Source organism: Homarus americanus, unplaced genomic scaffold (genome assembly GCF_018991925.1).
Source record: "Homarus americanus isolate GMGI-L3 unplaced genomic scaffold, GMGI_Hamer_2.0 scaffold45698, whole genome shotgun sequence".
NCBI classification, from domain to species: Eukaryota; Metazoa; Arthropoda; class Malacostraca; order Decapoda; family Nephropidae; genus Homarus; species Homarus americanus.
Genome location: NW_024735554.1, coordinates 9,737,337 through 10,025,694, shown reverse-complemented (window position 1 = coordinate 10,025,694; position 288,358 = coordinate 9,737,337). Strand labels below are relative to the sequence as shown.

The 288,358-nt window shown below is 40.5% G+C and overlaps 1 protein-coding gene and 1 long non-coding RNA gene across 8 annotated transcripts; both read right to left on the bottom strand.

Moving 5' to 3' along the window:
* Positions 1–20,369: 20,369 nt before the first annotated feature.
* Positions 20,370–92,553, bottom strand: LOC121871504. The gene is made up of 3 exons (XR_006089883.1): positions 92,217–92,553; positions 21,163–21,260; positions 20,370–20,425 (listed from the first exon to the last, which is right to left on the bottom strand). It is a non-coding gene; the product is annotated as an uncharacterized LOC121871504 (long non-coding RNA).
* Positions 92,554–120,154: 27,601 nt separating this feature from the next.
* On the bottom strand, positions 120,155–283,591 carry LOC121871502 (trithorax group protein osa-like). 7 transcript variants are annotated; one of them, XM_042373891.1, is made up of 18 exons: positions 282,808–283,591; positions 188,333–188,534; positions 184,565–184,738; positions 171,923–172,813; positions 171,004–171,227; positions 156,416–156,469; positions 154,141–154,329; positions 152,147–152,363; positions 151,412–151,594; positions 148,611–148,709; positions 146,707–146,936; positions 145,346–145,432; positions 137,334–137,463; positions 137,044–137,216; positions 130,628–130,729; positions 124,156–124,307; positions 123,270–123,489; positions 120,155–123,013 (listed from the first exon to the last, which is right to left on the bottom strand). In XM_042373891.1, exons 2-18 carry the CDS (start codon positions 188,415–188,417, stop codon positions 120,548–120,550), a joined length of 5,676 nt encoding a protein of 1,891 aa, XP_042229825.1. In that variant the 5' UTR covers positions 188,418–188,534; positions 282,808–283,591; the 3' UTR covers positions 120,155–120,547. The 7 variants fall into 7 exon arrangements, with proteins under 7 accessions (XP_042229825.1, XP_042229824.1, XP_042229827.1 ...); XM_042373890.1 differs by having other exon boundaries at positions 137,334–137,472; positions 282,808–283,590; XM_042373893.1 differs by lacking the exon at positions 145,346–145,432 and having other exon boundaries at positions 137,334–137,472; positions 282,808–283,590.
* Positions 283,592–288,358: the final 4,767 nt, after the last annotated feature.

Here is a 288,358-nt window from a genome sequence, read left to right as displayed (position 1 = left end):
GTACACTAACTACAATAACAGTCAGCCATGGAAGCGCACTAAATACACTGATCTCCGCAGGTTGTAAACACAGTCCGTGTAATCAACAACATTTGATTGTATATCACTGGTCAAAGTGAACCATGAACCACCTTGTTTACTACAGAGCTACAGTAAGATAACGAGGAACAGTGAGAGATGATAGAACCTGTGATATGACGACAACCTCACTAACGCAGCTTAGTGTAAACAGTAATGGTAATTTGTGTCCTCTGCCTTGTAATTAAATTTATCATTCATTTTCCATTTATCTGTCTATTTACACGTTATTTATCATTCAATTTATTTTCTAGTGTTTTTTTTGTCTCTCCGTGTTGTTTGTTATTATGTTGTGTGTTATTGACCTCCATCTCCTGTATTATCCACATCTTCATTGTCTAGTACAGTTTGGTCTGGTGGTCTGGTGGTCTGGTGGGCCGCTTCAGAGAGCAGCCCACCAGACCATCGCTCACAGACGAGAGAATCATACAAGAAGAGACGTTGATTTGACCTTTTATCGTATATCTGAGAATTATTGAGTATTCTTGTAATGTAGTGGAATTTCTCCTAACATACTTCTTAATAATATTTTGATAATTCATCGATAATTTTTATTAATTTAAGTTAATTCCTTAATATATTTAGATTCACACAAAGTAAGTCTATTTGTGTTTTAATAAGGCAACACTTCAGAGTCAACTCGGTGTTCTACTGTCAGTGGTTTTTACCTGTGATACATTGTAAGGCAATCGTTAATAGATACCGTACACCGCCCCACCTCCCCAGTTTCGTCCTCAGGTGTACTGTAGTGTAATGTGGGAGGCGGTAAACTAAACGTACTAATATTTGTTTATTTTGCTCTTATTACATGAAGATGACAACTCTATTAATATATAAACTGTTCTATAACTTAATATGAAGCATTCGGCCTGTGTTAAATGTGTTTATGGTTATTCGTGGGGTCATGGTTAGTGCACATGTGGCCCACTGACATGATGGAGGGCCACTCATGTGGCCCACTGAGATGATGGATGGCCACTCGTGAGGCCCACTGAGCTGTTTGTTATATATATATATATATATATATATATATATATATATATATATATATATATATATATATATATATATATATATATATATATATATATATATAACAGTTATGCATCATTATTGAAGTGTCCTACATCACTCTCACAATAATAGGTTCTCTTGAGTCAACATTACCTTGATAACAGCGTAAATGAACAGTAGTATAAGTAAATTAAACCTTACATATGAAATCCTTTGAGGGGAAATCAATTTTGAGATTAGTTCCTAAAAACTAAAGAAGAACAAATAAACAAATAAACCGAAAAGAAAAAAATAGTTTTAAGACTAGTTTATTCCAACATAACTTTCAGAAAGTCAAATTATTCAGAAAATAAATTAATAAAACCGAAACTAGTAAAATATAACTTTCTTCTCGGATAATAAAGACACAAGAGAGACCACCTGGGCATACTGTGGGATCCTCCAACCAATAGTTTCTTAAGATATATATTGTGCAATACTAATGATCTGTCTTCCAGGAAACAACAAATCTCGAGTAAAGTTGACCTAAGCCTCGGGATCCAGAAAGAGGAGGAGGAGGAGGAGGAAGAAGAGGTGGAGGTGGGGAGGAGGCGAAAGAGAAAGAGAAAAAGGACTAAGTTTTCGACAGCCATTTCTCCTACAAGTTCCAAGTATCGGTTCCTGACAGAGTATTTTCTGAACTCCCACAGAGGATTGATTCCAATTCCACTTCAGTTACCCCGAGGGATATTCCGGCTGCTAAAACCGCTTTCTTTTCTTGTCACTACAAAAGCAGTTTGGTTTTGACAACATCAGTTCGTTTATTCTTTGGTGGCGCTGGGTACAAGAATCGCACACTAACCCGACTCCCAGCAAAAGAGAAATTCGTATCAATTCTGAATTCTCGGCAACAACTGAATACCGCAGGGCTATTTCAAGGCAGTTCCCCCGAGTCACTTACAGGCTGTAGACCACCACTAGCTATTTCTCCTAAAGTTTCGGGGAAAACGAAACTCTCAACTGCATTCGAAATTCTCTTTCCGGCTCCCTAGTTTTGTCGGAGCGTCAGTTTCCTCTGCAATTGGGAAAATATATGAACTTATTCTTCCCACCAGTCACCGTATACCTCAACCCTCGCCTATGGTACAGTAGGAGGCCCCAGACAAGGTATCCATAATACCTTGATGTCATTAATAACATTAGGCACCGATTCTGATAGTGTCAATGCCTATCGTAACTACCATAACAAATGTGTTTTAGACATTATTATATACATTACGCAAAAAATAACAAATAATAACACTACATTAACTCTTGTTTACACCTGAAGGAAAACAGTACACAACGTAGAGTCATTATTTATTGCCTCATAAATCTTACATTAACCTTCACTGGACAACACAACATACTACTTACTCCTCTCGCTGGCCTAGATTCATGTGCCTTTAGTACCTACAACAGGAGAGCCATTAAACACAGGAGTGCACGTTCTTTGTTACTTACATCAGATAACATTTGAGTAAGTTTGGGCAGCACAAAGTCACGGAGCTCTTATCATTACTCTGTGTATGTGTGTTTCTGTGTGTGTGTGTGTGTGTGTGTGTGTGTGTGTGTGTGTGTGTGTGTGTGTGTGGACTCTCTGGTTATTGAAGACGAACATGGAGACAACAATATGAACAGCGACGTGTAATTTATAGGAGAACAAAGAGGAAAAGAAGGAGAAGAATAAGAAAATAAACAAGAATAAACAGAAGAACAAGTAAACAAGAATAAACAGAAAAACAACTAAGAGAATAAGAAAGTAAACAAATTTAAACAGAAAAAACTCCCAGAAAATAACAAAATAAACAAAGAGTAAAGAAAAAAAAACAAGCTGGAGAACGATCAGGACTGAAACAAGAACAAAAGAGGAATACAAACAAAAGAAAAAACAAACAAAAGATCAAAAACAAAAACAAACATAAAGACGAGAAAGAAACAAACAGGAATAATAAACAAGAAAACAAACTGAAGAACAAACAAACATACTGGAAAGCAACCCAGAAACAACAACAAAAAACAAAGAAACATGAATAAACCAAAACTCAAACTGAAGAACAAACAGGAGATCAAACAAACAGTCATTGATCAACACACTATAGACTAGACATTCCACTTTCATTATCCAAACACAATAATGACAAAGGGATCGAGAAAGAACCTCCACACACACACACACACACAGCCAAGTAGAGAGGGAGGGAAGGGCGAGAGAGATTGGTAAAGTTGGCTGGTCTCCAAGTAGTAGATTCTCTCATAGTGGACCAGTGTATCGTATAACATGAGAGAGAATTTCTTAAAACACGGGCAGTATATCATATATCACGGACAGTGCATCATATATCACGGACAGTGCATCATATATCACGGACAGTTTATCATATATCACGGATAGTGTATCATATATCACGGACAGTGCATCATATATCACGGACAGTGCATCATATATCACGGATAGTGCATCATATATCACGGACAGTGTATCATATATCACGGATAGTGTATCATATATCACGGACAGTGCATCATATATCACGGGCAGTGCATCATATATCACGGATAGTGCATCATATATCACGGACAGTGTATCATATATCACGGATAGTGTATCATATATCACGGACAGTGCATCATATATCACGGACAGTGCATCATATATCACGGATAGTGCATCATATATCACGGACAGTGTATCATATCACGGATAGTGTATCATATATCACGGACAGTGCATCATATATCACGGGCAGTATATCATGTATCACGGACAGTTTATCATATATCACGGATAGTGTATCATATATCACGGACAGTATATCATGTATCACGGACAGTTTATCATATATCAGTGAATATAGGAATTCTCGTCCTTCTGGATTGTGTTATACAGAAGAGGTTGGTAGCTGGCGTTAAATATATGGTATATCAGAATAAACTCTTGATATGTGTCCCTAGCTTATATACCTGTAATTAAAACACCTCCCTAGTTTGGATACCTGAAATTAAAACACCTCCTTAGCTTTCATACCTGTACTTTAAAACACATCCCTAGCTTTTATACCTGTACTTAAAACACCTCCCTAGCTTGTATACCTGTAATTAAAACCCCGCCCTAGCTTGTATACCTGTAATTAAAACACCTCCCTAGCTTGGATACCTGTAATTAAAACACCTCCCTAGCTTGTATACCTGTAATTAAAACACCTCCCTAGCTTGTATACCTGTAATTAAAACACCTCCCTAGCTTGGATACCTGTAATTAAAACACCTCCCTAGCTTGGATACCTGTAATTAAAATACCTCCCTAGCTTGTATACCTGTAATTAAAACACCTCCTTAGCTTGGATACCTGTAATTAAAATACCTCCCTAGTTTGGATACCTGTAATTAAAACCTGTAATTAAAACACCTCCCTAGCTTGGATACCTGTAATTAAAACACCTCCCTAGCTTGTATACCTGTAATTAAAACACCTCCCTAGCTTGTATACCTGTAATTAAAACACCTCCCTAGCTTGTATACCTGTAATTAAAACACCTCCCTAGTTTGGATACCTGTACTTAAAACACCTCCCTAGCTTGGATACCTGTAATTAAAACACCTCCCTAGCTTGTATACCTGTAATTAAAATACCTCCCTAGCTTGTATACCTGTAATTAAAACACCTCCCTAGCTTGGATACCTGTAATTAAAACACCTCTCTAGCTTGTATACCTGTAATTAAAACACCTCCCTAGCTTGTATACCTGTAATTAAAACACCTCCCAAGCTTGTATACCTGTAATTAAAACACCTCCCTAGCTTGGATACCTGTAATTAAAACGCCTCCCTAGCTTGTATACCTGTAATTAAAACACCTCCCTAGCTTGTATACCTGTACTTAAAACACCTCCCTAGCTTGTATACCTGTAATTAAAACACCTCCTTGGCTTGTACACCTGTAATTTACATAACTGCAATTATCACCTATTCCTCGCTGGCTCACCCATTGACCATCACCACAACACTGGATATCGGAACAATAGTTAGGTCGCGTCTCGCCTTCAAAGGGTGACACTGAACTCAATCATCACCTGTTGATTTTAACTAATTAACGAGTCCTCTGTTTCGTCAGGTGATAGATCTATCTTGTTTTCTGGGACTGGTTCACAGGTAGGTTTCTTTTACAGTTGCTGATTGGCTAATTGATAATTGTGCTGCTCCTGGTTTTGTTTTTGGGGGTAAGTGAACTTTATGCTCCGATTCTGATCGATTCATATAATGGGTCGTGCCTATTGCGCGTGGCTCAAAAATCTTTCTTTTAGCCTTTCTGATCAAATAAACACAAACTTCTTCTCCTGTCCAACTCATAAACTTACTGGCTTACGAGATTCCTTCCACCTGAGCAGTCTAACTCCCAAACTCCACATTGCTGTTCTCATTGACTTACGAAATCCTAAAAGATCGCCTGTCAGTCTTGATATCCTAAAGGAACAACAGTATCGAGAAAAATTATTAAAGGAACGACTCTCGACGTAAACAGGAAAGGTTGGCTTGAGCAGGGAATTTTTAAGTCACCCAGGATGAACACCGTCTTACCGTTGCATTTTGTTAATAATTAGGATAAAATGATCTTGCCATTAAAATTCGCGGGAGTCGGTAGCATACATATAAAGGAGAAACACTATTTTTTTCCCTAGTATGACCTAAGATTTCTCTCTCTCTCTCTCTCTCTCTCTCTCTCTCTCTCTATGATAACAAAATAAGTTAAACACCCACTATATTTTCACCCAATCAGAGTCAACACACACACACACACACACACACACACACGTTCCTCCACACGCACGCGCACACGCACACACGCTCCTCCACACGCACGCACACACACACGTTCCTCCACACGCACGCACACGCACACGTTCCTCCACACGCACATATTGTCGGGTCTATTTTTTCCACCTAATAATACCTTATCGATCTTCATCTGTCAGCCGTGCAAATTAAAGTTAATAAAATCATATATTTTTCTATACTAGTTCACTTTTATTCTGTTCGTGAAGCTGAATTTTTGTATGACTGTAAAGTGTGTTGCAGCAGTAAAGTGTGTGTGATAGAAAGTGTGTGGTAGTCGTAAAGTGTGTGGCAGTCGTAAAGTGTGTGGTAGTCGTAAAGTGTGTGGTAGTCGTAAAGTGTGTGGCAGTCGTAAAGTGTGTGGTAGTCGTAGAGTGTGTGTGAGTCGTAAAGTGTGTGGTAGTCGTAAAGTGTGTGGTAGTCGTAGAGTGTGTGAGAGTCGTAAAGTGTGTGTGGCAGCCGTAGAGTTTGTGACAGTCGCGGTAAAGTGTGTGATAGTTGTAAAGTGTGTGGCAGTCGTAGGGTGTGTGTGTGTGTGTGGTAGTTGTAAAGTGTGTGACAGCCGTAAAGTGTGTGACGGTTCTAGAATGCCTGGCAGTATTTGAGTGCCTGGCAGTAGTAGAGTGAATGACAGGACTAAGGTGCGTGATAGATAGCAATAGAGTGCGTGTATCCAGCTGAGTAAGTGACAGTAATAGTGACAATGAAAACACAGGATCAAACGACAAGAAAGTGCGTGATGTGACTGAGTGAGTGGCCAGTGCAGGGTACGAGCACTGTAGTTGTCGATCCCTGATTCTCACGCACTCTAGTACCCCCCACGCACTCTAGTACCCACTCTAGTAACGCACAGTAGTCCACGCACTCTAGTAAAGTCCCGACGCACTCTAGTACCCTCACTCTACAGTCTAGTCTAGTACCCCCACGCACTCTAATACCCTCACGCACTCACTACTTTCACTACCTACACTAATCTACTAACACACTCTTCACCCCATACACGCAACATTACACTCTACTGAAACACACCTTTAACGAGAAACATAATATGAAACAACACGCTAATTTTTTTTCCCTCCGCTAAAATCTATTGTCTTGTTGTCGACGCTAAAATTATCCTCGACCAAATATAATCATGACTTTGATATACAATGCGAGATTTTTTTAGGTCATTTTGTAGTTAATTCCGGGTCGTAACGAAGACCTTTGTATGACTGTATGAGTGTATGTATGACTGTGTGTGTATATGTATGTATGTGTATGTGTGTATGTATAAGTTAATGGAGTTAAAGCCATATTTGAGAGGCCTTTAACTTAGGATACAGGTGTCAATTATCTTTAATCTCCCTTAACTTTATATATCACCTTAATGTGCTTTTGTTCTCATGTTATAATATTCCTTTTATAGCTTTTATTGAGCTTTATTGTGTTTGCTGTTGTTGTTGTTTTTTATGCGGTGTTGTTGTGCTGTTGGTGGTGCTGTTGGTGGTGGTGGTGGTGGTGTTTGTGTGTTGGTGGTGTTGTTGTTGTTGTTGTTGTGGTGGTTGTTGTTGTGGTGGTGGTGGTGGTGTGCTAAAATTGCATTGCATTAGTATTCCATAGAATCATTAGATAAGTCATTGAATAAAACTGCTCTGGCTGAACGAACATTTCTGCTTATATTTTGGGAGAGTTAATTAATTTACTACATAAAATAATAGAAGGAAAAATGCATAATCCTTTTCACTGCACACGGCAATAACTGCAACACTGCAACATGTGGTTTACTGATAATACCAGTTACCTGTCATGACACATTTACCTGTACAGAGGCTGGGGGAGGGTGTGAGTGTTTACCTGTACAGAGGCCACAACATATGCACAACACAACCACAACAACAACGTCAACATACGCACCACAACACAACCACGTTACATGAAACACACACACGTCTGGTAATGTAGAAAACTCACTTAAATTACCACTGTAGACGGGTAATTTCGTGTTGTAATGGACCTAAGTGCTTCTCTCTCTCCCAGGTGCGTTATGTGGACAAAAAGAACTAAGCAGGGAGGGGGAGGGGGCGTGTAAGCTGCGTCTGCCTCATAAGTAAACTAAAAAAAAATTGTGGTGTAGAAAGCAAATCGCAGACTATTAAACACCAACTCTATATAACATTGCTAATTCTCTTCCTACCCCTTGCCTTCCCATACACAACCTCCCTTCCTCTCTCCCTGCCTCCTATTCTCCCTCTCTCCCTCCCTGCCTCCTATCCTCCCTCTCTCCCTCCCTGTACATACTGTTATTGTCTTCCAGTTTGTTTATGTTATGTGAAGTGACTTATTGATTGTTTAATCTATTTAATTACTTTGTGTCTAGTGTAACCTTGATGTAACATAGAGCCGCAGTTATCTTCGTCACTTGGGATTTAAACTCGTACGAATGATAAGTTATGTTTCAAGCTTCTATGTAACTGCGGGAGTAATTTTATACGTGACTGTCACTACATATAGCTCGATCAGTTACTGACGGAGAACTAGTTTCCCACTCACTATCTGGCAAAAATTAACTGTCACTCATTCATTAACTGATGGAGAAAAGCTGTCACTCATTTATTAACTGATGGAGAACAGCTGTCACTCATTCATTAACTGATGGAGAACAGCTGTCACTCATTCATTAACTGATGGAGAACAGCTGTCACTCATTCATTAACTGATGGAGAACAGCTGTCACTCATTTATTAACTGATGGAGAACAGCTGTCACTCATTTATTAACTGATGGAGAACAACTGTCACTCATTCATTAACTGATGGAGAACAGCTGTCACTCATTCATTAACTGATGGAGAACAGCTGTCACTCATTTATTAACTGATGGAGAACAGCTGTCACTCATTCATTATCTGATGGAGAACAGCTGTCACTCTCATTCTCATTAACTGATGGAGGCAGCTGTCACTCATTTCCATTAACTGATGAACAACTGTCACTCATTCATTAACTGATGAGAGAACAGCTGTCACTCGTCATTAACTGATGAAACAGCGCAAACCCATTAACTGATGAAACAGCTGTCATATTTATTTTAACTGATGGAGAACAGCTGTCACTCATTCATTAACTGATGGAGAACAGCTGTCACTCATTCATTAACTGATGGAGAACAGCTGTCACTCATTCATTAACTGATGGAGACGGCTGTCACTCATTTTATTAACTGATGAAACGCTGTACTCATTCATATGGAGAACAGCTGTCACTCATTTATTAACTGATGGAGAACAGCTGTCACTCATTCATTAACTGATGGAGAACAGCTGTCACTCATTCATTAACTGATGGAGAACAGCTGTCACTCATTCATTAACTGATGGAGAACAGCTGTCACTCATTCACTCACTGACTGACGAAGAACAACTATCACTCACTCACTCCTTCACTCACTGACTAAGAACAACTCACTCACTCACTCAGGAAAAAAAAGGATCTCTCAGTTACACCCAAACAAGTAACACTCGTAGACATGTTCACAAAGTTATCATATAAGAAGAGTGAACAAAACCAACTCTTTTTTTCTTCTCTTTAATAACTAGAAAGCTGCAAGTGCCAAGGGGTCAATAAGACTCACTAAACTTTAATAATGTAAATAATAAATCCTAGTTGGTCTTAATAGCAGACAATTTACTCGATTGCATGTGAATAAAGACATTGTTTCCGAGTAGTAATTCTGGTTTTATTATTACTAGAAGGAAATGTTAGAACTTATATTTGTTATTGTATATTGTGTAGTTAACGGGAAAGAAATTATAGGGTTACCAGAAATTAATTATAGGGTTATATATAACAGATTTTTAGATTATATATAAAACAAGAAAACTACCCTAATCTAACCTATTTTAAACTAACCTAATCTAGCATAACGTAACCTAACCTGACCTGACCTGACCTAACACAAGTGTCACCAATGTGTGTCACTCAATGCACTAGGACACCCTTGAAATGGAAAACGACATTAGTGACACTTGTGTTAGATCAGGTCAGGTAAGGTTACGTTACGTTACGCTAGATTAGGTTAGGTTAGTTTCAAATAGGTTAGATTAGGGTAGTTTTCTTGTTTTATATATAATCTAAAAAGGTCACAGAAAATGCGATTTTTTTTATTTTACCGTGTATGTGTGTTTATGTATGTATGTATGTGTGTGTGTGTGTGTGTGTGTGTGTGTGCGTGTGTGTGTGTGTGTATGTATGTATGTGTGTGTGTGTGTGTGTATATGTGACTGACTTTATGTGGCTTACATTTATATTTACCTAGTGTTTATATTTCTGTTTGTATATCTGAATGTATACATTGTGTGCGTATGTATCCTCTCCATGTGTGTAAAATCATGAGGAAACACACACACACACACACACACAAAGAAAAGAAATGGAAAATAGACAGGAAGGAAAGAAATAAGGAAGAGGGAAAGATAGAGAAAAAAAGTAGAATGAAGAGAGGAAGAGAGGAGAAGAGGTAACTAGGGAAAGAAGAAGGAACGGGAAACGAGAAGGAAGAAAAGAAGAGGTGGTATACGAAGGATGAGAGCGGGAGGAAAAACTAAAGGGGATAGAGAAGAAATGTTTATATATACACCATAATATGTTTATCGTCCATAATGTTTATACTGTACCTCCCATAATGTTTATACTGTACCTCCCATAATGTTTATACTGTACCTCCCATAATGTTTATACTGTACCTCCCATAATGTTTATACTGTACCTCCCATAATGTTTATACTGTACCTCCCATAATGTTTATACTGTACATCCCATAATGTTTATACTGTACCTCCCATAATGTTTATACTGTACCTCCCATAATGTTTATACTGTACCTCCCATAATGTTTAAGTGTCTTTAATCGATACTTAGGTACAGTGCTTTATACATTTCTTTGGGGATATTTTGCTTTGTTCATATAGGCTGGCAGAGAGTGAAACATAAGAACATTGGAAATCTAAGTGAATTAACGTAACCTAACCTAACCTAACCTAACACAACAGAGGAATATATTACAAAAACAATGAAAACAAACGTATTCTTTTTTCTATACTAACATAAGACACAGCGAGAGATCAAAAGAGAATTATTGTCAAATCTGTTCACTGAGGCGGCGTCTCCTTAACAAAGACTAGAATTTATATATTTAGGAAAAAATTTACGTCCTCTTAAAAGTTATATAACACCGGAGAAACAATATATGACAGGGAGTTCTATAGCGTTATAAGTTATAGATGAACTGTTGGAGGTTATTATAATTTATGAAGAAAAATAAACATCCTTTAATAGGGTGTAATAATGATGATTAAATATAAAATAAAGACAAAGTAGAAACAATAGTACAACGAAAAAGACAATATTCCCAAACGAATGATAAATAAAGAAAAGATTACAAGAATAATGCTAAAAAATCACTTTCATCCCGAGGAAATAAAAGCGAGCAATATCTTAGAGCAATATTGAAAAAGACCTTCCAGAGAAATTTAGGAGATAATATTCTTGGGTGATGTAGGAGTTTATTTAAGAGTGATAAAGAACGACGAAGGAAATGGTACCCGGAGCTAATAAAGAAAATGGTACCTGGAGCTAATAATTGATAATGGTATCCGGAGCTAAGAAAAATGGTACCCGGAGCTAATAAAGAAAATGGTACCTGGAGCTATAATTGATAATGGTACCCGGAGCTAAGAAAAATGGTACCCGGAGCTAATAAAGAAAATGGTACCTGGAGCTAATAATTGATAATGGTACCCGGAACTAATAAAGAAAATGGTACCTGGAGCTAATAATTGATAATGGTACCCGGAGCTAAGAAAAATGGTACCCGGAGCTAATAAAGAAAATGGTACCTGGAGCTAATAATTGATAATGGTACCCGGAGCTAAGAAAAATGGTACCCGGAGCTAATAAAGAAAATGGTACCTGGAGCTAATAATTGATAATGGTACCCGGAGCTAATAAAGAAAATGGTACCAGGAGCTAATAAAGAAAACGGTACCAGGAGCTAATAAAGAAAATGGTACCAGGAGCTAATAAAGAAAACGGTACCCGGAGCTAATAAAGCAAATGGTATGCGTAAGAAAAAAAAAGTAATTCCTAAGACCAAACGAGAATCTGACATTCTGCTTTTCATGACGTTGACTCAAAAAAGATGAAATACAATGAAAAAAGAATGAAGAAGAATGAAAGAGAATAAGAAAAAATGGAAGGGAATTAAAATGATTGGAAGAAAATAACGAAGAATATAGGAGAATGAAGGAATGTAAAAATTAAGAAAGATATTTGACTACTGTTAATAGCTCTTATGACTATTATTATTTTTTCTATTATGTTAAAAATCTTCCTCCAACTCCTCTTCAGTTCCTATTTATCTAATCTCCCTATTTATCACATTCTCCATTTTTTTTTTATAGCTTAATTTTCCTCGATTTTTTTTTCACATTTTTTATTCCATTTTCTGAACGTGTTTCCAATTTCTGTCTTTTCTTCTAATTCCTTCCTTCCTCCTTCCATTATCCTATTCCTTTTGGTTTTCTCCTCTCATTCCTTCCCCTCCCTATTCCATTTCCTAATCCTCTTTTCCCTTAATTGCATTCATCCATACATTGTTGACCTATTTACCATTTCGGTCTCGTATTTTTCCCTATTTTCATTATTCTCTATCTCTTTCCTTCCTCATTCCCTCTTTGTTTCTCTTCTTCCTGTTTCATTCCTTCTTATCTCTGTTCTTTATAATATCTTGATATGCAATCTCTCTCTCTCTCTCTCTCTCTCTCTCTTCATTCTGTCCCCTTTTGTCTCTCTCCTCCCTATCTCTCTCCTCCCTATCTCTCTCTCCTCCCTATCTTCCCTCCCTACCTCACTTCTCCCTATCTCCTTCCCCTCCTCCTCCCTATCTCCCCTCCCTTTTTCTTCTCCCTATCCCTCTCGTCTCCGTCTCTTGCCGCCCTATCTTCCTCCCTCTGGCCGTCCCCTTGTGACCTCTGCGCCTTAGTAATTATAATGTTGACCGCCCGGGGTGTTTTATCTTATCCTCAGGTCACGTAAATCCCTGGGAAATAATGGGTGAAAAATTGGATGAAAATAGGCGAAAAATTGGATGAAAATTGGCGAAAAATTGGATGAAAATTGGCGAAAAATCGGAAAATAAGGAGAGGAAAATTGGGAAAGAAGAGGATGTTAATGGGAAGAGTAATTGGATGGTTATGGGTGAAAGTGGATGTTAATGAGGGAAGATTTTAGTTGATAATTGGGTGGTGAAAAGTAAATGATAAATGGAGAAATATTTTTGAATGGTTAATCTACAGTCTGGTGATGGTGATTTATCGTCGCTTATATTTTTTTTACGATTTATTAAAACATAATTATCCTCCTTTTTTCTTTATCATTAACACGATTACTATGTTTAATTAATTGTTAAAGTTAATTTACATCTAATCTCACAACTGTCAGCTGGCTCCTGGGATTTTGGGAGTAATTTTGAGCGTCTGGTTCCCTTAACTATATTATCATCACCATTATCATTATAAAGGGCAGGACGCTCATCTTCATAACCCAGAGGGGGCAACAACCCTCACTGGCCTAGGTACCACGCCCTGGAAACACAACTCTAGTGTGACTCAACTTTCACAGGCAGGCAGGCAGATTTCCCGTCACCCCAAGGACGAGTGTAAATCAAGACATTAGCCAGACTGTAGAGTGTAGACCTTGATACTGGAGGCTGTCTTTCCAACCACTTTATGTGTGAGGAAGTTTAATGATCCCTGAGTGAAGTTACGTAAGCTTGGTATTATACAAGTGAAAGAAGTAGATTTATTTTTTTATGTTATCATTACTTTGCCTCTGTTATTCATTCATCTTTTATCTTATTTTTCTTTCGTGTATTCGTTTGATTATTTTATCATTTTATGAGATTGATAATAATGATGAACTAATACTATTACTAATATTAAAACTACTACTACTACTACTGTTAACATTAAAACTACTAATAATAATAATAAAATAATAACAATAATAACAGTTACATATAACCAATATAATCTATAATCCATATTTTCTCTCCAAGTCATCAAGTTAACTAAAATAAACAGAATTTCTATAAGTCTTAACATTGTGTATTGTATAAACCAAGACCTGGTGAAAGGCGCTTAATAACCCTGGTAATTAAGGACCCTAATTTAAAATCAACACCACAGCTTATTACCCCTAAAAATATAACTAATTATACTGATTATACCAGTTATACTACCCTCAAGGAACCATTAAATTAAACCATAGAAACTCCCAAAAATGCTTCAAATGCTTCAACTTTCATATGAAGTACTCGTAGATTCATCATTATAAATCCTGTTTGTTTTTTTATCAGCCGTTGATGGGGACAGCAGTAAAGGTAAGGAGAGTGGCTTCAGGGGAAAGACAATTACCTGAGCCACGTACGTTACCTGGGGCTATAACTCCTTCCTTATTTTTCTTTATCTCAAACTTTATGTAATCATTGAATTTATCTTTTTTTTATTTATTTTTTCAGATATTAAAGTTTTTATTCATATAAGGTTATATATTATAAACTCTTTACTTAGTGTATAGGAAGGAGGTATTTCCGATTATGATATACAGGTGGGTACAATATATATAGTTCCAGGTTATAATCTTCTCTGAGAGTGTATGTGAGATTCCTGTATCTAGATTATTCACAGTAGTTCTTATTTTATTATCTAAGTATACGAATGATGATGGTACTACTGGAGACTGACCTGACATTTTTTATTGCATACATTCTTGATATAAAACCTATATACTCAAGACGTAAACACAGGTCAAAACATAAACACAAGCTAAGACGTAAACACAAGCTAAGACGTAAACACAAGCTAAGACGTAAACACAAGCTAAGATCTAAACACAACTGAAATTTATAAATAAAACACAAATAATAATAGTAATATCCAGAGAGAGAGAAACTTGTCTCTTTACTATTTCATCTAAAAATAAAATATAAATAAAAAATACAAACATCAATACACTCCATTATAAGTGAGGTCTTACATTATATATCCGGTATAATGAGAGTTACGTCCAGGCTTAAATGAAAAAGTCTAATAGGCCCTTAAGATAAGTCTAAATATATATACTGGGTCCTTCTATACACTCAAAGGCAAGTCAAAACTTCCAACGTGATATTCTTTTTCATTTTATAGATTCGTTTCAAATGTTATCAAAAGTTAGGTCATATTGTACACAGTTAGTTTGTAATATTTCTTGCGCTGGAAATTAATTAAGAAAATTCATGCTCGTGTATACAGCGTTCATCCAGGAAGCTGTGAGCCAGTCCGGAAAGTTCATTCATAAATTCTTTCTATTCTCTGTGTACAATTCATTCATAACTCTGTTTACTCTCTCGAGAATTTCACTGAAATTACATTTTTCTTCAAACTACTCACTAGAGTAAACAAGACTGCCGGAGAATTGGCCATTCACCACATTAAGATACACTTGAATACTAAAAATCCCTCAATTGTGAATATCTTTATCAGTTAGGTGAGGCTCTGATTACATGGCTGTGAAAATATAACATGGCGTTAACTAACTCCCTCAGGTCACATAGTTCTCATCTTGGCTAGGTATATAGTGAAGGCAAATTAACTACTGTGAGAATAGAGGCGGCCTTTAACTAGTTATTGTCTTAATCTGCAGGTAAGAAAAACATCCCTCACGTAGGAAAAATAATAGCAGTTAGGTAAGGAAAAACAAACTTAAGGGTGACTAAACATTGAAGACTCTACCAGGACAGTAAACCCATTGACCACCTCTTAAAAATATCCAAATCCGTATCATTAAATCCACAGTCTGACACTAAAGGCATTTTGTATAGTATAAGTTCAAAAGTTCTCTCAGTTTCCACCATGATTTATTATGTAAGTTATATCATAAATAAGGCATAAGTTTATATCGAAATTTAAGCTGATAATGAGGTTTCGATTTTAATTTTATTGTTAATGATTAAAATATGGATCATGTATTAAATATTATGGATCATGTATCAAGTATTATTGAACATGTATCATGGATCATGTATCGGGCCAAACTAACTCATGGATAACATAAATGGGTCTGATTTTTTGTTCTAGATATTTTATGTTATGGTTAAGCTAAGTTAAATTGGGTTATTTAAGGAGTAGGTTAGGTTAGGTGACGTTTGGGTCAGGTCAGGTTAAGTAAAGTTAGGTTAAATTGCGTTAAGCCGCCAGGGTTAAGTTAGGTTGGTTACTTGAAGTTAGATTAATAAATGATAAATGAGGTTAAGTTGTGTTAGGGGGATAGTTAAGTATGGTTGGTTAGGTGAAGTTAGGTTAAAGTTAGTTATTTGAAGTTAGATTGGGTCTCAGGTCGTGGGCGGAAGGTTAATGAAACTATCGTGTGATGATCATTGAGGTCATCACAGTGGGAGAGTGTCACCACCCTCCTACACATCATCCAACTTCACCCATTTGGAGAGTTCGAATATTTTACCAATCCTCTAAAAGTGAGAAAATTTTACGTCTTGCACCACCCTCAATTATACCCAACTTCTGGATTCACGACGTCACACTTTTCACCAGATATCGTACATCTGGCGGGTGTTTCCGTTTATGGCCGCCAAGGGGTAGCTAAGGCGACGATTGGTTCCGTGATATAATCCTTGCCAAAGTGTCTTCAGGACGGAGCTAAGTGGATTAATCTTCAATAGAACTATCACATATTTGAGTTTTTTATTTTTTTATTTATGGGTTGGATATCGGTTATATACACCAGAGGGATGATCAATCCTGTGGTGTTATGTTATCGTGGACGTATCTACAGGACATATCTCAAGTAGTCTTCATCTTCGGTAAAACTCTCTCAAAATTCAGAGTCGTTTCTCCGTGGGGTGAATTTCCACTCACGGTCACCAGAAACGATTGAGTAAAGTTCTACAGCCTCATATTCCGCTGGCGAACGTCTCTTTAGGCTTATCTGAAGTGAGTTAACTTTCAGCGGGATATTCAGGTGGTTCAGGGTAGTGTAGGAGCCTCCATGAACCTTTGTGGACAATTCTACATGATGACAGGTGTTCGTTCAGGACAAAAATATCTTGACTGTCGCCTCATCATTGTCTGAGTGTTCGTCCCTAATTACTTTCTCTTGAGGTATCTAATGTCTATTTTCAGTGTAATTCTATAATCCTTATTTGACTGAACTTATACCTATAATTTCTACTTCCTATTAAATCTAAACTTCAGTCGGTCACAAGAGGAACCATTCCCACATTTTAGTGACAATTACAGAATAAAAATCTCACGTCAATCCAACAGTCACGGTACCTGAATCCTCCTCTCGGCCACTTTCTTCATGAGACACTCACTACCCACATACAATCACCGCCTTCCATAACAAAAACACCACAACGCATTTACCCACACCCTCACCCACACCTTCACCCACACCTACACCTTCACCTAGTTCTCATCACTCATACATCTTCATTCCAATATCCACAACCTGGCTCTTCCCTTCACTATCTCGGGTCTTCCCTTCACTATCTCGGCTCTTCCCTTCACTATCTCGGCTCTTCCCATCACTATCTCGGCTCTTCCCTTCACTATCTCGGCTCTTCGGCTCTTCCCATCACTATCTCGGCTCTTCCCTTCACTATCTCGGCTCTTCCCTTCACTATCTCGGCTCTTCCCTTCACTATCTCGGCTCTTCCTTCACTATCTCGGCTCTTCCCTTCACTATCTCGCTCTTCCCATCACTATCTCGGCTCTTCCCTTCACTATCTCGGCTCTTCCCTTCACTATCTCGGCTCTTCCCTTCACTATCTCGGCTCTTCCCTTCACTATCTCGGCTCTTCCCTTCACTATCTCCTCACCGCAAATAAACCTTCAATTCTTTCCTTCGTCACTAGGTCACTACTCCCTCGAATCTCTCCTTCATCCTCCTTCCCACTGCTCCTTTACCAATACATAAATCAGTCACCACGACCCTCCAGGACCACCATCGAGGGAGTAGCCAGCCATCCTGCCCCAGATCCTCCCTGTCAACATCCTGTAAATTGAAAATCGAACTTGATTTACTGCCTCAGTGAACAGGAAGCAGCGTCTTAGGCAAAGCTGTACCTACTTCAAGACACCTGCTATACTTCTTGTCCACACCTGCTGTTCCTTCTATAAAACACCTGCTATTTCCTGTCCATACCTGCTGTTCCTTCTATAAAACACCTGCTATTTCCTGTCCATACCTGCTGTTACTTCTACAAAACACCTGCTGTTACTTCGTTTCTTCAGGGTAAATATAAGTTTAAATTAGTGACTCGTTGTGAGGGAGCGAGACCTCTTCATCCTGGGACGGAGCAGATCATGACGATATCAAAATAGGTTAGGTTAGGTTAGGTTGGGTTAGGTTAGGTTAGGTTAGGTTAGAGAAGACAAAAAATAGGTCATTTCCCCAAGATGATCAACAACCCACTATAAGACTCAAACACCGTATATAATGCTCATTACTCTCTCTCTCTCTCTCTCTCCACACCTGGGCACACTCGTTCTCAAAGGTTACTACACTGAATACTCCCACTAGCGGCAGGTGTGAGGACGCACTAATTAATTGACTCGCTTAAGGTACGGCACGAAACTGGCGGCCAAACTATCGTCCAAATTATATATTGTGAAACCTCTATTTAACGGACTATATGGAGAGGAAAAGTCCGTTATAGAGAGGGTTCGTTAGATGTGAAACCTCTTTTTATCGGACTATATTAAGAAAAAAGTTCGTTATATGGATGTTTCACTGTATAAGAGACACGATCTAAATAAAAAATAAATAAAAAATAATAATCTTAAAATGTGAACAATCAAATGAGGTAATATTATCTCCCTTCAACAACCCGTTTATAAATACTCAATACTCGTTAATAAAAATACTGTTATATCTTGAGCGGTAAGTTCTTAGACAGACAGACAGAGACAAACAGAGACAGACAGACAGACAGACAGACAGACAGAGACAGACAGAACACGTTTTTTTTTTACCTCGACACAGTATGATGAAATAAACTCATGGGAATGAAAAATAAAACGAAATGAAATAAAATAAAAGAGAAAATGCAAAGGCAGATAGAACACATATTTGCTTTCACTGTGCATAGGATAATATTATTGTGTCTCATATCTTTCATTTTTTTCTCTTTTCTCCCTTCGTTTATCTTATTTTTTCTCTCCCCCTTCGTTTGTTATTCTCTCTCTCTCTCTCTCTCTCATTATTCCCCCTCTTCCTTTATCATAATCATCCTCATACATTTATCACATTCTTCCTCTTCCTCTAATTATTTTTTTTCTTCTTCCACTACGTCAATTTTATCCAGTAAGCGGGGTGACAATTTTTTTTCCTTCCCAGAATTTAAATTTTCAGTGATTTTTAAACGACTGATATAGAAAAAATAAATAAAAATCAACAATTGAAAGAAAAAAATAATGTTTTTTTTCTTTAGATTTTCAGCGTCAATGATGAATCAATCTCTTTACTTTTGTCATTTAATAATTACTTAACATGATACTTTTAAAACACTTTACTTAGAATTCTTACTAAAATGGTAATGTTAGAGGAGTGATAACTGTGTTACTCCATGTTAGTATAGTGGAGGGTGTGTATGGAGTAGGGGGAGAAGGGAGTGTATGGAGGAGGAGGAGGGAGAAGGAAGTGTATGGAGGAGGAGTGGGGGGGGGAAGAGGGTATCTGGGGTGTAAGGGGGGAGAAGTTTAACCCCTTATGTACGGGGGTGTCGATGCTGAACAAAATCGTCTGGTGTTACCCAAATAAAATTATAATAATTGGCCTCGCGCGCGCATGTGTGTATGTGTATGTGTGTGTGTGTGTGTGTGTGTGTGTGTGTGTTACTGTAGTTATCAATGGTATTATATTTCCCCCGCTGTGTATGGACATAGTTGATTGTTTTAATAGTCTGAATAAATAAAAATTACTGCACGTATTTCATGGCTTGGTTTTACAGTAGCTCTAACTGACTGTGTTGTCGATTGATATTTTGCCTATTGTGCTTAAATAATGGTTAATTGTTGTAGTGAAATTATTTGATATCAAAACACACACACACACACACGCTTGTTGTCTGTCTGTCTGTCTGTCTTTCTCTCTTTCTATTTACAAGTCTATTCATCTCTCTCTCTCTCTCTCTCTCTCTCTCTCTCTCTCTCTCTCTCTCTCTCTCTGTATCCATTTCTCATTCGTTTTCCTTCCCTCTCTTTATCTGTTTTTCTACTTATCCTTCCACAAATAGCTTACAAAGACAGGTGTTTCACGTTTCCAATTACTGTTTATATATTACCTGGGCAGCTAATTTGCATACATAAGATTGAAACACAGAGGCTGGTCCACTTACCTCCCCATAACTCTTTTCTATCGAGGATCTCTGTTTTGTGAAATTTCTGAAAAGGAAGAACGAGAAAAGGTTAACTCCAACATTACACAAGATTTTTTTTTATAATAAATATGAACAGTGCGTTGATTTTATATATACCGGTGTGTCTTATAAACAGGTGTGTTATATATACAGGTGTGTTATGTACAGGTGTGTTATGTACAGGTGTGTTAAATACAAGGTGATTCAGCAAAGAGTTCATTAAATTGGAGGGTGAAATTCTTGGATAATTCTCAACCATAATGTCTCTATGGTAAAATGTTAGCTTCTGCATAGTTTCCATGCTACAAAACATTTAAGATGTTGTATTAATAAGAGTGAATGTGATATGAAACTCCCGTAGGTTTTTTTGTAATCATTTATTCACAGATCTCTACAGTTATAGGAAATGTTCAAAGTTGCCCCCTTCTACCTTAATGCAGGCCTGTACACATCATACTATTGATTGTCTAACGCGTTCCAGAATGCCTGAGCTATGTTTAATTTGCCTGCACCTGTCACGAACAAGTGGGCATAATTCCTCTCGGACATTTTACCATAGACATTGTGGTTGAGAATTATCCAAGAATTTCATCCTCTAATTTAATGAACTCTTTGCTGAATCAGCTTATATATACAGGTGTGTTAGAAAAGTCTCTGTGCACCTGTGATAATTAGTAATATAGGCCTAGTTGTTCCTTGTTATACCTACAGTGTCATATACCTTGTGCTACTTACAGTAAATATTGGGTAGGTTTAACTTACCTTATATCCTCTAACAAGTCACACTCCTGTTGGTTCTTCGCCAGTAACTTGGAGATTTGCTCACTGTGTAGATTCTTACAAACTTTAAGGTAGTTGCCCTGGAAAGAAAAAAAAACGGGAATTAGAACACAAAGTTTAAGTAGTTTGCTCTTATAAGAAAACGAGAATGATAAAATTTATAAAATAATATCCCCATTTTAGCGGGAAAAGGAAGGTGGTGGCTTGTTTTATCCCATATTTTTCCTGACGAGTTTATCCTTCATGTTTCAATATTTTTACAGGAGGAAACTGGAGTACCCGGACAAAACCTGCCATGTTTGGTAAGGTCGTACTATATAACCTTCTCACATCTGACCCGGGACAGGAATCCAACCGAGGATATGGTGGCGAGTGATAAGATCGCTATCGCTTTACTGTCGTATGCTAAAAATTTCGAAAAAGAAAACGGAGATTTATGAAAAGCAAGGACACACATTTTTTTTAACCTTAAAGATGGTTAAGCCGAAAATTCGACGGAAAATGGAATTTAACATGAATAAAGGAATTTAAGGTTTTCAACAAGACCTAATGTGACACAACTGCTGAGACCAAGACAAATTGATGCTATTTTTTTTTAGAGTTTCAAAGGCAGTTGGTCTGAGCTGAAGAGACGGAGACAGGAGAGAGACAGACAAAAAGAAAGACAGAAACAGAGACAGAGAGAGACAGACACAGAGAGACAGACACACACACACACACACACACACACACACACAGACAGACCTTCACAAACTTCAACAGTTACCCTACACAAAGAAAAAACAGATTTCTAAACTTGCCAAACTGAATTGTATTTCTTATCGAGAGCCGCAGGTGTCTCCAGGGAGTTAGGAGCCGCTTCTCTCATTCCTCACCGCTTTAGGACACGTAGAGAAAATTCATATTCTTCTCTTTTCAGTTATTCCTCTCATTCCCCACTCGTTCATTATAAACTGTGGTGCTGTTCCCTCTCATTCCCCCACTCATTCATTATATACTATGGTACTGTTCCCTCTCCTCCCCTACGCTTATATTTAACATTGTGTAGTCTTCCCCACTCATTATACTCTGTGGTGCTGTTCCCTCTCATTCCCCTACTCTTATATTTAACATTGTGTAGTCTTCCCCACTCATTATAAACTGTGGTGCTGTTCCCTCTCATTCCCCTACTCTTATATTTAACATTGTGTAGTCTTCCCCACTCATTATACTCTGTGGTGCTGTTCCCTCTCATTCCCCTACTCTTATATTTAACATTGTGTAGTCTTCCCCACTCATTATAAACTGTGGTGCTGTTCCCTCTCATTCCCCTACTCTTATATTTAACATTGTGTAGTCTTCCCCACTCATTATAAACTGTGGTGCTGTTCCCTCTCGCCCCCCACTCATCTAACATTGTGTAGTCTTCCCCTCTCTTCCCCCACTCTGAAAGCACTGAATATATTTTGCTTCAACTTACGTTATACTCAGTACAAGACGCTATGAATCGCTATTATTAGTACATACATTAATTTTATAGTTACAGTACACGTTTGCCTTCCCAATGTAAACACGAGTTGCCATACTTGATTATAAACCTGTACAGAGTTGCCATACATGATTATAAACCTGTACAGAGTTGCCATACTTGATTATAAACCAGTACAGAGTTGCCATACTTGATTATAAACCTGTACAGAGTTGCCATACTTGATTATAAACCTGTACAGAGTTGCCATACTTGATTATAAACCTGTACAGAGTTGCCATACTTGATTATAAACCTGTACAGAGTTGCCATACTTGATTATAAACCAGTACAGAGTTGCCATACTTGATTATAAACCAGTACAGAGTTGCTAGAATTGAAGAGGAGTTGATGTCTACGTGGTTGAGAAAAAAAATATGGCTATACTGTATATACTGAAACAATAACCAAATTTACGTTGAAAATTTATTATATATAGAGAGAGAGAAGACGATATACTTCACTACACTAAACGCTGCTCAGAAAATGACCCTGTTTACCTAACGTTACTGAGAATACGTGTCTTATCGTGTCTCAAGAGGAAAGTGAGTGTGTGTGAGACCAACAGACCTCACAGACCCCTTCACACAACACACTCTTTGATATAATACAAGAAATATAACTTATATCTAATGAGAGTTTTTAATCTTCGTGTTTATGTTTCAGATTAGAGTAAGTTCTTTTTTTTTTCTGGGGATTAACTTCCTTCTAGACGCGGGTATACGAACGATGACCACCTAAAAGTATTATTGTAAGATCTCGGTGGACAATAATCACAGTTCATATCCACCAGTGTGTGAGACTGAGATTCATTGAGTATATTTGTAAGAGATGCATATTGACTTCTAAATCACCCTGTTTGTGAAGGTCGATCACGTGTTCCTTGGTAATACCTGTCTCTCTGTCTGTCTGTCTGTCTGTCTTTTATCATGACTATTGCTTCCATCTCTGTCTACCTATTTACACGAGATCCTTTTGTGTACAGTATTGACCTATCTAAACCATCTCTTCCCTCTCCTATATCCTTCCTTTCTTTCCTTCCCACCTTTCTTCTCCCTCTCTCTAATTCCTCCCTTCACTCTCACCTTTCTTCCGACCTCCCTCCTCCTTTCTCCCTCCTTCCCACCTTTCCTCCCTCCCTCCCTTCCTTCCTCCCTCCCTCTCTCACATTCCTTCCCACCTTTCTTCTCCCTCTCTCTAATTCCCTCCTTCACTCTCCTACCTTCCATTGTCGTTGATATTGAAACCACTGCATCATTTAGCTTTTAACACAAAAATATCCAATAATTGGTGAAAGTCAAGATAGAGAGTAAAGCCCCTCAGGAATTTAATACCTTTTAAATTTCCATATAAATTGGTGTCGCTTTTTTTTCTTTTTACTTCGTTTAATTACCCGAAAAAAACACCAACTTCCCTGATTTAACTGATGGATTTTTTTTCACCCGAGGGATATCGTTTTCAAGCAAGATTTAAAGTATTACGTGAATTTTTGTTTTTTCCACAATAATAAGGGAGAGAGAGAGAGAGAGAGAGAGAGAGAGAGAGAGAGAGAGAGAGAGATACGTGTGTGCATCTTTGAATTTTATATATGTGTCATGCGTCTTTTTTTGGGTCACTGGACGAGTGTAGTGACATTATAACAACAACGTCAACAACCTATGTATATTTATTTTTGTAGTTTAATATATTCAGTTGCTTCAATTACCAGGATCTTTAATCACTGGTCTCCAATGCCTTAGATTTTCCACTAAATAAGAACTTCAAACACTGGAGAGAAATAAAAGTTATATATGGATCTTTACTCTTATTAGTATTATATTTACGAAGTGCATATTAATCAGTTGCCAAATATCACAAGAAAACTTTATGCAGGTTGAGAGAAGAGACCGCAGTCCTTAAATCCCTTGCATTAGTATTTAACAGTGTTTCGTAATTTAGTGACGATCTCATTACTGATTTATAAAACACCATTTACTATTAATGTCTCTAAATCCATAATGAGTATAGCAAAGAAACTTCAATCCTATGGCGAGTCAATCTCTCTCATATTATAATCATCATACATCTGGCTTATCAACCAAAACATAAACAATGCGATTCGATTTCGTCACACAATATGCGAAATATCGTTTTGATGGATTTTTTGGGGCGCGATTGTTTTTACCAGAATATTGAATCGCGTCCTAAAGGCAGTGTTCCTCTGGTGACTGTCACTCAACCTGACAGGTATTGCAAGTTTTCTTTTTTATAATCAGTTCCAGGAGCTCTATTGTCACTAGAATTTCCTGGAAATGTATATTCAGAGGAGTTCAGAATGTCCATCCTTGAAAATCGATGAACTGATGTTGGTGGCGGAAGTTGCGGTTGAGGAACATTATTAGGAGCGGATATATTTCTTCCTGGCATGTGTGTGTGTGTGTGTGTGTGTGTGTGTGTGTGTGTGTGTGTGTGTGTGTGCGTCACCGTAAGAGTCCTGGTGCTATAATTTCTTAATGCAATGTACTTTTGATTTAAATTATTTCCAGTTACAGTCACCAGCACACACCTGCAGTATTACAGTCACCAACACACACCTGTTGTGTTAGTCAGCAGCATACATGAAGGTAAGGTTAGGTTATGAAAAGAACAAACTTAAGACAGACAATCTCTGGTAGCCAAGAGTAAGCAACTATTGGCAAGGAACTTGTGAGACAACGGAATCAATAACCGACCAACTGTGTGCAAATAAATGCAATAATGTTTAAGTTTAGTCCCGAGATGAAGTTTAGAGTAACTTATTTATCTAAGACACCTGGGTCAGGTTATTAATAGTTATAAACATCTGGGTCTTATTACGAAGGTGATTATAAACATATAGGCTATGTTTAGGGAATTGTTATATGTACATCTGGGCTGCCATTACAATAGTTCTAAACATCTATATTGGGTTAGGTTAGGTTAGAACATAAACAAAAGAAATTATAGATATTATATATATACATACAAGTTTGTCCTTTTAGAAAACTCGCACAAAAGAATTCTCAGGAAGATTTAGTATTTCCCAGATGAAGGTAAAACAAAGTGGGTTCCCTCCAGCCTGACACACAATAATACTTCCCTCTAGCCTCACGCCGGCACATGACTCACCTGATGAGGTAAACTTTGATGCATCTTTTGGTTTACTTAGTTTACTAAAGAACATTTATTACCTTTTCTGTTTGGATTTTGTTAACGGGAAAACGTGTGTGTGTGTGTGTCTGTGTGTGTGTGTGTGTGTGTGTGTGTGTGTGTGGGCAAATTCTGTTTATGTAGTTTTTATCAATAATATTAGGTCTGTTTTCTTATCTATTATACTCTATTACAATCTGTGAGTGTGGATTAGTTACTAGTATATATATATATATATATATATATAATAAACTCCTCTGTATAAATCTATCTTTATCTATCAATTCATCTAAATATCTACATTAACTATCTATCTTTTAATAATTCTATCATGGGATCTATTTCAAATATCTATCTCAGTATTACATCGTCTTTCCCCACACACACACACACACACACATAACAAAAGTTCATGGACACTTGGCAAAATCTGTTCAGTCACTCAAAAAAATATCTTTACAAAATTGCGTTGAGACAATATGACACAAAGAACGAAGAATTTTGACAACCCTACCGAGACAACATGAGTCACAGTGTTCATTCTGTAATTCATCGATCACCCCAAGTATAGATAGTTTTTTTGAGTGGCTTTATATGTAGTATCCAATAGGTGCATTGATTTATATTTGGGGAACTTGATGTTAGAATCCCAAACTCCCTTACCTAATCCCCCTCCCCCTCTACCTACACGACCCTCAAACAGATGTCAGATATTGCCAATAGTATCAAGGGAAATGTATCCATAACTGTAAACAAACAAGCCTTCTCTCCTGACTCTCCTTCACACCCGCAGGAGTTGACGGCACATCTTTGTCATCTTCGTCTTTTTCTTCTCCTTCCACTGGTTGGGGTTCAGGCACCTTCCCTCACACTCTTGGCGTCGTCTGTTATGGGTAGTCTATTTTAGATCTTCTGTCACGTCTCCGTAAAGGTGTTCTTCTTACTGATGTTTAAAACTCCTACTTTCACACGCTCTTCCGCTTTCAGGCAAGATTATTTTTTTTTTCAGGTTCTTCTTCCTAACGTGTAAACTTCCCCACTTCAAGCGCTCTTCCTCCTTTGGCCAGTCTTCTCTTTAATTAAGGCTCCTCCATTTTTTTTATCTTGGTGCTTAAAACTCCCTACTTCACACACTCTTCTTCCTCCAGGCAAAATAGTGTCTCTCTCTCTCTCTCTCTCTCTCTCTCTCTCTTGTCGTTCTTCAATCATTTCCTAGCTCTTTTTCCTACTTCCCAGCGCTCAAAACCCCTCTTTACTTCACTTGATCTTCCTCTTTCAGACTGTCTTTCCATCTTTACTACGTCTTTTGAAGGATATATTTTCCCTCTTCCGGGTCTTGAAACTCCAGCACCACCTACTTTCTTTCCCAGTTAAAGTCTGCCCTCTGGATTCACCTCCCACACTCCCGTCTCCCACCTACACTACGTCTCTTCACTACACGGTCCTGGAGAGTATCTGAGGACCACTCCTTTAAATGGCTCTCGTGTATACCTCAGTCCAGCCACTTATAGACTCCTCATTTGGGATTCCCTCACTGCTCTGGTCTCGGCTCCAATAAGCATAGCTGCCTCATTTATTCTCCCACAAACCTGGATTCGGGTTCTCAAAGGTTCGGAAGTTCAGTTTCCTTCTTGACTGGAGATGAAAGAACGCACCTGAATGGCTAACTAAAGCAAAATTGCGAAAATGATGTTCACACTTGTACTAATATTACAAGACGAGTGTACCTTAATTAAAAACGTTCTTTTAACATCACCTAGGGAACAAAATTTACTCAAAGAATCATTATAAATTCATTTGTTAGAATATTTTCAGGTTTAATGAGATTTTTTTTTATCGTGTCATGGTCCCACACTTTGCAATCTTCCAGACACTTTCCAATCTAGTTCTCCATCCTCTTGAATCCAACTTCCCCAAGTATTTGAATTCCTGCTTCTGCCTCGGGTCTTGTCTCTCTCTGTTGAAACACTAAACGGTGGGCCCTCCCGGCTTGTATTCTCTCATTATCGCCTGTTACCTCTCCCTAAGCTTCAGTTCATGTCAGTTAAGTAAGCTAACCCAGTCGTTTACTAACTGTTTGCAGCTCATCTTCACTCGTGCCTCTTGACTGTAACACCAGGAACAATGTTGGGAATCGAAACATAAACTGGAAAATTCTCAGTCTGAATTTTGAAAGGCTCGCGTGTGAAGTCTCAGTAAAATGTACACGAGATGCAGCAAGGAATTGTTTATATGTAGTTAAAAGAATAATGAAAATAAAAACAAGAATAAGCAAATATATAAATTAAGTATTGACGGGAATAATAAGTAATGGATTAAATTGAGAAGAAAATGAGGAAAAGAGAAAATTTCAACGAGATAAAGAAGAAAGAAAATATTTACGTCTTCGAGAGTTTCTTATTCTGACGTGTGCTAAAGACCTCTTAATTTACCCCTGACACGGAAGCGCTAAGAGGGAAAGCTCGATGTATTGTGACCGGGTGTGGTGTGCAGGGATTGTTCTGGGCATGCGCAGTTCGATCAAAAACTAACCTAACCTAACCCAACCCAACCCTAACCTTACCTAACTAAACCTAACCAAACCTAACCTAATCTTTTATTCCGAAGGGTAATCTCAGCAAGTCTCAAACCTTCAATGAAGTATTGATGAAACCGAGCACGTGTAGAACATTCTCAGCACGGTAACATCCCATCACGCTACACTCGGTTGACTGGTGACATGGATCCCAGTCCGAATAGGCCCCCAACGGATAACTGATATGGACCCTAGCCGTGGTAGGCCCCAAAGGGTGACTGGTCAAATGGGTCCTTGTCTTAATAGACCCCAACGGGTGACTGGTCAAATAGGTCCTAATTCTAATAGGCCCCAATGGATAAGTTGTCAAAGGGGTCCCAGTCCAAATAGGCCCCCAGCTTAAACTAACCGTTAGGATTACAGCCCATTGCAAATGAGCCCCAGTTTAAACGGACCTCAGTTCATAGGTAGTAGACAGCTACCAAACAGGGAGGTACTACCGCCTGGGAAGATATTGGAAGCATAATGTGTTGTCTAATGGTAGACTCTGCTGCCATATGGCATCACGAAAATTGTGACCAAGTCCCAGGTTGCTGATCTGACTTTCTGCCTCATTTACACACAATTGCAGGGTCTCAATTGTTTCTCTTACCATTGACAACACAACATACATATATTGTTTCTTACTTTTTATCTTTTTTTCTTCATTATTATTATTATTATTATTATTATTATTATTATTATTATTATTATTACATTTTTGCCCCCCAGGCCCCGATGTGGGTCAGTGATCTGTGCCCGGGTGGGCTAATCCCTGTAAAAAAAAAAAAAATCCAATGGTTAGGTTAGCCATAAGAACATGTTTCCGTAACAGGTATAGCACAAGAACCTGTCTAAAGTACATACCATAACGGGTTCCTCAACAAAAAATGGTTTATTGAACTACCTGTGATATAAAATGCACCGACAACACTCCTAGTTGAGCTATAGTTAATATTATCGGGTTTGTGAATAAGTAAAAGCGAGTGGGAGAATATCTGACCCAGTTCCTCAAGATACCGCCTTTGTCACGTCACATCAGGGGGATCCGAGCCTTCACCCCTCTTCTCTTTTGTTTATACACGTCTATACTGCTCTGAGAGTCTCTTTACACTTTTGTTTCAGTCCTGATCATCTCCCCATTGCCTTCCATCTATACGTTCACTACTATCTTTCCCTTTACGGTAGAAATCAATGTATTTTATTGTCCCTTAATCTATATAATTTTCTCTACAAACACAAGACATGTATCACCCTCCTGGTCATTCAATCTTAACTATAAAAACCTCCCTCAGTCTTCTACATGAATTTACATGACCAGTAGTGTCTGCAAACTGGATTCATATCAACCTTCCCTCCAACACGTAGCCTGATAGTCCTTGCCCATGGTCTCCCAGCTTTAAGTCAAAGTCATTCCTTCTCTTGTCTGGATGATCTTACCCTCTCTCACTTTCGCTTACCTCTCTCTCTCTCTCTCTCTCTGCTCCAGACCTTCCACACCCATAACTCCCCCACCAGAACACCCTACCATCAGCCACATAGCCCACACCACACTGGCAGCCATCCATATCAACATCAAAAAATAACCTTTCGGCTCCATTTAACCTCCAAATCTATACACAGACGACCCGATTCTCCTTTGATTCAGTGGCCAAGACTTGTATACTAATCTATAAAGAGCATCTAGCTGTGTGAGATGCGTAAGAGAACAAACTATATATCTTAAAGAATTCAACCCTAGAGTGTATAATGCTCTCTTATGTGTGGAAACCTATTGTAAGAGTTTCTAAGAGTTAAAGGTAGATTTTCATTATCAAGAGTCGAACTGATCATTGTCAGCATCGCCATTGGTTAATTCCCCCCTCTCTCTCTCTCTCTCTCTCTCTCTCTCTCTCTCTCTCTCTCTCTCTCTCTCTTGACGCCTTTTGTACTTTTCCTCCTCCTCCTCCTCCTTGCTTCCCCTTCTTCCTCCTCCTCCTTCCCCTCACTCTACAGCCAGGAGGGAAGGGTATATCAATGACCCTTTCTCAAGTTATTAGTTTTGTTTCCTCTTAATTCCCCTCCTTCCTAAATTTACTTGTTTCAATCCTCCTCCCCTTTTATTAATTACCCTCTTTTACCCCCCCCCCTCCCTTAGCTTCTCTTCAATCTACTCTCCATCTGATTCTCCTACCCTAATCCATACTCTTCACCTAATCCCACTCCCTCACCCCAATCCACACCCTCGTCCCTTCCTGCCCAACTCACACCCCCTCCCTCCTTCAACAACCACCACCACCAACGCCACCTGCCTCCCCCCTACCACACCAACCACCACCTGCCTCCCCTACCACCACCACCATCCCCCTACCACAGACCATCCACAAAACACCGCTGGCAGATTTTTTCTTCAGACACTGTGATCAATAGCGTTTGGCCCTCGTATCATATGTGTGTGTCTGCGTGCGTGTGTGTCTGCGTGCGTGTGCGTGTTTTCCCTATCCATGTTCCCAATCTTCTTGTGTGTATATATTATTTATTCCAATCTTCTCATTTTATTCAACTCGTCAAGAAACAAACCAGCAGACTCAATTTCTTCCCCTCCTGCGCAGTGCCTCAAGGAGAGTGCCACTGAGTCAACCTTCCCATTATGGCCCTCAGCCCTCAGTGCCAGGGTGAGGTAAGTATCATAAGGACCAATGGTAAGGGAAGGCTGATGGCAGTTTAGTTTAGATGTATTTTGGATTAGTGCCAGGATAGAATTAGTGCCAGGATAGAATTAGTACCAAGATAGGATTAGTACCAGGATAAGATAAGTACCAAGATAAAGTTGATGCCAAGATTGGATATAACAGTTTAGTTAATATTTCAGAAGAGGACCACCCTGTATGGCACCGTAACATCCACCCTGTATGGCACCGTAACACCCACCCTGTATGGCACCGTAACACCCACCCTGTATGGCACCGTAACACCGAGTACCTCAGCTGAATCAGGAGAATAAACGCCCAAATTTTCAAAGGTTGTTGGTGAAATTTTCTATCTAAATAAAGGTGTGAGAATGCAGGTAACTGATTAATGTAATGAAAATAAAAACAAGAATATCAAGGCTTTAACATTACATTGAGATTATTATTATCTGTACCTGACCTGAACTGACCTGACCTGACCTGACCTGACCTGACCTGACCTGACCTTTTTATCATATCTCACGCTAACAAGGGTATTACAGCTATCCTTCAACTAACACTCGGTATAATTTACACATCAAAAGGTGAAAGTTTCCCCGTTACTTACGTTCATTGGTATGATGGTGGAGGATGAGGTGTGAGGATGAGGTGTGAGGATGAGGTGTGAGGATGAGGTGTGAGGATGAGGTGTGAGAATGATGGTGTGAGGATGAGGTGTGAGGATGAGGTGTGAGGATGAGGTGTGAGGATAATAGTTGAGGATGAGGTGTGAGGATGAGGTGTGAGAATGATGGTGTGAGGATGATAGTTAAGGATGATGGTGGAGGATGAGGTGTGAGGATAATAGTTGAGGATGAGGTGCGAGGATGAGGTGTGAGGATGAGGTGTGAGGATGATAGTTAAGGATGATGGTGGAGGATGAGGTGTGAGGATGATGGTGGAGGCTGATGTGTGAGGACGATGGTGAAGGACGAGGTATGAGAATGATGGTGAAGGACGAGGTGTGAGGATGATGGTGGAGGCTGAGGTGTGAGGATGATGGTGAGGTGAGTATGAGGATGATGTGGTGAAGGACGAGGTGTGAGGATGAGGAGGTGTGAGGATGATGGTGGAGCTGAGGTGTAGGGACGATGGTGAAGGACGAGGTGTGGGGATGATGGTGAAGGACGAGGTGTGAGGATGAGGTGTGAGGATGATGGTGGAGGCTGATGTGTGAGGACGATGGTGAAGGACGAGGTATAGGGATGATGGTGAAGGACGAGGTGTGAGATGATGGGTGGAGACTGAGGTGTGAGGACGATGGTGAAGGGACGAGGTATGAGGATGATGGTGAAGGACGAGGTGTGAGGGATGAGGTGTGAGGATGATGGTAGAAGCCTTTGATGTGGGGACGATGGTGAAGGACGAGGTGTGAGGATGGTGGTGGAGGCTGAGGTGTGAGGATGGTGGTGAAGGACGAGGTGTGAGGATGATGGTGAAGGACGAGGTGTGAGGATGAGGTGTGAGAATGATGGTGGAAGCTGATGTGTGAGGACGATGGTGAAGGACGAGGTATGAGGATGATGGTGGAGGCTGAGGTGTGAGGATGATGGTGAAGGACGAGGTATGAGGATGATGAGGTGAGGACGAGGTGTGAGGATGATGGGTGGAGGCTGATGTGTGAGGATGATGGTGAGGACGAGGTGTGAGGATGATGGTGGAGGCTGAGGTGTGAGGATGATGGTGGAGGCTGAGGTGTGAGGATGATGGTGAAGGACAGGGTGTGAGGATGATGGTGGAGGCTGATGTGTGAGGATGATGTGGTGAAGGACAGGAGTGTGAGGATGATGGTGGAGGCTGAGGTGTGAGGATGATGAGTGAAGGACGAGGTATGAGGATGATGGTGGAGTCTGAGGTCGGGAGATAAGAAGATGGAGAATGAAATGGAATGTACTTCAGTGAATTAGTGAGAAGATAGGTCAGTTGTTAGAGGAAATGCAAGTGTCAAGAGAGTGTGTGTGTGTGTGTGTGTGTGTGTGTGTGTGTGTGTGTGTGTGTGTGTGTGTGTGTGTGTGTGTGTGTGTGTTTTGTCAACCATACAACTATGACACAAAAAATTAACTAACCTTGACAATTCACACAATATTCTCTCACAATCAATAATAAAACATAAGAAAACGAAAAAAAAATTAACCGATAAATTAAGATAAACAAAACCCTATCACTCCTATGAAGAATTATGCAGATATAAGCAAATTAGAATCCCTGTAGCTGACGTTTCATTAGGAGTTGAATAGATGTACTTAACAGGGGGGATCACTTTACCATTTCAGTTTTCAGGTACAGGAACACCGTACACCTGGTGGCACTGTCTGAAGGGTACAGTTACAGGTATGTGTCAAGTGTCTGTATTAATTAAGTACCTGTGTTGTTGTTAAGGTAATTTGTTTTTATCTTGTTACGTTTATTGTTCTTCATTTTTCTTCAAATTTTTCTTATTTTGTGCATCCTCTTTAATAATAATAATAATAATACTAATAATAATAATAATAATAATAATAATAGTAATAATAATAATAATAATAATAATAATAATAATAATAATAATAATACTGAAGACTTCATATTATTATTATTTATTATTATTATCATTATACTTACCAAAGTTATCAATGAGTAAGTTTCCCATATGTAGTTAGTTATCCACTATGATATGCAGTAGATAACACACCTCACTGCCCAGTCCTCACACACAACATACACACACCTCTCACGCCATATGCAAACGAGAGTAATAACCACCTTTAAACCTTTGATTACAGGTGCTCGTTTACAATGATAAGAATGTAATTACCTGTATTTTATTACCCAGGGATTTAAAGTATGCGTGTGTCTGATATCAACTGACTCGAGTGATACCAAGTGTTGCTAACGATTCATTTTTAAGTTGTGTATACTGATGACAGCGATTTACAGTAGGTGGGAGATGAGTGAGAAGGAGAACCACCACTTGGCATGTTTACTTACGGCTTCACTTTAACATAACTTCCACTGTTTTTAATCAGTGTGTGTGTGTGTGTGTGTGTGTGTGTGTCCCAAATAATCAACGTCAGGCAATCTTGAACCCCCGAGGGACCTTTAACCAGGCGACAGAGAGGGTGGTACTAATCAAGCTCACAGAGATTCGGCGTGGAGAGTTGAGGTGTCAATTAGCCTTCAGGGAGAGCGGAAGGCAGTGATTACCGTGCACTACTCCCTGAGGTGGGTGAAGGCGGCCCACTGGTTGTTAAGGTGGTATAAATGTTCCGTGATTGTAAACGCACCTTTACACCCGATTCTCTGTACTGATAAAGTCCCTTAATGCTTTGAGTTCTGGAGGGTTCAATTATCGTCCTCAAAACGTTAAAAGAGTGACCACGAATGGTTAAAACATCATCCTCAAAGGACTAATGCCTTGAATGCGATAACTTAACCGCTTGTATATTATAATTTAATCCTGTGAGTACGACAACTCCCTGAAGAAGATGAATCAACGCCTTGATTACTATATCTTAATCCTCAGAGTACGATGATAGTGTACTCAGGTGCAGATTAAGTCAACGTACTCAATGACTTAATTCACAAATCATTAATCACACGAGTTAGTACAAGCTTTCTTGCCACTGATAAGAATGGCTTCGTCTTTTTATCCATATACTTAACGTTATCGATTTACATGTAGCAGAGAGAGAGAGAGAGAGAGATTATTATTATTCTTCCTCTTACTCTCTTCCTCCCTCCATCTATATCTTGCGCTTGTGAGACCTCACTTAGATTATGCAGTTCAGTTTTGGTCATTGGACTACAGAATGGATATCGAATCCCTGGAAAGCATATACAGGAGGGAGACATGACTAATCCTGGGCATTAGGAACCTTGAATATAGGGACAGATTAAAGCATCTGAATCTGCAGTCCCTCGAGAGACGTAGAGTGAGGGGGTGATATGATCGAGGTGTATAATTGGAAGTCAGGGTTAAACAAAGGTGATATAACAAAGGTATTTAAATTATACAGTCAGGAACGAACTCGTAGCAAAGGTTTTAAATCAGATAAATTTAGATTTAGGCGCGAAATAGGTAAACATTGATTTGGAAATAGAGTAGTGGATGAATGGAAAAAGTAACCAAACATCATCATTAAATCGCTTACGCTGGGTAGTTTTAAACATAGGTTGGGCGGACATATGAGCGATAGGGGTTGGGTGTAAACAGGACTGCCTAGTTTGGGCCAATACTCGTGCTGTAGTTTCCTCCATTCTTACGTTCTTAAATTTGTATGTTCTTATATATCTCTGTCTGTCTGTCTCTCTTCATCTAGTTATCTATTTCTTTCTCTCTTTCCTACATCACTCACCATCACGAAGGCAAAAGACACCAAATTCATTTCCTTCCTTCCTTCTCTCCCTCCTTCCTTTCTTCTTTCCCTTCCTTCCTTCTCTCCCTCCTTCCTTCCTTATCTCCCTCCCTCCTTCCTTCCTTCTCTCCCTCCTTCCTTCCTTCCTTCTCTCCCTCCTTCCTTCCTTCCTTCTTTCCCTTCCTTCCTTCTTTCCCTTCCTTCCTTGTCTCCTTCCTTCTCTCCCTCCTTCCTTCCTTCTATCCCTCCCTTCCCCCGGGACGAAGAAGATGAAGCACCGTACCTCCCGGTTTATTGCCATCACGTCTTATGTATCTCAGAGGGTCTGTGTTGTGATGATCTGATCCAGGGAGAGGTGGATGGATGCCGCCTTGAATAAAAGGTCCCCCATCTCCTATAGCCAGCAAGCCGCCGCTCTCTCTCTCTCTCTCTCTCACACACACACACACACAATCCCCATCCCTCTACCTCCCTCCCACACAATCCCTTCCCTCTACCTCCCTCCCACACAATCCCTTCCCTCTAACTCCCTCCCACAATCCCTTCCCTCTTCCTCCCTCCCACACAAACCCCACATCCCTATTTCTCTTGCACGCAAAATTCCAATCGTCATTTCCTTTTGTGTGCTTTCATCTGTCACTTTTTTCTTTATTTTTCGTTTTCTCTCTCTCACATGAATCTCATTTCCGACCTTTCATTTCGTCTTTTTTTTTCGTCTCTCTGTACTCATCAAAACTCCCCACCGCCGCCCCCTCCCTGTCAGTCAGTTTCGACCTCTTCAATTCACCTTTTCTTTTCAGTTTGACCTTTTTCAGATTCCCCTTTACTCCGTCGTTTTTACTCCGCCCCCTTCCTCCGCCCGCCCTTTCCATACCACTCCCTTTCATTCCCCTTCCTCGCGCCCTTTCCATGCCACTCCTTTCATTCTACCTTCCTCCACCCCTTTTCTCCCCTTCACTCCACCCCCTTCCACCCCCTTCCCTCCACCCCTTCCTCCACCCCCTTCCCTCCACCCCCTTTGGTTCATATATTTATCAAGTCTTCGCCGTCATTCACAAATAAAGTCACAGTTCCCTTTTTTTCCCCCATTGGTTTCCTCTCCTCTTCAATTAGCGGCATTCACTCTATATGTTAATTCGGTAGAGAGAGAGGTGGGAGAGAGAGGGAGAGGGGAGAGAGAAGAGGGAGAGGGAGAGGGAGGAGGGTGTACACTGGCATGTGTATTTGTGTTTGTTTGTGACTGAATGGGACACACACACACACACACACACACACACGAAAGCAAGCACGCAATCTCACCGTCGATAACATCCACACGATACCAAGCATGCGTGCACATCATAACACGCAAGGATGCACGCAATGATGTTAGGGTTAACATTCGCACGATCTGATATACCACATTAGGCTTTGATTATACTGTAGTATATTCTATCATAATCAGGTTATATTTGCAGTATACTTTAAGTTATCTTTATAATAATATACTCGGGGTATGTTTATGACAAGTACCGAGTGTGAATACCGAGTGTGAGTACAAAGTGTCAGTACCAAGTGTGAGTACCAAGTCTGAGCACTAGGTGTGAGTACCAAGTCTAATTATCAAGTCTGAGTAGCAAATCTTAGTACCAAGTGAGTACCAAGTCTGAGTACCAAAACAGAATAAACAAATATGGGTCGAAACAATATGACACAATGGACGAAGGATTTTGACAACCCTACCGAGACAACAGGAGCCGCAGTGTTCATTCTGAAATTACAGTAACTCTTCCCTCAATTTCATACCAACTTTACATAAATTTTGCATCATGTTCCAATCAATTTTCCTTTAATGTTTTCTTCAATCTTGAGTCAAAGTCAAGTACAAGGTGGATCAATTTTTGCACAAATATTATTCGTCATTATTAATTACAACTTGCATCAGTCTTATATAAATCTTCCATTAAAACTCAATAAATCTTGCGTCACTATTAATTAAACTCTGCAGCGTTAGTCTTGCGTCAATCACAGCGTTAATCTTGCGTCAATCACACAGGTAGGGGAGGCTTATTGACCCACACGAGGGACATCACCTGGTGCAGGCTGAGAACCTCTGAGCTTGTGTGGGTTGTGACTTAGCGTATACAGTAAACCTCGACCCTCCTTGTGTCAATAGTGATATGTTTTGCGTCGTCGGTCATAATGCATCAGTCTTACGTCCATCTTGTGTCATTTATTGCGTCAATATTGCGCCAGTCTTGATTACGAACTAATGAAAATCTAAATCCTTCCATCGATACAGGTAATCCAGCCGTCCCCCCCCCCCAGCCAGCCCTATCCCCCAGCCATCCAGCCCTTAGTCATTCAACCCTCCAGCCCTCTCTTGTTCTGTCTATATCTGTTTAAACCTGTCTGTCTGTCTTCTTCCTCCTGAGTCTCTCTTTCGGTCTTTTTAATCTATCTGTCCGTTTTATAATGTGTTTTTTTCTGTCTATCTGTCTGTCTGTGTGTGTCTGTCTGTCTGTCTGTCTGTTTAATTTTGCTCTCTGTAGGACCTATTTTCTTCTCGTTTTTCACATCAAATATAAAAATGTCAATATAGATGACATTTTTCATTAATGATAATAATATTATTGTGTGTGCGTGTGTGTATGTGTGTGTGTGTGTGTGTTCTGTGTGGGGCCCCAGCTGGTGGTCACACTCTGTAAGTATTTACTAAAAGAATTGAATTTGTTATTAGTAGGCAAGTGAAAGTCCACCAGGCGTGTTATGTCAAGCAACCTCATGCTTTCCTCACCTCAAGACTTCCTCCACCTCCTCCTCTACACCTGTGGGAACTTCCTCACCTCCTCCACCTGTTAAGACTCCTCACCTCCCTCCCACCTGTCAAGACACCTCCACCTCCTCCTCTACACCTGTCAAAGGCTTACCTCACCTCCCTCCCACTTTACATTAAGACTTTCCTCACCTCCTCCACACCTGTTAAGACTTTCCTCACCTCCTCCACCTGTCAAGACTTCCTCCACCTCCTCCCCTCTACACCCTGTTAAGACTTTCCTCACCTCCTCCACACACCTGTCTCAAGGCTTTCCTAACCTCCCTCACACCTATCCAACACCCACCTCACCTCCCTCCACACCTGTCCAAAACTTACCTCACCTCCCTCCACACCTGTCAAAAACTTACCTCAACTCCCCTCCACACACCTGTCAAAACTTACCTCACCTCCCTCCCACACCTGTCGCTTACTTACCTCACCTTCCCTTCAGCCATAACACCCAGCACCCCCCCCCTCATGCTTCCCTACCTCTCTACTCTCACTTCCTCAATTTCCATTCAATCTCCACCATGTTCCCCGACCTTCATCCCCTCCCATCAACCCTCTCCTCCCTCACACTCCCCTTCTTCCTCATCCCCTCCTCCCTCCACACTCCCCTTTCCTCCTCATCCCCTCTCCTCCCTCCCTCCCCTACCTCCTCATCCCCTTGTCTCCCCTCCCTCCCTCTACCTCCTCATCCTCCCCTCCTCCCCTCCCCTCCCCCTTCTCCTCATCCCCTTCCTCCTCCACTCCTCCCTACCTCTCCATCCCCTCCTACTCCCCTCATGCCCCCTACCTCCTCATCCCCTCTCCTCCTCCCTCCCCTTCCTCCTCATCCCCTCTACTCCCCTCCACACTCCCCTACCTCCTCATCCCCCTTCCTCCCCTCCCCTCCCTCTCCTCCTCATCCCCTCTCCTCCCTCCCCACCTCCCCCTACCTCTCATCCCCTCTCCTCCCTCACCTCCCCTTCCTCCTCATCCCCTCTCCTCCCCTCCCACCTCCCCTTCCCTCCTCCCATCCCCTCTCTCCCTCCCCTCCCTCCCCTCCCCTCCCCATCCCTCTCCCCCACCCCTCCCCTACCTCCTCCTCCCCCTCTCCTCCCTCCCTCCCCCTTCCTCCTCATCCCCTCTCTCCCCTCCCCCTCCCCCCACCTCCTCATCCCCTTCTCCCTCACCTCCCCTCTACCTCCCTCATCCCTCTCCTCCCTCTGCTCCCCTTCCTCCTGTCCCCTCTCTCCCTCACACTCCCCCTACCCCTCCCTCATCCCTTTACTCCCCTCCCTCCCTCTACCTCCTCATCCCCTCTACTCTCCACTCCCCTTCCTCCTCATCCCCTTCTCCCTCACCTCCCTCTACCTCCTCATCCCCTCCTCTCCCTCCGCTCCCCTTCCTCCTCATCCCCTTCTCCCTCCTCCCCTCTGCTCCTCATCCCTTCTCCCTCACCTCCCTCTCCCCTCCTCATCCTCTACTCCCCTCCTCCCCTTCCTCCTCCCTCCCCTCCTGCTCCCCTCACACCTCCCCTTCCCTCCTCATCCCCTTTACTCCCTCCACCTCCCTCTACCTCCTCATCCCCTCTCCTCCCTCACCTCCCCTTCCTCCTCATCCCCTCTCTCCCCTCCACTCCCCCCTACCTCCTCATCCCCTCTCTCCCTCACCTCCCCTCACCTCCTCATCCCCTCCTACTCCCTCTGCTCCCCCCTTCCTCCTCATCCCCCCTGCTCCCACCTCTCTCTCCTCTACACTCCATGTCTGTCTCTTTCAGCTGATAATTTATCCTTTGATGTCAGAGACCTGACCCTCACCTGTCATGATAGAAAGAGTTGGGTGTGTATCGCCTCCCCCCTTCCCTCAATCTCCTCAATCCCTTCCCTTCCCTGCTCCTTCCCCTCCCTCAATCCTTCCCCTCCCTCAAATCCGCCCTCACTCCTTCCCCTCCCCTCCTCCTCCCCTCCCTCACTCCTCCCTCCTCCCTCCCCTCCCCTCCTCCCCTCCCCTCCCCTCAATCCCTTCCCGTACCCTCCTCCCTCACCCCTCCAATCCCTTCCCCCTCCCTCCTCTCTCCCTCCCCTCCTCCCCTCCCTCAATCCTCCCCTCCCCTCAATCCTTCCCCGTACCTCAATCTCTCCCCTCACCCCTCACTCTTCCCTCCCCTCACTCCCTCCCCCTCCCCTCAATCCCTTCCCCTCCCCTCACTCTCTTCCTCCCCTCCCTCCCTCCCCCTCCCTCCTCCCCTCAATCCCTTCCCGTACCCTCAATCTCTCCCCTCCCTCACTCTCTCCCCTCACCTCACTCCCCTCCTCACTCCCTCCCCCCCTCCCTCCTCCTCCCTCCCCTCAATCCTTCCCGTACCTCAATCTCTCCCTCACCTCCAGTCTCCCTAAACACACACATTCTTACACCCGCTAGTCACATAAACAATAACATGAGTAATTATGAATGAACACACACACACACACACACACACACACACACGCGCACACACACGCACACACACACACACACACACACGCCTAGTCACGCAAACATGCATGAGTAATTATGAATAGACACACACACACACACACAACACACACACACACACACACACACACACACACACACACACACACACACACACACACACACACACGAGAATCCAAGAAAAAGATGGAAGAAAAAAAAATAAAGGGAAAATAGTAATTTGGAATGAATAAATAAGAAGATAATAGAATCTCTTATTTTTGGGCGCTCGTCTGCTTGTTCCTCCTCGACAGACAGAGAGACAGACAGAGAGAGAGACAGACAGAGACAGACAGAGAGACAGAACTACCTGAATTTAATTCAGTTCTCTCCCTAAGAACACACACAAGAGAGAGAGAGAGAGAGTAAATTAATTCACTCATTTCTCAGGTAAAGGAAAAAAATCTAATTAATCCAGTTCTCTTTTCCATTAACTTCAAGAGATTACCGAGTTATTCTCCATTGTCTCTCTCTCTCTCTCTCAGATTAACCTAACCTAACCTAACCTATTCAACCTCTCATTCAAACTGATACAGAGAGAGATTAACGAGTCATCCAAGTCTCTCAGGTAAACACTGGGAGAGAGATAGCAAGCTCATTCATTATCTCTTGTCAGTTCATTTGAGATTATTAATTGCATTCGGGTCTCTCTCTCTCTCTCTTTCTCTCTCTCTCTCTCTCTGCCAGCGTAAATTTTCCTCCTTCGCTCATGTTACATATCACTTTCCTCCTCCCATGCCCTATTATACCCACACGCCTCACCTCATTATACCCACACGCCTCACCTCATTATACCCACACGCCTCACCTCATTATACCCACACGCCTCACCTCATTATACCCACACGCCTCACCTCATTATACCCACATACATCCCCCCTACTTAATTTCACCCATATAGGGGAAAAATAAATTTAAAACAATCAACAAAGAAAAAAACGGGCCATTTCTTTTGTTTTATCGATTATTTGTTTTTATTTTTTGTTTTACTTTTACATAATTTGTTTCTTGAATTTTTTTTTACACGTCGTTATCAGATGTTATTTTAGGTATTTTTTTTTTATTTGTTATATTTTGTTTTTTTTTTCTCATTCATTTTGTTTTATTATTTTTGGTATTGATGTCTGTCTCATTATACACACACACACACACACACACACACACACACACACATTTTTCCTCTCCTGTTAACAAAGTGACTGTCTGTTTTAGTGTCTGTTAGCAAGTGACTATCTGTTTGAATGTCTGTTACTTAAGTGACTGTCTGTTTGAGTGTCTGTTAACTTAAGTGACTGTCTGTTTGAGTGTCTGTTAACTTAAGTGACTGTCTGTTTGAGTGTCTGTTGCTTAAGTGACTGTCTGTTTGAGTGTCTGTTAACTTAAGTGACTGTCTGTTTGAGTGTCTGTTAACTTAAGTGACTGTCTGTTTGAGTGTCTGTTAACTTAAGTGACTGTCTGAGTCTGTTAACTTAAGTGACTGTTTGTGAGTGTCTGTTAACTTAAGTGACTGTCTGCCTGAGTATTTATATGAACGCCAGTAAAGAAACGTCTACAAGTTGTCAGATAAAGCACAGATTTCTTAGTCTATCCACTCTAATTACACTCTACCCGCTTCAATTGCACTATCCGCCTCAATTACAGTCTATCCGCCTCAATTACAGTCTATCCACCTTAATTACAGTCTGTCCGCCTCAATTACAGTCTATCCACCTTAATTACAGTATATCCACTTTAATTACAGTCTATCCACTTTAATTACAGTCTAGCCACTCCAATTACAGTCTATCCACCTTAATTACAGTATATCCACTTTAATTACAGTCTATCCACTTTAATTACAGTCTATCCACTTTAATTACAGTCTAGCCACTCCAATTACAGTCTATCCACCTTAATTACAGTCTATCCACTTTAATTACAGTCTATCCACTTTAATTACAGTCTAGCCACTCCAATTACAGTCTATCCACGTTTACTACAGTCTAGCCTCAATATGTTCCCAAAAGTTTATTAACGTCTCAAAAATTATACCCTGGTGAGGCAGCCATGAGAAATTATTGCTCAGTAACTCACTTTGACGACGTATTAAATAAATGTTAAGGAGCTAATTACTGAATGTTACGTGACCTAACCTAACCTGACCTGACCCAACTTAACCCAATCCAACCCAACAACCTAACCTAACCTGACCTAACCTAACCTAACGAAACCATTCTGACAAACACTTCACATTAAAAAAAAACGATACGAATTTACTGTAATTATCTACTGAAGAACCACACTACCTCACAAGGACCACACAACAACCACACTACCACAGACACTCATTCCAATAGTCAGTCGAGTGTTTGGTAAGACAATTCGTTCAGATGCAAATTAAGGCAACATTCCCACACGTAAGGCTGGTGGGTGTCCCGGAGGAGTATTGAGCGGAGGGAAGCTGCCTCAGACGGGATGAATAATTAGGGTGTGGGAGGCCAGGATTTAGGGAAGGTGTTGATGGGTGTTGCCCCCTGGGATATTTTGCTGGTGTGTTGGGCGTGTAAATGGTAATGTCACATCACGCGGCAGAGGAACACAGCGATAATCATGTTCTTTTTTTTTTAATATAACATCTTATTAACTCGCCCAGGATGTATCTAAGTCAAGACAAGACAGTGGAGACGATTTCACTTGAGTTGTAATGGTTGCCCCTATTATCGGGGATGGCCAGCTCTATAGGGTCACCTAGGCGTGAATTTTTTTTTAAGGTGTAGAAGCTGTCGCCAACAAAACAACTACACCCCGAGTTACCGAGCTTTGCGACCCTGTGTTAATGAATAGTCCGAGAAAACTGAACAATTCGCCAAGTGCACTGGCTAACCATTACCCAGGAGCACGAACCGCAGATCGATTACCATCCAGGTCCCCAATTACTTCTGGGTAGACAAGGGGAAATGTCAATGAAACTTGCCCATAGTTTCAGCCTGCCCGGGGAGCTGTCTACTCGCATGGGAGGCTGTTCATGACAAGACCCGCCTGGAGTTAGAGCATGAACTAAAAAAGAAAGATTGGTCCTGAAATCCTATAGTCCAGTGGAGCCTGTGGCGAAGGGGGGGCTATCTGTCCTTTCTCCTTCCAGAGTTTAGTCAACTGAAAGGGAATTGTGGGTGACGGATTGGTCCTGAATTCCAAAGACAGCGAGCGTAGTCGTGGCGCGGAGGGAACTGATTGGACAGGCTCGGCTATATGAGACCTACTGCCTCTAGAGGGCAGGAGGGCGTGAAGGGATGGGACAGGCTTCATTATATTCGAGATGAACCAATAGCTCGACCCCTGGCTGACACAATTGGAGAGGAGGGATAGTTGATGGTTAGTCTGAAGAGCAAAGTCACATATTATAAAGAAAATAGTTTTATGATTCTAAGAAATATATATTCAGAAATTAAGCAGAGAAAAGCAAATGTTTGAAAAATATTCCGACAAAAAAAAATACGTTTCGGATTATATTTTGGTGATGGACACTTACCAAACCTCCCGCAGAACGACTACTTTGGTGGCAGCGTCACTTGCTGGTACCACGAAAACTCGGGGACGAAAGTCAACAGGGTGGTGAGAACCAATGAGTAAACAGTAATATTTGTGGGAGGGCTTTATTTATTTGTTCGGCCGATAACAGAACAGGGACCAAACAAGCATGTAGTCACTCACAGAGGCAGACGTGGTCACCTTTTAGCCAGGTGTTAATAAGAATAAAATCAACATTGAGGGGACAAACATCACCTGTACGGCAGAGTAAAGTAACTTAACTTATCCCTAGTAGCAGAGTACGTCTACACACACACACACCTCTCATTTATCATTCTAAAATACCATGTAAGAAGACTCCCTTATCAGCCAACCTTAAAATTCTTTGATTGTTTTTATACAAGTTAGTTACCAGATAAGAAGTTTTCATTCACAGGTAATTTTTCACTCCCCGAATAATTTGTTTAGAGACAAAACTGTGAAAGCAAAGTTTATAAAATCTTAAAATTCATATGAGTAAGGAAATAAGCAGTGAAATAAGTAGACAAATGAACAAATAAACAGGAAAATACTTAAACAAATAATCAAACATGGAAATAAACAAACAAATTAAAAGATAAATAATTAAATATAACCCAAATTAAGTATAAGACTCAAGTACATCGAGTCCTGAAATAAAACTACTGTACACACCAACATCAGTATTATACTCTTACAAATAAACAAGTTATAATCTCTCTAATAAGACTCAAAAAGACTCTTCTAAGCCGAGAAAAAAAGACTGTCTTGTAACTTCCATTAAGCTAAATCACTTACCACTTAAGGCGAGTGACATTTCCGACGGGTGACTCGTTTAAACGGAGGTCATCAGACGTCAGTGGGTAGGCAGTCTTAATGGTACCCTAGGCTAATGGGCACTCTTAGGTGGTCTTAATGGTACCCTAGTCTAATGGGCACTCTTAGGTGGATTTAATGGTTAGGTTTAGAAAGTTTGGGACTAAGAGGACTGGGGCCTAGTAGGACTGGCTGCAATTAGGAATGGGGCCTAGTAGAAGTTGGGAACTAATTAGAACTGGAGCCTAGTAGGACTGGGGCTTAGTAGGACTGGGGACCTATTAGGATTGCGGGGGTTCTAAAAAATAGTCTATTAGAATGGAAACGTTTAAAATTAGATACTATTAGACCCGAAACTTTAAGAGAATGAGAAACCATTAGGACTGAGATTTAATAATTTTGAGATTCATCAGGACCAAAACCTATTACGAACAAAGCTTTTTAAAATCAGAAACTATTAAGACCGGACCTAGCTGAGGCTGAAGTGTTTTAGAAGAAACATATAAGGACTGGTCTGGAACCCAATTCACCTACAAACATTGGGTCACGGAACACCTACAAAGAATTCTCCCAAATTTACTCCAACTTTTTACTCGAGTGTTTGTTCCTAACTGGTGGCTCAGAGAATCTTTTGCTTGTTAAGTCTTTTTTGTTGTTGTGTGTGCGTGTGTTTATTTCTTTTGTGAGTTGCGGTCAGTACCAACAAGCTGCAGGCAACATAGAAGGTGTTCATTCACTTTACAACACAAGAGTTGTAATGGAGAGCTGGAAGCGTACTGTTTTGCAAAGGACTGTAGTGGCTTTTTTTTCCCCAAGAGTTGGAGGACGCTTGGGTGGTTACGACACTAAAATATTTATACTGGTAGAAGACCCAAACATACCTAAAACTTCTACTCATGTTGTTTGATCCTTTTTATGTGTTTCATTGGATAGAGTCTTAATTTTAGGGGTAAAGATGTGGTGAGTGTCTGTTCTTGAAATTGTGTTTTAAAGGAGAATTTATTACTGTGTTTATAGGTTGCCTGTTGTCTTCATGTACACTATTTAAGGATCTCAACAATTAAAAGCATTCACAAGTTTTATTTTCTACACTATAAAACAACCCCCCAAATTCATGAAAGATAATCTGCGAAGTTTTTATGTAAGTTAGGCTAGTTCGTGTCGTCTGCCGTCGTAAATATTTTAGGGTCGTAGCCTCCCTGGAGACTTCCGAGTGGAGGGAAAAATAATAGTAATGCGGACGCAACAAATCTCTGTAGAAATATACAGTATTTTTGCTTTTCAAGTTCTTAGAAAAAAAGTGAAAAATAAAGTGAAAATAAAAACATTATATAATAGATAAAATTCTGATACAAACATACTGTCTTCTGAAGGAAAATTACAATAAATATTTTCTTGACAATCATAAAATCTCCTAAATTTTACACTAATTTAATTTAAACAAACAAATGACGATATTTATCTTTCCTGACAGTTTTACTCTGTATTGGTGTATTTGTTAATTTGTTAATAATTAATTGATGAGTTGATATATTTTTTATCAATTGAAGGCCAGATACAGTCGATTACAATTACGATGTAGTTCTCAAAATTCAAATATTTCCCGTAACAACACACCAATATAATTAATTCAACAAATTATTTCCCACAAATGTTAAACTAAATACTACGATTAAACACTACATTCAGTATTAATCGGTATGAAGAGCATTACTTTAGTCTTTTCTCACTAAACATTCTAAACATTGTATCGAGTGTTGATATAAACAAGGATATAATGTAAACAAAACACTAAATGGAACACTTATACAAAAACTAACACTTACATGAACATTTAAACACTTATAAAAGCATTTACAACATTACATTATTTATACGAAGACTTAAACATATCAACATTTAAACATATCAACCAATACGCTCTCTCTCTCTCTCTCTCTCTCTCTCTCTCTCTCTCTCTCTCTCTCTCTCTCTCTCTCTCTCTCTCTCGTTTTTCCCAAACTATACGAGAAAAAAAAATCAGATTACGCAACATTTATTGATCTGGAAAATGGTGGAACGATTGAAACCTTGAATTAATTTGCGGTCGGTAGCAAACACCTTATTTTTCCGCGGGAGCATTTATCAATTTCTATATAAAACTGAAGGAGCATTGAATGTGAGTGTTTATGATATGGAATGCTAAATGATCCTATGTAGCTATTAGTCTGGTGATTAGTATGGTGGTTAGTTTGTGACAGTGTTTTTAGTAATTAGTTAGTGACAATTAATAAGTGTTATTGTGGCCTCAGGTAACGTAACCTCACCAGCAATAGCAGACACAGGTAACAGTCGGTAACGTCGAGTATTGTTCATTTGTCTAGCCATCATTAGTGCTGTCACCTGGGCTGTCCTGGGGTGATTACGGACGGCTTTAATTAACAATGAAGCTGTCAATTACCGTAGCTCCTGATAGACAAGTCACTTGAATCATTACTCCCATGACGGTAAAGGTGATTAATATTTACCACACATCCAGGTAAGCAAAACTACTATAAATGTCTATGGTATAAGATACATCAATAACAACAATGGTACTTGGGTTAATAGTGACAAAATGAGTAATTGGCCAGAGAGTGTAAGTGGGTTCATGACCAGTTAGGGGGTAGTGTGGATGGAGACTGCTGTAGGTGCCCAGTACAGAAGGGAGATAACAAGACCGGCACTGCACCATCACTTCTCACCCACAATGTTAGGTACTTTTAAGGTGCTGCGCCTTTATAAACACGTATAAATAACAACTCGCTTAAATATCGATATTAAAACAAATATATAAAAAAATAAATAAAAAATAAATTTAAATCATTACAAAATCTTATTAATTCCTGAATAAAATCCTGAGTATTTACAAAATGTGCTTTAGTAAACAAGCGCCTCAGTAGACAAACACCTCAGTAGACAAACACCTCAGTAAACAAACAGTAATTTGGTAGTAATTAATGAGACGTCAATTGTCGTTATATTTGTCTTTTTTTAACACATTCCTTTTTTGTCTCAATATTAAGTTATTTATGATCTCTCTACACTCGCCATTTGCAGTAATGTGTCCAATAAATTCTTGAATAACAAATCGTCAGGTAAATTTGCCAAGATATTGACTTTTAGTTCGCTATTCACTTACTACAATTGAATAATGAAAGTGTGATTGCAAGTGTGTGTGTGTGTGTGTGTCAAAACAGAGAGAATGAAGGAAGGTAAGCCACTTCGAGAGAGAGAGAGAGAGAGAGAGATGTGTAGTGAGAGAGAGTAGCATTGCCGAGTGTGGCCAGCAGGAGTATGCAGGCCGCCGGTCCTGTGGTAGCGCTGGTTCACCTTTAAACACGCTCGCTGCTCTAACACCCCACCAAATACACACTGTCAGCTTCTGTCTGCCTTCAGAAGGGACGCTAACTTTGTCTTCCTTACCCAAAGAATAAGTCCCAATTTCCTCTTGTTTGTGAAAAATAAAGGATCGTAGGTTTTTTTTTCCTGGTCTAATATTTGATTCCGAGTATTATTATTAATTTTCTTTTTTAATTATAAAACGTGTGTAAAATTTTGTCATCCAGGCCATAATTTTTTTTGTTATTCTTTAAGTAGAAAAAAAAATTACTATTATTACCCAAGAAAATATCATAATTTCTACTTCATTGTTAAGAAAGAGAAAACGCCTGCTGGTTTAGGAAGGAATTATTACACCTCAAGTCTTCTTTCTTACAAACATTGATCTTACTTGTTATTGTTGTTTAAAATAGTTGTATTAAGACTTCTCCCAAGGAAAGATACATTGTTTGTCTATGTTTGCAAGATACAAAAGACAGGAAATAAATCTCATTCTCTCTCTCTCTCTCTCTCTCTCTCTCTCTCTCTCTCTCTCTCTCTCTCTCTCTCTCTCTCTCTCTCTCTCTCTCTCTCTCTCTCTCTCTCTCTCTCTCTCTAGATATTTTTGTGGTATCAATAAAAAATTCTTGGTATTTGCTCGAGACACTGAACAAGGAAACCAAACCCCTGAGATCACACTTTTCATAAACTTGAACTGAAACCCAGTGTGTGTGTGTGTGTGTGTGTGTGTGTGTGTGTGTGTGTGTGCATTGTTTTGATCCCATACGAAAGGCCAGGAGACGCCTAAGTCAGTCCAAAGTGTAATGAATTTCCTTAAACGATACATTTTATATGTTTTCATTATCACAACAAAGACTAATAATAGTAATAGTAGTAGTAGTAGTAGTAGCAGTAGTGGTGGTAGCAGTGGTAGTGGTGATTTTGACTGCTAAGAGGGAAATATTAACGTTCGTATCTACAGAACATAATCGTATATTCGTATCGTAAACAACAGAGAGTGTGAGGGTGTAGCCCTGGCCGCCATGGTCCCGGGAGAACATTACTGTGGGTAGTGAGGCCGCTGGGTGCAACAGGCCGATAAGTCGTGAAGAAAAATGTGTGTATCTGGAAGGTGTCTGCCAGGTGGCTCGCTATTAGGGAGACGACGGTGTGAGGGCAGAGAAGGATAGCCGCAAGATGCTCCCAAGACGTGTGCCTCCATTTGTGAGTTATTAACCACAAGAGTAGATGTTAAAAATAGAATGTATTTTTGTTTCAATTAATGTTGCGAATTTGTCTTGATTGTTACACATAAGGAAGGCTTTCGGTCTATACTCGATATAACTAACATTTTTGTTCTTAATATTTGCGTTTGTTTACATTCTAGGTCAAGCTTATGTATATCATCAACCTTTTCTTTCTTCTGTGTCAACAAGAAGATGGTGAAGTATTACTGATTAAAATAAATAACATTGTCCTGACGCTGACTGTATACTATCGGAATTAACTGCAAATCGCCTGTACTCAGCTGGAACACAAGGACATCATATCTCTGCGTCAGGAGTTTGTCATTCGTCTTCGTTGTGTCGTGTATATGAAAGCCTAATCCTGACACCCAGTCCTAATGGTCCCAATTAAATCTAACCTAATTCTGGCATAAGACCTGGAGCCAAGTCCTAACAGAACCAAACTAACTTAACCATAAGGCTTGACGCGTAGTTTTAATAGACCTTAACTTAACTTTATATAACCTCAACATATACAATCGAGGTTTAGTCCCGTTAGGTAGGACAGATTCACTAGTCACCCTAACATCAGCTCAAAAAAGTCACTTGTTGGAGAGTGATATTTCTCCCATCTTCTGGTAAGGTTCACAGGTCACAACTAACATCTCCAAAAGCTATTCCTGTAGCTTCGTCTCAGGCAGCTGGGATAAGAGAAGGTCGCCGTCAAAAATAGGAGAAGCAGGAGGAGGAGGATGAAGTGTGTTTTAGTGTCCATACAATGTTTTATAATAGTTTACACACCTACTGACCGCACTGTTGCCAGATCTGTTTTACACCTCCTTGGTATTCTTAGGAACATTTTCTATTTATAAAAAATAAATAAAATAAAATGGCCACCTTTCTCAGAACAAAATAATAAGAAAACCACTTATTATAAAAACCAAACCACGAGATGTAACCGCTATGTTTTGATAAAAATACTTACTATACATATTAGCGGGGAGGTGTGGTGACCGTAACAGGTGTGGTCAGAGTAACAAAAAAGAACAAAGGAGTCAAAATAAACCTCATGGCTATTGAGACTCCACAACGCACTCTTACAGCATATGGTGACAGGTGACAGCATCTATATTCAAGACAAAGAAGTTCTGCAATACCAGCCGCCTCTGTTATGGTTAAGGAGTCTGGTGGTGTACGGTATTACTAACAGTGTCCGTCTTGAAACCAAAAGTACATGTTAAAAAGAGTCCAGCAGATTGGTTGACTGTAAGGTGACTCACTGGTTCATCGATGTACCAGTTCGAGATTTCGTTGTAGCGATGATGTTTACTTAGTTTACGACGCCGTCATCGTTCTTAAGACTTACTCTGGAGCCTAATATTAAGGTATTACCATCAGAGGTTAAGGCTTATTGATATCTGTGTAAGTCAGTTGTACTTAAAGGTTAATGGTAGCATACTCAAGGTCAAACTCTTTATAAAGAAGATCACCATCCTTAAATCAAAGCCATTGGGTTAAGTTAGCATACACAAAGGTAAGTTTAAGTGAAAAGTTAAGTTGGTCTCATAAGCCTAACGGCCCTTTAAAGACAATGTGGATACAGCACACTCAATACTCAACCTTTATACACAAGACAGCAGTGTGGCTGGCGCTGGCCCTTCACCTCCTTCACTTCTCTAACAAAAGCCAGGTACGTACGGAGTCAGAGCTGGGTCGATTTGTAGGTGCCCTGGGCGCGAACCAATGACCATAAGGACAGGAGAAGAGTGTTGTAACCATTCGACCACTGCACTAATAAAAGCTAGTTAATCAGACACAAAGGTTAGATCAGTGTCATTAATGGATTAAGTTATATGCAAAGATTAAACCCACTGCCGGTAATAGTTAACTCACCATCCATAAGGGCAAATTACGGCTCTTAAAGGTTAACTTATCATAGTTAACAGTCCCCCTTTACGAGGAGGTTAAGTCATTTCCTCCAGAAAAGAAACGAAAAGAAAAACAGTTAAGTTATAGCGTCTATCCTCCCAGGTCACACCAGCGGCCACTTCATAACACGTCTCGAACATGGTTATTAGGGCAACTTCAGTCCCCCTTAGGTCCTCCCAGCCCTCTCTCTCAGCCCCCAGCCCCCTCCCTCAGCTCCCAGTCCTCAGCCCCCGTCATGAACCACTCGGGAGTTAACGAGGGGCTCGACCAGGCACGGGGACAAAAGCCTGGTGGAAAATTGTAAAGCCACCACACGAGGAAGAGGACCCGGCCTTCTGCAGCAGCACCAGCAACAACAACGACCAGCATCCGCAACAGTGTGAGCAGTGACATACTTCACCTTCACACTTCTGCATACTACGTTCCCCTTACACATGTTACTGCATACTGATGTCCCTGTCACATATGACTGCATACTGATGTCCCCCTTACATATATGACTGCATACTAATGTCCCTCTTACATATACGACTGCATACTGATGTCTCTCTTACATATACGACTGTATACTGATGTCCCCCCTACATATATGACTGCATACTAATGTCCCCCTTACATATATGACTGCATACTGATGTCCCTCTTACATATACGACTGCATACTGATGTCCCTGTCACATATGACTGCATACTGATGTCCCCTTACATCTATGACTGCACACTGATGTCCCTGTCACATATGACTGCATGCTGATGTCCCCCTTACATATACGACTACATACTGATGTCCCTGTCACATATGACTGCATGCTGATGTCCCCTTACATATTATTCGACCGCATACTGATGTCCCTGTCACATATGACTGCATAGTGATGTCCCTCTTACATATATGACATACTGATGTCCCTCTTACATATATATGACTGCATAGTGATGTCCCTCTTACACATATGACTGCATAGTTATGTCCCATTCTCCCTCACACCCCCATAAATTATACGCTTGTCTGTCTCATTTATCTGCCTCCTCGATAACTCCTGACTTTATCATAGTACAGGAGGAGGAGCGGAAAAGAGAAAAGAAGTAAGAGTGGGAGGAGAAGGAGATGAAAGAGAGTGAGGAGGAGGATGATGATGAAAGGAAGAAAGGGGAGAGCAGAAGGAAGACGAGGAAAAGTATGAGAAAGATGAAAGGGAGAGGGATGGGGAAAATAAGGAACAGAAAATCGGAGAAAGAAAGGGAGGAGAGAACAGAAGGAAAACAAGTGAGGAGAAGGAGGCGATGGAAGAAAAGGAGAGGGAGGAGGAAGAGGCAGCAGAAAGAGAAGAACAGAAGAAGACGAGGAGAATGGGTAATGAAAAAGGAAGAGAAGGAGAACAAAGAGTAAAAAATGAGAGAGAGAGAGAGAGAGAGAGAGAGAGAGAGAGAGAGAGAGAGAGAGAGGGACAAGTTGAAAAATCAGGAGGAATAATATGTTGGAGACGCCAAAATAGTAAAGTGCTAAAGTCTCTCTTCCCGACTCCATGTTTAGTAGGGTTTTCGCTGACAAGAAATGGTAAACAAAAAAATATATATTGGTTTCGATGGTATAAAATTTATTATATATATATATGTAAAAAAAATTTAAATAACCGGTACAGGTATTATTACCACTATTAGTTATTATTATTTGGGGAGAAAGAAAGAAAGAAAGAAAGAAAGAAAGAAAGAAAGAAAAGAAAGAAAAGAAAGAAAGAACTACAACTATTCCATCAACAATTAAAATTTATAAACGATAGAACTCTCAGTGGCAAAATTACAAAGATTCACTATCACGGCTTGGGAAGGAATTACCCCAAGAGAATTATCGTTTCATTTCTCTCGAGTTTATTGTTTCATGAATCTCGAGGTGGTGGTGGTGGTTCACCGTTTCGAATCAGAGTTGAGGTGCAGCTGGCTAGGGATGTTTCGTTCTAATCTGTACGTTTTTGTGTTTTAGTTCATCAGAGGTTTTATTAAAGCCAGCCATCAAAGAAGTCATGAAGCCAGCCATTTAAATAGTCATGAAGCCAGCCATCTAAAAGTCATGAAGCCAGCCACCTAAAAAGTCATGAAGCCAGCCATCTAAAAAGTCATAAAGCCAGCCATCTAAAAAGTCATAAAGCCAGCCATCTAAAAAGTCATAAAGCCAGCCATCTAAAAAGTCATAAAGCCAGCCATCTAAAAAGTCATAAAGCCAGCCATCTAAGTGAACTTGTTTCTTTATTAAAGTGGAAGAATAAGTTATACAAGTTAATTTTGTCTCTACTGCTCTTTTTTACCTGGTGACCTGTGCGTGTTGTGGTGACCCTGTGCGTGTTGTGGTGACCCTGTGCGTGTTGTGGTGACCTTGTGCGTGTTGTAGTGACTTGTGGTGACCTTGTGTGTGTTGTGGTGACCTTGTGCGTGTTGTGGTGACCTTGTGCGTGTTGTGGTGAGCTTGTGCGTGTTGTGGTGAGCTTGGCGTGTTGTGGTGACCTTCCGCGTTGTGGTGACCTTGCGCGTGTTGTGGTGACCTTGTGCGCGTGTTATTGGTGACCCTGTGAGTGTTGTGGTGACCTTGTGCGTGTTGTGAAGTGACTTGTGGTGACCTTGTGTGTGTTGTGGTGACCTTGCTTGTGCGTGTTGTGAGGTGACCTTGTGCGTGTTGTGGTGGTGAGCTTGTGCGTGTTGTGGTGAGCTTGTGCGTGTTGTGGTGACCTTCCATTTGTGGTGACCTTGCGCGTGTTGTGGTGACCTTATTGCGTGTTGTGGTGACCCTGTGAGGTGTTGTGGTGACCTTCCGCGTGTTGTGGTGACCCTGTGTGTGTTGTGGTGACCCTGTGTGTGTTGTGGTGACCCGTGCGTAGGTGATTTGGGAAAAGGAAAACACAGAGGAACTACAAAATGTGATGAAAAAAATACATATAAAGGTGTGTGTGTGTGTGTGTGTGTGTGTGTGTGTTTGTGTGTGTGTGTGTGTGTGTGTGTGTGACTGAAAAAAAAAACATAAATCATTCAGAGATTCTTTAACCTTGTCTCTCTGTCTGTCTGTGTGTGTGTCTGTCTGTCTGTATGTCTGTCTGTCTAAAAAAATATGAAAACCCTTGTCAGCCATGCCAGTCAAACGTCTTTTTTAAACTTTTTTTGGGAGTAAAGGACAGACAGACAGACAGACAGACAGATCCTAGACCTAATGCGCCCTTTATCTTAATAGACCGATACTATATAATGGACCCGAAAACTAATGGGGAAATCCCGATTGGTTCGATCAGGGAGGAGGGAACATAAAGAGGGAGAGGGATGGAGAGAAATAAAGGGGATGGAAGAGAGGAAACGATAAAATAAGAGGGAGAAGGTGAGCAATGAGAGGGAATGGAGAGGGAGAGCAATGGGAGAGGAGGTAAAAGGGGTGGGTAATGAGAGGGAAAGAGTGGTGAGAGGGGAAGGGGAGTGGTGAGAGGGGAAGGGGAGTGGTGAGGAAGGGGAGTGGCTGGTGAGAGGAAGGCTAATGGGTGAGAGGGAGGAGAGTGGTGAGAGAGGCTAATGGTGAGGAGGGGAAGGGGTGGTGAGGAAGGGAAGGGGCGGTGAGAGGGAAGGATCACTCTAAATTACGGAAGAAGTCAACCATAAAGAAGAAACAAAGTGACAGTAACGGATTGGAGAGAGAGAGAGAGAGAGAGAGAGAGAGAGAGAGAGAGAGAGAAATACTGTACATCCAGACAAAAAAAATGAACAAAATTAAAAAAAAAAATTAAATAAAAATAAAATAAAAAAATAAAAACACTCCGAAGAAGAACGGAGCAGAAATTCACAAGAAACGAAGAAGAGAAAAAGAAGAAGCAACACAAAGAAAGTGAAAGACGTCAGGAGATAGAAAGCGACAAGGAAAGTATATGGAGGAGGCACAACAAAGGGAGAGTGAGAGATGAAAGGCACCGAGGAGACTGTTGGAGATCTTGGAGACTTGGAGAGAGAGAGAGAGAGAGAGATGGAAACAAAAAAATAGAAAAATATCAGATAAGCGAAAAGAAAGGGAAAGAAAATAGAAAACACAAATATATAAATAAATCCCCCACACACACATAGTAGCCTAGGTATAGAAAGGCGAAAAATAACACGAAAATGGATTCACAAAAGATTATACATTAAAATGTTTCACTCAACTGCTGGAGATGTGAGAACCAAGCTGACTCACTTTTATACAACACAAAGATAGATTCTCAAAGGTTCAGATGTCATTTTTTTTTCCTTAACTGGAGATGTAAGAAAGCAACTCCCTCACTCACTCCCTCACTCACTCACGATTTTCAACGATTCAGAAATTAATTTTTCCCCTATCTGAATATACGAGAACATAAAACATCTAACTTAAAATTATGGATCAAAGCAGCCAACAAAAAAATGTCATTCGAATTACTCCGAGACTTGACCATAATTCAGAGACACGCATTGTAAGAAACCTTTAAAAAATACCAGACCTAGAGTTTTTGAGTCACTTTTATATGACCTCACATCATTCTAGGCAACTGTTGTTCATCATTATGATCGAAATATAAAAATTAATCTACGTTTATATCTGTTTCCTCTATTATGCTCTAACATCTAATACAAGTCTTTTATGTTTGCTCCTTACTGGCATATAAACAGTTCAGTATACTTAGGCTCCCTTTAAGAACTAAATCCCATGTAATCTCATCATATCCTTTACAATGTTGTGTATGTCAAGACCGCATTTTGTTCTCTGAAGTGCATGTAAGGATTTCAGAAAACTTACCACTATTTAATAAAAGCATCTATATTCAAGACAGGATATGAACCACTATATTAACAAAAGCATCTATATTCAAGACAGGATATGAACCACTATATTAACAAAAGCATCTATATTCAAGACAGGATATGAACCACTATATTAACAAAAGCATCTATATTCAAGACAGAATATGAACCACTATATTAACAAAAGCATCTATATTCAAGACAGGATATGAACCACTATATTAACAAAAGCATCTATATTCAAGACAGGATATGAACCACTATATTAACAAAAGCATCTAGATTCAAGACAGAATATGAACCACTATATTAACAAAAGCATCTAGATTCAAGACAGGATATGAACCACTATATTAACAAAAGCATCAAGATTCAAGACAGGATATGAACCACTATATTAACAAAAGCATCAATATTCAAGACAGGATATGAACCACTATATTAATAAAGGCATCTATATTCAAGACAGAATATGAACCACTTTGACACATCATCTCACTAAAGCAGAAGTTTGCGTTTTAATGGACGGGACATCCTCGCCTCACACACACACACACACACACAAAATGTACCCGAAGTTTAGCCCAAAGAACCAAATTCCATAATGTTTTTTTTTTTCTCTATGATGCAAAAATGTATTAATGTATTGGAGTGAATGGAATTTCTCTTTGTGCTGGAAAACACACCCACATACCTGTTGCCCACACCTGTTATTCACACAGCTACACCCGTCACCCACGTATCTATATTGCCGAAACCTGATGCCCACATGCTATCGACCACACATGTAACCCACACCTGAACGTCCATACCACACATGCCTGCCCCTGCCCCACACCATTCACATTCATCCTCCCCAAACCAAGCAAATTAACCCACGCTGTTGACCTTGTTCATATCACCCACGCCTTGACACTCGCTGCCGACGCCCACGCCACTGGACAAGCCACTGGCCACGCCTCATACGTGGCTCCAGTTGGTCTGGCTGGCTGGCCGGGCCTCTCGCGTCTTCTCACAAAAGACGTGACCTCGAACCATGAAGTCAAACACCAAAATCGGCCTTTTCCATTTTTTTCTCCTAACTAACCTAGTCTATTTTAACCTAACCTATATTACCTAACCAAACCTATTTTAACCTGATTTAAGCTAATGTAACCTAACCTAACCTTTTTGATCCATAGTTTAATGGCCTAAAGGAGGGGGAGGTGGTGTAGAGTTGCCCACACTCCGCTATTTGAAGCTGTGATTAAGGTATTCTCCGGCCGCATGCGAGATAACGCTCCCACAACATATATAGAGCTCTCTCTCTCTCTCTCTCTCTCTCTCTCTCTCTCTCTCGAACAAATTTGAACTTCTATCGGATCGGTATTTTCCCGTTGTATGAAAGATGACTGTCCCAGAATATCTAAGTTTCTGTCTCTCTGCCTCTCTGTCTGTCTGTTTATTCATTCTCACACACACACACACACACACACACACACACACACACACACACACACACACACACCTCACACACCTCACACACACACACACACACACACACACCCCTCACACACACACAGACAGATAGACAGGTAGCTTCCATACCCCTGATTCTTGAGGCCCTGGACCAGCTAATGAGAGTTCCTTTGTCTGTCGAATTGATTTTAGAAGCCGACTTAAGGTTCTGCGTTCATCTTAGCTGCTGACGTCACCGGCTTTAACACGACTGAAGTTGTGGTTGGTGATAGTATGGGTTGTAGTAGTGATGGTAGTTGTGGTTGTGGTGGTAGTTGTGGTGAGAGTTGGGGTTGTGGTGAGATTTGGGGTTGTGGTGGTAGTTGTGGTTGCCATTGGTGGTTGTGGTAGTAGTTGTGGTGGTAGTTGTTGTGGTGGTTGCCATTGGTGGTTGTTGTGGTGGTAGTTGGTTGTGGTTGCCATTGGTGGTTGTGGGTAGTAGTTGTGGTGGGCAGTAGTTGTGGTGGTAGTTGTTGTGGTTGCCATTGCTGGTGGTTGTGGTGTAGTTGTGGTGGTAGCGTTGTGGTGGTAGTTGTTATGGTTGCTATTGGTGGTTGTGGTAGTAGTTGTGGTGGTAGTTGTTATGGTGGTAGTTGTTGTGGTGGTAGTTGTTGTGGTTGCCATTGGTGGTTGTGGGTAGTAGTTGTGGTGGTGGTAGTTGTGGTGGTAGTTGTTGTGGTTGCCATTGGTGGTTGGGGAGCAGCTTGTGGTGGTAGTTGCTTTGCTGCCATTGGTGGTTGTGGTAGTAGTTGTGGTGGTAGTTGTTGTGGTTGCCATTGGTGGTTGTGGTAGTAGTTGTGGTGGTAGTTGTTGTGGTTGCCATTGGTGGTTGTGGTAGTAGTTGTGGTGGTGGTAGTTGTTGTGGTTGCCATTGGTGGTTGTGCCTGTGGGGATGGTGTTGATTGTCATTGTGGTTATGGTAGTAGTTGTGGTTTGATGGTGGTGGTAGTGCTTGTGGTTGTGGTAGTCGTAGTTGTTGTGATTGCCCAGGTGGTTGTGCTTATCCCATCTCATCATTGTCTTTGTAGCTGTATAGAAGGAGGAAGAGGAAGAGGAGGAAGAGGAGGAGGAGGGAGGAAAAAGAAGGAGTTAAAGGAAGAAGTGCAGGAGGAAAAAGAAGAAGTGCAGGAGGAAAAAGAAGAAGTGGAGGAGGAAAAGAAGAAGTGGAGGAGGAAAAGAAGAAGTGGAGAAGGAAAAAGAGAAGTGGAGGAGGAAAAGAAGAAGTGGGGAGGAAAAGAAGTGGTGGAGGAGGAAAAACAAGAAGACGAGGAAGAAAGCGAACGAGAGAAAAAAGAAGCGGACGAGGAAAAGAAGAAGGGAGGAGGAAAATAAGAAGTGGAGGAAAAAGAAGAACGGAGGAGGAAAAAGAAGTGGAGGAGGAAAAAGAAGTGGAGGAGGAAAAAGAAGTGGAGGAGGAAAACGAGAAAGACGAAGAGAAGGGGAGGGGAGGAGGAAGAGGAAATACCAATGGAAACCGAGTGGATTAGAAGATTATGCGAGGTGGATTGCTGAATAAAACATGTTATGCACTGGTCGGCTGTGCCAGGCCAGACCCCAGTGGCACTTATTAACCCTGTCTCGGCACAGTAAGACCCAAAGACTCCCAGTGGCACCTTATTGACCCTGACCTAGGCACAGTTTAAGGCCAAAGACTCCCAGTGGCAACCTTATTGACCCTGTCTCGGCACAGTTGAAGGGCCAAAGACTCCAGTGGCACCTTATGACCCTGACCTAGGCACAGTTTAAGGGCCAAAGACCCCAGTGGAATTTATGACCCTGACTCAGGCACAGTTTAAGGGCCAAAGACCCCAGTGGCAACCTTATTGACCCTGACCTAGGCACAGTTTAAGGGCCAAAGACTCCCAGTGGCACCTTATTGACCCTGTCCTCGGCACAGTTGAAGGGCCAAAGACTCCCAGTGGCACCTTATTGACCCTGTCCTCGGCACAGTTTAGGGGCCATCCCAGTGGCACCTAATGACCCTGACCAGGCACAGTTTAAGGGCCAAAGACTCCCAGTGGCACCTTATTGACCCTGACCTAGGCACGCTTAAGGGCCAAGACTCCCAGTGGCACCTTTGTGACCCTGACCTAGCACATGTATAGGCCAAAGACTCCAGTGGCACCTTATTGACCCTGTCCTAGGCACAGTTTAAGGGCCAAAGATCCCAGTGGCACCTTATTGACCCTGACCAGCACAGTTTAAGGGCCAAAGACCCCAGTAGCACCTTATTGACCCTGTCCTCGGCACAGTTGAAGGGCCAAAGACTCCCAGTGGCACCTTATTGACCCTGACCTAGGCACAGTTTGGACAAAGACTCAGTAGCACCTTATTGACCCTGACCTAGGCATGTTTAAGGGCCAAAGACTCCCAGTGGCACCTTATTGACCCTGCCTCGGCACAGTTTAAGGGCCAAAGACTCCCAGTGGCACCTTATTGACCCTGTCTCGGCACAGTTGAAGGCCAAAGACTCCAGTGGCACCTTATTGACCCTGACCTAGGCACAGTTTAAGGCCAAAGACTCCCAGTGGCACCTATTGACCCTGTCCGCACAGTTGAAGGCCAAAGACTCCTAGTACCTTATGACCCTGACCTAGCACAGTTTAGGCCAAAGACCTTAGTAACCTTTATTGACCCTGACCTGAAAGGCACAGGCCATCTCCAGTAGCACCTTATTGACCCTGACCTAGCACAGTTTAAGGGCCAAAGACTCCAGTGGCACCTTATTGACCCTGACCTAGGCTAAGGAAGGCCAAAGACTCCCAGGCACTATTGACCGTCTCGGCACAGTTAAGGGCCAAAGACTCAGTAGCACCTTATTGACCCTGACCTAGGCACAGTTTAAGCAAGACCCCAGGCACTTATTGACCCTGTCCTCGGCACAGTTTAAACAAAGACCAGTAGCACTTAGACCCTGACCAGTAAAGAGGCCAAAGACTCCCAGTGGCACCTTATTGACCCTGTCTCGGCACAGTTAGACCCAAAGACTCACAGTAGCACCTTATTGACCCTGACCTGGGCAAGTTTAAGGCCAAAGACCCAGTGGCACCTTATTGACCCTGACCTAGGCACAGTTTAAGGGCCAAAGACTCCCAGTGGCACCTTATTGACCCTGACCTAGGCCTCAAAGTGGTACCGAGACTACCTTATAAAGCGGTACCGAGACTCTTTCCTTAACTACATATCTCTGTTAATAATAGGAGATGAATTAGATGTCGAGAAACTTTGTGAATGGATAGATGGATAGATGGATAGATAAATAGATAGATATAAATGAATTCCTTCCTCGATAGATAGGTAAATATATATATAGAGATAATATTATCAATTCCATAGAATCTTAGGATGAATCTCATAAGAATCCGTTTACGAGTCTTAGCCAGAATCCGGGTAGTACGAACCCTAGCAAGAATCCGGGTAGTACGAACCCTAGCAAGAATCTGGGTAGTGCGAACCCTAGCAAGAATCTGGGTAGTGCGAACCCTAGCAAGAATTAAGAATAACCCAGCAAGAACTAAGTAAAGAACTCTAGCAAGAATCCGGGTAGTGAACCTACAAGAATCTAGGAAGAACCCTAGCAAGAATCTGGGTAAACCGCAGAGAATCCGAGTAAGAACCTAAGAATCCGGGTAGTGCGAATCCTACAAGAACTGCAGGTACGAACCCAGCAAACCGGGTAGTACGAACCCTAGCAAGAATCCGGGGTAGTGAACCCCAGCAATCTGGGTAGTGCGGACCCGCAAGAATCTGGTTAGTACGAATCCTAGCAAGAATCGGGTAGTGCGAATCCCAGAATCCGTAGGGCTGACCCGAAAAGAATCCGGGTAGTAACGAATCCTAGCAAGAATCTGGTTAGTACAAATCAGCAAGAATCCGGGCAGTGGTGAATCCAGCAAGAATCAGTAAAGAACCTAGCAAGAATCAAGCAAACCCTAGCACAGAATCTGGTTATACGAATCCTAGCAAGAATCTGGTAAGAGAATCCTAGCAAGAATCTGCAGTGCGAATCCTAGCAAGAATCCGTAGGCCGAACCCTAGCAAGAATCTGTTAGCACGAATCCTAGCAAGAATCCGTAGTACAGGAACCCTAGCAAGAATCTGGTTAGTACAGATCCTAGCAAGAATCCGTACAACCCCAGCAAGAATCCGGGTAGTACGAATCAGCAAGAATCCGGGTAGTGAATCTAGCAAGAATCCGGGTAGTACGAACCCTAGCAAGAATCCGGGTAGTACGAATCCTAGCAAGAATCTGGTTAGTACGAATCCTAGCAAGAATCCGGGTAGTACGAACCCTAGCAAGAATCTGGTTAGTACGAATCCTAGCAAGAATCCGGGTAGTACGAACCCTAGCAAGAATCCCTTACACGGTCCAATCATAGAGATAATGAAGGGAAGATCCACGAGTGTCTCTCAGTAGGAGGGAGAAGAACGACACTGATCCTCCCTCCCTCCTCACTTGATCATGATGGAGGAGGAGGTGAGGAGGCACGTTAGGGAGGGAGGGAGGGACTGAGGAAGGGAGGGAATGATGACTGGTGTTCGAAAGATTGAATCTCGACTTTTCGGACACTGTAGATAACCTCGCACACACACACACACACACACACACACACACACACACACACACACACAGTGAATGAGTGTCTATGTACGCATATACTGTATACATTAAAACACGAAAATAAAATGCTAAAAAAAAAAAAAAAAAGGGATAATTAAAATTTAAAGATTATCTTTTTTTTCAGTTTACGTATGACAGAAGCGGCACTAAGCGAGGACACTGTTCCAATGGTAATTAATCTAGAGTGGTATTATGTATTGTGTAAAAATTTAATTATGTCCTGTAAGCTGACGGCGATTATCAATTCAAAGAGGATATCTCACAAGGGTCAATGTTGTTAAGGTGTGTTGCAGCCGAGTTAGCTATCGGTGTGTGTAACGGAGGCAAAGCGATACAGAGGATGAATTCTCAGGAGCGTCAGTGATCGTCTGTAAGCTGAGTGGGAGGGATGGGTGGGGGGGTCACATATGTACACTTCATATGATGCAACTTAAGAGTAACACAATTGGGTATCGAGTGTGTTTATGGCGCTAACCAGGAGAAGAATATATCAGTCAGTCCGTCAGTCAGTTAGTTAGTTAATCAGTGAACTTGTTAGGTAGACTCTTAATAGTGACTGGTGTAAACGAATGGCAACAAGTATGTGAGAAACGTTCAGGAGTATTGATTGACTGTGATGAACAGAGTGGTAATAAACTGGACTGGAGGGAGAGTAAAGTGATAATATGAGGGAGAGACGGAGGGAGAGTGACTGGTGGACGGTTACAGACGGAAATAACAAGTTTGAGGGACAGAAATTGCGTGTAACTAGATGAGTGGAGGAGAGGGGAGGTCGCTGGCAGTGAAGGATTGGGGAGATACCTGGCAGTGAAGGATTGGGGAGATACCTGGCAGTGAAGGATTGGGAGAGGGGAGATACCTGGCAGTGAAGGATTGGGAGAGGGGAGGTACCTGGCAGTGAAGGATTGGGGAGGTACCTGGCAGTGAAGGATTGGGGAGATACCTGGCAGTGAAGGATTGGGGAGGTACCTGGCAGTGAAGGATTGGGAGGTACCTGGCAGTGAAGGATTGGGAGAGGGGAAGTACCTGGGTGAGTCTATTAAATTTGGAGAAGTTCACCGACTAATAGATTGGGAAAATGAATTGGATTTAACAAAAGTCAGACTATGATGAAAACAGTATGATGATATTTTTCTACGTTTGTGAGAGTCGGGGAGGAACTCATCTTTAAGAGTCATAATAAATGTAAAATGAATCTATATTCTGCTAGAGCCACCATGCACAGACTCCTGCTGGATTACCAACAAGTTCATTCAAATATCCAGATATATAAGAGGTGCTACAGCTTCCTTATCTCACCTACTTAGCCGACAATGTGGGTTAATTTCAAGCCCATGCGTTTGTATTTTTTAATTAACAAAATAATGTTCTCTGTAAGGCTGGTACTCGACAACTCGCACTGGTCCACCACGATGTTTCATGTTTTAATAGAAGCGAGAATAAATGAAGTGTTATGAAAATACCGTATATATTACTTGATGATGTAGTCACTTGAGTCCCTACGAGATATTATTAATCTCATTGTGTTTCCCGGACTGACTAACAGAGGGCTGAGTAGGTCTCCCCGCTCTCTGGTGGTCCAGGTGTGAAAACCCTAAGTCCAGGAAACTGTCAAACTTTAAACTTTGGACGCTCTCTCTTAGTTATTTCTCAAATAACCTTCAAGTCCTTTGGCAAACTTCCCACACGGGGCGTGAGATATTGAGATTTTAAATCGAGAAGGAGAATGGACAGAGGTGTTACGTGCTGAGCGCAGCGGTAAGTATCCTAATTATAATTATTTTCCTTCGTGAAATGGTTATTGTAGTCAATAATTTCCCAAAGTAATTACGTAAGGTAATTATTATTAAGTATTCTCGTTTCTGACTAGTTCTTGCCACTTAATACACACATGAGGGGTAAGACTATTCATAAAAGTATTTGATGGGAGGCTTAAACCGCCGGTGATAAATAACAACTCTCTTTAATGCCTGATTTATGAACGACCTTCAAAACATGAACAAAATAACAGTGTATTAAGTGTCAATAAATGACTTTCATTTTGCCTATGGGAAACGTTTATGATGATAAGGGAACCCTTTACTCAGCTGATGGAGAAATATTTCCTATATTGAAGTCACGTCAAGAAGTATAGCTACTGACATGCTGAGAACCATTGGGTACCGAGTGAAACATTGTGAATCTTTAGTTTATTGGAACCCTTATGTGAATCTTTAGACATTGGAACCAGTATATGTATCATTAGGTATTGGAACCAGTATATGAATCATTCGGTATTAGAACCAAATAAAGCGTCTTCGGCTACTGGAACCGCAATCGGAACCTTCATTTCTTAGAACCACACAACAAAGTTTCATCCTCTAGAGCTACTGTGAAAAGCCAAAAAACTGGAACCTATAGAAAAGAATATTTTATCCGGGAGAATCATTACACAAAAAATAATTCTCTGAACCTTTCATAAAAATCACCATCTGGTAGAACTATTATAATCACCTCTGTTAACTGAAGCCATTAAAAAACTCACTCTTTTTGGACATTTTATGAGTCATTTAGCAATTGGAACCATTAGAATAACTCTCTATAGAACCGTTTAAAAAAAATTTCAACAGGTTCGTTATAAAAAATAAATAAAATACTGGAATTATTTTAAGTCTTCAGAAACTGGAATAAACAAAAAAAATTAACAAGTGGAATAATTCTTACAGTTCATTTTAACAACTGGAATCATTTTTACAGTTCATTTTAACAAGTGGAACCATTCTTACAATCTTTTCAACAACTGGAACGTCTAAGGACAAAACCTAAATTCCTGGAACATCTTTTACAATCTTTTTAGCCATTATTAAAAATGACATTCTCTGAAAAACCTTTTACATGAATCGTCCCTCAGTTGTTAAAGCCATTATGTAAATACAAGACCCCGAGAATAATAAAACGAATACATTAACCATTACTACACAGGAGCTTGAAGACATCGTGTATTACCTTCCTGAAGATGTTCCATAAGACTGCGAGGGATTTTTAACAACGTGAGGGAGAGAAAGAGACAGACGGAGAGAAAAAAAAGGGACATACAAACAGACAGAGAGAGAGAGGGACAACAGCAAAGATGAAAATATGATTGATGGAAATGCAGGAATAAGAAGGAGTTTTGGAATAGGAGAAAGAAAAAGGGATAAATTAAGTGAGGCACAAGTTTATAGAAGATAATGCAATAAATATAAAGAAGCGTCATAGTGAAAGCCTCTAATACGGTCCACCTGTATAGTGAGGTTCGACTCCAGAATCCTTAAGACATATGCTAACTTTACATCTATATCTGCATTGTAAATTTCCCAACTTTTTAGCTCAGTGTACGCAGAGCAAAATGTTCTTCAAACTTTCACAACTATATCCAATATTACCAAGCCCCGAGGAAAGATGATGAAAGTGATATTTCTTTAGAGATTATGAAGAATTATAACATTGGGATTCTACCATGTTGGAATTATTTAGTGTATGTTTCGCTATAAGTGTCAAGTGTGCTCGAATGGTCAACCTGTCTCGTTTTAAGTGTCTGTTGGTATGTACAGTATATGTCTGTTTGTAAATGCTTACTTGTTTGTGTATTTAGTATATTTTAGTGTGTTGAGTATCGTTCTGTGTACCCAAGGTCTTTCTGAGTACTCAATGAATGTCTGTGTATTCAGTGTCTGTCTCTGTACTCAACGGCTCTCAGTGTATATGTACTCTGTCTCTCTGTGTACGCAGTGTCTGTTTATATACAAATGTCTGTGTATTTGTGGCGGGGTAATCGTGGGGTTTGGTTCACCCACATGAGTGAGTTAAAGATGTTGACGCATTTATCACCCAGTTCCGGCTACCTCCAGAATAACCGCCGCGGGTTTCATTCTGGCCGCAGAGAGTGACAGAAGCACAGCCGCGGTACACACTACAGCCCTGCCCATATCAGGTCACAGGTTCAACATCTTCCCGCGAAACTTGCGCAGGACGACATATACTTTATACACTGGTCATATTTAAAGTAGTCGTGTTATTTTAAACACTATTATCTCAGGTAAATCTACTAATATGCTAAAAGAACGACACTACGGGACCACTCCATCATGAACAAACAAAACAGACCGATCGGGAGACGTAATGTATCATGTTTACCGAGAGGATTAGTAGTGTGTGTGTGTGTGTCTCTCTCTCTCTCTCTCTCTCTCTCTCTCTCTCTCTCTCTCTCTCTCTAAATATTGTTACCTACCAGAATAACTGCTCGCCTAACACACAACACACACACACATTCTCATACTTCACCAAACCCCCTCACGGATATACTTATTCTAGCTGATGAAAATTTCACAATCTAAACACCCCGAAATAAAAATTATAATTATAATAATAATAATCGAATTTTAGTTGATTACCGGCAAGAGAACGTTTACCTATAATTACCTACAGTTATTACTATGATGGTGATAGACGTACAAGATGGATTATCTTTCAACCCCAGTGAGCTCTGGTGATATTACCAGGGAATTAGTTAACAGTACGGGAATTATAATTCCCCTAAACTGTGAAATATTTATTTAACAGTTCAGGGAGATTGATTTAGCAGAAGGGAAATATCGTAAAAAATAACGAAATCTTAGGGGAAATACTTACGATAGCTTTCTCGTGCGTACTAGTGAAAGAACACCGCAGTAAACTATGGTACTAGTGAAAGAACACCACAGTAAACTATGGTACTAGTGGAGGAACACCACAGTAAGCTATGGTACTAGTGGAGAACACCACAGTAAACTATGGTACTAGTGGAGAACACCACAGTAAACTATGGTACTAGAAAAAGAACACCACAGTAAACTATGGTACTAGTGGAGAACACCACAGTAAACTATGGTACTAGAAAAAGAACACCACAGTAAACTATGGTACTAGTGGAGGAACACCACAGTAAACTATGGTACTAGAAAAAAGAACACCACATAACTATGGTACTGTGGAGAACACCACAGTAAACTATGGTACTAGAAAAAAAGAACAACAATGAAAGCTATGGTACTGAAAACTAAACTGGTACTAGTAAAGAACAACACAGTAAACTATGGTACTAGTGGAGGAACACACAGTAAACTATGTGGTACTAGTGGAGGAACACCACAGTAAACTATGGTACTAGTGGAGAGAACACCACAGTAAACTATGGTAAAAGAACACCACAACCAAACTATGGTACTAGTGGAGAGAACACCTGATAAACTATGGTACTAGTGAAAAGAACACCACAGTAAACTATGGTACTAGTGAAAGAACACCACAGTAAACTATGGTACTAGTGGAGGAACACCATAGTAAGCTATGGTACTAGTGGAGGAACACCGCAGTAAACTATGATACTAGTAAAAGAACACCACAGTAAACTATGGTACTAGTAAAAGAACACCACAGTAAACTATGGTACTAGTAAAAGAACACCACAGTAAACTATGGTACTAGTGAAAGAACACCACAGTAAACTATGGTACTAGAAAAAGAACACCACAGTAAACTATGGTACTAGTAAAAGAACACCACAGTAAACTATGGTACTAGTAAAAGAACACCACAGTAAACTATGGTACTAGTAAAAGAACACCACAGTAAACTATGGTACTAGTAAAAGAACACCAAAGTAAACTATGGTACTAGTAAAAGAACACCACAAGTAAACTATGGTACTAGTAAAAGAACACCAAAGTAAACTATGGTACTAGTAAAAGAACACCACAGTAAACTATGGTACTAGTAAAAGAACACCAAAGTAAACTATGGTACTAGTAAAAGAACACCACATTAAACTATGGTACTAGTAAAAGAACACCACAGTAAACTATGGTACTAGTAAAAGAACACCACAGTAAACTATGGTACTAGTAAAAGAACACCACATTAAACTATGGTACTAGTAAAAGAACACCAAAGTAAACTATGGTACTAGTAAAAGAACACCACATTAAACTATGGTACTAGTAAAAGAAACCATTGTACGTACAAATACAATGGTTACAGTACCATCCCTGTACTGTATATAAAACCATATACAGTATACATATACATTATCTTAATTAAATACAAATACTGTACTTCACTAATCATTTACAATACAATATTTCCCCTTTGTTTATTTCCATGTAAGTAACGATTTTTCAAGTATAAAACAAATATACAAAACATTTTATATAAACATTTTACATTCTAGACAACCTGGCAACCTTCCCCAGCTGTCCTTCCAGCTCTCTGCCACACCGTAGACCAGCGACCATAAACAAGATTCCTATTGACAACCTGTTATATCTTTTTCGCACCACCACGGAATACCCTTTATACGTAAAAATGTAACCGAATACATGCATTTTTTTCGACGTTTCGTGATATTCGTCTTCGTAGAGGACTTTTAGTACGTGAGGTAACGCCATAATGAGAGTAAACAAACATGGCGGGTAATCGAGGATCAACATTGACTTAACATAAACTAAGCGCTCATCCTCTCTCACGGTTCACCAAACACTCTTCGTCATCTCCTTCGTTTCTCTACTACTTTTTTCCTTCACATTCTCTCACTCTCTCGATCACTAGATACTTTTATAAGCATTAGCTTCAACACTTGACTGTACGCTGTTTCTTAAGGGATACTGGAAGGTGATTTAGAGTAAAGAAATGAGAAAGAAATTGACTGGAATGGGGAGGAAATGAATAAACTGTTGCCGAGACGGGAGGGAGGATAGGAAATTGAACTACGACGAGCAGGAAAAGATTGGTGGATGAACCAGCTGGGAGAAGAACCAGCTGGGAGAGTGAAACGGAGGTGGGAGAAGAACCAGCTGGGAGAAGAACCGGCTGGGAGAGTGAAACGGAGGAGGGAGAAGAACCAGCTGGGAGAGTGAAATAGTGGTGGGAGAAGAACCAGCTGGGAGAAGAACCGGCTGGGACAAAAACCAGCTGGGAGAGTGAAATAGTGGTGGGAAAAGAACCAGCTGGGAGAGTGAAATAGTGGTGGGAGAACCAGCTTCTTTGCGAGTAGGCGTGTGAGAGTAAGCTTCTGGAAGATAAAGCTGCTAGAAGAGGAGGATTCTGGAAGAGGAGGATTCTGGAAGAGGAAGATTGTGGAAGAGAAAATTCTTTAAGAGAAGGCTGCTGGGTGAGCAAGCTTGTGAAAGAGCAAGCCTTGAGGAAGAGTAAGATTGATGGAGTAAGTTTGATGAAGAGTAAGCCTGACGAAGAGTAAGCTTGATGAAGAGTAAGCCTGATGAAGAGTAAGCCTGAAGAAGAGTAAGCTTTAGAAAAATAAAGCTTAGTAAGCTTATGGAAGAGTAAGCTTGAGGAAAGGCAATACTGATTAAAAGCAAGCATGAGGAAAAGTAAGCTTGAGGAAAGGCAATACTGATTAAAAGCAAGCATGAGGAAAAGTAAGCTTAGGAATGAGTAAGCTTGTGGAGAAGTAAGCTTGAGAAAGTAAGCTGTTATAAGTAAGTATGAGTCCTACATTAAATGGTCAATATAAAAACTAATAAGAACGAACGAAATATTCTGAAATTAACGAAAACGAAAATTAAATAAATACCTGAAAATTTTACCTTCCTTCTTACCTGCATTAACCGACGAGTCACCTGTAATCAGTGGCTACAAGTCGCTCCGTACAGTTTTCACATTTTAAGTCAAGCATTATTTACTTTACCGTATCGTTTAAGTACTTCATCTTTCTAACACTTCTTTCTCTACTAGACTCCCAGCACTTGTTATTTATACGTGCCACTTATATACGGTATCCTGGAAAAGGTAAGTGAGCCTGTTATTGTAAGTGTCTTCACTCTAGTACCATCCACTTTTAAGAGCTTAAGTTCCTTTATGTCAAATGTAAATAAAGACAATTGGTCACATGACTGATGTTTATAGTATGGGAAGTGATTCGTATTGGTGTGTTGTTGCTTCAGTGTTTCGTGTTGGTATGTTGTGTTGTTGCTTTAGTGTTTCGTGTTGGTATGTTGTGTTGTTGCTTCAGTGTTTCGTGTTGGTATGTTGTGTTGTTGCTTCAGTGTTTCGTGTTGGTGTGTTGTGTTGTTGCTTCAGTGTTTCGTGTTGGTATGTTGTGTTGTTGCTTCAGTGTTTCGTGTTGGTATGTTGTGTTGTTGCTTTAGTGTTTCGTGTTGGTATGTTGTGTTGTTGCTTCAGTGTTTCGTGTTGGTATGTTGTGTTGTTGCTTCAGTGTTTCGTGTTGGTATGTTGTGTTGTTGCTTTAGTGTTTCGTGTTGGTGCGTTGTGTTATGTTGTGTTTGTTGTTTATGCAACTCATTTGTATTTCTGCCTCCTTAATGGCTAACGTTTTAATATCGCTTTCGTTATCACCGGAATCTATACTATATGTACTGTTAATACGAGTGTAGTACGGTGTTTACATTACGAACGTCTGCACAAAACAAAAACATTAGTTAATCTAAAAACATTCAAACGTTGCTATGTACAGATAATTTAAAAGAACGCAATATTACCTGAATAAAAGAAAGCCCAGGTAACACAGGTAAAATAACTTGAACTCGTGAACAGCTGAACACTGAAGAACATTACTAAAACAGCTCTGGAATATTCTTATCAAAATTGACTAAAAATTTCCTTCAAAAATATTAATTCCGTGCATACCTCGTGGTTGCTTACACTGGGAAAGCTCCTGTAGGATGGCCACTATTGTCACCGGTATGTTCCTGTAAGATGGCCACTATTATCACCGGTATGTTCCTGTAAGATGGCCACTATTATCACCGGTATGTTCCTGTAGGATGGCCACTATTATCACCGGTATGTTCCTGTAGGATGGCCACTATTAACACCAGTACACGACACTGTCTGAGGAGCTACTGACCAGCACACACACAACAACAAGCCGGCCACGTTGGGAGTGTTGAGACAGGCAGTTTAGCAATTACGTAAGTCGTTCGTGGTGATCTTTCTAAGTGTTCATGGATGCGTGTCCTGAGGTGACCCTTCATCTTGCCGGCAACTATACGTAACATTACAACCATTACACTTGAACTGGTCAACAAGAGATAGTTGTAACTCTTCAGAAATTACGCCATTTAACTTTAAAAAAAAAGTGAATATACAAATCATTTTCTTTGGGGTGGGGGGGGGGGGTAACTTCCTCACATAATTTACATAAAAAGACTTTCCCAACGAACAGATAGGAAAATTATTTACATCTCTAAACACTGAAGGGCATAATAATTTACTTAGTGTCTAATGATGATATAAGTGTTACCGAAACATGAGCCAATAAACATGTTACAGTGATTCTTTCCCAGATACAAATGAGTCTCCAAATCAGTATGTCTTATCCTGATTGTGTTATAAAACCATGACAGTAACCTTTGGAGAGAGAGAGAAACTTGAATTTGCTGTTGTGGAATTTAGAGCCATTTGAAATCACCGGTCATGTATATTGAGCATTAATTTTTATTCTCTTTTGCTTGTTATTCTTAGTACGTTCATATGCTAATCATCAGCTCAATCAACAACTAGAAGTAAGACAAAATATTCTCTCAGAACCTTCTCTCACTTCACACTGGGCGAATAAGCTCAATGAGACACAGGAACCCTAGCCCGTGTGTGTGTGTTTCATAGAGGAGTCCATTGATCGACACCAAACGCCTACACCTCAGTCACTGGGGCGTGGATACTAGGAGAGGCGTAGCGCGTTGCTATTTTAAAGGGAAATCTCTCTCTCTCTCTCTCTCTCTCTCTCTCTCTCTCTCTCTGTGCTGGATATTTTTCATTGTTATTTAAATGAACAGAGTTGGGCATTACAGTCAAAATCGATTTTACCATCACAGTCACACTCAGTACCACAACAAACTCAGCCAACACCGAAATAGTGTTTTATAGCAAATGGACCTTTCCCTCTCTATACTGTACTGTCTAACTCTGTGTGCAAGAAAGTTGTATCATCCACGTCCTGGGGTGAGTGCCCGTCCCTCACCTCACACAGGTAACAAGTCCCAGCCACGTAACTGACACTTATCATCCCTCGCTGTAACCAACGTTTAATAACACGCCTTAAGCAATTATTTCCAGCAAACACATACAGTACCTGATGTGCATGAAGTGTTTCCCTTACATTCCTCTTCGCCTTGTCAAGCTTTTCACGGTGGGTGGAGTAAACGTTCAGTACAATATACACACTGGCCTCCTCTGCCAGACGGGGATTTATCACTATAACCAGAAACCATTGCGTAACACATACACACAACCCACACACATAACTCACACACACACACACATAAACACACGATAAACACATACATACTACAAACACATACGACTCACGCACGACACATACACACACATACACACACGATTCACACACACACACACACATGTGAAGAGAGAGATGACAGACTTCATCAGGCCACAGCTGCCATCTTCAACCGGACTTCTGTGGCAACCCGGGCTGTCTACGTTCACCAGGTGCATGATGTATGACTATAAGGGAGGAAGGATGAGAAAGAAGAAATGAAATTGAGGAAAGTGAGGATAAAAGGATGGTCAAAATCGGGTATTAAAAGTCAAAATCGGTGCCTCATAAAATGTGTGGTTACAAGTAAGGTACAATATATAATATAAAATAAGCATGATAAATACACTAAATCTATCGTAATTCGCATATACAAGCATAATTCATAAATTCAAATATAAACAAATTACTAACTTTACATACCAACTTATGCACAGTACAGTCACGGACAAACGTTGGCAGACACCGACCTGGATTCAGATTCAGATTTGCCCCCGAGGGGGCTAGTTTATTGGGCACCCCCTTACATCCTGTGCAAGGTGAAGCGCAGAAGCGTTTACAGCGCCCAACAGGGAAGCATGAAAGGTTCATACTTGCCTTTATGACTCGTACATTAAGGGCGTAAAAGCCTGAAGGGTCATAGGTTTTGTCAAGTTACATAAAGTGAGAGAATGATGAGTGTGTGGGGGGAAAGTTCCCGGTACATTTTATCTATTTATGGCAAAGAGTGGCAGGTCCCTAATAATGTCAAATGCCAGGCCTGTGACTAGGAGGAGGGATACACCGACCTGGAGGTATACAGACATTGAATATTTGAAGTTTTGAGTCTGAATATGGCGCGCTTCTCTTAAGAGCAATAATCTACGGCGCCATCTATTGGTAAACAGAACAACTTGTTTATGAAGCTTTAATTTCAAAATTTCAAATATTCAATGTCTGTACACCTCCAGGTCGGTGTCTGCCAACGTCTGTCCGCGATTGTACAAGCGTGAACACTTTCTGATATTTAGCACCATCTTCCCTCGTTACCCAACTCCACATCCCTTCGTCCACTGCCTAACCCGGCACTTCGTTTACTCTAACATAGTGTTGCCTGTCACCCCGGGAAGTTATTTTTGTTCCTTTCGAATATATGTGTTGCTACGCCATCTTGAGTTTTATTATATATATACCCAAGTATAAGGTAGTTAATTCATACGTTTTTTTTTTCTTCTGAAGGTAGGCGTTGTATCCTTGTTTTAGTAATTTATCCACCAATAACTTGCACACAAATAAACAAACAAAACGAAAACACTGACTTTCTATCCTACTGAAGTAAACTAATACACTCTTATAAAATAGTCGTATTTTCTTTCAATGTTGTAGATATCGTAGGCGGGCAACGTGTGGGAGACCTTCAGAGGCAAGAACGAGTGTGTGTCAAGGTGGCAGATGTGTAAATTTCCTCCAGGTGTTTCAAAAGTTTAACCTTTGTTCCTTGGTGTAAACTTCCCTTCCTTCACCTTTTCTTCCTCCTCCAGACACGCGCCTGCTGGCTATGGTGGTGAGTGCTCCCGTTTAACATGTCTTTGATCTCTCTTCTCTTGTGTGCGAGGAAGGAGTGTTGTGGTGTTGTGAGGTGTGGGAGGTGTTAGGTGTGCAAGATAGATACTTAGTGGCATTATTTTCCTTATCAGGTAGCCAAAAAATACATGATGTTTTTGTTTTGATCTTTTGTGTGTGTGTGTGTGTGTGTGTGTTCAAATGAGTGTGGGGACTTGTGGTGTTATGGTCAGAATGCTCGCCTCACAAGCGAGTGATCCCTGTTTCGACTCATGGGCAGGTTGAAACTATAGGTAAGTTTATTTACGCTATTTGCCTCTGTCTACCCAGCAGTAACTGGGAACCTGGATGTTAATCGATTTGCAAATCGTGTTACGGGGTAATGGTTAGCCAGTGCTGTTGGCGAGTTGTCCGGTCTTCTCGGACTATTCATTGACACTGGGTCATGCAACTCGTTAACTTAGGGTGTGGTTGTTGTGTTGGCGACAGCTTTTACACCTTAAACAAATTTATGCCTATAGGTGGCCCTTGGGCCGGCCATCCCCGGACACGAGGATCAATTATTGCCGGAATTATTAATATGTGTGTGTGTAGAAAAGTCAGACACCCCTTTATACAAATGAGACACTCCTGCACGAGACGACACCTGGGCAGGAGAGTCACCACCTGGGCAGGAGAGAGAGACAATACCGCGAGATAGTACTGATCCAATTTGATACTACGAATCAGAAAGAGAGACATCCCTCACAATCGGGACCCCATTACCTACACGAGGAGACCGGGACAAAGGATCTTAGAACCGGCCTTCGTTGGGTCGTGAACAGCTGCCCCTGACACAGTACCTTGGTTGGCCCTTCCATCGATTTCCACTACCCTCAGCTGTGCCAGATCCCAACTCTGCTACCTGCTGACTAATTGCTGCATTTTCCTCCCCTTTTGTTGTTCTTATTTATTCGCGTCTTTCTTCTCTGTCTTTCTCAATGTGGCTGGTGACCATTCTCTATTCTGTCTGTTGGTAAAGCTATTATAATTATGTGATAGCAATCTGGAGTCAAGAGTTACTGTATATGGTATCGGAAAATATGGCACTGTATTAACTGAGGATCATCATCATCATCATCATCATTATTATCAAAGTAACAGACATACGTACGGACTTATAAACTTTCAATTTCCTTCACTTTTCACTACAAAGATAAACTTATATAGTTCAGGTAAATCGATTTGTCGTTTGTACTTATAAACGGCATTATGTATTGTATTGTATTTAATTATAATTGTACTGTAGCTTCAGGTTATGTACTTAGTTCTGTATTATGTAGTTATGAGGAAATTATAGTGTAAGAGCCTTTCATATTCTGAGGTCACAGTAACAGCAGGGAGTCTTATATCAGTGTCACGGTCACCGCACATCTCTTGCCAACATCCAGTGTGTGTGTGTGTGTGTGTGTGTGTGTGTGTGTGTGTGTGTGTGTGTGTGTGTAAATGTATGTGTGTGTCTCGTTTAGGTTTGTCATTTTGCCTCTTACTGTTACCACGAAAGTAATAGCATATAAAACTTCCCTTATTAATTCCTATATATAATCTTAGTATCCTAATTAATACACAACACATATTATATTCCTCTAGCTATTATACTTCCTCGTTGTGTACCAGGACTCAGCCAGCAGAAGTTACCTAATGATCAAAGGTGTATGATGAGGTTACGGTTAATTAGATTGACTTGACAACACAGCGGTTCAGGGTACGACTCATCGAGGTGGAAAATGTGGGACTGAATCACTCTTTTAAAATCGTAAATATCATATGGGATTGATTTACTGTGTGTTAAGACCCTAAAGTTTAGGACCTAAACACTGTGTGGGATTGATTTACTGTAGGTGTTAAGACCCTAAACACCGTGTGGGATTGATTCCCTATTTAACTTGCTTACCCAACCCAGCCTGCGTCAAGTAACAGTTGGTTGAAAAGTCATTATAGTACTCAAATATTCGGGCAAAACTAAATAAAGTATCCTGTCTGTGTTAAGTGACTCTATCTTGGTGGGTGAGAGGGACACTGGCTCACTAAGAAGCTCCAGGACTAGGTGGCAGGGGAACGCTGAGATTGTACATTCTATCCTTTAAATCTCAGCGTCACTCTTCTTTAAATCTCAGCGTCACTATCCTTTAAATCCCAACGTCACTCTATCCTTTAAATCCCAGCGTCACTATCCTTTAAATCCCAGCCTCACTACCTTTCATGCCTTTAGCAATACAGTATTTTATCTTCAATATTCAACCATCTCTCTACCCTCAGCACGAAGGACGCGTTGAATCCCATCACGTCATGCTCCACCAAACTCTTCCACCCACCTACCCTTTCCTATACTCAGAGCCTCCGAGCCTAAAGATTTTTCCTATAACATACCCTTTCCATTAAGCAAGATGTCAGTCGGGTCTTAAACTCTGTCTCGAAGGCGGAGCAAACATTCTCGAGAGCTGTTAATGCTGTAGAAATCCTCCCAGGACACAGTTGTAAATACCTGTTAACATTCACCTGGTAAATGGAAGTGTAAATCTGTGTGGATGCTATGATAGTAATTATACCTGTAAATGTTCATGAATTTCTTTCCAGCAGCTGAGTTTGTAAGCATCTCCAACATAGAATCTATTAAGATATCACATCATCTATCTCGTACAATTAAATGCAACCAACTCCCGCTCACAATGTCGCCAATATACACAACTCCCTCTCACAATGTCGCCAATATACACAACTTCTTCTCACAATGTCGTCAAAGTATACAACTCCCTCTCACAACGTCGCCAATATACACAACTCCCTCTCACAATGTCGCCAATATTCACAACTTCTTCTCACAATGTCGTCAAAGTATACAACTCCCTCTCACAATGTCGCCAATATACACAACTCCCTCTCACAATGTCGCCAATATACACAACTCACAAACTTCTTCTCACAATGTCGCCAATATACACAACTTCTTCTCACAATGTCGTCAAAGCGATTCAACTCCGTCTCACCAGAGCTTCAAGGTGTGTCTGTGTGTGTTCAGTATAGTCTACGTATCTCTCGGTATTAGTGCGCTTGAGAAGTCCTACCTCGGCAACGCTAAAAGGTACACATAACACGCATAACACCATCAACCATACGAGCGTGTAGTAATAGCTCATCCAGTGCTCTAAGGTCATCTAGAGTTTTCAGGTCATCCAGAGCTCTTAGGTCATCCAGCACTCTTGGCTCACCCGGGACTCTTAGGTCACCCAATGCTCTAACCTCACCCAGGATTCTAAGCTTACCCAGCACTCTAAGCTTACCTAGCACTCTAAGCTTACCCAGCACTCTAAGCTCATTCAGCGCTCTTGGCTCATAGTAAATAGCTTAATCTCGTTGGACCTTCTTGTCATGGGTGTGTATGTTAGTTTTAGAGTGTGTTTGTTAGTTTTAGAGTGTGTTTTTCAGTTTTAGAGTGTGTTTGTTAGTTTTAGAGTGCGTATGTTAACTTTAGAGTGCGTTTGTGAGTTTTAGAAGGTGTTTGTTAGTTTTAGAGTGTGTTTTGTCAGTTTTAGAGTGTGTTTGTTAGTTTTAGTGTGCGTATGTTAATTTTAGAGTGTGTTTGTTAGTTTTAGAGTGTGTTTGTTAGTTTTAGAAGGTGTTTGTTAGTTTTAGAGTGTGTTTTGTCAGTTTTAGTGTGTGTTTGCTAGTTTTAGAGTTCGTACGTTAATTTTAGAGTGCGTTTGTTAGTTTTAGTGTGTATGTTAGGTTTCAGAATGTGTAGGTTACTTTCTACTTTTAAGCATGTACCAGTTGCTTTTAAGAAGAAATTACCAAGTATGATTCGTGTTTTGGGTTTTTTTTTTCATATAATATCCAACAGGCTGACTGCAAGAATCGTCGGCAGCAGAACAATGTCAGGAATGCACGTATGAAACAGTTAAAATTTCGCAATGGTCAGAGCATCGGTGGGCAAGAATGCTGACCCCCAACTGACCAGCTCTTTTGGGCCCAATGTCTGGCTAAGGTAAAAAAAAATATGATATTTAGTGTTAAGATGGTTTGAATTGGGTGAAAACTGATGAGTCTAAACACTTTCTTTTTTTTTACCATACCAGAGTTGAAGACGGTTGGTGTTCTCCTGCGGCCATTCTTTAGCATCTCCTTCTTGACCACTTCACAGAATCCCCTTCCATCACCCCTCCCTCCCTCTACCACCAGGACCCTCCCAGCTGTAATAACCAATAGCAGGAGTCGAAATAAACAACTGAGTATCAACTTTACAAACTGAAATAACTATCATACTCACTGTCCTCAAACTTGAAAAAAAGAAAAAGAAAATTACTGCCTCTTCATCACTGACTTCCTGTTTTTATGATTGCTCCTCACACCCTCACCTCTCTGTCACACACTTATCGCTGAAGCCACACACAGGTAACTATGTTCGTCTGACTAATGAGGAGGTTATGGTCAATTTGTCGTGGATTCCTTCCCACACAAAACTCTGAAAACAGTAATTAGGAAAGGTTTAGACAATAAATTCGAAGCCAACAGATAATTAGAAGCGATCATCAGTCAATGTCTACCAGAATGAGATGTTTCAAGCCAAATACGTGTAAGGAAAAGAGTAACAGTATCAGTAGACTACAAGAGGCTGCCATTGCTACTCTAAGGCGAGTGTACGAGTATCTGTGCCAGTGTGCCCCTCATGCATACCTGGATAATACAAAATGCAAAGTGTGACGACAGAAATATAACAGCTTTTTAGGACACGATGTTTCAAATTGTGAGAAAATAGAACCTTTTAGAGACAGGTCCCAGCATAACATGTGTGCTATGGTGCAATACTGAGTTGTTGATGCGGAGAAAACGGATGCTATAGATTATATCCAGCAATAATATACGTGAGTTACTGTGAAGAGGTTTTGTCACACTCTATACTCTATACTCTATGCTCTGTAATCCTTTTTGCGCTACAGCTCACACAGCATGAGTGTGGGGTGTACGATAAACCAGCCAATTCTCGCTGCAGAATTAAAAAACTGTATATAAAATTCAATACAGCCAGTACCACCATCACCACCATCATCATCAAAGCCACAACTACAATTACCAGTACAACAACCACCTCTACAACCATAATCATTAACACTACCATTAAAAACCAACACTACCTGTATCACCACAACCACCTCCATCACCACCATCATTACTAGCACCATCACCACCAGCTCCATTACCACCATCATCACCATCATTACCAGCACCACCACTACAAGCAGCTCCACTACCACCATCACCACGATTAGCCACATTCTAACCTAGCCTCTCCTCAGCTGCCTCCCTCAGGTGCTCTTTGATCTACATCCGCCTCCCCCCATTCTTTGACCGACTGGCAAAGACACAATCACTCAGCGATACAGATCTCTCTCTCTCTCTCTCTCTCTCTCTCTCTCTCTCTCTCTCGTCCTCCCAAAGTCGAGATTTGGCCCTGTTTAGAGTGCCAAATAGGTATTGATTTTAGGTTGTGTCTGTACCACCAAGCACACGACACACAAAACCTGGATAGCTGCCAGACTGCTGCATGACGAAGAGGAACATTGACCTGAAAACATTGTAAAAGTTTAATTAATTTACAAACAAAAATAAAGTCTTTTAGTTGACGATTAAATTCCATTATATTTATATTCGTTGGTCCGTATTCGATATTATTTTCAACATGTACGATTTTTTATTTTAAAATTGCATCGTAAATTGAATGGGATGTGTTCGAGTCGTTTGTGTTGTTTGTGGGAATAAAAAAAATCGAGAGAGTGAATTACATAATACTGTTTCCAGTTGAGTTCGAGGGTCACTCCAAGCCTGAATGATGTATGACAGCTTGACAGAGGGACAGCATGACAGAATGACTTCATGACAGAATAACAGCATGACAGAATAACATCATGACAGAAGGACAGCATGACAGAATAACAGCATGACAGAATAACATCATGACAGAAGGATAGCACGACAGAATAACAGCCTGGCAGAACGACAGCATGACAGAATAACAGCATGGTAGAATAACAGCATGACAGAATAACAACATGACAGAATAACAGCATGATAGAATAACAGCATGGCAGAACGACAGCATGGCAGAATAACAGCATGACAGAATAACAATGACAGAAGGACAGCATGACAGAGGGACAGCATGACAAAATGACAGCATGACAGAATAACATCATGACAGAATAACAGCATGGCAGAACGACAGCATGACAGAAGGACAGCATGACAGAATAACAGCATGATAGAATAACAGCATGGCAAAACGACAGCATGGCAGAATAACAGCATGACAGAATAATATCATGACAGAAGGACAGCATGACAGAAGGACAGCATGACAGAATAACAGCATGACAGAATAATATCATGACAGAAGGACAGCATGACAGAAGGACAGCATGACAGAATAACAGCATGACAGAATAATATCATGACAGAAGGACAGCATGACAGAAGGACAGCATGACAGAATAGCAGCATGACAGAAAAACATCATGACAGGACAGCATGACAGAGGGACAGCATGACAGAATGACAGCATGACAGAATAACAGCATGACAGAATAACAGCATGATAGAATAACAGCATGACAGATGGACAGCATGACAGAGTAACAGCATGGCAGAACGACAGCATGGCAGAACGACAGCATGGCAGAATAACAGCATGACAGAATAACAGCATGATAGAACGACAGCATGACAGAATAACAGCATGACAGCATGATAGATTTCCCTTGGTGATTTAATGATATACAGGTACATAATCGGCTCCCACACCTGTGAAAGGTGTTTCTAATTAATCCCATATTTGCATTAATAATTTACATTCTCCTCTCCAAACCTGCAAACCAACACCTGCAATGACGTATATCTTACACCTGTAACAAGTATCTCCACACCTGTATCAAGTATCTCATACATGTAAAAATTATTTCCAAACATGTGGCAAACTTTACAGGTGTATCATAGCAATCTTTCACCTGTAAGAAATATTTCCACACCTATATCAATTATTTCCCAAACTATAACAAATATCCCCACACCTGCAACAAAATATCCCACACCTGTAATAACGTATTCCCACATCTGTAATTACATCAACTTCCACACCTGAAAATAGAACAATCCCACACCTGTAATAATAATCTCCACACCTACAGGTATAATAACGTTATCCAACATCTGTAATAATATCAACTTCCACACCTGAAAATAGAACATTCCCTCACCTGTAATAATAATCTCCACAGGTGTAACAGAGTATCGTCCCTCACACCTACACACAGACGGACTACGACAACCCCACACCATCTTAACTACAGGATTGGTTTGAGATCCTCGTGAGAGTTGCCAATTTTGAGGAGAATTAAATGTAATCACAGAGGGATCAAAAAGGTACACGTGTCTGATCCTGTAGGACCCTTGAAGGAGTCTCTGAGGAGGAGTGTGAGGATACGTAGGATAATAATAGGAACGAGATAATTTATGGGTTAGATTAGGTTGGGTTAGGTTAGGTTAGGTTAGTGTTGGAATTGATGATGATTGTGATGATTTAGATAATAGGTTTTATTATAATTTAAGAGGATTGTTGTGGTTCAAGAGGATTGTTGTAGTTCAAGAGGATTGTTGTGGTTCGAGAGGATTGTTGTTGTTCAAGAGGATTGTTGTTGTTCGAGAGAATTGTTGTGGTTCAAGAGGATTGTTGTGGTTCAAGAGGATTGTTGTTGTTCGAGAGAATTGTTGTGGTTCAAGAGGATTGTTGTGGTTCAAGAGGATTGTTGTGGTTCAAGAGGATTGTTGTTGTTCAAGAGGATTGTTGTTGTTCGAGAGAATTGTTGTGGTTCAAGAGGATTGTTGTGGTTCAAGAGGATTGTTGTTGTTCGAGAGAATTGTTGTGGTTCAAGAAGATTGTTGTGGTTCAAGAGGATTGTTGTTGTTCAAGGGGATTGTTGTTGTTCAAGAGGATTGTTGTTGTTCAAGAGGATTGTTGTGGTTCAAGAGGATTGTTGTGGTTCGAGAGAAATGTTGTCGTTCAAGAGGATTGTTGTTGTTCAAGAGGATTGTTGTTGTTCAAGAGGATTGTTGTTTCAAGAGGATTGTTGTGGTTCAAGAGGATTGTTGTTGTTCAAGAGGATTGTTGTGGTTCAAGAGGATTGTTGTTGTTCAAGAGGATTGTTGTTTCAAGAGGATTGTTGTGGTTCAAGAGTTATATTTTAATTCAAGAAGGACGTACAGGTATATAGTTTAAGGAGAAATTACAGAAAACTTTTGAAATCTACAGAGAATTCAGGAACTTACAGGATGGTTATGAAATTCGCAAAAAAAGCTCTTGGAAACTGCATGAAACTATTGAAAGATGTAAAGATGATAAAATTTGCAAAAAGAAAGATCATGGAATTTGCAATATGGTTTTAAAATATACATAAACCTCTTAAAATTTGCAAAAACTCTATAAAATTGCAAAAAGCAAAAAAAAAAATCTCGAAATTTACAGATAGCATATTGGAATTTACATAAAGGTCTTTGATATTCCAACAAGCTCTTAACACTGCCAGAGGTGAAAAAAAAATCACAATTAACCTACAGCCGCCAAAAGAACACGGTCACTTTTTCACCAACAATTCACACCAGGATCTTGGGTCAAAGGTCACGAAATCAACACGAAGGTCACTTGGCCTAAATGTCATAGAACGGAAGGATATTTCTGATTTTTGGTACGGAGGTCAAAGGTTACGACAGAGGTCACGTATTTAGCGCCACTTAGGTCACGGTGTACATGTGAGTGTGAGGGAATGACGGAATGAGAATAAGGGAAAGTGTTTTGGATGACAGGCGGTAATGAAGAGTAATCAGGGAGGCGAGGACGTGGCTCAGAGACCAGACAGACAGACGGACAGACAGACGGACACACACACACACACACACACACACACACACACACACACACACACACACAGCCGACTATATGTTAGGACTAAGTATTAAACGGGCTACAATCCTAATAGCTGCAATCCCACCCGAATCTAAACGTTAGAATTAAAGCTTATTAGGATCAGGGATTCATTAGGGTGTTGTTCCGTTGCACTGGTGCCAATTAGGACTGGGGGCTCATTAAGAGAATATATTATGTTTAGTGTAGGAGCGTATTGCATCATAGTGAATGTTAGCAAGAAAAAATGTAGATAATGAAGACGAAATGAGAGATAGGGGAAATAAGATAATTTGGAAATAAGTTGGTAATAAAATAAGGATATTTAAGTAAGTAAATAAATTAATGAGTATACAGTAAGTAAAAAAATATATAATTAAGAAAGTATCAGGATATATGTAAGAGGATATATAGCTAATTAAGTAAGTAACGGGATATAATATAACAGAGTAAACAAACTAGTCACTTGTTGATGTTCCCTGGTCGATCTTGTTGGAGGACGACCATGTTGGAGGACGACCATGATGGAGGACGACCATGATGGAGGACGACCATGTTGGAGGACGACCATGATGGAGGACGGACATATTGGAGGACGAACATATTGGAGGACGAACATATTGGAGGACGACTATGCTAGAGAACGACTATGCTGCAGGACGACCATGTTGGAGGACGAACATATTGGAGGACGACTATACTAAAGGACGACTATGCTGCAGGACGACCATGTTGGAGGACGAACATATTAGAGGACAACTATGCTGGTGAACACTCATGTCAAAGAACGATCATATTGAAGCACGACTATGCTGGAGGACAACTATACTGGAGGACAACTATGCTGGAGGACGACCATGTTGGAGGAAGACCATGGTCCTCCTCCTCCTCCTCCAAGGTTGTCCTGTGGCCAAAGAAGTACTCACATCCTCATTCTGGAATAAACAAACCACAACACACTCTTGGTGGAATGGTCGACGTTTATTTTGGTCGAGATGTTGGTAGTCATATCTTCCAACTATTACCGTCCAGGTGTACACGGAGTTCCACCTGTCCAATTAGTGGAATATTTATCATACAAATCTTCCAGAATCCGGTGCCCAATTTACACTACCGAGATTTAATTACGATAGATTGTAAACTTTCGTCGTAGAAAACGTTAAGGTTAAAGGCAATAGTAGGAACAACTCAAGAAGGGGACATAATAAAAACTATTTTCCTCTTCCCGCCACCACAATGTTGATCTGGATGACGCGGTAATAATATTTAAGACGAGTTTATTCTTCTTGTAGCTATCGTTAACAAGGCCTCTAATAAATTATCTCATTATCTACCAGCTAATTACCACCATCATCACTAATATTTTGAGTTCCAGGAAGGTGTGACAAACAAGCCAACTGGTGGAGGGCTGAGATCACTAACGAGGAGGATGATGGAGTGTCACCTCAGCCTCCGTCACCCCCCAATCTAGTGTGGGTTAGGACAGACGGTGGTGCTACTGAGAGACGATGGTGATATGACAAGTGTTTTAACTGATATCACATAAATACTCCAAATATTATAAGTATTCCTTGTACCCCGGGTTGGTGATGTAGTCGGGGTGGGACGCGCAACCACCTACTGTACACTACGTATGGAGGTGTAAAAGCGAACGGGACATGAAGAGTTATTCATTCTTCATAAATTCTATTCTTCCTATACTTATTCTCAATCTACTTTATCTTCCTTTGCTTGATGTTCTTGTTATTCTTCTTCTTTGTTTACTTGTTCTTCTTCATTTAATATTTCCTCTTTCGTTGTTGTTTAATCCAGCAATGATTGTATGTAAACACCATATATAATAAGAAATAGTTAAATAAAAACTCCATCACGCGGAAATAAACCAACCACGTCAAGTCAGTCACGAAATATATTAATCAGTCAGTCAGCCAATCAGTCAGTCAGTCGAAGAAGGTAAGAAATGAACTGACACCAAAGCAGCCTCTCTGACATTCGGCCTCAGCCACATCTTGTAAAAACTGGGAACCGCTTGGACAGTATTACCAGAGACCCAGGTGTGACCCAAGCAACACCAGAACCTCCGAGGGTAAATACTAAGTGTCAATAGGTAAACCAACCGCGGATCTGGTAACACTTTTCAGCCTCCTTCCAGAAAATCCTTGAAGGTAAAATCGAGGAGGTTTTTTTTTTTGTTAAGTGTGTCTTCCCTTGAGTGAGTGGGAAACGTGAAGTGAGAGTGATGAAGGAGAGTGGATAAGAGAGGGGAGAATGATGAGGCTTAGGGAAGGAGGGAAGGTGGGGGGAGGAAGGGAATTGAGGAGGAATCAGGTGAGGGAAGGTAGGAGGGAGGTTGAGGAGGAATCAGGTGAGGAATCAGGGTGATTAGACGAGTGTTTGATAAAGACTTGAAGCCTCATACTCTTACACTTTAAGCCTTTCTTCACTACACAATTTACAATGACTTAAAGTGGTTTGAGATTTTAGGTGGATAAGTGAACAAAGGAAGGAGAGAGAGAGAGAGAGAGAGAGAGAGAGAGAGAGTTCCTCCACACATAATACGTATCGCCCAGCCCACAGTCTTATTACATACCGGACCCTGCCAGCCCAAAGCCCGTTCACCTCCCCGCTACCCTTATATAATATTGCCTCCTATCTCACGGCTAACGCGCTGTAGTCTCTTTACTAACATAATACTTCTTCTTTTCAAACTCCTTAAGGGATCATCTTAGGGGTTTTAAGGCGGTAAGATTTTGTTTTTAGATCCCTATGTGTGTGTGTGTGTGTGTGTGTGTGTGTGTGAGCGAGACAAAACCATTATGTTATATTCATTCATCAACACAAGACAACTATATCGTATTATTTTGTACTGATATTAGCGGTCCAACACCCCGCCCCCATTCCTGATTGATGGATTCTTTACGCGGGTGAGAAACGTTTTTTTTTTTTCCAACTTGAGGCTTCGGCCATTGACAAGCTCTTACACACTCTTGTTTTTTTTGTGTGTGTTTAGGTAATCTAATGCCTGTCTTTCCTGTCCTTAGTGAGTGTTTTTTTTTCTTTTAATGCGAGTTTTTCTTGGTGTTTCTTTTTCAAGGCCGGATAATCAATGACCTGTGTTTCTTCCTGTTTTTGTGTTATTACGTATTGGTAAGAGTATTACTTAACAGATATTATGTTTGTTTTTTAATACATTATGTTGACGTTCCCTTCTCTGTTTTTATTTATTGGTAATTGCTTGTTTGTGCTTGTTTGACCTTACTGACACTCCACTCAATCATCATGGAAACTTATTTGTGTACGCGTTTTTGCATTGTGATTTTATCATTATTCTCTATACAATAAATTTCTATGTATTTATTGTCTGTCTGTCTGTCTGTCTTTATCTATCAGTCTATCTGCAAATCAGTCTAACGAAACACAAATGCTAACTAAGAATTCAAACCTTGGTCACACACACACACACACACACAGCACAACGCACAAGGCAACAAGAGTCACAGCAAGTCAGAAGGCAATATTGATTCCTGTTGTAACTTAAGAATCGACACCAGTGACTTGTAGGCGAAAGTGAGAAACCGGATGAGATTTGAGAATCCCAAAAGTGAAAGTGAACCTCGAGTGACCTTCAGGAGGGGTGGGGTGGGGGGTGGGGTGGGGGTGGGGTGGGTAGAGACGAGTAAGGAAAATGAGAGTTTCAGGAGATAAATGGATGACATACGTAAGGTGTATGGTTAAGACAGGGTGAGTAATGTAAGTGTGTGTTTAGGGTGACGTGTACACCACCACCTTGGAACAACATACAGACCATGGCCAACACAGGTCACTCACTGGCGGGAACAACAACAAGAACTACTGCTCTACACGTATTGACTGAGGGGCTGGCCAGCTGACCTCTCCCTCCACCCACACACTATTTCTTTTTACTTTAATCCCGTAAGATTTCGCGGTTTTTTTTTCTTTACCTTAAAAATTCAAAGAAATTTCAAGGCTTTAGTTAAATCTTCAAAAAACAAAATAAAAATCCCAAATATTCGCCTAGAAAATGAGTATTAATTTATTTTGTGTTGTGTAAAGTTTAAAGTTATTTGGGAATTATTGATCTACTGTAATGAAAAAAAAAAGTGACATTGGTGTGAGAAATAAACCTTCATTAGCGGACTATTTTCTGACAAATTTGTGAATGAAAAACCGATTTTTTTTTTATTGAGAGTTTGGTCTGAGTTGTAAAATGTTTTCTAAATAATTGTCATCGTCTAATTAACCCTTAATTATTATTTTAGGGTTTTTATTACTATAACTTATTGGAAATTTGTTCATGTGAGGAGAAATTTATTCTACATCACAAACACCACCAACCACAACACCAACCCACCACCCACACCGCTACACAACCCACACCACACACACACACACACACACACCACAACCCACACCACTACACCACCCACACCATAAACACACTTCTCACCACCCACACCGCTACACAACCCACACCACACACACACACACACACACACACACACCCACACACCACAACCCACACCACTACACCACCCACACCACACACTTCTCACACACACACACACCACAACCCACACCACTACACAACCCACACACACACACCACAACCCACACCACAACCCACACCACTACACCACCCACACCACACCATTTCTCTCCATATCAAGACGCCTCAGAATAACTCACTAAAGTGAACTTAACAATGAAAGTCACGTTAGGTTAAGTTAGGTTAGGTTAGGTTAGGTTAGGTTAGGTTAGGTTAGGTTAGGTACTGTATTTATTGTGGGTTAAAGCGATCACTGTGTTGCGAAGTCAGTTATGAAGAGAAACAGAAAAGGGAGAGAACGAAATAGAGAAAGAAAGATAGAGATAGAGAGATAGAAAGAGAATAAAAGAAAGATAGAAAGAACGAAAGAGAGAGAGAGAAAGCGAATGAGAACGTTATAGAGAAAATGGGATTGAGAAAGAAAGGGAGACAAACAGAAAGATAGAATGAGAGAGATAGAGATAGAGAGAGAAGAAGAATGAGTGATTGAAAGAGAGCGAGACAAGAAACAGACGTAAATAGAAAAAAAGAGAACACGAGAAATATATATACTGTATATATATATATATATATATATATACGAAAGATAAAAAAAGAAAAAAGAATTCGACCGAAAACATTAGCAAGAATCCTTAGCAAACTAAAGAATACAACTCCTTTAGGGTGTTTTAAGGACACAACAACCTCTAGTGTGTCCTAAACTGAAAACACAGGAATAAAGTTTGCTCTGTACGAATCGAAAAACATAATTATTACACTACTAACATTTTTATGTAAACTTTTGATAATCCATGGATTGTTTTTCTGTTTCGTAATTAGATAAACACGGACTGATATTTATAAATTTTAAGCTAAGGAGTCAGTGGCATATTGATGGCTTAAATAAGTATATGCTATGTTAATATATGTACCATGTCTGTGATTAAGTGTGTATAAAAATAATATATTGTTATTTCTCATCCAGAGACTGGGAAAAGTACCTGCCTGATACCATACACCAGTATTCACAACATACAACATTACCCATCACATATAACATACACAGCATACACCATACACACAGCATACACCATACACACAGCATACACCACAAACAAATTCACCATACACAACATACACCACACACAGCATGCAATATACACAATATATACCATATACAACGTGCATCATACACAACATACATAACACACACCATACACATTATACACCATTACTCACAATATGCATCATACACACCATACACCATTACTTACTTCATACACCATACATACCATACACATAATACACTATCATTCTGTCTCTCAGGTGATTGAGTGACATATTACGCATCCTTGAATAAATTAGCTTTAAATGCGTATATGACGTAATAAATCACGTATTCTAATGTGCCTCCGTGAATAACAGTCAGCGTGTGTATTAAAGAGTACCGTTCACACTGCTACAAGTACTAGTAGTATATAAGTGAACTTTTGTAAGTATTGTAAGTTGTTTTTTACTGTTACCAAAACAATAACAGGAAATAATTCTAAAGTGCCTAGGTAAAGTAGGTATTTAAGTACGTTTCTAAGTATAAGTCTCAGTTCGAATAAGGTCTGAATCATACCAGTAAGAAATTGTACGTATTAAAGTTACCTATGACGATTTCTAAGTATTTATGTTGACGTCAAAGGACTGTATCTATGAACGTTGTAAAGTAACTTAAGATGTCTCAATAGATACTCAAAGCAATAACAACAAACAAATCGAAGAGTGCTGTTTTGTGTGTGTGTGTGTGTGTGTGTGTAACATTTAGGAAGACTCGCTGCCTGTAGGGTCACTAGGTTTGGTATCTTGTAAATGTGTGGCAACTACATCATGATGTAGTTGTACTCGTATGGCCACTACAAGACTGGTGCAAAGGTTTCGTCAGTAGAGGATGTGCAGATAGATGTGACTACTACAGAAGAATATAGGAGGTGTGGGTCACAACAAGATGATGTAGAGATGTGGCCTCTGCAAGATTGGTATAGATGTATGTAGGCACTACATGTGGGTGTGGAGTATTGGCCACTATAAGTTGTCAAGGTGGCCATCACAATCAGATAATAAGGTTAGATCCCATTAATAAAATGTCGAGATGTGGCCACTATAACACTATAAGGCGTGTGGCCATCGCAAGAGGTTGTGGATATAGGACCATCAAAAGGGAATACAGAGGTGTGACCTCTACAACAGGGAGTAGATGTGTGGCCACTACATGAAGGGGTAGAGGTGTGGCCACTACAAGAGGGGGAAGATGTGTGGCCACTACAAGAAGGGGTAGAGGTGTGGCCACTACATGAAGGGGTAGAGGTGTGGCCACTACAAGAGGGGGAAGATGTGTGGCCACTACAAGAAGGGCAGATTACTCACAAGAGGGTAGATGTGGCCAATTAAGCATGAAGGGGCAGTGTGTACACTACAAGAGGGATGTGGCCACTACAATACGGGGTAGACAAAATACTACAAGAGGGGGGCAGATGCACACCACGAAGGCAGAGGTGCACACCACAAGATAGGTAGATGTGTACACTACAAGAAGGGGTAGAGGTGGGCCACTACAAGATGGGGTAGATGTGGCCACCTTCTCACAAGAAGGGGTAGAGTGTGTGGCCACTACAAGATAGGCAGGATGTGCGCCACTACAAGAAGGGGTAGATAAGGGCCACTACAAGATAGGTAGACGTGTGGCCACCATAAGAGGGGGTAGAGATGTGGCCACTACAAGAGCGGGGGTAGAGGGGTGTGGCCACCAAAAAGAGGGGGTAGATGTGTGGCCACCACAAGAGGGGGTAGAGTGTGTGGCCATCACAAGAGGGGGTAGAGTGTGTGTGGGCTACTACAAGAGGGGGTAGAGTGTGTGGCTACTACAAGAGGGGGAGGTGTGGCTAATTACAAGAGGGGGTAGAGGTGTGGCTACTCATGGGGGGTAGAGGTGGCCACTACAAGAGGGGGGTAGAGGTGTGGCCACTACAAGAGGGGGTAGCGTGTGGCCACTACAAGAGGTAGAGGTGGCCACTACAAGGGGGGGGTAGAGGTGGCTAATTACAAGGGGGGGTAGAGGTACACATAAAAACCTAAGTAGGGTTATTGATTATGTTGTAAGATGGATGAAATGGTGAGGCTTCACCCTCTCCCCTCTACTACTTCACCCTACTACTTCACCCTCTCACCCTACTGCTTCACCCTCTCCCCTACTACTTCACCCTCTCACCCTACTGCTTCACCCTCTCCCCTACTACTTCACCCTCTCCCCTCTACTACTTCACCCTACTACTTCACCCTCTCACCCTACTGCTTCACCCTCTCCCCTACTACTTCACCCTCTCCCCTCTACTACTTCACCCTACTAGTTCACCCTCTCACCCTACTACTTCACCCTCTCCCCTACTACTTCACCCTCTCCCCCTACTCCTTCACCCTCTTCTTCACCCACAAGTTTATTCAAGTGTTATTCCATTATCTTCCTCACCTCTTTTCATTTACCGCTGACGAAATGAAACGTTTATTAAACCGGATATGACGAGAGAGCAATCATAGTTTCACTCCTTTGTTTTCCTCGTATTTCCTATTCATTATCGTATTGTGTTTCCTCATATTTCGTCCGCAAGACATAAGAGATATTTACCACAAAAAAATCGCTTTCCAGAAACGCAATTACATCACTTGGTATAACCCGTGGCGGTGGATAATCGTCCATACTTCGTCTCACGTTTGGACACGAAGGGCTGAACTAAGAACGTTCATAGTGTGTTTAATTATATATATATGTATTTTATGAGGTTTTCACGTTATATGGGGTTAAGTAAAGCTATGATAATCGGTAATTTATAGGTAATATAGAGGAAAATAAGAGTAGGGTTCTCTGGGGTCAGTCGCCGTGGTCAGAGTCATTGGATGCGTTTCGTGAGCGGAGGGGAAACAAAGTTGAATTATTAAGTAGTGAGTGAAGATTCCCATGAATACCATGACCTGGTGAGTGAGTGTTGTATGCGGGCCTGCAGTCAGCCTACTTTATGACATCGTGGGTGCAGGTTCTCGAACCCTACACAGTGCATAATTGACGTAAACTTCTCACACGTCACAAGTCATCCCAACCTTTGGGCTCAGCTGATCGCCCAAAACAAATACCAGTGAACTTTATGACCAGATTCCATTGATCTATTGTCAATGCCAATAGGTATAATCACGCTCCATGTTGACTTAATCCTAACCACAGGGTCTCTTCCGAGCTCATTCACCTTCCACTTCCAAAAACAAGACATTTTTTAAGTCATAACCACTAGGAGAGGCACACAAGAGAGGGAGATAACCTGTCTTTAAATGGACTTACCTTTCTTGGAGGTGGCTGCATCCTGACATTAATCCTAACCTGAGTGTTTATGTTGTATTAAGAAGTTTAAGGTTGCACACGGTTCACCAGTGCTCCCCCACCTCCACACTGGCTACCATACTACTCCCTTCCCTGTGGCTCTTCCTTCCACGCCACGCCCTCCCCGCACATACTCATTCCAGCCGAGGTTGCTTATTTCTATGTACCGCCCACACCTCGTCCTGCCACCTCTTTCCCACGCTTTGCTATTTGTCCGTGAGGCAAAGGGGGGTCCTCCTGCATGATTTTAGAATGAATAAATCGCCTTTACTAATCAATAGCGGAATAGAAGGATGTCGATAAGAGAGTAACCGGTTCACAGGGGGTGGGGGCGGCGCGAGGAAGAGCCAGTAACGATCCAGTCGGTGGGGGAGTCGGACGGGATCAGTTGCCAGTCACGGCGAGGATATTCGTATTCATTTTACCGTAAATTACTCCACCATATCTTAAAGTCCGCTCGTGCCGTGTGTTTACAGGGAGTGGCTGAACGCCGTTTGTTCACTCTGTGGTATTCGGGCATCGATTTTATTGTTCGATTGTGAGGGAGGCTCAATCGAATCCCGTTAACTGCAGCCCGAAAGATTCCCCTCTCTCCCTCTCCCTCTCTCTCTCGCTGAGCTGTCGACCTCCCCTCCCGTGTTAAGAGTATACACCAGTATGACCTCTATGTCTTGGTACATTACTAACCAAGCAAAAATAATAATGGTATGGATAACGTTATATTGTACTGTTGCCATGATGGAAATAATATACCTAGACATATGTGTTGTTTTTGTCGGGGGTAGAGTCTTTCAATATCACTGCAAGGACCAATATATATTTTTTTTCTACATCTTTCATGAAGGTAAACACGGACGAGATCTGGGAGTAAAATTCCCTGTGCCGTCCATCACCATTTTTATTTATTTTTTGATTACGTTTAGTCGGCCCGCTGCCAGCCCGCTTGCTCTGACCTAACTGAAGATTTTTTTTTTTCGCGCGAGAGGGGATTTTTTTCATAAATATTTTTAATAAACGTTGCCGACCATCAGAAAGGAAAAATAATTTGGTTAGCCCAATGTTCGCCCGTTTTTCCTGACTTGACTGAACGATGTTTATAGTTCAAGATCGGAGGTTTCCCTTCAGATCCACCAATGTACAGTTCAAACGTATACGACAAACTCCACACGAACGCAGATGATAAAAGTTTTATAAATTTTACTTTCATCAGTTTTTCATTTCCTCTTTACAAATGAGAAAATATAATTATTGTTACCGAAGATAAAAAAATACTTAAATAAATAGTTTGTTCCCCTGCCATGTTTACAATTTCTTCTCGTTTTTGGCGGGAAAATTGAATTCTGAAAGCATGATGTAATATTTTATGGCGACCTTTATTTTCTAGTCTTTGGTGAGTCTTAGGAAACTTTGGTCGATTTTTTACGCCTTAAGAAATTTTGGTGGAAAATACTTGGAAGGATCTCTCTCTCTCTCTCTCTCTCTCTCTCTCTCTCTCTCTCTCTCTCTCTCTCTCTCTCTCTCTCTCTCTCTCTCTCTCCATACACCCCCCCCATGCACTCACTTTCCCACGCACACTCCTTTGCACTCTCTCAGAACACCCTCTCCCTCCCACACACTCTCTCCTTCTCTGCCTTCCTCCCACACACACTCTCCTACTGTCTCTCTTCCTCTCACTGTTTGCCACACACTCTTTTCCTCCCATTTATTTTCCTATGCACTCTCCCACTCACTCTCTTCAACGCACTGTCACACACTCTGACATGTAAATTATCAGTCTTCACGTTACAACTTTACCAGTCATAGTAAATGAATACTTGTGACCATGTCTACACCTTTTTTCACGCCTCATTGACTTTTTTTTTAATAAAAAAAGGCAAGTCGATGAATTACTCGAAATTTTTCATTTGATTTCAATATTTCTCGCGTTAAGGCCAAATTTTATGCCTAAAACGACTTATAATAGTTTTATTTAGACTTAAAGCAAACTTTCGACAAACAGTATTTGAATCGGCCGTTCGCATATTCAAGTGACAAATGACCAAACAAATTTGACATTTATGTCCATGAATACACACTTGCCATCCTGAGTGGACATTTCTCCATCTCAAACAACATTTGTCAACATTTGGCCTTAGGGAAGCATAAAGTAACTGGTGTGGTAGAATAGTTACCAATGATGTCATCTGTCTTAAAATATGTGGTGAATCTTAGTCAAGATATTTCTGTCAAAACCTTAAATGAGGGTTACGGTCCGTAGACAAAACCATTTTCTCTCTAAAATCTTAATGTCAATAATATTCCAGTAAACTGTATATTCTGTATCTGACATAACCAATAAATAAGAAGTTGCTAGGTAAGTAGATCAGATACATAGATAAATACAATAAATCTACAGATAGGTTAGGTTAGGTTAGGTTAGGCGGAAGTAAAAGAAAATGAACGAAAACTAGGAAACGTTAATATAATAGAAAGACAGGTAGACAGGTAGACAGAGAGAGAGAGATTACCTGTTTCGATGGTACTAGGGAAAGTTAGGTTGTTAGGCATCTTGGTAATAACCTTAATGATTACGTTGCCTCCACACATCCGTCACCCATCACCTGTCACCCTACACCCGTCATCTTACACCCATTACCCTGCGCTCGTCACCTGTCACCCTACACCCGTCATCTTACACCCATTACCTTACACCCATTACCCTACGCTCGTCACCTGTCACCCTACACCCGTCATCTTACACCCATTACCCTACGCTCGTCACTTGTCACCCTACACCCGTCGTCTAACAGCCGTCACCTTATACTTGTCACCTGTCACCCTACGCCCGTCATCTTACACCCATTACCTTACACCCATTAACTTACACCCATTACCCTACACCCATCACCCCACAACCATCACCCTCCACCCATCACCCTGCAACCATCACCCTACATCCATCACCCTACACCTAATACCCTGCACCCATCACCCTACAACCATCATCCTACAACCATCACCCTACAACCATTACCCTACAACCATCACCCTATAACCATCACCCTACAACCATCACCCTACAACCATTACCCTACAACCATCACCCTACAACCATCACCCTACAACCATCACCCTACAACCATCACCCTACACCCATCACCCTACAACCATTATATTATCCTAAAACCATCACCCTTCACCCATCACCCTACAACCATTACCCTAAAACCATCACCCTTCACCCATCACCCTACAACCATCACCCCATCGAATATCAAAACATTTATATTATTTCCCTCTACACAAGACACAGAGAAAGCCGAAGGTTGCTAACGACGGACTCCGGTCATTAGCTCTCGGTAATTTCCAATGGAGTCTTGGGTTAATGGAACATTATATTACATTAGGTGGGGATCATCGAGATACTCTGGGAGGTAAAGGGATAGGGAGGAGGTCAAAGGTCTATTGGTTCATAGATTGGACGCTTTTAGACACCTTCACTAATTCATAATACATTCTCTTTGTTTACCTTCTTGGTTCCCAGTACATGTGAGAGTTTCATTGTTTACAGTATTCATTCTGTTGAGACGATCACACTACTTCAGGAACATGTGTGGGCTGTTAAGTTTACCTGGTGTGTCTGTCATGTTTTTATCTGACAAGTGAGTGTATACTGTATGTCATGCACGGCTGTGAGAAGTATACCTATCGTGTGTGTCTTGTTATCTGTACTCTATGTGACTCTGTCATTTATGTCTAGCATATGTGGCTCTGTCATTTATACCAAACATATGTGACTGTCATTTACACCTAACATATGTGGCTCTGTCATTTACACCTAACATATGTGGCTCTGTCATTTACACCTAACATATGTGGCTCTGTCATTTACACCAAACATATGTGGCTCTGTCATTTACACCTAACATATGTGGCTCTGTCATTTACACCTAACATATGTGGCTCTGTCATTTACACCTAACATATGTGGCTCTGTCATTTACACCTAATATCTGCTGCTACCCTCCAACAACACACAGACACATCACTAGACTCCGGGAAGACGAGGGAGGAGAGTGGGCACGAACGAGGGTTGAGAGTGGCTCCTCGACTAAGCCAGACACAAGAGATAGCTTATAGGGATGAGCCAGGATGGGTTATGGGCAGCTGAGGTATTGATCATTGTCTATCTAGTGATGGACGGAGGCACTGACTGATCATCGCCTTGTCCTGATTGATGTCGGTCTGTGTGTCTGTGATGATGTAATTCCTCGTTGTCTATGCTTCTTTGTGGTGATATAATTCTTCTCCTAGATGTCTGTGACTGCAATCTATCTATTTTTATCTACATCTATCAATCTATCTATCTATCTAAACACACTTCAACAACACCATCATCAAATAATCATACTCATCACCCTAACATACATACTCTCCTTATACTCAAACGTTACTCTCGGGGTCATGGTACACGTACACACACACACACACACACACACACACACACACACACACACACACACACACACACGTATACGTACACCAGTGCCCCCGTCTGCCCTCGCGACACTCACCGTAATAGCCTCCACACCTGAACTCGAGGTAACAGGTATAAGGACACACTAATTGCTCCCTCCCTGGACTGTCAGAGAGGTGCAATTTCGGGCGAGTGTGTGTGTGGTGGGCCGACATTGTAATTACACCGAGCCATGCAGGGGCAACAATGTAAAGTATACCTGTGCAATGGGACCTCTCTGTAGCATTGTAACCGGGATATTATGGGATATAAGCACCTTGCAACTTCGACTTTTGGAATAATCTTCTTTGCAACATGAATATTTTGGGCTGATTTCCAACATGTAATCGGCAAATTTGTGATTACTTGTAATATATTATAACAGTTGGTATATTATTACTATTTCCCATATTGCAAGACCCACCATATTACAACAGAGGACATATTGCGGAATTTACAATATTGCATCACTCTCCACATCAAAATACATGACATATTGGGAAAGCCGACACTATTAAAACACTTACTATATTGTACGCCTATATATCACTATATTTTGCTCCAATATAACAGAACAGATAATTATATAACGCCTGCCCCACACACACACCTCCTCTCCTACATTATATAACTTGCTCTGTTATATCACCTGTTATGCTACAACATTTATATTATATCTATCTATCTATTTATCGATCTATCTATCTATCTATCTATCTATATATCTATCAGGTACCACCATATCTTACCTGAATAACCAGCATGAACTCTAAAGACACACTTTCTCCTCACAAGTAACCAAACCTAACTTAACCTATACAAGTACTATGGTTAATATCCTGTTGGTTGACTGACTCTCTCTCTCTCTCTCTCTCTCTCTCTCTCTCTCTCTCTCTCTCTAAAGGAACAGGATAAACCCGTCACACTTTAATCAACATCACATTTACCTCGTCTTTGTGTGGTAATGTAACCCCATATTGTCTGCTTTCTAGGGGAGAGGGACGTGTCAAGGATTAGTGTTTGTTTGTGTGTCGGGTGAAGTTCTTTCGGGTTTTTTTTACGGTTTGTGATTGTTATTTTTGTTTGTGTGTTAGTTTTATAGATAAAGTCTTCTCTTGTCGTTTGTATGTATGTATGTATGTATGTGTCAAATTTGTTTGTGTGTTTGTTTTATAGATAATGTCCTGTTTGTTGTTGTTGTTGTTGGTGGTGGTGGTGGTAATGTCAAGCGATGGCCATTGTTATTGTTTATACTCACGTGACCACACACCTGGGGGGGAGAATAACACCTGTCCTTCACTCACCTGTCTGTATTATAAAAGTCTCACATGTATTCACTAGTAAGTCCTGTACCATTCTCCTCTTGTATGTGACATTAATTCAGTAATAATAATAATAATAATAATAATAATAATAATAATAATAATAATAATAATAATAATAATAATAATAATAATAATAATAATAATAATAATAATAATAATAATAACGATACAAAGATTAATAACAATAATAAAACTAATGAGAACTATAATGCTGACACTAATATCAAAGGTATTGATAATTGTTTAATTCTCAGAGGTGGCAATACATAATATATACCACCAATTGTATTTCATATTACATTATAAAAATCACTTAATCACCTAAGCCCTTGTGACGCAGAACTCAAGCGACTCGTGTGACCTTTGAGATTTGCTGTTAATAATTGTAAATTGGTTTGTATGGACATCACAGTTACTTTCCTCAGGTAGGTCAGTGTTAATTGTCGCAGGTGAGTTAATTGTCTGGATGGTTCAGGTGTCAGGTGAGTTAAAGACCATTATCTTAGTAATTGTTTAACCCTTCCTCCTCGTCCTCTTCCCCCTTGTGTGTGTGTTTCGATTATATTTGACCGTAATGTTTGTGAAAGGGGAAACATTTTTTTTTATTTTCCTTTTCCAACATTTCATGGAGGTGTTCGTTATGATAAATGTAATTAAACACCTCCCCATCCCCCCACCCTACTCTCTCTCTCTCTCTCTCTCTTTGATTACTTGGTGTATCTATAAGACAAGTGTTGTGAATGAGACGGCATATAAACTGTCACAAGTAACTGTCATAAATGTCTGTCAAAAAACCTGCCATAGAAACTCCATAAATATCCTGTTACAAATTTCATATCACCTGAAATTTGGGCACCCGTTTTTTATCGTAATGATTAAACATTCTATGCTAACGGGAATCTAACCTAATCACACCTTACCCTACCTAACCCCTCTAGGCATCGTTTAGGTATTTAATCATCAGGTGAAATAAAGCTGAAGTATCTAATCTTCAAGTGTATTCATTCTTATTCTGATATATCGTATTGCTCCGAGAATCTTCAATAATCATCCAGACTTTCTATACAATGTCAACAAATGCAACAAGCTCTTCCTCCTCGACTATACCTTAGCTAAACATTTCTTAATCATAACTATCTAATACTCCCGTCGTGTGTTAAAATTCCTGCAATTTTTTATTATTGTTTATTTTCACAGTCTTCTTACATGCTTCTGCTCCCCACTAGAGATTTTCGCGGAAACTACAGTACAACCATTTACTGGGAACACCTGGTGCCGTAGACCACATGACCTAATTACTTATATCAGTTTTTAATAATTTGTTAAGTAATTGTGTAGTTTGTATTTAGGGAAGAACAAGAGGTATGGAGTTTTGTGTATTTATATGTGTTACTTAAGTACAACGGCTTGATGATGATGAAACAGTCCACTCCACAGAGAAAACGTGAGCTTAGGCGCCACGTGTTGGAAAGATAGGTTCTGGAGATTATTGTTTACATTTTGACGGTGAATAATTAGAGCAACGTCAACAAATACTGATGTGGAATATTGAAGTAATCATAATATATTTTCTTTTTTTTTTTCTTCCTCTTCAATTTTTCTTTCGTAATATCTTCTTTCTCTTCATCACCTGAATAATGTTTCCTGGTAAGGGAGAATATTTTATTAGGTACATTTACCGTGATTGATTCTGCACTTTTCTGTCCACTATTTTTCCTGGTTGTTCCTTCATCGTAAATGTTCAGAATGGAGGCAAATATCTTGCATCTTCTTCCCTTCTTCCTCATTTTCTTCTCGTCTTTCTCTCATCGCCGTTCTCTTGCCTCTCTTCGTCTCTTTTTCCCTCTTTGATATCCTCTTCTTCCCTTTCTTTAATCTTCCTCTTCAGCGTGAAAGCAAATACTGTATCTGTATTTAACCTCTCTCTCACTTTCTCCTATACTCTGTTTCTTTTCCTTTTCTCTCATTGCTTTCTCTCTGTCAACCTCTTCTATTCTCCTCCCATTCTATTTGTCTTCTCTTTCTTTAATATTTTTCTTTGTCTTGAAGTAAAGGTATATATCTTAAGTATTGATTTCACTTTCTGGAGTTAACATAAGGAAAGAAGAGGTGGAGGAGAGCAAGTCCCCACGGGTACTAACAGGTGAAGCATGAGCGTGGGACATGAACACTAACAGGTGAGTATGTAGGGTGAGGGTGGGTGTGTGTGCAGGAAGAGGGCGGGTGTATGTACAAGGTGAGGGTGGATCTATGTACAGGGTGAGGGCGGATGTATGTTCAAGGTTAGGGTGTGTGTATGCAGGGTGAGGCGTAACCACTGTACAAAATGCAATAAAAAATGCAATGTTTTATATCATGCTCATAATATCGAACATTTTCATATACACTCACAATTTCTACCTTACTCATACGCAACTTCTACACTCAGAAAATATTCCACACGCAGTCAATGGAATCGACTCTGTTTTATGGTATAGTAAACTAAATCAGGTAGCGGTGTTAAGTGGGCCATAACATGCGAGGCTGCCATTCTCACTCACACTATTCCTAGTCCTGTGAATACTCGAGCGATGTGTCACGGTTACTAGTATGAGAGGTGCTAAGAATGAGGATCCGGCAGTCGTTTTCTTCACCCCGTAGGATTTGCGTCATTGTCTTAGTTTGTGATTTCAGCTCGATTCTTTTCATTGCGTGTCCTGCAGGAGTTTGAGGATACGGTTAAGTTACTCGTTGTTGAATAAAAATGCATTAGATGCCTCGTGTTTCTCTGGACGTTCTTTTTCGTGCTGTAGTCTCAGTACTGTATTTCTTCTCTTGTGGTGAAATATTCTCTCTTTTTTAATTTTCAGAGGATAAACAAAGCCAAAATACGTCACTTAAAAAAACTTCAATAACTATATTTGTAATTATTTAGTTTTCGGTATCTCTGTATCAAAAGAGAATTCATATTTCTCTTGAAGCATAAGCAAGATTTATTACCACCAATCTTTCTGAATTAGGATAAAAGTCTCAACCCTATGGAGCAGCGTGATGCCTTGTGCACCGCGCGCCTGGCTGCCTCACCCAGCCACCCCTCACATTAATATCGATATTGGCGTTGTTTGTTTTTTATTAGGTGTTAACATAAGGTTCTTTTATTGCCAGAGTCATTAACTTTCGTTCAGTATGTCTTGGTTTTCAGCGTTTCTGTTGCCAGAATTATAAAGTATCTCTCACTGGGTCTTAGTTGTAGGTGTTTCTACTGCCAGGCTTATTAAACACCCTTCATCAAGTCTTAATTTCTTACAAAAACACACCTCGCAAACATTCAGAATCAGGTGAAATCCTTATTCGATATTAGGCACTTGTGATGGTGGTTGGGTGTGAAGGGATGAAAGATTGTTGCTACTCCAAGGATGATATACACGTTTTTATTAATTAATTCATTACCTGTTATCGTAAAACTCCTCAGTATTAATTTATATAACATGAATTAGATGTATGACTTTTCTTCCCTTCACCTTGACTCAGTCTTAACTTCTCAATCAATCAAAACAAACAAAGAGAAAACGAGAAACAACCCAACATCTTCCCCACTTTGTCCAACTTTTGTCGATTCTGGCGTGAACATCCATAGCTAACAGCACAAACCGCGACCAACCCAACATCTACCGGGGTGATTCAGCTCGCTTTCCTACATCCCAAACTATGACTAAACCGTAATAAAAATAATGAGAAAAACCGTGACAAAAACCATGATAAAACAAAACAAAACCATGACAAAAATCGCTATAGAACCATTACAAAAACCATGACAAGAACAAAATCCTGACAAAAACCCTGACCAAAACCATAACAAAAACCATGAACAAAACCACCGACAAAGCCAACAGATGCTCTTTCTCCCTCTCACCTACAGTATACTCTCCCTCACACCAATACTATACCCCCAGACTTTTTCTTTAACAGTCCGGTCCACTTTGATAAATTTTCAGGTTTGGTCAATACTCTGAATTTACTGTGAGATCTGGGAGAATTTTTGTGTCGGGGGGAAAGAGAGAGAGTGTGTGTGTGTGTGTGTGTGTGTGTGTGTGTGTGTGTGTGTGTGTGTGTGTCATCATTCAAGTTAACGTCTCAGTTACTCCATTAAAATCAGGAGTCGGGATCAGTCTTGTGGCTCGGTATAAATCACTTCTTAATAAATGCATTACTGACCTAGGAGATCACCCCGACGACACTTATCTAGACCTGAATTACACTTGCTAATGTTTACAGGTGACGATGAATAAGAACTTTAGGTTAGAACTCAGGTATAAAGTGTAGGCAATATCGTAACACTCTAGAATTATCATCAGTTGTTGGCAGGTGTGCAGTTTTTTTTTTTTTCGTACGTGTGGGGTGGAAGAGGTAGGTCGGAATGGCATTGTACGATACAACTGGATCTTAAGCTTCTCTTCCTCCAGCCAGTTTCTAAATCCTACATCTGCAGTATTTTCTCAACACACACACACACCTTTATCCCAACAAAGTAACCTGCCATAGGTCACGTTTTATCCACTAGTTTTGAAGGGGTTCATCTTAAAATTGCCTTAATCCTATATAGCCTTTCCTGGCTTTCACTCTCTTCCATAACTTTCTCCAATTCTTTGCTAATTGCTAAAATACAACCCACCATCGAAGAGGATAACTTTATTACACATATAAGTATAGATACCTCGCCCTTATACTTCAACTTATCTTAAAGGTTGTGGAATCTGTTATGGATGATCGAATTCGCCATTATATCATAAGAAAAATGTTTAATCTTTCTGTTCTATGTCCGTCATTTACTTGATTCCCTTCCTCTAACTACTGTCTTTTTTACTTCTGGAGACAAAAAAATCTATCATTTTTTACCCAGACTCTCTACTTCTGGTTATCCGTATACTGTATAAATACAACCTTACTAGAAACACCTATACCTCACTTCACGTCACCATAACCTTTCCTACCTCTTTCAGTTCTCATTTCTCTCACCTCACCTCACGCCACCAGTTGGTTGGGCAAACTCACTCACTGCCAATGATGTTAATGACTGAACATTACGCAAAAATGAATTTGTGTTATTATTTGGTATAACTTTCACTCATTCATTTGGTTTATTGAGCAAATTGTACAATAATGATAATGATAATGAATTATTTAATCATATGGATCACCTGAAACTTATTTCACCATAAGATTAAACACCCTGCTGACCGTGGATAGCAGAGGCCTACAGATAAACCGAGAGAGCTAGACGTAAACAGAGCGTCACTTCCGTATTAGGTCAGCTTTAACCACAGTAGCAAAGGCGGTCACTGGCAGGACTATACCAGCCAGTTGACCAACATATAGCTGGAGTCACTTGAACGCGTCAGATAACGGGCTTTATCTCCAATAGTGATTTATTCATTGTACGATAACATCTCCCCATTATAGTATTGAAGGTATGGACATAATGATGTGAAAAGTTCGATGAAGTAGTGATGAATATTTGCTATAGTTTCATCCATATCCATCGTTGAAAAAATCAATAATGGCCATTTTTTAATTTTGGTAATTTTATAGTCGGAGTCAGCAAGATTGTGATAAAAGTATTACCAGAGGAAGATAAAACGTAGTAAATAATATGTTAATAAATGAAGGTAGAATAAATAGAGGGCGTATAGGTGTTTGGTGGTGATGGTACAGTGATTGTGGCGATCGTCTGTTAGGAGAGAGTGTCGTTTCCTTGGTCTCTCTTGAGAAACTGTTGGGGCTTCCTACGATTTTTTTTTTTTAAGAACAGTAGACTTTTTTTTATAGGCATAAAATTGTAAAGTGTCTATTGATTGCTAATTATTATCGATATGCAACTCTTAAGAAATAAATATGACGCCACAAAAGCATTAATGACGTGTTGTGATAGCTGTCTATGTATTTTAGAAAGGGAAAGTTTATTCTCCGAAGATACGCACCTGTATTCCCCGTACCTGAGTCTCCTGAAGGCGATACACACTCAGATGATGAGAGTCGCGGCCAGCAGGATGTGTGGCTTAATGTGGCTTTAGACCATCACATGGCACCACTGACATGATCTTTGCTGTCCACCAGATACAGGAAAAGTTCAGAGAACACCATCATGACCTGCAAATGGCCTTCATCGACCTTACCAAGGCCTTCGATTTGGACAACGGGGAAGCCCTCTGGCGGATCCTCAGCCGTTTTGGCTGCCCACCATAAGTTCATCCCAATTGTGAGGCAACTCCACGATGGCATGAATGGCAGTGTCCTGTAAAATGACAGCCAGTCTGAGTTCTTCACCATCCAACGGGGGTAAAACAAGGATGCGTACTGGCACCAACTCTCTTTCTATTTTTTGTCTGACTTCCTTACTCGTGCCAGTGCCAATTTAGCCAGTGGGGCGGACATCCAATACCGGATGAAGGGACTTTTCAACATAAGATGACTCCGGGCTGGAACAAAGGTGTCGGCAGCTTCCATTACTGAACTTCAGTATGCAGACGACCTCACCCTCGTCGTTCACACTGAACGCGACCTACAGGAGATCCTGAACACATATGCAGATGTGTAGGCACACCTCAGCCTTAAGGTGACTTAACATAAGAATCATATTCTCTTTCAGCCTGCCCCTGGTTCAACCACACCTCCACCATCCATCCACCCACCTTAACGGTACTACCCTCTCTAATGTTACCCACTTTCAGTATCTCAGCTCCCACCTGTCTACCACCGCGGACATTGATGAAGAGATTCAACATCGGATCAGATGTACATCTGAAGCCTTTGGCAGACTCCCGACCCGTATCTTCAGCTGTAGGGAGCTGAAATTATCTACAAAGTTGCACGTATATCGAGCAGTGGTCCTTCCCACCCTGTTATATGGCAACGAGACATGGGTCACATACAGGAGGCACCTCAAGTCACTTGAAAACTTTCACCAACGTAGTATACGTTCCATCCCCCAAGTTCGATGGGAAGACAAGAGAACAAATGCCAGTATTCTCACTGACACCAAATGTAGGAGCATCGAGGCAACCATTATCCATGAACAACTAATTGGACTGGCCATGTTACCCACATGGACGACTGTAGGCTACCAAAGCAGCTACTTTACAGTCACCTAATTTTTATTTTATTTTTTTTACGGGGATTAACCCACCCGGGCACAGGTCACTGACCCACATCGGGGCCTGGGGGGCGAAAATGTATAATAATAATTCATAGTAAATAAATGTTATGATAAAAAGTAAAATAAAATAATGATGATAACAATAATAATAATATCAACACTGTAATAATAATGATAAAGAAATGCAAAAATGAAAAAAAAATCAATAGTGAGAAACGCTATACGTTGTGTTGTCAAGAGAAACAATGGAGACCCTGCAATTGTGTGTAAATGTGGCAGAAAGACAGATCAGCAATCTGGGACTTGGTCACAATATTTGTGATGCCATATAGCAGCAGGGTCTACCATTAGACAATATGAATTGGTAAACGTAATGCTGGCGGGCAATATAAAAGTTATAAGGATAGTCTTAAGACAAACCTGAAAAATCGCCAAATCGACCCCCTCACATGGGAGACGATCATTCCACACTGTAACGCTTGGAGAAGTACCACACGAGAAGGTGTCAATACTTTCGAATTAGCCCGACTGTATACCAAGGTAGACATGCGCCAACGCCGGAAAGACGCTGCCACCGCCCATCTCACACTAGATGTAGCCCTCCACATGTGCCACATCTGTGAACAACCCTGCCGGTCCCGTATCGACCTCTTTACTCACCTCAAAACTCACTAATGAAAGTGACATCCCTAATGACTCACATCATTGTATCGTAGTTGGATGATCGTCAAACTCGATTCCGAGTGGCAGCAAAGTAGTAGTAGTAGTAGTAGTAGTAGTGTGTGTGTGTGTGTGTCGTGAGTTAGCATATTTATATACACACTATAGCACAAACAAATAAAAGGTAACAAAATTGTGTTAAATGGTTGCAGTGAATACATTCAATGTCAAGTGTTAATGTGGAATGTACTCACGACTGCCGAGTGTGTTAGCGAGGAGGATGGGGCTGTGGGTGCTGGTGAGGTTGAGGTCGCGAGGGGCGCCACAGGGGAGCGAGTCTCGACCACGTGACACGCCAGGGTCTGAGTGTCTCCACCCACTCTCCATCTCGTTGTCGGTGATTGACTGTGTTGCCTGGTAACAAAGAAAATAACAATACACTGTTCATTACTACAATAGTTTACGTACAATATGACCTAACTTGACGGAAGCTCATCTAAATCAACCCAACCTAAACTACTCCAATCTAAGGTATTCCCGCCCACCATTGACTAAAGATGTAAAATGTTGGTACAGTCTCACCCAAAAGTTTGTTAACTCTCCCAGTCAGCTATTGCTGTGCCCGGGTATTTTTAATGACCCACATCAAGGCCTAGGGGGCGAAAATATAATAAAACAATAATAATAATGATAATAATAATACTGAAATAATAATAATAAAATTAATAAAAATAAATAATAATAATAATAATAATAATAAAAGAAAAATAATACTAACAAAAATTATAAATAATAATAATAATAATAATAATAATAATAATAATAATAATAATAATAATAATAATAATAATAATAATAAATAAATACAAAAAAATACCAGGAGTGAGAAATTGCATATGTATATTGTGTTGTCAAAATAAGAGAAACAATTGAGACCCTGCAATTGTGTGTAAATGAGGCAGAAAGTCAGATCAGCAACCTGGGACTTGGTCATAATTTTTGTGATGCCATATGGCAGCAGGGTCTACCATTAGACAACACATTATGCTTCCAATATCTTCCCAGGCGGTAGTACCTCCCTGTTTGATAGCTGCCAACTACCTACTACCTACTAAAGACACCTTGAATAAAGACAAAAGCTAAGGTGCTCCATTGTTTCCCTTTTCCTGTGATTTTATCCTGTCCACGTTTCCATTGTTCAATATATATATATATATATATATATATATATATATATATATATATATATATATATAGAGAGAGAGAGAGAGAGAGAGAGAGAGAGAGATATTTTATTTTTACGGGGATTAGCCCACCCGGGCACAGGTCACTGGCCAACATCATCAATATCAATAAGAAGAAGAAGAAGAAGAAGGTGGCTGCTGAGATTCAATGTCACGAAGTGTAAGAGGATGCACCTGGGGCGTACCAATGGTAAGAAGACGTATCATATGTCCCAACGGGGTGAAGAAACTGCACTATTTGAGACAATGTGAGAAGGACCTAGGTGTGAATGTTGACAATGAGCTGAAGTTTTTGGGTCATTGCGAGAAGAAGGTAAATCAGACAAATAAATTATTGGGTCTTACAAGAAGGTCGTTCAGATATCTAGATGGTCCGTCCCTCGTAACGATCTTCAAAGAGTGAAGTGCTTCCCCATCTGGAGTACTGTCACTCCGTCTGGTCCCCGAGATATGCTAGGGACTGTTAGTTGGTTGAAAATGTTCAAAGGAGGGCCACCAGACTGGTGCCTGCCCTTCGGCACCTCAACAGTTGAGGCTCAACTGCCCTCATTTTTGCATGTTATCCCTTTAATAATGAAATATTTTCGTTTTCTTTAATGTACAAAGGTGTTCGTTTTCTGTGACATTAACTCAAGATTTAGTGGATAATTTTACCAAATTGTCTAATATTGAAACTACATTGCGAGGGACAGGATGACTGATGGAGTTGGGGAGATAAGATAGCTGGGTGGGATTGGGAAGACATAATAACTGCACAGGGTTGGGGAACAGGATTGCTAGGTATGATTGGAAAGACAAAGAAGCTAAGCGGGGCAGATTCTTTCTTTCTTGTCACATTCTTTGTGGTATCGTGATATTATTTCACTCGTTGCCACTTAACAAATTACTGAGTTTATCATTGCAATCAGTAATTTTTATAATTCTAAGACACTTTTCTTCAATGGCATTTCTGGTGTAAATTACGTATAAGCGAGATATTTAACATTATATTATATACCTGTATGTTTATACATGACGGTACACACCCAAAACATTGAACGACTGTGGAGCCGCCGGTTAAGTTTGGGTTTTTGGTTATGGGGATTAGCTAAATCCTGCAAAATATTGCTGGCACACGAAGAAATGTTTTTGACCCAATATCTTTTTTCCACATTCTTTATGTAGGATTGTATGTGAATGTAACTCAATAAAAATAACATGAAGAACATTATGATTATCTACCTGAAATTATGGCTCTAATATTCTCGGCATTCTTCTTGACTGACTTGTTTCCTGAGAAACCACTCCGACATAGGTGGCAGACTGACCTCTATCTAGTTGTTGAAGAAATCTAACTTAATTTCCAGGCTAAACATAGTCCTATTCTTCATTGCTGGAGTATCTCTAGGCAGAGGGGCACTTAGAGAACATTTAGGTGAAGCCATGGTGATGAAAGAATGTGAAAAAACTGAAGTTACTCCATGTTTATGGTAATGGCTGGCAGTGGCGTAGCTAGTGTGTGCCGGCACCTCCCCCGTGCCCCCACAAAAAATACATATTGCACAGTGACTCACTCTTATATATATATATATATATATATATATATATATATATATATATATATATATATATATATATATATATATATATTAAATAGTTTGTGTACCATTATAATATTACTGTACTTTCACATACTCAAATATAGTATGCTTTAAATACACACCAAACATACAGACAAAAGCCACCCGATCAAAGTAGGGGGGCTTTTGTCTGGGTGGCTTTTGTCGGGGGGGGCTTTTGTCTGTACCCCAGTGAGGATAGTGTCTTAGTATAAAATCGCAATGCTGTGAAACAAAATCTTAATATTTAATCTCAGTACCGCAGCAAAAGTCACATCAATATTTTTTAACCAATACTTTAATATTTCTTACCTTATAGTATTATGTCTTCCAACGAAGTAAATAACTGGATCGAAAACACAAGAGAACTTAAAAGTCGTCTAGCCTCCCCTCGTCTTGTCACGATGGAGACTTGTGCAGAACTGAAGTGAATTGCTTGTAACTGGTGGATTGGTCGGCTGTACATGAACTGATATGACCCGAGACTGCATGGTTTTGCAGCTACTGGAGACGTAAATCCTTCCCTTTGTATCGGCGGCAAGTTAATCCTCGTCGTGTCTGACCTAACACCTGACCCACACCACATGAGCTCACTGGCGTACTTGTTTGAAGTTGTTTCCTTAATCCTCAACAGGTTACAGGTTGTGTGTGTGGCGGGGGGGGGGGCGCATAGCAAGGGTGTAGCTCATGACGTGGCCGTGATGATGTGGGTCAGGTGTTAGGTCAGACACGAGAAGGATTAACTTGCCGCCGATACAAAGGGATGAATTAACGTCTCCAGTAGCTGCAGATATGGGTGATGAGCAGACCCAAAAGTGCCGCCCGGGGCGGACCGCCCCTCCCCAGCTACGCTAGTGATGGCTGGACCAAACACTAGATAAACTATAGGTCCACGTGGTGCATACGGACGCTACTTTACAGTACTGTACTTATGGTATCTAAATAAATTGAAAATGTTTTCCAAGTTAAAACTGACTTTTTTCTTGTGACCTAGTTTCCATTCACTCAAAATCCAATACTCCACCCCCCCTTGTAAAATCCAGGTTCTGCCCGTCTCTCTGACTTTTTTTATCCTCTTCAACCAATACAATAATTCCATCATATGCAGGTGACCTTGCAATATCCTTTCAGCAAATTTGAATCCAACCCGTGTCAAATATAATCCAATAATAATAATGAGAAATAAACAATAGGTCACCCAAAACCATTAACAGCCTCCCCTTCAAGACTTCAACATACTACTTCATAAGAGATGCCTAAAGATTCTGGGTGGCATGATGGACTTGTACAACTTAACCCACCTCACAAACATCAACACACTCGAGCTCTAACAAACAACTTCTGGTCATCAAAAGGTACCACTCACTCCAATATATGAACAGTTTCTCTGGTGGTTCCAGCTGGAATCCAGATACAGGTATTGACCATTATATGATTAATTGATATAAGATCGATCAGTTTTATGATAAGAAATTAACACAAAATACCGTTTTATGCGATGGCTAAGATCAGGTTTACGATGGTCATTACCCAATGGCTACCTAAATGCCGGTGCATACCCAGTACTTGCCAACAGTGCGTAACAGAGACGTGACCAATCGCCCAAGCGGCTAACGAGCCGATCATTTGGTGAAGAGGATAAAAGAAAGAAATCACTGCCATGAAAAAGTGAGGTTCTGCCTGTTTCCAGTGGCTGCTAGGCTAAACAGTTGAACTGTCACTTCACTCAGAGGATGGTTTGTGTATGGAAGAAGCTATTCTGTTAATAAAATAATATATACTGTATAAGTACCAGTAAATGTGAGGATTAAATAAAATTAATAAATAACAGAAAAGAAAAATTACAGAAAGTGCATTGCCATTTGGCAATCATATCACTACACATAGGACAGAAGACTGAGAACAACTGAGAACCCCCACTCTGTGTGTTAACTTAGGCACACATAAGAAATGTTTATTCCCTTTATGCTTTGAAAAAAAAAATTGTTTGCACATTTGGTATGAAAGATTGCATGTGCACATAAAAAAAAATTTCGTACGTATACCTGAAATTAAGAGTTGAAAAATAACTGTCCGGCATTCTACCTCTGGCTCTTCAGGGTCTCAGGAACGGAACATATTTTTCCTCATACATTATTAATATTGACATACAAGCAAACACCTTATGATGGCTTTTCAAAGTCTCTAACCCCATCGTATAAAAGTCAACACCTGTAATCATGCTCAAATATACAGACACCACATAGTTAGCACAACACGTATACAGTTACACACAGGCCTTACATATTCTGAACAATCTGGACACCCACAAACATTGATAAGCAAATAATATCCTTATTACAAGTATCCCTTACTATACGAATGGGTTAGGTTCCTTGAAACCCATTTAAGTGAATATTCTTATAGCAAATGACATAATATATGAAAAAAAAATCATTTCACCTATGACAAGAAAATGCCAATACTGTATTATTATCACCATCATTTTACAGTCATTGCCATGCTTGCATGGATTAGCCGCAGTTACCTGATAGCAGCTCTCTATGCTACGCGGTCTCTTGCTGTTTCTCTTCATGTCATTTTTTACAACTTCTCCCCATGTCCTTCTTGGCATACCCCTAGCTGTCCTCCCCTCTACATTTAGGCTCGTGCACCTCTTGACCCAATTGGTCTCATCCATTCTCTCCACATGCACAAACCATCTCAACCTGTCTCTACACAGTACTTCGCCAATACTCTCAATGCCCAGTCGCCTTCTTAGCTCTGAATAGAGCCTCCTGTCTTTCAGTGTCACATTGCACATCCACCTCACCATTCTCATTTCAGGTTCCTCAAGTCTGCTTATGTCATCCTCTTTGACTGTCAATGTTTCATTGTCATACAACATCACACTTCTCACACCAGCTATATACAAGGCTCATTCAATAAGGAATGAGACAAGTACGTACAATAATGATTTATTATTAATGACCTTACCTATATTTCCACATAAACTCCCTCTACAGCTAGGCAATTGTCGGTTTTCCAAAATTTTCCGCTCGGTATTCAAGTGTAACGTGGGTGTTGAAACTTCAACAGGTCATCCGGCACTATCTTCATCCCAATGCTTGGTCGACCATTCTAGTATATGTTCGCTCTACTGATGCGATTGCTTCCGTATTGAAGTAACAATCTGCAATGACTTTCACTTGGTTTTATCCCTTCCGAATTTGAAAAACAGACCATTGTTCTTAAGTACAAAATTCAAGCAGGATGCTCATCATTAATGCAACACTTACTCAAGACTAATCGAATGAACTGACCAAATAAACAGATGAATATGTAGCTTATGCATGTCTAAACATCTAACATGATCGCTGTGCTTGCCCCTCCCCTTTGCCATCTACAACAAAAAGTCTCATTACTTATTGAATGACCCTCGTACATTCTTCCTTTCACTTGAAGTGAAGGCACTCTTGACATCAATAAAGGCAGCATCTCCCTAAACTTTCTCCAGCCATTTCCGACTCTTGCAACTGAAGCAAGCTTCAACACCCCCACTGGCACTAATCATGTCACCCAGGTAATAGAACTCATTGATGCAGTCCAGGGACATATCCTCAGTCTTCAGTTTCTCCAGCTCTGCTGTGGGCACATGATTACCTGCACATGCAGCAACATCCCGCAGTCTACCATCTACCCCACTGCACCTCGTATGTATCCACCTTCCACACTCATTGCACATTAATGAGTAGCTGCCAACACCTTTCTTGCAGACAGCTCATGAACATTTTCCACTTTCCACCACAAGTCCCTCACCCACACCAATATCAACACTTTTGTGTTTTGCCACATTCACTCTCAGGCTCTTTGCCTCAATTCCATTCTTCCATTACTTAAATTTCTCATCTGCCTCTTCAATACTATCAGATGTCAGCACTTAAGACATCCCCATACAACAACTCCCAGGGCAAACCAGTCCTAAAGTCCCGTGATGATGTCCTCAGCACCATGATAAATAGAAGGGGCCTCAAGACAGACCCCTGATGGACTTCTACTTATACTTTAAATTCTTCCCCATTTACTCTCATAAAGGTTTTGAGCACTCATATTATGCTATAACCACTGGAACAAGACGCTCCTCGACTTGACAACTTCACGTGGTACCCTGTCGAATGCCTTCTCTAAGTCTACAAATATGTAGTACAATTTTCTTTCTTTCCTTAGATATTATACTTAAATAAAATGAAATAGGTTCACAAACATAAATAAAAACTACCTAACTACTGTAAATTAGTACCTAACTACTTTAATTTAGTACTGTACCTAACTAGTTTAATTTAGTCCCAAACTAATTTAATTGAGTACCTAACATATTACTTAATTAATAAAATATAAATTTAGTACATTACTTCATGGGACCATCATTCATATAAGTTAGAATAGATTTTGTATAATAAGAAAGAAAGAGGTGTAAGAATAGAATATTCGTATAAGAAAACATGTAAAGGGCGAACGTTCATATAGCGAGGGATACCTGTAATCAACTCATTACACCAAAATTCCATTTAGAGACTCAAGCACCAATATCCATTCTCCAATGAGAAAATGAAAGTTCAGAAGTCAGTAAAGTGCTGTGCCCACCCCACCTCAACCACTGTAGACACAATCCAACTGGCCCAAAGTGCAAATCAGCCCACACACCACAAACCATCCATTACCTTCCTGTTCATCACGAACACAACAGTCAACTCTTCAACCAAACCTCATAGTTCTTTGTGGATGACTGATGGAAGTTGCTGATTTCCTGAAGGCCATTAGATTCACCAGAAATTTAGCTGAAGTAGTGCAACAACAACTGTACTCCACATCAATGACATACATACAGTACTCTCAATTCCTTCAGGTAATACTCACACCTTGGCCAATGATACTAACCTACATGAATGTTGATACCTATCACTCCTACCCATGCCCTGTACAGCCACTTTGTAGACTGGTTTAATACTACAACTACCTTGAGTCCAAAGCACAATGGAACACATGTAACTGGTTACAATAAAGGTCACTAAAATAAAAATTACCTACCATTTTTAGCAACCAAGATAATTTAAATTATAAGACACCCTTGGGTTTTATTTTAATTTGCAACATACGGCTAATGTTCAACATTAAAAAACTAGATTCCTCTGTAATTTGCCTCTCCAAAACATCATACCCTTTACAACAGCCATGTCTGCCCTCACATGTGGGGTGGTACACAAAGTACAGTACTACATAACAATCGCCTATTAACCCTTAAATGGCAGCCAACATCGATCGATGATGTTTGATGTAGGGATCATGTTTGCTTATACGAGGGGGGATTAGGAATTTCTTACCCGTCATTTTAGGGAATAAAGACATAAACCTCTGCCATTTTCAGCAGATCCATTATTTCCATTTTCTTTTTCTCTCACTATTTCCATGATCAGTGTTCAAATAAATGTCCAACCCATCATCCCTCTCCTTTACAACCTATTATTCCCTCTCATGATACCCTCATTCCTTTTATTGAACTTCATCATCATTATTTACCTCTTTGTCTATGTACTCTCCTTTCACATCTTTCTATATACAATACTTATAACCTACAACTCTTTAAATATAAGGCCTAACCCATATATTAAATGGCATTAAAATATATTTTCTTTTTCTTATCCATGGGGTGCTAAGTAAGCCTTGTCTAAATGTCATTTTGACCAAATCATTGCCCCTGAGGAACAATGCTACTGTTAATGTAGTCCCCCAGAAAAGTATTGTTAGCCACGGGGGTTGATGTGATTCGAGGCTTTCCGAGCAATGTTACTCGACCTGTTTCTGAACGGTTGCTAGTTCTTCATCCGCAACCTTTGAGCAAGAATGAATACTGTACACATTTTCTAACAATGTGAATCCTCCGAGGCTTCAGATCATGTTACTTGACTCGGATTGGATGTCATAAATGGATAGCAAATGCCATGCCAGTCATCAACAGGATCTTATATCGAATGGAGCGAGGAATTATCGGAAAATCATTGCCTATTGTGAGGTGCTATCAATGTCCTTCACACCGAGGGTATACGTAACACTGAGGTAGCACGGTGAAATGGGGTGAACGAGCCCACAGTATCACGATGGGTTAGGCGTCATGAAACAACATGTGCTATACTGAAACTTACAACCACAAATATCTTACTATAAGTAGACAAGGGGTTCTGTTGCCACCAAGTCCCTTGATTTGAAATCTTATTTCGGTATTAAACTAATGTAATTTACATATCAGTAACGTGGCAGATCCCACGTAGACCAATATATCAAGTACTAATATCAAGTACTATTTGCTTAGTTACACTTCACAAATCAAACATATCGTGAGCAACATGAGTTAGCATATTGTGAAACTCAGTATGAATGAGCTCTGTTAGTACAAAGACATAATGGTAAAATGTCCATTGTCAGTCTCAGTTATGATGTTCCAAAACACTTCCATTTAATGTATATTTCAGTGTTATTGTAATCATCATTCAGTGGCTTGTTTACATATGCCATACTTCTACCCATGATACTGTGCATACATTATTATAGCTTAACAGATTTCTTGTTATATTGAAGTACAATATCTAGTATGTCATACAAGGACGACTCCCTCCCCAAATCCTACCCGCATCTCTTGCTGTTGCAGATATGGTGACCAGACATACCAACTTATGAAGATATACCTACTGGGAATCACACCAAAGTATTTTGCCTAGCGTTTCAAAATGTAGCGACAGAAAATCTAACGATACTTTTGGGGGGAATTTACCTTCCGTAATCCATCAGAACGTTAGAAAAAAAATTTAACCAAGAATTTAGTTTTGTATACTGTACTTGAAAAAGTTCATGCCAAAACTCATTAGCCACCAGTGTCCCACCCCAAAAGTTGCACAAAGTGCTTGTTATGTGCCTAACAGTGAATGAGAGCAGGCCTATAGGCAATGATGCTAGAGTGCCAGGCCATTAGTCCAAGATAAGCATTCCTATGTTGACCTTACTTGTAAAACTTTTAACAAATTAGTCTTTTAAGTACATGTACTGGTAAGTACTGTACTGTACTGTACATACTGTATGTGTAAACATAAATGCACCTACACCCAGGCTATCATAACCTAAAATCTAAGATATGCATTTATGTTGGTTTTTATATTTGTGGTTTAAAAAAGTACTGTATGTAGTGAATTATCTTTACTCCTCTCCCATTTCTAAGCAAGGTAATTAAGGGGCATAACAACCTTAAAGATGAAGAAAAATAAGAGTGAGAAGATGCAAAGGACTGGAAAGGACTATACTATGATAACTAGAAGATCTACAGGGGGGTCCTTTCTATACGTTATACCAGTACACTGTACTGTATACATACTTTCACAAACTGTACATTGCTAACAAATATATGAAGAAATTTTCATTATAGTACATCAAATGTTTCACATATACGTTGTCTGCATTATCCATTGTCTTACACCAGGTCTGTGTGTACCCAAATATGACGTATAAATAGTGTTAAAAGAATCTAATATAATGGAAAAAAAATCGTAATAAAAGTGCCTTACAAGTGTTAAATTTCTATTACACAAGTCAAAATACATCAGTCACTTCTGACACGATTTGCGTGCTAATGCCATTGCTATGCAGTATGTAAGTAACCACAGAATTTGTGAAAGTCATTTCATAAGGCTGTGCACAAGCTATTATTACATAAGAAACCATGAAAGTTATGGGGAAATTATTTCAATGTTTTAATGTGGCTTAGAAATAAAGAAAATAAACTATAAAATAAAAAAAATGAAGAATGGGAAGTAAATTCTGTGTGGGAGAGTTTTTGACTGAGGGGACAACTCCCTCCCTCCGCTTGTCACCTGGCGACCCTATTAACACGAAAGTATGCAATTTCATTATAATTTCCATACTACAATATTTTTTTAGATTCATTTGGTGCCGTTAATAAACCATAATCATAAAATAATAAATTTTTCTGAAAAAACAAAATGCACTCAACCCCAGACATGTTATTGGATCGTATTAAATTTCTGGTCCTTGTTTACGAAACGCAAATGGCTCATCGTCCTAGCCCTCCCTCCCCATGTCAGCACTCTCCATCTCTCATGCTTACCACAACATCTATCTTCAGCATTTAATAAATAATATTGTAATGTATTATACCCTAGTTTATTCATTAATCAGTCGTCTAAGTGTACCAATAGCCAAATTGACCCATCTTATATCACTCAGGTAACAAATAACTTTGTTAGGAACGTGTCTCCATATCAAATAATATACAGTACTGTATGTTATAATGATCCCATTGTAAGCTGATTTGTTTAAAGCTCTCTCTCTAGGAATGCATCTTGAACTTTCAAGGGGTATTGCTGTACATGTTGGAATGCATATACTGTACCTGTACAGTACTGTACAGTACCCATAACATTAATTATGGGAAAAAATTTCTCATTATAAAACATTTTCTCTGGACCACATCTCTGACGAATAGTAAAGGCCCTTGTACAGATATTTGTTCATATCCTCAACTTGCCAAGATAAATTAACTTCCAAATGTACAACCTTAGGTTATATTCCTATATGAAACACAACAAATTTACATTGTATATTAATTCAAATACACAGCCTGAATAAAGTTATAGACTTGTCTATATATGCCATTATTCAACATTCACAATTTGACTTGCATCAAACTTTTTTTTTTTTTTATACAGCTAATGTAGCCCTTCTGTCCATTTATACTTCTGTTCGGCAGGGTCAAGTTGGCACAGATCAGTGGTTCTTAACCTGGAGACATTTCAATCTTTCAAGGGGGGTGGGGGAGGGTGGGGGGCACAAAGGATTGAACTTTTTTCTGACTCAGAATATATATTCCCACCAAAATAAATTAGAATTAAGAAATTGGTGCGGAAAACCTGCCGCTCATTAATCTCAAACTTAACTTCATGTAGAATTGAAAATTTTCAGACATAAAAAAGAAGCAATAGAAAGAAAAACAAAAAGGCAAATGAGATGCAAAAACACTGCTGGTGTTTAAACACATATGGCACTGCAGTTCTGCTTGACTGAGCTGGGACAGTGTTATCATAGAGTGGGGGTTCCCAATTTTTTTGAGCACTTCTGGAATAGATACATATGGAAACGGTGAAATTGGAACTCGAAAAAAAATTTGCTCTTAGGTACTTTGGGGATAAGGAGCACCCTGAATTCAAGGTTCATCATAGGGTGATGCAGCTCTAAAAAGGTTAAGAACCACTAGCATAGATCAATGACAGAACAGGAATGCAATTTCAAAATAAGATGATACAGCTGGCTAATCTAAGTTCTATTCATATAGCTGGCCTTCACAGCCACATGTGAGAACATTGGTGCAAGAGTAATTTTCAAACTATACTGTATTTGTTATAATCACCTACAGTGTTTAAAAGTAAACTCCATTTGACTTACATGATAACCAAACTTCTCTTTAATCTCCTCTGTATGTTGCTCTTCTGAGAGTTGCAGCAAGACAGAACAGGTAATGTTAACAGGTACCAGTATTTCAGTTATTGGTGACCTCCACAAGCATCCAACACCATTGTAAGAAAAAAATTAAGAAATTTAAGTTTAGTAATCTGGAGGTAAACCAAATACCAAAATTATATGTGTTTGTGCAGACTCAGGATTGCTTTAACCATTGTTAAATGAAAAAAAAAATATATATATATATAAATAAACATATAAATAAAAAAAATGCAGAAAATGAGAGATGGAGAAATAAGAGAAGACAAATATATAGTCCACTGTAACAATGTGTATATAATCATAGAGATACGAGACCAAGAAGTCTACTATCTAGCCAAATTAATTACATGTCTTGATAAAGCTGGATTAGTCTATATTAACCTATTTTTAATTATTAAAATTAAAACAAAATGCAAAAGGAAAGAGGATTCAGGGAACAGAAATTACATGCAAAGTGAAGGATGAATTGGATGGACAGTAGTGAATAAAAATTACAAAATGAGATGTGAATGTGTCAAGACAGATAGCATATCTGGGCTTACTCATTTGGTATAGACATAATGCAGGAATGGCAAGTGTGAGAATGGTAAAATGTGTATAATTCGGAGGTGGATGGGAGGAGAGATGACCGAGATGGAAAGGAGAGATGACCGAGATGGAAGAATGGGGTGAAGGACACACTGACAGTGAGACCGAAATCTTACAGGCAGCAATGTGTGTGAATCACCAGAGAACTATGTAGTGATTTTTTGGGATAAGCATGCTGTTGCTGGGTATACTAGGTTATGTGGAACAACATAGATATGAGTTGTACTGTTGTCGAAAGGGGGACATCAAGTAAATACATTTATTGCAGATTACAGTAGTAAGAATGAATGATCGATAGTGTATGAAGTAGTCTTTGTTCGTCCCAGCTCCAGTCAGCCTGCAGTATAGCAGAAGAGCTTGAAAACCTTATTGGATAGAGAAAATTAAAAAGATGATTATAACAACTTAAAGTTTTGTCTCAAGATGCCCCTTACCATAATGTATTCATTTTCTCCTTACAGAGAGGCATGGGCATTATCTGACCACCAAAGATAAGCCATACATAAGAAAACTATAAAAATAATTATCATAAACAGCTGCTAGCTGCTTATATTTTTCTTCAAGGCTGAGGACTGTACAACAAATAGTAAAGATGATTTACACCAAGAGAAATGGCATACATGAAACATCATTTGTAGGTATAGTATGCTGCACTTAAATTGTACACAAGGTATTTGTTCATGAAATAAAGTCCAGTTTATGTTTGTATCCCCACATTCTGATCTTTGTAAAAAAAAAAAAAAAAAATAGCAACATCTAACAAAAATGAAAATTCTGTATGTTAACCAGAGTTGCTAAATGAAAATACTGTACAAAAAAGTGTAAGATCCCAAACCTTTGAGTTACTAAAACAAAAGCATGGATGAATTCCCATGTGCTCAAGGTAGTTAACATTCCCCAGACACTAACAATTACAGATTACTGGAACTTATGTAACACACAGTACATCATGTGATACTGTACATCTATAAATGAAAATTGGGGTTGGGTGAAAGACTGCATATACACAAATTTAACATTATTTTCCAGATATGAACATTACAATGATGTTGAATTAATAATTTCAACCATTTCTTTTAAATGAAATGTCAATTTTTTTTAATATAAACTTGTTGCATGTCTTCCAGTGTATGATGGTAAACTATTTATGAAATTAATGGGAATAAGGCAATCACATTAAAAATTTAAAGATGAATAAATAAAAAGTATTAAGATGGGTCTCCACAAACAACAATCTTTTCACTTACTCACAATTAACATTAGTAATCCACATTCAAAGAAAAAACAAAACATTAGAAACAGGATAAGGAAAGACTGTTTCTCTGAATACTTTTCTTTCTACAACTTTCTTTAAATCCAAGAAATACAGCTGAGATGAGTACAGACTTCTGTACATTGAAAAGTACAAATACACAGACTTTCACAGACTTGTTTGCTGGCTACACTCGCACTTTAGAATAATTCACAGACACTGCTTACAGCAGGACACACATCATCTTACTTTAATTACTGTACACAACACTGAGAGTCCTAATGCCTGGTAGGACTCAATATCACTGAGGTGGTCCTTGCAAGGGCCCAGCTGAGACACTAGGGGGCCCTGGGACCGGGGGGGACCCTAGGGGGGGCATAGCGGCACCCCCACCACACAGTTTGTACCACACATGGCTGAGAGAGGCCTACACGCTCACTGGGTTTACCCGCCCGCTACTAAGACGAGGGATTTGCTGCTGGTGCTTCCATGGGGACTGGAGTAGTCGCAGCCAGGGACTCGCACTTTGAGGTTGACTCAGAGTTTGTGGTTTGGGTGGGGGCGATTGTAGGGGTATTTGTTGGCTTAACAGACAGGGTTAATTGTGGGGTAAATATATTTGCAGTGATTGGTGCAGGGGTTGTTAAATTAGGGGTGGGAATTTTACCTAGGCTTGGTGCTGCAGCAGGGACTGGGGAAGGGGTTACAGCAGTGGTTGTGGCGGGATGTGAGAATGGAGCTGAAGCGGGAGCTGGAGTGGTAGCCATGGCAGAAGCAGGATTGGGGGATGCATTAGGTTTGTCACACTCGCTGGATGTAGAGTCATGATTAACTGCCAAGCTTATGGCTGTAGCAACCGAGGCAGATTGACTGTTGGGTGTGTCTGACGGTGACTTCACATCCATGGGTGCATCTGGAGTTGTGGTTGACTCAGAGGCTTGTGCTGTAGTTGGTGGTGGTGAGGATGGTGGTGAAGGGGAAGGTGAATATTGGGGAAAGTCAGTTTGCACTTGGGCTACATTAAATAACACCTGTGACAACTGTGATGCAACATAAGTGTCCAATATCTGGCTCATGACCAATGTCAATAGTCTGTTCTCAGTTGAGGATAACACACGAGCATTGGCCGGTACTCGTGAGAGATGTACCAAAGTGTTGGCTGACCGTCGCACCATATCTAAACTTGTGCCCATCAATTCTGGGTTTTCTTTTAGAGCACTAACACCCTGAACATTTGCTACATTCATTGCTGCTGCCTCTGCTTCCTCGATGAAAGCAACAAGGAGAGAAACACATCCATTCTGCATGGCTATGACTCTGGCAACACCCGAGTCTGCTGCAGAGAAGTAATGCAGGAGGTTAATAGAGAACTCCCGCAACACCTGATCTTCACCACGACACATAAAGCGAGTTAGCTGGCCACATAGGTTATCCAAACGAGTGAATGGTGGTGTTGCCAAAACTAAGTCTGTATTCTGGTCAAGAACACAAAGCTTAACCAGGGCTTCCAAAGCTAGGCGTTGAGGTGATAACGCAGACTGTATGGAGCTTCCACCGCCTGGGAAAGGATCCTGCCCATATGACGCAGGACACGTTGCCCAATGCAGCAGACCATTCAAAAGGGGTCGTGAGATCTCTTCAGGGTATACAGACAAGTCCAGGTTGCCTGCCATATTTGCTAAAGTGACCAGTGTGTTCTCATGAACATGATGGAGGTATGGCCACCACCAATGTGTGTCAGGAGCAAGAGAGCTGCACCAATCACTTAAGTCTGCTTCCTCGTCACGATCATAATGTGCCGTGGAAGGAGTGCGCTGAGGATGTTCATGATGCAGCAAGATTGTCTTGCCCAGTAAGGCTAGCAGAGATGCAGATTTGCTCATGATGTCTTCATTTCCTGGAATGAAGGATAGGTTCCGGATCACTGTGCCAACACACATGACCCTACGAGCCAGCCAGTCCTGCCCCTCCGTTGTTGTGCTGAGTGATGCTTCATCTGGACTCCACGACTCTTCCTCTAGATCCTCATGCGGCCTCTTGAACCCTCCACTCTCCCTCCTAGAGCCACTGCTCTCTCGCCTTTCTAACTTTTCTTTAGTGTCCTGCTTATTCTGAGATATTTCCTCAATTTTTTTCTCTGGTAACTTATCACTATTTGGTTCCTGTTTTACCACCACACTAGAGTCTTGGTGCACTTCAGTGTCCTTTTTCAACACGCATATCTCCTTCACATTTTTCTTATTGTCACTACTATCTTCAATTGGTTCCTTCTTTAACTTCTTAAATATTTCATCTAGTTTGCTCTTCCTTGAATTATTCACTCTAATCACCCTTTGACTGAAAAGTTTGTCTGTTGACTCATTATCTTTGGAGTTGTCACACTTTTCCCTAGAAATAAGGTCCTCCATTTTTTCCACCTTCTTCTCCTGCATCTCAGCCAGTAAGTCAACTACTTTGTCCTTCTCAACTGGTTCCTCTTTTATTTGCACCACCTCCACCTTCTTTTCTTCCACTACTTCCTCTTTGATTTCCTTCACCTCTTCTACTTTAACCTCAGTAATTTTTCCGTCCTTTCCCGGTAGTAATCGTGTGAACAGCACAGGGGGAACTGAGCTCTGCATATTGCAGATTATGTGGGCTGTACACTCCCCGCCACCCACTGACCACGTATCCACTCCAGAACTGAATCCCTCCCATTTATCCCATTCCCGAATCCCCTCCCGCATGAAGAGTTCTCCATCTCGTTTAACAAATTTCACCGTTTTCCCAGTTTTAGTGATGAGGGTGAAATCTTCTGACCCTTTTAAAACTTCCTCTTTGTTAAAAGGATCGTCCTCTTCTAATTTCCCTAGGTCCAACTCGAGGGTGGGAGATGGTGGAGGCCGGAGATACCAAGGTCTATCTGTGTCATCGTGCTGCTCTGCCTGTAAACACAAAAAATAAAAGGCTTAAAGGTGTGAATCACTAACCTAAATGCATCTGAAATAAAAATATTGTTTCTTAGGTACAATAATTCTTTTATAATCTGTTTTTACATTTGCAATGAACAATTTCCATTTATTTTTACTAAATTTTATTTAAAAATTGACGACTTAACAATAACATAAATGACAGATTAAACAAGGCCAACAACAACACACATAAAATAACAAAAAATAGAAGTGCATAAACACCCCATACCTTGACCCTCTTGTTAGCTCCAGTAGCTTCATCGTCACGACCCAACTCTAGCTCTGAGCAGATATCAAACATATTGATGAGGCCACGTCTGAGATGTTCAATTAGTGCTTCAAGCAACCCTGGCATGTGATGCAGGCCAAAGTAAACAACTGTTTGATCATCGAAGAGCAGTATGTTTAACACATCTAGGGCCCACGTTACTTCGGCTGCTAACCCACACCTGCAAACAAAAATACATTGAGAATTATTTGTAACTCCAATTTACTTGCACACCAATGAAAGGGTCTGGAGGTTGAGTCTTAATAAATATATCATTCATAAACAATTTGCCAGAAAATATAAAAGCTTAGTCCACATAAAGTTAATGCTCATAGGAGTGGCACTGAACTCCCCCAGCTTAGCTTTATAGCTACCAGAAACAAATACTGCACCAAATGTACAAACTTCCATGCCCAAGGAATAATAATTTCCAAGGCTAAAAACTATGATTTTGGAAGTTCACGAATAAACACATCATTTGGGTATTAAAAAATAAATATAAGGGCTTAGCTCCTAGTAACCTCCCCCCACCCCCCCCCAAAAAAAAACATACTGTATACATTATGACATTAATGAAAAAAAATTAATATTCTGCAAAATATTTTGATTAAAGTAAAATAATGGCATTACAATTAATAAATTATCACTAACCACATTCAATGAAAACATATTAAGTCAATGATACATATACTGTGATAAACGATTACAGCAAACAATCTATGAAATAAACCGGTAGCAATCAAGGTTACAGCAAATCATAAATTAATGACAAAGAGTCACACACAAGATACTCATATATAAATATAGTTCAGGATGCACTTCAGTCTAGTGCTGAAAACAGCCTTACCTGAGAGACATTAGAAGCCTCCAGGGATCACAAGTCTGGAGGTCAGAGCGAGTCATCCGCTTCCTGCGCGCCAGCACCGGCAGCACCGCCTCTACACTGTCCAAGGGGAACTGGTGTTTCCCTGGATATGCACTGTACATGCCACTCCCACACTGTAAGACAAGAGGTCGATAAAGAAACACCCCAAATCTCTAAAATTACTGGTGGCAAAACAATTGGAGCAAGATTATAATTTAAGAAGAAAAGAGACATAAATTGCAAGCATCAAAATTGGGATAAAAGTTACCAGAAATATGAAGGATTGATCCTAAAATCCCATCTTCTAGCTAAACACAAACTGATGAACAGAAAATATTTCTAAATTTTTTGAGACACAACACTAGTCCTTCAAGGAAGTTGGGAAGGTTTGGTTACCTCTCAAGGCTGAGGGCTGAGAGCCTTCATTGATATACCTATACAGTACTAGTATAGAGAGCTCTACAACTGTTATGCACCATCTAGAACCCAGCAATCCACCTCAACTGAGCATCCCCAAGGAAGGAGGAAGGAATCTAAGTTGCCCAGTCTGTGTTCAGTTTTACAATGGGATCTCAGGACCAAGCTCTCATTCAGAGCCTTAACACATCTTTTACAACTTGTGTATCTACAACTAGCTAAAAAAAGGGAGGTAGGAAGCAAAAGAGATCTTCAAGTACTAGCACAGCATTGCACCATTCTAGGGAGTTATATTACCTAACCAATACACTGGAAAATACCTCATTATACCTAGTCCCTAGGGCTATGCAGTCCTGGTCATTAAGCTGTTAAATGAGGTACTGTACTTGGCAATGAAAGTTTCTGCATATGGTCATCTACCTTGACTGGACTGACAAACAGAACAAACCAAACAGGAAAGCCTAGGAGGATGCAATGCCCAACAGCTCATGGACTTGAACTCGACAGGTTGTATGAGCTTATTGCCTTAATTCTATTTGAAATTTAAACCCTTGAAGTCCCACTTATCTCTGATATACATACAGGTGTTGACAACTATAAGATGAGGTTAGGGATTTGAAAAGTCATCAAAAAGTGATCGATCAAATATCGATATAGGGGAAATATGGGTTCTGTTCCTGAGACCCTGAAGAGCCAGAGTTAGCTTGCCATAGTGGTTACTTTTCAACTCGTAATTTCCGGTTGTCATGTGTAATTTTGTTCATTTATTTTTTACTGTTACATGCACATACAATCTTTCATACAGACTGTGCAAACAAAATAAAAATAAAAGAAATAATTATCTTTACGTCAAAAACATAAAGGCAATACAAATTTCTTACATGTACGAGAGTTAACACAGAGTGGGGGAGCGACATGAGGAGTTTCGGCTTGCTTCTCATGCCCCTTGTGGAGTAGAACAATTGCCAAATGGCAACGCAGTATTTTTTCTTTTATTTTATTTTTTATTCCTCTCATTTTTATTTGTTCAGTATATATTGTATTATTTTATGTACAAAGAATAGCTTCTTCCACATGCAAACCATCCTCTGGGCAACAATGACAGTTCAAATGCTCGGCCTGTAGTCACCAGGGATGGGCAGTGCCTCCCATGCAGGTCACATGTGTTGCACCATTCCAAGATTGCATCATCATATCTTGGAGTATTGCAAGTTACAGCACATAACTTTTTCATACAAGTGACAAAGCAGGAAAAGCATTTGGGTAGCCATTGGGTAATGACCATAGTAAATCTTAGCGATCACATAGCGGTATATGGTGTTCATTTCTTTACATGTAAACCTGATTGATCGTATATCAATCAATCATATAACGGTCAACACCTGTACTGTATTCACACACAAACAAAGAGCAATCGCCTGTAAATAATCACAAACCTCCTTAACCAGACAGTCGTCTCCAAGCTCAAAATCAAATAAACTCAGGGCAAAAGTTGTGTATCTTTTTCTTTGGAACAAATATCAAACTTGACTCATTATTGGCACATGTACAAAAGGAAACAAAACCATCCACCATCCTCAGAGACTGAAGCTAAGAAGCCCACGTTCTAGCAGTATAATCCAGGAACAAGGTAGCCTTTGTAGTGGTAAAGACCAATTCCTCGAATGTAAAATTTCCTATCTAATTTAGGAAACAAATAGCAGGTTCCAGAAACCAAGACAACTCAATAGGTCACAGAAGAATGAAGGTTTTGTAATATTACTGAATATATTTTCAAAGAGAAACCAATTGTAAAGAGGCTCTCCAAAGGTTGAGCAAGTGGATATTTATACAGGTAAATTGCACTAGAATTAACACCCAAAATACAAACTAACATGCAAACACACATTTAAATTAAAATAATAATACCCTGTAATAACAATAACAGATAAATAAACCATGATTCCAAATTGACTCATATTTCTTGCTGGTGGATTCCCCTGGGGAACCGAAAAGGAAGCATATACTAGAGGCACCATTCTTCATTAGGAACAAGCACCTCAAATATAACAGCTTTGAGTTTTGTAGAAGCATGGTCAAAGCCTGGCCCTATACACCATCTTCTAACCCTGACATTGTTTTTTCATGGGAGATGTAGTGGGGCTACCTGGCCTACCATCTTTTCTACCTCCCTGAGAAGAATCTACATTAGACCATTTTCTCATCTCTTAGTTCCCACAAAAGAAATGAGGAAAAAATTGGAAAGAAGTCATCAGTTTTTACGAAGATCCATCATAAAACTATAGGTTTGGAGGCCTTTCCTATAATAAAGACCCAGGAAAAAAAAACACACACACACACACACACACGTACCTCACTCCATTACCACAAACCTCCTAGCTAAGCACAACTTTTTCATAAAACTGCCCCTGTCAGTCATAGAAAGTAGCATTTTATAAATTAGGAGGTTGGTTAAAAACCCGAGGAAAGTAAACTTGACAAGAACCTCCAGGTTACCTGTTACTATACCCTTTAAAAAAAATCATAACCAGTGCAGTAATATCCTCCTCTGACTAAATGTACAGGTTTTCTAAGGAAGTTTACATAAGGTCTATAAGGTCAGCCTTGGAAAAAGCCTTGTCACTAATATTAAAATAAAAGTCCAAAGCTGCCAAGAAAACAAATAAGGGATCACTGTAAGTAGATGCCCTCTAGTGGGAAACTTGAAGGCAGCTGTTGGATTGGAAATTGCACCTATGTTTAACCATGGAAAATCTTGACTCAAAAAGTCCTAACAATTCACCTCCTCTATGATACACCCAGTAAAGAGGGAACATCAATTTCAATCTTGTGGACTTAAAGCACTTGTTGTCTGTACAGTACAGTATTATGTTACCCAAGATGTACTCCAGCTATAAATTAATATTTTATGATGATGAAAAACTATATACTCTAACATGCATTAAACATTACTAAAATTGTACTCAGAATCCCTTGAGACAAGTTAACTTTAGCTAAAGTGTTTCAATTCTATACCTACCAGACTTCAATATACTTGAACATAAATTCTATATCACCTAAGGGTGGTAAAAGGAAGGATACCAGTTATTAAGACCTCATGGAAAATATATAAAAAAAAAATTTGTCAGCTGATAAATATTTAAATAACTAATATTAGTAACAGTTCACCATAAATGGATTGGAAGAAATGTGATATGGATATGAAACTGAGTGTATATTTAACAACTGCTTTTGGTCCAAGTACTGTAATGCCATTTATACCTCATGGTAACTATATACCGAGTACAGGATTACCCCAGCTATCACAATGGATGCATTCCTAAAAGTCATTGCAAATAACAAATTTGCAAATATCAAGGCAAATTTCCCCATGAGAATTAATGTAAATAGGAGGGGGGAGCGAGGGGACACATTTATAGCCGGCAACTTTTGACCACATATTTTTTTTATATATACTGTACTCCTTATTACCCGAGGCTATTAGGGAGCAGGGTTGCATGTGCTGTATACTGTAGTACAGTACCAGTAAATGTGAGGAATAAATACAAATTATACCAATAAAGAAAAGAAAAGAAAAAATACCGTATTGCCAGTTGGCAATAGTTGCACTACACGTGGGAGACCAGAGCAGTTGAGATCTCCAACTCCCTCGTTTCCTCCTTCCACAATCCATGGGCGAACAACAGCCCCCATAGTAAATGTTTATTTGATTTATGTTTTAACATTATGATATTTTTTTTTACACATTCTGAATGAACGACTGTGTATGAATGTAATAGTATAAAAAAAAATACATATATGTACTGTACTGTACTGTACTGTACCCAAAATTACAAGTTGTGGGAGGATGAGATCCCAGCCCCAACATCACCCTCACCACTCCCCTCTGCCTCTCCCATAATCTGCATACTTACTCCCACGGATGCAAGAATTTTTTATACTCTTTTATGTTTATGATTTTTTATTTTTTCCCCTGATGCTGTATAACCTTTTGTGTGTATGCATGAAAAACAGTATACAGTATATGGAAAAAGAATACTGAATAAAATTGCACATACTATCTACTCAAAAATATGAGTTAAAAAATAACAATTACAAAGCTTCACCTGCTAGGAGGAGAGGTGGGGGATACAGCTAAGGGGATAACTGACTTGATGACCTGTGAAGTCCACAAACACTCATATTCATTTCACACACACACACACACCTATGCTCTTCGGATTTCTTCTTTTATAGCAACATATTTGTTTATATACAGGTACACACCATATAGTTAGTGAGAGAGAGAGAGAGTGTGTGTGTGTGTGTGTGTGTGATAATATTGATGATAATAATAATAATAATAATAATAATAATAAACGGTTTATAAATAGAATTGCAGCTGGTGGCTGAAAATACAGTGATCCCTCGGTTAACGAGCGCCTCGGTAAACGAGATTTCGGTTAACGATTTACCTTCCATAAGATTCTTAACTTCGGTTAACGAGTAATCCCTCGATTAACAAGTTTCTTACGAGCGGACCTCAACATCTTTTTGCTTGCAGTTGGTGGTCCACCAGCTGTAGTATTAGTCCGCCAATACAGTTATCGGTTCTAGGGCTTAAATTCCTTATCCACTTTAGTAAATATCAAGAAGTTTATACTATTCAATAATTTTAAAAGTTTAAAATTAAATTTTTTTGTCATTTTAAAAATTATTGAACATAATTAAAGTGTAGGAAGCTAGTTTTTTGCGCGCCAAACAGCCTGTCAACACACCATACAGGCGTCAGTCTCTGTCTTTTCAGTGGAGGTAACATCTTGCTTCAGACTCTCAACATAAACGCTTTTTTTCTGTGTTTCCAAGCAAATTATTGGTCATTTTGAAATTTATTTTTCATATTGCCAATATATAATGCAGTGCAGTGTTGATTTAAAGAAAATAATCTTGAATTACACCAAGTGAAGTAAAATTTTATGGGTGAAATGGCACCATGGGGTGACTTCTCTTCCACCCCAATGCCTTCTCTTCTCCCTTCTCCTCCACCCCCATTCTAATTCCCACCACCACCATCATCATCATCATCATCATCATCCAGGAGCCTTCTACGTACACACCTCAAAGTAAGTGCGCTTTACTACCTTTTTTGTTGATTTTAGGCAATTTTCGGTGAGCTCGAACCAATTACCCAAAAACCCATTGAAACAATGGTTTCGGTTAACGAGTTTTTCGGTTAACGAGCAACCTTCTGGAACGAATTGTGCTCGTTAACCGAGGGACCACTGTATACAAACTTACATGTGATTTTCACATAATAATATACGTTCAATACATTTACAGGGCTGTACAGTACATAAATCAGGAGCTGTTTATTATTTTAACAATAGATGGGATGGTGCTATTCTTATATCTATCAGTGCGGGCTCTTATGGGCTGAATTTTGTTGTAGTGGCGGACTGCGCGAGGTGGGAGGGGGACTGCTGGTGGCAGGAAGTGACGATGACGAGGATGGTGCAGTAGTCCACTGCCAAACCCTGCTAGTGCATGGTGTTAGTGTAAACATTTAAACTAGCATATATCATTGCCGTGTGAAGAATTCTAGAACACTTTATGCATTGTTTTATGATGCGGTTTGGAATTACAGGTACAGGCGTGAGGTGAGCGTCTCCCGCGTGTAAATTTTCATGCTTGTGCTTTGTGTGAATAGTCCCACTGAACTTAATTTTTTCCTTAACCACGTGGGTCTGTACGCACATAAAAAACGCTCGTGTGAAGTAGGCCTTACGTCGGAATATAAGAGCTGTCCATTAAGATACTGTACTGTACTAACATTTCAGTGTCATAACATCCTGACTGCAAAGGTGATTCAGGCCATTTACAATGATGAAACTCGATCCCAATTCTATGAGTGTGTTCTAGTTTCCAAATCATTTACTCTATTTAGTCACAATCCATCTTGGGGTATTGGTAAATACTACTGGAAAAATATTTGTTCACGACTCATAATGTGTTATATACAAGGTACACCCGGGCACTAAAAATAATAAACTGTTCTTACCTTAAATGCAGACGGTGGAGGAACCAAATAGTTCTTGTTACTACCAGGCCCTTGCGGTCTGGGTCCAACCTGAGTAAAGCTGCCACCAGACCATCCTCGCCCCTGTTTTAAAAAGATCACTAGTAAATAAATCCTACACATAAATCAATAAAACAATAATAGATTTAATTCAGGAAGCAGTAATGCATAAAGAAATCCTATATGCCATGTGCAGTATATGCAACTATACAAAAATATCATGATACAGTTGCTGGCATAATTTTATCTTTGTCCAAGTACAGTACTATCATACACAACAATTCCCATTCAAATAAGGTTTCCCACTACATGAAGGAATTATACTGAACCTTCGACACCAATTTCCACGAACTCCAACAATAAAGTGCCTCTCTCTCTCTCACATAGACCCACCACTGTTCCCACCCAATATCTATACCACCACACTAATATATCTATGTCTTTTAGTTTATCAACATTCCCATCATAATTCGTTCTCCCTTCTAAATTCCTTACAATATACAGCATTATTCAATGATAATAAAAACTTAACTACACCTTTAACTAAATGTAAAAGAAAAGTTGCATCAAACCCAATAATGAAATAGACTAAATCCATTTTTCATCGGTTTTCAGCTAAATGAATTCATGGATCAAAACATCTCCCCTGCTTGAATGTTACACAACTACTGACTTTGGATCAATTAGAAACTTTGATCTCCATTTACTTGTTTATTTCCTTACGTAATTTATCTCTACTGTGTCCCTTTGTCAGGTTCATCATTCTTCAGGCCCAATTCAGTGTCACTCCACATCACACAACTATCCATCTATTTATCTATAACTTAATCTATGCCTAATTAAACTGGGTATAGCAAATACACCTGGCCTTATAAGGAAAATAGTGGCTGCAGTATCAGAAAAAGAAGATGGAAGGCAGTACATATTTTAATTATTTTCTCAACTCCACACCCACCTTCTTAGAAATTCATCAAATGCTCAATTCTCTGAAAAATCTCTATTTACATTCTAAAGTTAATTTTCATGTTCTCCAACACACCAATACAGTAGTATATTCATTATTCTCACTGCCTTAAATTTGTCTCTCTGCCAAGAAACCTTTTAACCTCTCATCACAAAATATCAAAATATAAATTCTCCAGTAGATACTTTATATATATATATATATATATATATATATATATATATATATATATATATATATATATATATATATATATATATATATATATACATACATACATATACATACATACATACATACATACATACATACATACATACATACATACATACATACATACATACATACATACATACATACATACATACATACATACATACATACATACATACATACATACATACATACATACATACATACATACATACATACATACATACATACATACATACATACATACACATACACATACATACATACATACATACATACATACATATATACATATATATATATATATATATATATATATATATATATATATATATATATATATATATATATATATATATATATATATATATATACACACATACATACTCGTGCATAGTTCGAGTTTTTAAGACCAAATTTTTAGGCAAAAAATTGGGGGTTGTCCTATACATGCGTAACAGTTTTGTTAGGTTGAACCCGTGCATGATGGGAAGGGCGAGGAGCAACTTTTAGCTTCAGACATGAAAAATATTTACCATTTACTGCCAGTAAACAATGGAAACGTAAAATATGTACCAATTAGTAATGAAAAGTTGTGCAGTTCCTTCAGTAAATGAAGCTCACCAACTTACAATAGGCTAAATTACCTTACAACGTGCTTTCAGTAGTCTATGTTGAAGTTCTTAGCACAGGCTAACTCATCATATCATATACGGTATCACAGTTCTCATTGATCTACAAAAAATACCGGTATTAAAAACCTTTTCGATATTTCACACTTAATATAATACCCGATAATCTACTTCAACCTCCTATTGTTTACAACGACGCATCACTCACCACCAGCTGTATCAGCTAGACGGTACTCGTGTTTTTCGAATCGTTTTCAGTTAATAAACTGTTACATCACCTGTATATTTTACCTTAACTGCGCCTGAATGAATATATTCTCGGAAATAAATAGTAGTTTTGCTGAAACGTGATGTATTTTAATGTAAAATAGGATAAAATACATGACGAAAACAAAAGATTTTACCTTACCTTCCGATGTTCAAGAGAAGTTACTAGTATTTTTAATAGTTTTTGGTTAAAATATTGTTATATTACAATGGTATTCTATTCATACTGTGCTTGATATAATGCATTCACGGAAATGTAATATTTTTGCAGAAATGACGTACGTATTACAGTGGAAAGTGGGATGAAATCGTGACGAAAACAATGACTTTCGCTTTCTTTCATTCAAAAGATGTTACCGTAATCGCTTTTCGAATGGTTTAGTTAAAAAACTGTTGTATTACAATAATATTCCCTCCTAATTGACTTGAATAAATACTTGAATGGAAATATACAATATTTTTGTTGAAACTACCCGCGTTTCAGTGTAAAGTGTCGTAATAATAAATGGTAAACAATTTGCCTTCGGCACTCGTGTTTCATGCACGGCGAGCCTCAGTTTATAGGACGTAGTGTGTTTTTAATGAAGGTTTTGTTGTTCCATTACCATAAAAAACGTGGGTCGAACTATAAACGAGGATTTATATCGGTCAATATATATATATATATATATATATATATATATATATATATATATATATATATATATATATATATATATATATATATATATATATATATATATATATATATATATATATATATATATATATATATATATATATATATATATATATATATATATATATATATATATATATATATATATATATATATATATATATATATATATATATATATATATATATATATATATATATATATAGTTTGATGCTGATGAAAATACACAAAGAATGTAAAAAGTACTGATCAACATAAAATAGAATTTGATTTTCCAAGAAAATAAATTTTTTGTTGAATAATTCTACAGGAATTTCAGCCCTTAACCCTTTGAGCACTTAACTCTACTAAGGTCGCATCTATAGGTTTTTGGTAGTGGGAGTTAAATCGACTTTTGTCCACACCCATAGAAAAAATTTTCGCTGTCAAGACTTAATTCATCTATCATCGAAGAGTTTTGAACTGCGCACTCAGCTTTGTGTGATTTACTGGTGGACGGTGGGAGCTCGGAGACCAAAACACACTCTGACGTCACTCTGCCTTGCATCAGCTGATTCACGCCGATGCTACCAGACCTCTCCTCAGTTTATATGCCATGACAACATTACAACTGAACCGTGAATAGATGGAGAATACAATGATAGATAATGAAATGAATTATTAAATTATAATGTAGGAGAAATGAGCGTGTGTTTATGCACTGCAGTATGTTGATGGCTGGATAGACAAGCTGATCACCACTACCGCACACATTTCAGCTAATCTGTGTACTGAAAATATGTCGAGATGATTCATGAGTGAATAATATATATATATATATATATATATATATATATATATATATATATATATATATATATATATATATATATATATATATATATATATATATATATATATATATATATATGTGTGTGTGTGTGTGTGTGTGTGTGTGTGTGTGTTATAACAAACAATAGGTTAATAGTGCATAAATATCAGCAGTGATAAGCAGCAACACGTTGTCATCTGCCAAGGCTCAGTAGACCTACTGTTACGATACACAGGTGCATCAGCGGTAAATGGTTGACAGCACAGTAATGTACAGTGCAGTTACTTGTGATGGAATCACATCGTTATTATTGTTTGAATTATTATTTTAGCATATTTCAGTCTGCCTGTTTATTTTTATTATGCTTTCCAGTTGTGGTGAAAGTGGTATACTGTACTGGTATAATATTTTGTGTTTATTTTTTAATAACTTAATTTGGCAAGCTTTTGGTATCATTTTGACCAGTTTTTCTTCAAAGAAAAAAATATTGAATTATCTTGGTAGAACTTATGCTTGGAATTTCTTCATAATTTTCAGGCAATTTCAATAGCATATATAAAACTTCATCATCATAACCATTTAGGAAACATAAAAATCATTGGCGGTGCTCAAAGGGTCAAGATGTGCCATTTATAATTCCGATTCATAAAATATATGCCTACAATCAAAAGAAGTTGCAATTTCAACAAAGCAAGATTAATGAAAGTGCATCACAATCTAGTTGACATCATCACCAATATTTTGCAGTTATTTTCCACACTTCCATAGGTTAGCCATGGTTATCTGATGGCAGCTGTTGGGAAGACCAGAATGGAATTTTCCCCCACTCCTCAACACCACAAACCTAGGGTGCATAGCCCCAAAAATTCAGCAGACCAGGCAAAGAGCACACAGCTTGGTGACCTGGTTGCCATCAGGCATGTTTAAGCAAAGTTTTACATTTGGATGCCTTTCCTAATGCCAACCCACAGGGTATAAACAGTTGGCAAGGCAGGGTCACAACTCCGTGAGGTAATCATTTAACCCAGAAATTCATTGATAAGCACTGTAAATCCAGTGAAGGGTTTGATTCCTGTACCAAATATTTTTTAACGCCACTCCCCTTGCACATGCCAGTAAATTCAAATACAGGTACTCCCCGACTTACGATGGGGTTAGGACCGACATCCAGGTCGTAAGTAGGAAATGCTTAAATAACACATAGAAAATAAAAAATTTGGGTCTCTTTTTCTTCTCAGCACCACAAAACACTCACTTTTAAGCTTGCCAGCCATTTTAAAGTGAATTACAGATGAAAATTTTGTCTGTGTACTGACTTTGGGACTCAAAAATACATAATTTGACCACATTTTGGTACGACTGAGGCGGTCGTAAGTGCGGGTGGAAGTAAGTCGAGTCGGTCGTAAGTCGGGGAGTACCTGTATATCAATGCATTACGACTGATAGTAGAAACAGAATGCTATATTTGTATACTGCCAAACTCAGGGCCATTACTACTGACTTCAAATGTAGTTCACAGATGTTTTATTTGTTGGAAGTGGCCTCCTTAGGTAGGTATGTTTAATTATGTTGTATACATGATCTCGCTGCTACAAAACTTTTTTTTTTTTACAATTTATTTTACCTGAGAACAGTTTCTCAAATGACAAGTAACATGTGTATCATTGGGGTGTACAGAAATGAACTCTTAAGAGTTTATATACTGTAGATTATGGTAGGAAGACCTTATATTTCAAGCTATAATAAGCACACATTCAATATATCTTTCACATACAGGTAATAGGATTAAGTTAACTTGTAATTTTCATATGAATACACGAGGATATACTTACTATCTTTCACACCCAGATACCTGAGTATGCTCCCTGTCACACAAAAATACCTGTGTTTACTCATTTTTTCACAAATACCAATATGTACTCACTCTTCTTCACACAAATACCTTGAAATATTCTCTCTCCCTCACACACAGATACCAGAATATAATCACTCCCTCACACACATACATCTAATAGGATGCAGTATAATCATTCTCCCTCACACATACACATAACAGGATATATTAACTTTCCCTCACACACATATACCAGGATATATTCCTTATCCTTCATACACAGATAGTGTACTGGGGTATATTCATTCTCCTTCAGATACTGTACTGGGATATATTCACTCTCCTTCAGACATTGTACTGGGATATATTCACTCTCCTTCAGATACTGTACTGGGATATATTCACTCTCCTTCAGACATTGTACTGGGATATATTCACTCTCCTTCAGACATTGTACTGGGATATAATCACTCTCCTTCAGATACTGTACTGGGATATATTCACTCTCCTTCAGATATTGTACTGGGATATATTCACTCTCCTTCAGACATTGTACTGGGATATATTCACTCTCCTTCAGATACTGTACTGGGATATATTCACTCTCCTTCAGATACTGTACTGGGATATATTCACTCTCCTTCAGATACTATACAGAGATATATTCACTCTCCTTCACACAGATACCAAGATATAGCAAATATCTTTTAAGTATAAATACTGTACATGGACATAACATAAGGACTCTCTCCTGCTACATTACTACAGTACCTAGAACATGGTTACTAACACGTAGTTGCATACCACTGCAAGAAGCTGTCAAGATGATGAGTGGAGTTAGTCTTAAAAGTCTTGTTTTACTGTTAAATTGAGATTTTAGATGTACAGTGGTGTACAAAGTTGCAGAAACACAGACGAGTTGCATATGAATCAAAAAATGTTGGAAACCAGTTTCAAATAAAACAGGACATGAGAAAACATGAAGGTACAGTACTTACCGCTCCTGGGTACTGAGGCTGTGAACCAGGAAACCGAGGTTGACTCCACTGTGAGGACGGGGCTCCAGGAGGTGCAGAGTCATTAGGTCGACTCCATGGCTGTTGAGGAGGTCCCGGCTGGCTCTGTCCAGTGTATCCACCATATTGGCTATTTGGACGCCATGGGGTTGTCCCTGTGATGAAAAAAAAAAATTTGGTTACCAGTCAAGTATAGTGGTGATTTTATTTTCAGAAAATGTAGGAAATATTATGCCTCAACAAAAGAGTCTTTCAAAACTAAAGTTTCTTACCTGGTGGTAGTGACTTTTCAAAATCTGGATGTCGTCGAGGACCTGTATAGCCTGCGGCAGCATTCGGGCCAGTGGGACCAGGACTTGGAGCTGATCCAGGCTTCTGTGTTGGTGGATACATATTCCCACCCTGGTAACCCTGTCAGGGGTGAAGTGGTTAAATTTTTTTTGTAAAAGTAATGTTTTAAATTCATGAGCTGATACAATGACCTACATAATAATAATAATAAAAATTTTAAAAACTAAGGAATGTGATCTAATTTAAAAAGCTGTATATTGTAAATTAACTAATACTTTAATGAAATAAAAGTGGCTTTCTAACACAACAGTAAAGTGTAAACACATACATTAAAAATGCAATGAAGCCTAAAATTCTTATGTCTCCCCTGAAGGAGCAAGACATTGTTTTCCCTGTGATCCTTCTTTTATTCTTCTTAACAATTACCCATCACTCCTTCACTTCTAGGCCAATTAATTTGAATAAAGTATACACATAGCCCTTTTCCTTTCTTCGTTACTTAAGGCCTTTTTAAGGATTTTATGGGTCCAAGTACACCTTGTTATGGGGTCACACAATGATACAGTGTACAGAGGTCAAAGGTCACCCAAAATATAATATTTTGGGTTTATGGCCCAATTTAGCCCCAATAGTCTTGAGACTGAATGGTGGAGAAATTTTGCTTTCCCTAGTAAATATTGGTCTCGAACTGGGACCTGCTACAGTACTGGCCAGAATCATGATCAGCACATATCTACTTATACTTTCCCTTTGTTCTCTAGGTCTGGTCAACACATATCTACCTATACTCTCCCTTTATTCTCTAGGTCAACACATACCTACCTATACTCTCCCTTTATTCTCTAGGTCAACACATACCTACCTATACTCTCCCTTTATTCTCTAGGTTAACACATATCTATCTATCTATCTATCTATACTCTCCCTTTATTCTCTAGGTCAACACATATCTATCTATACTCTCCCTTTATTCTCTAGGTCAACTGTTCTCTTCACTTCATAAGGCACTGCTGCCTCCAAAATGTTCATCCCTCTCCTTTGGTCTCCCTTTTGCCCTCCTACCATCCAACTGTGAATCATATGGTCTTCTGATAAAATGTTCACTTCCCATTCTAACAATAATGCTAACAATAAAAAATTCACACACACTGGTATGGAAGGAAACACAGTAGTTGTGAGGGGATGGAAAGTATCATTCAACGGTAGGTGTAAATGCCGTTAATTTATGCAAATCATTTTATTTTAGGAAATTCTAAAAAAATAAAGATGTTAATTATAAAACAATAATGCATCAACCAGCACTAACCCTTGCACTAAGTTCCTGTACAACTCATTTAGTGGTGTTATGACAGATACTGAACCAAGAAACAGAGCCTAAGAATACAGGTACCAAATTATTATTATTATTATTATTCAGGAAACTGCATGTGTTAAATTATCAAGCACTTAAAATAATAAATACCAAGAATATGATCACCAATGCTCATGGACTTTAATGTTCACTCCACACAAATCCCAGTTATGAAAGCACTTTCTATACTACCAAATTGCATAGCTTCTCATGAGCAGTCATTACAAGCATTAAACATGTGTTTAGTCAACAATGTGATCAATTCACCGAACTCCAGTTTCTTAGCAAACCAATCAAGTCATGAATTCATTTTTTAGACTCAAAGCATAGTCACATTTCATTTTGCCAACTCACCATACATTTAACACAAGATCACAAACTGTAATTCCCCAATATCACCTTATGAGTTTATTCTTGATATCCATATGTGTAATAAAAGGGAAACTTGGAGAACCAGTTAGGAGTTTAGAACCTGATCGAGTGAAATGTCAAAGATATGAAGAATGTTGCATATGAGAATAAAATTAAGAGTGGAGATGAAAGATGTGAAACATATCTACAAAATAAGATGGATGATGTAAACATGGGCTAGCTCAAGAATGTTGGGAATCAATCATACAAAATTTCAATCAGCAATGAATGGTATGAATATACAGTACAGTACTTTACAAATATATGTGGCATCTAGAATATTCAAAAGAAATACACAATAGTCTATGCAGAACTTCCTTGTACAGTTGCGGAAATGTGTTCCTACACTCCATGGTAACCCGTGTCTCCAAATGGCCAACCTATATGACCTATAGCAAACCTATCCACCGATCACATCCATCGTTACAAGACCAATTCCCATTCATTCGTAGTGATACTACGACTGCGACGGTGCCATTTAGAGACACGGGTTACCTTGTTAACTTAATAGATCTTCTTGAGACAAACTAATAGTTTATTCATAGTCTTTATTTTCTTGTGTGGAAACAATTTTAAGTCTGCCAATTCAAGATTCCTTTCAGATGACCTGGTTTCTTTAATTTTCTTTATTAACTTTCTCACTGGAAATTCTTTCACAATTCTTGCCTCAGTCCACCCTTTCTTTACAAAACATTCCCCAATTATTGCCTTGTCACTTTACTTTTGCTTAAAAATAATATAATTAGAGGAGTTGAAAAATATTCAAGCTTCACACTTTGCTGCATCTGTATCGTATACAATACAGATACAGTACATTTTTTCCGATCACTGTGGCTGTATCGTATACAATCATATGGTTTAAAATTGGAATGCGGGCCTGACGAGCAAAAATGCGCGTATTATACGTAAGTATTTTTCTACCAAGTTGAAATATGTATAGGTGGACTCAGCAAAAAAAAAATAATAATAATAATAATAATAATAATAATAAATAAATTTTCATTATATAGTACTTGTATAAAAAAAATAAAATTATCAATAATGTCCACACACAGGATATCCTGATTAATTAATGATGTCGCAGTGAAAGGGTCAACTGAAAATCAATCACACATTTTTGCAAATCAGTCGACTTCAATACAGAAAAGTTGCCAACTACTATGTAATTTTTTGGTTCATGTTACAAGTATTTGTTTAATCTGGTGCACTATATACTCTTTAATTTTAGACAAAAGTATTGCAAATATAATATGAAAATTTTTTGAAATTTTGTCAATAGACAGAAATTATATTAACATGAAATTTATAATTGTCAAGGTATTTATTTCTTGAATTATTACCCTCTAAATCAATATCTTGATGCATTTTTGGGGAGCCACCCGATATAACATTCAATATCACTACAGTATTTATATTTTATACAAGTACCTGTATTTTTGCATTTATTAGCGTATCTATATTTATTACTGTACTGTACTAATAAAAATTATTCTTGTCACTTAATGACTTATTTGCACTCATGACTATAAGAGGTGCCCTCGCAAAACATGAAAGAAGAGTAAAGTTTGGCGAGTCAATATGATATGCATGAGCTGTGTGGCGGTCATGGCATGACTGAAAACTGTAGTAAGGACACAAGGAAACTTTGTCCAGGAGACGTGTCCAATGATTGTTTTAAACAGGAAACAGATCATGTTTCGTGAAATTTTTCCTTAAGTGAATACTGTAATGTAAAAATAATATTGTGTTTGTAAAGTCATGTTACTCAAGGAATACCTGTATAGTCACCATTAATAATAACAACAAGGCTTCTGTTACTTTTCCAAGATGGAGTATCATTAAAGAAACAGTTCTGGGATAGGAGTATTCATAAAATACTCAAGACCAAGTTTAAGACACGTAATATTTAATTGAGGGGTAAATTGGTGACACTAGTTACAGCACATTCATTGCAAATTTGTAGAGTGAGTGAAGATATAAACTGGCAATGTAAAATAATTCTTTACCTTATCACAGGTTGTCAAAGTTGAAAATAACAATGAATTTTTAGTGGGGCTTAATTTACTTGATTCAACTTGAGTTTAAGTCAATGAAGTACTGTAATGGGTCAATTGGCAGAGAAACACCTTTTGGTTACTGCTATCTCTCCCTAATACCTGAGGTCAATAGACGGATTCATGACAATGGCAATGTATGTGAATGGTGACCTATATACGGTACACAGTATTACCCCGCTTTACACAGTTTCACTTTCCGCGATTTCTCATTTACTCATTTACGCGTACCTTGCCAGAACCAGACTTTCACTTTCCGCGGTACATCTACTCATATACGCGTGAAGTATAATTTTTTATTTTTTTTATTTAGCTCATAAAATTCATACAAATTACCCGGCCAGAATATAATTTACATTGCTGGAATTCTTACAATATGATGATCATTTTGAAGATAAACATCATGGATTTTGCATTAGACATACAAATTTTAGATCTAATGTAATAATTTGGTTTACACAAAGCAAGTATTTTATCTTTTGTGCAAAATATATGAAGTTTACATTCAAAATTTTCCCTGACCTGCAAGGAATCCAGAAATGTCAATTATATTATCCTAACTTTAGTCTGAGTTATTATTTATTACTAAAAATGTAAATTACTATTTTCTCCCAAAGCTTCTCTGGTAGGGAGGGAGGGAGGGACCGACCCAGCTAGGGCCGAGTATTTTGATTGACAGATAGTGTCCTTGAAGAATATTTCTTTGTTTATTTAATGAAGATATATGTTTTAGCTCATAAAATTCATACAAATTACTCGGCCAGAATATAATTTACATTGCTGGAATTCTTACACTATGATGATCATTTTGAATATAAACATCATGGATTTTGCATTAGACATACAAATTTTAGATCTAATGTAATAATTTGGTTTACACAAAGCAAGTATTTTATCTTTTGTGCAAAATATATGAAGTTTACATTCAAAATATTCCCTGACCTGCAAGGAATCCAGAAATGTCAATTATATTATCCTAACTTTAGTCTGAGGTATTATTTATCACTAAACGTTAAAATCTAGTGTTTCACCCAATCATTTCTCAGAGAGGTAGGGAGTGAGCTGGGGAGGGGGGATTTGAGTCCATTATTTGAACGGACATTAACCTGGCGACTGTATTTCTCTTAAATATTAATTGTGTGAGCATACCATCATAAAATTTAGATGTTATTTTTACTACAACATAGGTATTGTGTCGGAAAAAGTGGAGAAACAGTGGAGTTTGGGGGTCGGGCCAGTCTCTATTGGAATTAATCCCATATGTTCTGTTGTTCACTTTACGCGGTACCCTGTGGGTTCAACTGACCGCGTAAATCAGGGTACTACTGTATCATGATTTGTTGAATGTAATATTACGGTAGCTTTGTATTAAATGAATGTTAATTGCAAATGATCTACAGTACATACTGAAAACAGTCATTAATTTGATAACTAATATGGGAGAAAGATGTACTGGTACTCCTGTACTTTGTTGCTATGTTACCTTATTTGGAACAAATGGTGTGTTAGCCTAGATCATCCTTGATCTGTTACCAGAGATATTGTGCTAACTTTGGAAATACCAAAGTCAGCATTTTTATTCGTAATCAAATATCAGAACAAAGTAAATGACTTTGCAATTAAAGCACCACATACACACAAGTCATTCGCAACTGTCAAAAAACTAGAAACACGGGGAAAAATAAAGGAAATATCTACACGTTAACTTTGCTTGAAATAAGGAACTGGGAACACGAAATATAATTTAAAAAACACAAATTGGAGTTGGAGATCTGAATGGCAAATTACTACAAGTTTACAGAGAAATTATTTAAGAATAAGGTGTTCTATTGTGCTTCTCGACAAGAAATGGATAGAAGGATCAATAAAAAAAGTTGAAAACACCAATAAGCACCGGTGGTAATGCTTAGTGCCCATGGAAATCCTTCATACATTTTTCCTTTAAGTTTGAGGGCTAGAAAGATATATTCATGACTCGCATACTCAGGGGCTTATCAAGGGGGTCAGGAACTCTCCTCTTTTCATCAGAAAATTACAATACTTTTTCTTTAATATAGTATTGTACTCAGGTGTTTTTGTATAGTAAAAAGTAATTACTATTAACTTCAAATATCAAGTGCACATGGCTTCAAAAGACCAGCTGGGCGGGCTTGCTGTGCTCGTCAACCCCCCCCCCCAACTTCTTGGACCCCCATTTTTTTAATTCCTGGATCCCCCATACTACAGGAGTTAGGACTTCAAAGAAAATAACATTTACATGATAAACAATATATATATATATATATATATATATATATATATATATATATATATATATATATATATATATATATATATATATATATATATATATATATATATATATATATATATATATATATATATATATATATATATATATATATATATATATATATATATATATATATATATATATATATATATATATATATATATATATATATATATATATATATATATATATATATATATATATATATATATATATATATATATATATATACATATATATACATATACATACATATACATATATATATACAGTTGTACCCCACTTAACCCGGTCAATAGAACCCAGAGGGTCCCGTGTTAAGTGAAATCCGCGTTAAATGAACAACAGAACATATGGGATTAATTCCAATAGAAACCGGCCCGACCCCCAAACTCCACTTTTTGAAGACATAACTATGTTGTAGTAAAAATAACATCTTAATTTTATGATGGTACATGCACACAATTAATACTTAAGAGAAATAGAGAAATACAGTCGCCAAGTTAATGTCCATTCAAATAATGGACTCAACTCCCTCCCCCTCTCACACTACACTGCCGGCTCTTCCCTCTCTGAGAAATTTTAGGGGGAAAACCACTAAATTTTAATAAATATTACCTCAAACTAAAGTTAGGATAATACAATTGACATTGCTGGATTCCTTGTAAGACCAGGAATATTTTGAATATAAATGTCATATATTTTGCACAAAAGATAACATAGTTACTCAGAAAAATTTTTTATCTAAAATTTGTATGTCTAATGCAAAATATATGATGTTTATATTCAAAATGATCACCAAATTATAAGAATTCCAGCAATGTAAATTATATTCTGGCCGGGTAATTTGTATGAATTTTATGAGCTAAAACAGGCAGTCAGGCAGGGTGGAGGTGGGCAAATCTAAAAATAGCGTCTCGAGCGGACACTCACGGCGTATGATGAAAAAAATCCGTGTTAAGTGAAAGTTCAGCTCTGGCGAGGCACAGCGTATATGATAAAAGCGTTAAGTGAAACCGCGTTAGAAATTAAAAATATATATATATATATATATATATATATATATATATATATATATATATATATATATATATATATATATATATATATATATATATATATATATATATATATATATATATATATATATATATATATATATATATATATATATAATGTGGATATATTAGTGATTGGGAAATCTAAGTAATTTCTCTACATTAGTCAAAGAAATTGGAAGAGACTTCCACCTGGTATACTACAATACAGTACCTGTAACATGAACATACCAAGAGCAGTGTATTTAAAAATATACTTAAAGCAGGTGAGTGGGTCGTAATGAGGAAAAATTAAAATGAGATGACAGCGAGAGCCAAGGATGGTCTGACGTTGTGTTGATGTAGGAATGATTGGTGGAGGTGCAGTATAGCCCACCTTGTAACACAGCAGGAGAACATCTGAATGATGGTTACTGACTAAATGGTCCTCTTAAGACAACTTTCCAGTGGGTGATCACAATAGTGTTTAAAACTAAATAATTACCCTGTGTAAGTTATAAACACTACACTATCTTTTTTTTTTTGCTGTTAAAATATTTGAAAAAATGTCTAAAATAACATTTCTATGGCAATGATGCAAATAGACTCTTCAAAGTGGAAAACAAAACATTCGAAACACTGCTAAAGCTTCAATCTTTTAACCCATTCAACTATAGAATTTGGTAGTAGAGAGACTGTTTCAATCAAATATGATAACCTAATATACAATTATGGATTATAAACAAATAAATAAAAATAAAATAAATAAATATAAATAAATAAAATATATAAATAAATAAAAATAAAAAATAATACTGATTATGATGATGATAAAAAAAAAACGTACTTGAAACACGGGGGGCGTGCTGCGCGGAGGATTCAGCAGTTGTTTGGCCAATTGGGAGTTGCCGTAGTTGCTGCCGCTACTTCCCATCTACAATACATGGCATCCAACTCAGTCTACAAGCAAGGCTACGCTACCAAGTTGGGCTACACACATTCAGTAGTGGAGTTACATTCAACTTGAAAAATCTCACTAGTATATTTTTTGCTCATGACTTATATAATAAAATTAGGGTCACATCATGTCTGCAAATTTTGAACATCTCCTATCTCTCTCGCTAGATGAGCAAATTAAAATGTACCAGTAAGAGCAAAATCTGGACAATAGTCAGTTTATTTTTAGTCTCTTATACAAGATGCTATAGTTCTACACTATTAAAGCATTAGTGTATTTCACTTGAGTTGTATAGTTGTACCTGTACATTTTACTATCGTACTTCAATCTAGACTAAAATTAAAATAGAACAAGACCCAGCAATAGCTTTAACGACTTAACTTATAGAAACTTGTACTCCTTTTCTTTTAAAGGAAAACAGAATCCTGAGACATACAGTAATCACTCCACTACTGAAGTTGTCAAATGATAATAAAATGAAGAAGGTTTGGGGTTGGTTGGTTTTAATCACTGCATACAAGCTAATACTGGAAGCAAAACAAGATAGTAAAAAATAAAAATTAGGCCTACACAAGACTTAATCAAATAGAGGACAACTTGGAAATAAGTTAATAATGATTTAATAGCTGGGTATCAAGCAGGCAAGAGCTGTAATCACACACAATACAATCAGATCATAATAGCAATAAAAAAAAAATTATATATATATATATATATATATATATATATATATATATATATATATATATATATATATATATATATATATATATATATATATATATATATATATATATATATATATATATATATATATATATATATATATATATATATATATATATATATATATATATATATATATATATATATATATATATATATATATATATATATATATATATATATATATATATATAAGCACTGTATAATCAAACATTTCATCTTAATTGTACTTGGTGTGAGTACAGTTAATATTATTCAACAAAACTAAAAGTCTTGGGCCAACTGGTCAACAAGGATACCTATAAATAAATGCTGTTATTCATACATAAACGGGGGAGGGGAACAAGCTTATGAAAAGATAACTGAAGCAAGCATTGTACTGTAAAATATACACAACTCTTTAAATATAACAGAGCAACAATACTTTGTTAATATGGAACTTAAAAAGACACAGGGGAGAAAAACAGTACAGTCTCCAAGCTAGGGTTAGTGTGAGGTACACAATGGGTGCTCGTCAAACCTACCGGATACTGGTCTTGCTGATAGCCAGGCTGACCCGGGGTATAAGCCGGCCGCTGGTAGCTCCCAGGCTGTTGGTAGTTCCCCTGATAGTTGCCCTGGTGGTTTGGTGGTCCTGGAGGGGGGTAGACACGCCCATCGGGAGGGTAACCAGAGTTGGGGTAACCCCCCTGACCATAGCCACTCTGCATACCCTGGTAACCATGATATTGCCCCCCTTGGTATCCCTGATAGCCTGTAGGTAGACGACATGTGTTTACTGACAATAATTCATAGCCAATGGTTTTGTGGCTAAGGAAATTGCGGATTCTGTGTTTTCATATTGTGTGACATGAATATGGCAAGCAATAACTAAAAGAACTTAAATATTTCTGGTAACAATTAAATAATCTTTAAAAACTTGACATCTCGGATGTAAACCAAACTTGCTCCCATGAGCAGTGTACCAAACTTATGACAACACTAAAACATATGTGATGCAAACCAATGAATGGAAGAATGTAAAGAACACAACTAAGTACTGTATGGCTTTTATAAATCTCTATCATCAGTGCTTTTTTTTTTGCCTTTTTTTTTAATAAATGAAAATTAAAAGCTATAAAAATTTATGAAATTTACAATTTACTGATATTAGAAGAAATGTACATAAATACATAAACAACAGAATTTTGTTTACAAACAATGAACAATGCAAATCAGAAGATAACAAAAAAAAAAAGAAAAAAATGGTGAGAAAACATTCCAAGCATTCAAGTCAAATCATGAAAAGTTTGTCTGCAAAGACAACTGGGAAGTCTGCTTCACAAAAGAAAATTAAATTCATCCCATAATCATGTCCATCTGAGAATCATTTGGTGGATGATACCAATGGGATAAACTTCTTGAGGTTATAAGTGCAATAACTTTGGGAAATGCTGCGGTTAATTCATGGAACAGAAATCATAAGAGATTCTGATCTGGAACCTATATATAATAGCGGTGTTGTTTACCATAGTCTTGCCAGACAAGGATAACAGACAACCAAGTCTTGTCTTCATAAAATTCAGAGTAAAATAAAACTGTCATAATAGTAAAATAAAAGAGTGTAAAAATCTGCTGCCCTTGATAGGCCTTTATAGGATTCTGGTAAACTGTCTCCCAAGAGTCACACATAAATTTAACTGTAATCAGAGTGACCACAAAGTTCCCTTTTCCATTCAATAAATTTTACCATAACAGCATTTTCTGAGGAAATTGAAAACAAAAATTAAAATAAATAAATAAATAATAATAATAATAATCAGGGTTTCCTCAAGATATCACAGTGAAGTTTTTCCAATCTATAAGTTGAGATACCTACATGCAGTGTGAGTGCCCAAGTCGCTATGAGTACTGTACTCCTAACAGCAAACTCAGCACGATTTAAACTTCCTCCTATCCTGACTGGTATCAACAAGTACAGTACTTAAAAAATTGCCAAAAGACATGCAAAATAAAACAAGGAAAATTTTTATAAGATACATCTAAAACAACCTGGCAAAAACATAAATGAGATAAACAAAACCAATATTTTACATACAAAAGGGGGACATCTAATTGAAGACATGTTACAAAATGCATTCAACTATAATGAGAGCAATTAGATGCTTTTTAGACTAACTAGAGAGACTGTAAATGGCCTCTCATTTGTCAAAGTAGTGCCTATATTGTATTGAAAATATATTCTTATATTCTTATTAACTATTAAAGAATAAATTAACCATCAGCTGGCATTACTGAAACTTGTGCCGAATAATTTTGTGCATCATTACTAAATATCCAATCTCGTTAAAAACTAAGAAGCATCTATAAAGCCCTGCACATTTTGAACGCGCCAACCAATGCACAGAGGGTTGGGTAGAACGAGCACACCCGACACTACGGCCCTTACCCTGAGTACGAGAATACGAGTTATGGTAAGTTCGTGAGTACTGACACTGATCATCAAATGGGTTAGACACGTTCACGTTTTCCCCGTTGCCTACTGGACCTGCGAGGCACAAGGTGACTAACCATCAGTATCGGGCTTGCCAAGGAACTCTATGACGTACCCAGGTTGCATTGTCAACAATTTGGCTTTTTATTTACAGGGAATTCATTTAATTTTTTTTATTTTAGTTCTATTAAAGTAGTCTGTGCAACCGGAAAAATTACGTCTCATTAAAGTAAAATCAGTTTCATATAAAACTACACCAGGGTTTTATGAATAGAAAAGAACAGCAGCTATAAAATAATAATAAATAAAACAACACAGTTTCATGTTCACGCTGTCTTGGAAAGTGTGAACAGAACTAGTACCATTATCAATGATGCTCTTGCATGGACCTAGGGGCAAGGAAGGTACACACACTAAACAAAACCACTAACAGTATAAAGCAAGCCAATCACAAAGCAAAGCAAAATCTATTGCTATTGTTGGGTGTTTAGAAAATAAATTTTCAATCAGAATTAACTGGCATTTATTGTACTGTACATGATATATATATATATATATATATATATATATATATATATATATATATATATATATATATATATATATATATATATATATATATATATATATATATATATATATATATATATATATATATATATATATTTAACTTCATGTAGATCCACAATAAAACGTGGATAAGATAAATCTTGATAAAATCACAGGAAAAGGGAACAATGGTGCTCCATTGTTTCCTTTCCCTGTGTATTTATATATATATATATATATATATATATATATATATATATATATATATATATATATATATATATATATATATATATATATATATATATATATATATATATATATATATATATATATATATATATATATATATATATATATATATATATATATATATATATATATATATATATATATATATATATATATATACTGTATATATATATATATGTTAATATTTTCAAAAATTTATGTTCTATAACCTTGTGATGCAATCAGATAAACTGACTTTGATGGATGATAATTATTGACTTGTACATCTCGCTAATGCATATTAATATCATCTTCACGCCCATACATATATAGCTTTCATTATTCAATAGGCAATAATTCAAGACTTCTGATTGCATCACTAGTTTCCCCACAATGAACTGCTTAAAAATGGAGCAGCAACTTAATAACTAACAAAATATGGCATAAGAATTCCAGATATAGTTAAAATGTATCAACTTTTCTTAATTTACCCTGTCTAAATTTCTGCTATGTCAATTTATTTTTTCTTGAGGAGAAGATTTATTTTGCAGGTTAAGTCAATCGAGGGAATATATTCTACCTAACAGCAGGATACATAAAATTTTAAAGAAAACGTTTAAAACATTCGAGTTACATTCAAATGATAAAAGGTTTCAAGTCATTTGCAAGGGTAAATATGTACTTGGAGCTTCAGTACAGGAACATGAAAATTATCAAGTAAAAAAATTGAAGAAAATCTGTTAAAGGTAACATAAAATTCAATGGTCTCTGTGTAAGGTAATCAAAGACAATATCTCTTCCACTGTCCTACCCTGTAGCACACTAAAACTTTTAAGTTCCATAATATGTATCACAGACTTATGCTTTTAGCACAGTAGGTTTCCACAGTATGTTTAAGAGTTTTACTATTCTCTTATACTCATGAAGATTTAGGGATGATGGTTGGGATAATAAATAGTCTACATAACTCGAGATGATCATGATCATCTTCAGCAATTTATGGTCATTTTAACACTTGTGGGGGTTAGAAATTATCTGAAGAACTTTACTGGCACCTAACTAATAATTTATTTCCTTCATAATATATATACTATCTATAAATACAAATTATAAAAAAGAAAAGAACTAAAGCTACTCTTCTTAGGTTTTAGTCATTTCCTGTATTCCAAGTAACAATCTTTTCCACACATTTCTGTTATTGTCCATAAAAGATAAAAAAACAATACAGTAATTCAAACAGTTGCTGAATAATACTACATGCTGGTTAATTATAAAACTAGTAAAAGAGTTGCCAATTGCCAACACTATTAAAAGTAATTATCAATTAAATCGAAGACTGATGGAAAAGATGAATGACTGAAGTAGTGCATGATATTAAAAATGCCAATTTATGGTGTTCATTCTCTGAAGGATAATCAAGATTCTAATTAACTGTGGTAGACCCCCCAATACTGTACTGTATATGAATACTTTGTGAAGGAGACAACAAATATCAATTTGAAAATAAAGAGGAAATACCTAACATCTTCCAAGATCAAGCCTCTATGAGCTAAAGGGATCACCTTTTTTATACTGTACTACTAATACAGTATACAGTATACTGTATAAGTAGATATGACAAAATAAATCTGAGGTGTATGGCTATCCAAAGTGTGTGCTTTGTAAGATTTTAAATTTAAAGTAGCTGGGGTAAATAATTGTGGATCACTCCATCAAAATGTTCTCATACTAAAACAAACATTAATTCGCAATTCCCTCAACACAAATGGGTAATGTTCTTATGTTCAAATGAATAGCTTCAACCTACATACAGCATAAAGGAAGAAGGAATTTACCATTACTAAGAAACAAAAATATCTGACTGAATTCCCTTATTAAGCACTCATAACACATCAGGGAAAACACTGATTATATAAACCTATGGTTTCTCAACTGTTAGAAAAGATGAAAGAAAAACCCAACTACCCGGTACTTACCAGAAGTTGACTGTGAAGGTGGTCTCTGCGGCATGTGGCCACCATACTCTGAGGAGGGTGGGTACTGTGGGTATGGGCCAGGCACACCCGGACCCCCAGGTACATGAGGGCCATTGGAAAACCCATCCATGGAACTGCTGTTAGACCCAGCTGGTGGGAATGAATCTTGGGAGTTTGAAGACCCTGAGGGTGAAAAGGAATGTTAAATATTATTGTCTATAGTATATTGTTTTTCTTTAAAATATCATGTCCTTGATTACTACTGCCCTTTATAAAGCAAACAAATAACACTTAAGTTTTACCTAAAAACTTATCTTTTGCACTGGTGTCTGGGCAAAGTATACAAACTCTTTATCAAACCTTTCCAACAATAACCACCAGCATACATTCTAGTCTAAGACACCCACAGGTAAATATATTATTTGCTTAAGATTTCTCAATAAACTGGTTTAGGTGCCAACTTGCACAACAACAAACACTCTTTATATGCATAATGATAACTTTGACCAAAACTGGAAGGTGCTGAAGTAAAAAAAAACTAGACACTGCAAAGTTTACATATGACTTCAAGTATAAAAAAAGCATACAGTATATGCAATAATTTCATATTTCCTCCCATTCAAGTCATATTACACTGTTAAATGTTATTGTTGTCTATTTATTTATTTGCTTAATGTGGTTTCTGCATTAGATCAAGGTTGGTGGAAAATATGTGAGAAATTCGGTACTACTCACCAGGTGAGGGCACAGATATCGTCTTCGTTGTTTTCTTCTTCGCTGCTGCTTCTATCTGGTTGACTATTGGTTGAGGATCAATGCCTCCTCGGTCAAATTTACACTCATATGCTAAGACATGCTTCATGTAATGCCTGCGTAGGGTATAAGAACCACTTGATGATGCCCCAATGCCCATAACTGCTGCCACATCTTTCCACTGCTTATTCTTGGTTACCTAAAAAATTACACAAATACATTAATACTAATTAAGGGTTGACATTAAACTCTGGCAAAGTACATGTGGTTTCTAATCAATTATTCTATCTTATATGACCCTATTCTACACTTGTGTTAGGTAATTTACTCCCAAAATGCATCAGTATCCTATATATAACCCATGCAGGCAGAGAATTTCCTATTTTTTCAATTTACACTTTTATATAAAATCATCTATCTACTACGATGTACTGTAATAATACATGGATTATCAAACAAGAGAATGTTTATTTACTAACTACAACAATACACTGTTCTGTAATGTGGAAATGCCAAACTAAACATTCAGATTCGAACCACAAGGAAGTCTAAACAATGCCTGCTTGCAGTGCTTGAATGATGATAATGATGATGATGATGTGATGATGATGATGATGATCAGAGCATAAATAGTATAAACATAACTCTATTTTTATAATTAGAAAGTTTAAAATAAAACTTATCACTATAATTATAAATACTGTACAGTGCATGGAAAAATAATAAATATTGACTTCTTTTATTAACAGTCTAGTGTAGCATAAATAAAACAGTGTGGGAACTGGTATTAGCAAACAAATATTAACAATTCATAAAAATATTCCTTAATTACAAAAATGTCATATTCACTTGAATCACAACACTCCCAAATAAAATGTTTAATCTCCTACATTTTGCTATGATCCAGCATACACATACTGCTGAAAGGATACAAACCTTGATGAAGACAGATACTTACCAAGCCACATACCCTGTATTTGGTATTACCTGTACTTTCCCTTATACCTGTATCTACTCTTCCTCTTCATAAATACTTTACTTTCTTCATTAATAATAATATTTGCTCTTATATGATGGCCAAGTAACAAATTAACTTCTTCCAGGATATGTTTCAAACATGGCTAGTGAGTATTAATACCAAACAAGTACTGTACTGTATAATGCATAAGGCAAAACAACAACACAGGTTGGACCTCACTAATCCAGGAAGTTTGGGACCAAACTGGTTCCGGATTAGCGAAAATTCCGAACCACTTAAGACGAGGTTATAAAATGCAAAACAATGCATAAAATGTACTATTACTAGTACCAATACAACTTATATCAGCATAAATCTAGCCCAGGCTTACTGGACCTCTTTATGACAAAGTGTTTGCTGCTATGGCACACGTTTACTGTACACTGGACCCTCACTTTATGCCATTCACAATAGGGGAATTCACATACAGTGTATACAGTATACAGAACTAAACAATGAATATATTTTGAAATACTCTAATATTGCAATGGAATTCTTGCAAGATGACGATTAACTTAAGTACTATAAACATCACATAATTTGCACTAGACATTAATATTTTAGAAATTAACTTAGTACATTTAAGTACAGGTTGTGATAATTGTAATGATTTTTCCCACAACTTTTATAGCATTACTGTTGACTTTTAGTAGTAATGGAACACAACCTAAATTTCCATCGAAGCTGCCGGACTATCGGGTCCCAGATCAGCGGGGTCCAACCTGTAATAAAGAATGATACCTCACCCTCTCCTATCCCACTATTCCTAAACTATCTCACTTACCTCTCTTCCATCATTACGGCACTGTTCTACCCCTTTAGTGAGGAGACCAATTATCAGTCATTTTCCCTTTTGAGGTTATTGTTGTCTAACTATGATGATACTTCCCCTAATAGTGTTCAAAATTTAACTGGGAAAAAAATTTAAATTGAAAAAATAAATAAATAAATAACACACCTCCACAAAGCCTCCACGTTCCCGTACGTGGAGATAAAGAGCATAGAGATCAAGAGGATTCTTGCTGATTGTGGGACATGCAGTGATCGGGGTCTTGTTGTCATCCATAAAAGACAATAATTTGTCCAACCAGGCACGCCGTTCTGGAGAGTCCGACATCTCATAAAGCCGTGCAAGATTTTCTCCCGGCTGGAAAGGGAAGATTTAATAATTGCAATGAGATATACAAATTTAAAGCTCTTAATGGGGAGTTTCTGGCATGGTCTCCCTTGTTAGCAAATAAATGTAACAATAAGAGCAAAGCAGGTGAACCCAGTCTCTGACTATGAATTCCTTAATCAAATATGTTATTATATACTGCAAGTTTTCTAGGCTCATACCTGAACTTATGTAAAGATCAAGATGGATGAATGATGAATGTGTAATTATATAGTAAAGCAATCACAAGTACTGTATATATTTTGGTAATTATGATATAAAAGGATGAATGATAATTTTAAGACTATCAATCACAAGTTAATGTTCTGGGCTAACATACTGGAACTGTTTATATTATGTCATTAATTTCAAACTACAAACATGATATGAACTATGAGAAGAATACGTAGCAACCTCCAGAGGATAACATCCTCATATTAGAAGAGAGTACCGAGATTGTTCTACAAGACTAACTTGGTAACTAGGCTGAAAGGGAAGGCATTATGTGAGAGCATCACTACAACTGGTTAGCACATCTCAAAGCATTGGCAGAGAGGGTTTCTAAAATATAGACCAAAAAGCTAAATGTTATCCTCATACACTCATGTTTCCTAAAGGCTAATTTATATCCTGAGATAAAACCACCTTTAAGGAAACACTATGCAAGACTAACTAGCAAGTCTGGTCACATTTGGACTTCCATGGGATTCAATTTAGTAATAAAAAAGAACTAGTTCAAGATGTTTCAAGATTTGTTAAAATTAACTGCAAGACATTATTAGTGTTCACTTGGATGCTTGTAACAAGAAAAAATACTTATGCACTTTGAACCTTCACTTTTATTCTTATTATACATTACTCGGCATCAGGGGTTATATGGATGCAAGTTGTAAAATATCCAAACTTGAAGCATTAAAAGTGGGGCTTATGATTAGTTAATGAGAATAATGACCGTGTCAAACTCCATTCATAAACCATACAACAGAGAGGACTCACAGAGCCAAAATAAATTCATTCCCATAAGACTTAAATCATCGAAAGTTCTCTTTTGTAGCACCAAATATACACTGATCTTAAAGCTGCAATGAATCCAATATGATATTGATGAGCATTCAGGTTAAAATTGTGGTCTAGGCAAGACTGTTATACTAAGGAGCCTATGCATCACACTTAGGTATGAGCTACAACAAGCTAAGCATACATAAAGTCCTGGGCAAACAGAAGACAATTACCTCTCTGAGAATCACTGTATGTGTACAGCTTCCCAGATAAAGGTTTCTTTTAACGAGAATCAGAAGACTGACTTTGGCCTTCTAGCTTCTGTTGATCCAAGATATTAAGTATTATTTTTGTTGCTAAACCTTCCAATTTGTCTTAAAATAAAGCACTATGGTCAATGCCACATAACCACTATATGTGGAAAATCAAAATACAACCATAATGCTTTTTGTTAAGAAAACAGTTAAGTTTACCAGCAATATCACGGCTTCATCTACAAAGCTACCAGTGCCGTAAGATCTATCAGAACAGCCAGCACAGTTCTGGGATGTTCATAGCAACAAGCTAGCAGCAACTAGCTACTGCTGTGATGAGCTCTATACCAGCAAGACTACTGCTAGTGCCATGCTATCCATGCTTCCTACAAAGGGCAAGTTGTTAAGCTTAATCAAGCAAGTCATATACCAGGGAATCTTCTGGCTTTGCCTCTGCCCCCCACTAGTCTAGAAGATTTTTTTCAAGTTGCTAAAGAAGTTTCTCTAATCATATACTGTAGGCTTAATAATTTTAACAGCCTAAATCCTTTACAGTTTCACATATCAATTCAACTGTTAGCATAGGTAGGACAGCATCTTACCTCAATGGTATTAGAATATATTTGGAGAATCTACAAAAGCACAGGAAAAGATTTAGTAAGCAGGAGCACAGACTAGAGAGGGGCGGGATGGAAGCGTCAACCAAGAGGCTGGTCATGTGGAGTTAGGGGGAGGGGAGATCTGCTAGGGAGTGGGGGCAATCAGGCCTGCAACAGTTAGGTAGTAAATCCAAAAGTGGGCTGGGTGTAAACCTTGATATTAACCTTGGATGGTCTGTAGATGTCTGGGGGTGGGGGTGGTTGACTGTTAGCATACACCTGAAAAATGTCACGCAACGTTGAGATTTACCCTCGTTTCTGTCAACTTTGGTCCCTTTAGAAAAAAGTTACTGATAATGAGTCGGCCTTTACTCAGAAGCAGCAGCAGCACACCTTTCTGTGCCCCTTCCTTGTAAAGGTCAAGATTTCAGCAAATTACAACGAATAACCTTGAACAGCATTTCATTCAAGATCTTTCATCATATACGTGGCATGGGGGTCAGTGATCTTTTCACAATGCTATCTTCACTCATTACTACTCATTTACAAAACTATTCTCAGCACACTACTGATACTACCATGCCTGAAATTCCAAAAATATATAAATGAAAATAGCAATATATATATATATATATATATATATATATATATATATATATATATATATATATATATATATATATATATATATATATATATATATATATATATATATATATATATATATATATATATATATATATATACAATAAAATATACAATATAATATATATAATATAATATATATATATATATATATATATATATATATATATATATATATATATATATATATATATATATATATATATATATATATATATATATATATATATAATATATATATAATATATAATATAAATATAAATATATATAATATATATATATATATATATATATATATATATATATATATATATATATATATATATATATATATATATATATATATATATATATATATATATATATATATATATATATATATCATAGACATCTTCATTCAAGACATCTTCAGAGGCAACTGAAGATGTCTTGAATAAAGACGAAAGCTAAGGTGCTCCGTTATTTCCCTTTTCCCGTGTGATTTTATCAAGATTTATCTTATCCACGTTTTCATTGTGGATCTACATGAAATATATATATATATATATATTAATTATAAACAAACTAACATTCCCTCACATCCTTTTAACACAAGCATTCTGCATGGTGGTTTGCTTTGATTTTAACTGCCACTTTTTTATTCTTGACCTATAATACTCTGATCTATGACCCCTCTATCCTCTAAGGTGTCAGCAGATTCAAACTTAAGAAAAGATTCAAGAATACATTTTTTTTCTGACATCTAAGGGGTTACAGGGTGGGTGACTGTGCAAATTATGAGAACACCACTACTGTATACTGTGTGGGAGGATATGGCTGAAGAGGCTTAACATGATTTTGAGGTTTATAAAATGTTTATCCTTTGTACAAGAGAACTCACTCATTCATACCATATTGTAGGAGCACTGACAATAAGACACCAGTGCTGATTATTGTGATATGGTAATACAGTGGTATTTAGTAAGCAACCTTAATTCAAGAAGCATATGAAATACAGAATTTCAAGAATCAATCATAAACCACAGTAGCATTTAGTACAGTATTTTAAGTTTAAATGGCTCAGAACATGAAGACAGTATATCTATTTTATGGAAGTGAGTAAAACTGAGTGCACGAAGATTATATCTATTTTATGGAAGTGAGTAAAACTGAGTGCACGAAGATTATAAGTTATTTCCTTTGAGAGAATTATTTGACCTCTTCATCCACTTAACAACAAAGTACCACACACAAACACATCAAGAGTAAAAACTCAAACAATACTTGAACCATTCCTGGATACTTGATGTCGCACTTCAAATTAAGCTATGCTGGTGCAATGGCTTGTTCAGACAGCTAAAAATTAATTGTAGTGATTTGCGTGTGTTGAACATGCACATGACTTGTGAATTGTGAATGAGTGAATTCCTTATAAGATAAATATTTAACAAAAGAAACAATTTGTTTTCCTATTTTATATATAACATCATAATAAACTACTGTATACAGTATATATATATATATATATATATATATATATATATATATATATATATATATATATATATATATATATATATATATATATATATATATATATATATATATATATATATATATATACACACACACACACACACACACATAAAGGGAAACATAAATTACTGTATACATTTGTATAATGAAAAGTTAGTTATCACCTTTGAACAACTGTATCTCGCACATAAAATACTGTGCTATCATAAGTAGAATCAAAATCATATTAACAAGGTTTATGTCCATGTGCCAACAAGTAGTGCCAGATGTGAGACCCAGCCGGGGAAGGACACACTCCACAACACCAACATCAAACAACATCTTGACAACAAATACCAAACACAATGCACCCACAATGATAGGTAAAACAATACTTCAACTGCAATTCAGAAACTATTCAATAATCATAATGGTTAAAAGAAGTGGACAATATTTTATTCTAGTCTTTCAATAAAGATTTCTGGGTAAAAAAACAATTGAAGAATATCTTACCATAAGCCATTATCAAAGTTTGAAGTTTGCTCGTTTATCAATAAAATAGCATAATAATAGCCAAAGTGTCTTGTTATAGAGGCCTGAATCAGTAGTCTGTATATATATATATATATATATATATATATATATATATATATATATATATATATATATATATATATATATATATATATATATATATATATATATATATATATATATATATATATATATATATATATATACACTAAGCACAAGCACAGACCAGAGAAAAGCAAATTGTTGAAGAGCAAATTGGCATAACTTGAGCCAAAGTAAGGAGAGAAAGAACAAGCAAGTACCTATGGGCGGGTCACTCAACTCACTCCCACTTCTCAGGTTTGTAAAAAGAAGAAAAAAGTGGCTGTTATAGTTTACGGAGCCTTAGTTATTTTTCTTTCTGTTTATTAAGTTGTGGCTTTTAATCTTAATAAATAGCAGAAATATAATAGAATATGGCAGACTAGAACCACCATCCCCTTGCTGATTTTTTTTTTTTTAATAATTGCTTTCAGTAACGTATGCATGGTTAGTGGATGATCTTGACAGTTATTATTAAATAAATTTAATTTATTTTTGTGCTGTAAATAATTAATTTTTTTAACAAAATAAATCTTAAGGTCTTATTATATATACAGTGATCCCTTGACTAACGAAATTTCGGTTAACGAATTCCTTACAAATTTTTCCCACCATGTTTTCGCCTGCTCACCAGCTGTAGTATTAGTCCGCCAATACAGTAATCGGTTTTAGGGCTTAAATTCGTTACCATTTGAGTAAATATCAAGAAGGTTGTACTATTCAATAATTTTCCAAGTCTTATATTAAAGTGTTTAGTCATTTTAACAATTATTTAACATAATTGAAGTACAGGGAACTAGTTTTTAGCACGCCAAACAGCAACTCAACACACCCAAAATGGCGTCAGTGTGTGTCCCCGCTCAGTGGAGGAAGCTTCTTGCTTGAGACTCTCTTGAACATGAATTTTAACGTTTTTACAGTACAATTATTGGTCATTCTGAAGTTTATTTTACATATTGACAATATATAATGCAGTGCAGTGTTTATTTAAAGAAAATAATCTTGAATTACACCAAGTGAACTAAAATTTTATGGGTGAAATGGCGGCATGGGGTGACTTCTCTTCTCCCTTCTCCTCCACCCCCATTCTAATTCACATCATCATCAACCAGGAGCCTTCTACATGCACACTTCAAAGTAAGTGTACTTTACTGCATTTATTTTTAGTTTGCATGTAATTTTCGGTGAGCTGGAACCAATTACCCAAAATCCCATTGAAACAATGGTTTCGGTTAACGAAATTTTCGGTTAACGAATGACCTTCTGGAACGAATTGTGTTCGCTAAACGAGGGACCACTGTATACTGTAAACCTGTACTGTATATACAGAGATTATCAAAGTACAGTGCATAATAAACTTGGCTTCTGGCATTATAAATTGACACTTTAGAGTATACCTGTACTGTATATTTTGAAGTTTTTAAAAGGGAATAGTACTCCACCAAATGTATACATAATCCCCAAGGTCTCCCTTATTAAAGTAACAATATAGATGCAACGGAAAACACAAGCACAAAGATAGAAAAAAAGAGAAAGAATTAACAAGGGTTTACAAAGAGACAATTAATATTCCCTGTAGTGTGCAATGTTACATATTTTACATCCCAAACATAAAATGCATTGATTAAGTGGTAACCAAAATATGACTCACTAAAATCAAACAAAAAGATTAACATTTGTCAATATCAATGATGATGAAAACTCTCCTGCACTTTATGCAAGTGAACTAAAAAATTGGCACTCATTGAAAGAATAATGTTTAGTTCATGAAAGGGATCAGACAAAATGGAGGTGCAACTAATTAAGTATAGTATGCTAAACAATTTAATGGTGCTGAGTGACTGTGCAAGACAAAATATTAGTGCTGCCGGGTTAATGTGCCAAACAATAAAGAGGTGCTGGGGTGAATGTGCCAAACAATATAGATGTGCTGCTGGGTGGCTGTAGCAAATAAGATGGAGGGGCTACTGAGTGATGGTTGCAGACAATAAAGAAGTCTTGCTGAGAAAATGAAGCAGACAAGGAAAGAGGTGCTGCAGTTCAAATGTAATGAACAATACTGAGGTGCTGCAACCCAAATGTAATGAACAATACAGAAGTGCTGCAGCCCAAATGTGATGAACAGTACAGAGGTGCTGCAGCCCAAATGTGATGAACAGTATAGAGATGCTGCAGCCTCAATGTGATGAACAATACAGAGGTGCTGCAGCCTCAATGTGATGAACAATACAGAGGTGCTGCAGCAAAAAATTTACTATAAGAGGTACTGCATAAAATAATATCATTAGTTACAAAAGTGACACCTTTTTGATTATGCCAGAATACATATTTCCATGTGTACCTGAAACCCCCATCAATTTACTTTCTCATGACTCACATACTCTCATATCAACTGAAGTTTTGTTATATTTTCCATCAATTTTGATGAAGGTTTACTATTTAATAATTCTTTCCAGTCTTTTCCTGCTACAGTATATTGGAGGATGGCTAGAATCAAGGGCTTACACAAACTCTCCCTCCATTTTTTGTACTTCATTTGCACTGCCAAAATGGATGTGTTTTCCTAAGCAGCTAAGGTATTCTCTGTCACTACACAACCCATCAGGAACAAATCTTTTCCCCATAGCCACTCAATATCATACGCTACGATCATTCATACAAACTTCTGCTTTCTGGATGCTCTTTCTCATGTCTAGTGGGTTCTTCACCCTGTCCTACTATCTCCTCCTTCAACTTCCCATTTCTTGTACAAATAGAAAAATTACCCTGAACACTTTAAAAAAAATTTCCTTAATGGCAAATATTCACCAGGGTTCACAAACAGATGTAGGAATATCAGAAGACTCCCTCATACATATAGGAAAACCAAGTTAAGTAGCAGCACAACCCAAGAGTCAAAGATGGGAGGGGATTGGGTACTAGAGGAGGTTGAATCACCAAATCACCCAGCCTTATTGAAAATATAAAATGCTGCAAATGCAGTTTTAAAAATTTTGCAGGAGAATTTCCATTGAAAAGTCCCTGGATTTTTCATATCTTTATGTAAACAATAAACTGTTTCAAAGTTAGGATTCATGTACAGTAGATGAGAACATACATCACCAGTTACTGATACATTTGAGAATCCTAATTCAAGGAATAAATGGCATGATACAATGAAAAACTATCTAGGAGTTTGTTTCTGTAATTACAAAACTGCACTGCTATAAATACAGTATATTAAGTTAGGGAAAAGTAAGTTGTGGATGCAGGAACCACCGAGACCATCCATTCCTAAAATATTTACCACCTATACATGGGATTATAGCCCTTCTATAACATCAAATTCATATCAAGTGGAAAATTAAGCATAAAAACACTCTACTAGTCTACAAGGTATTTCTTAATGAAGTTTTATGACAAGGGCTGGTAAATGTATGGTGCCCCACAACCATCCACTTCCCACTGCTCACTCCTCATTTTCCCATTTCACTGTCTCTTCAATACAGTACAGTACAGTACTGTAATGCAGAAATGCATGACTTAAACACAACAAAAAAGTAAATATTAAGGGAGGTAAAAAGAAAGACCCAGTACAGTACAGAATAAGAAATAATGTTTTTCTGGTCAAGCATGTCATGAAGGACTGCTGGTAATTTACCTCATAATAAATGTTCTGCAGTATTATAAGAAATCAATGACAACTAATGCAGTAACAAGTGCAGTGTGTTGTACATAATTTAATTTTGATACAGTTGTAATTGATGATGGAAGATACTAGCAACCTTACTTATAGGGCAGCTACACAAATTTTTTGCGTGGAAAATGTGTTGATGTGGAGAGACTGGTGTAAAAGAGAAGAAAAATTCTTGTACTTGTTCAGTGCGCTGATGCATACCAAACTACAACAAGGGTTTATTTTAATCTATATATAGTAATTATATTTAGTAATGCCCAAAGCACACATATTTCACCATTCTTTTACTCCATTATACAGTCTATGTACAATTACTGTACTGTATATCCTCTTAAAACTAAATTAAGATTTTTCAGAGTTGATAACTGTTCTAGACATAATCATCCATTCCCAAAAATTTCATTTACAGTTGATAAAAAAAACTATACATAGGGGGGTCAATGAATTTCAGAATGAACATTGCGACTGCCAAAATACTTCGTCCACTGTGTCATATTGTCTTTCACAAGTTTTTAAGGATAGTTTTCAGATAGCTGTACACAAGATTTGATATACCTTTTGTATAACATCTTTTTAAAGTTTCACAGCATCAGCTGATTTTATTGAACCTCTTTTCCATTAATTTACAGTAAATCTACTTCCTCTCCCATGAAAGCCCAAACATCTTTGATCATCACATTTTTATCACCTATGACCCATTTTCTATCACTCATACTTCCTCTCTCTTGACAGAAGTAGTATACATACATAGCATCTATCCCATCTACTGGTAAATCACATGTTTCCAAGCCTTAATAGTTACGTGAAAATGGGTCCCATAACCATGACTGCCTATTAGGAAGTGTTGACACAACACATTGCATACTGCAAGGAGGCAGTAAGGCTGACACTGCACTTGACCATTTACACTTCCCCAACGGTAGTTCAGTATCCATTTACAGATGGGTTGATATTGAGTACCTGAGGAATGAATAAGTGACCTTTGGGATAGGAAGCAAACCCAGTATACACTGGCAGCTACACCCAAAGCACTAATAAGCTATATTAAAAACCTTGGGCAACACCTCATTCTACTCCTTCAGTATCTTCCACGTCTTCTGATTCCCTCTACAAGCCGTATAAATTGACTACATAATAAGCTGTTACGACTAAAAAGAATGGATATATAACGGTATAATTTACCACAATCTTGGAACTAACTCTCATACTGTATCTTCATTTTATGGCCATTTTCCACACCTGCATGGTTTAGCCACAGTTACCTGATAGCAGCTCTCTATGCTATGCGGTCTCTTGCTGTTTCTCTTTATGTCATTTTTTACAACTTCTCCCCATGTCCTTCTTGGCATACCCCTAGCTGTCCTCCCCTCTACATTTAGGCTCATGCACCTCTTGACCCAATTGGTCTCATCCATTCTCTCCACATGCACAAACCATCTCAACCTGTCTCTACACAGAACTTTGCCAATATTTTCAATACACACTTGCCTTCTTAGCTCTGAACAGAGCCTCTTGTCTTTGTGTGACATTACACACCCAACTCACCATTCTCATTTCAGCTAACTCAAGTCTACCTGTCATCCTCTTTAACTGCCCAAGTTTCAGTGCCATACAACATATCACTTCTCACACAAGCCACATACATCCATCCTTTCACTCACAGGGAATACACATCCCAGAGCCTATAATCCAGTCCTCATTTACTATCAGGAGATAACACAATCGATATACTGTATGAAGGAACATCAGACCTGCAAGGAAACTATAGTACACGTTTCCCTGCAGTAAAGATTCAACTCAAGAGGAGACCTCCATGAAACGAGTTTACGTTTTCATAAAACAATTCCATCAATGCCATCACATTTAGCTTGCATTGTTAACTATAATTTAAAAAAATAAATAATTATGATCGTTTTCTTAAAATGACTATTTCCTTTTAGGGTCAGCATGCAATGCTTACCAAGATCCAACTACATGAAAAACCCGTCCATAAATTTTGGAACGTGCAATTACAGTACGTTAAATGTAAATTTATGATCCACGCGTTATGATAATTGAAATGAGCCTTTCAACCAGTCACATATTGGACTTTTATCCCGTAAAACGGCCTGATTGATACAATATTTATATGTTAATGTCTTACCGATCCTCTACAAGAAGTTAACCATTAAATGTAGATTGAAAAAGGAGGACAATAATGAAAATTTCAAAGTCAATAAGCAATTATCATGGAAACGACTTAATATACTTAAAATTTCATAAAATGTTACAAAACTATTAATCAAGAAGAGTTTTTTATTTACATCGCTCCCAGCTAGTAAGGGCATCTTCTCAGGTGCATGGGAGTCATTTTTTCCAGTTTGTTTTGATGAATGACCAGATCTGCTTCCACCAAAGCTAAAAGAGACAGCCAAGACTAGAGACTCAAGGAATATTGAATACAAAGTGATATGATTATTTGTTCTTTTATGAAAAGAAGTAGAAAGGATCCCCAAGGCAAACCATCTCTCTTAAATTTTTCTAAGAGGTGCAAGAAAACTTTTAGCACAATCTTCCCCAGGATAAGTAGTTACAAAGAGCTACAATTAAAATATGTCATATATAAAACCTTTGCTTCCAAGCGCACTAGAGAACACTGTATGTTATTAAAGAGCGACACAAACTGCAACAAGAAGAATGACCCACTTCCACCAGAAGCACTTGTTATGATGTCCTGTATCCCATTTTGAAAACCTTGATATTTAAGACACTCCTAAAATATCAAAATTGAAGTGCTACATTAAAATTTAGAGCCAAATAATGCAAAAGTAAATTTCTTGCCTTTAAATTTGGCTCACAAGCAACTATATTTTTTTCAAAGATTAACTTTATCGTAAGTCAGCGTATTATTCACAAGAAATCTAAAATGATCATATGTGATAAATAAATGGGTAAACAACCAAATCAAGAAATCTAAAAGAAAAAGAATAGGATTTTTGTTGATAAAATATCAACTGGTTTGATAATCCTAATATTGATTAAAAACAAGACCAAACCTGAGGGACAAAAAACAGTAAAAAAAAGTAGGAAATCATCTGAAGAGAAAAAAATTCCTAAATATGGCAGATATTGCAGACAAGACAATCCCCAAGGCATTAACTACCAGTACAGTACAAAATCAAATCATAAGAGGAGGATCAAATATCAAACAAACGAAAATTACAACATCCTTAATTCTGGAAGAGGAGAACTCATCTGGACAAAATGAAATACTGTACATATTGAGCAACTTGAAAAAATCAGTTCAGGAGGTACACAAGATGATCATTAATAAAATAACTACATATGTATAACATAGTAATACTGTACATAGATAAAAAGGAAAAACTGGATTATCACACTTGTAAAAGAACATAATTAATGAACACCCCAAAAAGAATTACAGTATTAAAATTAATTAAAAATGACTAATCTCCTTGATGTAAGGGAAATTGATATCCATGGAGCAGTGGGGTGTGGGTGGGTGTGTGTGTGTGAAAGGCAGGTGACCATGAAGTTAGAGGTTTATGGGGATAAACAGGCTGCTGATAGACGATGACAGGTTGTGTGAAGTGGCATGAAAAACCAAGTAGATATCTTGAAACACTTTGCTAAGGGAATTCCATAGCCGAACATTCCTGTTACAGCAATAAGTTTGAACAAATGACAGCAAATGAAGAGAAAGCCTGTACAGTATTTGTTCTTGGCTCTGAACACCCCACAATATAGTGGGAGAGATTGAGGGAGTGATGAAGGAAATATAAATGTATTTTGGGTATATACAGTATATGGTAATTTTTTTTTTCAGCTGTCATTCAGCACAGCCCTGACAAAGTCTATGTACTGTATTACATACAGTATATGCATTTAAAAATATTACTGACATTTTTTTATTCTGTATATAAAAATATTCAACAGTAACTCTTTACACACCTTGTGATTAAAAAATAAATAAATATGGTTCTTAAAATACACATCTGAGAATGCAATTATGACACTATGAAAAATAGGGTTAATGACTTCCTTTCTGAATTTTTCGAAATTAACAATTTTGAAGAGCATTAAACAACTACCACCTGCAGCAGTTTGAGTGACTGGTGCAACATCAAGTTGGAGAAAGAGAACAATGTTTACTAACAATATGGTTTAACCCCTTTATTACCTCATCCCCCAACTGTAACTGTCTACTCTCATGACCTTTTCTCCCACACTACTGTACTATGTTGAACCTTCACACATGAATATCAAACCTTTTGCATTTATAAAGAGATTTGAAAATACATTTTGAAAATCCAATATCTCATGCAATGACATCATCCATGACATTACTGAATGGCACCATCATTCACCATACACCATCTAAGGGCAAACAATGACTCATTATTTCCTAAGGCAGCCTGAAGCCCACAATCATGTCTCTTGCATCAGTTCAACAAGCATCCTTCCTCATCCCCTCCCATTTCCTCTTCACGTGTCCGGTACATACAGCATGTTTCAGTTACCAAAAGTAAAGAAAAGTGGAGTGATACAGAATAGCTAAGCCCATTTCCGGTGAATGGCTGAAAGCTCACATGAATGGATGTTTGATTCATCAAGATATGTGAATATGGTGATCTACATACAGTAAAGTTAATAAAATTAAAAAGAGCCACTTATACTGTAAAAGAAATAGGGAAGATTGCATTTGCCGTATGGCTATTTAGGTAATTAAATATGTTAAGACAGCTCTTCTTTATACTGTACATGCTTAATAACGGAATCTGGACGATGGAAATTTTTATGTTAAAAATGAAAGATATATTATACATCTGTCACCAAGAATTCTAAAATATGACAAACATACTGAAAACACAGAACTTCTTAGATGTTACTTTATGTATTCACACACATGCATGCACGCACACACACACACACACACTAGAGACTATTGTAGCATAGTCATATGTGAAAAGTAGGTTGCAATGACCTTCTGACAAAGAACACCTTAACCTACATATGTTGTGACCAACTAATTTTGATGATTCTGCCTAAAACAGTGCAGAAAAAATGAGGCAGTTTAAGATTTTTTCACTGACAGTGGTCAAGAATTTAAAGTGGGTCACTGGTACCTCATTCTTTAATACAACAAATCTTGCAGCCCACCAAGTTTGGTGACCCACTATGAAACAATATGCACGTAATAGCCTAGACAAGCAAAGATTAGATTACAGATGGAAGGACAGTGCCATATCACCTTATGTCACGTTAAAGATGGTCATATAAAAATTAGGAGTTGATTTTGCTAAGTTGCCTGCAAGAGACAGTTTTGTGGTATGGATAGTTGGTTTAACTCATTAGTTTGGAGATATGGTAACTAAAAAGGTTAATACTGTCAGTGTGGTCAGTTTTGATTGCCAAAATAGACTCAACAATTTCTGGAAGGGTGCTTTTCAAGTAAACGATGTACAGGGTATTTGTATAAAGGAAAAAAGAAGCAGCAAGAGGAGGAGTTGGAGCATAGAATATGATTAAGTATGAAAATTAAAATGTTTGTACAGTTACAGTACTTGTGTACTATGTTCATTAAAGATATAATATATGAAAAGTAAGGCTCACTAGTTGTGAGATACAAGTAAATTGCCAGCAGCTTGAAGTGATAAAATGTCAAGAGTGGCAAGGTTTTACGCAGTGTTTGATGCAATCCAAATTACTGATGACTAATGAACTGTGAATGGAAGGAGAATATCTTGGAAAATGGAAATATACAAAGTAAGTTTTCAGAGAAATAAAGGGGAGGTGGAGAAAATATTTTAAGACTGCTTAATGCAACAGATGAGAGAGGTAGAATTATCCTAATTAGGATATATCGAATGAAATATTGTCAAAGTACAGGATGGAAAAGGTATTAAGGTGGTGAGACTTGTTGTAAGAAAGGAGTGGGTGGAACCACTGTTGAAGACGGGCAATAGGATGGTTGACAAGAGTGTACAGGCTATGCTTAACAGAAGAAAGAGAGAATAAAACCTACATCCAGGATATATAATGTTGTCATGGTTATTTAGATTATGGTAGTAAAGTGGTGAAACCTGAAGCAAAGAAGAGAGGTGCAAGTCTAATGTAAAATGATAAGGAATGTAAATGAGAGAAGAGTCAGCTGCTTATGTAGATAATGCTGTTTTAGTGAATTTAAAACTTACAAATAGTATGAGTAAAGAGGAATAAACAAAGAAAATTATACGGTTGAATGGAGATATAAAGGAGAAGGAAGAGATTAAAGGAGAAGGAAGAGATTTCCAAGATCTAAACGTGGATTTTTCAGCAAATGGAATGAAGTGATGAAGTGAATCACAGAGCAATGTATGGTAAAAAGAGAACTGTGCCAAAGGTGGAAAAAATGGGCATATTATGAGGCTTTGTTTAGCCAACATAATTGTATCAATGTTAAGCAATGAAACAGGATTGAAGAAGAGGAGCAAATTTGAAGGATTAAAAACTATATGTGGGTTAATAGAATGAAGAGTATAAGAAATACCAAAATATTGGCATACAGGGTAAACATGTACTCTCCAAGGGACATATCAAAGTGCTTACATGGTATGGATAGGCCAGATGTGGATGGTAGGAGGGAGCAGTGATGAGATGGAAGGATGGAACAATGAATGCATAAGAAATGAAGGAGATGGAAATCCAGGGAGCAGACGTGTTAATTGGACTCCTGCTCCAAGTACTGTATCCATATTCACCTTATTTTCTAAGGTTTGAATGCAGTCTATACTGTTCTGTTAAATTGATTTGTAATTTTTAAACAAAAACCAATACTGTGTGTGATGTTTGGAAGAAAATTCTGCTTAACAGCTGGACATCATTATACTGTACTGACATTTACAATTCCCAAAACAAGTAACACTTATGGGTTGATGCCCCACAAAGGGAGACTTTGCAGTGTACCTACATTAAAATTTATTTGAATTTACCTGTACTTGATCCCTTTATTTATGCATTTCAAAAACACTTAAAATTTATAGAATTTTCTTGTAATTTCATATCCTGCTCACAATTTCTAATAAGAAAAATACAGTAATTATAAAAAAGGTAACAAAAAACAAGGCCTATCCCAGGGAGGTTGGCACACACCAGTGTAGTGATAAACGGAAACATGATTTTGTAAATAAATTGGGAAAATTAGTCAATTAAATGTCGAGTATGTATTTCAAACATATCTTGAGTTATAAACATTGATCCTAAAAACTGGACCTGAATGCCACTCATGTTGACAAATGTTCATATCATGGATGCTGGCCATGGGATGTTCAAAATAGTGCAAAGTTTGCCATGAGTAGTGAATCAACCTATATTATCTTTTAATTTGTCAAAAGTGCAAGTTCTCTGAAACTCTGGGACAACTGATTTACAGATTTTCTTGAATCAACTGTGTATATAATATGTAAGGACAAGACATGTGAGTGAAGACTAGAGACTTGGTGGAAAGATATTCAGAGACAATGTGACGGGGATGTATCAATGAACTATAAAGGTGTTCTATGGCTAGAATTTCACATTATACCATAAAAGGTTCACTGATAATACCGGCTTAGAATACTCTACTTGACAGTGATTAAAGTATTGATTTTTTTACATTATTTAATTTTTGAGTTTTAACCTATGTACTGTACAATAACATATATTATATAAAAACTACTAGAAAGCCTTTATTATTCTGTATGTATAGAAGCTTTGGATACCACAATAATGCCTTGTACATCTTTAAAAAAAAATGAAAAAAAAAAAAAAAATCAGCATTATAAAAGCCATCGCACTTAAATCCATACCCATATCCAGTAACATTATTAACATGCATTATAATAAATTTCCTATATATATATTCCACCCTGTTACTGTACCATCTGTACCATTATTATTTTTTAAAGCAATATTACAATAATTATGCTGTTAAACTTTCTTAGAACTGAAAAAAATGTACTCTCTTAATTAGAATCTTGTCAAATACATTCTTAATTTATAATAATTGAAACAGAGAAGAAGATAATTTGATCTCACAACAGACATAGAAAAGTGAAATGCAATTTTGTAATGTATGCATGTACTGTACTGATATCAAGTGTTCACTGGGACTTTAAGTGAGAAGACACATTAACAATTATATTTATATAAAAAGAACATAAGACCAGTGTGTTCTAAAAGAATGGTAAACTAAATTTACCCTAGAAAACTTCTTCGTCCTGATTTCCATCTGAACATAGACACATGAGAATCCAATTTTCCCTCCATGTCTCGTTAAAATGAAGTACTGTACAGTACTGTATCCTAATAACAGCCTGATGGGCAAAAAAATATCCCCAAACTGAGACCAAAGGGCTCATCCTACCGTCTGTGTGCTGGGGCTTCTTGGCCAACCAGGAGAATTCACGGTCTCAAAATCGTCCTGTTGGGAGCTCAAGGAGACAGCACCAGGTGACGGGGCAGAGTTGATGGGTGTGGGAGGGTGGGAAGGTGGATGTTGTCCGCCTGGCATTCCACTTGTCATGCCTGCACCACCCATAGGGCCATCCTTGTGAGGCTTTGGAGTACCCGACCGATCATCCCCTGATGCTGTAAAGGTAATATTACATTAAATACAGAGCATAACATATTAATATAAGTGATTTCCCAATACTGTATACTATATATAAAAATATTTCCAATCAGACCACTTTTATGCCCCCCAAAAAGGGGCTATTAAGACATGAAAAATAAAATTATTGATCTATCAATCTCTATCTATCTACAAATATGCTGTATCACAGATTAAGTATCCTTTACCCAAAATGCTTGGGGCAGAAAGGGTCTCAAATTAGGAATATTTTCAGATTTTGGAATACCTAAATCCTGTATCTGTATAATGCAGCAGCCAACCCAGCTGGGACAAGGCTCAAGTTTATGCATGAAATTCATTTATATTTCATTGATAGCACATGGATGCATATAGCCTTCAGGTAGTTTTGTGTATAAAATACATGATAAGATGCACACTGATGAATCAGAAAGGTAAGCAATCACTACTGTCTGTTCAGCTTCGCCATGACGCCCGACTCGGGAGTGCTAAGCAGCCTGTATATTAACTTTATTCATTACACATACTGTACATACTTAACCTAGTAAAAATAATGATACCCTGTATATGCCATATTCAGCGTAATCTACCATAAATATAATGAAATAGTCTTTCGAATTTCAAGGCATTTCAGATTTGGGAATTTGAGATAAGGAATACTCAACCAGTATACAGTACTATATAATAAGCTTACCAGCAGAATTGTTGGAAACGGTAGACTGCTGTGATGCTTCATCCACAACAGGGTTACCATCAGGGCCTATAGAGGGTGGGTTGCTATTGTTGACAGTGGTATTGCTCCCAGAGTGATCTCCAGTATCCAATGGGGTACTAGATGGGGTTAATGGCTGTGGGGTGGATGTGGGTGGTGGCATGTTGTTCTGAGGACTCTCACGACTACTGTTAGGCATACCTGGCATCCCTGGCATACCAGGACCATTTGGGTACATCTGGGGTCCCATATATGCACCAATCTTTAGATTGTGCTGCTTTAGGTAGTGTGGGGGTGTGTGAGGCCGGGGACCACCCACACTACTGGCCCCTGGCTGACCAACCTGGCTAGGCATCTGGACAGGACCACCTTTCCCTGGCATACCAGGAGTCCCAGGCATCATAGAGCTAGGCATACTTGGTCCTGGAGGACCCTGATTTATGCCTTGTCCTCCCCAACCTTGTGTCCCAAATGGAGGATACCCGTATGGTTGGCTGGGGGGAACATGGTTGTTGTGCGGGGGCCGTGGAGGGTACTGGTGACCAGGCGGCATGGAGGAAGGAGGGCCCTGAGAACCTTGCGGAGCTCCCGGAGGAAAATTTTGTGGGTATGGTTGCATCATTGGGCCCTGTGGTCTGACTGGGGGATATTGATGCCCTGCCTGATACCCTGTCTGGCCATAGGAGGGCCCTGGAGGACCTCCAGGAGGCATGTGGCCCATCTTTGTTGAATAACCATGAGGACCTGGAGGGGGCCCTGATGACATATGTGGTGGAGCACCAGGGGGGTATCCAGGCGCATGCATATTGCTGCTGCGACTGTCACTCTGTCCACTGCCCGGATGGGGGGGCATCACAACGCTCCCCGGACCACCTGTAAATAGGAAATCTTTTTAAAAATACCCATACTGGAAAAAAACACTGGCAATTTAAAAGAAAGATTAACAATAACAATCACCTTAGACACAAAAAATGTGACAAAGCATGTTACAAAAATATTTTAGTGTTGTCTCAAGTTACATAAGCACCAATGTAAACAATGTGTTTTTGCTCGTAACAAGGCTAATAAAGTACTTGGATTCATAAAAAGCAGTGTTAGTTACAAGACTAGCGAGGTCATCTTAAGATTATATCTTGCGCTTATGAGACCTCACCTGGATTACGCAGTTCAGTTCTGGTCACCGTATTACAGAATGGATATAGAATCCTTGGAAAGAATCCAGAGGAGAATGACAAGACTAATCCAGGGTATTAGGAACCTTGAGTACAGAGACAGGTTAAAGCATCCTAATTTGCACTCCCTCGAGAGACGTAGAGTGAGGGGCGACATGATAGAGGTGTATAAATGGAAGTCAGGGCTAAACAAAGGGGACATTACAAAGGTACTCAAACTATCCAACCAGGAGCGAACTCGTATCAATGGTTTTAAATTAGACAAATTTAGATTTAGGCGCAAAATAGATAAACGCTGGTTTGGAAATAGAGTAGTGGATGAATGGAACAAGTAACCAAACATCATCATTAACTCGAATACGCTGGATAGCTTCAAACATAAGTCGGATGGATATATGAGCGATAGGGGTTGGGTGTAAATGGGACTGCCCAGTATGGACCAATAGGCCCGCTGCAGTTTCCTCCATTCTTATGTTCTTATGTACTGTACACTACACTTTCATAAAGGATTTTGCATTTAAATCCTATGCTTGCAAACTCTGTTCCTAATTCATATCAATTGTAAAGAAGTTAATGTAGATACTGTATATCCATACCCAGTTTGTCTCCATACATTAACTCAATTTCTAGAGTAGTTACCCATTAATGGTTGTCCCTCATGTAATGAGAATGGCCGGCCCAAGGGCCACCTGGGCGTGAATTAGTTAAAGGTGTAGAAGCTATAGCCAACACAACAACCACACCCTGAGTTTGCGAGTTGCATGACCCAGTGTCAAGGAATAGTCCAACAAGACCGGACAACTCACCAACAGCACCGGCTAACCAATTACCCCGGAACACGATCTGCAAATCGATTAACTTGCAGGTTCCCAATTACTGCTGGGTGGGTAGACAGAGGCAAATAGTGTAGAGAAATTTGCCTATGGTGTAGTAGTTTCACCCTGCCCGGGGATCGAACCTGGGTCCGCTCGCTTGCGAGGCGAGCATGATGACCATTACATCACAGGTCGCCATCTATTTTCTCTATAATACAGCACCAGTACGATCCAAGAACTAATATTATATAAAAAAAAGGCCTCAAGGTCACACCACATGGAGAAAGTAGGTAGCTGTGTGGCCATAAGTGTAATATTGTACAGTATTTTACAGTGAAAGATTTGTACTACTGCACTGTATACAGGGTTTAACTTCTGATTACTGTGATTAGTAAATTACAATGTACAGGTATCCCTTGCTATAGAAATGATTGCTAACCGAAAATTCGCTTATACGAAAATTATATTCTTACACCTCTTTTTTTGCTATCCAAAGGTGATATTTGTTGATCCACAAGTTGGTCTGATCAAAAATTTCAATTCCACGCCAGGCACGGACTGGGATCCAACTGGGGAGGCCATTTTGGCCCACCAGATGTGAATTGTTCGATGCAGATGAAGTGTTTTCTCTTTATCTGTCTGTAATAATGCCATCCTTTTGCGAATTTGTACACAATGGCATCCATGCATAGTGGTGCTTCCTCTGTTACCCCCACACCATCACCAAGAGACCCATAAATCTGTGATAATTGAAACCAAGCTTAAGATAATCACGCATCTGTACAGGGACAAAGCCCAACTTAAGGTAGTGTACTTAACACCCCCCCCCCCCAGCAAAAAAGATTCACAGCCCTTTTGAGACACAATCTCCCGTAAATTTTAAGGCCATGCTGTTCTGTACAGTAAAATATAAGTTTCACGCATCATTCCTGACCATCAAATTAAACTATCTTTTATGGTATACTTGAGTAACCTGTATCAGTAATCTGAAATGCTTAGTCATGGAGTTTCTATCAAGTTTTGCAGTACAGTACTGCACACAGTACCATCACTTGTGTGGTAGTAAAGGAAACACGACTAAGAGATGGAGCTTTATTCCTGACGTTTTGTCACAAAGACTTTTTCAAAGGAATGAAAACACAATATGGTTTTAGAGTTAAGCCCATCCAGGTCTAAATCAACTAACCCATATACAATACAGTACAGTATACACAAACAAAGTCTTAGAGCACTGACATACTGTGCTGTATTAGGCAAAAAAAGAGAGGAGCAAAAGTACTTCAAGTATCCCCAACACCAGAGTTTTTCATAAGCTGCTAAATATTTTCAGGTTAAGGCACAACTCATCAAATGATAAAGTAAAATACCTGACATGATCTAACATCTTGATGACAAAGAGTGATTTTACAGAAAGATATTAAGAGTGAGCCATGACATCTTGTATGAATCTGCTTAATACAGTATTCAATCTGACACAATTAGATACTTTTCTCATATATCTACAACATTGTACAGTATATCATGATACCTGTACAAAGAATGATGATTTTTTGATTGGTAACAAATATTAGATTCAAAATGCAAGTGGGGTTACTTGATGGTTAAAGTTCAAAATAAAAACCGATGTACAAGTACAGTAATTTTATCTTCATCAAAACACAACTTTAAGCCATTAAGCCTTTGTGCACTGAGGGATAAGAATACATTATGGCACCAGTTAATTTTTCAATGAAAGTCAATGATAATGCTACAAATTATATAAAAATGTAAGCACCACCATTTTATCAAAACTTAAAACTTTAAAGTAAATTTTCTCTACATTTCACAATACTGTATGGCAGAAAAAATACACTGGAGCTTCCAGTGTCCCAACTTCCCTGGAAAATTACTGTCAGGCTTTAAAACTTTTCATTGAGCACAAACTTTTTAGGGAGAATAAATGAACTGAGGGATAAAAATCAAACCAACGGCTCAACTTTTAGTGGTTTTAGCGGATACAACGCTTGCCTCCTGTTCCAGGGGTTGGTGGTTCGATTGCCGGGCTCTCCCAGTTCACCCGGCCATGCTGCCTCCTTGTGTACCGAAGGCTTAGTATACAGTGTGCTGTATCTACACTGTCCATAATGGGCAGTCATGCCTATGGGACCCACTTTCACTTTTTCACCAGGATGATGCAGCAGAGCAGTTTCAGCACTCACCTTCTGTTCTATGGGATGCAATCCCCATCTACCCAGCTGTGCCAAAGGGTTAGACTTCAGAGCACTTTATCTACTTTGCCTCTAACAGGACGTCAGAACTATACAACACGTTTTCCATACTTCTAACACTATACTTACAGGAAATATAGTGTACACCATTTTCACTAAAATCCAATTATATTCCACTTTAAACCAAACAGGTAAATCAACAAGCATGCTCAGTTATACAGCAATAGCATCATGGTTGGTAAATCAACACAAAGTCAGCATGACCAACACACAAAAACACAAAAAAGGAGGAAACTGCAGCGGGCCTACTGGCCCATACTGGGCAGTCCCATTTACACCCAACCCCTATCGCTCATATATCCATCCAACCTATGTTTGAAGCTATCCAGCGTATTCAAGTTAATGATGATGTTTGGTTACTTGATCCATTCATCCACTACTCTATTTCCAAACCAATGTTTACCTATCTCGCGCCTAAATCTAAATTTGTCTAATTTAAAACCATTGCTATGAGTTCGCTCCTGGTTGGATAGTTTGAGTACCTTTGTTTAGCCCTGACTTCGATTTATACACCTCATCATATTGCCCCTCACTCTACGTCTCTCGAGGGAGTGCAAATTAAGATGATTTAACCTGTCTCTGTACTTAAGGTTCCTAATGCCCGGGATTAGTCTTGCCATTCCTCTCTGAATTCTTTCTAGGAATTCTATATCCATTCTGTAGTACGGTGACCAGAACTGAACTGTGTAATCCAAGTGAGGTCTCACAAGTAAGATATAGTTTGAGGATGACCCCACTAATCTTGTAACTAACACTCCTTTGTATGAACCGCAGTACTTTGTTCACCTTGTTTCAAGCAAATACACATTGTTGACTTGGTTTAAGATTCTACTCATCATTACTCCTAAATCTTTCTCACAGCCGGATTTCTCTTTAACGGTGTTCATCTGATATCTGGTTTTTCTGTTAACATCTCCTAGCACTAATTTTTCCCCTTACTGGAAACTACATCTTTTTTATCAATCTTGAATGTAGTCTGAAAAATAATGTACTACTGTATACGTGAAATTCAAAGACAATAGTACAGTACTATGCTTTAGGTCTACATAGTAATACAGTACTGTATGTTAAAATGGGGAGTGATATAAGTTTCTATTATCTGGTTGTAGAAAACGGTAAAATGCTTCAGTGAAAAGTCATATGTACTGTATATAAATACGGGCAAACAGCAATTACTGTACCTGTACAGTACACTATTATGAAACACTGAAAAGTACCTTACATAATGCTCTTAATTAAAATTTTGATACACTGCACAGTAGAGAGCAAATTTGGCACCACAATGATGCAGAACATATTAAAACTATAATACAGTCTAATAGTGTTTCTGCATAGATGCAAACATCAATATTTCATAAGTTAATAAATAGTTTTAATAAAAAGGACTACAATACTGTACTAATTAACTACTAAATTATTCGGGTGTCACAAAAGTAGTCACACAAGATCACTATTGCGCATTGCAGTACTGTACAATAAAACACCTATTGGTTCTGTACTTAAAATAACTTAGAAAGATTAGGCATCTTCAACATATTCAAAACAGAGCATATGAAATGATGAGTAGCCTATAAACAAAGAGTACAGTACTGTACAGTATTGTACTAGGTCAAGCAAAACCAGTCTTTGTACATACAGTATACTGTACTGTACTGTACTGTACTGTACTGTACAGATATTAATGTCTTTTTTGCATTGACCAAGGGCTTAAGACAGTTCCACCAAACCCCAACTTGGTAAGAGTCACTGAATCTGATGAGTAGCCTATAAACAAAGAGTACAGTACTGTACAGTATTGTACTAGGTCAAGCAAAACCAGTCTTTGTACATACAGTATACTGTACTGTACTGTACTGTACTGTACAGATATTAATGTCTTTTTTGCATTGACCAAGGGCTTAAGACAGTTCCACCAAACCCCAACTTGGTAAGAGTCACTGAATCTTTTTCTTTGGAGCCTGTTTATGATCTCACTTGAAAAGATATGGTGGCCCCTTTGAAACTGATGGAGTAGATAATCTGACCTCCCACTAACTGTGTGTAACATGTGTAAAACCTTGTGGGTGCCGTGCTTCAAAAACAATTAATTCACTCTGTCCCCAAGTTAACATCCGGGATAGACAACAGCATCAGTGACTATAATATTTGATGTAAACCCACACGAAAATATTGTATCACAAAGTTTTGTAAAACAAGTAGCCCTCGATTAGATTCACAAATTAAATAATTTCAATTCCTACCACAGAAAAGTCTAAGATTGATAGTTTATACATATAAAACATTTCAACCAACGGTCACGTGAGAAAAGTTAGTTCAATAGTTCCAACTGGTTGCAATTTTGCTTTTTTTAGGGGGTTTAGCCCACCCGGGCACAGGTCACTGACCCACATCAGGGCCTGGGGGAGAAGGGGAATGTTATAATAATAATAATAATAATAATAATAATAATAATAATAATAATAATAATAAATAAAATAACAATACAGTAATACAATAATAATAGCCATAAATAAATAAATACAAAATGAAAAAATAGATCAATGAGAAACGATATACAGTACAGTACAGTACGTATGCTATGTTGTCATTAGTGAGAGAAACAATTGAGACCCGGCAATTGTGTGTGAATGAGACAGAAAGTTTGATCAGCAACCTGGGACTTGGTCAAAATTTGTGATGCCATTTGGCAGCAGGGTCTACCATTAGACAACAAATCATGTTTCCTATATCTTCCCAGGCGGTCATTCTTTCCCCCTGATATTATAGTGACCTTAAATTGTCTTGGAATATTGATCTGCTCTTATCTAATGCGAGTTAATTGCGTAGTTTTGTGTAGCCACCATTCCCTTGATATTGAAAGGACAAAAAATACTCAAGGCAGAAAATTAGTTCCTAAATGTCCCCCTGTAGATGGTTTAAGATGGTTTATGGTCTGAAGAATAAAATCAACATATACACATTTTACTCAAACAAGTATTATATAGAAATTCGATGATGAGGGGTCCTCACATACGCTCGTCTTAGACACGGTGTTCTTGAAACAATCTGGGATAATCAAACAACCTCAACAATAAGATGGAGACCTTGCATTAAATCTCTCAAACTACCAACACAGACACTAAAAACAAAACAAATTATACTTCTACAATCTTGCCTCCTACTGTTACTGTGCTGCTTTTACTATTACCAATACTACTGTTCCTCATTAACAATAAACTCTACTGTACTGTATATAACATTAACTCCTTATACCATTAATTACCAATACTACTGCTACAAAATGTCCTTCCCCCTGGAGTCACACGTGTGATGGTCACGTGACACCCCAGGGTTGCCAACTCGCTAGGCTGGTACCTAAAAGTAGCTAAATGTCGCTAAATCTTCCATGGAAAGTCGCTAGCTATTATTCCCCCCCTTCAGTAATTTGATGCAAATAATATTTTCATAATGCCGACTATAATGGACGGAGTATAAATAAAATGCATTATGTAAAAATAAAAATATTATTTTTTTTAAAGTTTAATGTGCACACTTACCTATTATTCAATAGTAATTGCATCCCAGTCCTCTTCGTAGTCGTCGGTAGTGTGAACAACTATAGAGCTGGAAGCATGTGAAGTGCTTGGTTCAGGTTCTCTTGTAACTGTATGCCTCCACAGTCCCTATCTTTCTTAAAATATCACTAGGAAGTTCATAACTTGCACAACAGGTGTTCTGTCTTTTTAACCCATACTTTATTGTAAGAATTGCCTTTAATGTCGATAGTTTCATTTTGTTGCGCAATTTTGATTTCACAAAGTTCATATTACTAAATGTGCGCTCTACATCTGCGTTTGAATGCGGAAGAGATAAGGCAGCGAGTGCAATTTCAGCCAGATCATGGTAAGGGTTTTCACCTGTCGCATCTCTGTAATTTGCCACTTCGGACCACAATTTTAGGGTGTTAGATGCATGGACGGGCTGACATCAAGTGATCAGGAAATAGACGTGTCCCTCCTTCTGTACCACGACCCGTTCAAATGTATTAAACTTTTCTTATTATTTATTGTCCCTGTAACCCCGTTGCTATATATTATGGCTCGAAATTAGGAAAACTGAGTTTTCGTGGAGTCCAAAAGTATCCAGAAAGTCGCTAGATTTCTGTGGATATCTCTAGATTTGCGACAAGTCGCAAATCGCTCTAAAATGTCGCTAGAAAAAAAACAAAAAGCTCTAGATCTAGCTACAAAGTCGTGAGGTTGGCAACTCTGCCCCCCCCCCTCCCATCCTGCCGTTGTACACAACCTTCTCACTTCAAAAATGCCCGCCAACTTGCACTTAACCAAATCGACTACTATTAAAATGATCTGCACGGTAAACTAACTCACTTGTCGCTAACCGTGAGTGACATGAGGATTAATTTTACTTAAGGTTTATCCCTTAAGTAAAAAAAAAAAGATAGTAAAGTCCACAATGGCGCGGTTGTAGATAAGTTCGCTCGCCACCAGTGCGGCGGCAACGGCAGCGGCGTCACTTTACAGGCCAAACTTCGGTGACGTAACAATCAACCTCACCCTTGTGACCATGCGCCAGCATGTGCTTCAAGATACTTATCACTTAAAAGGACTACGGAACATTTATTACATATTCCCCAAATTGACGAATGCAAGAAAGATACTTCAGGTAATAAGCTTGTGTCAGATTATGTCATGATAATGTGGGACCAAATGAGGGCGGGCCACTCAGCGAGCGTTCTTTGTGTCAGCTGGGAGACGGTGGTGGTGGGACTCGTCTGTGAGTGTTCTGCATAATGGCCGCAGTGGTCGGGTTCGGACACGAAGGCTTTATTGGTGCGAGGGCGGACAGCAGAGAATAAGGGCACAACCACTTTACAAAAAAAATCAGGATGTTACAACTCCACCAACGTTTTAGTAAAAGCAAACCTGAGCGATTAGAAATAAATGCACTCTTGGTCGGAAGACTGCCAGTGCATCAACAAGCATGAAAATAAGGGTAGTGTGGCTTTGTGTTGATCTGTGACTCAACACGAGACCACCTCAACAGTATTGTACAGTACCACATTCCTACTAATCGTTTCATTACTTCCTTCTTCTGGAAATTCAGACGAACAGTTTTTTCATTCTCCACGCTGTTACTGGTAATAATTTAACAAAGGGTCACAATAGAGGCCTACTGCAGTCGACGAGCGAGAATTATAGTACAAGACACAAATCGTACAACTGAATAACTGGATTAAACGCTTAAATCCGTACTAAAGGACGGCAATGCTGCTTCCTGTAGGCTGCTACACAGAAATGGTGGCCTAACCCGAACTAAAACTGTATTGAATACGGAAACTAAAATGCCATTTTTCAAACTTAAAATCACCTTATAAAAATAGAATTCAAGCCCAGGTTACTGAATAGCATACTCACAGCAGGTACTGGGTCTCAACAATGGTGAGGGCTGGGCTGGCTCCTAGTTCGCTCAGGTCAATTCAGACTTGATAACCCACAGCTCTGCCATCTCCACCCACTAAAAACGCCTGGTGTTGCCAAGTAACACTTTCCACCTCACCTAAGTACCAACAGCAGAATTGGAGTGTTTCAACGCCATTTAACACCGTTATCACTAACAATTAACAAATAAATAATTAGGAACGATAATGTTCTTGGCGACATTTGAACATTTTCTTCTCAGGTCACCTAACTCAAGAGTCAACCAACTGCAAATACTTCACTACTATTCGTGCCATCATCAGCCTTGGATGGTACTTTAACGCTATCACATTACTCCTGGTAGTTTACTCTTGGGGCTTTCTTATACAGCCATAGGCCTCACAGTACCTATGACACCACTAAAGGAGTTATCCTCGAGATAATATAACTCGTTATGTCAGTTAATAACTTACCGGTGTGTCACCCTTTCCCGGAGATTGTCGCACTTTGGAATTTTATTCTGGCTGCCGCCAGACGATTTTATTCTACTTAGAGAAATTTTCCAGACCAAAAGGGTTGAGCCCTAAATTACAATTAACGTTTTTACCAAAATAAGGATAATTATGTTATCTATTGCTAAACCTGATAAAATTAGTTAATTTAGTATTTTGTTTACTTTTATAACCAAAATATACCTAAAGTATGATTTATAGTCTGCATTTTGATTATTGACACCATCGTCCGTCTCTATGCACTGACTAATATGAATTTTAGGAAATTAAAATATAAAAAAATTGAAAATATCACTATTTCCAAATAACTATTTGAGAGCTCCCGGACACACAGACAAACACTTCACAAGTTTTCCATAAGATGACCCCGCTCATATACACACCAACACATTTTACAAGCACTACATGAAGGGAATAACGTGCTGTAACTCTCGAGCCTAATCAAACTGGACCAGTCAACCGCAGACTTAGATACTACACGCAGCGATGATATCTACAGTACTGTAACACTCACTGTAAAAGGCAACAGTACAACGTCACCGCCGATCAAGATTCAACCTCTGAGAAAACAAGTATCATACTGTACTCCTAATCAGTCTTTATTTTAAAGCGACATGACTGTTGTTGGAGAGAAAATATATAACAAGAGCCTTCAGTCAGGAAACACTGACGAGGTTTACAGGAAATCCAGGTGAAATCTGCAAGCTCCATCCGCTTAGAGCAACAAAGGCACAACTTATGTACTTATCTGTTACAGTGATTGCCGACGGCTATACTGTACACGTTACCTTTATTCCACAGTTGGCACAACTGTGGAATAAAGATGTATCTGTATGTATGTTTAATGAGCGTCCAGCCCTCCAAGTTTTAGTGTGAGACCATCACTTGGGTAACGTAACTAAGTATGTTCTACAGCTATGTATATAAGAAAGTATTTACTGTAGTATCATTATTCCGTAAAAAACGTAAATATACAATTACAATGCAATATCGTGTGACTCATATAGCAAAAAACACACAACTTATAAATGGTAGCCATTAGAAAAATCTCTGATGATTTACCTACTGCAACTTTAGTGCACTACAGGAAATGAAATTTCAACGATCATATCGTAAACCGCATAAAAAAACACCAGAATTTAAATAACAGTTACGATATAAAAACATGATACAACAGAACCAGATAGCCCCGTAAAATGGAAACACCGCCCAATCCTGTAAAATCCCAATGGAACACGAAGCTTGACAAATGTACTCGCCTTTCATAACAGCGACGAGCCGTGCACCCTACCAAAACGACACTGCTATGCCCCCCCACCTTCATAGGGTGGAGCTACTGGAAAGGGGAAGGCCACACGTAGAAAGAGTGTGAGTGAGTGAGTGAGTGAGTGGTGAGTGAGTGTGTGTGTGTGTGTGTGTGTGTGGTGGTGGTGAGTGTGTGTGTGTGTGTGTGTGTGTGTGTGTGTGTGTGTGTGTGTGTGTGTGTGTGTGTGTGTGTGTGTGTGTGTGTGTGTGTGTGAAATGTAGAGGATATAAAATCACCATATGATAAGAGTACATAGCATGTGTGGATGGTGACAGGAAGACGATAGGTTGGTGGTCCAGACCAGGAAGCTATGACACATACACCTAAACATTCAACACCAATGCGTTAACAACAATAAATAGGAATATAAAATCGGTCCCGACACGTTGATGGTCACTATTATTGCTCTAATCCAAAATATAAACATAATTCGAAAGATACACTGTCTCAATAGCAGGCGTGATCTGGTGATAGAGAGTAGTGAGCCCCTATGAACAGCAGAGGATTACAATGGAGCTTAAGACTTCTAACCCTCCGTCCTTCTTCCTTCTCAAACCCATCCCCATCCCTCCTTCCATACTTTTCCGGTATAACACACCCCATTTCTCCCTTACAACCCCACCGTGTCCCCTCCCCTTCCTGTCCCTCCACCCATAACTTCGTAATCTGTTACTCTGGCGTTTCGTGTCATTTCATTCTTGTTTTACTCTGACCCTCCCCGCTCACAAATTTGAATGGTTGCGCCCTGTCCCTTTATAGGATGTAAATAAAGCCCGGCCACGCGCTGTGAGGGGGAGCCTCTTCCTGGGTGAGCCGTGTTGCTAGAGATAAGCTGCGCCAGATGGGTTGTTGTGTGGTGCAGGCCGGCCACGGTGCACGCTGCCTTTCCTCAACCATACCTACCACCATAAATGGTCAACGTGACCGTGTTGGTGGTACCCGTTCGTAGCCTCACGTGTCTGGAGGATTATGTAGGGCTGTGTTACAGATATGGAAGCATTTCGCCAAAGCCACAACCTTGCACGAAGGCGTGGTGACGAGGCTGCATGTCACCCAAAACACGACATTGAGACGTGGGGTGATGGCGAGGAGTAATTTGAAAATTAAAAAAAAGGAGGAAAAAATTTTCAGAAACCTGCGGTGATCATGGAGGAGGTAGCAGAAACATCGGGTGGTGGTGTGGCAGACGACCCCCCCGGCCCCGGGGTGGTGGTGGAGGGGACGGTGGTGCTGGGGTGGTGGTGGCGGAGATTTTGGTGGTGGTGGAGAAAAGCGAGTTGCTGAGGATGGAGGAGACGACCCCGGATATCTGGTGACGAACAAGAACAGTTTACAATTCCACCCACGTATAGACCAACACATACACACACAAACACACGTCGTCAGCCACTTGTACAACAATATCCTCGCCATGGTTTCCACTGACAGCCTGGCAATGTGATCTAACGAAAATACAGGAATATGTTCATAAATACTCGAACACACACTAAAATGCTAGAATATATTTAGCTTATTTAAGTAACAAAAATCCAGTGAACAAGTGGACTGGAAATACAAAGTTTATTAAGAAGACGACTCCAAAAGGTGTTGGCAACAACAACAACAACAACACTGTTGATGCCAAACATCACATAAAATGGAAAAGGCGGTCATGAGGCATGCGATTAAACGCAAGAAATGGGTGGAAGGCTACAATCATCCGTACACTTAAATAAAAAGTCAGAAAATACAATTTGGGTTAGATATTTAACAAGACATTCCAATATGTTTCGGTATCAAAACTTGGCCAGCTCTGAACATCACTCTTCGCATGCAACAATATCCATCTGCTGCTCTCAGGGGTGACACCCGAAAGCCGAGCCAACAAATTTTAAACTTCAGATGAGACAACACCTTATTATTCAACACAAGAAAAACATCCAGAACCAACTGCCTCACAAGTTCCCGGAACACCTGAGTTCCGTTACTGTTACGTAGGACAAACTTCCCTCGCCCAGCTTAGACTTATAGTATGATACACTCAAGAGTCTGTACACGCCCAGTACCTACCAACAGTGTTCAACAACTCGACATGCTAACACGTGCAACACTGCTGCTAACAATATTCCACGAGTTCTTTTAATGAATTTGTAATTCAAATAACACGGCAATATATCATAACACTGCCTCAGTCTACGTCTGGCTATCTTGTTGCCTCCTTCCTATAACTTTCTCTGGTCTGTTGGTTTTTATTACCTGGGTAATATCAGTAACGTGGTCATGAGGTTGGAAATATTTTCTTTAATAAAAACCAACTTTACAGGTCTTACAAGTATGACCTGTGCTCGTTTGTGCTGGTGATATAATAGTGAAGAGTAAATTATTTCCCGAAAAAAATTTTTTGTAAGTCAGCAACAAGACATCCAACCTATCAATACAATCACACAAAACAAAAACGATCACAAACAACATATATGTCATAAAGCACTAACAAGGTGCAATAACGACAGCTGTCAAACACACAACCAACACCATACGTCTTACTCAGGTTACACTCAACAAACACCTAAATATTAACACAACCAATAACGCGCCTCCACACACAGTATTAGGAGGTACAGTAGTTAAAGGTAAGGATGAGCATGAGACGCTCACCTGTGTACTGTATCTATACCTGACGTAGGTACCTTGGGCGTGAACACACCCCAGACATGTGCCACTAACAAGTACCCAGGAAATGTGAACAAAGGTAAGTTTTTATTGTACGAATATATTACAAATACCCGATACATAATCCAACAAAAGTCACACACAAAAAACGCGACCAAAACAGCATCAGAAAAATCCTTATATATAAAAAATACCAAAAAACACGACGGTATACAACAAAACCGTATTCTCTACAACTAAATACGACACCATGACACAAAACCGCACACTCAAATGACAAAATAATGTAGATAGAAACCAAAAAAACTAATAAAAACCCGTAAATCCATAAAAACAAGATACAAAGTACGGATATATTCCCTTTAGGACAATACCAAGTTGTACCAGAAACAACACGTGAACTATAAACACAATAGGCACCACGGATAGATACCAAAACACATTACAGTATATACAAATAAAGTAATGGAACACAAGAACGACACAAAAGGCGACACACCATCAAAGCTACGCAATATACCCGGTACGCCTCAAACACACGACGCAGAATACTCACCTACTGACAGGGGAGCGGCAGGCAGGCGAGCAGACACACACACACACACACACACACACACACACACACACACACACACACACACACACACACACACACACACACCGCAAATTATCGGTATACAATGAACCATAAAAAACGAAATAAAAAAGTGTGGAAGGTAGTTTGAGTGTGAGTGTGTCGTGTTCCCCCCCTCAACATCCTGCACCTTGCTTGACTCATCATGTGTTGTGTGCATGTGTAGCCTCACGGGGGACAGCTCTAAGGACGTGTCCACTCACCCTCCTGCTGCGACGTCACAATATCCCGCTTAGATGTCATGACGTCATTACCTTCCACTTGCCCTGAAGTCATTAACTCCCACCTATCGTTACGTCATTAACTCCCACTTATCACGACGTCATTAACGCTCACTTGCCATGACGTCACTCCCTTTCGCTTATCTGTTATGACGTCACTGACCTTCCGTTCCAGGTGCCGTGAATTTACTCCTAAACCAATTTTGTTCCTTCCGTGTATAAGTTTACCACCACCCAATCAATAATGGCACCATGAACTGCTTCCTCCTCCTCCCACCACCCAATCAATAATGGCACCATGAACTGCTTCCTCCTCTTCCCACCACCCAGCAATAGCGCATAAGATTGTACTCTTCCTCCCACACCAGTAATATTGCTTTGAACTCCCCCTTCCTCCTCCCACACACCAATCAGCCAGCACCATGACACTTCCTCCTCTCCAAATCAGCCAGCCTTTCTGAACTGCTTCCTCCTCTTACCACCCATCCAATAATAGCACCCCAGACTACATATTTACTCCACCACCCCAATCAATAATATTTCCTAAACTCTTCTCTCTCCACCACTGACACATAATAGCTCCACATCTAATCTAAAACAAGTCCTGCTCAAACTTCGTTAAAAAGTATTCTAGATTTTATTCCCAGGCTTTTAAGACCACCTGGTGACACACACACACACCTACACACACACACACACACAGGTTGCATCCAGTCACAAGAGCCAGGGTTTGATTAGCTAATATTCCCAAGGATTCGTTATAGGATTGGTAGAGAAAAGCAGATTAACAGGCACGATTGTTTCTCCGGGGAGCTGATTTGATTATACTTCCAAGTCATCCGAGTTTTAAGCGTTTGATAAAAAAGTAAATGGACGATACATTGTAAATGTAGATGGCTAATACTTCGAGGTAATACTTATACAAATAACAATAACAATAATAATAATAATAATAATAATAATAATAATAATAATAAATATAATAATTACAAAAATAATATCTCCTGCCACCCACCCCCACGAGTGTATACCATCTGCTACGTTCTAATACTGGTACGCAAAATAAATGTTCAAACTTCAAGGACAATCAACATTCACGTACAGTGAACGTTCCTCCCCAAAGATATTTCACCAGTAACCAACATAAACAAACCATTAACGTTAACCAACAATTAACGTTCACGTCCAATCACGTGCACTAAATTCAGCGTTCAACCGAAATCAACACTCAGATCCAACGTTCAAGTACAATGAGACCACAGACCAGACTCCGCACCGCAAGCTACTCAGCCGCCTTAGTGTCAGCGTACAATTGAAATAATGCTGCCTTAATTTGTGAGGGAAGGAGCGAAAAGTTGTCTGACCTACAACTGGAGACATGTGTGGTGGCGGTACTAACCTACAGCGGGAGACATGTGCGGGGAGTGTGGAGGGTGTGGTGGGTTAGCGCCTGCAGTCAGCGGTGGTGCGGGCGACACCCTCATCCCCGCCAGCTGCAGCTGCTGCTGGTGTTGCTGCTGGTGCGGCGAGCGGGGCTGCTGCTGCTGCTGAGGAGGGGTTGGCAACCGTCCACTACCCTCATGGCCCGTCCCCACCGCCTCCTGCAAAGAACACATGTCAGTCAGTATTAGAAATTATTTTTCTAAGAATATCAATAAAAAGATTAATACCCATAAAAGGGTCATGTCTACAAAACAAAGACGTCACACAAACTGTGTTTAAAATGTTTACGGTATACAGAACTGTTCAACAGGCCAGTGCAGTTTAAGCATCATACGTCACAATCATACACCATACACTACTCAAACTATACCTAAGCATCATACATTACAACACATACCATTCTCACATTCCTCCAACTATACATCATACAACACTACTAACGTGTGTGTGTGTGTGTGTGTAATAATAATAATAATAATAATAAACAGTTTATTGAAACAGTTCTGCAGCCCAAAGGTTGAAAATACAGTATACATTAGACAAAAATGACTATTACATACAAAGACACGGGAAAGCAGGAGCAGCGCCTGATAGGTCTTGACCCTCCGGTGGTCAAGAGAGGCGGCGCAGCGTCAGAAATGCGTAACAATACTTAATAAATCCCCTGTGTGTTGACATAAGACTGACCTTCCACCTGTTGTCACTATGCCAGTCATGCTACTACCCAGCTTGTTTGTATAACTGGTTATTTAACTGACCGTGTTAAGAGATGTCCGGTCACTACGTGTCTCGGGTTATAACATTACTTTCCCGGTCCTTGTGGGAACTGACCACTTTAAGGGCTGTAAACATGGCAAAACGGGGGGGGAGGGAGGGGGTGCAGAATGTAAACAAATAAATAAAAACACGCACACGGGGGAAATAATGGCCGTATATAAAAAGACAAACCCCCTCTGCCCCCCCCCCCTCCCAAGCTTGTTCCCCTCACTACCTCATCGGACGCTCTGAGCACAAGCCACCATGGGCCAGGTTGAATGACACACACACATGACGCATCAGTCGTTCACCAGCTCACTCTTTAAACTAAAAACTGTCAACACACACACACACACACACACACACAGATCAGCGTGATCCGGTACGTGTGTGTAGGTGGGGAGGAGGGGAAACAATTAGAAGCGATAGTGTTATCAGACAGGCATACCAACAACAGTGATAACAGAAATAAACGGTGGGAGTGTATAATGCTCCACCAGTGTAAAGAGAGAGAGAGAGAGAGAGAGAGAGAGATTGATGGTCTCATCGTTCCAAGGTGGTGGTGGTGGATGCTGAATCAAGAAAGGACGCCAGACGGAAGAGCACACACATACACACACCCCACCCCCCTCTACCTTCCTCTCCCTTGTGCCCTTCTTTCCTGGCTCCTCCTCCTGTACCCGTCCCTAACAGAGCATGCCCCCCACCACTCACGTCACAGGAGTACATAATGACACACGAGTCATAAACATTCTTCCCGCCATACCCCCCCCCCACCACACACACACACACACACACTCACACTCAACACTGCCTGCGGTGGAAGCGTGCAGAGGGAGGGCAGGAAGGATGAGGTGAGAGAAAAAGCGAAGGAGGGGTGAAAGCATCCGAAGAAGAAGTAGTAGAAGACGAGGAGGAGGAAAAGAAGATTATGAGGAAGAAGTGGAGGAAGAAATTCGGACCGTTATCACACTCGCAAAAACTAACACCACAACAACAGTCAGACTAGTCACAATGCGTCCTTCACTTACCAATCGTTATTTTTTTTTAACACTCGTTAACACAAACATTCAGTCAGACAAGAGGTAAACGCAGTCTCGCTCTAACAAAACATCTCAAATCAAGAAAGGTAAAAAAATTCGACAGTAGCCCAGGAAGAAACTTGAAAGGATAAGATAACAAGTTGCGTAAGTCTTTCCCATACAAGATAACAAGTTGCGTAAGTCTTTCCCATACATAAACTTCCAAGAGGACCATTACCGAGCAAAAAATTCTATACATAACCTCAAAGACCAAAACAAGAGAACCATTAACACTAAAATAAGAGTTGTACTTCTCAATACAACTGGGAATCAATATTTATGAACTCGAAGTCTATACATAACCCTAAACCATAACAGAAAATAATCACTACTAAATAATATTTTACTCCCCTACAAAATAATATATAAATAAAACAAATCTTCCCCACCACACAACTCCGGGCAACTCGGTAAAATTATTGGCTAGTGTTGCCATCTCCGTTGGCCCCCGAGGCGTGGGCTGGCCCGTGCACCCACCATCCACCATAATAAATGCGACACTGCTCGACCCCTCGGCCACACAAAAAAGTGCAGGGCGGAAGGTACACCATTCCTGCCCAGGGCCGGGCCAGGCCAGTCTAGGGTACCGCTACCACGACCATCCTCACCACAACCACTACCTTACCACCACCACTCTTACCTCTCCACTATTTGTCTTCAACCAGCATTGTCTCTTCACCACGTCATTACCTCCCCCCCCCCCACACACACCCCTTGGATTTTCGAGGGTTCGGGCATTAAATCTCTCCCCCTTTCAAAATAACCAAGAAAGCCTCTTAACCGACTCACGGTACATGTACGACAGGCCACAACGTCGTCGAAATCGTCAGGGGGACAACCACAACAGGACGCGCTCTCGTGTTCCTAATTCCAAGGTCAAGACTTACTGGTTCCTCTGAGAATCCAAACCTGAGGAAGGGGCCGTTCCATTCCCCTTTCCCATCTTAGAGTTATTCCGTTACCCTTTCCCACATTAAGACCTATTCCATTAACCTTTCCCATCTTAAGAGCTACTAAATTATGATATTCCATGCTAGAGAGTTATTGAACATCCCTTTGATATTTTAAGAGCACCTTCCACAACATCACAGCTCTTTCATCTTGAAGCACACCTTTAAGCTTCCCCTCTTCCAGTCACTCCACAACCTTTCCATCTTCAACAGGCTTCCCTCTGTTCCCCCTTACCAGCCATCAGCACCCTCACACACCATCTACATGTATCCCTCTCCCCTTCCTCCTCCTCCTCCCCTGCTCTCCTACTTCCGTTATGCAAATGATACATACAAGCACGCACCTCACACGCACACACACAAACCCTTCTTCCCTCCGTCCTCCACTAACCCAATCTTCGTTCCTCTTCCATATATCTCCCTCTCGATCTCTCCCTCTCCCACCCTCTCCTATTCCTCAGCATTAACACACACAGCAATACCTCCCCTACCTAAGCTCCGATTCACTCAAACACTTTCACTCACTATCACAAACACAGACGATCTAATATCACGTTGCCGAACTGATCAGACAAGCTGGGGCAGGTAAGAGGCAGAAGAACAGGTAGGTAGGCAGGTATAAAGGCCAAGGGACCTGGTGGCAGATGGGCTGGCGGGAAGAGGGAAAAAACGGCAGACTCACAGGTAGGAAAGGACGAAGACAGGCAAGTAAAAAATGGGAGACAATCAGGTAAAAAGGGAGGCAGACAGGTAGAGAGAGGGAGGTAAGGAGAAAAGCTAGGATAAAGGTAAATAGGAGAGAGGAGGAATAATGACAGGGAGGTTGGAAGACACGAAAGAAGGTAAGAGTGCTAAGAGAGGCAGATTGGAGGGAAAGGAAAACGACCAGACTTACACAGTGACGGGAGGGGCTAATTACGACTGTGGCAAGATAAAGTAATTTTTTTGTTACATACAGGTGTGTGTGTGTGTGTGTGTGTGTGTGTGTGTGTGTGTGTGTGTGTGTGTGTGTGTGTGTGTGTGTGTGTGTGTGTGTGATAACAATAATAATAATAAACGGTTTATTGAAAAAGTTCTGCAGCCCGAAGGCTGTAAATATACATTGGACATAAATGACGTATTACATACATTGGTGGTTTAACAAAAGCCTTCACTAGAGAAAGGTAAAAGAACATACAGTGAACATACAGATTAATGTAGGTGTTGAACAGCAAACTCGTAGTGTAGTAACTCTCTCCCAGATAGTGTTAGGAGGGACCTCACGTGGTGTAGTAGTTCTCTCAGATGTATGTGTGTGTGTGTGTGTGTGTGTGTGTGTGTGTGTGTGTGTGTGTGGTTCTATAGTCGATTTGTATACGTGTGTCCGATAGTGTGGTTGTGTAGCTAGCAAAGGGGGGGGGGGAGTGAAGAACTGTTTGAACTGATTTAAATCGTGTCATAAAAATTATAATGAAATCACAAGTGCACAGAAATCAATCATATGTGAAAAGCCATAAAAATACCAATGAATAAAGCTGTGTTTCAGGTTAACGTCTTATGCAGTACTGTGTTAGGGTCAGATATGGAGAAATAAAACTACTGTAATTGAATTTGCTTTAATAAGACCAAAATGTACGTATTGTAAGGAATTCCTTAGGTAACTTTATAAAACTGGAAACAATAATATCACTTCACTGCCAAAATTCTCTCGATTGAAAATAATTGATTATTCACTTTTAAGTCACAGCTGCTATTTTTAGTCATTGATTAGTTAATGTGAAATTGAAAAGTAATTTAAAATGTATGTAATCTGAAAATATTCATTTATGACACTTTAACTTTTCAAAAAAAGCTTATTTCATTAACTGTTTTAAATCATTTTAAATAACTCGTGCATACCGTGATGGTGAGGGTGTGACGGGCCTTACCATATATAAACCACCTCACTGCAGAGGTGAGGAGGACGCGTTGTGATGGACCTTCAAATGTTTGTACATTAACTATGTCTTCTACCCGGAGATGTAACCCGATGTACTCGTATTGATGGTATAAAGTATTACTGTGCTTCAACAACTACCATTATCCATGAACAACTACGTTGGATTGGCCATGTTACCCGCATGGACGACAGTAGACAGCCAAAGTACTTTGCAGTAACCTAACGAATAGTAAACATAACGCCAGCGGGCAATTGAAAAGATATAAGGAAAGTCTTAAGACAAACCTGAAAAGGTGCCAAATCGACCCCGTCACCTGGGAGTCGATTACTCCACATCGTAACGCTTGGAGGAGCACCACACGAGAATGTGTCAATGCTTTCGAGTTAGCCCGACTGCAAACCGAGGCAGACAAGCGCCAACGTCGGAAAGACGCTGCCACTGTCCTTCCCACAGTAGATGGAGCCCTCCACATGTGCAACGAATGTGGACGACGCTGCGAATCCCATATCAGTCTCTTTAGTCACCTCAAAACTCACTAACCTAGGTGACATCCCTAATAACTCATATCATTGTATCATAGCTGGATGATCGTCATACTCGATTCCTAGTGACAGTAAAGTAGAGTGTGTGTGTAACCCAGGTCCCGCTAAGAACAGAAGTCTAGGGCCTCCATTCACTCCCGGGCATATGACCCATCGCGGCCTCTTAGCGGGGTAGCCACAAGCGCCGCCTTGGCTGACGGAGGCTCGTAACACACACTCAGAAAGAGTCATAACACCGTGACGTCACCGCCGTTTTACCCAGAGTTAAGAGGCCATTGGTCTCAAATGTTATGACGACACGAAGGCCATTCCCCTTGAAAACGCGTAATGCCACTGGTGGGTGGGAGTAGTGTGGGCCTGGTGACGTGACGTAAGATGATTGGCGAAGTCTTTCTAGTGACGTCATGTAATACGATCTGTGCTGGGGTGGGAACTGCAGTGACGCAATATGATTTAGTAGAGGTTTGGTTCAAGACACAACGTAATGACTGGTGGATTTGGCTTGTGACGTTATGTAACCTGATTGGTAGAGTTGTGAGGTAACGCAATATTACTGGAGGGTTTGGCTTGTAACGTAAACTAATATGATTGGCGGGAATTAGATTTGTGAGGGTGCGAAGTATGACGTGTGGTAGTGGGTGGAGTGTAGCGGGCGTGAACAAGTGGGTACGAAAAGCAAGTCCTGTACATGAGTGAGTGAGGGAGACACCACTGAGAGCTTGAGCACTCACTGCGGCGGTACCCGGACAACACCAGTTGGAACACCTTACGTTAATATGCGGTAAAGTGTGCTGCTAGTGGACGCCTCACTTTAACACACTATCTCCCCAGGTCTACACCCATCAATCATCATAAACAGCCTAACTTCTTTATCTCTGCATTATCTCCTTTTACCTAAGTCTTTCTTGTCATTTCTGCCAGTCTGTCCTGATGGTTTGTTATCGTTTTTATATGTCTATAACTGGACTTACATGTGCACTGTTGATGTACATTTACTGATATGTCAAATAAAAATTAGTTAATTACTGTCTAACTAAATTAGCCACAGCTTAAAAAATAGGCCCGCAGCCCGGTCTTTATAGTACCAGAAACGTGACCACTACAGGACGTGTGTCGGGTCACGTCAGCACCGCACCGCCTCTTCACAGTTTCTCTCAACTCGGGCCACGTCACCCACACGCGTCTGGCTGGCTCTGCCACACTCCAGGAAACCTTTCGCAAGAGCCTGACTGCGACACCAATAAACCTCCAGCCACCACCACGTACACCCACTGCACATCTCCCCCTCCACGTTCACCAAAACAAAAACAGTAAAAGCCACACGGGCCCTTGACCTGCTATCCCGGCTCTCCATCTCCCCTCCTCCTCTCCCCTCTTTGCCCTCCCTCACCGCTGCGGGGGCTTGGGAAAGGGAGGCAATCTTACTCCCCCCCCCTTGGCCTGACCTTACCGCCACGGGGACTTTCAAGAGAGGAAGGGGAGGGTGTTCTTGCCAGCCTCTCTGCCCCCAACCTTACCACCGCCAAGCCCTGGTAGAGGAAGAGAGGGGAGAAGGACGTTCTTGCCTTGCCAACGACGGGAGTTAAGAAGAGGAAGGGTGCTTGCCCTACCAGTTAGCTTGGTGTTCCATGGTCTGGACCCCACCACGGGGACCAACCACCAAATGGTCTATAATAAAACTCAAACTCTCATTAACGTTTTATAATAATGTCTTGTTGCTGTTCACATTGTTCACCCGTGTTGTACGGTACATCTCTAACAACTTAACTAGTGATTATCATTATTACTAGCCACACACACACACACACACACACACACACACACACACACACACACACACACACACACACACACACACACACACACACACACACACACACACACACACACACACACACACACACACACACACACACACACACACACACACACACACAGAGTTCTCATGGCCGTTCAGTTTAGGGGGAGGGAAGAGTGAATAATTTCCGGAGGCCTTAAAAAAGGGTGTGTTGCCCCCTGCAGACCTTACCCCTCCCAGGAGAAATTAGCCCGCTGGAGAAGTAATTACACGGGGGCGGCGCCGGGGAGGGAGCGGGGCCCACACACTGTCTCATTCTCTGGGTTTCCTTCCTCTCTTTCCCTCACCAGGCGGAGGGGGGGGCGGCGAAAGCAGGAAGACGGGCAAGCATACAGGCAACGTAGACCCGCAGGCAGCCAAGAGGTATGTAGGAAAAGTCAGGAACCAAGCAGGGAGGCATGCAGCAAAGAGATTGAAAGAAGGCACCCGGGAGCTAAGCAGACAGACAGCCAAGAGCCAAACATGGCAGGCAGGAGCAGGTAGAATGGCAGTCAAAAGCAGATACGCTGGCAGCCAAGAGCCAAGCAGGCAAGTATGCGCCAGGAGCCAAGCAGGCAAGTATGCGCCAGGAGCCAAGCAGGCAAGTATGCGCCAGGAGCCAAGCAGGCAAGTATGCGCCAGGAGCCAGCCAGGCAACTATGAGCCAGGAGCCAAACAGGCATCTATGAGCAAGGAGCCAAGCAGGTAACTATGAGCCAGGTACCAAGCAGGCAGCTATGAGCCAGGAGCCAAGGAGGCAGCTATGAGCCAGGAGCCAAGCAAGCAACTATGAGCCAGGCAGGCAGTAAGGTCCGGGGTATAAATCGGGGCGGGGTGGCTGGGTCCCCGGCGAGCGTCTACGACCCATTACCGCTACAACCACACCGCACCACATAAAAAATCAACGCATCTGGAGGCCATAAAAGAGTCGTGCACACAATTTACGGGCCACTCTAGACCCGCCACGCGCACCCCCCGCCACCGTGTAAACCTACAACACAGTCCCCGCGCTGGCTGCTGCTGCGGTGGTGGTGATGGTGTTGGTCCTAATGGGATGGTGCTGGTGATGTGGTGCTGTAGTGGTGGTGCTGTGGTAGTAGAAGTAGTGGTGATACTGTGGTACTAGTGCTGCTGTGACTGTGATGGTGTGGCTCGTGTGACTGTGGTGCTGGTATTGTGGTACTGTTACTGGCAGTGTAGGTATTATAATGGTGTTGGTAGTTGTGTTGGGGGTGGTGACGGTGGTGTTGGGGGGCTGGTGGTGTTGGGGGGCTGGTGGTGTTGGGGGGCTGGTGGTGTTGGGGGCTGGTGTTGGGGGGGCTGGTGGTGTTGGGGGCTGTGTGGTGTTGGGGGCTGGGTGGTGTTAGTGGTGGGGGGGGATGGTGGTGTTGGGGATGGTGGTGTTGGGGGCTGGTGGTGTTGGGGGCTGGTGGTGTTGGGGCTGGTGGTGTTGGGGGGCTGGTGGTGTTGGGGCAGGTGGTGTTGGGGGGATGGTGGTGTGTTGGGGATGGTGGTGTTGGGGGCTGGTGGTGTTGGGGGGCTGGTGGTGTTGGGGGCTGGCGGTGGGGGGCTGGTGGTGTTGGGGGCAGGTGGTGTTGGGGGATGGTGGTGTTGGGGGATGGTGGTGTTGGGGGCTGGTGGTGTTGGGGGCTGGTGGTGTTGGGGGGCTGGTGGTGTTGGGGGGGTGGGGCTGGTGGTGTTGGGGCTGGTAGTGGTGTTGGGGCTGGTAGTGGTGTTGGGGCTGGTAGTGGTGTTGGGGCTGGTAGTGGTGTTGGGGCTGGTAGTGGTGTTGGGGCTGGTAGTGGTGTTGGGGCTAGTAGTGGTGTTGGGGTTGGTAGTGGTGTTGGGGTTGGTAGTGGTGTTGGGGTTGGTAGTGGTGTTGGGGCTGGTGGTGGTGGCTGGTGGTGTTAGGGCTGGTAGTGGTGTTGGGGCTGAGTAGTGGTGTTGGGGCTGGTAGTGGTGTTGGGGTTGGTAGTGGTGTTGGGGCTGGTAGTGGTGTGGGGGCTGGTAGTGGTATTAGGGCTGGTAGTGGTGGCTGGTGGTGTTAGGGTTGGTAGTGGTGTTGGGGTTGGTAGTGGTGTTGGGTTGGTAGAGTGGTGTTGGGGCTGGTGGTGTTAGTGGTGTGGTGCTGGTAGTGGTGTTGGGGCTGGTAGTGGTGTTGGGGCTGGTAGTGGTGTTGGGGCTGGTAGTGGTGTTGGGGCTGGTAGTGGTGTTGGGGCTGGTGGTGGTGGCTGGTGATAGCGGTGGTAGTGCTAATGATATTGTCTACACAACACCGCCTCATCATCTTCCTGCAATGTCCATCAGAAAATTGGCAACCCGATCCCAGCCCAACACACCCCCACCTCCAGGAAGTCTATGTACTCACCCAAGACAGGCCAAACTCAACCCTAGTTCACACTCATTCCTACTCACCCTAGAGTGGACCTACACACCTTAAACCTCACCCTAAAGCCTTGATACACCAACTCCATCCCGACAGCCTAACCTCACCCCAAGACAACCCAACCTCACCTCACACAGCCCACCCCCAATCCAGACAACCCAAACCATCATCTCCTCCTCCACCATCTTCATCACCAGTTCACCTCCATGTACATTCCCTATCACTTTAAAATTCCCTACATCAATAATTCTCTCTCTCTCTCTCCTTGTAAACTCCACATCATTCTAGTTTTTTAATAAATGACTTTTTCCCAATTTTTCCCATTCTAATCTTATTACCTTCGTCATCATCCAATTTTCCTTTCTTTTAGCCTTAAACTTTATCCCATTTAGTCTTTACACCCTATCCTTCACTTCCACTTTTATCACCTTCTCCCTCTCTCTTGTTAACAACAAACTGGCTCTTGCTTTTTAAATTATCTACTTAATGTTTCCTCATTATACATATTTCTTTTCAGTCAAGCCATCATCGTCTTTTGTTATATAGTATATATATACTATATATGTATACGTATGTAGAAATTGGATCTATTACACTATGGTATGACGTTGAAGAGTGAGCCAGTGGGGAGGTGGGTGAGCCAGTGGGTGGGTGGGTGAGCCAGTGGGTGGGTGGGTGTCCGCGTCATATCTCCGGGACGAGAAACATTCAAATGAAACTTCACAACCTGTATCATCACTGGAGCACGAGATCAAATTCCAAGTTCCCGTGTCAAAGGTCAAGGTCATTTACGAAGGTCAAAGATCAAAACCTAAATAAAAACTCATTTGAAAAGGAAAAAAATAAAATAATAAAAGAGGAAGTAGAGGAAAAAAATACACAGCTGGTATCTCAGTGTCCGAGGTCAAGGTCACGGTTAAAGAGGTCATAGGTCAAGTATGACAACGGGAGTATGACGTAATGTAAAACGCTTTTATAAGTTGCTGTTCAACTTTTTTTCCTTCTTCCCTGTGAACTCTTTCCACCTCCTACCCCCCTCCCCCAGACTTGCTTGCCTCGTGGTGCCCCCCCCCCCTTTACTACCAGTCCCGCAGGATACAGTTTTAACGAGCAGTCATTGCGGGCAGCAGTAAACATGTCAAGAACGCGGTCCAGCAGCGGCAGGTGCAGCTGTGGTCATGGCTTGCTTGCTTGCTTGCGTGTGTGTGTGTGTGTGTGTGTGTGTGTGTGTGTGTGTGTGTGTTGAGTAGGTGTGGAATATTGTAAATAAATGAGTTGGGCGGATGAGTGTAAGCGAGTATCGGAGTAATTGCGTACCAACAGTATGTGACTGTGCTTGAGTGAGTTACCATGCCAGCTTGCTTATGGGAGTAGGCTGCGTAGGACGATATCCTACAACAACCTGAGCGGCCATGCACTCTATTACACACGCTAACCACACACAACACACCATACTACACCACACAATTATATACTACACCCCACCACATCAAACTGCACCACACCATAATGCACAAAATCAACCTTGTATCAAAGAGCACCTCACTCACCCAAACCACTACCACCACACAGCAACAAACTAATTATACTACACCACACCAAAATGAACCGCAGCACAGTTCATCATACCTCACACACAGAGCACCCCACACCACACCACACCACACCAAAATGAACCGCAGCACAGTTCATCATACCTCACACACAGAGCACCCCACACCACACCACACCACACCACCCCCTTCGCCGCACCACACCAGCTAGGTTACGGCAGGACGGTGGTCTGCCGCACACACATACAACATTAACATCTCCGGTAACCTACAACTTTAACACTCACATCTACATATTCTATTCTGTCCTTTAAAATGCAAAACAGGGAAAAAAGACAAAGGTTTCTTTTGTTATACTTAAAAAAAATCTTAATTCCTTGGTATAGATAACTCCTTTTATGATACCTTAAATGAGAAAACTATATTCCCATGCACACACAGCTCCTTATATCTCTTTAATAATGTATTTTATGATACAAATGTATTCCCAGATGTACAGTAGTGTATATCCAAAGCTCCTTTTATAATGGACATGAAAAAAGCTACATTCCTAGGTACAGTAACACAAAGTACTGTGCCTTATTTAATTATTTTACATGAAAAAGTCATACCCCCGCACACACAATGTAGCTCTACAGTAAATTAAACAGCCAACAAAAAAATTATTCCCAAGCACATAAGGGTTCTTTTATAATGCAGAAAATGAAGAATTATAATGTTCCTAGTGACACAAAGGTCCTTTATGACACCGGTAACGCACACGAGGGAAAGCTTTGCTTTTACTTTTGATAAGCACCTTTTAAATAGACTTTATGTACAGTATATATTAAATCATTAACACATGAAATATACACACGCACAGTATTTCTAATTATGAAATTAACTTAATAATACACAAAACATACTACATCGTTCTATGAATTTTATGTTAAAAGTACAAGAGATCGAACAGAATTCAGAAACGGAATTATCGTATGGAACGGGGAAGGAAATAAACAAACGAAGAACTGTCTTCAGGGACAAAAATTCTAGCAATATCTACATACTGTGCAGAAAAACTAGTGCATTGCAGTAATAATATCTAGTATCAAAATCTACCAAGAACAGTATTTAGTAACACAAAGTCAGCAAGTGAAGCACCTAACTTAACTGGAGGTAAATAATCCCAACAAAACATCAACAAACTAAACCAGATCAAACAAAACTAACCTTACCTGCTCCCACCTGTCTTAACTTACCCTGCCTGACCTGCCTCTTGATAGACTAACCTCACCTGTCCTAACTTAACCTGATCTCACCTCACCATACCATACTGAACCGCTACATATGTCTTGTATCTAGTTCACCGTGGCACCGCTGCTTGGCACCATTACCCACGGCACCACTTGGCACTACAGCATCATTCATGCTTGGGTAAAGTTTCCATGGGTCGTTGAGACATACAGAAGGAAGACGACTCTCCCCTTCCTCTCACAAACAACCTCCGATTTATCAACACACACATCCCACATACCTGACTAATGCACTAATTTATGCCCTATTCACAAACAAGTAATATAATCAATAACACAAACATCCCACACACAGGGTCAATACAGTACAGGTAGGTATGTTAATTAAATCACCATTCACAAATAATGAATAATGACAAAACACACACACACACACACACACACACACACACACACACACACTCGTGAACACTCGGGAACTAAAGGTTTGTTTTTGGACAGAAGTCTAATATTGTCTTTAATTGGATCAAGTGAAGATTAGACACTCCAGTTTATTTCACCTGATAATTAACCACCCTAACACCCTCCCCCCCGTATAGGTTTAAGGTGTTGAATCCTCCGATGAATTAAACTGGTGTACCTAACCTTCACGTGATTCTTTAATAATTTATATAAAAAGTTTAAAATGAGTTACTGTCACAAGGCATCTTTACTGGTATTAACTTCTGCCCCAACTCTACCAAAATAACGACATCATAATAAGGGAACAGAACAAGACCATCTTCCAGTGACGACTATTATCTATCATCAATTCAAAATCAAATTCATAATGACCAAAACAAATCAAATCATATACAGTATTACATTGATTAATAGTTAATAATGAATCAAAAACAACAAGCCATTTACAGTACCAGCAGCATTCATATGTAATGAGGAACCACCTAACACAAACAACTCATTTATTCTCACCTGTAAACTGTACATGACTAAAACAACACATCATTCACTCTCAGTCAGTATGTTAATAAACCCCGGTTCATTAAACAAACAATAATAATAAATAATACCCATTCAACACACTGGCTCCTTCACCTTCTGTTATGCCAACAAAATCAATAAAGTTCAATCTCTCACAGTAGTTGTAATGAAACACTTAATAAAATATTATCAGCCGCACTACCTGTAAATACACAATACAGTATCAATAAAGTTTCATCACTCACACAGCCTGTAATTACTGTATTTAAACTCAATAAAATTCCACCACTCACATTGAGGCTATAATTAAAATGACTGAAGTTACACCAACCACACTGCACTACTGTATCTGTAGTTAAAGTGCATCAACAGTTCCATCCGTAGTTAAAGCAAAGCAATAACATTTCATTAATGAAAGTGGTGTCTGTAATTAAACTAAACTACTATAAGTTCCATCACAATCACTACCAAACTAAATCAACAAAGTTCTATCAGAACATCAAGTCCACACTGTACACCTCTACCTACCAGACTCAATAAATTGCCAATAGTGTATGATAGAGGGAAAAAAACTTCTACTAACCCCAACCTGTTAGTAAACTAATTATGGTACTGTGCACATTTGTCCATACCTGTCGCAAAACAACACCCACCAATCACTAGCCACATGTCACCCCACTCCTCCAATAAACTATCAACACTCCTTTACACAGTCCACCACTCCATCACCTGTGCTATAGACCTGATGACACCTGGTAAACACCATCAACAAAACTGTAATGTAACACTTTATCCCCTTCCTGGAAGTCAATAAAAATTGTTGCACGCACACACGCACACGCACACGCACACACACACACACACACACACACACACACACACGATTAGGATTACGTTGTGGATAGGGGAAGGGGGATAAAACATATTTTTATACTTTATAACACATGCCATTCTAATAATAAATAAAAGCAAGTCTTTATAATAAACAATATCACTCCTTTATAACAGAAAATAAAATATACCTTTATAACACGCAAACGGGTAAAATATATATCAATATATTATACAATATCTTTACTAATGTATAAATAAGACTTTTGAGTTAGGCTTAATGATATGTAATTAAGGCTATAAGTTAAGCTGCATTTTGTGTGAGTTTCAGATCAATGAACAGGTGGTTAAGGCGACGTAACCAACTACAGTACGGATTTATCCGGAGCAGCGCAAACATCAAATGAATGGGTTATGACCTTGAAGGTCACATGTCATGAATTTTACATGCAACACATCCTTAGGTGATGTATAAATGAATATCAAGTTTCAATGCGATATCTTAACCGGTTGGGGAATACTACGGACATGATAGTGTTGATGAGACAGACACAGAAAGACAGGGAAATAATAATATTGTACTAATTATCATAATACCGTATTGTAATATGTTGCAATTCTCTCACAAACAATATACTGTAGCTATGTACCTTAGCAATATCCTATCATCTCATTTTCCCTATAAACCCGTTTTACTTCATAGCCCACCCCTGGTTGGGTTCTGGGCTACTGCAGGTAACTCCTGGGTTGGTGGCTCCTAGGTGGGGCTAGATAGCCCCTGGGTGGGTTGTACCAAGACCACCACCATCGACATCCTGCCACCCACGTCAACAAGGAGGTTCTCATACAAGCTTACCTGTGGGGCAAAAGAAATAAAAGATTAGTACAGTGCTACATTACATCCACTGCATCAAGTTTGGTTTTGTTTTTAATTACTTAAACAATATGTATTATAGTTATTTATGTGGTAAATGGGTAGTATAAAATTTTATGCAGATACTTAAATAATAAGCGAATATAAGTTTCATATTATTACTAATAAAACAAGTATATACAGCAAGTGAATACCATAAACAGCACCAGTCTTAACCAGCTAATTACACAACGGAATAAGAGAAACTTTTTTTTGCTGTTGCTTGAGCAATACAAATTTATGTATATTTTTACGGTTAACTCTGCAGTGGAATAATCTAATACAGGTTGTTTTCAGTTACTAATGCAATAATATGAAAAAATATTTTCCCGTACAGTAGCCTGGTTACTTTTGCAGTTGAGACTAATTTTTCTTATCAAAAATATTAAATTCTTTGGCGTTATTTACTGCCATTAAACAGAATACAGTGGCAGTCATTGTTGTAACCTCATTTTCTAATGTCCATAATAATCCATTCTGAGGATCAAATGTGGGATTCCGGTTTTATTAACAAGTAACTGAGGTGATGAATTTTAAAGAAATTATCAGAAACATCTTGACAACATAAGCGGCCAGAAAAAACCAGTTAGTCATCTTTCTATGACCACATGTTAATCAGTTTTTAGGACTTGCAAAATTAAAAAGTCCCGGTTTTAATTTCTAATGAATGAGGCAATTGGTAGCAAATAATCTGCTTGGTAATATAGTGTGACAAATAAACATAGGGATGACGTGTATGGCTCTCCCACCAAAGGTGCTTAAACAACAAATATAAATAATATAATAGTAATAGCAATCATAACAAAAATAACAACAATGAAATACCTGTTGTCAAATTGGAAAACAACCGCTTCAAAAAGCTGTGCCACAACAGTACAGCACAGCCATAGCTCTAACTTTAAATACCTTTGCTTGTAATGTACTAATTCTGGTATACTGTACTGTAACTAAAAATATCTTTCCTTCAATAGCGTAGAATAAAATTAAAATGGTAGCTCTCTTTATGTCGTGTTAATGTCTCAAAATATCCTCTTTTACCTTGAATCATTTTTTAAAACTTTCGATAAAACTTAATTTGCTTTAGTCTATAAATACTGTACTGCATAATGCAAAGTGAAAATCGACACAAACTTACAAACCAATGTAGGTCATTTGGTAAAGCCAAACATGAACCACAAATAGAAATGTCCTTATTCAGCTTTACATGTTTTACTTGATACACCTCGTCATTGTCCAAGTGAATGGGGAAAACAATAAACTAAAAATATAGCAAGGAAAATAAAGGACCAAATCAATTTTATGTATAAATGAATTAGACTACAGTATTGTATATAAAATAGAACATTAATTTATACAAAATATAAGTTATAATTAAAAGAATAATATCTGACTTAGCAGAACACATTCACACACACGAGCAAAAAGATTAAACGTAAAATGTAAAATTATTAGCGAAAAAATACAGGATTCACAAAATGCATATAAAAAAATTCAATGATTACGACGAACCACAAAAAAAATACTCAGGCACAAAAAATGAGTCATCTCTTTCAAAGTGTTTTTTTAATGCCGTTTCAACACACACCATGAAAAATAACTACTTAAATATTGGAGTTAGTGCTGCAGGTACCCAAGCTTAGGAGTGAGCTGTTAACATAACTGTGTCAACAAGTGGGGGCTATATACTCGAGACCTCCACCTTGTTGACGCACAGACCCGTTGTAGGAGCAGTAAAGACGGAGACCAACTGTAAATACAACACTTAATCCAGCGTTTCAAGTGCCCCCCCCCCAAGTTAAATAAAACACGATAAAGTACAATAAACGAATACAAAACAACTGTAAATTTTAAAACAAATAGAATACAGCACACAAAAGAAATTAGAAGTGCAGCGAAATAAAATAGTGTTATTCACAAAAAAAGTTCCAGTAATTATAAAATAAGAGCAATAAAGACGAGAGTTTTTTTAAATAAATACAGTACAATAGTGCAAGTTTGATTAAAGTAGAAGCAGTACTCTACAGCGATTGTACAGTACAACCACAAGGAAAGATACAGCACTGAAGAACAGCCAATAAAACCCCCATATACGAGAAAAATAAATAAATAAATAAATAAATAAATAAAAATCTCTACAGTAAAGCGGGGCAAAAAGAAAACGGTATCTATTTTTCCCAAGAGAAAATCAAACCACAGGGGAAATACCCAATAAAAAAAAATATTTTCCACAAGAGAGAAAACAGGTAAATTCTTAAGGTACACTAAGAGACGAATAAACTTATGATATTTTCCCGAGGTCAAAAAACCAAAACAAGGAAATACATTAACTCATTAAAAAATATCCAAGTAATACATGAATTACCTACATAAATTAACAAAATGTGAGAGGACGTCCCCACTCTCTAAGTCTGTAAAAAGTGAACGAAATATCTAAGGATGGATAAATAACAGCGGAATGTAAGATAAAAAAATAGGAAAGCAAAAATCTCAAAAGCCGGGTGGACAACCTTTGACTGTGACCTTGACCTCTCGACCATAAACAAGGTGCTGCCAAGAATAAACCTCAATAATCTCAACTCCAAACCTCACAAACAGCGTCACTGAGTTCACGGGAGGTAGTGAGGAGCTATCTCTCTATTCACACGCCCTTGAGCTAAGGTGAAAAAAAGGTCTTCCATATTACACACAATTTTGAGCCTGATCGTCCACCAACATCGACCAAAAATCTACCCTGATTATTTAAGACAATCGGCCAAAAAAATTACCAATTAAGGATTAGATATAGAGAAATATACAAACAAGTAAACGGCATGCAAACAGAGCCAAATTATCATAACTGGAGACTTTTCACCACACAAAAACTGATGTATAATTTTCAAGGTTCACACCACCCACTAGAGATTATACTAACACCTAGATTTACAACTGACAGCCGTCGCTCATGTATGTAATCACCTGTAATTTTCGATTTCCCAAGAAATATACCCGACGGTTTTCTGCAATCAAACAAAAAGTTGAAGTTACGGACAACGCCTGTACTGTATTAATGAGGCGATAAGGCCAAAGCATGGGGTCATTTCAAGGTTTCAAAGTTAGCATGTGTGTGTGTGTGAAGAGGACGTTTACAGTGCATCTATGTCATGGCAACACTGAACCCTGAACTGATTCCTTAATGACACCTCGCGGAACCTGCCTCTCTGACTGTGGGGCAATAATTTCCCGAGGCTAAACATAACGTAGCACAGTGCTGGTATTACTGTGCTTGCGGGCAACAAGTGGCAATACCAACGGCACCAGCCAAAAAAATATATTTCCCTAAAAGGTAACAAGGAAAAGTGTGGCAAGCAACGCCACCAATCAACAAATGTGACGCCCTGGGCTAAAATAACAGGCCGGGTACATTTTACACTACAGCCCCACACCACTGTTAAATAAAATAATGTACTATACACGGTGTTTATAAAATCCTCGTATAACTTGAATCTTTAATAACTCTGAACGTTCACTTGATAAAAACAAAACTGTAACGATATATAAAAGCATAAACTGGGATTTTTTAAATGTTAAAACTCTGTGCCATAAAACACTGAATATAAACAGTTCTTAATAACGTTATCCGAGACAAGTCGACTGGTAGACGTGGACTAAGTGCTTGGCCACCTCGTTCCCTTGGACTACACCTGGTAATTTTCACGAGTCACTTCAAAGCTCTCGTCTTGGATGAACTCAGGACCAGGATTACAAAAATAATACATTAAATCACTCAACATGGAAATTGTTTTGAAAGACTTGGAAAAATGGAGTTGAACCATGATATTTAAACCGTGTATTTAAACCGTCTTTTGCTTTCGTATGCCACCTACAGTTTACTTCTAACAAGTGTATAGTTATTAATTTAAAATTACCGTGTAAACAAAATAAAAAATCATTAAAATAAAAAAATACAAGAAAAACAAGTTAAAAAATAATACACCAATTCACAAATAAACATCAACAAAATATACAAATACACACAACTAAATCATGGTTCTCTTAAATCGTTCTCGGCAGAGCCTCCTCGTCCGAGATGTCAACATAAAAAGTCTAAATCGACAACAGTTAGTCAGGAGAATTACCGGGATTATTCACCAGTAAAGTTTACACACACGATTAAGTTTGATATCTGGGACTGACAGGTCTTGCCGACAGGACGGAAATAGTACGTCTACCCTCCACTACTCTCAGCGGGGGTCTACCGGCCAACATACAGTTTATATACAACTAAACACATCTTTTATTTACATTATTCAGCTTAAAAACGCTCATGTGATTTTAATATACTTATGCCAAATATAGAAAGTTGTCTTATATAGAGAAAAAATGAAAGCACGTGATTGACCAAGAAATATATACAGGAATATAAAATGATAGCACGTGATTGGCCAAGAAAGGTATACAGATATAGTCACTACCCACTCATCAACAAGGGAAAAAAAGGAAGCCTTTGTTTACAAGCTGCCACGGAACATTGTTGACACTCTACCCACAGCTGTCCACTACCACGTGATGATGTTTACATACACTGGGCCACACTCCCAAGGACAAGGCCATGTTTCACTAGTTCACACGTGACAAGGATAAACACGACCGGCGGGAGTTAAGTATATATATAAAAAATGTTGGCAAGCCATCTTACAAATATAATCAATTTTCAGTTAATTTCTTGTTTAATGGTTTTAATGTAACTTTCTGATAACCATTACATTACTATAACATTCATACATTTGATATGATTCGACTGTAACATTCTGGCAATCTACTCACATTCTTACTTTACATTTGCCAAGTTAAAATTTTCATTTACTGTATAATTAAACCGAAAATAAACAAATGCATTACAAACACAAAAGGCCAACCCACACAAGTCAAACAACAAAGAACAAAACACACAAACTACAAACAAAAGTAAAACGAAACAAACAATACTATATAAAAACATCCTTCATAAACAAATTACAAAAATACATAAACAACAAAAATAATCGAACAGCAAAAAATACACCAAGCCAAAGAAATACAAACGAAAAACAACGTTACAAAAGTTCATCACAAACACCAAATTACACAAACAAAAGCCAGCACATGACAAACATCAAACACAAACAAATACAAGCCAAACAAAAACACAGACATAAAACATACAGACGTACAAGCAAAATACCAGTCACAGAATACCCGGAAATTTCAATGTAACTTGAACTAACGTGTTCAGGCCGCAACCCGCAGGAATTCGGTATCGAGTCAGGAATGAAGCCCGTCACGCCAGGGTCTAACACACACACACATACGAGAAGATTCCAGATAAAGTCTAAGCTAATGCAAGCGCCAAAGGTACGACCACCGGTCATGTTGCTCCACACTGCTTTGTTAGGTATACCACCACGACCCTCGCACACACCATTGAAAACCGGTTCGTGGTAGTCATCAAGAATTGTGGTTGTTGTTGTTGTCGTCAAAAGAAGTAGATCCGCCAGTGAAGGAAAGAAATACCCCCCCCCCCCCCCTCAACACCACTGGCCAGGCCCTCCTACACGCCACCGGAACAAGTACATAGCGAGACGAGTTTTTTTTTCGTCTATTCTGCCGGCGACTGATTTACGGTTTGTTTAGCCGTGATTTACGGTTGGGTTCACCCAGGGGTCCGGTGTCGGGGGGTCGCCGGTGAAACAGAAATATGAGGAGCCACAATAAACCGCACGTGTGTTCCTATCAGGTTCAGTGGGTTGTGTCGTCTTGGACGGCACTCCGGAGTTTTAATGCTGCAAGTGAACCTTACAGCACCCACACACCGGGTCTTGAGATTTGTTTATTCTTAAGAGAATGTACAATATACTCATAATAGACACCGAATATTGAATCTCAAGCAGTAGGCAAGATTTCTCCTTCACAATATAAATATCCATTCACAGTTTGGTGAGTGGAGCGTCCCCAATCTCCAATATTCAGCTGCACGCCGTAAATAGTGTTGAAATGACCAAACACAACAACAGACGAGCTGTAGTATAATTTGAGGACACTTGACACTTATTACAATTATATCTAGCAAAGAAACACTCATCGAGATTATTGTGCCGTTATTCTTTTATCTTAACGACTTGGTTTACCTACTGTAAGTGCGGTAAGTAACAATCATCAGCAATCAATGTTGCCAACACTACAGTACAACCACCACCAGAGAGGAACACGCCCACCAACACAACACGTAACCTCTTCCCCCACCACATAAAAACTCATCCCATTTTTAAGGTGAGGACCACAATAGTTCACCCGAGATGAATGGCTGGGCCTCTGTCTTGTGCCCCCCCACACACACGGTCCCGTCTTTCTGTCTCATAAACAAACAGCCCCATCATTCTCTTCCCCGTCCCCACGTGTACTTCCGATTTTTCAGCCACCTCTGTGAACTGTAGCTACCTGCTGCATCATTAATCACCTGTGTTTACCTTTCTGAGGGGGAGTTACAAACCACGAGAAGCATCTATCTTACTGACACTGATTACTGTGTTTAAAATCATATCTTCTTCTCGAGCTGCAGTTAGCAAAAATAATATTTAACCCCCCTTCACCACCACACACACGTGTCGCATGCACATACTATGTCAACATCATAGTACCTAGCAAACCTCTTGTTTACACTCACTTACATAAATGATAATTCCATCAACGTAAGACTATAAATGGAATATCCACGTTACTTGTATCTAACCGAGAACGTCGTGCAGGTCTCGGTACTTTCAGAGCGCTCAACCACAACAACTTACCTGGTGTGATAACGGTAAGCCAGCAATAGCTAAACACTTAAGTTATCAATGGTATTAACGTAAGATCCCTACAAAGTCGACCGAGTTTAGGTAACAAGGTGAGGTGAGTGTACAGGTGGCTCTGGTGCAGGATATCGCTCGCTTGGGTAACACTGCTCCCGACACAATAAAAACAACTAGACATTTGACTCCAGGTAGTGACCCATGCAAATTGAGTCACTGTATCACCTTGCATATGATTTTTTAATGTTTAGAATTACTTCTTGAGCGAATACGCGCGCGCACACGCAAACAAACAACCACACGCACACATATTACCAAACATCTTAGACTTTGCCTATGACTTTAAAACTCACTCATGACCTTTCAAACATGAAGCATAAACTTTGAGTTTGTACCTGAATACTAAACAGGTCATCGTACCTTTATATGTCAAGCAGCCAGTCGGACCTAAACGAAAGACCATCAAAGCGACAGAATAGTCTCCACCTCTTGAATACCAGTTAATAGTACTTCTAACTGGTTAATAAATGGCCACAGGCAGTACCCCCAAAACACTGGATACGTTTACTGCCAAAGTTACACCAAGACAAACCTTCATCCATCCACTGTCTGAGCCTTACACGATATGTAGGTCAGACAACGTTACGACCATGTCACCGTTGTTTGGTAGGGGGGGGGGGGACTAAGGAGAATTTTTCATATCTAAACAACATACTGTACTAACAATATACTACGGTAATGGAACTCTCTCTCTCTCTTACATTTAGGACAGACAACGTTACGACCACAGGAGCTAATACAGCAAGTCAACTCTATAATATTAACAGTAGAAGAAGTCCCCCATGTCTATATACAGCACACACTACAAGTGCCACAACGTTGAAGGGGAGAGAGGGAGAGGTACACATCCAGTAGGTATTTCAATTATCAATAAACAAGAATATATAAATTTTAAACTAAAAATTTAAGACTCAAATAGACATTGATATAAATTCTAAATAAACATTGAATTAAATTGCCAATAAATATTATATATAAATTCTCAATACCATGTATATAATAAATATGATCTCTCAATTGGCACTAAATATTAATTGTCAATAAATAATAAATAAACTAAAATATTAATTCTCAATAAATCATAAATATAAATTATAAAAACACTATATACTAATTATCAATATATACAGGTGTACATTAAATATAAGCCCCAATAAACACTACACTACAATATATATTCTCTCTTTTAAATGATAAATATTTTCAATAAACATCATAACGAAGACTATAATAATACGCACATGTTCACACGCGTCGTAATCAACTACAAACTCGCACAAATAACTTATTCTAATAGTAAATAACACCATTTCTCACTACACCGTTACCAGTGTGAGCGTCAGCAGGATATACGTGCGTGTGTGTGTGATCAACTAGCAGCTTTCTTTGGTGTGAAAATGTTAGCAGCAATTCACCTTGTTTCTGGCAGGTACATTATACTGTACACCTTGCTAGAGTTAAAAGCATCATACTAACCCAGCCTTACTACTCATAACTCTCTATCAAGTCTTAAGTATTACACCTACTACAATCATTAACCTAACCCAACCTAACTACACTAAACAGTCGCAATTGTTAATGTACCAACATACTGCAACCCTCATTTAACGCACCATCATTTCCGCTTTACAGTATTAATTAGTTCAACCCACACAGCCGTCACTATCACTTGTGCTTTCTTCACTACTTCAGCCCAATCTACTACAGGAAGTACCATACGAGGTTTATTCATTAGTCTGCCCTCAATCCTACCGCACTCTCCCTTAAATAACACTAAGGATCACGTGTTTTATTCAAGCAGCAGCATTTTGAGGACGTGGTTCGACTCACTATATTTTTGGGCGTAAGCAGCAAATGGCCCCGAGCACAGGGTTACACACACACACACACACACACACACACACACACAAGGATGTCACAAGTCACGCTATAATTTATAACTTCACGGTAACTGACTGTATTCAGAAGGCTTATGCCAAACATGTGTCCGGCGTGTTTATTTACCACCTTACTGGTAATACCGTGACACAGATACACAGATAGCCTCCACCAGCAACTTCTCTCGACTTTTCACCGCCCATACAGGCTCTCGAACCAAGAGTACCAGTCCCGTGTCTTTGTGTAAAAACAGATTACACAACCAAAACAAATCAATGCATATATTTTTCAGCCTTTAGTCAGTCCAACGTGCACCAATCCTTACACGACTGAGAGAAGTTTCCGAGCAAGAGGAATTGGTTATTATTCTTCCAGTACAGTTTAACTCAGCAAATGATCCAGGGAAACATCATCGTCACAGGTCACGTTACTGGTGGTATGCTGACAAGTTTAACCCCATTTTATTGCATTTAACCCCCCCCCCCTCACAGATGAGTGAGTGTTACGTTGGTGACTAAGTTTTTGACCACCACCACCACACGTTCCAGCATACCACATAAGTCATCCCAACACTTCAGTAGTTCTCTATATTCGTTATCTCAAAGTTCACCCCGTCTTCCTGTCGGTCATTCTAACAAGTCATAACGTCATCACAACAAACTCAGCTCATAAACTATAATAAAACTAGCAGTGTTATAAACAAAACTTGGGGATGATATAACAGCCGAGGTATGCAGAAACCTTAATTCATTGTATCATCTTTTATGTCTCCATTAGTACCATATGCCTGTCATTGTCTCATTTGTATAGTAACTCATTATGTCTGATGGTAATAAGTAAAATATTTCAGTCTTAAACAGGTATGGTAATTAGTATATCAGTACTGCATATCATTCAAGTCAAAAATTCACTAGTACTCCTGGCTACCCTACATAAACTATCATTCCGCGTCATGTCAAGTACTGTTGAACACGGGTGTCAAGTAGTAGTCACTGGTTGTGTTAAGTTGCACTTGGAGAAAAAAAACTCCCTCTAATAGGGAAAAAACCTCAAGGCAAGTCAGGAAAGGCTGGTATTGGACTAACATATCCAAGGAATCATAAATTGTAATAGAACAAAGTTACAGTTGCTTACACACACACACACTCTTACAGTCAACCACAAGTTACAAAACACGAGTCATTATAGTATTATTTTGCATTGTGTCCGGTAGGTAGGATGCCACAACGCAACACATTTATTACAGCTTTAAGATTGAATGGAGAGGAAGGAAGCTGTGTGCGTGACTACTCTCGATTCCAGACAAACTGGTGGAAAAAAAACGCATGTTTAAGGATGTATGTGCGGTGAGTCATGATGGGTGAGGTGACACGAGCACCAGCAGCAGCAGCAGCCTGGACCCTGGCAGTGCTTGCAAGGTTCAGTAACGCCAGTGTGGTCTCACCCACCGGTTTGTTTGGGTCACCTCCTCGACCTGTGGCCACCTGCTGGTGTTTATGGTGAGTGATGGTGAAAGTGATGGGAATGGTGGTTCATGGTGGTGAAAGAGACGAGAGTGGCGTCTGACACGACCACACAATAGATGATGGTGAGTTGTGGTGAGGATGTGAAGTGATGTGTCGGGAGGGGAGGTCACGATGGGGAGGTGTAGTCAGTGGTGGTTGTTTGCGGCAGCTGGTAGGCGAGTTTTCCTGGTGACTGGTGTGGCTGGTTGGTTGTGGACACTAGTGGTGATGCCAAGTGAGCTGAGTGGAGTGGGGTGGGGGATAGAAGCAGCGTCCTCAGAGCCAGGAATAGAGCGGGATGGTGGGGTCATGACCTTAATGTGCGGCTCACATCATGTACGCCCGCACGCACGCTTACCCCGTCCACCCACAAACATCCACCCACACCCACACCATCATGAAGGGATGCGGTAATACTATAAAAACTAATAATAATAATAATACCTAGCACATAACTACCACTCAGACTCATTAAACGACACCTACGACTTACACTTCACTGTACAGGACCCAGATACTCCAGCGGTCCACAGTATAAGGGAGCTCCACTAGTTATGGTGGGCTTCGGGGTAATTTAAACGCCATTTTAACCCGACAGCTGTGTGTCATAACTTAAGCGAGTCAATTACATGGGTTCTCATATCTACAGTAAGGAAGAAAAACAAATTAAGTGTAGGAACCTCAGAAAATCCGGGTTACAAATATTATATTACCGAAGAACAAGGAAGTTATAAACCTTCTCAGATAACAAAAGTGATGTTATATTTTGTGTATTATGTAACATAGGAAACATTAACATTCCGATGACAAAGCACTGACCAAACTACAACCATCTGATAACTCATTTCAATCAAATAGACCAATATCATTATTTTCATAGTAAAATCAAACGTACGAACTTTAGAAATCAAATTCACATCAAACTGTTGAGGAAACTTCCATTAAAACAATACAGTTTGGACAGCCAGTGAAGCCCCCATGTTGTGAGTACCAGAGTGTAAGAGGATGTTAGTGGTCCGAGAAACTATTATTTAGGTATAACTTCCTGTCTTTTAATGTGAGTAATCTAAAGTTGACATTCACGTTACTGTCAATTTCTCCAAGTGTAAATTATGAGCTCTTCAATATCCTTACATTGTATTTACTTTTTAAATAACCTGAATCAACTGCATATATACATAATCTACATCAAACACACAGGTCAATAAACACAAATACGTCGACAATATTCAAGGGAAATTTAAAGCGCTGATAATCCATCCCATTTATTCAAGATACCATTTCAAGACACTTTGCACTGAGTCAGCACCTCCATGTATCAAGTGACCTTCCAACAGCAGTAGCAATATCATTCTGCAACATCATCACCACCAGCTGCAACATCCACAGCAACAGGAGTAACAATATAATTTTGCAACATCACCACTATCACCTCCTCCTCCAACATTCACAATACTGCAACATCCAGAGCCGCAAGAGTAACAATAACCACCACTTTGCAACATCACCAGCAACATCCACAAGAGTAACGGTATCACTTTGCAACATCAGCACAGCAACAGTACCAACAGGGTCTAGTAAGCTGTGTGGTCAACCCAGAGACATGCTAGAGCTTTCAAGTGGTACAGTATCCTACCCTCTACACTTACTCACCTCCAACCTTTATCCCCTCTATCCCACTCCAACCTTCCTCTCCCCTTTTCCCCCCTCTCCCATCACCCCCCCCCCTTTTAATAGCTCTATTTCTTCTTCTTTACTACCACTATTATCCTTTATCCATTGCTTGTGCCATCCATTCCTTTCTCACCTTTTTCCTCCTCCTCCTCTACACTTATTTCTGGTTTTAAAGTGTTCATATCCATCTTCTCTCTCACTCGTTCTTCTCCCCTCCATCTGTCATTTCTTATCCTTGCCCTCAATCCCAGTATAGTGGTGGGGGGATGCGGAAGAGATGGGGAGGAGGAGGAGGGGGGAGAGCCATGAATGGGTTCAGAGGAGGAGGGGGTGGTGGTGGTGGTGGAGAAGAGGTGGAGGTCGAGTGGTGGTGGTGGTGGAGGCTGGAGGTGACCGCGCCACCAGACACTGACTAATCATCTCAACCGGGAGGGAGGCAAAGACCAGCCAGCCAACCAATAATTCAAGGTCAAGGTCACACTATACATACACACACACACACATACATACACACACACACATACACAATGAACTTGGTGACTCTACATTCCGAGAGAGAGAGAGAGAGAGAGAGAGAGAGAGAGAGAGAGAGAGAGAGAGAGAGAGAGAGAGAGAGAGAGAGAGACACAGAGAGAGAGAGAGAGACACAGAGAGAGAGAGAGACACAGAGAGAGAGAGAGAGACACAGAGAGAGAGAGAGAGAGAGAGAGAGAGAGAGAGAGAGAGAGAGAGAGAGAGAGAGATTCTTGGCGAGTTTACCCCCAACATCGTGAAGACATCAACCTCGCTGCCCAGGACACAATCGACGACCCTCCCTTCCAACAAGTAAACAATCACTTCACAGACGACAAAAAATAAACAAATGAATAATAATCAAATAACAAATAAAAACCAGACAAGACAATAACTACATAAACTAAGTTAATGAATGAAAAAAAAAAGATTAAAAATATGGTAAAGTTTGAAAACAATGAATAAATACATAATAATGAAAATGAATAATCAAACCAGATGAAAACTTAATAGGGAGAAAAATAAAAGAGGTTCAACACTAAGATAAAAACATACAAACAGTAAATAATTAAACAAGCAAAAAAAAAACTGCAAAAAATATATAATTACAAACATCACAATAAACCACTTAAATACACATAATAAAAGACAATGAATAAAGAATAAAACAATAAATAATAAAAGATCCAATGAATATATAATAAAATGCACCATGAATAAATAAGGAATAAATATAAACTGATAACGTTGAGGGGCAGGGAGGGGCATGGGGAGGGGGGGGGACTGGGACACAATGTATTCGCCAAGGGGGGGTAGGGAAGGAGGGGTGGATAGGTAGGTGGGTAGATGGGTGGGCGAGATGAGAGCTCTTACTGATGCATACAGCTCAGTGGTGTGCAAATATTGACCCAGACGGCCTCCCCGACGCTCTCTGACGTCACCAGGTTAGTTACACCGTGAGAAAAACATACGACCCACCTGTGTGACCACCACCTTCCTTCCTACCTACCTGATGGATGACTCTCTCTCTCTCTCTCTCTCTCTCTCTCTCTCTCTCTCTCGTGTTTAGGACTTTTTTTTTCTAACTGAAGAAGAAATGCAGAATGGAGAACTGTGGGGAAGATTAAGGATTAGAGAGGGGTAGAGAGGAAGGAATGCACTAATATTTGGAGAGAAGCTAGAGAAGATAAATACGAAAATAGAGTATAGAGGAATAAACGTGAAGAAGAGTAAGAGGACAGGAGAGGACTACGGAGTGTGTGGGAAGGGTCAAGCTACCCCTCCCCCTCACACACACACACACACACACACACACACACACACGTGGGAGGCCGCACCTCTTACTGTAAACCAAAACAAACACTCCACCAAAGCTGTCATCACCCTTCCTCCCACCCACATAAATTCTCTCTCTTCACACACACACACACACACACACACTTACTTCCGCCAAATATTCAAAACAAACAGAGCATCAACCACGATACCCTGCCCTGCATCCACCCATCCACGACTATATCTTTCTACTGGTAAGTACACAAGTGTTACTATTTACGGCCAGCGCCCTTACCTACACAGCAACTGCTTAAATTATATCTCTTCCTCTACCTCGCCTCACTCCTAACATCAACACCACTAAAAACAATATATTTTCCGAAGCAAAGACTCGTCTCGGGTGAGCATTTTGTTCAACAGCGTATTATGACTACCTTGTTATATAGTGAATTGTGGTACAACTATAACAGCCCAATCAGTGACGGACTTCTCCACTAGCCAAACTGTGAGGCGACGTTTGGGTAAATTGCAGCCGATTTAGCGAAATCTACTACACAACATCAAGTAATGGCGGGTCTGTGTACCTCCATCATCATGTCCATTACAGAAGTTCTCGATGGCTATTGGAGCAGCAGCATGAACACGTCCACTGCACGAGACCCGTTTACAACAACCGCAGTTACTCTTGTCAGTTGTTTACCACCGTTGACAACAACCGCAGTTACTCTAGTCAGTTGTTTACCACCGTTGACAACAACCGCAGTTACTCTAGTCAGTTGTTTACCACCGTTGACAACAACCGCAGTTACTCTAGTCAGTTGTTTACCACCGTTGACAACAACCGCAGTTACTCTAGTCAGTTGTTTACCACCGTTGACAACAACCGCAGTTACTCTAGTCAGTTGTTTACCACCGTTGACAACAACCGCAACTCTAGTCAGTTGTTTACCACCGTTGACAACAACCGCAGTTACTCTAGTCGTTGTTTACCACCGTTGACAACAACCGCAGTTACCAGTCAGTTGTTTACCACCGTTGACAACAACCGCAGTTACTCTAGTCAGTTGTTTACCACCGTTGACAACAACCGCAGTTACTCTAGTCAGTTGTTTACCACCGTTGACAACAACCGCAGTTACTCTAGTCAGTTGTTTACCACCGTTGACAACAACCGCAGTTACTCTAGTCAGTTGTTTACCACCGTTGACAACAACCGCAGTTACTCTAGTCAGTTGTTTACCACCGTTGACAACAACCGCAGTTACTCTAGTCAGTTGTTTACCACCGTTGACAACAACCGCAGTTACTCTAGTCAGTTGTTTACCACCGTTGACAACAACCGCTAGTTTGTTTACCACCGTTGACAACAACCGCAGTTACTCTAGTCAGTTGTTTACCACCGTTGACAACAACCGCAGTTACTCTAGTCAGTTGTTTACCACCGTTGACAACAACCGCAGTTACTCTAGTCAGTTGTTTACCACCGTTGACAACAACCGCAGTTACTTATGTCATCGGCTCACCCATCGGTTACAAAGGAGTGTAAAAAAAAAACTTATAGTCCAAAAAACGCCAAAATACTTAACGTAAAACACCAGGCGAGAACTCACTATTTCAGGGATCAACAAACCCATTCAAGATAACGGAGCCTCGTCCTCCTCTCATTAAACACTCGTAATTCACACACTACTCAAGTCAACCAACCGTAGGAGGGATACACTTAAAACGCGTCTGACAAGTTAACAGTTTGATGCACCGACACGCCCACAAATCCCCTCACACTCCCAGGATCTGGTCGCGGGGGGCAGGGGGGGGGGTGTCTCATTGTAATTCTGAAGGCATGTTGGTGAGTACACATCTCGTCATGGGAGAGTCTCAATACAATGTTAACACCATTTTTGTTGGAATATGTGCTGCAGCTTTAATAGTCGATCAGATACAGTTTTTACATCCACAGTCAGGAATAAAAAAGAAATAAAATTAACCCTTTGATGTGTGGCGGTCACTCACTCACTTTACCTAACTCTACACCAAAGACAAAGTGAAGAAATTCCACTGGGCGCAGAATACAAGGTGAAGGAGGAATCTCGCTTTTTGGGGGGCGTGTGTGTGAGGTAGAGCGGCGGCTGAGGAGGGTTCACCCGTCAAACTGGCATGATAATACAGCAGTAATTATCACGACCAGGGTCAAAGGTCAAGGCCAAGGACTGTGTGGACTCTGCCACCATGTGCTATTGTTACGTCAAACTTTTTTTTTATCAGTGCGGAAGTGAGTGTGGTGTGTTATTGTTCTCGTAGCTGTGGGGACTACTGTTGCGTGTACAGTACAGTATTTCACGTCATAGAGCAGATATATATACTCAACCCTGCCATCTTTACCTCTCCTATCTCGGCTATTAAATGCTTATTCCGAGGGACACGGATGTGGTCTCATTCAAAAGCAAATAAAATGTTCCCAATTCATGCGAATTACTGAATGCCTCCGATTCCAAGCCAAATATTGAAGGCTGTCCATTCCAAGCGAATTATTGGCTCCTTTACATTCCGGATGCGTTATCGACTTATTTCCCATTCTAACTGTTTGCTACCCTCGCTGACTTATGGCTGCTAACAAAGAGTAAAACTGGGGCCAAGTGTCGAAAACTGACTACAGTCCACGTGTTGTAGGACCTGGCCAAGGAGGACACGACGAGCCCCTCTGAGACAAAATTAGGTATTTTTTCTGGGTAGACTATCGGCCCAAGGCACAACAGTATACACCATCTGGTAATTAAACTAACAACTCTTACACTCTATTACTTTATATTTCGTTACCTACTTTGGACTGACTACCTTCAACCATCGACTACATGGTTTAAATGATTACCGGTACGTTAAATTAGCTTTTAAACACATTTGTATTCATAGCCACGATACAGCTCCACGTGGGAATTACAGTGCCTGTAATGTATACCAAACTATGTATTTACATTTCCGAATAAACTTCCTTTTTCTGTAAATATGATAGCTTAATAGATGTGATTTTTGGGGGCTTAGCCAAATAGATGCCTAATAGGAGACATTCACCTAAGTAAGGTCAAAGTAGGAGAGCAGGTGCACAAATAAGGGAGGAGGGAAATAACGCGACAGCCACCCTTAACAGTGAGATATAATATCGGGTCAACGCCCCATCAGGAGGACATGTCTCTCACGTGGCCCCTGGCGCGCGTGGGGGCCGCTCAACGCCGCCGACAACTCCACCCACGACACGGTATACATCAGCACTAAACCACCGTAACAAACACTACTACGCAATGCACATACCTGGCAACACATGTGCATTGTTATGAAGGGGAAGGAATGGTCAGTAACAGCGGGAGACATTGTGCAGCAGTCACGCGCCGCTGAGACGAGGTGCAGCTGCTACAGGGGGGAGGTCATTGTGTTGCTATTGTCACACTATCACACATGCACGACACTCTCCCCAGGGACAACAATAAGACCAGCTGGGTTCCCGGACCCTGGACTGAAGGGGAGTGGCAGGGGACAGAGTGGGTGGGGAGAAGCCGGTGTTACTAAGTATGGATTGACAGGGATAATATGAAACCATAATGGGTGTAAAAAAGCAGCGTGAAATACAAGCCAGTGGCCGTCATATTAGTACACAAATACCACCACCACAACAGCTGTATGAGAAACGGCGTACCATCATCCACACATACACTAGAACTATAATTTACAGTTATAAATTGCCAAGGGTAAGAGCAAATCATTGTGGATACCTACGAGTGCATATCAGGTTTACTACATTCATATGTGTGTGTGTGTGTGTGTGTAACCCGGCACTGACTCCACCCCCCCAGTTAGTGACACCTCCACCCCGTCTCTCCACAAGCCTGTCACCGGCCATGGTGGTGTCAGCCTAGTTAAAGCCGTCACGTCCAGGCTGGTGATGAGTGAGCCATCCCACTCCCAGATGGGTTCAGCCCAATCACCTTATATGACATTCAACTTGACGGCTCTTAAGTGACCAAAATGAGGTAGTGAGGGTCCAACTGCACTCTCTCATGCACTGGCTTGACACCGCTCTAGTTGGTGACTACCTGCTTAACGTACAACCATCTGTGTGGGTGATGAATGGTGAGACAACCCACTCACCTCACATGACCCTCTACCTGATGCCTCTCAGTTCACTAACTTCCATGACTGTGACAGTTGATACATTGACAGCAAAACGCATCGCTGCTGCTTAGTCAACTAAGTACCAAACCGTAACCAGTATACAATGCCCTCTCCTACCATCCAGCACCCACCACCCTACACACAGACACTTAACGAGACCCTGTACAGAAGCACTGCCCTTCCTACACCTTCCATCCCTCCCACAACTCCCATGAGTGCCTCGCCAAATTCCTCCTCTCCACTTCTCACCCCCGCCCACATCATCAGCGGCTGGCACTCAGTCATTTAGGAATGACTGGCCATCCATCGCCAGGCGTTCACACCTCCTGACATCTCTCGTATCTACTTCCCGAGATTGTGCCACATACTTGCCATTCATCCTGGAACTGTGGCCGTTCACGGCAGTATAAGGATCGTTCACAGCAGTACAAGGATCGTCCACAGCAGTATAAGGATCGTTCACAGCAGTGTAAGGATTGTTCACTGTAAAACTAGGTGTATTACTCTGCAATATGTCGTTCACTACAACATAAGGGTTCTTCACTGCTAACATTGACTCTTCACTGAAATATTCACAACCAAACTGACAATTTTTATTGTACAATCTGACCTGAAAACCTGCAACAAAACATTATATTTCAGCATCAGAAGCGAGGTGACTCCCTCATCTTCCCCCACCACCTCTAAAATTAAAATTACTACCAAAACCCTTCTTCCCCAAACACGACCAGCACAACAACTACTACTACCACCACCACCACCACCACCACCACCACCACCATAACCATCCTTTCCAACCACAACTGCTGTAAATGTAATCCTCCTTCCCCTCTCACAACCACCGCCACCTCTCTGTTTACAATTACTGCCGCGTGTTAATAAAAACAAGCAGGATACACGCGCCACTGCCCTGCCTCTGTACACTGTATGTGCATTTATTGTACTTCTGTACTGTAACTGTACAACTGTACTGGGGTTGTACAGCTCAGAAGGCAACACTGTTTATCCTAGGACAAACTAGAACATTTACCACAACTCTACTATTTTCGTCGCTGTACACTGTGAGCCTGACAATCTTCCCACACCTTAATTTTACCACTTGTAAAATTCCTATCACCATTAATATTTAATTTACAGATAACCAATCTGGTAACATTCTTACAGCAATTCTCAACTGACGTCTAGGAAAAGGAATGTATTACAGTATTATTATTATTATTATTACTATCACCAATATGCGCACACACGCAAAACAATTTTAATGTAATTTAACAAACTAAAATGATCATCATAACTACTACTATAATCACTTGTTACTACACGAGACTGATGGTGCAGGTGATGGGCAGGGTAGCCATGGCCCGCGGGCGGCTGACACAGTTCCTGTCACCATCAAGGTGGATCACCACCAATTTATAACAATTTCAGTCCAGCTGTACAGTCGTCAAGGCTTCACACAATTTCTTAGGTATAAATTCAATCTTTTTGAAATCTAAAACTGTCAAAGTTTAATGCGTGGTATTTATTTTTAATTTTAAAGGGCGCGCTTTTAGTTGAGAGTAACACTGCTGGTAGGTTGGTAATATGGTAACGTTACCTGAACTTTACCTTGAGTTTGGCTCCAGGAACATCGACTTCCAACCAACGATGATTTGGTAAAAAACTGGCTTTGTGGATATTATACTAGATACAGCGGCGAACCGGTACATACTGCTTCTGTCTGCTAGAGGAGGCGATGAGGTGTGCCGAGTACTAACACTCCACACAGCCTTCACCACAAACGAGATGACAGTGTATCCAACGCGGAACTAGTCAATATAAACATTAACGTGGACGACGAATTCCACTTGTACTGAACCATTACTTTACGTGGTCGTGCGAAAACAAGGAAATAAGACTAAAAACTGCGACAAAATTGACACACGTACGGGGTGCGGTCAGCGAACCCCGAGAGACCAGCTATTTTTTTTTTTCAAGACAACAAGTGTGAGGAACTACACGTAGACGTCTCCACCACGTAGTATAGTCTACTAAAGATGACCATCGTAGAAATGGGTAATGGGGCCATAAACATGTGCTGGGTTCAGGAGACGTGGGAGGGAGGGAGGAAGGAAGGAAGAGTTCATGTTTCATCGATACAGGTTGTGTTGCGGACTCGCTTCGTAAAAAAAAAAAAAACGTCGTGCACACTTAACGATAAATTCAGTGCCAACAAACTCATTCATACAAACTCCCATGTTAAACAAAAACAAATAAATACTGTCACATAGATGTATACAAGACACGATCATTGACTCACACGCCCGCCCCTTGGATCTCTAAGGTGGGTTTTGTGTAAGTGGTACGCATTATGTGATGGAGAAAATTAATAATTTACAGCATACCAAATATAATAAGCCATAGCCATGTTTCTTAAAGAGTAAGAGAGAGCAATTAACGTCGTCACCTCCCCGTGTGACCTGCCAAGCTTCACATTCTGGTCGTGCTCACCTGCTGATGATGACGCAGGCTGCCAACGTTACACACCTGTTGTCAACGCTGTCGCCAGAACGACTCTCATACATACAGTAGGTTTATCGTCGCTAACACACATCTCTGTGACTGGAGTGATTCCTACACTTGCGTCATCGTCGTCAAACGTTATCGCTGTGACTGGGTGCGTCCTTCAGCGTGTGTGGTCTTATCGAGTGCATTTGAGAGGTCGTGGATGAACCTTTATTGGTATACGTGTGCTTAATGCAGCAGAATGATGCAACGGCGCACTTGCATAGCGGGATCCACAGCACAAGTGTTTACATTCAACTCTGCAAAACAGAGAGAGAGAGAGAGAGAGAGAGAGAGAGAGAGAGAGAGAGAGAGAGAGAGAGAGAGAGAGTGTGTGTGTGTGTGTGTGTGTGTGTGTGTGTGTGTGTAGCCCCAAGAGAGGCACCATACACACTCAGCACCAGGGACCGGGGCGGCACTGGAGCACGGCCATTAAATTCACCAGACTGCTCCAAATTGCACGCTGGGGCAGTTTTAGGTTAAAAATATGCTGCCACGCCCCTGCCTGCCGCAACCACTCTTTATTGTCTTCCTGGAAGTTCACTCCCCTGCGGCCCTGCCTCGTGGTACCTTACAGTGGCTTTTGTAACAGGAGTTTACCACCTTGAGTGTCATTCCAGTCCTTTAACCCACAACAGTCATTCCCCGTTGCCGGGTTCATTCCGCCCTTACTATGGCTCATTGGCACCTACTACAACTCATTCTACCCATTGTCATCTAGCGTGCCAGGGAAGCCTCTCCAACGAAAATCTTGGGAGCATTTCAAGTAGAGGAAATGCCCTTGTGCCTGGAATGCAGCTGACTTGTGCTTCACGTTTTTTTCAGAGAGAGAGAGAGAGAGAGAGAGAGAGAGAGAGAGAGAGAGAGAGATACTCATTGAGAACTCCGGACACTGAACTCTCAACCCGTTGATACAAATTAGTGCATCGTGTCAGCTGTTGACTTACTAGGAACCACGCTGACCGCCGGTGCCTGCCTGGTGGTGGGCGTCACAGGCACCGAGTTACGACTAAAATTAAGTAAAAACTACTGTTGTTGTTGTTGCCTTGCCCAGGTAAAAGACATGTCTCAGGACACTGCTCTGGGCTGTCCACTAAATCCGGATTTATACACACGTGAAATAAAATAGAACTATCCAACAGATCAACTCTTGAGCTTCAACATCCAGCAATGTATGAGCAACACATTACTGACAACACCTGATTAGGTTAATAAAGGATCAATACGGAAAACATTTGAACTACACCTCTTGGTTAGGTTAAGTAAAGGGAGGTCATTTATATTCACAGTTTAACTCAGGTAACACCAGTACAGGTCGTTATGTTGCCTCCTGCCATGTTGGGCCAATCCTGTCCTACTACGTCAGTGGCCTCTAACACACCCACCCTACCTCTCCCCCAGCCACACTACCCCTCCCCCCAAACTGCTTTTATCAAACGAGCGCCGCGCTGCTGTTATCACCATCTAAGGAGTAATATTACCTTACCTCCCTCCACCCCCTCCCCTACCCAGCCCCAGGTGTTGACGAACCCGAGATGAGCACCACTACCAGCCACCACCATACCACGTGGCTTTTGTTTACCTCTTCGGTCACGTGACCTGGTAGTGCGACCTGTTGCCACTTGCCATTTTAATGACTATTTTTTCTGACATTTCTTGCTGCATTCCTTTGGGTAAGAGACTTTGCTTATTTCTCCGTTAACACGGCGGGAAGACCCTCAGTGGGAGGTGTGTTCGTGACGCTGAATTACTAAGAGTTAGTGAGTGGTGCAGGTGCCGCTAGAGTTAATAAATAGGTCGAGGATCATCAATAAGTAGCGTGTGTGTGTCCCTCTTGCCCGCACACCACCATCCGGTTACGTTCTGCTTCACACGCTTTCGCTCACCTGCCTCACTCACATCTATCTTACCTTTCTCACTAACTTACTTACTCTCTTGACTCTTTTACTCATTTTTTTCTGTTACCCATTAGTTCTCTCACTCTCGACTCTTCCTCTCTCTCTATCTCCCCTTACATCATACATGACCCCTTATTTCACTTATGCCATTATCATACCGGTAGTTATTCATAAATTCCCATCTCACTGAAATAATAATAGAAATACAAATGAAAAACTACGACTGCTCTTACTATCAATAAGTTTCAAGGTCTTCAACTGTTGACAGTACAAGGTGAGGGTTGATGGTTGGTTGGCAGGAGTTCAAGGCAGCTCCTCCGTCAGTATGAAAAGTGTCACACCTGTAACGGAAACACTGAGACAGGTGGACTGACACACCCTCCCTCCTCAGAATTTATACGTCCCTGCCAAAGACAACAGCAGTGCCGCCACACACACACCAACCGTCAAAAATCCTCATCTTGACAAAGAGACGGCCGTCAGCATTAACAAAGACTCATACCTGCACCAAACGCTAAAGCAAATATACTGCATTGGAAACGTCAAAAGCATGTATAGGGTGAGCAACATCAGGGGGAGGTGTGACTCAACCGTGAATGGAAAATAAAAGAGGTAAGAATGTCTGGTACTTGTTGGGGGAGGGAGGGAGGGCGGGAAAGGGGCAGGGGGGTAGGAGAAGTGGTTGGAGGAAGGGGGGATGAGGGGAGGAGGAAGGCAGCCGCTTGGCACGTTATAACGCGGAGGTAGTGCAGCAATGAGCCCCCACGGGGGAATCCCCGAGTGGACAACGATGCGCGTAGCCAAGGTTTGTTTACATTCCTGGCGAGATACACGTGTGGGACCACCTTTAAGCTGGGGACCAGCAGGGGGGGAGGGGAGATTGGGGGGTGAGAGGGTAATCAGCTGATTCAGGTGCACGGGATAAGAGGTGAGGCACATCTCCAAAACACGGGCCCACCCACAAGGGTTGCTCTACAGTTGACCAGGGGCCTAGCTCACTTACACACTCCATCACACAGGGTCACCCTGTGAGTTCAGACCTTCTACATTGTTTGAAGTACGATATAAATTTCCATAAACACAATAAACTAATTTCAACGGCTGTAGATCCACGCGGTCACACCGTTTGGTTACTACTATTTTGTAAGTTGACACAAGGTTGTTGCGTGCATATCAAGAGTCGAGGTTAAAGCAGAGTTGCAGTTGTAGCTAAAGTTGAGGTGGGGATCTCTCAAGTCACAGCCCAGCTGGAGCAAACTTAGCGGCAGGTCATGACCGTAATGCCCACACTTGCACAAGTTCCCACCAAGTTCGAGCCACGAGGCCAAAAGTCGGGGTAAAGGCACACGATGAGGAAAGTATCAACACTAACGGTGTTGGATTTCCCAACTTGTTGCCACCACAGTACAAGATTGTAAACCCGAGAATATATTCAGGGTGGCGCATCACGACATCCTGGGGAGTGTAGCCGATGAGTGCCGCTCGGGAGATACAGAACAGGTTTACCTCCCGGGAATATCAACACCTTATAATGCCACAGGTCACGCCCATACGGCTGCTGCTACCACGACACCCTCTAACACACACCCTTATCTTCACTCTCATCTGGCATTCACCTTCTGTCAATCAGCCAAAAACACACCCACGGCCTTTTACGGACAGCGATAAGAACGAGTTGTAGCGGTTACTGTCTTCCCGACAACAATAAGAACATGTGAGGTGCACACAGAAGAACCAATCCACATGTGACCACGAGTGAAGTAGAGAGAGTGACCAGCTGCTTCTATGTCACTCTTGCTCTACAACACTGAGACTGGCATTTCCGCCCCCAAGTTAACAGTTTTGTTTTGTACCGCCAAACTGTCATTATTTTCTCTCTAGTCTCTACCATTTACCTTACCTTTTAAGACATTTCATTTTCTACCACTAAACACTATTTTAATAATCTCTCCATTTCGTCTCAAGTTCATAATGACCCCAAACCTTATTTCCTTAAGCTCACGCAGAGAAAAATTTATTAACCTACATCCACCGCCACACACTATTTTTGCTCACAAATTACAAAGTATTTCATAAGACCAAGTTACACCAGTGTACTGTTCCCTTCATAGTTCACAATTAACAAAACTTTATAATCACCAACCTTCTCTCACTACGCTTCTACACCGTTTACTCTATAAAGTTCTCTTGTATAAACCTAATATCGTAGATGAAGTTAAGTAATTCCTAGGAACTGGAACGTCATCACAACAGGAAAACAAAAAGATCTCGGGAAATACTGTATATCGTCTACTTGGTCAGCTACTACTATATTGAACTTAATGAAGAAAAGTCTTGAATGTTTTATTTCGTTACGGTGGCTGACTGGCAACACACACACACACACACACACACACACGACAAAAATTAAATCCTCGGGGTAAACTGACATCCCGAACGTCACTGAAAATTAAGTCCTTGAAGGAAACTGCCACATGAAGAACCAAGAATGGCGGCCGTCTCTACCGCCAACCTCACTACTGATCTTACTGATATTTTTTTTTCGTGCGAGGGGTATTTTATTTTCAAACATGGCTTAAATCTTGGTTATCCTTGTCTAACTCATCAAGGTATGGTAGTCTCGGTTCAATTCCTACGCCATCTTTGTGTCGTATCCTTCAGGAGCAAGTCTGTTTATAAGAATATTTAACGTACGAATATTTCAGATCTGTGACTGGCATTATTTTTATAGCATAAATATAAAGCTCTAACATGCCACAGTTAAAAGACCAGTTCTGAAGTTCATGACCTTTTTAGGAGTTTGTGTATTTGTAAGTTTGTAATATATCGACTGACTTAAAATTCTGTCATACCCACATGGAATTGCTTAGATGCCATATAGTGTTATAAGTAGGAATGATATACACCATAGAGACATGCCATAAATGTTTACTTTACAAACCATAGAGACATGCCATAAATGTTTACTTTACACACACAGGTTCATGCTAACTGGGAATCCCTGAACTGGCCACTTAAAAGATCCTCAAGCCCTAACAAAATCGATTTCCTTTCTACCTAAACCACAATAAGTAACTCCAATAATTCCAGTTAACAAAGACAATCTGAAATATTTCTTGTAAGATATGAATGTGGTATCAAGAGATTGGACAGTGTGACAAGGCAGTTTCATAACGAGGTATTACATCACGGGTGAGGTGGGTGATAGAGCCAAGTGTGTTGTTCTAAACGCCTGACTTAACGTAAACTATGAGGAGTTCAGTTTCACGCGGAAGGTAGTATATAAATAGCCTAAGAGTGGAAATCATACAACATGAGGCTCACATTACAAAATAAAGAACGAGTTTCAAATTAAAGAAGAAAAGTGAAGAAAAGTATCGAAAAATCACTTGAGAACAGACAGGCGACAAACACTTCCAGGAAGGCGAGGGAGCGTAAAAAAAAATATTCGTCCAATTGACTGTCAAATACGAAGGTCAGACTGAGAACAATTAAATTAACTCGAGTCCGACGACCTTCATTCAACTCGACCCATAAATATGCCACTACTGTATTTATAACAAACTACTACTTAAAATCTGTTATTTACCAAGAATAACTGTAGTTGGTGGAAATGACAAAAAAATAATAATGTTTGTCGGAACACCATAAACAACTAATTTATCTGCTTGGCCTTACTTACCGAAGCTAACCACAACAAAGCAAAAACACAGTGCAAAAGTAATAACAAAACTGTCGCTTGCCAACCCAAAGACCGAGTGTGGTGGGTTTGGAACGAGAGCAAGATTTAAGAGGTGGAGCCAGAGCCGGAGGGGGTTCAAAGGTGGCACGATCCTGTTTTGGGCGACTCTGTGTGTGTGTGTGTGTGTGTGTGTGTGGGGAAAGAAGACGTTTATACTGTACCTATGTGCCCCCAAAATTAAGTGTCATGACATCTTTGAACCCTGTGACATCAACCCCCACAAGAGGGTTCACCACCACCACGCCAACCATCATCCACTTCACACGCCCTGTTTACTGCCACTACTACGACAACAACATCATCAAAGTTTTTGTCACCAAACTCACGACTGCTACGTCATCAATGCTCCTACTCACCCTGTTCTTATTATCTGTCATCCAGGGTGTTGGGGGGCGCGGGTCACTGTTATGGTTACACCTTTAAATACTTGTATGTCATTAAACACTCGAGGGTCTCATTCATATCATATCGTATCAGTAATTGCATTTTGAGGTAAAAGTTGACAACCACATCTGATCCGAGCAGTAGCATATGCCAAGAGCTTATAAGTGGAAATAATAACCACTCGCTCACCAACCAACCTCAATCACCCACCCATCAACTCGCTCAACAATCCACTCACTTGGTACTATAATATAAAAACTTAGATTACTACCGGGTGGAGCATCCTCCATGTGCTGGCGTAAACCCACACAAGGACAATACATTCAGCACAATTTAATTTAGTGAGGAAGCTTGGCTAATAATAATCCAGGTGAGTGTGAATCAACAGCAGAGGACGGCCTCACCACCACAGGTATGTGAGCCGTGTTGACATCTCACAAACAAAGCAAGTTTAAAGCCAATCTCATGGATGACTGATTTTTCATTTGAACGCTAATCAAAGTGTTGCCAAACAAGGGTTGCACATCACAGTCAGTTGGCTGTGAGCACGAATTTTCATCACAATAAGTATCCCTTCACTTGTGGGAGGATATTCAATTCATTTTCGCATTAAGTGGGGTCACGTAACAGCCCATCTGATATCTTGAGGAGGAAAATCACCGGAGAGTCAACAGATGTGACGCTTCTTTTTTTACGCGATGGTTGTTGTGGCAGCGTGTGGCATCCTCCTCCACTGATCCCTCGCATCTGTTCTGAATCTAACGACTGCATCAGATCAACTCCCTCGCTGTATCTCCTCTATACAACAGTCACCCTACACACCAGTTCGATCGCTCACCACACAACGTAAAGGCTGGAGTGAACGTGGCAACATTCTGACACAAAAACACACACGACCAGTAAATACATTTCCCACTCGCTCAGCTGGGGCAGCATACATGATCACTTCCATAATGGTAAAAGTAATGAGTTCATATTTGGCTGGTACATGATACTCAACTGTCCTGCTAGTTTCCTTTACAACAAGCAGTCCATTATGAGAGAGATACATGAGTAAGAGACAGAAGAGAGGATAGAGAGAGACGAAAGTGTGCGTGTGTGTTTTGACCAGGAGCGATGCATCTAGAAAGGTATAGCGTAAAGCTGTTGTAGGTCTGCGTCCATGACCCCACTCCCTCACAGGTCACTTAAGATGACCCTCTCACTATCTACTCTGAACACAGTCTCCCAAGGGGGGACCGGTGGTAGAAGCGGTACCGTTCTTGCCTCACAAGCGTAATGTCACGGGTTCGATTCCCGGGCCGGTGGAAGTTTTTTGGACTTACTTCATAGCCCCCATTAGTCCCTGTTCACCTAGCAGTAAAGTAGGTACCTGTTGTAAGACGAAAGTTGCGAATTCGTATTCAGGGACAAGTTGTTGGAGCTTCCAATAACTGACATAAACCACTGACTCTTCAGGCTTCTACGCCCTTGACTCTTCAGGCTTCTACGCCCTCGACTCTTCAGGCTTCTACGCCCTTAACTCATGAGACATAAAGGCAAGCATGAACTTAGCATGCTTCCCTGTTGGGCGCTGTAAACGCTTCTGCGCTTCACCTTACACAAGGATGTAGGGGAGTGCCCAATAATAATAAAAAAGTCTCCCAATCTCTTCTTCACCTGTTTCCCAATCTCAACTCCACCTATCTCACAATCTCTTCTACACCTGTCTCAATCCATATTCTACTCCCTCGTGTCTCAATCAATTTTCTGTTCTCGTATGTTTTACAATCAACTGTCTACCCCCCCCCCTGATAATCCACGATAGGATGTTCCACAACAGAGTGTGTGGGTGGGAGGAGGAACAACAACCAACCAACGCCCGCGGGTCTTCACATATCCTGCCGCGTGTTTACCTTACCTTCACGCTTGGTCTCGCAACCCATTATGTCTGGGGCATCTCCCAAACAAACGTTTAAACTGGTGCGCAAATTATAAACAGTCTGCAGCAACAAGAGGCAAGCCGAAAAAAAAACTATTAATTTATTTCGAAAAGTTACTACTACTACCCCATTCTAAAGATTTTAACCACAGTAACCTAGCATCTTCAATAGGCCTATACATTTTACAGTAATTCATATCGTTTGATTTGTTTTCACCGTAATTCCCAATATATAATTATATACGAATTAACATTGTATTCATAAAATAGAAGCAGTTGATATATATTATACATACTGTATAAACCAATGTCCTCAGGTTATGAACAGTTGGAATATATACTTATGGTAAGAAAACAATGTTTACGTAAATATCCTTCACTTAAATATCCTCAACAACAAACACCAAGATAACCTGTATTACTGTGAGTAAAACATGGGAGAACCTCAGGCGAGCCCTTTCCTTCTCCAAACTTTAATAAAATAAGCACAACACCTTTGAACTCTCCAGTGAACATCAATGTACACAAACCTGGCAAATCCTGGGTGAACGGGCTGTGTGCCAGGGGTAGTGTAGTGAGTCACTCTACCGTAGTGGCTCCATCCTCCCCCCTCGCTGCAATATTACGCTCCCACACGCTAATATACACAAACACTCCAATTTTCACGTACAACTGTATAAAATGTGTCAATGACGATGAAACATTACAGTTTGTTATTCACCCCTCCCACTCTCCCACTGCCTGAATTTGCGTTGCATTATGACGAATCAACAACCAAATTTAACATTCAAATTTCTATGGTCAGCTGTAAACTTGTCAATGGAGGGGAATTATTAAAGCGGCCTCCCCACTCTCACTGTCACAACGTGTGTTCTCTTGTTGCCAATCAATATGCAAACCCAACACCCAGATCTCTCCCTCAACAAAGCGAGAGATACAATTCAAGAAGTAAACTCAACGCGGCAGAGAGGAAATGCCATTACGGACGGATCTTTAGAGGTAGCTGTGTGTCTGTCTGTAGCACCATCCAAAACATTGTGGCTAACTTAAAATTGGCAACAATATGTCATTCTTATCTGGACGCGAGGTTGTGTGTATGTCAACAAGAGGAGCTCGGTAAGTCTTGGGAGCATCATAGTGTGGTGTTAAGTCACCATAATGAATTATGGTTGAAGTGTTTGATGGGCAGCGGGTACAGGTACTTGTGAGTGTGATGGTGGACCCTGGTTGAGGTGGTCTCTGGGCTCGTCGTATGGTCCACACCCTCTGAATATTCAACGACTTGGGCGAGAGTCGGAGGCCTCCATTAAACAGTCATCACCTGCAGAGTCCACCACAAACTGGCCTTAAAGCAGACGCTCCACACTCCCCACTCACTTTATGCAACTTTAAAGCCTAGAGTTACCACCTGAGTAGGACACGCGCTACTTCCCCATATGGGACTAGAGGCTGCCTGGCCGTATGGGACAAGCACGGGCTCTGGTTAAGTCGGACACGTGGCACTTCGGTTATATTTACCATCTGAAGGTCACATGAAGTTGCATGACTGTTCCACGTGCACAACATTATGGGTAACAAAGTGGGAGGTTGACGAGAACATCAGGCGGGCTTCTCGCCGCCTTTTATGAGGGACGACACCTTCAAGGCGAGGTTACACCACAAGGCTGTACTGAGGGAGTTCCTCTGCATCACTGCCAAAATCCAACTACATGAGTTAATAGAAGCTGACGTACGTGGTAGTGAATTTGCTGCCGTGTGTATATTATGTATATCTTATACCATGTTTTGTTTGCCTTTGTTTATTTTTAGATATAAAAACGACAGACCTTTACAGATCAAGACAGAATATAACGGTGAAATCCATATTGCTGTTGCGTATAAAAATGCCCAACCTTTTTAGAAATATGTATCTTTGAATCATGTTCTTTAATGCACAGTATCAAGATACACACACACACACACCAATCCTTTTATGCGTAAACTAGTAAGAGAATGAACGCGAAAGTTGGAGGTTGAAATGCAGATCGCATACATCCCTAAACGAATAATTTGCATGTCCCCATAAGGTAATGGATAACATGCCAGTACGGTACCTAGGACGATGTACTGTATAGCTCAGGAATTAAAGATTAATTCAGAGAGCAACCGCCAAGGAAAAGATAGCTAACTTGAAGGGCTTTAAAGCTGTGGGGCGGATGGAACACAGACCGAGGAGAAAGAAGGGGTAGTGAATGAACCATGCCTGCCACCGAGACCACTGTACAGATAATCCCTTGCTCACACAAGTGTCTAGATTGAGAGTCTGTCAGCGTCACCTTGATCTTCAAAAAGGTAAAGAAGTGCAGCAGAAACTATAGGTTAAGCTGCCTCGTCTCAAACATCTCCAAACTACCCCTGAGTTAATTCTGAAGGTCACTACAATATCATCACAACAGCCCAGCACAGTAACAGACTACACAAGCCAAAGTTTACCAATGAATTGTTGCACAGGGATTCCTCTAAGACTTTACACGACAAGGTCCGCATGTAAGGTAGACGCGGTACACACACACAGAGGAAGACGCTAGTTTAACCAGATTAAAGTAAACATTCAGTGTCAAGAGATATTGTAACCTGACACACTGCATTTTTTTATCAATCTAGCAGTGTCTCCCCTTGACTGGCAGATTCTCAAGAACAAACAACAACAATTCACAGTAACCCCAACAGTGCCTCGAGTCGGCTTTACACTCCACTCTCTCCTCTCGGCTGATTTACTGTCCTTGCCACCACTTATTGTGCCCCAGCAATCCCACGTTTGTTATACTGTCAATAGCTCGGGTCACCCTCCCCCAAAATTCACTCTTCTATGCTTCCTCTAATTACTGTACATTCATTTTTCATACTCCTTGTCCTTGTTACTCTGCCTCGTCCTCTGCCCTTTCTTAATCCCGAGTTTAGTGTGAGGTCAGCAGCTCGAGGTCACCCTTCTCCACAATTGCCAGTCCTTTGCCTGCTATCTCTTCGTCACCACTTCCATTTAATCGAAGATAAAAGCAACAGCAATTCAAGGAAGCCCCACGTTGCCTCAAGCCTTCCCCTCTCCACCATTTTTTTTTTACTCTGCCCTCCTCTGACGTACTCCCCTGTCCCCTCCTCCTCCAGCCATGAGCGCTATCAAATTACTTCTCTTCCTCTCCACTGACCTCCCCTACCTTAATGCCCCCCTTTACACGACTACTGCTATTTCGAGCACCCCCCCCCTCCCCCTGCCTTTTCTATTCCCTCCTTTAATACTCTTTCTCTCACTCACTATATTCTGAACTTTGTACTCTCATTCGGTAACTAAAGTCTCTTCTTCTATTTATTTTTTAACCTTTGTATTGGCCATGTCTTATCTGTCACTCTCCCTTTTACCCTATTTTATTTTTTTTCCTTGCATCTCTTCCTCTTTCCTCCAGTCGCCTCTATCTCTCTTCCCCTTTACTCTGCCACTCATCTTCCACATTTTTCTCTTTTCATTCACGCCTCTCTCTCTCTCTCTCTCTCTCTCTCTCTCTCAGCCCCTCCTGCCACCACGACACACCACAGTCAGTGTTACAGGGAGCGACACTGCACCAATATCTCGACGACTCACCCTCCACCTTCCCCTAAACAGTGATTCAAGTTAGCCTAAAGTTGGCGGCGGAGCGTCCTAGACCCCAAGTTGAGCCAAACTCCTGCGGCTGTCAACAATATCGGGGCCAACACCGGTGTACCACACAAAACCCTACTTTACCCTTCACTCTCCTAACCTAATGTGAAGTAACCTGACATTCCTACTTATTTAATCTGACCTGACCTAATGTGAAGGGACCTGACCTAACGTGAATTTTTACTTGCCTTAATAATTGCCTTTTGCATGTACCCTAATGTTAATAATAATATAATTGGCTTCTGGGATGCACTACTACTACAGAACCACTGGTGTTACGATGTTGGTAATTACAACACAGAATCACGTGACTGGACCAAACAATTGATAAGGATGGATACCTCGTACACGTCAATAAATTAATACTGAAACCTTGATCCTTTGCTACGAGGCCCAGGGTTGTGTGGCGGGGTCAGCTCGTCCACACACGTCTCAGTCCACAGCTTCACAAATTAACTTGTTTGTTTTACTCGCCACCGCTCTCTTCCCCCACTCTCCTCTAGAACGTCTGTGAATCATCGTTCAATGTTATGCAACGTTGAAAATTCCTTCACAAGCAAACAGTAATTTAATTAATATTCTTAAACGAGTTCTCTTTCTCGCATGATAATGATAACTAAAAAACACGCGACTAAATAAGTAATAACAATAAAATTACACAATGATATCCGTTTTTTGTCCAAACTCGACTTATAAAAAACTCAACGTTCAGTTACGTATACTAAAATAGCACGTGCATCAGTGAGTAAACACACACGCTCACAAATATTAACACAAGCAAACACAGAGACCCACACTCTCTCTCAGGAGGTGAATGTGTCTGCTAGTCGGTCAAACGAAGAGCTTGCTAATAACCACTTACTCACCTCCAGTCTTCGTCACAGCTGTAAACACATTGTGCTCGCCTCTGTGATGTCACTGGTGTGCGTCATAATCTCCAGATCAAAACATACTCCGCCTTTCTCACAGTACATCCACATTAGTCCCGGTCAAATTATGATACATAAATTAAATTATAACGCATAAATACTCTCTTGAAGTTCCTATTTATTCTCGCCAATGCAGTTCAAGTCTAGTTGTTGTAACCAAAACACAATGCGATTCTCTCAATCCCACCATGTAAGTGCCAGTTTAAGCACTTGTATAGAAGACACACTTGATGTCTCTCGCTGTACAGTAAGTGGTGGTAAAGTACATGATCGTTTTCGAGACCCACTTTGGATTTCTCTCAGACGGGTCACAAGGAGTAAGGCAGACAAAAAGCACACTCCACGTCCCCCTGATTGTAGTTACGCTGGTGTAAGGTCATACACTCGTACTCAAAACACACTGTGCTTCTCTCTGTCAAGTCACCAAGTCAAGCACTCGTACCTGAAACACACTTGTCGTCTGTTAGCGCCCAGTCACTTCAAAATGAGGCAAGTACTCAAAGACACACTCCTGAGTTTCTCTTACAAGAGTCACTCAGTGTGTGTGAGTCGTACCCAGCAAAAGCGACTTGATCCTCGCGGCCACGCTGGGGTACGTGAGCAATTTGGGGTACACATGAGGAAACCGGTCAGTCACTATACGATACGCCAGACCACAAAACAAGAACTGGTCACTGGCTGAGGTACACTTCTAAAAAACCCAATCATATACGAATGAAATAAAGCGGGCACTGGGCTGATTATGGCGGTCACAAACACTAGTACAAAATAAAAGGTTTTATACAGGTACTCCTGAGGGGAAGAAAAATTTCAGGATATCATACGTGCGGCGGCATGCCGAGAAATTGAACCACCGGGAATGTACAATAGATAATCACTAAGCATCACTGTTCACTACACCACGCACGGAAAATAATTAATTTCAAAACGTACTCAGGAGAGAAAGTAGCAGTGGTGGAGGGCCGGAGGGCAGCGGCGGCAGCAAGGGGGTGACTTAGCCTCACTCACACATCCACCAACGCTGGAGGGACGTGTGCTGTATAACAATCAACACCACCTCCGCTGCCACTGAACGGCGCCCCCTCCCTCTTCATCCTGTTTTCTTCCTCATATTCCACTATCCTCCTCCCCCTTTTCTTCCTTCCATTCCACTATCCTCCTCCCCCTATTCTTCCTTGTATTCCACTACCCTCATCCCACATCATCTTCCTTCCATTCCATTATCCTCCTCCCCCTCTTCCTTTCATTCTACGAACCTCTCTTTTCATCGCATAACCCTCTTCCCCTCTTCTTTTCTCTCCCGTTCCTTCCAATTCCCATCTTCCTCTCCTCTTCTACCACCTCACCCTTTCACGTGCTGCAACACAAGACAGTTTCACTCGCCCTCGACCTTTCCACAATGTTTCGGGTTTCAGCTTGAATGATCGCTTTTGATGTGAGGGGAGGGTGAGGGGAGGGAAGGCTTTCGTGTGAGGGGATTCACAGACTAGACCAAACCCAAGTTCATTACGTTTACGCTCAAGGGGAGAGTGAGTGAGGGTTGGCGTAGAGAGAAAGAGAGGGTGAGAGAGAGGGAAGTTGAGGGGAGAGCAGAACGGCACAGCGAGGGGTTTGTCAAGAGAGGGGAAAGGCAAATGGCGGGCGCCTCAGTAGAGCAGGAAGAAGAGGAGAGTAGGGAAGGAAGTAAATATAATGAGAGAGGGGAGACAAGAAAAGGGGGAAGAGGGGTTATGAAAGGGGGGAGAAAGGAAGAAAAACAGACAGTATTAAAGGGGGAAATGGGAGAGAGGTCGTGAAACAGAGGAACGATAGTCGTAAAGGACAGGAGAAGGGAGGAGAGGAAGGAAAGCAAAAGAAAAATAAGAATAATGCAAATAAAGCGTGACGCAGTGAGAAAAAAGGAAAGACAATGTGAAATAAAGCTCGAGAGAGAGAAAAAGAGAGAAAGAGAGATGGGAGGGTGTGTGAACTGGTGAGGGAATAAGGCAATGGGCGGTGAGAGGGGGAGGGGGAGGAATGATGAGGGAGACAAGAGGGAAGGGTGTGGAGTGATGGAGGAGACAGAGATGGGTGGTGAGGAAGACGAAGGAGTGGGCAGTGAGATAGAATGGAAGGGTGAGGTTGGTGAGACGGTGGTGAGTGGGAAGGGGAGGGAGGGAGGGAAAAGTTGTAGAAGCAACATAACACAGAAGTGGGGATGACTGGAAGGTGGTGGGGGGCTGATTCAACATCCCTTCCACTACTTCGAGGACACACACACACACACACACACACACACACACACACACACACACACACACCTCGGCGGTCCTGTGTGTTTTGTAGGTGTGGAGGAGGCTTACTGACTGCTTGTGGGAAGTGTAACTGGTTGGTGTGACTCTGAAGTGCGGTTAAGTGGGAATTACTGGAAGTTGAAGGGTGTGGTCTGGAAAGGTGGTTGGTGTGGCTATTAATTAAGGGTGTGGTCTGGAAGTGTGGTTGGTGTGGTTTTGGCCGTGTTGTTAGGTGTGACTCACTATGGCTCTCAAGGGTGTAAGGGAGGATTGCGTCGCATCTGGTCGTGGATGAGATGGCGTTCTCATGTATGTACTTAAAAAGACCCTTTACACACACACACACGTACGTTGCTGTCGCGTGAACCAGACATGTCCCAGAGTTCATATGGGGGCGGCGGCAAGTGACTGACTCACTGAGCCACCCTGGTAGTGAGTGACCTCCGCCGGCCGGGGTTTCTGCACCATGTCCTGTTGGTCCTTATAAACGTTTATTACACGGCCAATGGAACCTGTTACCGTTAACTCCATCACCCGTTAGTAATTTACATCACAATCTTTTACCGTTATTAGTATCAATCATTACCACCACAACCTTTACAACTACCGCCATCACAAGCATCACTAAGACTAAGACCACCACCACCATTGCCTCACACAGTGTAAGAAAAAGTTCCATTCATGGGAGTCAAGACACCGGGAAACTAAACAAGTGTGGCGTGTCTTCCCTGTCCTCAACACACACCTTACCTCAAGCACACACATATACGCCCTTTGCTCCTCGCCACCACCACCATACCAACTCCCCCTCCCCTCCCCTACCCCACCCCCTGCTCCCCTGGTTTCATTGAGCGTGTGTACCTGGCAACTCTCTAATACTACTACACAACGTATTGACTGCAACAAAGGCGGAAGACACGGCATTCACCATCGCCAGCCCGCCAAGACAACACCACGCCACCACCTACTGTGAGGAGAGGAGAGGGGGTCTCTCTCTCTCTCTCTCTCACATCCTCTCATCGCCATCTCAACAAAGGAGTGAGGGAGGTGGGGAGGAGGATGATGATGATGCAGGGTAAGGTGAGGAGGAGTTGGTGTCAAAGAACAACTAATTATTATTATTATTATTATTATTATTATTATTATTATTATTATTATTATTATTGTTATTATTATTATTATTATTATTATTATTAGTAATAGTAGTTGTAGTACTTTTTTACGCTCATTCTTTGTGATATATCAAGTGGGTGTAGTCAAAGTCAGAACACACGCACACACTCATTACGGTCACGTCATGCTAGTGCTTGTCGGCTGCCTATGATGTGTGCGAGAGTGAGAGAGGATGAGAAACACACGGGACCATTAACACCGCAAAGACTACGTGACGGGCACCACCACCACCAGAATACAGAGAGTCCTTGCTGAAAATCACATGCTGGAAGACATCTAGTTGTTAGTGAGGTGATAGTGAGGCAGGTAGGTCCTAAGACGGCGGCAGAGGGAGGGATGAAGAGAGACATAGGTAGGAAATAGGGTACAAAGAGACAGACAGGTAGGTAGACATGCAAGCGAAGTAGGTTGGGAGGTAGACAGGTGAGTAATTAGGTTGATAGGCAGACACTCCAGACAGGTGTGTAATTAGGTTGATAGGCAGACACTCCAGGCAGGTGTGTAATTAGGTACGAAAAGATAGGTTATGTATGTAGGCAAGAGAAAGGTAGACAGATAACTGGGTAGGTAAAAATAGGTTATGTAAGTAGGTATGTAGAGATAGGCAACTGGGGGAGGTAATAAAGAGGGGAGAGGAGGGGGGAAAGAGGGGAGAGGAGGGGGGAAAGAGGGGAGAGGAGGGGGGGAGAGGAGGGAGGGGGAGAGGGGAGAGGAGGGGGGGAGAGGGGAGGAGGGGGAAAGAGGGGAGAGGAGGGGGGGAAAGAGGGGGAGAGGAGGGGAAAGAGGGGAGAGGAGGGGGGAAAGAGGGGAGAGGAGGGGGGGAAAGGAGAGGGAGAGGGGAGGGGGGAAAGAGGGGAGGGGGGAATCGCAGGCTACCCCCAGGTGTAGAGTAGGTCCCCACACACTCATACATTAACGGCATCAGACACAATACTCTAGCCGCCAGCAACCTAACACCTGAGTCTCACCCACTCACCACTCTCACTACCACCATCACCCACTGTGCCATCATCGCTCCCACAATCTCCACTAACACCACTACTGTACTGCTTCCACCGTACAGTTGAGAAAACAATCTCCTTTGTCACACTTACCGTAAGCATCAGCTAATTTTAACACAGGTGAGCCTAAAAAATATATATAATTGGAATAACAGGTCATTATATCACACACACACACACACATATATATATATTTACTTTACCATTAAAGTCTTGGAGTCCTTGACTTTAAGCCTGGAGTGGACACAGTTTAGGGTTCCTGGTCCACCTAACTGCTCAACAATACTCCTCGCCTTAAGCATACAATGTAGCTACTCTGGTCCCCGATAAGGCATATATTCGACACTAAATATATTTTCTTTTAATCATACGTCCACTGCGGATTAAACCGTGAAAACAAAGGGTCAACACAATATATAAACACAGCCTACGGATACAGAACATAAATACATTGTGTATTCAAGGCAATCTGGCTCCAGCAAAGGCATACACTCGACGCTGAATATATTTTCTTTTAATCACACGTCCACTGTCAATTAAACCGTGAAAATAGAAATAAAACAGTGGTTTTGAATACATTGTGTATTCAAGACTATGCATTATATATTCAAGGTATTCTGGTTCCTCCCAAAGAAATAACATAATGAAAATGTGTTCTTTTAATCACGCCACCGCTGTCAATTATACCTTCAAAATATTAGTAAACTAACATCCACATAAAATTTGCAGCAAATAATCTTTACACAAACGCAGTAGCATATCAGGATATTGGTTACCAGATCGAACACTGAAACTACAAAATGCTGTGCTGGAACGAGTCTCCGATCTGCGTCTCTACCCTCAGGTGGCGGCGTATTAACTCATTTAGGTTTGTTAATTTTCGTAGAGGAGTGTAACTGGGGTATTGTTTTAGCTGTACCTGGTGTTGAGTGTCAGTGGGTAACACCTTGACTATGTCTCCGCCGACGGAGACCAATATCCAGTGAAGTGACGCCTTTAAGACAGACTGCGGGAGGGGAAGGAAGAGGAGCGGGAGAAGGGGGGGAAGAGACTGCGGGAGGAGGGGAGGCGCATGGGGGTGGGGGGGGGGTGTTAGGTTTGGCAGCCAGAAATATTATACGAGAGGTGTAGATAACGTCCCGGGCGGCTGTGTACACCTTGTCTGATACACTTCTCGCCAAGGTACGGAAAACTGACAAAAGGGAAACACAAGAAACTGGCGATAAAAAAATTACAAAAAAGCAAAATGAACGCGGGTATACTGTACAGCACACAATCTCCTGCAAAGAGAATAAGAAGAAAATAAAATGAACAGGAAAACATTAATACTATGAAAAGACGGAGCAACCAAGAAAAAAAAGGGACCCTATCTATTAATTATTGTCTTCGTAAGTCGACCCACACAAGGCAGGCCAACCACCATGAGTGTTATCAGCTGGTTACCTCACCCTCTCCTTATCGTGTAGGGTGCAGAGCCTGCCTGAGCTGTGTTGGCCTTCCTGTTTATCTTATCACCACTGCGTCCTATATTCACACAGTACCACGTGCACCCCACCTCTCTCTCCTATATATTTGACGATGAATGTTCACGTATCTTAACGCTGCCGGACTTAACTGTCACTCTCGCCCTACATACATTACGAGGAACTACTGCAACTATGAACCCATTGAAACGCTCGAGCAATACACAGAAAGACAGACTCGGAGAAAAGAAAGGGTGATATATGAAGCAGTAAAACCAAAATAAAAGGTTGAAAGGAAAATAAACAAACAAAACCTCGGCCTACCCCATTTCGCGTAGGCCCATGTCTAAGAGTACACCAATCGGAACTTACACCAAACTACACAAACCCACAAACGTGAGAAAATTATTAATGGTATATAAAATGTTTCAGTGTTTGGATTCTGGCACAAGATATTACAGTAATTACATAACAAAAATATCTAACGCTGTACTATAATTGTACTTAAAATGCAAACAAAATAAAAAAGTATCGTAACTTATTTTGAAATGCAATTATATAAAAGTTAACAATAACAAAGAGAAATAATAAAATAAAATTTAGTTGATATCGTCTCTCCATTCTCTCATAAACAAACAGGTAATTCACGTAAACAACAGGTAGTGCACAAAAAATACAAAGTAAATATTACAATAATTAGAAAAATAAATAAGTTAAATAAGCTCTTCATTTGACCCACAGAAAAAAAACCTCATTAATCTTTAAGTGACTAAATTGCCAATGAACTCGAAGCCACAACAATACGCTATAATTAGCAGAGGAAAATGCCAATCTACTTGTATAAACGTGTTCTTCACTTCATCATTCATTTAATTAACTACCACCTGCGGGTAATTAACTACAGTACATCTCTCAGTCATTCATGTTTTTTCAGCGTTTTCGTTCCTAAAGCAATAAAAAAAAGTGAAATTTAAATCAAGCGTACTTTTTTTTCTTATATTTTGGTTATATTTACTTAACTAATTCTTAGTTTGATCACACAAATGTGACTTTGAGAATAAACGTAGAGACGGCTGGCTTTCTATTTTAATTTGGCTTCATTTATGACCAGTAGGTTACTTCAGACAAGTTATCATAAATGTTGTCTGTTCTAGAAACTAACACTTCATAACCTTGACAGTTGAAACAATTAAATCTAAAACAATAGCAAAAACTAGTATGCGAACTTTTCCCCAACAATCATCTATCTCAAAATTAAATCTCGTACCAAAAATAAACACATGATTCTTATCTTTAAAATAACGTTACACACAGCTTATCCTCCTTATCTATGAGATAAGAGTCAACTATTACTATATAGTACAATGGTCTAAGATTTTTACTGACATGATGACTTGTGTCACCTGTGAGTACCTTTTTATACTGCCACAATGAATGAGTCATTCAACAACACTAAGATAAAGACACTCGTCTCTCTTGTTTGGCCACTCAACCATTACGTCATCACCATCTCCTCACATACTTCACACTTAATATTAATGTAAATAATGCGGGAAATTTTCTTTCAGTTTGTTGTTCCAGTGAAATAAAAAAAATGTGCAGCAGTTTCTGACTGGTTAACGTCAAGGCAGACTTGAGCTTCCTCTAGTATTGTATAATCTGCTTAGTCTTTTATATACGACACAATAAACAAACATCAGCACATCGTTCACCGAACTCCAGGTGTAGCTCCACCATCAAGCTCAACGGTCACGTCCGCAGGTCTGCAGACTGTCCACCTCAGTGTCCCTGGGCGTCGCCCTGTGTGGGATCACGCTGCGGCGACTCCAGCAGCAGCAGGCTCAGTTATTCTCCAATACGGACTTCCACCACTGTTAAGTAAGCATGCCCTGAGGTATACTAGTGGAACTACTGGGGCCTGAGTTACGGTACCCTACTTGTGTCCCTGCTGGTACACCTCACCTCACCCACACACGGTCTTCATAATGTTCAAATTGAGACAAGACAATCCCTACGACAATGTATCGTTAGTGAACTTACAACACTGTAGGCAGATTGTATTCTAAGGCTCTCGCACAACAACCATTACCGTTATGAAGGACAGCCGTATGCCACTAAAGAACAAATACGAAGTCCAAACTAACCCAAACCTTTCAATAAAACCTGCCCCTCCCCTCTGTCTTCACACCGGGCCCTGGCTCCCTCACCTCCACTCCCAACTTTCTTCTACCACGGCTGAATTTTTCATCCCGGTTTCACCAACAAATTTACGTAATTTCGGGTTCCCGGGAAAGGGGTAATTAGTTATTCTAGCCAAACACGTGGGAGAGGAGGGGGGAGGGGGGTGGAGGTCAGGGGAGGGGAAATTAAGATTATGGCAGGAGAAGTAATTAAGGTGCAATTAGGAAGAAAAGAATATCCAGTGGCGGTCATCTCATCAAAGCAATAATTACCGTAATAGATGGGACAGACTTTAGTGCAAGTTTTCTCAAAGCAAACCTTACACAAGGTCTGGGAGGGATGGTGATGTGGATGGATGAGGGAACGTGAGAAGACTTCAAGAGAGGGAGGAGCTGACATTCATATGCAATTTGAAATAAATCTTAGGGATTCGTCTCCCCGTCCTCGGGTTGCCTTCGAGTTTAGTAGAAAAATTTATAAATCTGAAAATGAAATATCCACCGGTTGCGGCTATTGGACAAAGGGGTCAAAACTCTGCCATACTGTATAACGATTATAATTCCTCACACCAAGCTTCGTGAAATTCCGTTGATGATTACTGAATGAAGTACTTTACAAACCTTTGGTTACAAACTAATTACCATATCCCGTTGCCCGGGACGTAGAGAACAATAATTATTGTGTAACCTACCATGGGTCCTGGTCATCCAAAGTGTCCCTGAAGTACAGTGCGTAGACGTCAGTGGGGGAAAAAGTGTTTCTTTCCTCTCGATAAGGACACATTTTGCTACGGTGTACAATGTACAGGCTGTTCCATATTACTCCACAAGGGAGTGAGTGAATCTCACGACCGAGATAAACACATGCCACACAACACAGAAGTATGTAGCATGCAATCCACATGACAATCAGACGTGCAGTCGGTGTGTAGCCGACACTATGTCAATGTACACTGTATAATTGATACCTTAATTTACATAAATTATGTCCAGTCAATAAAAATATAAACAACGCGTTGTGTTACCACCAACACAATAAGCTAGAGAGAGACAAGCAGCACGAGGTAGAGAATACACACGGTACCTTGATAAACAATACCAGGACACGTAACACAAAGTGTGGCTACATAATTGATAAATAAGTACAAGACGAGCGAGCACACCTCCAGCCCTCCTTCACTTTACGAGGACTGAGTAGCGGTGAGGACCATGTGTTGCCGGGGCTGCGTTACTGCACTGCGACACCCACACACTCGAGGTTTGCCAGTCTACACTTTTATATCTACCTGCAATAATGACTGACTGGCCTTATAGATTCATGGGTATATAATATGGGATAGATTATGATAAAGGACAGTATATATATATATATATATATATATATATATATATATATATATATATATATATATATATATATATATATATATATATATATATATATATATAATAAACTTGAAACTAGTCCTCGCGGGATACTACAGTACACGCTAATACACCTCACTATGGTTTACGATGAAGGCTTATGTGCAAATCTGTGGGGTGGACATGAGGGTGACGAGGAGCGTCTACACCATACTCTACCGTAGTGGCGGTAAAATGACGCCCACGTATCTCACTCACTTCCCCGCCGCCCCCTCCACCGTCATCAAATCATCAAGACTCAACAACCACCGTGGTGGGAGAGTGGGCAGCTGGGGGAAGGGGGGAGACCTAGGGAACGGGGAGGGTCGTAACACTCTAGAATAAAATAGAATTGAGGAAGAGGGTGGAGGACGAGGAGGGAATGGTTGCGTTAGCGTGAGGAGGGAGGGAAGAAGGGTTAGTAGGTCGCCATGGAGAGTGGTGAGGGAGGCTGGGGTGTGAGGTTACAGAGATGCTGATCCGATGGACTCCAGACCTAACAGTCCCCAACTTAAAGAAATAACCCAGCGGCCCAACAACACAGGAAGCCTCATTGGAATTGGAAAAGCACCCTATGGTTAAGTTAAGGTGGAGGGGGGTGGAGGGGGGGGAGAGGGGGAGGGGGACTATCTGGACTGGGACCCACCTGACCAGTCATCGATAAAAGGAACCTCCAGATACAGACTGAATATTAAAACCAAGAAATACATTGGACAGGTGAGACCAATATCCAACACAAATATGACAAGGAAAAAATATGGAACACAATACAATAAACAACCAAACAGCTGCACACGGGATAAAAAAAAGACAAATAATTAACAATAAAAATAAGTGATAAAGAACTGAACACCGACAGAGTAAACTAAGAAATATCTTGAGCGATAAACATTCACCAGTGAAGTCAGGTGAAGGGGGGGAACTCACCCAAATTAAATAATAAACACAGCAAGAAGTCCACCCTCATGTAAAGTTAAGCTCAGGGCACGAGCAGTGGCACGTTCACACACTGAAATAATAAAATGAGGAAAAGGTCAGGAATTCTTCACCTACAACTTAGCTATATTTACAAACTTTAAAAAAAATCCCTTTACAAATCACAAGTAAACAACAAATCACAAGTAAACAAACACGAGTATCTTAAAATCTTCGACATCCTTTACATTACACAAACAGAAGCAAGTTACACCACATGGAAAATAGCGTAATTTACATTATGCGTAAACGTCATCTATTAGTACACATTTGCGCAGCACTAATAGGTAATTTATATCAATTAAAACAAGTAATTTATACCAAACAAGATGAAGTTATTTACACCACCAGTCAGTCACTTGGTAAACAAACTACGTCACCAAACCAGAATGTGGCGGATGCAGCTCGAGACATTAAGAGCTCTAGTAAGGGCTACTTAGGGTAGTGAGTGAGGGAAGGGAGGAAGAAGGGAGGGAGGGTAGGGGAGAGAGAGAGAGACAGGCGTGTACACATGTCGGTGGCCGCAGCGAGACTAATGGCGTTCGTGTGTGCATGTCATGTGGCAGCCCCAACCGTCCCCGCCCCCCAGGCAGTGTACACATGTCGGTGGCCGCAGCGAGACTTTATGGCACACGTCCGCCGACATATGTCATGTGGCAGCCCCAACCGTCCCCGCCCCCCAATCAGCTGATCACTGGAGACGGCAACGTTTTATTACACACTTCCGCCGACATACACATCAACGTTTCTCCTGTTCCCACCCAGACCACCACCACCCCTCCCTCCCTCCCTCCCTCCCTCCCCTGCCTGCTTGCTTGCTTGCTTGCCCTTGCTCCTTCCTCCTCCCACACCCATCGTTTCGTGTCTTCCCTTTTTCCAATGATCATCTTTCCTTCACTGCTCGCCCTTCCCCTTGCCCCACCTCTCATCCCTATCCTTCCCACCCATCTTTGGTCATTACCTTCCTTCCACTGCCCTTCCATCCACCTCTCCTTTCCCTATCTTCCACTCCTGCTCCATCCGTTCTTTACATTCAACGCACCTGGTAACTACTGTTCCTTTCAGTGATTGGTGCAGCAGAAAATGAGGGTGACAACAGTGATGGGTGATGGTGATTACGTGAGGGGCCGGTGGGGGGGGGGGGGGGGGCGCATGAGGGTGATAACACGTGACTGTAGGAAGGTTGCTACGATAACAGTGACTGGAGGGTTACAGTGTGAAAGGGTGACTGTAGAGGGATGACTGAAAGGTGACTGAAAGGGTGACTGTGCTAGTGCTACTAACATACTACACGCTATGCTCTGAAATACAGCCGGCAGTGATAGTATCAGGCAATATCAACTGGCAGTACAACTGACATCCACACAGCCTCTGACACGCCTCCACCACCATCTCACACCTTCACACAAACACGGTGCCACACATATAATGCTGCCTCGTATATCAGTGCCAAGGGGGGCCAACATGCAGTTCCAAACACATCACTCTGCAGCCATGTACAGCACGGACAGTGCCACATACCACACACATATCCACGGACAACAAATGCACAACACTGCCACGGACAAAAGGTCACACCCACACAGCCATGACGAGATGGAGGGAGGTGAAAGTGAGAAACAAGAGAGTAAAGTTAAAAGCGGGTGAGGACTAGAGAATGATGAGGGCCACGAGAGAGAGAGAGAGAGAGAGAGAGATCCAGGAAGTCTGAGAGGCTGCTGGCGGGGGAGGGGACGCACCTGCACCACCATCAACTTTTACCACAACCAACACAAACCTCTACCGCCATCAATTACCACAACCACCACAAGCTACCAACTACAACACCCACCAACCTCTACCACACTCCCCACCACCCTCTAACACAACCATTAACAACAATACCAACCATACCACCAACCTCACGACCACCACCAAATTTAGAAGCTTGTCGACATGGTGGGAGAAACCAAGGAAAGAACATCAGCAAGCGCAAAACGCGAGGATATACACACACACACACACACACACACACACACGTTACAGGAACAAGGGATACATAAAAAATAATAACTGCAGGAGTAACAACAGCTGCAGCAAAAACAGCAGACTGGCGTTGCAGCTGAGGTAAACAAAGGATGAGGCCAGGTAACAGAAGCAACAAAACCATGAATAAAAATAACAGCAACAGCAGCAGCAATAACAGCATAAAGAAATAACAGCACCATGATGAAGCAACAGCATAAGGAAATTTGCAGCAACATGAGGAAACAGCAGCAACAGCATGAGGAAAAAACAACAACATAAGGAAACAACAGCAGCTAGAGGAAACAGCATAAACAACAGCAACAGCAAAGTTAAAGACGAGGCATCGCAGCAGGAGGAGGAGGAGAGGGAGGGGAGAGCTGGGAAGAGTAATAACCAGAAACTTCACAAGCTGCGGCGGCGGACTGGGGCTGCCACCAGCTGAGTGATGAGGGACGTGTGGCCCCACTGCCAAGGCTGGGAAGGGGGGGGTGGGGGAGATGGCAGTGAGGAATGGGGGGGGCAGGAAGGCAATGAGAAGGAGAGGAAGAAACGAGAAGAAAAGAGGACAGAGACATGTGGGAAGGGAAAAGAAGAGGGAAGGAGAAGTACCCCCCCCCACCCCCAGGACCAACCACGTCGGGGCCCAGTAAACTCCAAGACTCAGGCAAGAATAATGATAAGGGACACACACGTCTTGAGCTCCCTGATAAGTGAACCCGGGGACTACAACATGCAAATTGTGACCCAACGCACGAGAGAGAGAGAGAGAGAGAGAGAGAGAGAGAGAGAGAGAGAGTCTTTACTTTCCTAGTGTACAAGTTGATGCCACATTACGACCAAGATACTCAACCTGATTTCCTCTCGCCCATCGCCTTCACCCCGATTGTATATACCGAGGTGTTTGTGCTGTAAACATTCGACTCATTTGTTTGTATTATAGTTTAGTGTTTATTTGTACTGTAAAATCCTATGTGATTTTACAAGCTATATTTAACTTATAAACACCGTGAAGAATTAACAGAAATAGTCTTCAATTCTTCTTTTTTTTATTATTATTATTATTATTATTATTATTATTATTATTATTATTATTATTATTATCGTAAAGGTAAAGTGGTACTAAACAGCATTTTATTCATTATATCAAATTATGTATAACCTTACGAGCAATAATCGCTTCTGAATTAAACAAAGGAGAAGAAAATATCACCCTGAAAACATTTATAGAGAAGAAAAATATAAGAATTTACTGCACATGAAAGAGACGGAGGAAACAAAAATATGAAACCAGTGAGACTCCGGAGGAACACCAGGGAGCCTTACTGCACACACACAAGACAGGAGGGGGGAGGGGGCAGCGGCAGATAACTGTGGGAGATAGTGCCAGGTGATAAAGGTGGAGGCAGCAGTAAAGAGGAGAGATATGGACTAAGTGGCGGTGAGTGATGCGGGCAGTGAGCCAGGTGCCTTACAGCTAGCTACTGCCCTGGACCCCCCCACACCATCACCACTTCTTCCCCCAACACTACACTCACCACCTCCTCCTCCTCCTACTACTACTACTACTACTACCAATGTTTTACTCCACAACCCGTCGTTCACACACACACACACACACACATTTATATTCAAAGAGAGTGAATTACTCATGCCCAACATCTGGTCCTGCTGAATTAACCAACCACGCACAAACACAATCTGCTGTATAAATATATGACCGACCTCGCCAATAGCCGGTGGACACGTATCCTTGCCATTCATCACGCGCCTCTATCACTCAACACTCTCTTGATTCACGATGCAAAAGTAAAGGTGAAGGAGCGGATTCAAGGACAGCACAGGTAAATATGCGGGTACAAATAAAAGTAAAGATAACGTACAAGTAAAGGTGTAAATACAAGTACAGGTACGGGTAAAGGTGTAAAATCAAGTACAGGTAAATATCCACGTACAGGTAAAAAAAATACATTTACAAGTATAGGTGCAAGTCTTATGTATCGTAAAGTGACATCAACACGTATAGATCAGTGCCATACACACCACAACAATACAGGCAAGTTATACACATTTCAAAATTCTACTAATACAGGAATACAAGAGTCAAGTGCACATTATAACTGTACCTGGTGTTTCATTATGTATGTTTTTAAAGGTCACGGGAGATTGTTATTACCGAGCTGCGTTATTATTATTATTATTTGACATTTTTTACGTCCTATTTCTATTATTATTTTCATATTATTAGTTTTATTAGCATGCCTTTCTTGATACCTGCTGCCCATTGAGTGTTAACACGTGACACTTATACGACCCTGAAGAATGTTTTGAGAGAGAGAGAGAGAGAGAGAGAGAGAGAGAAAAAACAGATTAATTAGAGAGGTCAGACGCATATACAGTAAGTACAGTATTATATATGAAAGAGATAGAGAGAATGAAAGAACGAGAGGTAGCACATAAACACAGAGAGAGAGGGAGGGAGGGAGGGGCGGGATGAGGAAGTGTCCGTCAGAGGTGGTGGTGGTGCTGCTGCTGGCGGGTCAGGTGGTCACTCAGTCAGCTGGGACACACACACACACACACACACACACACACACACACACACACACACACACACACACACACACACATTCAGGGTAAGAAGGGCACGGGCACCACCCTCAACCCCCCCTCCACCCACCTACCTACCTCTTTCCCCTCAGGCCACCCACCACTAATAACGACCTGGACGTCTCCATTACCCCTCCCACCTACCTAACAATCAGCCACACACGCTAACTCACAGCATCCAGAGCTTCCATGTAATCACTCACACACACACACACACACACACACACACACACACACACACACACACACACACACACACACACACACACACAGTATAATCTTACCCAAACATGCACTAACATACAGAATTCATGTTCTAACGAGCTGACCCACTTATGTACACAAAGAACAACACCATTCCAAATATGTTCTTGCCAACACACACAAACAAGCACTACCTTATAGCCTTGTTCCCAGGATGAAAACTAAGATGCATGACTCACACCCCTGTCACCGTGGAGTGTAAGTTTACTGTATGCATTAATATTACAGTGCTTACCTGGGTCATACAGCCTACCTGGACTCGAGGTTATCAACATGCAAGGTGAGTAAGTGAAGGTAGAACCAACATGTACATTAAGTAGCTAGGTGGTGGTGTTGGCCCTAACTACTACTACTACTACTACTATTGGGTCCTGTGGTGGTCAGTAGCCCGCATCCTCAACAAACAAACAGACATACCTTCAACTACTACCCACTCACCCGTTAGCTAAAACCCAAACTAAACGACTCATCCACACACTAAACTACCATCCACCACGTATTCATCAAACCAAACCCTGACTCATCGCCCCCCCTTACTCAACCACCAGCCAGCCACTCGTCAACATACTATTCAACCAAGGTACAAACCACCACCTTCACCTATACCTGCAACTCATCAAGTGCTACGTCACCTCACACTCACAAGACAAATTCCCTCAAATATCGCACTTCATGACAACAGAAGGATCAGTAAATGCCTAATTAAATATTTTAGATATAATGACTAACGTGAATAAAATAACATTAAAAACTAATTTATATTCAACTTACTCGAGCCTAGTTTAATGTAGTCCACTCTAACATTAATAACAGGCGACAATTTCCCATGACTAATTTCTTGAAGGACGTCAGAAGGATAAAAAAAAAACACGCTAAGGACTGGGATTAACAGAGCCATTCAACTGGTAACATCATCGCCATAAAAGACACTGTCAGAATTAACCCACGGACCAGCACAAAGCCCTACGACATTATTTTCAAATCCCTGCTGTGTTATCTGCAGTCCACGCAACTGAGTCATCACAGATTATGAGAACATTGGCTCCAAACTTAAAACAATCCCTACCCAACCACCACCTAGTCAACACACCCACACCATCTTGATTAGTTTCCACCCATAAAAATGTCTCTCTCTCTCTCTCTCTCTCTCTCTCTCTCGAGGGTTTCCACACGAAACACTACAACATAAAAACAAAGCCCCAAAGCATTTACTACCAGACGATCTTACGACCTCGTCTGTCCTCTCCTCCTTACCCCAGAAGCCATCCCCTTTCTTAACACCCTCCCTCCACCCACCCACCCCCCTTCTCCCCCTAATATCCCCTTCAAGATGCATCTAGGACACTCAAAGTCAGGGTACATGTGTCGCCACCACGCCACATCAACACCACCGACGTCCTCCTCAACACACTGGAGGAGGAGGGGGGGAAGTGGGGGGTGAGCAGGGAGCGAGGTAGGAGATGGAGGAGATGGAGAGGGGGGTACACAGTGATGACGTCATACGGGTTGGCCAATGCCGCCGCCACTCAACCAACAGGGAGGTCAATCTTCTGACAAGTGACGGACTTAGAGTGTGTGTGTGTGTGTGTGTGTGTGTGTGTGTGTGTGTGTGTGTGTGTGTGTGTGTGTGTGTGGGTGTGTGTGTGTGGATTGAAGTGGAGTGTGTAGTGTAGAATGATGTTGAGTAGAGTGTGTGGTGTAGAATGATGTTGAGTGGAGAGTTTTGAGCGCGCGAGCCTGGCAGCCATCTTGCCTGCTACCCTGCTTGGTGGCCTGCTTGGTGGCCTGCCTGCCAGCCTGCGTGCGAGAGCGAGAGAGCGAGCGGGGTGGAGTGAGAGTTTGTGGGGTGTGTCGCAACACACACCAGCCCTGCCGGCCGACCAGCCAAAGAGGGAGAGAGGGAGGGAGGACGAGCGACCACAGCGTTGGCCCCTCCACCCTCCTACCACAATCTCGCATCCCTCCACCCTCCCAACACCAACGTGCACCCCTCCCACCACCCTTCTACACACTGATGCAGGTCCTGGTACTCTCCGACACACACAGTATGTCCGTACGATCTACACAATACAAAACTGTCGCCTTTATTCATTTTTGTGTGTGTGTGTGTGTGTGTGTGTGTGTGTGTGTGTGTTTACCTGGAATTGAATTATATAACAGTTCGTGTGGATAATTTAAGAGGGATCGGTTTAAAACACGGTAGACATCACCAACACCATTCACCATTTTGGGTGGATGAGGGGTGAGTGTGTGCCTTACCCCCTGACACTTATTAATGATGCTCGTCCTACAGTGTTGGAGGGACCAATATAACAACTAGCCATGGCATCATCACTACCAGACACGTGCGTCAGTAAGGGTCATGGATAAAAGTCATTAATAAACTGGACGATAGATTTAGGCAGCTATTTTCTTATTTTTAATCTACTTGGGTTACCTTTACAATAAACCTGTAATATATCACGCGACACGGGGAGTCTTGTACCGTTTATCTCAGTGACAAGACACCTGTGTTTGTTACTGGGTAGTGTGAGAAAGAACACTGTCAACGAGGTGCATTTTCCCAAGATCTAAACTGCTTAAGAAAAAAAAAACTCATTTATGCATCAGTAAACACACACACACACACACAAGCATCTTGTTTACCCAGGTCGGGTGGGGGTTATTTTCCTGCAGCTCCATCAACTTGGCGTTTGCAGATATTTCTACCAACTTTGCTAGCCGGGGCGTGGAGCTGCTGGAGTTGCCGCCCGCTCCTCCTCTCTTAACCTCTGTCGTGTTATTTTGGGCCCACAAGTTCCTGTGTTGAGGCACGCTTGCCACTGCGCCTGTGCCCATGGACAAAACCAACCACACACACACACACACACACACACACACACACGTATCTAACACAAACGAACGCCGCGACCTGTCACACCGGCAGGCAAGAAGAACAAGAACTCCTTACACGCGTGCCGACATGCAGGCAAACATCCAAAACATATACAAGCGTGCTGTAAGGTGCTGCCAAAAGGCGTATATGCTTTTAGTACTCATAAAAGTAAAAAAAATCGATGTAGTGATATCATTCGCTCGAGTTTACGGTGTGCGTTAAATGTAGCTGTACAATGAATGAATAAATCAGTACATACTATCAACACTACCAAGCTCAACACGCTACCAGGAACTTCTGACTTTAGCCAAACACTCCAAAAATGACATAGCAAAGACTGGTGAATAGCTGCCCAACCATCCCATAAAACGACACACACAATAAAAACCAAGCTTCACGTACTGGCCTTCTCCCCGTCAATAGCGCCCCCAATACCTGGGCTGTCACTTGAGGTCACAAATGTGTAGTGAGGAAAGTTACACTAGACAGAAACGACCCCGTCTAGGACTACGCGGCTGCACTATCACCACTAATGGTCGTCTAATGACACTCTATTGCACCAAAATTGGCCCAGGACCCCGCCGAGCCGGCTCAAGTAGCCAATCCACCACGAGTCCACGTTTGACGAGATTAAAACGTCTCCCGCCCTGCACTCGACTAAACCGAGGAAAGTTAAACTAAAACAAATCAAGCTTCGATAAACTAAGCCAGGCTCGGCCTCACCAACCACTAGACAGCGGAAAAAGCACCTGGACTCATTCTTGCACGGCCACAAAAAGTCCAATTTGGGCCAGATCAAACGTCTCCTGCCGTTATGTAAACCAACTTACCCCAAGCCAATCTAAGGCACATTAAGTCACCAGCACGAGGAACTGTGATTACTAAGCTGGCTGACAACATCATTAAGATAAGTAGGGTTATCGATACATATTCATTACTATCTAGGTTAAAGCCACCACCACCATCTTTATGCTGTCATCATCTGGGAATCGGTGCAACTTTCTACCTAAACTTGTCCTTGTACTAATATATCTGTATAAGCTTTCTGTTTGGGCACCAGCATTTCGTTACTGTCACAGGAGAATAACTAGCAATTTGTTCTTATATTTCTAGTTACACTTTTTGATACTGTCATCACACGGGGATAATTTTACCTGTACTTGATGGGCTGCGGTCTAATATTTGCACTAGTACAAAGTTGTTGATATTTGTGAATGAACTTTGTGATTGCATGAGTTCACTCTTAGCCGGTATACAACACTCCTCCACCACACCAACAGCCCTCCACCACACCAACAGCCCCCTCCTCCACCACCACACCAACAGCCCCCTCCTCCACCACCACATCAACAGCCCCCTCCTCCACCACCCCACCACACCAACATCCCTCCACCACGTCAACAGCCCCCACCACCACACCAGCATCCTTCCACCACACCGACATCCCTCCACAACCACCGCAATTCACCACAAGACGAACAAGACCTCGCCGGATACGCCCAACAACTGCACCATTCAGGAGAAAATCAAGACGGACGGGGCGCTGAGTGAACGTTATCCAGTGCCGGTGTGGTGTGTAGGGAGGGAGGGCGAGGCTAGACCAACTTAACTTTACATCTCTAGCTACTTCTTCTAACACCAACAGTAACAACAACAACACTTGAATTCCTATTAATATTTACAAATGCTCAAAATCATGATCCAAACTTTATTTATCTATTTAGTAATAAAAATATCACAGCTACAACATCAATAATATTGTTGTATAGTATAATAACTTGTTTATAAAAGTGTATATACTAACTATGACAAAACTATAAGGATTAAACACGCTTAATCTCTGATAAGACGCCGTACAATTAATCATTATAATTCAACAAAGGTATCTGTAGCATAGAGGCAGGAGAGTGATGGATTATTACAGGGGGAGATTAGTAGGTTGTGGTGCTGGCGAAACACACACACACACACACACACACACACACACACACACACACACACACACACACCGACGATAATAAAGAACGAGAAAAAACAGATAAACTCGAGTGAAAAACAAACCACTGTGGATGTAGGAATTTAAACGACTAATAACACACACACACACACCAACGATAGCAAACTAGAAGGAAAAATCCCCGATATATTGGAGCAAAATAAACCAAAAAAAAAATTGGAGGAGTTTAAGCGATTAAATAAAGACAGCGATGAAGTTAGGAGAGGGGGAAAGAGAAGTGACGTGGAAAGAGTTATAACTTTACTGACAGACAGACAGACAGACACACACATACGGTCCTGGTTCTGTGCAACTTTCCCCTCCTCCCTCTGGCTCACCTGTGCTTACCTACCCAAGCCATTTGACAGCTATTACCTACGAGAGAAAGGCAAAACCTGGAGCGAACCAAAAAGTGCCGAGTAAACAAACCTACACAGGATAAGTTAGGTTAGGTTACAGCAGTTAGGCTATAGTCAGGGGTGAGTTAGGTTAGAGTAGGTTAAAATTAGGTGAGATGAATTTAGCCTATGATAGGTTAGGTGAAATTAGGTTAAGTTAGGTGGTTGTAGGTTAACTATAAGACCGTACTCATCAAAACCAGGGACCCTTCTGGACTGGGCCCCATTCACAATAATTACTTAAAGACAAGGAGCCACATTTACACCCCATCACCACACCAGGCAGGTTAGGTCAACACCACCAGCTGTTCCCCACACGCGAGAGGGGAAACACCCGTAACTGTAGTAAACAAAGTTACATGTTTTTATGTGGCCTTTAATGACGAATTTTGACGGTGTTTACATGACAAGTGGGGAGGGTGATGAGGGTTCCCACGTGGTGCTGCTGCTGGTGGTTGATGAATAGTGTTGGGACTTGTGGATGATTGATTGGGTGGTGGTGGTTGAAGCCCTACCAAGGTTCTACGGCTGTCTGCTGTACCCCCCCCCCCACCACCACCACACATAAGCCTGGATTTACACATTCCTACGTATGTAAGTATGCGACTGAGTGAGAAAACGAGTGATTGAGTAAAATAGTGATCGTATGAACTAGCGAGTGAGTGACTGAACTATTGAGTGAGCATTTCTCATGCACTCTTCATCACCACCCAGAAGCGGAAAAACCGCCAACTTAAAATAACCAACTTGGTGAGGTATATTTACCACGGCAATTTGAGGTGCACACAAAAACGCCCTCGTCAAATGTTAACCTTACCAGGGGAGGGAAAAACGCTGCCACAGAGTAAGCACCAGATTATTGGATCACATGATTCACTAACCTTCGTTATATAGACCGAACGATCGTACACCAACCTACACCACTGGGTAGATACACACTTCCTACACCACTGGGCAGATACACACTTCCTACACCACTGGGTAGATACACACTTCCTACACCACTGGGTAGATACACACTTCCTACACCACTGGGTAGATACACACTTCCTACACCACTGGGTAGATACACACTTCCTACACCCACTGGGTAGATACACACTTCCTACACCACTGGGTAGATACACACTTCCCACACCACTGGATACACACTTCCTACACCACTGGGTAGATACACACTTCCTACACCACTGGGTAGATACACACTTCCTACACCACTGGGTAGATACACACTTCCTACACCACTGGGTAGATACACACTTCCTAGATACACACACTGGGGTAGATACACACTTCCTACACCACTGGGTAGATACACACTTCCTTCCTACACCACTGGGTAGATACACACTTCCTACACCACTGGGTAGATACACACTTCCTACACCACTGGGTAGATACACACTTCCTACACCACTGGGCAGATACACACTTCCTACACCACTGGGTACACTACCATCTACAGTCATCAATATTCCTCCCAAAATGACTAAGAAAATCAATTACTTCCAGTTAGTTATAAAAAGACATAATATCTATAAATATCCCATAACAAAAACTGAAAAAAATAGATTTATAAACTTATTACAAACATATATAAGGTAATTAGGTAATATATAAAGGTAAACCTATACAGGTATTTATAACGCTACTGCTATATACTGTATATAAAAACTAAAATAACTATACAGTAAACAAAACCAGGTCTAAAAGATGATATAAACCGGACGCTATATTAAAAGTACGAAAATATTTATACAAAACCTAAAAAAAAATACAAATAAAGGTAATAAAATAAACCTGAACGTCATTCTATTTCAAGTTAAAAGAAAATTAAAATAAATAAATAAAATAATAGAAACGAGTAGCACAATTCCTGGGCTCAAAACGGAAATAAAAAACGAGAATATATATAAATTTACCCTAAATTAAATCTAATAATAGCGCAACGTTGGTCGAGAGGCTCCATGTAGCAATACGCGAGAGAAAGAAACATTCATCTAGCGGGTGAAGGCTCCATAGTGGCGTCGGTTACATGCACTCTCTCGTCTCCCCGTGTTTACCTGGTGAGTGTTCTAGGGTTCCTCGGCCTCTCTAGGATCACCTGTTCGGGATTTCTTTCATTCGCCGTCACGTGTGGCAGGGAGTTGGACGAGAGCCGCATTTCATTCACATGTAAACAAAGAGTACAGAAAACGTTGCGTGGAGGTGAGAGATAAATGTTCCCTGGAGTTGTGAGGAAGATAAACAAAAATGTAACTAAAAGTAGTTTAGAGGGTGAGGAAAAACGTCTTTATACTCACGCCTTTGCAACAAAAGAGTAACCCGGAAGTAATTTAGGCGGAAGAGTTGACAAGGGAGATAACAAGAGAAGAGCAGGAAACATAACAAAAACTTCAATGTGAAAACGATGGATTTTTAAAGTACAAAAAAGTTTTCCAAATTGTATAAGAGAAAAAATATGTAGATAAGACGGGGAGGGTAGAGAAGAGAGGACTACTGTATAATAAATAATCCCCCTCCCCCCCTCCTCTCAAAAGACTCCAAGTAAAATCCCAAAAAAAAAGAAAATGCCCCAAAAGTGAGCCACTAACTATAGCCTAAATATAGAGAACGTGGGAGTCCAAGCCCACCAAACTCCCGACTCACACCCAAATCGGCAATCCTGAGGAAGAGTTAAAAAAAGTTCGCGAGATAAAACTTTCTCGTGAGTGAAAACGCAAGAGTGTACCGAACTGTTTTACTCAAGGACAAAAACACCATCCAAATATAGCATGGATACCATACAAGGACTAACCAGATACGATCATTTAGCATCAGATGAAACTAAAGTACAGGATTTTTTCTATAAGGTCCAGTATATAGTTATATCTTGTCTCATAACAGATGCTCAGTGAACGTATCTCATTAAGGTAGTCTCGGTGTAGTATCCATTTTATGTCTGTGCTTATGTCAAATAGCTAGATGCATTCTTATGTGTTTAATGACGAGTAACATAGACCGCAGGAACGTCTGTGAACCAGCACCTTGGTCTTCGTCACCCACACCCTAACACACGGCGACGACCTCCACAACAAACAGCTAAGGCGAGTCCTCAGGCGTGACATAAGGACCTACATATCCGCCCAGGATCAACGAACTTCACACTCCCTCTCTCATCTTACCACCCCGGCCTTCCACCCCTCTCCCTTCCCTCGCCTACTCTCCTTTTCAAGCTATGCATTCACCCCCCTCCTACCCCTACCATAGTCCCTCCCCCATCCTCCCCACGCCGGGCTTCTACTACTCCCCACCCTATCCTCTCACTACACAACTAGTACTACCCCCCCACAGACCGGTTACATAACTCCAGGTTTAAACACACTCGTAAGAATCAGCTGATCGCTTCCCTTGTCATGAAGCCCCAGGCAGTGTTAAGGTGAGTGTACCAACGTTGTTAAGGCGGCGGCGGTGGTAGTGACGAAGGTGGCAATTGCGGGCGGAGGAAGCGATGGATCATTTTATTGGACACTAGTGATTAAAGGGGCCAGGGTGGTGTGGCGTTCCTTGAGAGACTTCAGTGACGCGAGGGAATCCCTGCACATACTAATCTGGGAGGGGGTGGGTGGGGGTCATTTTTACCGACTAGTCATATCATGTCAACACCAAAAAAATGTGTTTCTTTCCAGCAATGTTGCAAGGTGATGGTAATAATATGTTTCACCTTTAAACGGTTCCCCGATATACGGTATTACTATTTTTTTTTTACTCCTGCCAAACTTTTGCCCATTATAGCACAGGGTGGCCGCCATCACCACCATCAGCAAGGTGAACCTAACCATTATAAACAGGCGAATAAATCATTTTACATTTCCTAATATTTGTGGAAGGTTGTCAATAAATCGTTTTTCAACCTGCCAATAACAGCCAATCCCACAAAGCAAACCCTATTACCACGAACAAAGGTAATTTCCTTCAATAAAGCATGGGTAATTATCATTAATAAAACAAGAGGCAATTACCATTAACAAAACAAAAGGCAATAATCATTAATACGGTAAATATAAGTACTTATCACTAATAAGGTAAAAAAAAGTACGCATCATTAACTGAGCAAATAAGACAATTATACAACATCAATAAAGCAAATTAAGGCAATTGTTTTTCCTGGCCTCGTGAAGTCCAAAGCCACTATGGTAATTAAGCTGGCAAGCCGAGGAAAACACGCCCCTTTATACCTGGTCTCACCCCCCTTCCCTTCCCTCCCACCCACCCTCCTTCCTTCCTTCCTTCCTCTCCCTACCTTTCCATTCGAATTATAATAATTAGCTTCCTGGGTTCATTGCCTTGGTTCCCTACTGACTGGTCGACCTAATACAATAACATAGAAGGAAAAGGAAGAGAAGGAAGAGAAGGAGAAGGAAGAGAAGGAAGAGAAGGAGAAGGAAGAGGAGGTGGAGGAAAATAACCACGGAGTCCCTTTTCCTCCTTTCTTCTCTCCTTTCATCAGACCGTGTATTCTCTCAGTCCCTCATTCTCTCCCGTCTCCCAAGCGTCTTCATTCTTCCTCACTACCCTTCCTCTTACCTACACCTAACACCCCCCCGTAGCACCAATCTCCTCCTTCCAACGATATCAGTCCCACCCATCTCCCCCTCTACTCCCCTCACCAATCTCCGTTACTCCTCCATTTCCCAACTCCTCATCAATCATTACTCCACTCCTATATTTTTCCCTCATCCATCTCCCTCTACTATTCCCTTTCCTCAACTCCCTCCCCATCAACCCAGCCCCATTCCCCGGTGGCGGCAGGCTGGTCGTGTGGGGAAGGAGGGAGCGGCAGATATTGTGACGGTGCACAATTAAATCCCTACAGGCGGCGGGTGTCTGGGGGAAAAAGATTCGTTTGGGTTAATTGGCCGCCCGGCAGCGTACACAGCAGGCCGCCTCGCTTCCTCCTCCTGTTTGCCAACTTGAGGAAGGAAGATTTTTTTTTCTCCCGAGTATTTTTTCTTACCAGGAAAAACATAGAAGCTCTTACAATTTTCTGGCCCATGAAAAGAGACAACCTTTTTGGCCAATTAATTAAAAAAATAAATTTGATCAAGAGAAAAATATTCCTGTTTGGCCCGACGTTCGATTGCTTTACCAGGAATAAAAGTTTACTTTTAAGGCATAAGGATATTTTTTTGTCCCAAGATGAAAAATCCTCCACTTGGGCCCATGGATTTTTTTTTGTTCCAGAAAAGGTTTCCTATTTTCAGCAGGAATATAAATTTTATTTTGGTCCTCGGGGTATTTTTCACCCTCTCGTCACATAAGAATAAGTTTCCCCCTCCAGAACCAAGAGTTCTCCAGGACAAACTCAAAAGCCTTTCAGAACCAACTATGCAGAGCCCCAGAACCAACTGCAGGTAAACTCCAGGGAAAAGTTAATACCTTGACCTTTGCAAAACGTAACTCAAGAACCATAAAAATCAATGCCACTTTCACAGTTTGGAGAGTCACCGACTCTCTCTCTCTCCTATGAATACTCGAGCTGTTAGTACAAGGGGAATGTTGTGGTTAACAAAAGACTTCCCTCGAGCTCATATTAATATAATTTTTCCCCGGGTCCCAGAAGATTTTTTTGCTCTAAAGACGTTTCAAAAATGCAGTATATATACACACGTTATTCCCCATCTGTTTGTAACTCAAGTTGTAGTTACCAAGTTTGAATAATAAAAATACCACAATAATTAATATTTATGCCACATCGTACCTTGTCAAAATCGATAATACAATCACTAGCACGTATGTCACTTTTATAGGTTATCTTCATCTCCATCCCAATGAAGTGCCTACATTCCCGATCCATGTTGTAAGCAAACCATATATATTCGGGTAGAAAATCAGACATCTTGCCCTTAATTGTTTACTACAACGTCCAGTTTTAGTTGTGTGTGTAGAACCCTGCCATGACCAGTGTAGGCCTATCTATCACATGCCAAATATTACGGTACATATAGGTAAGAACTAAAGGCTTGTGGTAAACTCAATAGGCAGCACATGTTACCCACGGCATTGGTATGGTTTTCACGGGATTCGGAAAATAGAATCTATTATCGGGTACAGTGGCAATCATTAAGAAGTCTCGTCATATCTCCTTTATTCTAATACGTATTCAAATCAACTCCGGTAAGAAGCACTCGGGGTATAATTAAGACTATCGCCCCAGATTGAAATATCTTAACACACACACATCTCACAACAATACATCCATCAATGTTTACAATTGTGATGACGTCCTCCAGCAATCCCCCCCCCCCTCTCTACCCTTCCACGGACAAACCCAATCAGCTATTCACTACTAACCAATTGATTCCCTGCACCCTGACTAGCGTTGATTGGTTAACGTGACACCGCAGAGTTTCGCAATTGGTCGCTGGAGTTTCCACCAATTACTCGTCTGGTATTTGGAGACGATTAGATCGGTGGGCCGTGAGGGGCAAGGCTGGTGCTACCTGCCAAGGCCCTACCAGTTGACACCCTCCTGCAGGCAGACTCGGCTGATACACTCTAAGTTCAGTTCTGAAGCTGTTACAACACTCCCTCCAAACCCACCTGATGATGCTATAACGCAGGTATATGAAAATGTTCCCGAGAACCGTAGCAATCTCCAACATTACCAACACATCACTGTTATTAAAACTATGTATGAAATATGAAATGAAGAGCTACGAGCAGATAACTACCCACTTAAGCGTTTTAACTACAAAGATTGACGCAGCAAGATAACAAGATAAGTAATAATGAAAATTAGATCATGTAATTAGTTTGTTGACAAATACAAAAGTACTCTAATTTGAGAGGTATCCACCCACTGAGCACCTCCAAGCTTACACATGGGTTAAAAAAAGAAAGGCAAGATGAATGAGGAACACAGCAGAAGAACTTGGGGAATGTCAACACCAGTACAGGATAGTGAAGACAGAAGAAGGGACGTGGCAGATGGTATTTGGCAGCAACGGCAGAAAAAATGACAAGACATTGTCGAGAGAAGAAAGACTTGTCATAAACAGTGAGGTAAATGAAGCTACCCTGTGGAGTCTTGATTAATAACAGGTGATAAATATGAAGGGTTGGTCATTAAGGTGACCAAAACACTAAATTACACTTCACGTGAATGAAGATAGGAAAACATTACTGGCTAAATTAAAGCAATTCTCTTCGCCATGAAATCGTAAATTGCAAAAGCACATTCGTTTCGTGATAATGATAAGCCAATCTTTGATATGTAGAAAATGCAGTCATTTCGCCATTATGCCTTCCACGCAAGACTTACATGATGATAAATATGAATATAAAAGAATGCTTATTGTAGGCAGCTTTCAGAATCTGACCCAGGCCACGGCAATAATGGCAGGTCCCCATACGTCAGGCAGGTAGAAATACGCTCACCAGGTAAAAGCTCGTGTAATGGCTTACCGCTATAAGTCAGGGCAAGTACTATTGTTCTTATTTACTCTGACCTGGACCTCGTGTAATGGCATAACCCCATGTGTCACGCAGATGTCGTGGTTTATTAACCCACAGCTCGTGCAGTAGGTGACTATACATAGTACCGTGTTACACTACATATAGATAAAGGTGCCTGCGTGTCAAAATAGCTCGATGAGTTATATATAATACTGTATGAAGTGCCCTTCCTTGACACGAGAATGTTTAACCCTACATGCAAGACCCTATATGGTAAAATTTCCACCTTCACACTAGCCCTGATGTGGGTCAGTGGCATGTGCCCGGGTGGGCTAATCCCCGTAAAAAAAAAAAGCTTTATACACAATAGCAAGGATATAATAACCACGTACTCATAACACTTCTTATGCACCAGAATGGAATGTGCAACTTACAATCCCATTACATTGCTTTTTACACCGGGGTTCACATGGGTGTTGCACTCCTCCAGCGACGCTTGGTGGTGAGTTTTGTCCGAGAGCCTTATACAAGTAGCCTAACATACCACACCAGCCAACAACAATGACGAATTCTGAATCAATTACAACTCTCAACGAATCAATATAACCACAGAAGAGGGGAGAGGATGCCAACCAAGAGGAAAAAGAATGGAGTTGAGTCAATCACTATTGCAATATATCACATTTAGACCCATTCAGTTTTAAAGCCTACAACCATCATCCTCGAGTATGACAATCAACAGTAGCTACCTGTGGATTGGTGTGTGTGACACCTGAGCGATCCCCCCCCCCCCCAAGAGTTTCTTGCACCCTGGAACCCAAATGTATATGTAGCCACTTAATTGTTACAAAACGGTGCTGTATTAAGTCTACACATACACATACCTCATTGCTGAATTCTTAAACTGTAATTCAATTTGATCAAGGGCAATTTCAATTTGCCAAAACTTTTAATAGTTGAAAGGTTTTCAATAACTAGCAGAAACCAACTGCTGGTACTTCATTCTACTATCAGTAATACACACTCACCTTCACTCTATTGAAACAATTTCACCTCCTTGTGATTCCATCAATTCTGGGAGGTTTTTTTTTTTTTGCTAGTTTCTTTGTTTAGTTTCTGTGTATGAAAGAGCTTTGTATCCATGAACTTGGTGGCTATGTTCAAGTAAGTGTTCCCTGCGTTCACTTATGAAAGCACAGCACCAGACACGTCCAGCTTCAAGCATCACTCATCAATTACCTGTTCTGGCGTGTCAACAGACCAGTAAGGGCCCTTGGCTCCGTGACCACGTACTGCCGTTTCAGTCCTCTTTTTTAAATTAAATTTCTCTGGTATTTGCAATTTTGGCTTGACCAGAATTTTTTTTACAAAAGTTCCACTTAAAAAAATGTTGCAGAGAAAAGCAAATAACTTTTTTAGGAAACATTTCCCTTTTCCCCCTTGAAATTTGTCAGCGGACACACGACCCGTCCAATTTCGATCCCTAGTTCACTGAGCACCTGACACCGAGACAGGACACACCAAGTTCCGCCACCGTGTATATGAGTGGAACGGAAGGGCCAGACAAATTTAATTTCACTTGTTAAATGTCACGCAATACTCAACACTCCCCCCACTCTTAGACATAACAGGTAGGAGTTGAGGAAGGGGGGGGGTGGAGGTGGAAGAGGAAATAAGTGGTGAGAGGGATGTGAAGGAAGTACAGTACTGTAATTGAAGTGTCAGGGGAGAGGAGGCACAGGAAGAGAAGAGAAGCGAAGGCTCTACAAGAGCAGGTGAGGAGGGAGGTGTGGGAGTTATGGAAATGCAGGACAGGTATGAGAGATCAATGAAGGTATATTAGGGAGGATGTGTGGGAATGGTGGTAACGGTGAGGAGGGGAAATGATGCTGATAACACAAACAATCTGCCTATGGCCTTTAGTTTAAATTACCTCCCCCTCCTGCCATTTCCTACCCCTCTAGCACGTCCACATCAGAGAAATTTCATGCTTATTCAGTGACACAACTAAAAAAAATACTCTTGGTATAGAATATTGTCCCACTGTTTCCTGGCATTACCATTGTCATTTTAACATGTGGAGTGATAACACTAGGAAAGCCGATTTATAAAGTGATAAATACTATACAGTACAAGGTGACACATCATAACACTTGGGTTATTTATTATGTTCGTCTTGGTATCTGATGTGCCGATAAAATATACGGTTTTGAGGCGTTTGAGAAGAAAACTGAACAGCACAGTTGTCACCCAGCGCTCGAGGCTTAATCGAGACACTACTCTTCACAATATCCCGGCACTCCTGTAAACTAATAGTTATACGCTTAGGGAATATTTCTGAAGTACAAATGTTAAAACACCCTAATGACACTTATATATATATATACATATATATATATATATATATATATATATATATATATATATATATATATATATATATATATATATAATACCAAAACCTCTGATTACGATTTCTGAGCATTATCCTATTGAACTTATTGTAGGCCTACCAGTGCTAAGGCATAAATGTGTGTATCTGAATCACATAGAGAAACTTTCAATCAGCAATAACAATACACAATTGTCTGGTAGGCTTGAGGTTCACCTTAATCATGTGTAACTTACAGCACAGCACCAGCCCTATGATGATGTTACCCTACAGAAATTCTTGTAGTTGTACTTGTCAACTAAACCTATACAAAGTACTGTATACTTGTATAGATGTTTCTGAATTCGTGCTAGTTATGGACATCATACATCAGTCGAGGTATAACCTGACAAGGGTGATGACATCATAAACTTAAGCTAAACACGATAAAAAAAGAGGTAAACAATGAACAAAATTTAAACAAAAAGGTAAACAACAAGATAACATAAATAAAAGGTAACAGCTCAACACAGTATAAACAAACAACAAAAACATAGGAGAAAATCATCACATAAAACAGTAGCAAGCTTATATGCGGCCACAGGGAGAGAGGAGGGGTAGTGGTTGTGGGGATGAAGGGGGGGGGGTGAGCCCGGCGGGGGTAGGATGAGGCACGATTGAAGTTAGATAATCAATTATGGGTGCAGCAATTACGGTAATTACGAGGAGGTCCGATATGGCACAGCAGCACTCTTCGGACCGGCTGTGGTGGTGCGCCCGATACTGGTGGCCAACACGCACGCTCACCGCCCCACCCCAACACCCACAATTTTTGGCTGCGTTACCAAACCAATGCCCGCCTTTCCTAACCGACAATGTTTTCTCCCTAGATTTTTTTCTTCCATATATCTCAATACATGCTGTCGGGAGTACGATCAGCCCTAAACATACGTAACTATGACCAAATCTTGATTATATACACAGGGTATATCATCTATCTTTCTTCCTCTAGGAATGATGACTTTATTTTACTACCGTACTTGCCCCCACCAAAACTCCCAAGTCCAACAAGGGTCATAACTCTGGTAAATAAGTAGAAAATTATGATTCTGGAACTGCCCTAGATATTTAAGGCATGAAGGTATGAAACCGTTCTCAAGTTCAATTTCGACCAGCAAAGCTTTTCTCAAGTTATTGAACGGACACGTTTTGTGTAACGACGGAGAGAAGAGGGTAACTGTAAATGCCACCAACCGGCATATTCTAAGACCAGATAAAGAGGTAAAACATTTATCAACAATATTCTTCCATGTACAGGAACTATTTTCCGTAGACCAATATTTCCGGACAGAGGTGGAAGAACTTGTAAAATACTCAATTTTATGTAAAGGAAGAACGACTCATCATTCTACAGTGCCAACCTGCACACATCACCACAAACGAACACCCAGAGGGAAGCACGTGTTTACTTGTAGCTAACAAGCATGAGATAATTACCAACACAACACAAGCAATCCATTTAAAACAAAACTATATTTTTTCACACAAAAACATCTTTAACACAATAATCTTCGTCTCTTAGAGGAGCACGACTGGCACTGAAGTGACAACGCATTAAGTTTTATGACCCATATTTGCTGCCAAGTGTTCCGACTCGATGTAGGTGAATCAGTGACATGTTTTGCACATCTCGTCCGAAGCAGGGATCGAACTTCCACAAAATTTACACACACAAAAAAAAAACCGGCTTTCCCTTTCACAAACTATCTGAATCCTGAAAAAAAAACAGTGGCTGATCAAACTGACAGCCAGAGGAGAGTGACCCTGGGACCCTCTTCCGGTACACTGACAATAATTGTTACCTCTTATATATTACTCTCACCACCATGTTGCTACTATTCACCAATGGGCGTGTTAGCACAATTCTCCATGTATAACTTCAGATAATGCCGTAATATTTTGTCCTTTATCAGGTATTTAAGTGAGTTATGTGTGTCAATTGCCAATCGTAAAACAAACACTTAACTGAACATTCTACACGCATCAAGTATTTGCTACCGAATAGTCAGAAACCTTTTAAAGTCGTCCAAAACGCACTTGGACCAACAAAATCTTTACTTAAGTTGCTGCTACAACAATTAACACCAACACACGATTTAAAGCTCTTAGTTACTAAAAGGCTATGGAAAATACTTATTACAGCTTTCCATTTAAATACAAATCAATTCTCGAAAATTCATTAGTTCTTCTGGCAAAGGCAGCTGCCATAAAATTCCAAGTCTTTAATCAGAGGACTGTGAAAACAAGACCACTCACTCATGAACGTCCTTGACTCCTCCACACGCTAAGGCACACGAGATTGCGCGCACGCACACGCGCACACACACACACAGAGATAATTTAAAACATACACACAATCCTCAACTCCTCCACACACAAACAAGAGATAAAACGCACACACAAACATAATTCTAAACTTCACACATATATACGTCCATACTAAACAACACGTACACACAACCCTCAACTACATCAGACTAAACACAAGATTTAACAACACACACAAACTATACTGTGTACGTATATCATTTGCATCTCTTTGAATACTACACTGTAAATCTGGCTCCTTCCTCCCCCCGATTTTATCTTATATAATTATGCTTTAAAAACAAACACCAAACACGCACACCCAAAAACATGTGAATAAACGCCACGTACACACAATGACAGACATACACATACTGTACATAGAAATAAACAAGACTCACATACCTGGTAAAAATAAACGAAAATACAAACAACCGAATGCGGAGCTGCTGTAGTTACTAAATTTCAAAACACACACACACACACACACACACACACACATAATGGCAACAATAAGCTAAATGCACACGTGAAAGCAAACACCATGGAGACCCTCATATAAGAATACACATCATCAAACACACCGCTCCATAATGAAAAATAATAAATAAACAAACAAACAAACACACAATGAAGATGAATCGAGAGTAAAAATGAAGTCTGGGTTATCAGACAATCAATGATGGAGTTACACCCCCCCCCCTCTCTCTCTTACGATCCTGTGACCCCAATCCACCCAAAATGCTAATTCGCATCTTAAAGGGTCATTTCGTGTGGGGTTTAAAGGTGACACAATTATTTCTTTTTTCTGGAGGTGTCAATAGGACATGTTAGTAGCGTGAATATGGGTTCAAAAATCTAATTTTCTCACACCAAACTGGGATCCTTTAAGATGACCCCTGGAACAAAAACACACTGGGTTTAGAAATGTGTAGCTCTTATCTTTCCATCTCTGGTGATTTTTGTATTCGAGTGATTCATGGTGCTCTATAAATACTATTAACATCGCCAGTACAGACACCTCACACAGGCTTCAACATCACCATCTTACTGCCTCTGGACCCCTAAAATAACCCCTATTTAATCATCTCAATATGACTTCCCAAGCCCCCCACGACACACATCCAGTAATTGCTGTCTCATTCCCAACACGATAGCAACTCTTACGTTGGACCAGTTTTTTTCTCTTACTTTTTTGTATAATTCAGAAGGAAATATTCAACCCGAAACGCAACAACTTTCTCCTCACAGTGCTGCTGGTCATGCTAGTTGACCAATATCTTGGTGCCCGGACTCTTGCTCATTCTCTATTCAGCGGGGCTTAAAACCGCTGTCTTGGTGAATAATACCGAGGTATACACAACGGGCCAAGTTGCCGGGAAGAGTGGGACTGCCGCCCCATAAATAGCAGCGATATGGTGGAGGTGGTTAGTCATACAAGGCGAGGAGTTTACCCAGGTCACCAGGGTGAAGGCTGCTCCTCACTCCCTCCAGGTTTGCTTGTTGGCTCAACTGCCATCCATACCGTCTCCTCCACGCCCAAACATGGCAGTATTTCACCTCTCGTGGGTTCTCCCAACGAGATTGTATTTTCGTGTTGCAAAATTTTACTGACAACAAAAATGAAACGGGCAGGCAGTAGCTTATTACACCAGTGAACATTTTTATCACTGACAGTAGAAAAAACTAGACAAATAGGTCCCAGTGAACCACTATCGTATCTAATCAAGCGGAAAAAATAATAAACGTCCAACGATAAACTGGACAACAATGACCTTTAATCTAAGGGATAAACATCGCTGGTCATGATCGGTGGCTGCGTCACGGCGCAGGCGGTGACGTTGGATCAGATTGTACTTCCACCACACACAACCTGCCAACATACATACACACCCTTGGACCCTCACCAAGATTACCCATATGGAGAGACAGAGAGGGGGGGGGGCACACATGAAGGAAGAGGAATACTACAAGGATGACTGGCGTAAAGGTAAATGAGAATCAAGAGTCCAAGAAATAAAATGCACAAAAAAATCTAATTTCTCTTGACGTTGCAATTCGAATATCAGCTTTGCCAAAGCACACACACACTGAGGAGTGGTCGGGGAAGCAGACGATCCTGCAAGGTCACCCATCAACGTCAGGATCAACACAGGACTCCCTACCTACACTTCCACCCCGGCCAAACCAACAATGAACCCGTTAAGTGGTCACTCGCACGATACTGGGGAGGACAGAAAACACCACCGACACACTTACAATTCACTTCCTTGACACCGACTTTAAGCATGCATTTTTAACTCTTCCTTGGGAAAAATTATGAAGCATGTCTGTACACCACATGCTAATTCTAGAATCAACACCGCACTGACAAAGAGTTTGCTCACATCACCAATGCCCTTTCACGCCCACAAGTGTGAACAATAACAGCCAAGTAAACCAACCGGCACGTGCGGAGGAATGGAAAATATTCAAGAATAGTTGCATAGAATAACCATTACGACCATGACCATTCCAATCACTAACGTACTGGTACTCACAATAAAGAAACAGTGACAGTAAGACACTAAGTAGCCCGACTACCACGATAACGGGGCCCTTACATGAAGAGGCCAGCGACTCACTACAATACACACACCCCAGGATTGTTGACCTCGGGCAAAGGGGGACAGTGTCTGGAAGAGATGGAGTTTCCGAAAAACCATGAATAACGAAAACGAATCTAACAAACTTAACCTACCTGACTACTGACCATATAGTATTGGTTTTGTTTGGTTCGTTCTGTCTGCCGTCGTTAAATCAGAGTTTGGTAAGATCTGACAGCAGCAATGACATCGTTGACCAATATACTTCAGCTTAGGTCACTGGCAAAAGAACGAAACGCACCGATAGTTCAGAGATCACGAAATCAATAGCTAGCAGTGTCTGGGATCAACTGTTTACGAATACACTGCGACTAAAGTTCATCACATGAACTCTACCCAACTCTACAAGTTACACAACAACCACAAACCAGGTCAGTGATGTTTATAGCCACTGGATAGGCAAAAGTCAATAAAGTATACAACAAACACTGTAGACTACGAGGTCAACAAACAAATACTTGAAAAAGTCAGTAAGCTTTTGGGTAAGTTAATTTTGGACAGTTGAATGTGATAAAAAATTCAAAACTACTCGACAAGGCCAACAAAATTTACTAGCAGTGATGTTAACACTGTTTATAAGTAACACCTTAGGCCTAAAGGTCTTTGAAGTTTAAACCACTGTATGAGTTATTTAAGTTCATAACCACTGTACGGTAGTACGATGTCATTATATATATATATATATATATATATATATATATATATATATATTGTATATGATGTTTGCAACCACCGGATATACACCAATAAATTGCACAATGCCAAGTTTACAATAAGACAAGGTCAAACTATTTTACAACCACCAGACAAGGTCAACCTAGTTTACAACCACATAAGGTTAACAGAATTTACAACCAACAGACAAGGTCAACAAAGTTTACAACCACCTGACAAGGTCAACAAAGTTTACAACTATTGGAGTTTACAACAGGAATAGTTTAAAGCATTACAGTATAGCTTTGTAGGATCAAGTACAGTAGCTATACAGTTGACAAGACGCACTGGACCACATCAACAAAGTTGACAGTTACTGGAGTTTAAGAGGATCCATCACACTACATTCTAAATAAAGTAGTTCACAACAAGCACTGGACAAGGTCAATACAGTAAACAAGAATATGGACAACACACCCAGTTGTCCTCCTAACTCAGGTGATCACTCATTAGTGGGGGATCAAGTCAACACTGGACTAACATCAGCAACTACAAGATCATCAGAAGAGGAGATACACAAACACGGAGGAATGACAGAGGGAGGGAGAGAGGATCTACTGTGTATGACGAAGTAGTTAAGTGAACTGGGAGTAAAGGAGAGAAGTAAGAGCTGTAAACTACATGTGGAAGGCAAAAGGAAAACTCCCTCACCACCCCGTAAAACATAACACATGACTCACTTTATAGTTCAGACTCTAGTTTAACTTAAATAGTTCAAGGTTAGCTACAGCTCTCCCTATCAATTAGGCCTAGCAAGACCATACAGTACCTCTCACTTGAGTCACTAAACAAAGACAACCTGTAGGTATAGTATGGGGGCTATCAAAACACCACATCACTCTCACCAACATACCGTAGTGTGTCTAAGTACAGTCTTGGAAACCCCTGGCCTATATATTCCTACTCCCACACCAGTACTTAATATAGATAATACAAAAATATAAATCAAGTAGCTTTCATTCCTCTAACCCCTTCCCCTACATACACACTTATCTGCATTCCATTCTATAACAGATAAACATAAATAGTGCTGCAACTCTCTCTCTCTCTCTCTCTCTCTCTCTCTCTCTCTCTCACACACACGTTTTGATGCAGCTATACAGTACAACCTCCCCCAACACACACTATAGCGTGCGGTCTAACAAGATATTTGGGTTAAGTTAGGTCAGGTTATGTTAGACTAAAGATAACTTTGTAGACAGCACGCTATAGTCGCACTCAAATACGCAAACATCAACAAACACACACGACTTGAGTATGCCCCAGGACACACCCCTTCCCCCCACACACCTGACCAAGCACTCCCACCCAGTCATCAGAATGCACGATACCAAAACAACTACTCAACACGACACTCACTCCAGGGGCGGCTTGGAGAATTCGACCTCCAACCCCCCCCCCCTCCTCACTTTAATTCACCATAGCTCTCAGTAGGACACAAGTCATGACCCATGGTGGACGTTACGCACCTTCGACATCACGCGGGAATTATTGTACCTGGACTTGAAACAGATAAATCCGTGCTTCTACCTAATTATATTTCTCAGTATAGTTGCTGATTCTGACTACCAATGTACTTATATTTATGTGAAGTTAATTATTAAATCACGTTCTTATAAAACAGAAATCAAATATGTATTCCTGATTCTACTCTAATGCTTTTTTAAGTTCTTGATTCTTACTAACAAATCTCTTGGCTCCCTCTTTTACTAGTTTTCCCTGGCTCCTGACGACGTATGTCTGAGACGAACAAGGAACGCCGAGATATGATAGTACCGGTACCTGTGATACAACGACCTTCATACAAAACAGACAACAAAAGGCTCTACCTGTAGGTCATTATCCCTTTAGCATACTCGCTAGCGAGGTGCCTCTTATGCATCACCAATGCCAACGTCATATGTTTTTACTTGATAAAAAATCACATGAATTAATGAGCCAACCACGTACAGAGGCCACCCGTGGGTAATATTTACCCGTTATCCGACATCCATAAGCCTTGACAAGCATCACACAACCCATAAACCAAGGTCACACAGTCAATAACCTCCACCCACTACTACACTTCTACTGTAGACTGGCACACGATTTCACTGGTTTATTTAAGTTAAGCAATGCGTACACACGGTATATTTACGCTGCACATGGCTACACTTCACCTACGACACGACGGGTGAGACACTATCCAGATACACAATACAATGAATTATGCACAGTGAACGGCTGTAAGACAACACAGAAGGGGGGAGGCCAAGTTCAAAGTGTGGGGAGTGAGAAGTTTACCAGGAGCGTCACACACACACACCCCACCATCTCGTGGAAATCATTAAAATGCCCCGCTGACTGCCACAGGTACATGTTTCAACACCAGCGACCTGGTGTTTCATTATTCCTGCCGCGAGTCCTGTGTTGCCTCCTTCACTCTCTGTCCCTCAATTTGGCACACGCACGCACCCACCAGCAGGAAGACTGGCAGGCAAGCACGCACACGCATATATGAACCCGCCTACAGACACAAACACGAAAACACATAACTACCCACAAGCACACACACACAGGATACAAATAGGCCCCCATAAACACAGATACCAGCACCCACCCGGCCACTTCCATGTAGGCTGCACCACACACACACTAACCGCCACATCAGATACTGCCCACCTTCACGATTCACACCAATAATCCATTCACAGCCTCGAATATCGGTTTCAAAAGAACAAAGAGCACGGATAAAGACTAACCCGGATTTCAACAGGAGTATAAAACTGACTACTCCATCACTGGTTTTGGCTCGACTCTACACGAGAAAGCGGACCAACACTCCATTATCCAACAGCTCATACGGGGAAAAGTCAAGTGGTTAAATATGGTTATCCTAAGCTGGATAGGTTTTCAGGGATACTGTTTGTGTTATCCAGTTCAGTTTTCTACTCAATGGTGTTTGATCCCAACCGTCTGTCTGTGTTTGTGGGCACAGACGATCTACCATAGCTATTCCCCTACACAATTCACAATTCAACAGAGCTAACACCCCCCCCCCGCCCACACACACAAACACCTTACCAGCGACATCTATAATTAACTGGTCTGTTACTCTTGAGGCTATCTGGTTACTGTCACTAACACGGAGGGCTGGAGGACAAACGGGAGCCAAGTTACAACTATACACACACAGGCTACACGTCCTGGGGCAACAAACACGCAGGAGAGATGACAAAAGGCTCATTTTACGGATGATAACTGTAGATATATTAATAATGATGGCCACGACGCTAATGATATCTGGTTACTGTCACCACGATTACAACACAGTTATTACTACGTACTGTACCTGGCATGGTTACAACCAGGACTGTAGCCCGGCTATACCTTCTGGAGCTAAATTATAATTACTGTACTGTGGCACAGTTAAGTAATACAGTTTAGTTAGAACTAAGTAATGTGACCCAGCTACTGTATAACAAAATACAGTTGCATTGCCAAGTAAACACTAGATGTAACCCGGTTACAACCAAGTACTGTACCACAACTCGGTTACAACCAAGTACTGCACCACAACTCGGTTACAACCAAATACTGCACCACAACTCGGTTTCAACCAGGTACTGTAGATATAGTTGTTAAAACTAAGTACACGTACAGTATACCACACCTGTTACTAGTACCACAACGCAGTTACCGGTACTACCAAATATCACAGTTCAATTACAACCAAGTATCATAATCAATAACTAAATACCATTACTCATTCTCAACGCAAATTATCTCAGTTCAGTTATAACTAGGTACGGTACCACAGTTAAGTTCTGCAGGTCATTTATAACTGAAGAACCACAGCTCAGCCACAACTAGGCTAAATACTATGGCAACAAAGACAAGAGTGGCGTGGCAAGCTGAAACGCGGCTCACCTTACCAGCGGAAACAGCAGCACCACATCAATAAATGCTGGTCTGTTACTCTGAGGATATCTGATTACTTTCACTACATGAAACATTAAAGCAACTGACAGCCTAATGGTTGGCTGGAAAGTGGTTCACCTTACCAGTAATAACAGCAGGGGGCGACATAAATAATCACGAGTTTGTTACCCTGGGGGTGTCTAGTTACTTCCACTACAAATATAAGGGGTTGGCGTCAATGGCCTTGATACAATTAACATACCAGTACCAAATGGATAAGCAACCGAACCTCCAGAACCAAACAAGGTCTCGTCTTATAAAACAGTAAAATGACCAAAGTCAAATCAAAATATAAAAAGTTAACTTCTATTATGTGTACATGAGGACTGGACCACGGCGCCCACTCCAGGTAAACACGAGATGGTGTATAAAAAACGTGTGCACCCTGACCCTTCTCCCCCTCCCCAACCTCAGGCAGTAATATCGCCATCATTCATTATCTTTTACTACGCTGAAAATTAATGTGTACTAGTCCTCATAAATGTATCCCCCCACACTATTTATAAATATCCATTATGAACACATTTCCCACACTGACGATGTAGCAGCAGGAGGGCGGCCGCAATGCACCTTCATTCATCTGGCCAACAATTCACTAGTCGGGTCGGCTCGCCGGCTGCATTTGCATATGCAATTGCTGAAACGTTCCACCAATAATAGCGTGGGAACGTTGACGCTTCCTTGACCTTGCCGCTGTGCTAATGCCATAACCTTCAACCCCCCCCCCCCTCACCGCCACCGAGCTGTCATCAACATCTGGTTAGTTTAGTAGGGAGGGGGAGGGGGGGGTCTTAAACGTTAAGCAATTCCACCTTATACGTGACCCCACCTTCACCCACACACGCCTCTCATCTCCACGACTGAATACACACCATTACGATGTCTCCTTAACATCAATAACTCCTCACCCAACAATCATCAATAACTCTTCACCCATCACCAATAACTCCTCACCATCACCAATAACTCTTCATCCATCACCAATAACTCCTCACCCATCATCAATAACTCTTCACCCATCACCAATAACTCCTCACCATCACCAATAACTCCTCACCATCACCAATAACTCCTCACCCATCATCAATAACTCTTCACCCATCACCAATAACTCCTCACCCATCACCAATAACTATTCACCCATCACCAATAACTCCTTACCCATCACCAATAACTCCTTACCCATCACCATCACCAATAACTCTTCATCATTCACCAACAACTCCTTACCCATCATCAATAACTCTTCACCCATCACCATCAGTAACTCATCACCATCATCAATACCTCCTCACACCACACTCATCACCATACTTTGACTGCAACCATCACTAACAACATACCGTGCCATACAGTACCTACTATAGACACTATACTACACCTAAGTACCCAATCAACCATCCAGACCACCCTCGTTAACCCCCTAAAACAAGCCACCATCACTATGTGCTTCATCCCAGTTAATTAAACCCCTAAAAGCCACCATCACTGCGTGCATCAATATCGTTAAACACAACAAGTCATCATCACCCTCGTTAACCCCCAGCAGGTCATCATCACCCTCGTCAACCCACAACAGGTCACCATCACCCTCGTTAACCCACAAGTCATCATCATCCCCGTTAACCCCCAGCAGGTCATCATCACCCTCGTTAACCCACAAGTCATCATCATCCTCGTTAACCTATAACAAGTCATCATCACCTTCGTTAAGCCCTACAGGTCATCATCATCCTCGTTAACCCCCAGCAAGTCATCTCACCCTCGTTAACCCACAAGTCATCACCTTCGTTAAGCCCTACAAGTCGTCATCACCCTCGTTAACCCACAAGTCATCATCACCGTTGTTAACATCCAGCAAGCCATCATAATCACATTGCTCGTTATCTCCCTCCCCCGCAAGAACCAAGCCATTACCATCACCACCATCGCCCCTTAATGACGCCGAATATGACTGGGCACGTACACCTCGCCCCTGACCGACCGTTTAATTTCTTAAAACACAGAAGTCATCAGCCTTCACTCCGGGACCATCACAAAGCGACTGAAATAAACCGTTATCAGTGCGGTGGACGCCGTAATTAACCCCCTGCCACACACCATTACCTCACTACAACACACACTGAGGCATCCCCCCTCCCCCCCGTACATCACACCCGTTCACATATCATTTTCACACCTCACCAAGCACCTGCGAGAGCTTAGCAACCTTGGCTCAGAGACGAGGTGGAAGTGGGAGGTAATTACGATATGCTTATGCAGCCGTTAAGGCAGAGGCCTTTGGTTCAAAGGGAACGATTACCCATGATGCAGATCCCTCAACCACAACACACACACGGTGCTATAAACCGACACTTCACAAACGTAAGAGATACCTGTGTGTGTGTGTGTGTGTGTGTGTATATATATATATATATATATATATATATATATATATATATATATATATATATATATATATATATATATATATATGTTTTGACAAGACAAGATCGTTGTGAAACACGAAACACTACTTAAAGATGAATCACAAAGTAAACTTTTACCCACACAGAATTTGGGTAACTCTGCCTGTATACTACAAAATTTAGGACATCATTATCATGATTATAGAACTCACTGATTCAACAACAATGACACAAAATTAGTAATTTTCATACTAATTAGTACCGGTAAGCCTAGTTAAAACAAAAAAATAAGGTTTTAAAAGGGGAATGGTGGAATCCCACAGTACAGCCCATGTAAATTCAAATTAAGGTGAGGTCAGGTAAGCCTATCTCTAATGAGTTAATCAGTGCAGAACCATAACGAAATAGGTGGCCTGGGGTACCAGGAAAAATGTTTATTAATACCCTTCACCTCTCCCTCGTTACTGTATATACCATCCCCGACACCATCACCGCTAGCATCCCTCATCATCGCCTCCCATCACTAATACCATTATTTTCCCCATTAATACAGCCGCCAGAAAATCCCATTACCAGGGGGGTCCTCCACGTCTTCCATTAGTGCGCTGGGGCAACAAATTCCTCTCGACGCCACCTTCCCCTCAACGATAATCACAGACCTTTAACTTCACAACAAACCATGGCCCTAATCTCTAAGAGTGCCAACAAGTGCGCTTCACAACACGTAAAATAAATAAATGTAAGCAGCACGAAAATAAACAAAAAAATTATAAAATACCAGCAAGTTGGAGGTACCACCGGGCTGCTGTTTCTTAGTTACTTAATACTGCATATCACTGAAACATGCTTACGTGATTTATGAATTAGGTCAAGGCAATTCAGTAATAAGACGCCGAGCGATTAAAGGATAGAGAACGGGCAGGTAAGCTTCTACCAACAATACCTAAATTAATTAACTGCCCCACCTAGAGGTTTATTTAGTTATATATCCTTAAATAACCAATTACAAAATGTACTGCTGATAAAACAAATTTTTAATAATTTACGAATATGTTTAATTTCGGAAAATTGTTCTACAAGACCCAGTATATAATTCAAATCCAATTTAGGTATTCTGAGAATCACGATTGTCCTAAACAATGTAACTTTCACCTTCTTAGGCAATTTCCCAAGTATCAATGCATTAGAGGCCTATCTCCCCTCTTTCTACCGCTAACTCACTACGTCTGAACGATCAATGGCATCGCCTAAAGTACGTGGGAGCCGACCCACATCTCCACCCCACCACAACCTCCCCCTTTCCCACCCACCACAACAAGCAACCAACCCCCTCTACCAACTGTCATTATATTCTGAACAAACCTTACCCCAGTGTCCTTTCCAACACCAGCAATAAGGACCTCTCTAGTCACACAAAAACGTCCGTTCCAACTGCTGTACATTTAAACACAACAACCAGTTAACACAAAAACATACCTACTCTCATTAACCTCAAACGAATATCATTGCAACTAACACCACCCCATCACCTCTCACAAACATCAATCAATCTAGATAACACCAACTCTAACAAACCACACAAGGTCTATCACACCCTTAGCCTTATGACTTACAAGTAGCACCGACGACAAATACATCAACCCTTGAACCAACTACATAAATATACACCACCCATACATATACAAAGTACACATCCTCTACATCCTGCCCTACGGTTTAGGCCCAGCGGAGGGATCCCCACCATCTCAACTAACTACATTTCACCATAGCCGGCTAGGGGCTGATGCAGTTAGCCTAACACAACACACTCGGGCGTCTTCCCCTCGCCTGTTATTTAACACATCTACAGACACTCTTGAACATCACTGGTAACCTTCCCCATACACCACCATATATTGTACCTAGACTTTCTTATAATTACTTTTAGCGATAAGTCGTCGCCATATGTATACTACATTCAACACTGTCCGTCAAATACAACTAGAATGAGACTGTTATCAAACATATTTACTAAACGTACAAGATTCCTTTACGATCAGTTGTTTGGAAAAACATAAGTGTACCTAGGAACCTTACCCGTTATTTCTTTAATACATGGGAGGAAGAGAAAATCTAACGACCAGCAACACAGCTTTAAAATATGAAATGTATACTGTATACACAAAGATTTCTCAAGTAATATACTGCAACGGATCACTTCACTCGGCATATACTGTGTCAGCCGTCTCCAGCACTAAGGGCGTCCCAAAGCCGTTAGAATAGGCCTACTCGTTATTTCCGCACTAATTCCAAAGGATACTTAAGTACACTGTATTTCACCAGGAACAATTCTCAATACTTGCGGCGTGACTTATTTCCAGCATAGAAACGCACTCCACACTTCCCCACCACAGACAAGAGGAGCTGGGCTTGGCTTTCTCCACCACTGGGGCGCCCCGTCAACACTGTCAGGATGCGAGGGTCGACTCCCTCCAACACTGCCATATCACCAATACCAGGGCCGACTAACTGCAGTGACAGAGTTCGCCCAAACTACCTTCTCCAACACTGTCTCGCCAAGTAAGAGAGACCAAACTGTCTCCCCCTAACACTGATAAGAGAACAGGTCTGTGTCATAACTTTTACCAGAAGGAATAAACATTTGAATGCCTACCCAACTATGCCCATATCAACACTGGCAGAAAGTGAGGGGTGGCTGCCTTCACCAATGTTCCAACAGCAGCGGGAGGGAGGGAGAGAGGGAGGCAGCGAGGCCTGGCTGCCACCACCAGCGGCGGGCAGGCGTGGCGGGAGCGGGTGGTTGGTAGCGGGTGGGCGGCCGTGGTGCAGCAGCCCACACACCCACACCACCCTCATGCCTTATGTCCTGCACTCAACACCAAGGTGGTGGAGGTAGCCAGCAGAGAAACCAAGTCTACAAAACACCACTGCCGCCGCCAAACCCTGGTCACCAGGGCCCAGGCTACAACAAACAAAGGCTAGCGAGCTCCCCCCCACACCACCACTCACCCACCAAAATGTTGCCAACCTACAACACATTTCCCTAATTCTCCTTTCCAAAAACGTTCAAATTGGCCCGCGAAAACGTTGAGTGTAGAAGTGGACATGCGGCCGCAGAGCACGTGGGCTAGCAGTTTTGGGCAAGAACCTCCAATCCTTTTAATAATCAACAATTACCATTCGACCCTCCGTCAAGAACGGCGTAAGCCGCACCCATTCAAGCCAACTATTTATTCTCTATTCAAGACAAACTTTGTCAGTAAAGATGTGATCCAAAAACGTTTATGAGGGTTGGGATGGTTGGGCCACGCTGTCATTGTTTACAGCGTGTCACGTGCGTAAGGGAAGCCTGACATGAAAGTAAATAATTGACATGTAATGCATATTGCAGCTTTGCTTGTTTCACTTACCCTACAGCTCGGTTGGATTTGGGAATTTCGTCTAGATATCATGACAGGGTGTTTAGGACATGTCAAAACAATGTTCTAAGTGGAAATAAAACCGAAATTTAGAAAAAAATGTTGTTGAAGTAGGCTACGTGGCGGTGGTGGTGGGTGTCCTCCCCGGCTGAGCGCCCGGCGTCCGGCCCCGCACCGTGCCTCCCCGCCTGACCGCCACCACCCAGGCCGCCATGCAAAAACTGGGGTGGGTGATGCTGGTATCAGCTGATGAACACACACACAACCCACGCTGCCCCTCACACACCCCACCACGCCCACAACACGCCCGTAAAACCTGCGGCAAGCACGGGCGTGTTGAGTAGGTATGGGGCAAGTGACGTATTGTGATGGGGTTGGGAGCAGCCTGAGGTGGATCAGCTGATGAGCCACCACCTGACAGCTGGCCCACACCCTCTGTAACAACCCCAAGCCTCCCTAACACACCTTACACTCACTCTATACTGTACATGCAACTTGTCCAGCCTGGCACAGAGCACGCCAGAAAGACGGAACACAAGCCCCAACATTTACCTGCCTGTAGTTTCTGCCCGACTCCAGATCCGTGCGGTGGTGGGCGTCGCTGTTAGAGGGAACCTGCGTGGTGGTCGTGGGCGTGGAGGAGAGGGCGTACGGGCGGCGTGGTGGATAAAATAAGTGGGTGTGTTGTGAGGGAACAGCGGCCGCCGGTATCGACCAAGAAGACCTCTGCCCGGCGAGAGTAACCGAGCGTCACCGCACCAACACCCCTCTTCTCGCCAACACTGCGCCTTCACCAACACTCCTACTGCACTATCACCACCACCAACACACGCCTTCTTCCTGATATTTCACCTAACTAACACTTTAGACTTGATAAGTAATGTATACCATGGCTGATAAAGGAATTTCTAGTTCCATTACAAAAAGTGCGCGACAGTCTCCAGGCGCGACTAACCGATCTCACCACAGCCAGTTACAACAATCACCTCCAATTCACCATAAAATTTTCACTTTTCCGACGTTATTTTACACTCACATCACACACTACACTTTGATCCAGGTTCTACGCGACATTTTAGGTACATATTCGGCACTAAACCCTTAAATTTGGGTGAGAAAAGTGTGAGGGAAGCCGCCGAGCGTCCCCCCAAGCCGCGTTACTCGAGTGTGTGCCGCTCTGAACAAGGGAGTGTGGCGGGGTCCCACATCCACCCAACACTAGCCTTTTTTATTCCATATTTCTCCCTTCCTATCGCTTCTACCAGCTTCTATGTAGACTATACCAACACCATGATTTTCTGCGAACGTTCAGCGTGGTATATATACTTATAGTTTACATTAAATGGATAGAAAACACCATGTAAAAGTGATTAATCAGGTTGTTTGTTAGTGAGGGTTTCGGCGCCAGATGGCAGCAGAGCGCAGCCGGGCACATTAACGTGGTTCATGCCAGACGTATGATTCACACTGAGGAGTCCCTTGTGTGCCATAGCTTCTATCGATTTCTCATTGTAAGAGAATCAAGCTCATACTTATATAATGTATAATAGATAATTTTGACATTTTTAAGAAGTTGTAAGTTCAAATCATGCTTGTGAAATAATCAGGTATAAGAGTGTGGGCGAAGTCCGGCAACGCACGGCACGGCTTGAGGGTTTTCCAACGCCGGCGGACGAAAGACGTGATCGATGCTAAGTCCTGACCGCCACTGTCGATTCACGCACAACTTTCATAAATTAAAAGCGCCTGCGATCGACTACGACAGCGATTTTTATATGAAACCGCGATAATATTTACCATGGAGTTATTTATAAGAGAAATAGGAAGACTAGAATTGTGGTGACGTCGGGAAAAGCGATGCAAGTTTGGTATGACTACAAGTGTGCAGCTGTTAGTTGACTCAACCAGCCATCCAGCCCGGCCCTCCACCACCGCCAGCACCACCACCACCACCACCACACCTTCCCTCCCTCCCTCCATTACCACCACCACCACACCTTCCCTCCATTACCACCACCACACCTTCCCTCCCTCCATTATCACCTAACCCCATCCCTCCCTGCCTTCATTACCACCATCATCACACCTTCCCTCCTTCTACCATCACCACACCTCCCCTTCCCTCCCTCTACCATCACCCCACTTTCCCTCCCTCTACCACCACCATCACCACACCTTCCATCCCTCTACCATCACCTCCCCTTCCCTCCCTCCCTCTACCATCACCATCCCCACCTTCCCTCCCTCCAACCATCACCACACCTTCCTCCTCCTCCTCTATCCATCCTCCCTCAACCATCACCCCACCTTCCCTCCCTCAACCTCTCCCTCCCTCCTCTACCACCATACCACCATCCACCTTCCCCTCCCCTCCCTCTACCATCACCACCCCACACCTTCCCTCCACAACCATCCCCACACCTTACCTCCTCCCTCTCCCCACCTTTCCTCCCCACTACCATCACCTTCCCCCTCCCCCCACCACCTTCCCTCACCACCACCACCTTCCCCTCCACCACCACCACCACCCCCCCACCACCACCACCACACCTTCCCTCCCTCTACCACCCACACCACCTTCCCCCTCTCCACACACCTCCCTCTACCACCACCACCTTCCCTCCCTACCACCACACACCTTCCCTCCTCACCATCACTTCCCCCTTCTACCATCACCAAACCTTCCCTTCTACCACCACCATCACCACCTTCCTCCATCTACCACCACCCCTTCCTCCCTCTACCACCTTCCCCTCTCCCACCACCACCACCTTCCCTCCTCTACCCCCTTCCCCTTCTACCACACCAAACCCCTACCCCACCACCTTCCCTCCCTCTATCACCACCACACCTTCCATCCTCCCACCACCACCTTCCTCCCTCTACCACCACCATACCTTCCTCCTCTACCACCACCATTCCTTCCCTCTACCACCACCTTTCCTCCCTCTACCACCCTTCCCCTCTCTACCACCACCATCACCACACCTTCCCTCCCTCCCACCACCTTCACCACCACACCTTTCCTCCCTCTACCACCACCAAACCTTCCCCCTCTCTACCATCACCACACCTTCCCTCCCTCTACCACCACCACCTTCCCTCCCTCTACCACCACCATACCTTTCCTCCCTCTACCATCACCACCTTCCCCCCTTCTACCCCTTCTCTCTCTCTCTCTTAAGACTCGGTTAAAATATTACATGAAATCAAGAATAAGATTTGGCGTTAAGAGTATTTCATATTTCACTTCCATAAGACTTAATATCCCTCTACAGTATTTATTTTTCTTCTAAATTTATAAGCCTTTACATTCGACTAATCTATCGAACATGACTATTAATAAGGTCTTCAAATTCAACTATTCCATCAATCTCCATTCTCTCTAAACTAAGGCTTCATAGTCAATCATTTCACCAGGGATAAAGTCTTCTTAATAAGACTTTACACCCACATATATCGTCCAACTCAACTACCAAACCTCTCTCTAATAATAAGACTATTCATACACTCTCACAATAAGACTCTCTTCATTCAAGTAGTGCATGAACATCTACTCACGACCTATAATAAGACTTCATTTATTAATACGACCTGAAAATAAAATATAATTAAAAAGTCTTATGTCCTGGTTCTCTCTCTCTCTCTCTCTTCTTTTTTTTTAACCTTTATCTTTTAACATTCATTCTCCCTTTCATTAATTACGCCTCCTCCTCCTCCTCCTCTTCCCTCTCATTCACACGCTCCGTACCCCGTCTCCGGTAGAAGGTCTGCGTCATTCAGGTACTCCTTCTTCAGGTCGAGGTTCTTTTCAACTCACTTTTCCTTTACACTTTGTTGAGGTATTTTCTTCTTCGGCGACTCTCTCTCTCTCTCTCTCTCTCTCTCTCTCTCTCTCTCTCACACACACACACACACACACACACACACACACACCAGGAGCATATTTAACCCGTAATTCAAACTAGCTCAAAAGATTTACGTTCTCTCACTCCCTCATTCCTGTGTGTGTGTGTGTGTGTGTGTGTGTGTGTGTGTGTGTGTGTCCATTTCTAATTATTTCTTTTCTCATTCCTCTCTCTAAGTAGGTGTGATAAAATGGCCGCGTCTGCTTAATGCCTAAAAGGGATTTTTTTTTCTTCCTCAACGCTGCAAAAAAGACACTTCCACACGGGTGTCCAACTAAAAGGAGAGTTTAAGGAGGACACTTTTATAAGGATGTCCAACTCAAAGGATTTTTATCAGGGTAAGACACGTAAGAAGGACACTTTAATAAGGATGTCCTACTCAAAGGATTTTGTTTTACCCGCTACGAACTCTTAAGAAAGACATTTGTAAGATGTCCAACTCAGAAGATAATTTTTTCTTCAACCATGAATGCAAGCAGACCATCTTTATAAACAGATCTTTCATACAGATTTTAAAAAATAGTTTGTGTATGTTTGTCTGACTTAATTAGTCAAAAAGTATTTCAACAGGTGAGTGAATGACAAGTATACACGAGTTTCATAATATTGTATTATTTTTACGATACATAATTAATTCTGTATTTTTAATTTATAATCCGTGAGAGTGCTTAAGTGAATAACTTAAAATCCACCCCCTGGTTATTTCACATGAAGATTAATGACCCAAAAGTTTACCAAACCTAACATATCCTGCTGTAACCTGACCCAATACAGCGGTTTATTTGAGGTGATTGACTTAATGTTTTATGTAATTAAACACCTGAAGATTCTCCACCCCAGCTTATTTCACCACAAGATTAACCATCCTAACATTATTTTGGGGATGGTGTTAGGTTAGGTTTGCGTTATGGTGGTTCATCTTTGGGTGAAATAAGCTGGGGTGTAGATTCTTCAGGTGAAGAATGATGGGCGTTTGTCATCACTCCTCTCACCTGTGGTAATAATTTAGGTATGGAAGTCACGACCGCCGAGGCCTAAACTAAACGGTGTGAATAACCTTAATATCTGAAGCTCGTCATACACACACACACACACACACACACATAGCCTTGTCAGCTTTCTCAACTACATACAGTATACCGTCACCTGTAAAATCGAAAGACGTCTGTGGCTGTCGCCTTCATTGACTTCACCAAATCATTAGACCAAGTCGACCACAATGTAATCATCAACAAAGCTCTCGACCTCGAGTTTCGGCGGTCTTATACCATGGCTTATAGACTTCCTTGGACGCCAAGCCGCATGCTTTCGAGGGGCTGTCTCCACATTTCAGTCACTCACCTGTGGCGTCCCCCCAAGGCACCACTATCAGGTAAATAGCATACATATATGAGAGAGAGAGAGAGAGAGAGAGAGAGAGAGAGAGAGAGACGAAACAGATCTTCATTTGATTCTGGATTTGGGCTTTGAGCGCCGTGACGTCACTGATGGCTCACGTCATTCCCGTGTGATATATATAGATATTTTTCCCCATTTTTTTTAGTCAGTCAATTTTGTGAGCGGTGATTGAATTTACGCCGCGAGCTCCGATTAATTTTTGCCATTTAAGCAAGTAGGAATGGAGGGAATGGCCGTACGATTCCAAAGCATGTATCTGGAAGGGGAATGACAGGGAATGGAAGGTGACTGTGACAATGGGTGGCTAGAAGCTAGTAAATGAGTGGTTAGTAACTAGTAAATGGGTGGTTAGGCGCGAGTTAGTGGGTGGTTAGTGGTTAGTAAGTGGGAGGTTGATAAATGGGTGGCTAGTGGCTATTGTTAGTAGGTGTTTAGGAGCTAGTAAATGGATGGTTAGGAGCGAGTTAATGGCTAGTTATGGTCTATAATTTAAGTGAAACAGCTAAGTACACTGTTTTATATCTTCACTTGGGAGTACCACTCAACATGTGAACTTGTGAGAACACCCAACCTTTAAATGAGCCCTCCAACCTGCTACTGATATTTTTATTCTGCGTAACGTAATCTAATCAGCGGTATCTAAGGCAAGAAGGTAAGGCATTGTTGTTGTTGTGTGGGTTGGTGGTAGTCGTGTGTGTGTGTGTGTGTGTGTGTGTGTGTGTGTGTGTGTGTGTGTGTGTGTTTCAGGGGTTTGTATCACTGGCTTCACTACTATTAAAACAAACCAAACCTTACCT

Bases quoted from the DNA above. Each gene is read 5' to 3' on its own strand.
- LOC121871502 (XM_042373890.1), bottom strand. From the start codon at position 188,417: ATGAGGGTGTCGCCCGCACCACCGCTGACTGCAGGCGCTAACCCACCA. The intron at 184,739-188,332 runs GTTAGTACCGCC...GTTCGTCACCAG, and splicing joins GCACATGTCTCCCGCTGTAG to ATATCCGGGGTCGTCTCCTC. The intron at 123,490-124,155 runs GTAAGGCTGTTT...TTTTGTTTGCAG, and splicing joins AGGCTTCTAATGTCTCTCAG to GTGTGGGTTAGCAGCCGAAG.